The sequence below is a fragment of the Heptranchias perlo genome, chromosome 21, assembly GCF_035084215.1.
Source record: "Heptranchias perlo isolate sHepPer1 chromosome 21, sHepPer1.hap1, whole genome shotgun sequence".
Lineage (NCBI taxonomy): Eukaryota > Metazoa > Chordata > Chondrichthyes > Hexanchiformes > Hexanchidae > Heptranchias > Heptranchias perlo.
The window spans coordinates 24,412,338-24,691,913 of NC_090345.1; the positions used below are offsets into that span (position 1 = coordinate 24,412,338).

The window sequence follows — 279,576 nt, forward strand, 5'->3', positions numbered from 1 at the left end:
TTCAATGAATTATTACAAAATCTTTTTGAAAAATGTATCATTTTTTATGTTGGTTAAAAATATTGTGGCTGGTTATCTATAACACGTTGAACTAAAAGATTATGACTGTCATTTTATATAGCCCAACCATTAATTTTCATTAGGTTTCACAAGGAAGCAACTCATTTCATACCCATTATTATCAAGATTCAAGTGTGTGGACAATCTGTCTGTCAACCCTCTGTGTATTTCATTTCATAAGTTCTCAATCAGAATATCAAATACCCACAGGTAGCTTGAGACAGTACTCTTCCAGAGAGCATCACAGATTTAGGGGGTTAAATTGGTTAACCCTCGAAAACGGGCGCTGTGATCAGTGTCCGCGATTAACCTGCGCCCGTTGGTTGAGATGCAGGCAGCGCGTAACATTCGTGCTGCCTGATGATTTGAATGATTGCTGCGTGCAGCCAGCGCTACCTGCGCTGTTGATTGGCTGCATGCACCAGCAGGGGGCCCCGATATCGGGAGTGGCTAGCACCATTTAAAGGCAGCATGCACCTCTTAAAGGGGAGGTGCACTGTGGCTGCAGGAAGTTGTGGAAGTGCTTTGTGAAGTGGATCTGTGGTGGAATAAACTGAAGAATAGCTGCACTGGCGAGAGAGCGTGCACCATGTTTCTTGGACGGTGCACTAGAGGCCTTGGTGGAACAGGTGGACAGAGGGCAGGAAGCCCTCCAGACATATGCTGAAGAGGCAGTGGGAGGCTGTGGCACACGAGGTCAATGCCAGGAGCGTCGCACCACAAATTTGGATGCAGTGCAGGAAGAAGTTCAATGATTTGACACGAGTGGTCAAGGTGAGCGAGTTCAAGTTTCAAGTGGCATATCCTACCAACTGCATCACTAGCCTCATCCAGTGCTCCACACACGACACCCCCCATCACCCACCTAACAAGAAACTCTTTTGATCAGTCGCAACCTTTCAAATCACATGCTGCATCTCACCCTCACACATTACCACTCTGGCAAGCCATGCACCCACAACTCACAGGTCTCACACACGAGTGGCTATTCAACCATGACAGCCACATCACCCAAACATCTTGCAGGACACTCACTGACAGAATTACCACTTTCTTGTTGGAGAAGGTGGCGCACAACAACAGGCAGCTGGAAGGAATGGACGGGGGACAGGCACGCCTACATGTCTTCACCCCCACAGAGGAGACAGCGCTGTCCATAATTGGACGGGCCATGGCTGAGGCTGTGACCACTGACAGTGCTGGAGGGATCAATGATGAGGGCCTCTGCATACCTAATCCTCCTTCTCACTTCCCGCATCTCCCTCATCCCACAATCTTTTCTGACTCACGTGCTGCAGATGGTGTCAGCACACACGTCTTACTTTCTCCTCTCCCCTCACCACAACTCTTTTGATCAGTCATGACATGTCCCTTTGTCATTTCAGACACCCAAGAACTGGAATCTGCACAGTCAGAGGAGGCAGAGACGGACGACAGTGATGATGAAGACACACTGTCACTCGATCTTACACTCGCAGCCACCAGCTCAAATACTGACACTGTGCGTAGTTTAGAGGCTAGGATAGAGGAGGGATCTGCATGTGTTGAGATACTGGGCACAAGTGCACAGGAGCCGGGGAGGGGGGAATGGATCCACAGGTGCCAGCTCTCCGGAGGCGACGTCACACACTAGTTCTGCTGCAGAAGAGTCAAGTGATGACTTCGATGGGCCAGGCCACAGTAGAAGGCTGATGGGCGTAATCAACCAAATGATTGGTGCACTGGAAAGCCTGCCAGAAAACCTGCGCACAATGTCAAGGGGCATGGAGGAGTCCAGCTCCAACTTGGCACAGGGCTTTGCGCAGAGCTTGGAGCCCATCCTTTCCCACATGGAACGGGTGGTCACCTCCATCAGCACACCTGTGGAACCCACCAGGATACAACGTCTGATGACCGATGTCACAGCTTCCATTGCAGTACAAACAGCTGCCATCCAAGGTCTGACCGCTGCTTTGAAGCTCAGACTGCTGCTTTCCTGACTCTGGGTACCACTGTGCAATGGGATTTTCAGGGCATCACAGCGCTCCAGCAATCTGTTCTCCAGCAGATCACCAGGATTGCTGAGGTGCCGCCCCGGGAGAGTGGCACTGGCGCCATGGAACACGGACCTGCTGTCCTCTCTCAGGATGATAACACTCCTGCTCACCCCTTCCACTCCACCAGTGCCCTTGCTGTTACCTGTCAGCCAGCCAGGCCAGACTGCTGCAGCCCAGGCCGAGATGGTGCAGTCTGAAGCTGGGACCTTCCGGCCCAGAGCTGCTCAACGTCGTCCTCCTCAATTGAAGGTCAGCATCCTTCCACCACCCATGCTCCAGCCATTGGGGATGCACCTTGTAGGACCACTAGGAAAGGTAAAAGCACACGAACAACAGGCACTAAGTGAATGCACAAGGGTGAATAGTCTCATTTTGTTTGAACCATTTGATGTGTAAATCTATAAATGTGGTTATGAATTTGTATTTAGTGTTGGTTTTCATTTCTGAGCTGAGGGAGGAAGCAATGTGTAATCATAAGGAGGACGATTTGATGGTCATGTGGGAGAGGAAAGGTAATGAGTGTGGGACTGTTGGTGAATGGAGAGGTGTCGTTGAGATTACTGGTATCGCTCATTAATCAGCTGATCACGCAGAGCCCTGGCAGACAGGGCCTGTCTACATTATTACCTCCCTGCCTCTTCCTCCACTTCCTCTTCCTCCTCCTCAACTTCCTCCTCTGTCTCTTCCTCCTCCTCCCTCTTCCGGCAGCTTGTCCTGCTCTGCGCGGCCTCTCTGCATGCTCCCAGTCATCTTCAATTCCAAGAGGAAGCTTTAGCAGGCCACCCATGTCTGAAAACAACTTTGGTCAACACACTATTTTAAATGCCACTAACAATACTGCAACACCACCCAGACCACTCTCTACAATATTGCAATTTTCTCCAAGTATAGGAAACTTCCACAAAGACCCACAATTATACCAGCAGCCAGAATAATTAATCCAGCAACTAACCTGTAACTCCTGCATGTTTCCTTTAAATAGCGTTAGTGGAAGATCCTAGAACATAAGAAATAGGAGCAGGAGTAGGCCATATGGCCCCTCGAGCCTGCTCCGCTATTTAATAAAATCATGGCTGATCTTTAACCTCAACTCCACTATCCCACGCAATCCCCATAGCCCTTGATTCCCTTAAAGTCCAAAAATCTATCGATCTCAGTCTTGACTATATTCATTGACTGAGCATCCACAGCCCTCTTGGGTAGAGAATTCCAAAGATTCACAACCCTCTGAGTGAAGTAATTTTTCCTCATCTCAGTCCTAAATGGCCGATCCCTTATCCTGAGACTATGCCCCCTAGTTCTAGACTCTCCAGCCAGGGGAAACAGCCTCTCAGCATCTACCCTGTTAAGCTCTCTCAGAATTTTATATGTTTCAATGATATTACCTCTCATTCTTCTAAACTCCAGGGAGTTTAGGCCCATTCTACTCAATCTCTCCTCATAGAACAACCCTCATCACAGGAATCAATCTAATGAACCTTCGTTGCACCGCCTCTAAGGCAAGTGTATCCTTCCTTAGGTAAGGAGACCAAAACTGTACACAATACTCCAAGTGTGGTCTCACCAAAGCCCTGTACAATTGCATCAAGATTTCCTTACTCTTGTACTCCAATCCTCTTGCAATAAAGGCCAACATACCATTTGCCTTCCTAATTCCTTGCTGTACCTGCATGTTAACTTTCTCTACTTCGTGTACAAGGACACCCAAATCTCTCTGAACACCAACATTTAATAGTTTCTCACCATTTAAAAAATATTCTATTTTTCTATTCTTCCTACCAAAGTGAATAACCTCACATTTCCCCACATTTTAATCCATCTGCCACCTTCTTGCCCACTCACTTAACCTGTCTATATCCCTTTGCAGACTCTTTGTGTCCTCCTCACAGCTTACTTTCCCATCTAGCTTTGTATCGTCAGCACTTTTGGATACATTAGACTCGGTCCCTTCATCTAAGTCATTAATATCAATTGTAAATAGCTGAGGCCCAAGCACTGATCCTTGCGGCACTCCACTAGTTACATCCTGCCAACCTGAAAATGACCCATTTATTCCTACTCTCTGTTTTCTGCCCATTAAGCAATCCTCTATCCATGCTAATATATTATCCCAACCCCATGAGCCCTTATCTTGTGTAACAACCTTTTGTGTGGCACCTTATCGAATGCTTTTTGAAAATCCAAATATATTATATCCACTGGTTAGCCTTTATCTACTCTGCTAGTTACATCCTTAAAAAACTCTAATAGATATGTCAAGCACGATTTCCCTTTCATAAAACCATGTTGACTCTGCTTAATCATATTATGATTTTCTAAGTGCCCCATTACTAAGTCCTTAATAATCGATTCCAGCTTTTTCCCTACTACTGATGTCAGGCTAACTGGCCTATAGTTTCCTGTTTTCTCTCTCCCTCCCTTCTTGAATAGCAGTGTTACATTTGCTACCTTCCAACCCACTGGGACCCATTTTCTAGATTCTAGGGAATTTTGGAAGATCACAACCAAAGCATCCACTATCTTTGCAACCACCTCTTTTAGAACCCTGGGATGTGGGCCACCAAGTCCAGGGAATTGGGCCACCAAGTCCAGGGAATTTATTGGTTTTTAGTCCTATTAATTTCTCCAGTACTTTCTCTGCATTAGGGTTAGGGTTAAGGTTAGGGTTATTAATTACTTGAAGTTCCTCACTCTTGTTAGCCCCTTGATTCCCCACTATTTCTGGCATTTTTTTGTGCCCTCCACTGTGAAGAAAGATACAAAATATTTGTTTAACATCTCTGCCACTTCCTTATTCCCCATTATAATTTCTCCTGTCTCAGCCTCTAGGGGACTCATGTTTACTTTTGCTACTCTCTTCCTTTTGACAAACTTATAAAAGCTCTTACAATCTGTTTTTATATTTCTTGCTAGTTTATTCTCATTCTATTCTCTCCCTCTTTTTCAATTTTTGGTCATCCTTTGCAGGTTTCTAAAACTTTCCCAATCCTTAGGTTTATTATTCTACTTGGCAACATTATAAGCCTCTTCTTTTAATCTAATACTATCCTTAACTTCTTTAGTTAGCCATGGATAGATCACTTTTCCCATGGAGCTTTTATTCCTCAATGGAATGTATATTCGTTGAGAATTATGAAATATTTCATTAAATGTTCGCCATTGCTTATCTACCATCATATCTTTTAATCTAATTTCCCAATCAACCTTAGCCAACTCGTCTCTCATATCTATGTAATTGGCTTTGTTTTAGTTTAAGACTCTAGTTTCGGACATAAGTATGTCACTCTCAAACTCAATGTGAAATTCTATCATATTATGATCACTCTTCCCCAGAGGATCGCTTACCATGAGATTACTAATTAACCCTGTCGCATTACACAGGACAAGATCTAAAATAGTCTGTTCCCTGCTTGGTTTCATGACGCATTGTTCTAGGAAACTGTCTCGAATGCATTCTATGAACTCATCCTCCAAACTACTTTTGCCAATTTGATTTGTCCAGTCTACATGAAGATTAAAGTCCCCCACGATTATTGAATTACCTTTGTTACAAGCTTCCATTATTTCTTGGTTAATACTCTGTCCAACAGTATAACTACTGTTAGTGGGCCTATAAACTATTCCCACTAATGTTTTCTGCCCCTTGTTGTTTCTTATCTCCACCCATATTGATTCTACATCCTGATCTCCCAAGCCAAGATCCTTTCTCACTACTGTCTTTATGTCATCCTTTATTATCAAGGCTATCACCCCTCCCTCCTTTTCCATTCTATCTGTCTTTTCGAAAAGTCAAGCACCCTGGAATATTTAGTTCCCAACCTTGGTCACCTTGAAACCATGTCTCAGTAATGGCTACTAGATCAAACCCATTTATCTCTATTTGTGCCATTAATTCGTCTATTTTTTTCTGAATGCTTTGTGCATTCAGATAAAGTGCCTTTAATTTTAACTACTTACTATTTTTTCCTGATTTGACCTTGTTCACTGATGCACTTTTACCGTTGAACTCTCTGTCCCTTCCTCACATACTGTGTTTATCTTTACCCAAATCACTACACTGCTCTATGGCCTTGACTTTTCTCTTTAGATTTATAAACTTACCCTCACCTGAACCCTCACCTTTTTAGTTTAAAGCCCTAGCTACAGCCCTAGTTATTCAATTCACCAGGACACTGGTCCCAGCCCGGTTTAAGTGGAGCCCGTCCCAATGGAACAGCTCCCTCTTTCCCCCGTACTGGTGCCAGTACCCCATGAATCGAAACCCCTGTCTCCCACACCACTCTTTGAGCCACGCATTTAACTCTCTGATCTGTTTGTCCCTATGCCAGTTTGCGTGTGGCTCAGGTAGTAATCCAGAGATTATTACCTTTGAGGTTCTTTTTATTAATTTAGATCTCAAACTCCCTCAGCAGAATCTCATTCCTAGTTCTACCTATCTCGTTGGTTCCTACGTGGACCATGACAACTGGATCCTCCCCCTCATGCTCCAAGTTCTTCTCCAGCTCCGAGGAGATATCTTTAACCCTGGCACAGGCAGGCAACAAGCCTTCGGGACTCCCGGTCACAACTGCAGAGAACAGTATCTGTCCCCCTGACTATACTATCCCCTTCCACTACCACATTCCTTTTTACTCCCCCCACTTGAATGGCCTCCTGAACCACAGTCCCATGGTCAAATTGCTCATCCTCCCTGCAGTTTTTGTTCTCATCCACACAGGTAGCAAGTACCTCGTACCTATTGGACAAGGTCAAAGGCTGAGGCTCCTCCATCACTGCATCCTGGGACCCCATACCTGCCTGACTCGCAGTCACATCCTGCTGTCACTGACCACTGACCAAATCTAAATTATTACTTAACCTAAGGGGTGTGACTGCCTCCTGGATCAAAGTGTCCATATAACTATAATACCATAGAGCATAAGAGACAGGAGCAGGAGTAGGCCATTTGGCCCTTCGAGCCTGCACCGCCATTTAACGAGGTCATGGCTGATCTGATTTTTACCTCAACTCCACTTTCCTGCCTTTTCCCCATAACCTTTGACTCCCTCGCTGATCAAAAATTTGTCTAACTCAGCCTTGAATGTATTCAATGACTCAGTCTCCACAGCTTTTTGGGGTAAAGAATTCCAAAGATTCACGACCCTCTGGGAGAAGAAATTCCTCCTCATTTCCATCTTAAATGGGTGATCCCTTATTCTGAGACTATGCCCCCTAGTTTTAGATTCCCCCATGAGGGGTAACAGCCTCTCAGCATCTACCCTATCGAGTCCCCTCAGAATCTTGTATGTTTCAATAAGATCTCCTCTCATTCTTCTAAACCCCAATGAGTATAGACTCCCTATCCTGATGCATTGCAATGTCTGCAGCTTGGACTCCAGCTCAACAACTCTGAGCTGAAGCTCCTCGAGGTGCTGACGCTTACTGCGGATGTGATTGCTCGGGATCTCACTGGTCTCCACCAACTCCCACATGCTGCAGTTATGACACACCACCTGCCCTGCATCCCTGTCTAACCTCTATATATTTAATTAATCAAAGTTTTTATGTAATTAATTGACTTGGTTTATTTTTAGTTTTCTTTTAAAACTAATTATTTTATCTAAACTAGTTTCCTGCTCTTTTTAACTGTTTAGTTTTAAGGCCTTTAACTAACACCAACAGACTAACCACTTAAAACACTAACCACCACTAAAGACATTAACCACTAAAGACAATAATCACTCAAAACACTTACCAATAAATTAAATCCTTACACTGACTTACCCTCGGCGCTCCTCTGTGACGTCACTTTTTGTCTTTTTCTTGATTTTTTTGATTCACCCCTCAGGTCCACTCTCCCCACTCCTTTCATTCACCCCTCAGGTCCACTCTCCCCACTCCTTTCATTCACCCCTCAGGTCCACTCTCCCCACTCCTTTCATTCACCCCTCAGGTCCACTCTCCCCACTCCTTTCATTCACCCCTCAGGTCCACTCTCCCCACTCCTTTCATTCACCCCTCAGGTCCACTCTCCCCACTCCTTTCATTCACCCCTCAGGTCCTCTCTCCCCACTCCTTTTATTCACCCCTCAGGTCCACTCTCCCCACTCCTTTCATTCACCCCTCAGGTCCACTCTCCCCACTCCTTTTATTCACCCCTCAGGTCCACTCTCCCCACTCCTTTTATTCACCCCTCAGGTCCACTCTCCCCACTCCTTTCATTCACCCCTCAGGTCCACTCTCCCCACTCCTTTCATTCACCCCTCAGGTCCACTCTCCCCACTCCTTTTATTCACCCCTCAGGTCCACTCTCCCCACTCCTTTTATTCACCCCTCAGGCCCACTCTCCCCACTCCTTTCATTCACCCCTCAGGTCCACTCTCCCCACTCCTTTCATTCACCCCTCAGGTCCACTCTCCCCACTCCTTTCATTCACCCCTCAGGCCCACTCTCCCCACTCCTTTCATTCACCCCTCAGGTCCACTCTCCCCACTCCTTTCATTCACCCCTCAGGCCCACTCTCCCCACTCCTTTCATTCACCCCTCAGGTCCACTCTCCCCACTCCTTTTATTCACCGCTCAGGCCCACTCTCCCCACTCCTTTTATTCACCGCTCAGGCCCACTCTCCCCACTCCTTTCATTCACTGCTCAGGCCCACTCTCCCCACTCCTTTCATTCACCCCTCAGGTCCACTCTCCCCACTCCTTTCATTCACCCCTCAGGTCCACTCTCCCCACTCCTTTTATTCACCCCTCAGGTCCACTCTCCCCACTCCTTTCATTCACCGCTCAGGTCCACTCTCCCCACTCCTTTTATTCACCCCTCAGGTCCACTCTCCCCACTCCTTTGATTCACCCCTCAGGCCCACTCTCCCCACTCCTTTCATTCACCCCTCAGGCCCACTCTCCCCACTCCTTTTATTCACCCCTCAGGTCCACTCTCCCCACTCCTTTCATTCACCCCTCAGGTCCACTCTCCCCACTCCTTTCATTCACCCCTCAGGTCCACTCTCCCCACTCCTTTCATTCACCGCTCAGGTCCACTCTCCCCACTCCTTTTATTCACCCCTCAGGTCCACTCTCCCCACTCCTTTTATTCACCGCTCAGGTCCACTCTCCCCACTCCTTTTATTCACCGCTCAGGTCCACTCTCCCCACTCCTTTCATTCACTGCTCAGGTCCACTCTCCCCACTCCTTTTATTCACCCCTCAGGTCCACTCTCCCCACTCCTTTTATTCACCCCTCAGGTCCACTCTCCCCACTCCTTTCATTCACCCCTCAGGTCCACTCTCCCCACTCCTTTTATTCACCCCTCAGGTCCACTCTCCCCACTCCTTTTATTCACCCCTCAGGTCCACTCTCCCCACTCCTTTTATTCACCCCTCAGGCCCACTCTCCCCACTCCTTTTATTCACCCCTCAGGTCCACTCTCCCCACTCCTTTCATTCACCCCTCAGGTCCACTCTCCCCACTCCTTTCATTCACCCCTCAGGTCCACTCTCCCCACTCCTTTTATTCACCCCTCAGGTCCACTCTCCCCACTCCTTTTATTCACCCCTCAGGTCCACTCTCCCCACTCCTTTTATTCACCCCTCAGGTCCACTCTCCCCACTCCTTTTATTCACCCCTCAGGTCCACTCTCCCCACTCCTTTTATTCACCCCTCAGGTCCACTCTCCCCACTCCTTTTATTCACCCCTCAGGTCCACTCTCCCCACTCCTTTCATTCACCCCTCAGGTCCACTCTCCCCACTCCTTTTATTCACCCCACAGGTCCACTCTCCCCACTCCTTTCATTCACTGCTCAGGTCCACTCTCCCCACTCCTTTCATTCACCCCTCAGGCCCACTCTCCTCACTCCTTTCATTCACTGCTCAGGCCCACTCTCCCCACTCCTTTCATTCACCCCTCAGGTCCACTCTCCGCACTCCTTTCATTCACCCCTCAGGTCCACTCTCCCCACTCCTTTTATTCACCCCTCAGGCCCACTCTCCCCACTCCTTTCATTCACCCCTCAGGTCCACTCTCCCCACTCCTTTGATTCACCCCTCAGGTCCACTCTCCCCACTCCTTTTATTCACCCCTCAGGTCCACTCTCCCCACTCCTTTTATTCACCCCTCAGGTCCACTCTCCCCACTCCTTTCATTCACCCCTCAGGTCCACTCTCCCCACTCCTTTGATTCACCCCTCAGGTCCACTCTCCCCACTCCTTTTATTCACCCCTCAGGTCCACTCTCCCCACTCCTTTTATTCACCCCTCAGGCCCACTCTCCCCACTCCTTTCATTCACCCCTCAGGTCCACTCTCCCCACTCCTTTCATTCACCCCTCAGGCCCACTCTCCCCACTCCTTTCATTCACCCCTCAGGTCCACTCTCCCCACTCCTTTCATTCACCCCTCAGGCCCACTCTCCCCACTCCTTTCATTCACCCCTCAGGTCCACTCTCCCCACTCCTTTCATTCACCCCTCAGGTCCACTCTCCCCACTCCTTTTATTCACCCCTCAGGTCCACTCTCCCCACTCCTTTTATTCACCGCTCAGGTCCACTCTCCCCACTCCTTTTATTCACCGCTCAGGTCCACTCTCCCCACTCCTTTTATTCACCCCTCAGGCCCACTCTCCCCACTCCTTTCATTCACCCCTCAGGTCCACTCTCCCCACTCCTTTCATTCACCCCTCAGGCCCACTCTCCCCACTCCTTTCATTCACCCCTCAGGTCCACTCTCCCCACTTCTTTTATTCACCCCTCAGGTCCACTCTCCCCACTCCTTTCATTCACCCCTCAGGTCCACTCTCCCCACTCCTTTCATTCACCCCTCAGGTCCACTCTCCCCACTCCTTTTATTCACCCCTCAGGTCCACTCTCCCCACTCCTTTCATTCACCCCTCAGGTCCACTCTCCCCACTCCTTTTATTCACCCCTCAGGTCCACTCTCCCCACTCCTTTTATTCACCCCTCAGGTCCACTCTCCCCACTCCTTTCATTCACCCCTCAGGTCCACTCTCCCCACTCCTTTTATTCACCCCTCAGGTCCACTCTCCCCACTCCTTTTATTCACCCCTCAGGTCCACTCTCCCCACTCCTTTTATTCACCCCTCAGGTCCACTCTCCCCACTCCTTTGATTCACCCCTCAGGCCCACTCTCCCCACTCCTTTTATTCACCCCTCAGGTCCACTCTCCCCACTCCTTTCATTCACCCCTCAGGCCCACTCTCCCCACTCCTTTCATTCACCCCTCAGGTCCACTCTCCCCACTCCTTTCATTCACCCCTCAGGTCCACTCTCCCCACTCCTTTTATTCACCCCTCAGGTCCACTCTCCCCACTCCTTTTATTCACCGCTCAGGTCCACTCTCCCCACTCCTTTCAGTCACCCCTCAGGCCCACTCTCCCCACTCCTTTCATTCACCCCTCAGGTCCACTCTCCCCACTCCTTTCATTCACCCCTCAGATCCACTCTCCCCACTCCTTTTATTCACCCCTCAGGTCCACTCTCCCCACTCCTTTTATTCACCCCTCAGGTCCACTCTCCCCACTCCTTTTATTCACCCCTCAGGTCCACTCTCCCCACTCCTTTCATTCACCCCTCAGGCCCACTCTCCCCACTCCTTTCATTCACCCCTCAGGTCCACTCTCCCCACTCCTTTCATTCACCCCTCAGGTCCACTCTCCCCACTCCTTTTATTCACCCCTCAGGCCCACTCTCCCCACTCCTTTCATTCACCCCTCAGGTCCACTCTCCCCACTCCTTTTATTCACCCCTCAGGTCCACTCTCCCCACTCCTTTCATTCACCCCTCAGGCCCACTCTCCCCACTCCTTTCATTCACCCCTCAGGTCCACTCTCCCCACTCCTTTGATTCACCCCTCAGGCCCACTCTCCCCACTCCTTTCATTCACCCCTCAGGCCCACTCTCCCCACTCCTTTCATTCACCCCTCAGGTCCACTCTCCCCACTCCTTTCATTCACCCCTCAGGTCCACTCTCCCCACTCCTTTCATTCACCCCTCAGGTCCACTCTCCCCACTCCTTTCATTCACCCCTCAGGTCCACTCTCCCCACTCCTTTTATTCACCCCTCAGGTCCACTCTCCCCACTCCTTTTATTCACCCCTCAGGTCCACTCTCCCCACTCCTTTTATTCACCCCTCAGGTCCACTCTCCCCACTCCTTTCATTCACCCCTCAGGTCCACTCTCCCCACTCCTTTTATTCACCGCTCAGGTCCACTCTCCCCACTCCTTTCATTCACCCCTCAGGCCCACTCTCCCCACTCCTTTCATTCACCCCTCAGGTCCACTCTCCCCACTCCTTTTATTCACCGCTCAGGTCCACTCTCCCCACTCCTTTCATTCACCCCTCAGGCCCACTCTCCCCACTCCTTTTATTCACCCCTCAGGTCCACTCTCCCCACTCCTTTTATTCACCCCTCAGGTCCACTCTCCCCACTCCTTTTATTCACCCCTCAGGTCCACTCTCCCCACTCCTTTCATTCACCCCTCAGGTCCACTCTCCCCACTCCTTTTATTCACCCCTCAGGCCCACTCTCCCCACTCCTTTTATTCACCCCTCAGGTCCACTCTCCCCACTCCTTTTATTCACCCCTCAGGTCCACTCTCCCCACTCCTTTCATTCACCCCTCAGGTCCACTCTCCCCACTCCTTTTATTCACCGCTCAGGTCCACTCTCCCCACTCCTTTCATTCACCCCTCAGGTCCACTCTCCCCACTCCTTTTATTCACCCCTCAGGCCCACTCTCCCCACTCCTTTTATTCACCCCTCAGGTCCACTCTCCCCACTCCTTTCATTCACCCCTCAGGTCCACTCTCCCCACTCCTTTTATTCACCGCTCAGGTCCACTCTCCCCACTCCTTTCATTCACCCCTCAGGTCCACTCTCCCCACTCCTTTCATTCACCCCTCAGGCCCACTCTCCCCACTCCTTTCATTCACCCCTCAGGCCCACTCTCCCCACTCCTTTCATTCACCCCTCAGGTCCACTCTCCCCACTCCTTTCATTCACCCCTCAGGCCCACTCTCCCCACTCCTTTCATTCACCGCTCAGGTCCACTCTCCCCACTCCTTTCATTCACCGCTCAGGTCCACTCTCCCCACTCCTTTCATTCACTCCTCAGGTCCACTCTCCCCACTCCTTTTATTCACCCCTCAGGCCCACTCTCCCCACTCCTTTCATTCACCCCTCAGGTCCACTCTCCCCACTCCTTTCATTCACCCCTCAGGTCCACTCTCCCCACTCCTTTTATTCACCCCTCAGGCCCACTCTCCCCACTCCTTTCATTCACCCCTCAGGTCCACTCTCCCCACTCCTTTTATTCACCCCTCAGGTCCACTCTCCCCACTCCATTCATTCACCCCTCAGGCCCACTCTCCCCACTCCTTTCATTCACCCCTCAGGTCCACTCTCCCCACTCCTTTGATTCACCCCTCAGGCCCACTCTCCCCACTCCTTTCATTCACCCCTCAGGCCCACTCTCCCCACTCCTTTCATTCACCCCTCAGGTCCACTCTCCCCACTCCTTTCATTCACCCCTCAGGTCCACTCTCCCCACTCCTTTCATTCACCCCTCAGGTCCACTCTCCCCACTCCTTTCATTCACCCCTCAGGCCCACTCTCCCCACTCCTTTCATTCACCCCTCAGGTCCACTCTCCCCACTCCTTTCATTCACCCCTCAGGTCCACTCTCCCCACTCCTTTTATTCACCGCTCAGGTCCACTCTCCCCACTCCTTTCATTCACCCCTCAGGTCCACTCTCCCCACTCCTTTCATTCACCCCTCAGGTCCACTCTCCCCACTCCTTTCATTCACCCCTCAGGCCCACTCTCCCCACTCCTTTCATTCACCCCTCAGGTCCACTCTCCCCACTCCTTTTATTCACCGCTCAGGTCCACTCTCCCCACTCCTTTCATTCACCCCTCAGGCCCACTCTCCCCACTCCTTTCATTCACCCCTCAGGTCCACTCTCCCCACTCCTTTTATTCACCCCTCAGGCCCACTCTCCCCACTCCTTTTATTCACCCCTCAGGTCCACTCTCCCCACTCCTTTTATTCACCCCTCAGGCCCACTCTCCCCACTCCTTTTATTCACCCCTCAGGTCCACTCTCCCCACTCCTTTTATTCACCGCTCAGGTCCACTCTCCCCACTCCTTTCATTCACCCCTCAGGCCCACTCTCCCCACTCCTTTTATTCACCCCTCAGGTCCACTCTCCCCACTCCTTTTATTCACCCCTCAGGTCCACTCTCCCCACTCCTTTTATTCACCCCTCAGGTCCACTCTCCCCACTCCTTTCATTCACCCCTCAGGTCCACTCTCCCCACTCCTTTTATTCACCCCTCAGGTCCACTCTCCCCACTCCTTTTATTCACCCCTCAGGTCCACTCTCCCCACTCCTTTTATTCACCCCTCAGGTCCACTCTCCCCACTCCTTTGATTCACCCCTCAGGCCCACTCTCCCCACTCCTTTCATTCACCCCTCAGGTCCACTCTCCCCACTCCTTTTATTCACCGCTCAGGTCCACTCTCCCCACTCCTTTCATTCACCCCTCAGGTCCACTCTCCCCACTCCTTTTATTCACCCCTCAGGCCCACTCTCCCCACTCCTTTTATTCACCCCTCAGGTCCACTCTCCCCACTCCTTTTATTCACCGCTCAGGTCCACTCTCCCCACTCCTTTCATTCACCCCTCAGGTCCACTCTCCCCACTCCTTTTATTCACCCCTCAGGTCCACTCTCCCCACTCCTTTTATTCACCCCTCAGGTCCACTCTCCCCACTCCTTTTATTCACCCCTCAGGCCCACTCTCCCCACTCCTTTCATTCACCCCTCAGGTCCACTCTCCCCACTCCTTTTATTCACCCCTCAGGCCCACTCTCCCCACTCCTTTCATTCACCCCTCAGGTCCACTCTCCCCACTCCTTTTATTCACCCCTCAGGTCCACTCTCCCCACTCCTTTTATTCACCCCTCAGGCCCACTCTCCCCACTCCTTTTATTCACCGCTCAGGTCCACTCTCCCCACTCCTTTTATTCACCCCTCAGGCCCACTCTCCCCACTCCTTTCATTCACCCCTCAGGTCCACTCTCCCCACTCCTTTTATTCACCCCTCAGGTCCACTCTCCCCACTCCTTTCATTCACCCCTCAGGTCCACTCTCCCCACTCCTTTCATTCACCCCTCAGGCCCACTCTCCCCACTCCTTTCATTCACCCCTCAGGTCCACTCTCCCCACTCCTTTTATTCACCGCTCAGGTCCACTCTCCCCACTCCTTTTATTCACCCCTCAGGTCCACTCTCCCCACTCCTTTTATTCACCCCTCAGGTCCACTCTCCCCACTCCTTTTATTCACCCCTCAGGTCCACTCTCCCCACTCCTTTCATTCACCCCTCAGGTCCACTCTCCCCACTCCTTTTATTCACCCCTCAGGTCCACTCTCCCCACTCCTTTTATTCACCCCTCAGGTCCACTCTCCCCACTCCTTTCATTCACCCCTCAGGTCCACTCTCCCCACTCCTTTCATTCACCCCTCAGGCCCACTCTCCCCACTCCTTTCATTCACCCCTCAGGTCCACTCTCCCCACTCCTTTCATTCACCCCTCAGGTCCACTCTCCCCACTCCTTTCATTCACCCCTCAGGTCCACTCTCCCCACTCCTTTCATTCACCCCTCAGGTCCACTCTCCCCACTCCTTTCATTCACCCCTCAGGTCCCGTCTCCTCACTCCTTTTATTCACCGCTCAGGTCCACTCTCCCCACTCCTTTCATTCACCCCTCAGGTCCACTCTCCCCACTCCTTTTATTCACCGCTCAGGTCCACTCTCCCCACTCCTTTCATTCACCCCTCAGGCCCACTCTCCCCACTCCTTTCATTCACCCCTCAGGTCCACTCTCCCCACTCCTTTTATTCACCCCTCAGGTCCACTCTCCCCACTCCTTTCATTCACCCCTCAGGTCCACTCTCCCCACTCCTTTTATTCACCGCTCAGGTCCACTCTCCCCACTCCTTTCATTCACCCCTCAGGCCCACTCTCCCCACTCCTTTTATTCACCCCTCAGGTCCACTCTCCCCACTCCTTTTATTCACCGCTCAGGTCCACTCTCCCCACTCCTTTTATTCACCCCTCAGGCCCACTCTCCCCACTCCTTTCATTCACCCCTCAGGTCCACTCTCCCCACTCCTTTCATTCACCCCTCAGGCCCACTCTCCCCACTCCTTTTATTCACCCCTCAGGTCCACTCTCCCCACTCCTTTCATTCACCGCTCAGGTCCACTCTCCCCACTCCTTTCATTCACCCCTCAGGCCCACTCTCCCCACTCCTTTCATTCACCCCTCAGGCCCACTCTCCCCACTCCTTTCATTCACCGCTCAGGTCCACTCTCCCCACTCCTTTCATTCACCCCTCAGGCCCACTCTCCCCACTCCTTTCATTCACCCCTCAGGTCCACTCTCCCCACTCCTTTTATTCACCGCTCAGGCCCACTCTCCCCATTCCTTTCATTCACCCCTCAGGTCCACTCTCCCCACTCCTTTCATTCACCGCTCAGGTCCACTCTCCCCACTCCTTTTATTCACCCCTCAGGTCCACTCTCCCCACTCCTTTTATTCACCGCTCAGGTCCACTCTCCCCACTCCTTTCATTCACCCCTCAGGCCCACTCTACCCACTCCTTTCATTCACCCCTCAGGTCCACTCTCCCCACTCCTTTCATTCACCCCTCAGGTCCACTCTCCCCACTCCTTTCATTCACTGCTCAGGCCCACTCTCCCCACTCCTTTCATTCACCCCTCAGGTCCACTCTCCCCACTCCTTTCATTCACCCCTCAGGCCCACTCTCCCCACTCCTTTCATTCACCCCTCAGGTCCACTCTCCCCACTCCTTTCATTCACTGCTCAGGTCCACTCTCTCCACTCCTTTTATTCATCCTTCATGCCCTTTAACTCCTGTTCAGCTATGCGAGGTTAAGACAATGCATTGGCTGGAACAGGGAGTTCGAAAATGTCGCCGGCTGCTTGAAATCAGCGTTGCACACTGATTTAGGTCATAATCTCCCTACTTTACATGTTGCCGGCATTCGTTAGGTGTGCATGCGCAACCACCTTTACCAATATGGTGTCCTGCGTACGCCATCTTTGAGGCTTAGGTGCCCGCATAATGCCTATACGACGGGTGCTATACGGCCCAATTTAGCCCCCATAATCTTTGATAATGTTAGGAGAGTTTTAGGGGGCTGTCCTGCAAAATAACTTTACAAGCTAAAAATTCTGTGAGTACAAATTAGGGATCCAACATGCCAGTAGTCACGGATTTGAGTATAACTTTGCAATAATAGTTAAGAATAGTTTCAAAGATACAAATATTATCCATGAGATTTTAAAATATTTACTACGAGGATTATAATAAATTCCATGGTTACCTTCATGCTTGATCCCCTCCCTTCCCCACAAGTAGACTCACAGAGATCCTGTTTTGTAAGATTATTTCACAAAAAAATGTATGGAATTTTATGGCTTTGTACCACGTCAAGACTTTAGAGAAATATGTTTATATACATACCTCTACTTCCCCACCATTAGCTCCTGATCCTGGGCCAATCTGATGATATCTGGCCCATTTCCAAGAGATACAGTGAAGAACACAATGTAGCAAATAACCTGACTTAGACCAGCCCTAATTAACATATTTCTGACTCATAATTGCCAGAAATACTTATTTTACACTTCTAACAATCTGCTTTCCTAATTGATTCAAATGGTAGGATGTTAAGAGTGAGATGCAGAAAAAGAGAACAGGAAGAGCACTTCTGGCGAAATAACAGTGGAAATAAAGCATCAATTTCACAATGACAAAGTAACTTAACAAGATAATTTCAAATGATTTCCTCGTGTCAAAAAACTACAGAACCTATCACTAACATTTTTTTTCTCAAATGTCATAAATAGGAAGTGTCCTGGACCAGCTGTGCAGTAACTCATTGCTTGGCAAACCATACTTTAGAGATATTTAGCATATTGTACTGCTTGCTACATCATATCCTCTATATATAAAAAGGATTTCATGACAAAATATCAAGCACAATCTCAACATCAAGTATCTATTGGATCAATACCAGTTTTGGAGACTTGTCAGTTCACAAGCATATGTATTAATATCTCCTCTATCTCACACAAGCTGGTCCATGGAGAGTAGGATTGCATAAATGTTTACAGATTGCAGATTGCTTTTCTGTGTGGGTTGGAAATCATATGTCAATCAGGCAGTTTATTGGCCAGCACAGGGAACCAAGGAAAACTTAGCATTTATTTCCTTCTACATCTATTATGCTAGAAAGCTCAAAATCAAATTAGGGATTAATGGTACATTCACACTATATGGTTAGTGTCAGGTTGAAGCCAAAACCAGTTTGCACAGATGCTGAAGTTATAGTGTAAACGCACCCTAAAGTGGAAAAGAAGATAGAAAGACGCCAGAGTCAGAGGAACGGAGAGAATGGGGCATTTGTAAGACGGTGGAGAGAGGAAGGAATTTAAACACAAACTCATTGCTGGAGATGCTCTGGTTACGATCGAATAGGTAAGAGCGGAAACATGCAAGGGCAGTCCCACAGAGCAGGACAATGGAGGAGAGGCATTGGAGGAGGATGGTGTGGTCGACCGTGTCAAATTTAACCAGCGTTCCACAAATTTCAATATTCTATTTTAATTCCTCTGCAAAAGGAATTTTTAAAAGCAATTGGTTGCAATCATGCCTTTCATTTTATTACTGTCTCACATGGTACATTCTAGAAATTGTGAAAATTATTAAAATGCCCATAGACAGAACAGTGAATCTGGATTTCCAGCTTCCTGAATTCAGGGTGGAGTTTTGTAAGTTACTCATGCTGTGGGAAAAAAAGTCAACACTATGTACAAGCCACATGTAAGGAATCTTACAACACCAGGTTATAGTCCAACTGTTCACCTGACGAAGGAGAAAGCCTCCGAAAGCTTGTGATTTTCAAATAAAACAGTTGGACTATAACCTGGTGTTGTAAGATTCCTTACATGTGTCAACCCCAGTCCATCACCGGCATCTCCACATCACAAGCCACATATTAGAGCTTCACTGCACGATCTGTATTCAATAGATTTTACTTAGTTCAATAAAAACTGATGCACTGAACAGAAAACCGGGCACCCCAATGCAGGCATCAAAACAAAAGCGGGTTGTAATCAGCGCATAAATTGTGCGCTAGGCTCATTAAACCCTCAGTTTACACTTAAAAAAGGAGCTGCCCCATAATGTCAAGGAGCACTAGAGCAGTGCTTCAGCCACACAGTATCTATTTGGAATGGCTGCTGAAGCAGAGACCATCATGAAAGTTTTTTGAAACAAATCTGTACTCCCCTGCTCTCCACAGCAACCCGGCCCTTGGCACCAATTCTCCACTTGCCCAGTACCCCACATGCCCACCTGTGCTCCTCTGACCTTTATTCCCTCACTCAGTGTCTGGTGCCCTCTCTCACACCGGGAAAGCACCTGACACCCAGTGGGCAACCAGCAGCCCTTCACTGACTACCGGCACACCCGGTGAATAATAAGCGATGCTTTCAAAGTGCCATTAAATTATGCAAATAGACTGATCTCACAAGGTCAGCCCAATTGTGCACGGGTGCGCATAGTGTTACTACCAGTGGCATAGAGCTTGGACTGCATTATCTGCCTCATTGACACAACTGTTGGAGCCATTAGAGTGCATCATCTCTGCAATAAGTCTTTAAAAGTATCTCAATTCACCTTTTCTCTTTTTTTTGCAGTCTCACCTTATCTTTTCAGCTTCCTAGCAATTATTTTCCCATTTACAGACATCATTTTACTCTCACAAAGACAGCAAATGAACAAACCTGAACAGTGCTGACATCTATTGTGTTTTATTCACTCTCGGCAAGTCCGGCATTTATTGTTCATCCCTGGTTGCCCTAAGAAGGTGGTGGTGGGCCGCTGTAGTGATTTGATACAATTCAGCAGCTTGCTAGGCCACTTCAGAGGGCAGTTAAGAGTCAACCATGTTGGTGTGGGACAGGAGTCACATGTAGGCCAGAACATTAGTGAACCAGTTGGGATTTTATGCCCATTCAATAGCTTCATGGTCACTTTTTTTTAGTGATACGAGCTTTTTTAAATTACCAGATTTAAAAAAAAATTAATTCAGATTCCCAAACTGCCATGGTGGGATTTGAACCAACTAATCCAGGACTCTGGATTACTAGTCCAGTAACATAACCATAACACTACCGTACCATAATTCACAGAAGAATACTTATTTTGAAAATATCATAGGGATTGGATAATTTTTTTAAAAGTAGTTTGAACATAGTTGCATAAAAAGTGAGTTGGTCAGGATGTGTACTTCATAAATAAAAAGTCCCATTTTAGGGCACTTCAGCTTTAAACAGTTCAGTTATCAGAATGATCTTGTAACAACTGAATTGCATATTAATGTTTCCACATGGTTAGAAATTTCTGGTTGTGGAACTATTACAGAAAATAGAAATGACACCAGAGCCCCTGTTACATTTGAAATGCATTCCTCCCAATCGATCTGTAACCACCACACAGATTATGTGGAATTTAAAGGCTCCCAGTGGAAACAACGCATGGAGCTCCATTGTCTGATGAAAGGCCAGGCTGCTGTGCTCTACACAGCAGCCCTTTTAACAAGGATTACTCTTTAAATGTAAGATTGGGTTTGAAAAACATCTATGGAACATACAAAGAGTTATATATATAACCTTAAAAGTGCCCTCCGCTGAGTTTTCTTTTTGAATTGGCCAGGTAACAATGGTCAGCTATAGGAGAATAGAAGAAAATGGGGCCAAGACTGGCATACATCAGCTCATTATCGATATTACTGAATCAATGCAGCAACAAGTGGCAAACTGATATGTTATAATGCTTTATTAAAGTGCAAGAACACTTAGAATTCAGATGACTGCAAGTTAACAAATTAGCACAAAGTCACAAATTAACACAGAATGAACAAGTTACAGTCATTCTGGCAGGTTAGGTATAAAATAGTTATGGATATTCAGCTTACAATTTCCACCAGAAATCCGAGTGTACACCAAACATATAAAAATATTATATAATTATGCAGGAATAAGAAAGGTACTATTTTCCAAGGCCATATTTAGAACCTCAGCCATGACTGTATAGACGTTTAAATTACACTTTGATTATTTGCCACACGGGAATTTAACATTGGTTGTAAACAATACTTAAAACATTCAAAGTGATGTGTCAAAACATTGGTAATTTTTCTTTTCGCACACAAAACTCAATATTGTCTTTTCAGCTTTAAATTGACCCTCCCACCAAACATTTCATTACAGTTGTGACAATGCCATAAATTGAATTGATTTTGAAATGGCACCTCACTGAAGAGAAATTAGACCATTTTGGGTTTAAAACGAGCATGAAAACACAGTTACATTTAGCTGATCCCAGTTTCCATCAAATGTCCACATTTTTATTTGTGAAACATAAATATAAAATCTGTGATGCTTTGAAAATTTGAACTTTTAAAATCAAGTTACTAACAAGATAATTAGTATTACTCAAATTTTAATCCATTGAACATTTATTTTACATATCTTTATAATAAAATTTTTTGTACCTGTATTAACCTCATTGGTTAAATCTCTATATTTTTCTCCTTTCTAATTAGTTATCTTGGTTATTTTCTACTTTCGCTAATCACCAAACATACTGTGCAAAAGCTTGCTCCCAAATTTGAATTTTTGCCCGAAACACATTCTACCCTATCACATTCCACCAAAAAAAATCTTTCAGATGCTGATACTATTGCAGTTCCTCACATCCCACCATAAAAAAATGCAAGGCTGTGGTTCCAACTTGTGCACAAAGGAAAGTTCTTTCTTCATAAAACCAATGATATGCACCTACAGGAGTCCTGGCTTTATTTATTTATTTTAGTATGCTATGACCCAGGGAGTAGGAAGAAAATAGACAGAAAGACAGAGAGAGGGGCTGGTGGGGAAGAGAATAGGCTGACAGATGTTGCTATGGAAAAGGGAGTGAGAGAGAAAAAGATCCTCTTGGTAACTGATAGTGGAGGGCAAAGAGCAAGAGATAATGAGAGAGAGATACTGTTTTGGGGTAACGGCATTGTTAAGTGCAAGCCTAAAAAAGAGAGGGAGAGATATACTGTCATGGGTGCAGAATAATAACTTGTTGAAGAAGGAACACCCAGTTGAAAGGGGGGAGGGGGTGGGGGAATGAAGGTCCTGTTGGGAGGAAAAGAGAGAGAGAGAAATGCAGCTTTAGGGACATCTAAGCTTCTACTGGAAGTGGGAGAGGCTGTTGCTGTCAGAACTTAGTGGGCCCACATTTTAAAACAGCCAATCCTCTAACACAGGATAAAAGATCCACCAGCCTATAAAATGTTCTTAATGTTTCATTTAACAGATAGGGGGCGATCTTCAACTGCCGCCTGAAACAGGCGCTAAATTGGTGGAGTAACTGCACTGCCCACCCAAAGTCAGCGTCGGGCGCCCAAATCATTTTTGGTTTGGACTTGCCGGATTATCGTAAAAACCCAACTGGTTCACTAATGTCCTTCAGGGAGGGGAACTACCACCCCTACCCAGTCTTTCTTGGCCTACACTTGACTCCTGTCCCACTCTACACAGTTGACTCCTAGCGTCCTCAGGGCAACTAGGGATGGGTAATAAATGCAGCATTGCTAGCATTGCCCATATCCCGAGAACAAATAAAACACCCTGCTGCGGCTTGCCGATTGTGGGAGGGTGGGAAATCAGCTGGTACCACACTGAGCCGACAGCAGGTTGGGCCTGAGGGAAGGGGGAGGCGATCCCGGGGGAGGCCTTGCATAGACTGACATCGGGCTGGAGTTGTTTCTTTGTGTGGGGCCAGGAGGAACATTTCTTGCTCCTTTTGGGCCCCAAAAAATAAAAATATCTTTGGCCGTTTCTGAGCGGCCTTCAGTGACCCTTTTAAGGACCAGTGGCTAGGCCGCTCAGTGCCTGGATGGAGCCCATTTTGTACTTCAAAATTGTAACTGGAATCCTACAATGGTGCAGGACCACTATTTCCAAATGTAAGCAGCTCGCCCATTTACAGACCCGTCTGAAAACTGTATCAGCTGAGTCTTAGCGTCAATAGGGAAGTTGAACTGCCCGCCCCTCCCTCCCCGATTTTCAATTGCCAGCCACCTGTTTTTCGGGCAGTTGAAAAGGACCCTAATAGACTCCAATCCATAGAAATATGTTGAAGTTGGCCATCTTTTTTTCCTTCTCACTTTATGGGTTAACTTCATAGCTCTAGATTGAACTAAATAACAAAATAAATGTGTAGCAAGCAATGTTCAATGGAGGTCATTTTTAGTTTGGGGGCAGGCAGGTGTGTAACTGGCAGCCAATCCACTACTGACAGTTTGCCACTTGCACCAAAACTGAAAATCACCCCTATTTTCTGTCACCATTTCATGCTATCTTTTTATCATTTAAACCGTACAAAATTTATTGAAACATTAATTTATTTATTGGTGACAGCCCCACTTTTGAAATCAAGAGATTACTTGTTTTGAATGAATCTGATTAGAACCTAGAATTTGGTATTTGGACGCAACCACTGAAAACAAAGTCTGGGCAGTTACAGAGATAAAAAACTTGCAATTGTTTAGCAGATTAAAACTGAATAACACATACCCATAAGAAATAAAAAAATATTGTGAGTCCGTGTAAGTTGATATGCATTCTTTGCTTTCAGTAAACCACAAAGTGTTTAGAACATTCCCTTGTTGGCTCTTTACATTTTACCACAGTTCAAATCAATTTTGTATTAGAATGACTGAAACAACATTTGAGCTGAAATTCAGGTGTAACTCTTTGGAGCAATGGTACCTCAGCTGTTCAAATTGTTCAATAAGATTTTGAAGTTTCATTTTAAATGTAAACCAATGCTTCCTTTATTTTTTTTCAATATAGGGATTTGGCATAGTTCTCTATAGCCTTTCAAGCAGTAGCATAAGAATGATAGATCAAAACATATTTCTAATCTCCTTGCCTATATTATAACAGTTATTGTGAAGAATGTCTAACAAAGGCCAGGAATTGCCTTGGGAAAAGGGGTTTCTGCTGCACATCCAGTGAACTTACGGCAGTGGAGCGGGACCAGATCTGAGGAAATTCCCAGCCAAAAACTAAAGCTATCTCACTTTTTCAATATGTTTACCAGAAACATGATTATTTTTATATTATTACTAAAATATTCATCTAGATGCCCCATGGGGAATAGTAACTCTAATACAATACCCCCTATTAAGTTGCAGCTCATTAAGGGTGCAAAGCAATTTCAGCTTCGGACTGATTCTAAATGGGCAATGTAAATCCAGAGTCAGGCCGCAACCTGACTCCAGAGCGAAGCAGTGTGAAACTTCCTGAAGTAGTCTCATACTGCATGGAGTGTAAATCTGTTGGACTCCCATACACTTTGTAAACTCACCTAATCTCAATTTAAATGTTTAGAGTGTAGGGATTCTCCTCTCCTTGCTCAAATGCTTAAATTTTTTAACTATTGAGAGCTTTGCCCACATTTGTCCTGCACAGAACTGTCTTTTGGACAAGACTGGCAGCAGTGAGACAATGTAAATGTAGTTCTGCCTGATTAGGACACATAATGCAGCTACTGGTCTCAGACTGATAGCTGCAGTGTAAACCCTAAGTTATTGCTCCAGATAACATAGGTTGGGTTCCTATCTGAGCACATTGCTGTAGAATTATTTACTTATGATATAACATTATAAGTCATGTGAAATGTAAGAAAAGGCCAGGACAGTAAGTGTGTATACACAGGGAACCTGTGCAGACTGGTTACTGGGAGAATACACAGGCCAGAGAGAAAGGCAGAAACTGTAAAAGAAGCAACTGTGAATATAGTATTGTTGGTAGTATTGTGTGTCTGAGTCTATTCTAATAGAACCCTAATGCCAACAATCACTCATTCCTAAATCAGAATCAGCTGTCATGCTGCCCATATGCCTGTGGGGCACTTTGCTGCTATGCATCCTTTAGTCACTATGAACAAGTAAACTGCTGCTCTAACAGATCGGGCACTTGGTAGATACAGGCCGCATTTTGCTGGTGCAACGTTTTCTTATAGATTCTCATTGACCATCCCTGTGCGAATGGGGAAGAAAGCATCTCTCAGGCTGTCCTCCCGTGTAACTTGTGATTATTTAGTAAAGTTGTAAGACTTAACTTTGAACACATCATCTGCAAGTTAATAGGGAGGTACTGTACTAGCCTCAAATAGATTTAAAAACATAACAGACCCATTCCATTTATTACGGTACAAAACTGCAGTAAACTAAACACTCCCAACAGTTAGAGAACATTTGAAGGTACAACCTTTCAAGATACTAAATAATATCAATTGTAAACAATTTTACAACACCAAGTTATAGTCCAACAATTTTATTTGAAATTCACAAGCTTTCGGAGGCTTCCTCCTTCCTCAGGTGAATGTGGAAATTTCATTTCCACACCGTTCACCTGAGGAAGGAGGAAGCCTCCGAAAGCTTGTGAATTTCAAATAAAATTGTTGGACTATAACTTGGTGTTGTAAAATTGTTTACAATTGTCAACCCCAGTCCATCACCGGCACCTCCACATCCTAAATAATATCAATGCAGTGTCTGTTAGTAGTGGCCAGTGTTTCCAAAAATAGTACTCTTAAAATGTTATCTTTGTATGTATGCAGCAGTGTGGCAAATTTTCTAACTACCTCATGCAGAAAAGTGCTGAATAGTGTAAAAGGTACATATGTTGTATTAAAATAATGAACTGAATGTTGTGCTCACAAGTAATATAACACAGATTGCATCTTGTTGCTTTAAATGTATTTTGAAAGTATGTCGTTACTTTATATAAAATATCTTGAAATGTGATCACTTAGAAAGGTCTTTTTTTGGGGGGATGGGGTAAATGTTTCTGCAAGGAACTCTTATGACTGGCGACGTCTGTGTCGAACCCGCCTGAACCGTTTACGTGGCAGATTGATTGGCTGCTTCCCAAACTTCTCCATTATCTCTTTAATTCTTGCCAGATTCGTTCTGGCCAAAATAAAATGACAGTGCGTTGCTCCCATGTCGTATCCCACCTCACAGTTCCGGGTTGCGCTCGAGTAACCTTCAGCCTTCGCAGTGACTTTGTACTCGCCAGGATTCAAGAGACGCCAGTAGTCTCCATCAGCCGCTGCAACAAAAGATGCACCCACAGGATTACAAGACAGTGCTCATTTGGCAGCTTTAACTGTCACACTACACTCCATTTTGTGATTCGACTTCAATTGGAAGACAGCTGCCACTTGATTAACAACCCAACATTTTTTTTGATTGCTCTCCAAAATCTGCTCAGTACTAAAAGTTTTCATTTCTTTTTATGTTGTATATTTTTTTAATGGTTGAAGTGGCTTTCAGTATACATCTCATTTTTTTCAGTTTACCCAGTCTGTTACTCTTATATTGGTCAATGCCGGTTAAAACATCTTTCTTTTTAAAATCATTATGATTTGCTAGTGACTATATTTAGCTTTTATTAGAAGTACTCCCCCCTTGTTAACCCACCATTTTTTGGCTTTTTTATCTTTAGGGCTTTCCAATATATAGTGTACCCAGTCAATTTTCTAGAAATTCTTCAGTTTGTTCTTAACGTAAAATAATGCATATTAATTAACTAGATTTCAAATATATATATATGAATATTTTAATTTATATCGCCATTATCACCTTGGGAGATTTTACTTTTAATTTTTTCTGATTTTCTCCATTTTCCTTTGTTTTACTTTACATTTCAGATCTACATGAATAAGAAATGGATTCAGGTTTTGCCTTTATTTCCCTAGACGCCTTGTCTATTTATATTCTCAGGATGCTTTAATTTCCTGAGATCATTTCAGTTTCCTCCAATTGTCAAATCAGTCTGCGTTCACCCCAAGAAAGTCGATGTTATTGAAAAAAACGTGTGGGGAATTTGAATTCTGCCCTGCTTGGAGGGAACGGTGCCGGGCCGCAGCTAAAATGCTGCGGCTCCATTTCCCGTTCCGTTCCTGGCGATTCCCCATTTTAACACTGCTGGCGGTGGATGAGGCGCCTGCCAGACTCAGGTGGGAATCTCACGCATAAATGCTAATCAGGGGTCTTATGACGTCAATAGGTTCCCAATGGCGTTTTAACTGGGGCTTGAGCAGGAAAGTTGCTGTGGCTTCCCTGCCAGGCTAAAGCAGGTCAGCAGCTGGTTGGAAGGGTGAGGAGACCCTCCAGATAAGCAGATTAATTTCCTTTGTGGAATCCGGAGGAGCACTTCATCCACAAGGAAAGTCATGGCCTCCCATGCCCCGGATTCCCCCCCTTCCCTCCCAAAACGCCCTCCCCAACACTTACCTGCAAGCCAGTGGGCGACCATGGGCCACATGATCTTTGCCTGCCGGCAGGCGGTCTATAGACCCACCCCAACCGTTCTAGGCAAGAAGTGGACTGGCATCATTTAATTGAAGCCTGGGAGTTAAAATACCCCAGGCTTGAACTTAGGCCAGTGATTGTGTTTCACACTCATCCCGTCTCCACCTGCCTTAAACTCGCTCCGAGTTAAATTCGAGTCCCTTGTCTCAGCTTTCCCTAAATGTCTCAGTGGGCAAGTCTGTGGAATTGTGTGCCCTTCCTCTAAATTGATCAGAAAGATAACTCCTTCCATCCCTGCGTCAACAAAGGAAACTAAATTTATGTATTTGGTTCAATGATTGTCTTCGATTTTTCATTTTTTCTTGACGAGACTTGTTTCCAGAATGACTCCCTTGATTAGTTCTGTGCCTCTTAATTTCCCAGGAGACTTTTCTTTTTTAGTGCAATATTTGTGGTTCCAGGCTTGTACCAAGCACCAGCTCGGATACAAACACCTCATGAAACCCTCAGCCCATTTAAAGAGTAGATGAGCCTCTTAAAGCGAGGTGTAATCAAACTCAGTGTAATTCAGTGCTGCCGCTGGGAGGATTCTGCGCATCAACATGTCTCAAGCAATAGCACTTCACTTCTCTGATACAGCAGTGGTGGTAGTGGTAGAGCAGGTGAGGGCACACAGGTAGGTGGATTCAGTGCTGGACGTGGGTTCAGTATCAGAAGTACTTCAATAACCTGACCTGGACAGCAAGGGTGAGCATGAAATCTTCCTATTTCTATTTCTCTGCACTACACCTTGTCACAGCACATCCCCCCTGCCCTCCTCAGAACCGTAAACTTTTCTCTCCCCTGTACTACATGCTTCTCCAGCAAACACAAGGGGACACTGTACCAACTCTCCTCATTCCTCAACACTGCTGCCCTCACAACAGGTACTAACAGCATTCTGCTTTTACCTGGTAAAAACTGCAAAGCATTTCACTCCTCTGCTGAATGCTTCCTCATTTCACGCTGGAGCCACTTTCTTGCATATGTCCACCTCCCCATTCTGCTCATAACTTGCTGCTTCTCCTTCTCAGCGTGCACTGATTCACACATCTGCACAAATCTTTTCAACAGCCACTCTCCAACTCTCTCTCTGTAGGAGAAGTTGGCTCACAACAACTGGTAGAGGACCAGAACCGGGGAAGGGCCAGCACCCATCCAGGCCCTCACTCAGGTGGAGGAGGAAGGTATAGACATTATCGGGATAGGCAGAGCAAGGAGCATTGCCGATGGTGAGACTGGAGGCCATGCTCAACAGGGTATCTACCTATTAATTATACCCTTCCTCTTTCAAGCAATCACACACTCAAGCCGTATGGCAACCTGGTGTTGCATAATGTTGCCAAACATCTGCTGTTGCCTAGTCTTTCTGTCCCATGCTGACCCTTGTCCCTCTCCCCTTTTAAATAGTCCATCTGAAGACCTGGATCCTTGGAAGAGGTCAATCCTCCTGAAGAAGCACCAACGATCCATCTCTCCAAAGCACCAGCACAGAAATTGTGAAGCGTTTGGCAGTCAACTGCTGATGAATAACTCTGGCTGCAGGCTGGTGCTATCGCGCTCCCACTTCTGCTCCGTTCTTAATCGTCGGGGTCTTCAACATCAGATTGGGGAAGGTCTTCTTGCTGTGCTGGCTCCGTGTGCCTGGTGCACAGCAAAGTTGTGGAGAATGCAGCAGACAGCCACAATGTGGAAGACTCTCTGTGGGCAGTACTGCAGTAAGCCCTCAGACCTGGCCCCAGTTGTCTGAGCAGACCCAAGGTGTGCTTTATGATGGCTCCAGTGGGCCCAAGCCTTTGGTTATCTTTCTGCTGTGCAGGTGAGCATGGAATATGTACAGGTGTATTAACCCATGTGTACGGAGGGAAGCCCTTAGCTCCTAGCAGCCAGCCTCTGATGTGCTGAGCCGGGTCAAAAAAGTGTTGGGGGAGAGAGCTGGTAGACTGGTGCTGTATGTACGCTTTGTGACAGCTTCCAGGAAACCATCCACAGACCTGCATGATTCAATGGTGGCGCTCACTCACCAGCTGAACATTGATGGAGTGGTAGCCTTTCCTATTCATGAAGGTTGTTGGCTGATTGGGAGGTGCCCTCATAGCTCCATGCGTCCAGTCAATGACAGCTTGCACTTATGGGAAGCCGGCTATTGCAGCAAAGCCCACAGCCCTTTCCTGCTAACTGCCATGTGCAAAGAGGCGAAGAGGGCAGCAATGATCTGCTTGGTGCAGGCACGTCGTGCTTGGCGCTATAAGTCAGAGAGCTGAGATGGTCTTCAAGAATTCTTTGCTGACTTTCCCTGATCTAACTGTTGGCTTCATTCTTCTGCTATATCTGTGCCAATGAATAACTCATGTTATACCAGCTGGCATGGAAGGTTTAATAACTCACTCTTCCCCTTTGGTCAGATGCATTACTACAATTATGCCTGTTATTTGGTTGTATCATAAAAATTCTGTTCAACACACTTGGCTTTTCCTCTACTATTCCACCTGAGAACCAGAGGTGTTATTGGGACTTGGGAGTGAGGATCCAACAAAACAGGACAGGGACAATATTGGGTGGTGAGGCATACACCACCTCACCCCCTCAACCTGAATTATGCTCTCTCCCCACCCCCGCTGGGACCACTGCTGGACGCTCCTTCCCACCCACACTTGGAAATGGTGCTGGGGGCCTGAACCTGGGTTCCCAGCCCATTTCCCTCTCATCTGCCTCTGTTCCCACTGCTCCATGGGACTGTCAGGTGAAGTCTGACAGTAGTCCCAGGGGTAGCAGCAGGAAGGCCCCCTGTAGTGGCCTCCCCATACTCTATTTTGCCCCCCAGTACTTACCCACCGAGTCCGTCAGTGGGAGATTTATGTTAATCTTCAAGGCTCTTCAGTCCTTTTAATGCGGCTCCCGTCACTTGAGGTGCTGCAGTGACAGTCCTGCTGCAGCACCAGCTCGATTTCACTGAGGATTACTGGTGGGCACTCAATAATATTTCTGGTTTGAACAGCATACTTCACAGTATCCTGTAGATGTTTGCCTCTCAATTTACTCTCCTTAATCTACCTCTTTAACTTCACATTTAGTATTCTTCTTCCCTTAGTTTACTTTGCCCTTCTCTTATTCGTAATGCATTTCCAGTCGTTTTTAATTTTATGGAAACTGCCATTAACTCAAGTTCCCCATCACCTTGAAAGTTATGGCCTAATCCATTATTGTCAGTATGGTTTATAGCCACTGGTGACCTTGTTGCCTATGTCATATACCTCAGGAGTTTTGCTCTCGAACACTTTGGTGAATTTGGACATCTCCAAGCCTTTTGACAGGATTAGGCACTTTGCACTTCTAAACAAGTTGCCTTCACATGGCCTCACACCAAAGCCACATTAACAGCTATCAAGTTCCTTCGCAAATTGTTTATTTCTGTACTGTGGCTCAATCACTAACTGTTCTTTGATTAACTCAGGGGTTCCCCACTTTTTCCTTCTTCATTTCAGTGACTTAATTCATCATTCAACCGTATTCAGTCTTTTTGCTGATGATTCCACTCTGTATCAATTAACATTCTTCATATTTAATACCCACAATGCTTACAGCCTTCAATCTTCTTGAATCACTACAGCCCTAAAGTTTCCACTGGTCTCCCGTCATAACTCCAGTGGGAGACCGGCAGAACTCCCAGAAAAACAGCAGAAACGCAGTTGCACTGGGTCTCCACAGTTTCGGAGAGTCTCCTGGCTGTCTTGAAGGGGCAGAACCTTTGTCCACCTCTTACAAGGCAAATAATGACGTGGGCTGGGGATTCTCTAAGTCCGGAGCTCCTGCTCCTCCGCCTCAGACAATACCTAATGTGTACCAAGTGAGTATGAGTGTACCTGCCTCCACTGGTTGGGTCCAGAACAGGTATGTAGCCTGGAACCCTGAAAACCTGGCACTTTGTAAACAGCTCAGCCCCACTGCCCCCCTCCCCTCCTTAAAAGGGACAAGGAGACATATTAGCATGGTCTCAAGACTCTGTATAGGGATTGCCAAATGCATTGTGCTTTGGCCTACCCACCTGATTCTGCGCTTCTCTCCTGCTGTGCGCATGGGGCTGGTCTCCAAGGTGAAGTGACCCTGATAAGTTCAAGTTTCAGATTGATTCGTACACTTCCCAGCGAATTCCACAACCCTGCACTGCTAGTGGGGAGCTGCGCTCGGAGGGAGTGCGGGTCAGAGGTTTTATAGCCTTCATTTTCTGACACGCACTCCCTGCGAGGAAAGATCCCCCGTGGGAGTGCAGGATTGTAAAATTATTCTTCTCATCTGATTTTGATACACTGTACTTTTTGCAAATGAGAACCCAAGTTTTAAAGCTAGACAGCCTGGATACATTGCAGGCATTCTGGGAAATTACGACCACAGACAAGAGGATTCACACATGCTGGTATAGTAGGTGTTTGCAATTAAAACTCGGATGCCACCCATGAAGGCAACCTGGCAAAGAAGCAGACCAAAAGACTGATTAAAAAGCTCGAGTAGATGACCTAACTAGCCCCTGGAGAGCTCTGTTATCAGGAAAGGTGTCTCCTAGCTCATAATTTAAATGTAACTATCCAAAAAGGATGGGAGTACCTAATGGAAAGTCTGTTCTTTGTCAAATTAATTGAAATCGAGCAATTAAACTTTCTGACTTGTGTCTGGCCATTTGAATGACACATTGGAAAAGGATCCATCTGATTGAGGTGATCATCTTTATTGACAACTAATAGTCATATCCCACAAGAAGAGATTTACCAGAATGGTACCAGGCATGAGGGACTTCAGTTATGTGGAGAGACTGGAGAAGCTGGGGTTGTTCTCCATATAGCAGTGAAGTTAAGAGGAGATTTGATAGAGGTATTCAAAATCATGAAGGGTATTGATAGAGTAAATAATGAGAAACTGTTTCCTGTAGAAGGGTCGGTAACCAGAGAACACAGATTTAAGTTGATAGGCAAAAGAACTGGAGGTGACATGAGGAAACATTTTTTTATGCAGCGAGTTGTAATGATCTGCCTGAAAGGGTGGTGGAAGCAGATTCAATAGTAACTTTCAAAAGGGAATTGGATAAATACTTGAAGGGAAAAAAATTACATGGCTATGGGGAAAGAGCAGGGGAATGGGACTAATTGGATAGCTCTACCAAAGAGCTGGCACAGGCAGGGCGGGCCGAATGGCCTCCTTCTGTGCTGTATCATACTATAATACTAAGTAAGTTTCCTTCGTGATACCGAAGTATCTGTCTCTACCCCACCACAAAGAAGAATCCAGCCCAATATTTCTTGCATATTGCATGGGATTATGTGTTCATCTACACTACAATTCGTACATTTCAGTCTAATTTTGTTGAGCGAAAAATGATCTTTTCCTACCTGTTGTAACATCATGATTTATGCCTTCAACAGATATAACAGCATTTGGAATTCCTCTTCCTTGTTTATCTTGCACTATACCTTTGATACCCCTATGGACCTGATCAGGAAAAAAAAATTGAGACTGAAATACACAAATATAAAAAGGTAAGTCTTTTGTATTTGTAAATCTTGTTACTGTATTATGTTACTGAGTGCCAAAAGGTTAATTCTCCCTGTAGCAGATCTCCCTGAATTCTTCAAACGTATTTTGTGTTGTGACAGAAGTTTCAGCACTTTGCAATGGGGGCCAATGTATCTTAATCACACAGTTAACTGCACTTGGATCAAGTCGCTGTGATGCCAGCAGCAACGCAGTCAAACAGTGCATGTAGACATGAAAAGATATGAGGGTGGATTGTCCAATATGGGTGCAGTTTACTACCAAATGGTTAGAAATGGAGTTAAGCCCACGCAAAGTAAAGTGTGCTTTTTGCAACGTAATTAATTCACTGTCAGCTTATTGTCATAATTATGGATAGATTGAGGCACAGATTTGGACATGGGTAGAGAGCACCCTGGTTGTAGGAGCAGAAATTGTGTGTAAGTGAAATTCAAAGGGATGCAGACAATTGCAGGGAAATGTAAGACTGGGGGGACACAAATCCTTGCAGACTTAGGAATGGCGAATAAAATGCACTTCCACTTATTGGTAGCCTTTTCCAAGACTAATGGGGGAGAAGGCTAAGAAGTGACAAGCAAAAATGATGTGAAAGGAAACCCAGTTGTCAAGCAAATGATGGAGCAACTCTCACCCGACCTCCTGTTCGATGGCTACTGAAGCAGAGGAGGTGTTGCATGTAGGACCTTGACAGCCAACAAAAGAGATAAGCACTTCGAATTTCTATGGGGCTTTTTTTTTTTTATTCGTTCACGGGATGTGGGCGTCGCTGGCAAGGCCGGCATTTATTGCCCATCCCTAATTGCCCTCGAGAAGGTGGTGGTGAGCCGCCTTCTTGAACCGCTGCAGTCCGTGTGGTGACGGTTCTCCCACAGTGCTGTTAGGAAGGGAGTTCCAGGATTTTGACCCAGCGACAATGAAGGAACGGCAATATATTTCCAAGTCGGGATGGTGTGTGACTTGGAGGAGAACGTGCAGGTGGTGTTGTTCCCATGCGCCTGCTGCCCTTGTCCTTCTAGGTGGTAGAGGTCGCGGGTTTGGGAGGTGCTGTCGAAGAAGCCTTGGCGAGTTGCTGCAGTGCATCTTGTGGATGGTACACACTGCAGCCACAGTGCGCCGGTGGTGAAGGGAGTGAATGTTTAGGGTGGTGGATGGGGTGCCGATCAAGCTGGCTGCTTTATCTTGGATGGTGTCGAGCTTCTTGAGTGTTGTTGGAGCTGCACTCATCCAGGCAAGTGGAGAGTATTCCATCACACTCCTGACTTGTGCCTTGTAGATGGTGGAAAGGCTTTGGGGAGTCAGGAGGTGAGTCACTCGCCGCAGAATACCCAGCCTCTGACCTGCTCTCGTAGCCACGGTATTTATATGGCTGGTCCAGTTAAGTTTCTGGACAATGGTGACCCCCAGGATGTTGATGGTGGGGGATTCGGCGATGGTAATGCCATTGAATGTCAAGGGGAGGTGGTTAGACTCTCTCTTGTTGGAGATGGTCATTGCCTGGCACTTATCTGGCGCGAATGTTACTTGCCACTTATCAGCCCAAGCCTGGATGTTGTCCAGGTCTTGCTGCATGCAGGCTCGGACTGCTTCATTATCTGAGGGGTTGCGAATGGAACTGAACACTGTGCAGTCATCAGCGAACATCCCCATTTCTGACCTTATGATGGAGGGAAGGTCATTGATGAAGCAGCTGAAGATGGTTGGGCCTAGGACACTGCCCTGAGGAACTCCTGCAGCAATGCCCTGGGGCTGAGATGATTGGCCTCCAACAACCACTACCATCTTCCTTTGTGCTAGGTATGACTCCAGCCACTGGAGAGTTTTCCCCCTGATTCCCATTGACTTCAATTTTACTAGGGCTCCTTGGTGCCACACTCGGTCAAATGCTGCCTTGATGTCAAGGGCAGTCACTCTCACCTCACCTCTGGAATTCAGCTCTTTTGTCCATGTTTGGACCAAGGCTGTAATGAGGTCTGGAGCCGAGTGGTCCTGGCGGAACCCAAACTGAGCATCGGTGAGCAGGTTATTGGTGAGTAAATGCCGCTTGATAGCACTGTCGACGACACCTTCCATCACTTTGCTGATGATTGAGAGTAGACTGATGGGGCGGTAATTGGCCGGATTGGATTTGTCCTGCTTTTTGTGGACAGGACATACCTGGGCAATTTTCCACATTGTCGGGTGGATGCCAGTGTTGTAGCTGTACTGGAACAGCTTGGCTGGAGGCGCAGCTAGTTCTGGAGCACAAGTCTTCAGCACTACAGCTGGGATGTTGTCGGGGCCCATAGCCTTTGCTGTATCCAGTGCACTCAGCCGTTTCTTGATATCACGTGGAGTGAATCGAATTGGCCGAAGACTGGCTTCCGTGATGGTGGGGATATCGGGAGGAGGCTGAGATGGATTATCCACTCGGCACTTCTGGCTGGAGATGGTTGCAAACGCTTCAGCCTTGTCTTTTGCACTCACGTGCTGGACTCCGCCATCATTGAGAATGGGGATGTTTGCAGAGCCTCCTCCTCCCGTTAGTTGTTTAATTGTCCACCACCATTCACGACTGGATGTGGCAGGACTGCAGAGCTTTGATCTGATCCGTTGGTTGTGGAATCGCTTAGCTCTGTCTATAGCATGTTGCTTCCGCTGTTTAGCATGCATGTAGTCCTGAGTTGTAGCTTCACCAGGTTGGCACCTCATTTTTTTTAGGTACGCCTGGTGCTGCTCCTGGCATGCTCTTCTACACTCCTCATTGAACCAGGGTTGATCCCCTGGCTTGTTGGTAATGGTAGAGTGAGGAATATGCCGGGCCATGAGGCTACAGATTGTGCTGGAATACAATTCTGCTGCTGCTGATGGCCCACAGCGCCTCATGGATGCCCAGTTTTGAGCTGCTAGATCTGTTCTGAATCTATCCCATTTAGCACGGTGGTAGTGCCACACAACACGTTGGATGGTGTCCTCAGTGCGAAGACGGGACTATCATCGCCACGAGGAATGCGCGGTGGTCACTCCTACCAATACTGTCATGGACAGATGCATTTGCGACAGGTAGATTGGTGAGGACGAGGTCAAGTAAGTTTTTCCCTCGTGTTGGTTCGCTCACCACCTGCCGCAGGCCCAGTCTAGCAGCTATGGTCCTTCAGGACTCGGCCAGCTTGGTCAGTAGTGGTGCTGCCGAGCCACTCTTGGTGATGGACATTGAAGTCCCCCACCCAGAGTACATTTTGTGCCCTTGCTACCCTCGGTGCTTCCTCCAAGTGGTGTTCAACATGGAGGAGGACTGATTCATCAGCTGAGGGAGGACGGTAGGTGGTAATCAGCAGGAGGTTTCCTTGCCCATGTTTGACCTGATGCCATGAGATTTCATGGGGTCCAGAGTCAATGTTGAGGACTCCCAGGGCTACTCCCTCCTGACTGTATATCACTGTACCGCCACCTCTGGTGGGTCTGTCCTGCCGGTGGGACAGGACAGACCCAGGGATGGTGATGGAAGAGTCTGGGACGTTGGCTGAAAGATATGATTCTGTGAGTATGGCTATGTCAGGCTGTTGCTTGACTAGTCTGTGGGACAGCTCTCCCAATTTTGGCACAAGTCCCCAGATGTTAGTAAGGAGGACCTTGCAGGGTCGACTGGGCTTGGTGTTTTGCCGTTGTCGTGTCCGGTGCCTAGTGGTCCGATGCCGGGTGGTCCGTCCGGTTTTATTCTTATGACTTTTTTTAAGCGAGATTTTACAACTGAGTGGCTTGCTAGGCCATTTCAGAGGGCAATTAAGAATCAACCACATTGCTGTGGGTCTGGAGTCACATATAGGCCAGACCGGGTAAGGGCGGCAGGCTTCTTTCCCTGAAGGACATTCGTGAACCAGATGGGTTTTTACGACAATCCGGTAGTTTCATGGCCATTATTACTGATACTAGTATTTTAATTCCAGATTTTTTTATTTAATTAATTGAATTTAAATTCGCCAGCTGCCATGGCGGGATTTGAACTCATGACTCTGGATTTTAGTCCAGGCCTCTGGATTACTAGCCCAGTAACATAACCACTATGCTACCGTACCCGGTAGTGCTTCCCCCGATCTCCCACATTAAAGTCATGGGAGAGCAGCAGAAACCCTGGAGAAGCGATGTCAGTGGCCATTTCTGCAAGGGTTCTGCTGAATTTCGGCTGAAGTTAAGGTTGGAGATCAGGAAAACTCTGTGGAAATTCTACACCAAGATTTTCATCCTAGATTGAGCTTAGATCAGATGTCCAAAGTTCAAGCCTCCAAAAGAAAAGTTACTCATCCTAATTTTGCACAGCAAATATAACACCCTTCTAGACACAAAAAAATCTTACAGGGAAAAGTCAGCACTCGTGTCTACCTAAGGTTCTACCACAGTAATATAATGTTGTGAGAAATAGGTCAGCACCTCCACTGCATATAAACGCACTGATTTATATGCAGGGCAGCAGTATAGAAGATAAAGTAACAGCTATAATTTTACCATGATGAAAGATTGTCCTTAAGGTATTGTAAGGGATTACTCATCATTGTAATCTTGGTTTCTTGAACAGTGCAGGCATCTTGTCCACATAAATAGGGGAAATGTCTTGTGTTATTTTATGCTCATTCCCTTTGTTTATGCCATTATCACAAATCCACTTTCCTTTGAGAATTACTGTTGGATTGTTTTGCACCACATCAAAATGAAAAATACATAAAGACTTCATATTTTCCCATTTATTCATGAGAATACTGAAAATGGAGCAATGCTTTGTGGCAGATATATTTCTCTAATATAAAGCATTAGAAATGTGCAATTTTTTATGTTAAGTCATTGAAACTGTGTGTATTTTGAAAGGAATTTTCATTACCTAAAGAGTTAAGCAGATTCAAATGCCAGAATGAATGCCAGAGAAACATATTTTATTCACATGTAGGTTGTACATTTTTTAACCTATCATTTGTATTTTTTATTTTTATTTATAAAGGGTGATAAATATACAGACAGTAAGATGAAATGTAGAAAGCAGTTTTTAGAAATCTGATACCAAAACTACTGATGCAAAATGCCCTGTAGCTTAATCTTGTAAATAAATGTAAGCTGATTAACAGAAATTATTTTTCACAAACTGCATTTAATCATAAAATTCAGTAAAACCACATTTAAAATTACATCTCCCAATACAAATGTCTTTTATTCTTGCTTCATTACCTCTAAAAGTGCCTTGATTTTTAAAAAATGTTTTAGCATGGAATAATTTGAAAACAATGATTCCAGTGGCCTAGAAATTGGATCGTGCCTGCAAATGGGCGAAGCAGGAGTCGGGGCGCGCACTGCTCGTGCCTATTGACATAGTCCCAGGCCGTATGTTATATTCGCACTGGGACCTCATTAAAATGAGTCAGGTGTGCAGCCAGCACTACCCGCACTATTCATTGGCTGCACGCCTGTTTGGGGGAGCCAGAAATCGCGCGTCTCAGATGCCATTTAACGGCAGCCAGCTCCTCTTAAAGGCGAGGTGCACTCTGGCTGTAGAAGGAAGGAAACACTTCTGAACAGAGATATTGGCTGCTAGACCTGCAGATGGTGCCCCCTGGTTTTCAGATGCTGCTTTGGAAGGTGTACAGGGGGAGGGAGATCCATATCTCCTCAGGATGCAGAAGGCCTTCCAGGCAACAACTCTGCTGCCAGAAAGAAAGTATCACAGAGAGGACAAGAGCTTAGCTCCCAGTACATCATCACAGAGAAGACAATAAGAACATAAAAACATAAGAAATAGGAGCAGGAGTAGGCCATACGGCCCCACGAGCCTGCTCCACCATTCAATCAGATCATGGGTGATCTTCAACCTCAACTCCACTTTTCTGCCTGATCCCCATATCCCTTGATTCCCTTAGAGTCCAAAAATCTAGCGATCTCAGCCTTGAATATACTCAATGACTCAGCATCCACAGCCCTCTGGGGTACAGAATTTTAAAGATTCACAACCCTCTGAGTGAAGAAATTCCTCCTCATCTCAGCCTTAAATGGCCGACCCCTTATCCTGCGACTATGCCCCCTAGTACTACACTCTCCAGCCAGGGGAAACGGCCTCTCAGCATCTCCCCTGTCAAGCCCGCGATCCCAGCGCCCGTTTACGGGGGTTAACCAATTTAACCCACAGTGTCTTTGAATTCTGCTACTATCTGAGCAGTGGGTATTCAGAAATCAGTAGGAATAAGAATATAAGAAATAGGAGCAGGAGTAGGCCACACAGCCCCTCGAGCCTGCTCTGCCATTCAATAAGATGATGGCTGATCTTTGACCTCAACTCCACTTTCCTGCTGTCCCCAGCTTTATTGACTGCCTAGGTTCTATTCCAAGGTTTTATATTTTGTTGGAGACAAGTAACAACCTGAAAGCTTGTATTGATCTGGCTTATTCATAGCGTCCCTGTAACCGCAGCAACAAATCATGCATTTTCTTGCTGGGCACAAAAAAATTTGATACAGAATCCTTCGGTTGTATTCTAATTTTGACAGAATATTGTTTCACGTGTAGATTTTTTTGATTAAGGAAAGCTTCTAAAAGATGAATACTAATGTGAACACTGATGGTTTTTAAAGATATTATTTTCAAATGCCATACTCCATAATTGTTTGACGTATGTTAAAAGTTATGATTTTTTGTGTCTAAAATTAAGAAAGTTGTCACCAATTCAAGTTGTACAGGACACTAAAGTCCAGTGTTTTATAATAGGCCTAAATGTTGGGAATCTGATAGTGGCGAATTTTATGCATCATGTGGAAACCTGTCTGATGAATTTCTGTCCGAAACACAATGGGGTGGGTTTTAACCCAGGACATATTTTGGGTGGTGGGAGATGGGGCAAGTGCGAAATGAACCCGCTGGAATAAATTTCAGACCTGGGGCATTTCATCTCCCAGGTTCAACTACATGCCCGCCTGAAACAAACTGAAAGCAGCAGCTGGCTGGTGAATGGGAGAGGATGTTCAGGGGGCCCAGAGACTGCCTGCCAGCATTATAGTAAGGCTCACCGTCACGCAGATAAGTCACAGGGGATGGGGGTGTTCGGCAGGGGCTCACAGATGGGGAGGGTAGTCCAGGGCAGCAGAGGCCCTGCCTTTCCCACGTGGGGCCCAGTGCAGCACTGCCTTCAGACCAGGTGCCACTGAGCGGAGCAATTGCAGTGGGTACCCTACTCAGGACGGGATTAAAATATCATTGGAGTCCCATTGATGTCATGGGACCTCAATTAGCATTTATGCATGAGGCTCCCACTTGGAGCAGGCACCTCATCAGCCACTAAAACCCATGGCGTTGAAATCGGAAAATGACGGGAACGGAGCGGGAAATGGAGCTGCTCCATTCTAACTGCTCGCCCACTCTGTTTCCGCCCAGCGGGGAGAGTTCAAGATCCCCCCCTGTGGTTTAACAACCTACTATAACCTCAAACAGTTCTCCAAGCATTTTAATTAGAATGACATGTATTGCCGGGAATTTCCTCGGGGATTCTCTCGGTCAGCCGCCATAACAGATATTCCACTTACACCACGTAAACTAGGTTACTGCCAATCTTCCGCTTAAATTATAGTAGTCAATTGGGAGAACACCTGAGGAAATTCCTGGTGTTAGAATACACTGGTCCCATCGTTATTTTTATTACTTATAATCTTGAGAGTTTTGGGAGGAGTTTTGTCTGTGCACCTGGATGACTTTGAAGGATATAATGACTGACTGAACAATTGCGATTAGGAAGATAAAAGATTTAAAAATAAAAAAACTCTCGCCACAAAAAGGAAGATTGTGGGCCTGAAATTCTGACCAGGCGCCAGGGTGGAGAATGGGCAAATCGCCCGGTGGAGGTTGGAATTTGCGGAGAAACCTGGGTGTGGGCTGCTCCAATTTCCACCGGCACATTGGAGTGGGCTACCTGCCCTTACCATTTAAAAGGCCCTGGTTTTTGGGATGTATCCATCGTTACTGACACATTTAAGTCCTGATCTGCTGCACTAATGGCAGTAAAGTGGTGACATTGTAATTGGGACTATGGGTGTTGTATGGGTTGAATGTGAGAGATGATGGTTTAGAGTACCTGTTTTTAAGAGCAGAAGACATTTTTTTTTACATTTTGCTCTTAGGATGTGTCACTCATGAAGTAACTCTCACAGATTCTATACCCCTGACCTTTTGGTGCTGTATACAAGCGTACTGTCATTTTTAAAAGAAAATGACAACCTGGACCCAAAAATACTATTAGTCGGGCAAAAGTCAGTTCTTTGATAATTGGGGCACAGAACAGAAGAAGGACGAGAAAGTTAATTAGTCACAGAGAGGGTACTAAGCTTATCATAAATGGGAGAAGTGTCAGAGGCTATGTCAAGTGCAGCAGATGAGGGTGGTGACTCATTTCAAAATTGAAGCAGTAATAGCTCTGACTATATTGCCTCACAGTCATTGTGTGCAATAGTCTTCTTCCATCCAGGGAATACAATTATAGCCACCACTGTCGTCAAACCCATAAGCAGCAGCTATCATTTGCTTGTTGTGTCCTCAACAGGAGCAGGTATAACATATCTTACACATGAATAAATCTTAGCAAATTGATGGACTAAAATACATGAAAACTTGGCTTCAAATTTTAGAGAAATCTCATTTTGAAATATTCCAAATGCTGCTTTAACCTGCTCATCTTTTATTTACATAGATATTTTGCTGATGCACTCAAGTCTGCAAAACCTTTATGAATTCAAAGTGACGGGGATGCTTTGTCGCGCCAGAGGTTAACGGGGCATTAAGGGCCTCAAAGTGGGGTCGTTAGCCTTACCTCCCCATTAACCCCTACCATGCAGCCGCTGCCATTTTAAAAGGGGCCTACCACTGGGTCCCCAAAGCACCTGCCTGTTTCAGGTCTCTTTTAAAATGCAAATTGGGATCTGGATTGCCATTTTAGGTTGGAATTAGTCGGAGCACGCACAGTGCACACTCTGATCAGTTTTCCCGATGATAGAGCCAAATAGGCCCAGCAAAGGCAAGTTTAAAATTATGTTTATGGGGTCCGGAGGAACCGGAGTGGGCTTCTCTCACCCCTCTGTGATCGCCATCCCCCACTCCCACTCTTACCTTGCTGATAGGCGAAGCAACCTCACATTGGCCAGGCTTACTCCAACGAGCTGCGTTAGGAGACACGTTTGGCACCTCGCAGCATGATGTAAATGAGAACGGGGCCTCAAAGGGTTTTTTCTTTGGCACCGGTCAGTTGCTCAAAAAGTGAAAATCGACCTCACATTTGTTGCCCACTGTGTTATCACCTACACTCTAGTCCAGTTTTTCTTGCACTCGCTCTACACTTGCTCCAGAACTAGCCGCGCCTCTAACCAAGCTGTTCTAGTACAGCTACAACACTGGCATCTACCCGACAACGTGGAAAATTGCCCAGGTATGTCCTGTCCATAAAAAGCAGGACAAATCTAATCCGGCCAATTACCGACCCATCAGTCTACTTTCAATCATCAGCAAAGTGATGGACGGTGTCGTCAAGCGGTACTTACTCACTAATAACCTGCTCACCGATGCTCAGTTTGGGTTCTGTCAGGACCACTCGGCTCCAGACCTCATTACAGCCTTGGTCCAAACATGGACAAAAGAGCTGAATTCCAGAGGTGAGGTGAGAGTGACTGCCCTTGACATCAAGGCAGAATTTGACTGAGTGTGGCACCAAGGAGCCCTAGTAAAATTGAAGTCAATGGGAATCAGGGGGAAAACTCTCAGTCATACCAAGCACAAAGGAAGATGGTAGTTGTTGTTGGAGGCCAATCAGCTCAGCCCCAGGACATTGCTGCAGGAGTTCCTCAGGGCAGTGTCCTAGGCCCAACCATCTTCAGCTGCTTCATCAATGACCTTCCCTCCATCATAAGGTCAGAAATGGGGATGTTTGCTGATGATTGCACACTGTTCAGTTCCATTCGCAACCCCTCAGATAATGTGCCTGCATGCAGCAAGACCTGGACAACATCCAGGCTTGGGCTGATAAGTGGCAAGTAACATTTGCACCAGACAAGTGCCAGGCAATGACCATCTCCAACAAGAGAGAATCCAACCACCTCACCTTGACATTCAACAGCATTACCATCGCCAAATCCCCCACTATCAACATCCTGGGGGTCACCATTGACCAGAAACTTAAATGGACCAGCCACATTAATACTGTGGCTACAAGAGCAGGTCAGAGGCTGGGTATCTGCGACGAGTGACTCACCTCCTGACTCCCCAAAGCCTTTCCACCCTCTACAGGGTACAAGTCAGGAGTGTGATGGAATACTCTCCACTTGCCTGGATGAGTGCAGCTCCAACAACACTCAAGAAGCTCGACACCATCCAGGACAAAGCAGCCCGCTTGATTGGCTCCCCATCCACTACCCTAAACATTCACTCCCTTCACCACCGGCGCACAGTGGCTGCAGTGTGTACCATCCACAGGATGCACTGCAGCAACTCACCACGGCTTCTTTGACAGCACTTTCCAAACCCGCAACCTCTACCATCTAGAAGGACAAGGGCAGCAGGCACATGGGAACAACACCACCTGCACGTTCCCCTCCAAGTCACACACCATCCCGACTTGGAAATATATCGGCGTGCCTTCATTGTCGCTGGGTCAAAATCCTGGAACTCCCTACCTAACAGCACTGTGGGAGAACCTTCACCACACGGACTGCAGCGGTTCAAGAAGGCGGCTCACCACCACCTTCTCAAGGGCAATTAGGGATGGACAATAAATGCTGGCCTCGCCAGCGACGCCCACATCCCATGAACGAATAAAAAAAAACTAGAAAGGCTTATATCTTCTACCAAGAAATAGTCGGTCCCTTACAGGTGTTAATTTTAGAGGAGGACAGTTTAGAGAATGAATCTTCTTCTATAATGTACCTGTTCCATGAAGACAAGGAGGGATTCTCGGTTGTTTTCCCACTCCTCTGGTAGTTCACTCTCATGAGGGAATTTGTCACACCCCACGTACACTGATATTTCAAAGCAGTTTGTGTGCAGATAACTGAAGTCATTCATACCTTTTAAAAAAACATGAATTTTATTTTAGAACACAGTTGTCTGATAATTATCCGGCCAATTATCATAACAGTCTTCAACAAATTAAAGTTCCATGGTTTGCTAACATTTATTCTTCATCACTTACTTCAATTTCCAACTTATTTAAATATATTTTACTATGATCTCACTGTTACAGGATATTAACATTTACAAAGTGTTAAAGATAAAGTAAATAAAGAAAAACTGTTCCCGTTAGCGGGAGGGTTGAGAACCAGAGGACACAGATTTAAGGTGACTGGCAAAAGAATCAAAGGCGACATGAGGAAAAACTTTTTTATGCAGCAAGTAGTTATGATTTGGAATGCGCTGCCTGAAAGGTTGGTGGAAGCGGATTCAATCGTGGCTTTCAAAAAGGAATTGGATAAATACTTGAAGGGGAAAAGAGTGGGGGAATGGGACTAACTGATTTGCTCTCACAAAGAGCCGGCATGGGCTCGATGGGCCGAATGGCCTCCCTCTGTGCTGTAACCATTCTGAAAAATGGATCGGGGAAAAAGAACTGTTGTGGTTGCTGTTTGCCATCACATTTTGAGTTCATTCAAAAAGAAAATGTTTGTGCTTTCACTGCACAGGATCATGAACGCAATTGCCGCCCCGAGGTTAGCTAAAGATTTTGGGGTATTTCTTGATGATTAAATCTAGAATTAATTTTAGTAATCAAACTTTCATATCTAGCAGATGATACATTAAGGGGTATGGTAGAGTCAACAACAACTTGCATTTATATACCGCCTTTAACGTAGTAAAATGTCCCAAGGTACTTCACAGGAATGTAATACAGACAAAGAATCAAAAAAGGAGACATTAGGACAGGTGACCAAACGCTTGGTCTAGGACGTACATTTTAAGCAGTGTCGCAAAGGAGGAGAGGCGAAGAGGTTTGGGGAGGGAAATCCAGAGCTTAGGACCTAGATGGCTAAAGGCACGGCCACCAATGATGGGTCAAAGGAAGTGGAGGCTGCACAAGAGGCCAGAGTTGGAGGAACACAGAAATTTTGATGGGTTGTGGGGCTGGAGGAGATTACAGAGATAGGGAGGGGTGAGGACTGCGAGACAATGTAGGTCGGTGAGCATAAGGGTGATGGGTGACCAGGACTTGATGCAAGTTAGGATACGGGCAGCAGAGTTTTGAATGAGCTCAAATTTATAGAGGCTGGAAGATGCAAGGCCAGCCAAGAGAGCATTGGAATAGTCGAGTCTGGAGGTAACAAAAGCATGGATGAGGGTTTCAGCAGCACATGGGCTGAGTCATGGCTATGGTGCCATACTAGTAAATCTGGAAGTGAGCAGTTCAAATCTGATCATGGCTAGCTGTGAAATTGAATTCAATAAATCTGGTAATTTGTGAGCTACCACCATAAAAATGATTATAAATGTTGCTGGATTGTTTTAAATACTCAGCTGGTTCACTAATCTTCAGGGAAGGGAACCTTCCACCTCTACCTGGTCTGGCCTATATGTGACTCTAGTTCACACTGTATGGTTGATTCTTCTACCCTCTAAAGTGGCCTATCCAATGGTTCAGTTATATGATCACTACTCAAGAAGAAGATTCAGCACTACTTTTTCAGGGCAACTAAGGATGGGCAATAAATTTGGCCTTGCCAGTGTCACTCACAAACCAAGAACAAATTTTAAAAAATATTGCAGTGTATTTAACTAGTATTTTTTACCATCTTTACATGCTATCACTATCAGAATGCATAGCATTGTCATTATTTGGTTCTACTCAAATCCATAAAATACAGGACAGTTTCATGATCACTCGTTTAAGTTCCATGTATAACTAACTCTACATAAATCCACACCTGGTACAAGCATAATTCAGAACAAAGCTCAGAATTCTAATGTATCACACTTCTTCCAAGTTGTTCCTGCTATATAAAATTCCAATGATGACAAACTACTTATATATATCTTAAATACCAAATCCTGACCTAACTGTAAAAGTGCAAACACCGATGGCCATCTGTGAAGACACCTTGAAGCAGAGAATGATGGCACATGTGCAGAGACCTGAAATTCATGCATGTGTGGAGAAAGTAGGGGACTGAGTATGTGGAGCGCAGAAAAATAATGGGCCCTGATGAGCAATCTAAGCTATAGGAATGGAAGAGAAGACAATTCTGAGGTGGGAGATGGGCCCAGAATCATTTAGGCGGCTGGGGTGTGGAAGGTCAGGAAGCACTTTGGGGAAACTGGGGCTTGGGAATACTCAATGGAGAAAGAGTCTGAAAGCCATGGTGATGATATTTTGGGAGTGGTCAGGGAGCCAGGGTACAGAGAATGGCTGCTGTGGCTAGAAGCAGAGACCATGATCTCCGTAAAAAATAGATTATAAACCTTATTTTGGACATTAGAAATTTCAGATAATGAGAAAAAAAATGATGCCCTAATTTTTTTCAAGAAGTGTTTTGAGTGGTTTGATTGGTTCACCTTCTCCTTTCTTTTATTGGTAGATTCTCCTGACTGGTCATTCAGGAATGGCTATTTTCATAAGTCCTTCGTAATTCTCATTGGTAGTTTTTAAAATCAGTTTCCTAACTCTTGATTCATATGTTTACTACCTCTTCAGTTCTGCTGCTGTTTTACTTTGAGCCAATCGACAAGATGTGATGGCAAAATTGTGATGTTATAGGAAGTGCTCTCAGACTTAAGACCTTTAATATATACTAGTCAATCTCTCTTGGTGTTGCACATGGGGAGTTAAGAGCAAATCTTGTCTTCAACTGAAGTGGGGTTAGAGGGCAGAGGATAATTGGACAACAGCATGCAGATGTAATTCTGTCCCCGTTTTAAAGGCATGCATTCTGTCCTTATTTTAACAAAATACTTGGATTTTGTATTATTATGATAGTTAAGTAGCAAAACTGACAAGCAACGTAGGAAACAGAGAAGTAGAGCTGGTTGGACCATAGGAGTTTCTCTGCAGTACAGACAGGAGTTGGGAGATGTAAAACTGAAGTACAACAATGGCATCACTGGCACAAGGTTATAACTACAGTGCAACAAGTTTACACAGGCAGTTTCCACTACAAACATGAGCATAGGAATTTATAATGGGAAAAGATGACAATAAAGAGCAACACAAATGTGTAAACAGGAAGTGCGATTTTGTAGGCAGGAAGTGCATGCGGGCACAAGATTTTTAATATATTATAGATAGACTAACATTTTTCAAAAGAGTGAAAATAGTGAAATTTTGTTACATTGTAGCTTTTGATTAGTTAGATTGTTAATGACAAAAGACATTTGAGCTAATCAGTATGCTCTGTGCTGCACATTTTCACATGCCAGATGCAAGACTTTTAATTATACAATTGCGTCAAATTTCTATTAAAAGCTCAAATAAACATTTGATCAGAGCCGTCAGTGACACTGACTTAATGGTGTTCTTTTATGAGTCAATTGTGGCAGCTTTAATGTAATTGGAAGCATGTCTTGAAGTCACTGTCATTGGTAAAGACGTTAGCCTGGAATTTCCTTGTTTTTTTTCGCCAAATATTTGGTGTACGACCACGTTCGCTTTTAGTGAGGAAACTTGCCCTGTTCCATCCAATGTCAAAGCTGACACAAGTTTCCTGCTTTAATGCCACCAATGCAATGCCCCCATCACCTGATTTCAATGTAGATAAGCAGTTTGAGCACTGGAGCCCCCAAACCTTTTTCTTGGATTTCTGCAGCCTGCTTGTGAATTTCCTAGCGATTATTTTGACTTTTTCTCAGTGAGACCTACACTATAGATTACTACTCTGTAACAAAAGGCATTTTTACGTGGACAAGACTTTAAACTGACTCACAACAACACTCCCAGGAGTACCATCTTTCAACCTGTCTGACTTGGGTGACCCTACCAGGAGTTATATTCCCATCAGCAGAGCTCTCAGGGTCATATGAACACACAGGCCTTCCCATTACTTCATGGTGCAGTCCCTAGAGAAAGCAATGTACAAAGCAGCCTTCATAAATAATTCACTCTACTGTTTCCTAATACTGTGTGAGCCCCTGGTACCTAGATGTGCCTTTCTATCACCTATTCTAATGCTGCATCTAACAGCACTGATATCTGGCTCCTGGCATAGAGTTGTTGCTGGCTGCATCTTTGGAGGGAGCTCCTGGGTAGCATGGTCTTGCCTGCTAGATTCCACTGGTATGGTGCTCTAAGGGGTAAGGCCGGAGTCCTGGCATGTTCTGCTGTCCTGAGAGACAGCATCATCAGGCACTTGGAATGGCAGTGCCACCCTTCCACTTGGCCCTGGATCTGTGACCCCAGTTATCAGCTGGATGGCTGGTATGATGGCAGCCACCAAATCCTGGAAGCCTTGACTCACTGAATTTGCCAAGGAATGGAAGGCACGATTAAAGGTGTCCTCCAATATGTTCCCTAATGCCACCACAGCTTCAGTCGTACTGACATGAAGATGAAGACCTCAAATGGTCCCTGGCTGCCTCTTACCTGGGGATCAATTGCAGATCTGAATCCAGCTGCCATTTGCTGTATCAGTTCCTGCAGACCAGACAACACCTCCAAAATGTTCCCGCAAATCAGAGCTGTAGACTCTGCAACCACATCAATGAGATGCCACAAATCATGGGACATCTTCCTCAGCACTCATGTGCCTCTCATGGTGCTGGTCTTTTGAGTCAAGAACCCTTGAAGTCTGGGTCCCAAAACTCTTAAGTCCTTGGCGGCCTGCTACTCAGACTCTATGGAGAAGTGGCCACAATCTTCCCCATTCCCCCATGGGCCCCCCATGCTTTGTGAGTCACCCAGTGAGCTTTCCTGACTTCATTTAACTAGTGCCCCCTCCCCCGGTACCAATCTCTGCACTGGTGCCTGGAACAGGTCAGTCAAACGACATAGGTGTTAAGTCGGAGAGGCTTGTGGTTCTCGAGAATGCCATGCTCTCAGTGGAGGACAGAGGTCTTCTGCTTCTTCCTGATCATCCTCTTCACCTGACCCTTCCGAAAGATGGCCCTCTTCCTCCTCGAGGTGCACCCCTTCCTCTCCTCCTCCTCCTCAATTGCTTTCTGCTGCTGTACTGGATTTGCAAGAAAGAAAGGCATATAGTCAGAATGGTTGAGCATGCCCCTCTCGGGATACAGCACATATTGAACGGGGGTGGAAGGGTGGGTATGTGTAATGGTGCAGAGAGCTACCATGGAGAGATAATAGGGACTTAGGAATTTACCTGGCAGCGGCATCCCGCCACCTACCTTGGCATGTGCTGTGATGTCATGGTCCAGGAGTTGGATGGCCTTGTCTTCGAAGGGGGTCAAGGTTTTCAGACAGGGTATCTGCCTCCGGTGGTCTGTCTCTGGCAGGCATTGTGTACCAACTTGTCCTGTAAAGAAACTAGAGAATGTATGTGAGGCTTGCAGTTGATCACTGTGCGTGTCAAGTGTCGTTTCAGAAGTGGTGCGCGAGAGGTGCAGATTTGAGTGTGCCAACTTGGTAGAGCATGTTTGAGGATTGTGCTAGTCAGTTGCAGTGTTTAGGGAGCTGTGCAGTTATGTACACTGCAGAATAGCAGGACAGAAGTGCCCTTAAGCGGAGCGCAGTGCGAAGTGTCAGTTGTGAGAGTGCTGCTTTATGAGATTGGAGTGTGGAGGTGCCCGGGGTGGGCAAAGAAGAAAGAGAGAGTGAGTGTCTTACCTTTCCAGCTCTGATCAAGTATATGAACTTCTTGCACTGGTCTACGGTCCTGGGAGTGAGAGTGTTGGCACTCAGTGCCAGAGTCACCATTCTACTTGTGTCATGACCCATGATCCTGGCCGGCTTGGCTGTCCTGCTGTTCAGAAATTGGTCTCTCCTCATTTCAATCTCCTCCAGGAGGGCTTGCAGGTCTTCATCAAAGAAGTTGCAGGTCTTCCTACTGGCTTCTTTGATTTTCTGCCCAGTGGGCATAGATGCCACTGGGGTGGTCATCTCTCTGGGCTCGTTTACAGGCAATGCACGCCCCAACCAGGAGACCCAAAGCCGGCCAGAAATTGATCCTTGAGCCTCATTACCGTATTATGAATGAGCTGCTGGCATCTGTCGATACTCCAGCAGCCTGAAGGTAAGTCCCGGGAGGGTGATTGGAGTGGGGGAGAGGGCTGGTGGGGTGATTGCAATGACTGTGGAATCAGGGAAACATGTCTGCTGCTCCTGGCTCCATAGGAGGGTTTTTTAAAAAAGAAAAGTTCTCAAAACTTTACCTTTAATTGATTGCCGCTTAAGAATCTTGAGCTGTGCAGGCCCAACAACTGCCCTGCTCGTCGCAATTGAATTACTGTGAGGGGTCCTAAAGCAGGCATTACACCCCTCATTTACACATTTAGGGGACCCAATGTCTGTTTTATGCAGCCGCCAAGGGCACCTGGAAAATGGCCCGACTCAATTTTGTCTCGAACATTTTTCAGGTATCCACGGAGCACAGGACGTTGGTCACCGAAATTGGGCCTTGAGGCGCCTGTTTTACACCCGCAAACGGGCGTAATGAGGTCCACTTTATACCCAACTGGAGTATGGAGTTTTTTTTTTAAAAAGGATAGAGAGAAGCAGGATCTGACACTTGCCTCCTCCTTCAAAGCGTGCTGCAGAAGAATGGTATATGTACAGCGTTTTATATTGTGGAACCCCTGCTGGTCACATTGAAGTTCCACGCTGGTATTTACATTCCAGCATAAGCAAATGAGCTCTGTAGGAAACTGGCGTGTAACTTCCCATCGGAGCAATCGCCGTACGCAACTGTGTAAATAAGGGTGTAATTATGGCATAAATTAGATCGAGGAAATTCCAGGCTATTCTATATACCAGAAGTCGTAGACTATAATCATTGACAGTGATCCATAAATTTATTCTAGAATGCTGAACCAACCAACTAATGATTCACATTCATGTATTATCATTTCATTATACTTCATGTATATTGCTATCCTGTACTAAAAAAAATTCATGTAAGCTGGCATTCAAAACTTAATGTAATGTGGTATTGTCAACATCAGTCTTCTATTGTATCACATCTCTGGCATAACACAATTCACAGAAGTCTCCATTTCTGTACGGTTAACATACGTTATGCCGCTACAGCTATTTTTCACAAACCATGTGAAGCAAAAATATTTTCTGTATATAATGCAAAATGACAGGGTAATGGTATAAATTACACAAATGGGAATCTTCATTATTCTTGGTCTGTGTAACCAAATTGGAACCACTTATATTTCTGTAAATCATCTCCATCTATTCATTGCACTACTTTTTTTTTGTCACTGCTGTTGAATTATTATTGCACTGAACAGTGAAATTATTATCCATTTCTGAAGTATATAATCATATGGAACAATAAAATGCCTATCTCCCCCCAAATGTCTCCTTTTTTCTCCCCTCTGACTCGTGCTGGCGTATAGTACCATGGGTGATGACAGCCATCTGGGACCTTGCCCAAGTGGTTATTATTCATGTGTGAGTTTAGTGAGCAGTGAGTGCTGGCAGGTTATTCAACTGTGGATGACATTATCCTCACCTGATGTCCACACAAAAGTGCTTTCCAGCAGAGGTCACTGGATAGTAATCAGAAGCAGAAACGCTGGTAGATTTTCTAGACAAGGGGTGCCAAGCCATTTTATTTTCAGAACTGCTATCAGACCAAGGACCAAATTTAGGAGCTTCCTGGAGCGTATTGCTGAGTGTGGTACTATATGGTGCATTTAATCATTGAACTATAGGGAAGCTTGCAATTTATATCAACTGATTACACTTCAAGAAAGGTCATCCATTGGAGGTAAAAGCATTTTGGGATGTCCTGAGGATGTGAAAGGTGCTATATAAATGCAAGTTCTTTCTTTCTTAACCAACTTATTATTTTCTTAAGGTATATTTCTATAATTCATTATTATATTGTTATCCATCAGTCACATAGTGTCCCTCCTTCAAGGAATAAAGCAGATATCCCCCTATTTCCACTATATATTCTCTGCTCTTTCTCTGAAAATGATCTATATAACAGATGTTAAGGATGTAGAGGATACATTATGAAAACCCATGAGACATTTATCATCAACAAGTGGACTAGCCTGATAAATCACGAGCAATGAAGTCACAACTGATTTATATCATATCCCATAGGCTTTCATAACCTATTCTGTTTATAGCATATGTTAAAGATTAATTATGTAAAGAATGAGAAAAAGTTGATCCTGTAAAGAGGTTAAAAGCAGATATATTTAACAGTGCATGCAATTCCTTATTCCGCACTTCCAGTGCATCTGCGGCAATCTGAGTGCTGATTACCCAGTTGTTGTGTGACGTGGATTTAGAATGTTTATAGTTTGAACTTTCTCTTCAAATAAATATTGGAATGAAAACTAATTCTAGCAATTAGATTGTGATGTAATCCCACCTCCATAAAATATGAAAAATATTTACCAGAAATATAACAAGTGTGGTGGAAAAGTTTAAAAAGCTAACAGTGGTAAAATGCAACATATGGCCATGTGTAATGGTTCCAACTACTGCTGCATTGTTACTGCAAAAATACTTCAGTAAGTAGTTCTGCAATTCTAGTCGTATCTCCTGATGTAGTTTAAATAATGACAACTTCTTGCATTTGTGTAGAGCCTTTAACAAACTGGAAGATCCCAAGATACTTCACAGAGACAAAAATGGACAGCGGTAGAAGAGGTTGGGAAGTGACTGATGACACAATTAAAGTAGCTGGTTTTGAAGAGAGTCTTGAAGAAGGGAAGACATGTAGTAAGGCAAAGGGCTTTAGGGAGAACATTTCAGACCATGGGGCCAAAGTGGCTAAATGATCTTTCACCAAAGGTGGAACGGAGGGAGGGAAGGATGCAAAAGTGGTCAGAGTCAGAAGACTATGAGATGTATGCTGACATATAGGGCTAGAGGACGTTTCAGAGATGTGGAAAGGTGATGCTCTGGAGAAATTTGCAACCGAAGACAAGAATTTTGAAATCATTGTATTGGGAGAACTATATTATGGGAGAGCAGGATTTAGTGTGGAATAGATGTAGACATCAGAATTTTCAAATTTGTGTAAGATGGAACTTAGGAGGCTGGTAAGAAGAGTGTTGGAAAAGTCAAGCCTGGAGGTGGCAAATGTGTGGTTGGCAAACTGCCATAGTAAGGAGGAAAGGCTGGAGGCAGGTGATGTGCAGAGATGAATAGGAGGGCCAGCACAGGGTCAAAAAAGGCACTGAGGTTGCACATCAACAGAGGAAGGAATTAGGGGCTTGAGTGCAGAAATTTGGGAGGGAGCCAGACAAGATGGCTTCAGTCTTGCTGATGTTAAGTAAGGGAAAGTTCTTGCTCATCCATGACTTAATGTAGTTCAAGCAGTCAAATAGCAAAGGATGGACCTAAGTGTGTCCACCACATAGGTGGAATGTGATCGATGCCTGTGGGAGATGTTAACAAGGGACAGCATGCAGATGAAAAAAAGGAGAATGCTAAGAATGGACTCTTAAGGATGGGAGGAAAAGCCATTGCAGAAAATGTTCTGGCTGTTTTGGGACAGGTAGGAGCAGAACCAAGTGAGAGCAGTGTGATGGAAGGGAATCAGAGCGGGGGACAGTGAAGGAGTTCGCGTGGTCAACCACAGAGAGGTTAAGGGGGACAAGGTGGGATTTAGAGTCACGGTCACAGTCATAAATTACGTTGTTGTTGAATTTGACCAAGAAGGTGTCTGTACTGTGGACAAGACAGAAACCAAGCTGAAAGGATTCAGATAGGAAGCGATGGGAGAGATAGGCATGGAGCTAGGTGATGATGATGACACGCAGAGGAGAAAAGGAGGTTGGAGATAGGATGGCATGAGAAGAGAATAGGGAAGGGGGGGGTCAAAAGTGGACTTTTTGAGAAAGGGTAATGATGGCAACTTTGCAGGGTGTATGAACAGAGCCTCAGGAAAGGGAGCTATTGATGATGTACTGTGCTTTGGACTCTACGTAGTTCTGTGGTAAAGAGTTGGATGGGAAAGGGTCAAGAGCCAAGGGCTGGCACGAGTCCCGTTGAGGCCTGAAAAAAGGCTCCAGGCCTTTGCTAGGAAAGGTAATTACTCCCAGAGGCTCACTTGTTCCATTAGCAGCAGAAGAAACGAAGAGGACACATTTCTTTAGGGTCTTGCCAGGTCTCCTTTCCACCGTCGGAGAGTCATGGCATCGCTCCAGCATTCCACTGGAAGTTTGGGGAAGGCAACACTAATGCATCTATGCAGATGCGGGCAACTTACCTCAGCCATACCCGATACCTCAGTCCCCAGGATTTGGGTTTGGGTTTCCAGTGTGGGGTTAGGGCGGGTGAGGTTCCACTTCACCATACTTGTACCAGCGGAGTAGACCTCCAGGAATTTTGGCCCAGTGTTTGTATTTTAATAGTGAGGATGCAGGGAGGAGGAACAAAATGTAGTATATTTTCAGCTTAGGAAGAGCAAGAGAACAAAGAATATTGACCATAGTAACACCAATAAAATAGAGACAAGAAAAATTGCGACACTGAGAGTGGATGGAGATTAGACTTGGAAAAGGATCACCAATCAGATCACACCCTTTCTCTTGTAATCTACCCATTAATGAAGGAGAGTTGTTAGAAGAACTTTACCCGATGTTCAAGTCTTGGGGAGAGTTAAGAACTGAGGGGAGGAAATGTTTGGTATGGAAGGTGCAGCCAAGCAATTTTAGGAGTGGCGGAGAAGCCCATACATCATGGGGGTGAAATTGATCTTGGGCGATAGTGAGAAATGGGAGAGAGCAAAGTCAATGGGAAAGAAAATCGGGCAGGGTGTAAAACGGGCAGGGTGTAAAACGGGCAGGGTGTAAAACGGGCAGGGTGTAAAACGGGCAGGGTGTAAAACGGGCAGCTGATTCACTACCATCCTTTTTGCCTTACTGCCCAAGACCAATTTTCCCCCTCCCCCAACCTCCATGTTTGAAATGTTTTTAATGATATCTTGATGTTGGGAAATGTTTTGTAATGTAACGGCCAGAATGTAAATGAGCCTTTTATTTCAAAATTAATCGCTAGATGTCACTTATTATAACAACTCAAATTAATTTGTGTTTATTCCTAAAAACTGTTGCGAGGCCTCAGCTGTACAATGAGTATGTGTAATGGTTGGATTTATTGCTAGCATAACTTATTGTAAATCAATAATGTCAGACTCAACAATACAAATTTGATAGCATCTGCCATATCAGTTTCTTGCAAATAATTAAAATTCCCACTAGATTGGATAGCAGCTAGCTTTGAGAATGATTTTCTAAACTCCACATACACAATGCAGATGAACTGTTGTTATTCTTACTGTGACATCTCCATCTTTCACAAACCCCTGTAGTTACACTTTTCCAGAAGCCCCACTATATGATTCTACTGCAATAAAGCAATAGGAGGAGTCACTGCAAAATATTCAATTAAATATCTATAAGGCAACCTGGCTAGATGCAGCACACCCTAGAGTCCTCAAAGAAATGAGACAGGGAATAGGTAAGGCTCGAGAAAATCCATAAGTAAGAGAATGGAAAAGAGCAAACCTAATCCAAATACTCAAAAAGGAGAGAGACATGAACCTGGAAATTATAGAACACTCAGCATGATGTCCATTGTGTGGAAAATACTCAACAGCATTATAGGGGATATTATCAATGTTTATTTGAAGAACACAAAGGCCATAGGATGTAGCCAGCGTGTAGAAGCAATAAACCATGTCTCAGAAAATCTACTGAACTTATTGAGAAGGCAACTAAGGTAGTAGGTGAACACTATCCAGTGTGTGTAATTTACATCAAATTTTAAAAGGCATTTGTTTATGTTCCAAATGTGAAGGCTTATGGAATTAATGAGAAATTATAGATGGATTGAAGACTAGCTTGGTAATAGAAAGCAGAAGGTGATGATAAATCGAAAAAAGCTCTGTCTGCAGGGCAGTAACTAAAGGGGTTCTATAGGGTTTGTATACATGATTCATTGGTGATTTGGAGGAGAGTATTCCTTGTAGTATTATAATGTTTTCCGATAATTTTATGAGTCTAAATGATGAGTTTAAGAGAAATTGATAGCTTTAAAAGGTATGTGACTCAATTAAGCACATAGGCTAAGGAATGGCAAGTGAATTTTAATGTGGATATATATCAGGTAGTGCATTTTGGAACAGCAAACAGGAATTGTGTGCACCTGATGGAGGGGTGTCCATTGGCAAAGATGAAGGACAAGGGTATGATTACTAACTATTCATTGAAGGTCACCCACCACTCAATGTGAATTTGTTATCAACAAGACTAATCAAGCATTAGGATGTATCTCAAGGTTATCTCATTACAAACACAGTGTCAGACATGTAAACAATCTAAACAACCTATACACCAACCTGGGTGTCAGTAAGTAACAATGCTTCGTGTAGCTGGGCTGTTTTAGAAGGATTTAAGGCGTTATGGCTTTGGAAGATGTAACTGAGGCAAGGAGACTGGGTTGTTATATGATGTCATTAAATCATTCTCGTCTCATTTAAATACACCTGCCCATTGTCGGGTGGGCATTTCCACTGTCTGTCAGAATCGATGAGGTAGGTTCAAAAGTGGGTGGGAATGAAGTGTCGTGGATTCCACCTCCGCCTGCCTGAGTACAACCGATAAATACAGCAATATGATACGGGAATTCCAGCTGTTTTTAAAATAAATATTTATACAATATTTAAATAATATTTTTTAATAACCACATTTCATCAAAATGGAGGTATTTGAAAGGAACAATATTACAGGTATTTTGTTCTAAGGTTTGTTTGCTATAAAATTCTGTTGACATTTCCACTTCTGTGCTGTACATTTAAACTTTCTATAATGTTTTGATTAACAATTTTACATTTGTGGGAAGTGATTCATTCTGCATCAGTTATGGTAACAGATTGTTTTGTCATCTGCAGCATATTGATTAAGGTCACTACCAGAAAGCTTACTATCAGTTGTATTTAGAAAATGTAATTATCATAGGTTTCTATGTTAATTATTTTTGTCTGGTGAGTTGGCCTCATATGTTTATTTATTATTTATATTTCTTTGTACTGAACGAAGCACCAATGTGATTTTTTTTTTGCATCAGCTACAATAAATAACGTTACCTTTAGGTTTAGTTTGATTTAGGCCCTTCTTGGTTTGCTGGAATGTCCCTATACATTATAGCCCACAAGATGTGTGCGGACACAAACAGCTTAGCACTGAGGGAGGATTAATGAATTCTTTTAGCTCTGACAAGTACTGGCATTACAGGAGCTGATAATTAATTATAGCAACAGATCGGTCAAAAAGAGGTCAATATGAGGGCAATCAATTCTGGGTCTGGTCTCAAGTGGTATTACTATAATACTCAACACCCATTTACGCGGGTCTAATAAAAGGGGTATTGTCTGTGTACAACAACGCCTTTTACATAATGCTCTTCATATAAAGGAAAATGTCAGAGGGTTTTAAGGAGGAAGAGGTAGATGAAGGAAGGAAAGATTTTTTGAAGGGAGAACAGAATGATTGGAGGGTTAGGTAGGTTTCTATGAAGTCCTTGAAGGCAAGGAGAAAGAAAGAAAGGCAAAGAGGTTCAGGAAGAGAATTTCAGAAGGCAGGGGCAAAATGGATGGGTACCACACGTAGAATGTCCAACAATCACTTTAACCTTTCTTGATTATTTGCAAACATGTAGACACAATGGGCATGATTTTGACTCCGAGCCTGGAAGGGGGCAGGCGGGTCAAATTGCAGATGGGAAACCTGGAAGTACGGGTTTCCCAGACATCCTTACGATTTTTGTTGGTTTGCCGTCCGACTGACCTGCCTGATTGACAGGCTGGTCTCAGTCGGACGGGAGACCTGCCAGGGAGAGGACATGTTCAGGTAAGTCTTAAGGTAAGTCTTTGTTTGTTTGGATGGGGCGGGGGGGGGGGCATTGGGGGCACGGGTGGTCATGGATGAGCACAGGGGCCATGGGTGTGCATGGGTTGGCAAGGGGTCACGAGGGCATGGGTTGGCATGGGGTATGGGTTGGCACTGGGCACGGGGGAGTCAGTCATGGGGGGAGGGATTGGGGGTCAGTCATGGGGTGTTGTCGAAATTGGGGGTTATCGCGGGGGTCCGCGGTCGTTGGGGTGAGGGAATCAGGGATCAGGGTCGGGGGTCTGCGATCGTTTGGGGGGTGGGTGGAGATCGCGGGTCTGCGATTGTTGGGGGGTTGCTGCAGGTGGGCTTGCTGGGCCTGGGGGAAGCACTCCTTCTCCTCTGGGCCCACTAGCTGTGCCAGAAAGGCACCTACCTGTTAGTCTCGGGCCTTCTCGCCTCCTTTCACGTAGCGTGAAATAGAAGGCCCGGGAACTACGGCCCCCAGGGGTTAAAATCGGAAACTGTAGGAAAAGAGAGGCCCGAAGCCTCCTTCAAAGGTTTTATGGCCCGACCTGCCTCTTGGGAGTGGTTTGGTCGCCCGCCCCTCGTCCCGCCCCGGTGAAAACCGGAAATGGGCGGGTTGGAGGCGGGTCTGAAATGGTTGCAATTTTGAATGCCCTCCCGCCCCCAACCCACCCATTTTTCACTTTTAAAATCGTGCCTAATGATACAGTTTAAATTAAAATATGTTATTATGCCAACCCACAGGATGTTATTGTGACAAAAATGACATGGCTGTGTCTCTTTAAATATAACTGTAGAAATCACTGTCGCTGATGTTATCATCCAAGTTCTTAATGTACTCAGACCAAGTTCCTCTCTCTGTTATTTTAATAGTAAACAATTTTACAACAGCAAGTTATAGTCCAGCAATTTTATTTTAAATTCACAAGCTTTCGGAGGCTACCTCCTTCCTCAGGTGAACGATGTGGAAAATCGTTGAATTGTGAAAATCGTTGAATTTCCACATCGTTCACCTGAGGAAGGAGGTAGCCTCCGAAAGCTTGTGAATTTAAAATAAAATTGCTGGACTATAACTTGGTGTTGTAAAATTGTTTACAATTGTCAACCCCAGTCCATCACCGGCATCTCCACATCATTATTTTAATGGAGCCAATAACCCATTTAAGATATGATGATTAACCCTTCTGTTAAAATAGCAGAGACAATAATTTGGTATGGGTTAAACATTTACACAATAACATCAATAGTAATCTGTTCCCTACAATGCTCCCATAAATTGAGGAAAAGTTGTACACAAGACAAGATATGTCTGAATTAGAAAAGCAAGTACCTGTGGGTCAATTGTTGATTATTATTTCTTTGCTCATTACATTCATGCATTCATTTCACACTTACTTCCAGCTACTGTGTGCCATGATGCCCCATTTATAGTTCCATCTTCCTTAGCAAAATCATCTGTGTGACACACTCTTCTATTTGCATCTGTCATTAGACGGTGAGTGGAAGCATAAGAGAATGCCAACCACCGGAAGACATGGTCATCTGGCGTGGCAGTGTACTCATGGAGCTTTGTGCTGGACCGTGTCATGTCGAATGGATATGTCACAACCAATTCTCCTCCTTGCACATTTGCACCCAATGCAAATGGAAACTTTTCCATCCAAGCAATTACTGCTCGTGTCTCAACAGCTACCTGTAAAATGAATTATTTTCAATAAGAATTACATTCACTATTTGGTGCAACATAGGAAAAGGATGTGCAGCTGTCATTGACTCCAGTTATCAGAAAGATCTATTTTCACCAGTACTGGATACATACTCCAAGGACTTGGGTAATTTAAGGAGTCATTAGCCCTCCCACCCCCTGCCGCTCCCGAGAGGTAGGAATCTATCTATTTATTAAATAATATTTTAAAGAGTAATTTTGCTAATGTATTAGTAGGTCTGTCTAACTTCAATCTTCATTGATACCCTGTGAATGTAAAACAAGATAAAATACCAGCTCAGTTTGATAAAGACTAACAACATGTATTCAATAGACTTTGTCCAATTCTAATACAAGCACAATTCAACCGAAACTTTATAGCAGGCAATAGTTGAAGCCAAGACAAAAGCTCTTCACTGAGTGCAATAGGCAGATTAAGGGGTTTAATATTTTCTGTGCCACTGACTCAAATTTCCAGTTTTATTTGTAATAGTTTTGGTATGGTTAAAACTAAAATTGTTTAAAATGTAAATTCGCTCAATATAGCATAGGTTTTCAAATTAGTGACCATAGATCCTAGGGGGTCTGCAAGGGAATCCAACAGGTCTTTGAGGTCCTCAGATTTTTTTTTGTCTGTCATCCTATTTCTGCAGTTTTGTGTACTTTATGACTTACTGGGATGCCATTTCTGTTGATGTATACTAATAAAAATTGTCTTCTTTCAGAAGTTAGGAAAGGAGGTTCTCTTGGATGTGTCAGTATTTGCAGGGGTCCCTTCATACAGAAATTTTTGAAAATCACTACTTTGAACACCAATTCTACTGCCAAGGTCAGCTGAATCTACTACCCATTGACAAATTATAAGTTCTTCTAAATACTTAATTGAAACATTAACGTTAATTACTAGTATGAAGTAAAATATTGGCAAAAAGCAATATAACTACTAAACAAATGTAAAAGAAACAATAGGCCTAGACATAACTACTTGTGGTATTTGTGGACAAATGCTCAATATTCTGTTGAAGTAGCAGAGAGGACAATGTCACATGAATTAATTAATTATATGTATGCTAATATCACAGTCATTTCTAGATGCTGTTTACTTATCGAGAAGCATTGCAAATCTCAGTGATGCTAAGTACAGTCATAATTGGTGTAAGCTTTGTTAAACTTCAACCCCTAAAATCCACGTTGCGGTTTGCAGTCCCGTTATAACCAACAAGGTGGTACTTGCACCCACCAGTGAGCTGGCCGCTGACCCTACTGGAACTGGGGCGGGGGGGGGGGGGGGGGGGGACGGTGAGGAGTGCGGTTTGGCTTGCTTTGATATTCAGTGGTGGGTCAGGAGTGAAACTCCTGTGCAACATGAGAATAAGTTATTGTGGTGGGGGAGGGGGAGAGGAAACCTGTTGCTGCAGGCTGTAAAAGCCTTCAACAACGTAAGTTAGCATCAAATTCCTGGAGGCAAGTGGTATGTGTGGTCTCCTTCAGCTTTTGTCAGAATGTTCAACTCCAGTGGTCTATAATCAAAAGATTCCTTGTGCTTCTTCAAGATGGTATCATGTCCTCTATTTCACACTCTGGTACCTTACAAGGAAGGCCTCAGGTAAGTGGCAGCAGAAGGAGGTGAGGCACAAATCTTGCAGATGCTGATCTACACGTCCTTCTTGACAAGATCCACCAGCGGAGAGGTCCCCTGCTGGGCTCAGAGGAAAGGAGGCCACCAAAACCATGTGGGAGGAGAGGACAGTGGCACTGAGTACCACCTCCCTCATCCCAGCATAGCCCACAGCGGGTCCTTCTCAGGACTTTGCTGTCATTAGGCAATGGCCACCTCAGTTCCAAAAGCCTCTTGAACCACAGCAGCTGCTAACTACCTCTCATGACACTGGCCTCTCAGTGACACTTAGACACAGCCTGAGGATAGATATTAGAAAAGCACACCCAGGCACCCAGTGGAAATGCAGTAAAAAGAAGCAAATTGGAACATTTATTGTAAAATAAAAGTTGTGTCATTTTCAGTTATGCTTGTTGCTCGATCAAATAATTAGGTCGCAAGGGCTCTGGTAGATGTGACATGCCGTTTTTGTTAATAGGGTCCAGAAGAACAGATATTTATGTGTGGAATGGTTGGAATTGGCAGGAACACTGGGGGGATGTTGTGGTGGAATGTAGTTAAGGGTACCACTTTAATCTAAGGAGGATGTATTATTAATGACCTCCATATGAATGTCCCTGGCAGCTGACACCGAAAAGTCCTCCAAGTACTGATCCTTCTGATGCTCAGGTCTAGGTTCCTCAATATCAGGCCCACTCCTCCTAGGAATGCATGTCCAAGTCTTTCTGAATTGTGAAGTTATGAAGGGCACAGCAACCAAACATGATACCATAGACCTGCTTGGGAGCATACTGCAAAGCCTTTCCAGATCTATCAACGCAGCAAAACCTTACCTCCAGAACTCCTATAGCCTTCTCACTTTGGTGGATGCATGGGCCTTACTGTAGCAATGTTCTACTGGTGAATTTGGCAGTTAACGGCTTTCAGAATGTTTGTCTCCTTATTGTGACACTCCCTTTTAATTGTTCCCATCCATTTGATTTATGCAGCGATTTCCTCTGCTACTACATCTGCACTTTAGATCCATCTAAATCGCTCCTGATATTATATTAATGAACTGACCTAGAAAATATTTCCATTTGAGTCTGTCTAAAACCCATTAATTGCCATTCTGGCGGTAATAACACCAAAGAGAAACATCTAGGCTTAAGAGTCCATAAAGGTAGCTGGCATGGAAAATGGAAAATTACACACTGCTGCAATAGAGGAATTCTTCTGAGGTTTGGTTAAGCACAACATAAAAAAATGACAAAAGCAATGATGCTGGCATAGTAAAGTTACATTAAATGGATTATTTTCTTGTGTGGATAGAGAAATGGCTGACTGAACAGTGAATGGCACTTCCCAGTCAACATTTGATTTATTCTGGGATTTCTTGCCATGTTAGTATTTAGTTCTTATGATATAATGATGAATGACTGTTGGATTAAATCTTTGCACTTTCCAAAACATAGTACGCCTAGGTCAAATTGTATGATGCCTCGCTTGGCAATAAAAGAGAAAAGTGAGGAATATGGAAAGCGAATTGGACTTTATAAAAACAATTTCATTGCTGACGTTGGCAGGTGTACTTATGTGGATTTGCGCTGCTAACCCATCTGTTTTACATTTAACCGATAGCTCAAACCTTAGCTTGCTGACAATCTGCAGTTGGACCTTGACAAGGCTACTCAGATTACTTTACTTATACTCATTAGACTGATGAACAATCTGCAGGTCAACCTGATGAATGTGTTTTGAATCTGAAAGAAAATTGATGAATTATAACTCAAAATCTTATAGGAGGAATGCCCCAAGAATTGCCTTAAATGTGTCCTCAAAATAGAGCCAGTAGTCAGACTGAGTGCTAGGAAAGGAAAGGGCTTTTGCCAATTAAACCGTGAAGGCTTATGCAAACAAAAGAGGAATAGAAGGCAAGGCATCAAGATCACAGGCCCACAGATGGCTATTAAGGGGAGCATGAAATGTCCTACCTTATCTATTGTGCACCCCTTTTGCTAGCAAAGACTTGAGAAGCTAGGAAGTGAATGGGCGCACTGACATGTCTACCAGTACTTTATTGATTTGGCGGTCATCAGGGGTACCACCAGAAGGGTTGAACTCTTCTAACACATCTGTCACTCAAATTGGTCAATAGACTAGAGGTTTCTTTGGAAATTAAGGATATACAAGTGTTTTTGACACTGATGTTCAGTCTTCCATTCTCAGTCTTAGTCCTTGGTTCTTACTTTAATTCTAGTTCTTTTAGTAGTCTTTGTGGTAGTAATTGTAGGAGCTGTTTATGTAGAATATGTAGAAGGCTGTCTGTGCAAAATTGGAAAGGGCATCTCTGACAGAGATAGATTAAGATCACAAAAGTTAAAATAGTACAGCCATACCAGCCAAATGCAGCCAGATATAAGTGTATCACTTAGATGTACACGTTTCCCTGAGATCAAGGGAGGTGAGATTTAAGCCAGCTAGTCCAGAATCAGGCGGCAGCGTGGAAAGTGAATTTACCCGGGAGCACAGGATCCAAGAGGAACAGATAGCGCCTCTACAGTCAGAGGTGCATCACTCTGATGTCCCAGAAGGCTAATACCATCCTTCCAGAGGAAGGCGCGGTAACCAGTTCATGCTCGCCAGCTCATAATGATGAGGTTGTATAATTTCTGGAAACATTGCTAACTACAAGTATATAGACTTTAATCTATTCAATAGACTGGCTATCTAACTTGTCAGCTATTGAAGGAGTTTAATTCTAAATTAATCTCACCAATTTATATCAATCTCAGACACTGACCTCAACTGTAAATTTATAATCATCAAGCAGTTAATGCTGAATTACTGTGACATAACTAAACTACATTTGTAATCTCTATTTTGTAAATTACCCCTACTAATTATTTGCATACTCAGTGTTTATGTGCTGATAACTACGATGCTAAGGTTAATAAATAATTGTTAGTTCATGACTTCTTGTCTGATAATTGGCAAGAAAGGATTAATTGATTCACACAGTAGCTTGTGTGGATCCTGATGGGAGGTTGGTGATGGAAATGCTAATATAATCCAAACTGGTTGATGTAAGACAGTTCAATGTGCCAAATTTGAACATCATTAACTCCCAGGCAGAGACTGGGTGGTAAACCTCAGACAGTTTCTTGATGAGGAGTTAAGGTGAAGGAGTTAAGTATTTGTCTGGTACCATTGAGAATATTCTTGTCGGAGTATCGATCCCAGTGTTCTTATAATCTCCAATTAGGTAAATGAAAAGGTCTCCTTCCATGAGGCCGCTGTGATAATAATTGTGTTTAGAGGTGGCAGCAACCTTGCTTTAATTAGTTGCTTTCTTCAGTTTGATATCAAATCTCAAATTGCTCATTTTATCCTGCTCCTCTTTCGTTATAATTTCTAGGGGCAGATACCTCTAAGGAGCTATTGGAGTGACCTGTTTCTAAACTCCATTTTTGTATATGGACTTTTCAGGAGAGGAATATCAATCATTTCGAGCTTCTGACTGTCAACAAGACTCTCTTGTATTCTCCACCCTTCGAAGCTCCAGATCTTGTCAGACAAACATGATTGGCTTATCTCAATAGGAAAGGGGGTTAACTTGACCCACTTTGCTTGATTTTTTAGGATGAAGCCATACAATCTATTTCCAATCTGCCTACATTCTACATTATCTCCCTCCCACTCCCAGCTGTTTCACATTTTGAAGTTCCTGTAACAGATTGTGGCATGGACTTATTTGGATTCTCTGTCAATATTAAGACTTTCAGGTTTGTGATTCACTATCTCTATCCTTGTGTTTGTCACTTCTTATCAAGATGTATTTATTAACCCTAAGGATCCCTACTTGTTTCCATCTTTCCAAATCAATCAATTCTTTATAATCAAGTTCCTCAGCATTGCCACTAACAAAGGTTTTCTGACTGCCTTTCCAGATTTCAGAACCTCTCTTTCTGCTCACATACCCGACAGATTGGATCTAGTCAAGGAAATCGCCTTTCCTGCAATCCTCACAGCTTCATAGTCATCTATGGCCAACTTGGATCACTGGTTCTATCTCAGGGGATTCTGCTATTAATCAGGAAATTGTTAATTTTACTTTTGCAGCAAAGAAACATTTCACTACACTGTGCTATAATATAATCTTTAGGGAGTTGATTGACTTGGCAGATCTCCAATTTCTAGACAGATTCTAACCATTTTCTTCATCATTCTCAAGTTCCTTGTAAGTATCCTATTTGTCTTCAGTCAACTCTCAAGTCACATTCTTCTACATTTAATTCAGTATTCCCTGCAATCATGCCCACCATCTGATCCTTATGGATTACTCCTTGGCATACTCAATATATCTTGGCATACCTTATATGGGATAGGACTATCCCTTCAATCCTATGCCCTAATTTGACAACTACTCCTACTCACTTAGAAATTTGTTTGCTATTTAGTTTCTCTGATAATACTAAGCTGGGCTCAAAAGTTGGCATCTTCACTTTCTGAAGATATTTGAACTTTGGTTTTATCTGGTCTCTTTTGGCTATAAGATTCGCTTAACTGGGAGGTGAAACAAGTTGTTTTTGACGCCTCTTATTTTCTGTTTTGGGAAGTATCTTTCAGAACCATATTTTCTTTTGTTTGGGACATATTTGCATTGTTCTACTCAAGTTCAAGGGTGTCAGGATCAATTGTCTGTCTGTTCTCCTGGTCCTAATAGATAGCCAGACTCAAGACTATTAAATGTTGGATTAAGTCAATGCTTTCTGGTGCCATTTCCAAATTCAGTTACCACGACCCCAGGGTGCCTTTGTCCCCTGAACTGGCAAAGTGGGAAGCAGTCTTTGGCCATCTTGATATCTGTCAGCTGGAAAAGTTCCCAAGCCTCTCACAATTTCTCCTGGCTGTCAGCCATCCAAAAGAATTTTATTTTTCTGAAGGAGTTATAATTTTTGTAAATCAGTGGTGAGTAGCCATTCCTACTTGCTCCTAAAGTGCCATGGACAGGACATTGTTTTGTTATTGTCTTAATAAACTATTCTTTTGGCTTACATCAAAAAAATAGTCAACTTGGAGCTGCCTTCCAACTCTAATGCTAAATAAGTATATGCACTGCCATCTAGTGAGAGCTACTGCTGAGGAAAAGCTTAGGGGTAGATTTTCACTTTGGCTGTTTATCAGTTGGGCATTGGATGGACTGCCCAATATCATCAACGAGAGGCCCAAACCATTTTGAAAGTTGGGCCTCACTTAAATTTCATTGGCAGGCTGCCCATGCGTTTCCAACGGTAACGGGCAGCCCGCCCAATTCGAGGGCAGGTTTTCCAGCAAACCCGGTGCCCAGTTAAAGAGCGAATGCATCTCCTAAAGCAAGGTGTCCTCTGGGAATTTTTGCTGCAGCAATCTCAGGCAAGAGCGTTTAGATTTAGTGACTCATAACAACATAAGAAATAGGAGCAGGAGTAGGCCATCCGAGCCCACGAGCCTGCTCCGCCATTCAACAAGGTCATGGCTGATCTTCTACCGCAATGCCATTTTCCTGCACCATCCCCACATCCCTTGATGCCTTTAATATCTAGAAATCTATCGATCTCTGTTTTGAATGACTGAGCTTCCACGGCCTTCTGGGGTAGAGAATTCCAAAGATTCACCACCCTCTGAGTGAAGAAATTTCTCCTCATCTCAGTCCTAAATGCCCTACCCCTTATTCTGAGACTGTGACCCCTGGTTCTAGACTCCCCAGCCAGGGGAAACATACACCTTGAATCTACCCTGTCGAGTCCTGTAAGTGGTGGTCCTTGTTGAGCAGGTTAAGGCACGCAGGCAGGTCCTCTTCCCCTTGGAAGACAGGAGGGTGATGAGACAGAACTCTGCAGCAGACCTGAAGAGAGGTGGCTGAAATCATCAGCACCCAGACAATCACCCCCCAGGTCATGGGTTCAGTGTCACAAGCACTTCAACAATTTCATTCGGAGAGCGTGGGTGAGAATTATGTCTTGCTATCTCTAATTCTCTGCACTGGACAAGGCTACAGCACTTTCACCCATCCCCCCAACACTCCAAACACTTCCGATGGGGATCAGCCAGGAAAGTGGAGTTGAGGTTGAAGATCAGCCATGATCTTAATGAATGGCAGAGCAGGCTCATGGGGCCGTATGGCCTAGTCCTGCTCCTATTTCTTAAGTTCTTATGTTCCCGAGCCTGCTCCATATGTTTCTCTTCCAATCACAAAGGGACACTTCACCATCTCTCCTCTCATTCCAATCACATACTCACCTGTTGCTGCTGCCCTCATGACAGGTACTAAAACATTCTGCTTTTACCTGGTGGCAACTGGAAAGCATTTCCCCCTTCTACAGACTGCTTTCACATTTTACAGTGGAGTTATTTTCTTGCACATGAACACCTTCCCATCCTACTCGCAACTTGCTGCTTTTCCCTCTCCCCATGCACACTATATGAAGCTGCTTCACGCACAACAACCATTTACACCCACTAACTCACTCAAACTCTTTTGCAGTACAAGCAGGCTCACAACAACTGGGAGAGGACCAGAAGCGGGGGAAGGCCAGCCTCCATGCACGCCCTCACGGAGGTGGAGGAGGATAATTGGAGCAGGCAGCTCGAAGAGCAATATTGACGGCAAGGCTGGAGGCCACACTCGGCAGGGCGTCTGCCTATTACTCTTAACTTTTCTCTTTCCTCAAGCAATCACACATACAAGCAGCAAGGCAACTTTGGTGCTGCACAGCACTGCCAATCATCTGCGACTGTCTAACCTTTCCAATTTGCACACAGGTCAGGTTGGGATGGAATGTCCATCCCCCATACAGGCATGCTCAGTGGCAAATGTGGAGTCCATCTGGGGATCCAAACTCAGTTCTGTCTTATAGTGGGAGTGTGACACTAGGCCCATGGATTTTTGGGGCCAGTATCCAACAGAGTAATGACTACCCAATGATAATTATCATCAGAGGTTGATATGGCCAAGTTTGTCTGATTCATTGTATGAAATTGGGTCTGTCTACCAGCAGGGAGTGCACATTATATGTAATACTTTTAATAATTTATAGATAGCACCATTGATTCTGACAAGCATCACTGTACCTGAACGAATACCTAAGGCAAAACCCAAACTTATAATAGATACATTGTGAAGATAAGAAGCACATTGGCGATTAGGAGAAATACCAGTGTTGTTCGATAATCATCCTTTGTTTACATTCTTTAAAATATATTATCAGGTTAAAACGGCATTTCTTAGCACTGCCATCATTCCACAGTCTCCGTGAGCTGGTAAATTAAACGTCCTAAATTAAATAGGTTGTAATTAGATTAGTCCATTTGTCATGTATTGTTTCTGGCTTTAAACAACCTTGGATGACTGCACATACACACTCTGTGCTTTCCAGAGCTGCTCTATATCTAGCCAGATAAAGCCAACGATGAAGCAAAATAATTGTTTAACCAAGCTTACTGATCACAGATGCAGAAAGTCATGTCTTAATCTGCTCACAAAACACATGAATATATCATTGACCACATCTTCACTGTTCAGATTGTGTACCATGTTGACAAAATCATATCTTTGAAAATGTATCTCATGTTATTTAACGCCATCTGTATATAAAAGAACAGCTTAAGCAGAAACAGTCTCATGTGCTTGTGCTGTGGAATCATCCTTTTTACCACAGGGCAGATTACTCAGCACCAGTGATAACATAAAAACAACTGTACATGCACAGGTTTGCACACAAGCAGTTGTTTAAAAGTTCCAATGGTGATTTTCATCTCTGGCTTCTCAGCCTCTGCTGATGTATGTGGAAAGTCCATTCAGACAAGCTATGTGACAACCACTGACCTGTATGCACGGGCATAGTGTTCAGTCAGTCCCGACCGGAACACATAGTGGCATGTGCCTGCAGCAACAGCCATTGACCTTTGCCCCTTGGCAACCCTGCTGCCTCCAGAGCAGCAGCAAAGCATCACCTCTTCAGGTGGTTCTCCACTCGCCATTTACAATACAGCACTGCCACTGAAGTTAGGCTGCTGCTGTCAGTAGTAGTGCTGTAAAATAAAAGGAATATTTAACCACTATCTTTTTAGGATGAGGTATCTGAAATGTAAACTTTATGACAGTTGGCAGGATTAATATGAAGTATCTTATTTCAAAAATCTAATTTCAACTTAGTAGAAATGTTATTTTTACTCCTTCTAGCTGCTGTTCTGTTGGTATGAAGTAATGAAATAATCTTCAATTATTTACCTTACAATTTATTATTGTAAACAATATATTCAAATCATTATTTTATATATGTTGTGTGCACATAGACAACTCACAGTGGCGTTTTCAGATAAGAACCACTCCGGGATGGGTAGGTGATGATTATTCACTTTCTTATACCCCCTTCTGCGCTCCTCTCCCTCCCAAAGAATAGAATTGAGATCAGGAAAATTATGAATGATATCGATGCCATCATGAGTCCAACGTCCCAAAGACCAGCCTGCTAATTCTGAACCCTAAAATACAACACAAGAAAGTGATCACATTCAAACACATACTATTATATGATGGAAAAAATGGGATTGAGCTGTATTAGTAAAGTTCAGTTAATGCAAATGCCTGGAGAGAGCAACAACTGCTGGAGGTTTAATGAAAAATTACCACTTCGAAAGACTTTTCATATCCATCAGGATTAACAGAAGGTAACAAATGGATCCTAGTCTCCTCCACAAGGTGCTTGATTCGTGGATTTCCTGCCAAGTACTCCTGGCACATGAACTGCATCAGTAAAAGGAGCAGCTCACGTCCAAGCACTTCATTGCCATGAGCTCCCGAAGAGTAATGGAACTCAGGCTCACCTAGTTCAGACAAACACAGTCAAAAATTAATTCATACAGAGCTAAAAGTAAATGACATTACTTACCACATATCATTTCAATCTATTTTCTTTAATGCCATAACCAATGGGTTACCACATCCAGTAGCCATTTAAGCTAGATAACTCAAAAGGTACACAACTGTGTTCCCTAAATAAAACAAACCTTAATGGTTTGTGTTCATAAAGGATAAAGTGGTGACTTTTGTGACATCATTTAGGTCACCATTAATCTCTGGCCTTACTGATCGATTTATTGGTTCCTGAAGAGGACTAATACACAAGGTCAGGTCACACAAGGTTTGGTCAGTTTGGCTTAGTTTTCTGGAAAATATTTTAGATGATGGGAACTGACTGTAATAGGGAGCAAAGTGCACTAAATTTGCGATTTCTAGGACATGGTTGACATTCTGAATGAAAATGTCACTATTTCACGAAAACAAGCAACTTGAGGCAATCAGAATATTATAATAGAAGATTCACCATTATGTACTTTTAGCAGCGAGCTTCTATTAAGTTGTCAATAACACTCACTATACCCACAAGTCATTTTAAACTATTAATGAATTAGAGCACAAGATCAATTTGGATTATGAGGGCCCTTCAACCCATTTGTTCTCATCTTTCCAAAATACCACTCTACCACCTTCCTATTGCAACATTCAGTGAATTGAATACATTTTCTATTCAATTTCAAACTAACTAAAAGCAAAGCTGAGTAATTTAATTCCAAATCATGGAAGCCAACCTCATTTTATTGATGGAAAAGTCAAATCATTGACAGTCATTGACTATCCTAAACTAGAGCTGTGCAAATATTCTAGAGTTTACTTTGGACAGACTTTTCAAAGTTTAAAAGAACTTGGACCCTGAGTAATGAATGTGTTGCCATCTCCAGTGGACATGTGCACACGCCCAACACACATTCAAGTAGTTTTATACCATCTTTGAATAATGTCTGTTTTTTTCTTCCACTATGTCTATTGCCACTTGACTAGATTGTGCCAGTCCAAACGTTCAGTCCAGATATATATAATGGCAATAATTCAGCCAAACTAATATTTGGTTACATGTGGCAAACTTACATGGGTTGATACTTCCCTCGTCAATAAAGAGTTCAAGAGACCATTGTTAATATCAGTATGATTAGAACAGACATTTCACACACTTCTCAAACAGCCTCACCATTAAGTGCCTGCTCTAAAAATTGTGCCATGTCTCACTTTAAAACTTATTGGGGTCGATTTTTACTCCCGGGAAATGAGGCCTAGCAAGCTGCTGACCCTTTCAGGAGATGTCACTGGGCAGCTTAACCAATTCTAACAGCCAGCCCGCATTACCATGCCACTTGCCGACTTCCTGACCAAAACTGCATGGAAGTTGGCGGGAAGCAGCTGCCCAACAGTTAAAATCAGGTGGCTCGGAGGCTACCACCTGGGGACCGGGGGATCGGTCTCCAGCACACGATGAGTGCATCAGAAGGCTCGAGGAGGGGAATCATGGTCGGGGTGGGGGGGGGGGCGGGGCGGGGGTTGAAGTCTGGGGCAGGGTAGGGGCACTCATGCTCCTCCTGGCCCACAAGGAAACCTGTAAAAATGTAAGCTTTTATACCTGATCTCTTCTGGCCCTGGATCTTGATCTCAACAGCTTTGGACTGGTGGGGAAGCCACCACTGCCCCCGCACTCAGGCCTCAGGTAAATATAGCAGTCAGGCCCCGATGACATCATCAGAGACTTATCTGCATATTTAAAGGACACCGCCGGCTTTGGGTAGTTTAAAATTGCAGTCGGCCAGATTGGGAATAGAGTGGCTAAATCCCCGTTCCATTGTAACTGCTGCTCCTTCCGGTTTCTACCAGACGGATTGAGTTAAATCGACCCTATTTTTTAAAATTTATTCATTCATGGGATGTGGGCGTCACTGGCGAGGCCGGCATTTATTGCCCATCCCTAATTACCCTTGAGAAGGTGGTGGTGAGCCGCCTTCTTGAACCGCTGCAGTCCGTGTGGTGAAGGTTCTCCCACAGTGCTGTTAGGAAGGGAGTTCCAGGATTTTGACCCAGCGACGATGAAGGAACGGCGATATATTTCCAAGTATATTTCCCATTATATGTAATTTAAGATTTTTGTTAAGAGCTAGTAGATCCTCCATGGTGTTGCTCACAGTAAGTTGGATGCAATCTATTTTTTAATGACAGGAGTGTTTGAAATGTACAATGTATTTTTCTTCTGCTGAAGTGAAACTGTGACCCCTTAAGGTCATAAAGTCTAATTTTTGTTAAGTAACTTTTTGTTTTGTTAAGAGCTTCAGATCAATCAGAGTTGGGTTGTTTGTCGAGAAACTGTTCAGAGTGAAGCCAACTAGTGTTTAATTGCAGTTCAGTTTACTGGACTAATTTTCCTGACTCTTGTTCCTGGGAAATTCCCATTTTTCCTGGTGCAAAGATCAGGAGAAAGGGTTGGACACCTGTTTCTCTGGGTGTTTGCCCGTTTTATGATGCCAGGGTTTCCACAGCTTCCCTGGAAAGACAGAGCTGGGCTTGCACCTGAAATTGGTATGAGCTAGACAATCACATGTAAATAAGACAGAAGGGGACATTCCCATGCCTCTCATTTTATTCTTACAATACTGGCTGCCTGACCTAGTGCAAGGGCGCCCAGTGAAACAAGGTATTACAGCTTGCTCTAGGACACCCGCTGTTATTCTGGGTCTTCAGTAGCCTAACCGGTGATCCTTAAAGGAGGTCACTCCAAAAAGGTAAGGAAAATATTTAGTAGTTTAATTTCAGTGAAGCCAGGAGGTGCAGGAGTGCCTTTTGCCTTCTGCCCCGTTACCAGGACCCACCTGCAAGTCAGCTTGGCATCAGAATTAGTCAAGTCCCAAACAGCGATCTACATCGGGATGCATCCACAGCTTCATGCAAATGAAGCCAATTTAGTTCGGGTGTTGGGATCGCGCCGTCCATTTTGGGCTGGTTTCCGGCGCGAGTTGAATATCTCCCCCTTAGTGTCTTTTCACTTAGTCTCGGTGTCAAAAAACTGTTGCCATAGCTGTGGGGTGTAAAGTCTAGACTGGCTGCTAGTTACCGAGGTCTGGGGTGATTGGTGGGAACTGTTGCCAGGTAGTGTCTGGAATGGTGGCCTGTTTGACTGTCAGGATATGAGACCTGGTGTGCTTACTGAGGGGAGAAAAATCCTATTTCAGTGCCTAAGTTTAGAAATGTGGTAAAAAATGATTGTCCAAATCAGAAGGCCAGCCATTACATGAGTGTTCAAATATTTTTTTAAAGTTCGTTCTAGGTACATATTTTTCAGATGATCACTCCAGGTTTTATCCTGGAGTTTTTCTTTAGCAGACTATTGGTCCACGCACAGATGAATGTCATTCGTTGTAAAGAAAACATTTATCTTAGAAAATGAACGAAATTCTTACAGAGCAAACAGAGGCGTGAAGCATAATCTGCAGTCTTTAGGATATAAATCTTACCAATTTCATGCTCTCCTGGATTATCAGAGATCTCGATGGCATACAGTTTCAGTCCCTGATAGCTTTTGCCAATGTTGTAAATTCTAGTGATGTTTGGACACTGTTCATTTACTATCTTCATCAACTGTTCAACAAAATGTACAATTCAGTGAGAATTCAGGGGTCGGGCTGAAAGCATCACAATGAGTTAGTAGCTCCCTTGAGTGACATTTGAGCATCATTCTTTTAGACTTTCTCATATAGCTCATTTAAATTATGTGCACTCTGAAACTACTTCGACACATCAAACAACTAGTATTGTATTAAAACATTCAGAAGTTTACACTAGTGAGTACTGAGCAATAATTAGCCATTAATATATCATCAGTTACCTAGGGCTGCACTAAACACAGACTTTCACACTTAATTAACTGAATAAATTGTTTTGTCCCTTATTGCTGATTTTTTTGTTTCTGCATCATCTGCATCAGGTCACCATTTTCGAAGTTAATGATATACATGTGTGTCACATGCTGAGCTGCAATCTCCTGAAAGAAGCTCTGTAATCTAATGATATAAATTCTAATTTATTGACAGATATGGAAACCATAATGTTGTGAAAATGTTAACCCTGGTACAAGTACACAAATATTTGGAATGATTAAAACTGGTTTGAAGCTTTTCACTTGAAAAAATTGCTTTTATTTCTGTTACTCCAATTGGAGCTATATTCCTGATGAACCATAATGAACCATGACAATAATTTTCAATGTGCACATGCAATATATGCACACTCTCAGACAAAATTTAAGGATAGAACTCATTGTTGCTGATGCTATAGTATGAACACTTAGCATGCTCATACCAAATTACTCTCTTCGCTTTTCGTACAGAGGTGTTAACCAGTCCTTGTTGTCATAATCTTAGTTACATAACTCGGGGGCACACTGTTGTGACCAGACATTGACAAAATTAATAAGTGTGATTTAAAATGTGTTCCTAATGAAGATAATTCATCAGTTAGTTTTATCAGCTCCATCAACACTGTCATTTTAAAGGTAGGCACATTAAGATCAGCTATCGCAGCAACAGAGAATGTTTCAAAATTGTCTTTTTTCTGTATTTGCATTTTGGAGAAATCACTGAGTAAAACTTGCTTGTTTAAAGAAAATTGTTCTTAAGTTATTGCACATTTATAAAATTATATTTTGCACTGATGAGAAATAAATTATATTTGTCAGGCATAATTTAATTGTATCCAATTTGAAAATCATTCAAATACTCCCTACCCTTGTGAACACTTTCCCAGAAACCATGTGTGCTCAGAAGATTTTAATTCCACTTCACATTGCTAATCTGCCAGAATCCATTTCGCTGAACAATTTCTCTTCAAACTTAACAGACAAATACTAAGAACAGATGAATAGATCAAATTTTATTTTGATGATTTGTGTTGACTGGGTCTCAAACACCTTCAGATGTCATAGTTTATTATTACCCAAGGCAAGATTTCAGCCATAGATTTCTTTTCCACACTTGCAATGTTTAAATGTATGAGAATTGATATTGGCCCTGGAACTGGGACCGAGATGAGGAAAAGTTTCTTCACTCAGAGGGCTGTGAATCTTTGGAATTCACTACCCCAGAGGGCTATGGATGCTCAGTGGTTGAGTATATTCAAGACTGAGATCGATGGATATTTGGACACTAGGGGAATCAAGGGATATGGGGATAGGACAGGAAAGTGGAGTTGAGGTAGAACATCAGCCATGATCTTATTGAATGGCGGAGCAGGCTCGAGGGGCCGAATGGCCTACTCCTGCTCCTATTTCTTATGTTCTTATACTGTGGGGCACTGCTATTGCATTCATTATTAGTATCTCAGAGCTATTGCTTTTAATTTCTTCAGGAAGCGCCATCTGTCTGCTTTCATAATGTACTTGAATGCATCAGCTACAAGTCTAGAATTTGCTGTTCGTACATTATTTAGGGATTAACTGAGTTTCTAACATTTTGAGGTGTGTAACAATTTTGCTGTTTGTAACCAATAAACTAAAATGTGGGGTATATCTCCCACACCGTGGGCCAGTCAATGAAAAGGAAAAGGCATTCATCCTTTTAATCAGTTGCAAACTGTAATTAGGAGGAAGATGTAGAACAACCAGAATTTCAGCAGCCTGTCACTGAATTCCTCAGCCAGATAGCATGCTTACTCCTTCTACAAGGGAATCACTTTGAAGGAATGGTGGGTTAGATGTGACACGTGTAAAATGAAACACAAGCACCAAAGGATTGGGCCGTTATTCACATGCTACATAATAGAGGAAATATATGTCATGCACTTGACTTAAACATAGTACTGAGTGTGTATTTGTCATTGGTAACAATATAGTAGGACCACTGCAAAACGTGATATTTTAAATAACTGTACATGAAACTGCAGGACAAGGTGGTTTCGGCATGTTTTTTTGGCAGGTGTGGCCTACCAGTTTAAGAAGTGGTGCATTCGTAGCATTCCTTGGAAGGTATTTGGTATTAGTGCTTGGCACGCCTGTCTTGCTTTGCTAGTTCAGCTGATAATTTTTCACTTTTACTCTGCCATGCTTTGCTTTTCTAGTCATTGACCTGTGTAACAAGGCCTCTTTTCAGGATGAAGTTATGGAATATGCAATAGACAAGGATTATTCTTGAGTCTACTCAAGTGACAGAAGTAACAGGGGAACCTAATCCACTAGCAGCATTTACCAGAATTTTGGCCGTGCACTTCCCATGATTGTTTGATCATTAAAATTAATCTTTGAAAAGTGCAGACTTAGAATCCCAATATGTATTGCCAGTAGACAAGGCTCTCTGCAGGCAGCATGGACTTGTAAAATCGCCCATAATGAGGAGTGATCAATAGGCTATCAAATTTGTCTGTCTATGGTCTTTGCAATTGTCCCACCAGGGGATTGTGCAAGCAAGGCTCTCACAATTTAACCATGTTCTAACAGGGTGTTGATTGCTTGGCTGGTATCTGAAAGGCAGCCTTTGTGCCTTTGAAATCTTCTTGTGATGGACAATTTTATTAAATTATGAAGTAAAACTTTTTGATCTTCCTTTGTTTCAGTGTGTACTTTAACGCAAAGAGTAAGGTATAGCTACAATTGGAGCAATGATTCTTTAGTACATTTCTATTTTACCAGGTGGACAATGAGCTGGAGTTAACAGAACATGACCTGAGCATCCAGTCTCACATAAAACTTCTCAATCATGGATCCAGGGTCCAGACCAAGAGTATTACTTCCAAGGTCAAAGAGAGCGTTGAAGCATCAATTATTTTGAAACAATAACTACAAATTAAACATTGTAATTTGGTGAAATGTGCTGTGTTTGCTCTTGCTTCTGTTTAGTTTTACTCCATAATAAACTTGATTTGTAGTTGTAGCTTGAGATATAACGTCTATCAGAATGTTATTTCAACATCAGCCAGGGTGACCAAAAGCATACAGTGTTAGTAAGAGTCTTATGAGATGTTTGGAGATTGTGGCTGTGCTGATGGAATAGCTAAAAGTCTGTGTGTGAGATATGAGTTGTGATTAAGTGAGAGTTGTAATAGCGATGAGTGTGTGAACATGAGGAGAAAGGTTTAGTGAAGTTTGCTACAGTTATTATAGGAGAGTTAAGGGTAGTGAGGAGGGAAGTCTTGTGAGTAATGTCAGTGTTGTAATTAATGAGGCTGTAAGTGGTGCAGCCGTGATCAGAAAGTATGAGAGCAGTCTTCTTACGTTAACAACTTAAGTTAGATCAGTGAAATTTTTTTGGCATTGCAGCCACATTCTTGGTGCAATGCTCCTGGCATTGACATATTCGGCGATTTCTTCCCACTGTCTATGAAGAAATTGCCTGGAGAGCTTCCCTCCGCACCCCCCCCCCCACCCCAGGGGGATAGAAAGAGGATATGTCTCCTTCTCTCCACTGCCTGCACCAAGGCCTCCAGTGCAGCATTGGAGAACCTTGGTACCTGCTCTCTCCATCCTTCAGCCATTTGTTCAGCAAGTAACTCCTGGGTCTCTGCAGCCAAAATGCACCTCCCCTTTAACAAATGCTGACTGCCTTTAAGTAGCATTATGGATACCCGATATCGCCCCCTTCCTCTCCCCCCCCCTCCACCCCAATATGATAGGCATGCAACTAATGAATAGCTCAGGTAACGCTGGCAGTACACCTGGATAGAATCATAGAAAGGTTACAGCATGGAAGGAGGCCATTCGGCCCATCAAGTCCGCGCCGGCTCTATGCAAGAGCAATCCAGCTAGTTCCACTCCCTCGCTCTACCCCCATAACCCTGCATAATTTTTTCCTTTCAAGTACTTATCCAGTTCCCTTTTGAAGGCCACGATTGAATCTGCCTCCACCACCTCCTTGGGCAGTGCATTCCAGATCCTAACCACTCGCTGTGTAAAAAAGTTTTTCCTCATGTCACCTTTGGTTCTTTTGCCAATCACCTTAAATCTATGTCCTCTGGTTCTGGACCCTTCCACCAATGTGAACAGTTTCTCTCTCTCTACTCTGTCTAGACCCTTCATGATTTTGAATACCTCTATCAAATCTCCTTGCACCGTCTCTGTTCCAAGGAGAACAACCCTAGCTTCTCCAGTCTATCCACATAACTAAAGTCCCTCATCCCTGGAATCATTCTAGTAAATCTCTTCTGCACCCTAAGGCCTTCATATTTTTCCTAAAGTGCGGTGCCCAGAACTGGACACAATACTCCAGTTGAGGCCGAACCTGTGTTTTATAAAGGTTTATCATGACTTCCATACTTTTGTACTCTATGCCTCTATTCATAAAGCCCAGGATCCCTTATGCTTTTTTAACTGCTTTCTCAACCTGCCCTGCCACCATCAATGATTTGTGCTCATGGACCCCCAGATCTCTCTGTTCCTGTACCCCTTTTAGAGTTGTGCCCTGTAGTTTATATTGCCTCTCCTCGTTCTTCCTATCACTTCGCATTTTTCTGTATTAAATTTCATCTGCCACGTGTCCGCCCATGCCACCAGCCTGTCTACATCCTCTTGAAGTCTATCACTATCCTCCTCACTGTTCACTACACTTTCAAGTTTTGTGTCATCTGGAAATTTTGAAATTGTGCCCTGTACACTTAAATTAATATATATCAAGAAAAGCAGTGGTCCCAGCACAGACCCCTGGGGAACACCACTGTACACCTCCCTCCAGTCCGAAAAACAACCGTTCACCACTACTCTCTGTTTCCTGTCACTTAGCTAATTCTGTATCCATGCTGCTACTGCCCCCTTTATTCCATGGGCCGCAATCTTGATGATAAGCCTACCATGCGGCACTTTATCAACGCTTTTTGAAAGTCCATAGACACCATATCAACTGCATTGCCCTCATCTACCCTCTCTGTTACCTCATCAAAAAACTCTATCAAGTTAGTTAAACACAATTTGCCTTTAACAAATCCATGCTGCCTTTCCCTAATCAATCCACCCTCGTCCAAGTGACTGTTAATTCTGTCCCAGATTATCGTTTCTAAACGTTTCCCCACCACTGAGGTTAAATTGACTGGCCTATAGTTGCTGGGTTTATCCTTACCCCTTTTTTTGAACAAGGGTGTGACATTTGCAATTCTCCAGACCTCTGGCACCACCCCCATATCTATGGATGTTTGGAAGATTATGGCCAGTACTTCCCTAAGCAACCTAGGATATATCCCATCCGGACCGCGTGACTTATCTACTTTAAGTACAGCTAGCCTTTCAAGTACCTCTTCTTTATCAATTTTTAGCCTATCCAGTACATCAACTATATCTTCCTTTACTGAGACTCAGGCAACATCTTCTTCCTTGGTAAAGACAGATGCAAAGTACTCATTTAGTACCTCGGCCATCCCCTCTGCCTCCATGAGTAGATCTCCTTTATGGTCCCTAATCGCCCCCCACCCCCCACCCTTACTACCCGTTTACTGCTTACATGCCTGTGGAAGACTTTTGGATTTCCTTTTATGTCGGCCGCCAGTCTATTCACATACTCTCCCTTTGTCTCTCTTATTTCCTTTTTCACTTCCCCTCTGAACTTTCTATTTTCTGCCTGGTTCTCACTTGTGTTATCAACCTGACATCTTTCATACGCCCCTTTTTTTCCATTTCATCTTACTCTCTATCTCTTTTGTAATTCAGGGAGCTGTGTCTTTAGTTGCCCTACCTTTCTCCCTCGTGGGAATGTGCCTAGACTGTACCTGAACCATCTCCTCTTTAAAGGCCGCCCACTGTTCAATTACAGTTGGTTAAAATTAGCAGGCAGTACGAATATTGCATGCTGCCTCCATTGACCTTAACTGGCGTGGGCAGAGTGCACCCTGCCCCTGCATGCCCATTTCTGGGCATGATCCGATTACTAGGCCATTAACTTTAGATGAGGAAAAGTATGAAAAATAGACTTCGTATTTGCCTATAGTCACTGGTTTAACATGAGCCAAAAATTTTCAATTTCAGCTGTCTTATTTACCTAATAAGTTATGTAAGATGACAAGTTAAACACTGCTTTGGTTGCCTGCTTCAGACACTGGTCTGCACTTAAAAAAACAATGCATCGCTTTGATTAACTCAGGGATCTTTTCAACTGGGGTTTAATTATCTGTGCTGCATTGAATTGCACTGGGAATTTACTCACTGACTAGTTCAAAGTTCATGATACACTGACATTAATTGGATGTAATGTTAATCTGTTGGAAAGGTTATGGCAAAACAAGAAGCTTGAACCAAAATGTTTAGATCAAACAATAGTCAATCACTGGTAAGTGCAGAAATGGTCCAAGATACAGTTGAGCCAAAGAAGCAAGCTAATTAAATAGAATGTGGAATTGATATTATGGTAAATTAATAATGTGTACTTTAATTACCGTTCACCATTAGTTGAAACAGCAGGCAATGGCATGTAATAATCTGTAGGAGATAATAGAAACTGCTAGGAATGCAGTGGCATGTCGTAAGTTGTTTGCAAACTTTGATGAATTGATTGTTTATTAATATACAGCACATGGAATAATGAATTGATTCACATATTAATGTACAGTATTAAAAGTAAATGATTGTGGATGATTGTATCTTAATACACAGTATTATAAAGATACAGAACATTATTTTTAGCATTATTCCCCCATCTTTATTACTAATTTTGAAAGAAGTTATAGCTTTTTTAAAATACAGATGTTCTTGTATCATTTGTGTATTCATAGTGTTTGCATCCATGTACAAGTAATAAAGTAGCCTAGCGGGTTCAGAATTAAACATTGCCCCATAAGTGGTCATCAGTTCCACAATTAGTAATATTCTCAAACTGTTTTCATTATCCCATGACTTTGAACTATTATGTAATTTTAATACATAAGCAAAACTATTTTTCCTTTTACCTTTCATTAGGGAATAATAAACTTTCATTCGAACAAGTAAAAGTTACAAATGGTAAACTTTATGTGAATATATAGTAAAACTCCAGTGGATGGTAATTATGTTTTATAGACCAGGCAAGTTTAGAATAGCTAGACTATTAGATCATGGTTAATGTCTATGGAATTTACTCAAGTCAAACACAGCTTATCTATATTTGTCTTGCTGTGGTTTATATAGTGCGTAATGTAATTTATACATGGCAAGTTAACAGAAATTTTTCTGTATTATTGAATTTTCATTTCTTATCTAACCCATTAAGCTACACAGAAAAACATAGAATAGCAAAACTATTAACAAGACAGCAGCCAATGATTCAGTATGTTGATGTAACAATGCAGCATGCCATGGGGAGTAAAGGTACTTCACGTTATAAAACTGCAGCTGATGGCGAATGCACAGTTGTCTCTGTCTACTGCATATAGAAATATCAACTGTCTGACTTTATTTCAGTGCCAATGGAGACCTTCCTTTTTGTGGGTATTGTGAACTGCTGCCAGATCTGCCTACTCTGCTTCTGAAAGGCATCTGATGTAGAACGACATCAGGTAGAAATGTAAACAGGGCGTGAATGGTGAAAGGAAGGTGGTTTAATGCTGCGCTCCCAAAACCCGCACAGCTTCGATTCAGAGTCGCTAGTTACAATTTCCCGTTCTGCTTTTATCCATTGTCAGGTCATTAGTACCATGAGAAGGCTAGGCTAGAGGTTAGAAGAAATATTTTCCCACAGACTAGTAGATATGTGGTTCAGAGTTTTAACAAATACAGTTAAGACTGAACGATTAACTCCTTCAAAAAGGAGCTTGACAAATACGCGGTTGTGAACAGAATTGAAAGTTATAGGGACAAATATTGATTTAGATGAGCAAATATCCTATTGTGCACAACAGTTTCCAAACTGCTGGGAGCTGGCTGGATTGGGGGAGAGGAGCGGGGAGCTGAAGAAGTATTGTCTGTGGAGAGCAGTAGACCATGGTTGAAAGGTTGAGTTATCAGTTGACTGTCCTTGGGCCTTGCTAGATAACCTTTGGAAATCATGGAGCATTTATTCAAGATTTTCTGTTAGGAGATTAGGAAGCTTGGAGATTGGGGTGGGGGGTGGTGGTTGGCCTGGAGATCCCGGTGGGGGAGAGGTCATGGGGGTAGGAGAGATTACTGCAGTGAGGTGGGGGGGGGGAAGAGGGGCAGGGGCCGGATCATCAAATCGCGGAGTTGTGGGGGGGGTGAGGCCGATCGCAGCAGGTTAGCTTGAGGGGCCGGGGGGAAGCAATCCTGCTCCTCCAGGCCCACAAGCAGTGCTATAAAAGGCACTTACCTGTTGGATCTGGCCGTTATCACCTCCCTTCAGCTGCTGGGTTTCCCGAGCCCTGGGAAACCCGGCCGACAGTTAAATCTAAAGGGCTGCTAAAATCTTAGGCACACAGCCTCATTGACATATTTAAATTACTGACCCGCCTCTCGAGAGCAGGTTACTCACCCACCCCCGGATACCGGAAGTAAGTGTTTTCGCGGCAGGCTGTGGTCGGGTTTCAGAATTTTAAGAATTTAATCCCCACCCCACCCCGTCCCTCTCCCACCTGTCCTGGGGGGTTAAAATTCACCTAGAGTCTGGACTATCCCTCCATGAAAAGAACAGTATGGATAGGAGAAAAAAAATGAGAAAATTCAGAAAATAATTGCGAGAAGGATTGACACACCATTAATAGTGGTCTTTTGACATCAACATCTAGGTACTGTTCACTCCCATTATTTGCCCAGAAGTAACTTTCTGACTTCACGCAGCCAGCGATGAGCCTTGCCTGCTGGTACTGCATTTCAGAAACTTGGACACGTTCTCGGTATGATTTTCCAACCAAGATGATTTACAAAATCGTGCGCAGCGCACCTGAATTACTGGTAAGTGCTGCCGATGGGTGAGGCTCCCTGCCAGAAGCATGAAGTCGGAAAATTAGCCCTATAGATGTACAGCAGTTAACTTTGGTTAAAGTTTACAATTCATCACAAAACATGTGCATCACACAAAATTTGAAAAGATTGTAGTTTGGCAAATATCGAGCCAGTATATTATATTAAGAACATTTGAGTTGTACATAATATAATTACTTTACTAGCTTCTTTGATGAATATTGAAAACTCAAAAGTGACTGTAGCATATGGTGTATTTCAAAATCATGACAAAAAAAAGCCATAAAAGTACATATAGGATACAAATAATCTTATTTGTTAGGATACCAGGTACAAACACTGACTGGATAAATGCTTTCAAGATCAGATAAAAACACTTTACATACTATTTTTATTCATTTCACATCCTCAATCAATAAGCAGAGTCTGAAAAATATCAAAAACCTTTCACCCAGTTAAACTGAAGTTGAGAAACACAGATTTTTTTTTTGCTGTTTTTGTGAGTCTATTAGGGTCATGCTCTTACCTGCCTCATTTCCTTGTAACTGTGGTGCTTGAAATCAAGGTCGTCTGTTGTGGTGACTTCATTTCGCCTGTGGTAGTAATTGTTAGGATCTGAAAGTAAATGAAAAACAGAATTTTGCTCTAATTAGTGTTAAGCTCGCAAATATTCTTAATAAGAATAATGGGACTTACAGGCGTAAAATGGGCAGAACAAAGCCCAGTTTCGGAGAATTGGGTTGGGCCATTTTTCAAGCTTCCTTGGCAGCCGCCTAAAACATGCGTTAGGTCTCTTATATATGTAAATGATGGGCCTAATGCCTGTTTTAGGTCCCCTCACAGAAATGTGGCCACAATGAGCAAGGCAAGGCGTTGGGCCTTCCCTGCTAAGGATTCTGCAGCAGCTGCCAACTAAAGGTAAGCTTTTTCAACATTTTACTTTTACAAGAACCTCCTTGTGGAGCCAGAAGGAGCAGGAATGCTCCCCACAACTCCACAGTCCTCATGAACCCCCCCCTCAACGTTGCCAAATCCAAACCACCACTCCCAGGTCTTACTTTCAGGCCATTGCCAGCAAGACGCAGGACCCAATATTCTTCTAAGTAAGATGCGTGAGCTACCTGTGGAGGCACAACAAGCACTGGCAGCTTGTCCAAAAAATGTTACTGCGGCCCAATTCCAGGCCAGCCTTAAGCCTAACGGTTGGGGCCTGTGCTGCCTGTGGGCCCAAATACAAGCTCATATGAATTTCTACCCCAAAAAGTCATTACAAGGTTGGAAAAATTGAGAAAAGGGGAGGAGAGGGAGAGAGAATTAACAAATATACTAATCACAGTATGTTAAATGACCTCAAAACTGCTAAATAGAAAACAGGAAAAATAAAGTATTATCAGTGAGATAATGTAGATTTTTAGAAAGGTCAAAAGAATGTGTAAATAGTCGAGGAGAAGACAACAAGAGCAGTGTGCAACAAAAACATGAGAAGTAAAGGAACAATAAAGAAAGAGAGAAAAATTGAATAAACTCCAATCTATCCCTCTCTGAACCTGCTGCTCTTTGTTCTCTCAGCTCCAACCCTGACATTCATCAGTAAACATGCCTACAAAGGAAGTATTGTTGTTGTATGCCATAAGGACTTCTATCCAGCTGAGGCTGAATGCTAACTCTCTGATCACTCCTCCTATCTCCCTCTGGACCATAACCCCACTATTGAACACCACGGCATAATTTCCCAGACTGTACTGATCTCTTCCACAAGATACATATGATGTGGAGATGCCGGTGATGGACTGGGGTTGACAATTGTAAACAATTTTACAACACCAAGTTATAGTCCAGCAATTTTATTTTAAATTCACAAGCTTTCGGAGACTTCCTCCTTCCTCAGGTAAATGTTTGCCTGAGGAAGGAGGAAGTCTCTGAAAGCTTGTGAATTTAAAATAAAATTGCTGGACTATAACTTGGTGTTGTAAAATTGTTTACAAGATACATAAACAGAGCTGTCCCAGCAAACCAATTATTTTGGCTTGTTCCTGACCCACAGAACTAATTTCTGTTGGTTCTTTCTCCCTTCCCTCCCCCACATATTCTCTCTACTTTCCTAACCTTATTAAATGTCTGTTTATCTCTTAGTCTTCAGTTAGATGAAGGATATACACCTGAAATATTACAACATGTCTTTTGTTTTTACAGATGCTGAGTAACCTGTTCTGTACTTCCAGTATTTTCTGTTTTTATTTTAGTTTGTCAGTATTTGCAGCTCTTCCTTTTTATTTTATCCAACATTTACAACATTGTCTTCCTTGAATTCAGAAATGGTTTTATGCTGCTTACGCTCCCAAATCCTGACCATCTTTTCAACAATGCCCAGTTTGAATCTCTTCAATTAGGTTTCCGTCCCTGTCACAACACTGAAATGGCCTTAATCAAAGTCATAAGTAGCATCCTCTGTGACTGTGAATGTGGTGCGTTATATCTCCTCATCCTCCTCAATTTCTCTGCAGCCTCCGAAACGGTCAACCACACCATTCTTCTCCAACGCCTCTCCTCCACTGTCCAGTTCAATGGGATTGCTCTTGCTTGGTTCCACTCTTACTCATCTGATCGCAGTCGGACATCTCCTGCAATGGCTTTTCTACCCACCCCCAAACTGATACCTCCAGAGACCCCCTGTTCTTGTCCCCTCCTCTTTCTCATCTACATGCTGACCTTTGGTGACATCATCCACAGATATGGGATCAGCTTCCATACGTACACTGTATCCTTGGTACTGATTCCATCCCCCTCCCTGGCTAGGGGTGATGAAAAGCTTAATCAAGAAGGCAGGTTTTAAGGAGCGTCTTAAAGTAGGAGAGGTGGAGAGGTACAGAGTTTAGGGAGGGAATTCCAAAGCTTAGGGCCTAAATGGCTGAAGGCACGGCTGCCAATGGTTGGGTAAAGGGAGTGGGGGATGTGTAAGAGGCCAGAGTTGGAGGAACACAGAATTCTCAGAGGGTGCAGAGATGGGGAGGGGTGAGGCCATGAAGGTATCTGAACATGAGGATGAGAATTTTAAAATGGATGCATTGGTCAACCATGAGCCAGTGGGTTAGGATATAGGCAGCAGAATTTTGGAGGAGCTCAAGTTCATGCAGGGTGGAGGACGGGAGGCCGGCCAGGAGAGCATTGAAATAGTCGAGTCTGAAGGTGAAAAAAGCACGGATGAGAGTTTTAGCAGTGGAATGGCTGAGACAGAGGTAGAGATGGGCGATGTCATGGTGATTCAACTTGACATAGTGGGCGGAGGGGTGGGGAGTGGAATTGATGGCGAGGGAACGGTGTTTGTGGTGGGGACCAAAGACAATGGCTTCAGTCTTCCCAGTGTTTAAGTGGAGAAAGAAAACAAAGGAAAGCAACAGGCCCCTTTAATAATAATTTATCAGGGTACTGGGAAACCTGGTATTTTCAATTTTCTACTTCATTATTAGAAGATAAATATCTAATCTTTAAGTAGCATAACTTTACTGCTATTTTAGTTTTTATGTGAAGTGCTTTGAAGTGGGCAGACAATATAATGTTTTCTTCAGCATTGCCAGTCATTAGCTCTATCGAGAGAGATGAACTGTGATGTTGCACACCCACCACTGCTCTGTAGGAGTTGTAAAATAATTTTAGTTACAATCATTCAATTTGTGGCAATACACTGACCTGTGCAGGGCTAAATAAGTGCTGGAAAAGTTAGTAGAGAGTGGGAATCCTCAAGAAAGCTCAGCTCTACTCATTGATGTCAGAAATGCAGACTGCAGAGTAACTTAAAAGAGTGGCACTGCTGTGTCAGAAGTACAACATGTACATTTCCCGGGAAGACCCTTCTCTTGCACAGTACTCCGTACAGTCTAAAGCTACTTTTATACTGTCACTTGTTTGGGTTGGATTCTGGGAGAATGGAATCTGTGAGCTCACTCCTGGCATTAAGATGACTAAATCTGACTCTCTTATTCCAGTGGCAGAAGCCTGGAACCATGGGAAACTGGGTCTATAATTCCGCCACGGACAAGAAACCTTTTCTAGCATTTTCCCCACAGCCAGCCTTTGCAAATCCAGCAAGTTTGCTCTGAGATTGTCAATGATTCTGTGAGACCTATGCATTGGTAGTCTGTGTCCCTAGCACCACATTATAAGCCTCTTATATCAGATCAAAAAGATACAACTCAGCATTCGGAAAAAATCTGAAAAGTCTGCACAGACTGCCAGCAGCAAAGCTTCACACATTGCTTTGGGACTCCCAGGTAGTCTCTTCACATGAAATTCTGTCTCTGATACCCAGTAACTTAAATGCAGAGATAATCAGTGTCTACTGGATCATACTTGCTGCCTGTATGTGATATATATATATATGTCACATAGAGACAGCAAGTATGAGATATATATATATATATATATATATTTATGTATATGTACACACATGCACACTCAGAAAATAATCAATAAGGCTAATGGAATGCTGGCCTTTATATCTAGAGGACTGGAGTACAAGGGGGCAGAAATTATGCTGCAGCTATACAAAACCCTGGTTAGACCGCACCTGGAGTACTGTGAGCAGTTCTGGGCACCGCACCTTCGGAAGGACATATTGGCCTTGGAGGGAGTGCAGCGTAGGTTTACTAGAATGATACCCGGACTTCAAGGGTTAAGTTACGAGGAGAGATTACACAAATTGGGGTTGTATTCTCCAGAGTTTAGAAGGTTAAGGGGTGATCTGATCTAAGTTTATAAGATATTAAGGAGAACAGATAGGGTGGATAGAGAGAAACTATTTCCGCTGGTTGGGGATTCTAGGAGTAGGGGGCACAGTCTAAAAATTGGAGCCAGACCTTTCAGGAGTGAGATTAGAAAACATTTCTACACACAAAGGGTGGTAGAAGTTTGGAACTCTCTTCCGCAAACGGCAATTGATACTAGCTCTATTGCTAAATTTAAAAGTGAGATAGATAGCTTTTTGGCAACCAAAGGTATTAAGGGATATGGGCCAAAGGCAGGTATATGGAGCTAGATCACAGATCAGCCATGATCTTATCAAATGGCGGAGCAGGCACGAGGGGCTGAATGGCCTACTCCTGTTCCTATGTTCCATACATCTAGTGGAAAGACTAGAGAAGCTGGGATTGTCCTCCTTAGAGCAGAGAAGGTTAAGGGGAGGTTTAATAGAGGTGTTCAAAATGATGAAGGGTTTTGATAGAGCAAATAAAGAGAAACTGTTTCCAGTGGCAGGAGGGTTGGTAGCCAGAGGACACCGATATAAGATAATTGGTAAAAGAACCAGAGGAGAATGAGGAGACATTTTTTTTTAATGTAGCGAGTTGATATGATCTGGAATGCACTGCTTGAAAGGATGGTGGAAGCACATTCAATACTAACTTTCAAAAGGGTTGGATAAAAGGAAAAAATTGCAGGGCTCTGGGGAAAGAGCAGGGGAGTGGGACTAATTGGATAGCTCTTTCAAAGAGCTGGCACAGGCATGATGGGCCGAATGGTCTCCTTCTATTCTGTATGATTCTATGATTCGATATAAATATATGCCCGCAACAGTATAATAAATTAACAAAATTACTTATGGAATAGCTCTGACGTTAAAACATTGCTCAAAATCAGTAACCATGATCCATCTCGGCCTCCTCCCAAGATCCCCACCATCACAGAAGCCAGTTTTCGGCCAATTCGATTCACTCCACGTGATATCAAGAAATGGCTAAATGCACTGGATACAGCAAAGGCTATGGGCCACGACGACATTCCGGCTGTAGTACTGAAGACTTGAGCTCCAGAACTAGCTGCGCCTCTAGCCAAGCTGTTCAAGCTACAACATTGGTATCTACCCGACAATGTGAAAAATTGCCCAGGTATGTCCTGTCCACAAAAAGCAGGACAAATCCAATCTGGTCAATTACCGCCCCCTCAGTCTAATCTCAATCAGCAAAGTGATGGAAGGTGTCGTCGTCAGTGCTATCAAGCGACACTTACTCACCAATAACCTGCTCACCAATGCTCAGTTTGGGTTCCGCCAGGACCACTTGGCTCCAGACCTCATTACAGCCTTGGTCCAAACATGGACAAAAGAGCTGAATTTCAGAGGTGAAGTAAGAGCGACTGCCCTCGACATCAAGGCAGCATTTGACCGAGTATGGCACCAGGGAGTCCTAGTAAAATTAAAGTCAATGGGAATCAGGGGGAAAACTCTCCAGTGGCCGGAGTCATATCTAGCACAAAGGAAGATGATAGTGGTTATTGGAGGCCAATCATCTCAGCCCCAGGACATTGCTGCAGGAGTTCCTCAGGGCAGTGTCTTAGGCCCAACCATCTTCAGCTGCTTCATCAATGACCTTCCCTCCATCTTAAGCTCAGAATTGAGGATGTTCGCTGATGATTGCAGTGTTCAGTTCCATTCGCAACTCCTCAGGTAATGAAGCAGCCTGTGCCCGCATGCAGCAAGACCTGGACAACATCTAAGCTTGGGCTGAAAGGTGGCAAGTAACATTCACGCCACACAAGTGCCAGGCAATGACCATCTCTAACAAGAGAGAATCTAACCACCTCCTCTTGACACTCAATGGTATTACCATCACCGAATCCCCTACTATCAACATCCTGGGGGTCACCATTGACCAGAAACTTAAATGGACCAGCCACATAAATATTGTGGCTACAAGGGCAGGTCAGAGACTGGCAACTCTGTGGTGAGTGACTCACCTCCTGACTCCCCAAAGCCTTTCCACCATCTACAAGGCACAAGTCAGGAGTGTGATAAATTATTCTCCACTTGCCTGGATGAGTGCAGCTCCAACAACACTCAAGAAGCTTGACACCATCCAGGACAAAGCAGCCTGCCTGATTGGCACCCCATCCACCACTTAAACATTCACTCCCTCCACCACCGGCACACTGTGGCTGTATGGTGTACCATCTACAAGATGCACTACAGCAACTCACCAAGGCTTCTTCGACAGCACCTCCCAAACCCTTGACCTCTATCACCTAGAAGGACAAGAGCAGCAGGCACATGGGAACACCACCACCTGCACATTCCCCTCCAAGTCATACACCATCCTGACTTGGAAATATATCGCCGTTCCTTCATCGTCGCTGGGTCAAAATCCTGGAACTCCCTTCCTAACAGCACTGTGGGAGAACCTTCACTATACGGACTGCAGCGGTTCAAGAAGGCGGCTCACCACCACCTTCTCAAGGGCAATTAGGGATAGGCAATAAATGCTGGCCTTGCCAGCGACGCCCACACCCCATGAATGAATAATAAAAAAAAATTGACAGTTTATACTCTGATTTTATTACTTTTACTTTAAAGTTCATAGCTTGTGAAAGAAAATCCTCTGCCAAGTATTCAGACCAAAGGCTGCCATGCTGTGAAGAATAACTCAGCGAGGTTTGATTAAAGCTACCAATACTTTTCACACCAACAGCTTTAACTAAAACTTCAAAGGAGCACTACTGCACAAGTGTGGAATTTTCCATTTCCAACATCAGCATCTGAGCCTGCCAATTTAACGCTGCACTGGAGACTGGGTTCAGGTTAACAAGCATATTTGGCTAGAAACCATCAAAGATAGAAAATTTTAGGGCATGTTTCTTGTTCCCAGTCCTGAGTTGGCAAGATGCTTTGAGCTTTGTGCTCACGCAAATCGCAAATGCTCCCACTGATGGATCTTCTGAAGTCAACTTCCCAGCCTGAATTGAATCTACAGCCAGGCTCTCATAGATTTATAGTGTGGGGGGAGGGGGAGACAGGGAAGTGCTATACAGCTAAGAAGGAGGCAAAGATAATGCTATTTGTTGAAAAATGATTATATGCGTGTTGCAAACAGTTTCCTCTCAATCTCTTAACCTTGACTGAGGCCACATGCAAAGCACTCAGATAACCTTACAGCAATTTCCCAGCTTCACGTGCATACCCAGACTGCAGGAGGACAAGCTTTCAAACTGCAACTTAAAACTGGAACTATTGTCACATTAGCATCAGGAAAGATGAACTCATAGAGCAAGCTTCCAACAAAACCTAACCTCATGATTCACGCTTAATTAGTCACACACACTGGAATGAAGGATGAGGACTTCAGTGTCACTTCCAGCATTTCAACACCACTCCTCTACTTGCGGAAAAAGGCAGTGCAGCACAGGAGGGAATAAACCACACCACATGACTTTAAGCTCTTGGGTTCCTTTGCAGATTGTGAACCAGAGGTCTCCCTTAAAGAAAGGGCTAGTACCTTTTGCTGTTATTCTTTCTCCACTCACACCAAACGCAGCGTACAACAAAAAAAGAATTTGAATTTATACAACGTCGTTAACATAGAAAACACCTCAATATATTTCACAAAGGGTGGGGAAAAAAACAGATGCCGAGGCACTTTGCAAGAGTTAGGAGGTGACTGAAAGCTCGGTCAAACAGATGGGTTATAAAGCTGGAGAGATGAGGAAGGGTCCAAGGAAGTAATTCTAGAGAGTAGGGCTAAGGCAGCTCAAGGATTTGGTACCACTGATAAGACAAATGGTGTGCAGTTGAAGCAATGAAGGGTGCACGAGGCGATGTAAGGTTGGAAGAGGTTACAAAGACAAGGTGGGGGCTAAGGCCATGAAGAGATTTAAAGACAAGGATGAGGATTTTTAATTCAATGCATTGGGGTACAGGGAGCCAGTGTAGGTCAGCAAAGACATGATTTATGGGCAAGTGGGAGAACAGGATAGGATACGGGCAGCTGAGCTTTGAACAAGTTGGTATTATGGTGGAGGATAGGAGGCAGGCAAGGGGAACGAACATTGGTGAAATTGACACTACATGACTAGTCATGTAAGCTCAGTTTGCACAGGGATCTTACAGCCAGCATTCCAGTATATATTCCTTGTCTGTTTTTATAGGCCACCATTAAGAACCAACCCAACCTGCCATGCAAATGGAATAAGCTAGCACATTGTCACACCTGCTCCACTCACGGCAAGCACCAGCACTGAGTGATACACAGGGCACAAGTGAGTAGAAGCATGGTGGAGGAGAAAAAAACCTGCTGCCTGGAGGATCAGCTCACTTCCTTCCTTAGCTGCTGAGCTCTGGTATTGGGACCTCATGGATCTTGCATTTTATGCAGTTATCTGAAAGTGAAAACAACTGGAATGTGTATTGGTGAAGGAGTTAACTATCCTCATCTGTGCAGCTGTGCATGACTGCTTGATTTAACAATAGTCCATTATGGAGTGTGTAGCATGTATGGGAATTTTTTAAACATCATTTCCAATGTTTTTACTACTAGCATTAAAGTTTAAATGGTAGTCAAGTGCTGGTTGGTGAAGCTCTATGCATTTGTTCAAGAACTGTTTTCCCTAATCAGAGAGTGACACGAGAACTGGCAGTAGAACATACGAATTAAGAGCAGGAGTAGGCCATTCAGCCCATCGAGCCTGCTCTGCCATTTGATAAGATCATGGCTGATCTGATTGCGACCTCAACCCTACTTTCCCGTCTACCTACTATAACCTTTGACTCCCTTGTTAATCAGGAATCCATCTAACTCAGCCTTAAAAATATTCAATGACCCTGCTTCCACCGCTCTCTGGGGAAGGGAATTCCACAGTCTCACGACTCTCAGAGAAAAAATTTCTCCTCATCTCCATCTTAAATGGGAGACCCCTTATTTTTAAACTGTGGCCCCTAGTTCTAGTCTCTCCCACAAGGAGAAACATTCTCCCAGCAACTACCCCTTCTAGTCCCCTCAGGATCTTATATGTTTCAATAAGATCACCTCTCATTCTTCTAAACTCCAGTGTATACAGGCCCAACGTGTCCAACCTTTCCTCATAAGATAACCCCCTCATCCCAGGAATCAGTCAAGTGAACCTTCTCTGAACCGCCTCCAAAGCAATTATGTCCTTTCTTAAATAAGGAGACCAAGACTGCACACAGTATTCTAGATGTGGCCTCACCAATGCCCTGTACAACCGTAGCAAAACATCTCTACTTTAATATTCCATTCCCCTTGCAATAAATGACATTCTATTTGCCTTCCTAATCACTTGCTGTACGTGCATACTAACATTTTTTTGGGTCTTGGGTCTGCTGACCACACAACACTCTGTACAAGAACTGCTGCAAGACCAGTAGTTAATATTCCCTACAGTTTCAATAAACAACCATAGTATGCAGTCCATTAGTTTGCCAAGCATTGCACTTGACTAGGTTTCATGATGTAATGCATTTTTTTTTACTCTTTATCAAAATATTAGCTGAATTATCAATTGAAAGCAAGAATATTTGTAAGGATACATGATTCAGCAATCATACTGTAGAATGTTATGACAAAATTTTACCTGGCATGGGGCAGCCCAAAATCTCCACTCTCATACAAATGTTACCATCCAGATACCAGCTCCGAGGGTTTATTCTTATGTAGCGAGCAACCACTGGAGTGGGGAACTCATTGAGCACAGGAATCTCTTTCTCTTGGTTCCCTTCAAATATCTGAAAAATAAAGATCCAATGAATAACTATATATACAGTACAATGAAACAAGTTTTAATATTTTCAAAGTCTATAATAGACTTGTGTTTCAAACCACAAGATAAATGCAGATGAGGGGAGGTCATTCCCTCCATGTAATGGTCTTTTTTTTAATACTAAAACAGTATGCAGCCAAAAGCAATTGTAAAGAGGACTTACGTTTCATGAATTTGATCCAGGTGGCTGAGTGCTGATGGGCTAGTCAAAGCTTTCTCACAGTCCTAAGCATTCTCCAACATCCCAGGCTCAGCAAATGATGGACAGTTTTGTATTTCTTCACCAGATGCTTAATGGTAAACTGTTGCTAAAAAGATCTTCCTTTCTTAGAGCAGCATTTTTGTCCAAAGCACTTCAAAAGTGCTTGATTCCAGATAGTGACTATATGAAGTCACCAGTAACCATAACCATTGGTGGCTTGATCCCACAGAAAGAGATAATAACTATGGATAGATACACCCGTGTTATTGTCTCCTCCATTAAGAAAGGCTTACAAGTGTTGAGACCTGTGGTTCAAATTTTTAGTTAAAATCTATGTTGACACTAGACTGCGCAATTAATGTCTGTGATGATAATTGTTCAATAAGGATGTTCAAAATGGTATGCCTCAGACCAAGCTGACCAGTTTGGTTCTAGCAGTTAGTTTGAACTAACGGACATTTGGTACAAATGTTCAGTTTGACCTTTTTCTTCTGGAGTGGAGAAGAGGGGAAAAATCAGACACAGACCTCTTTTTTTATAAAGTATTTATAGGACTGATAGTACCAAAATAATTAAAGCTATTACAGTTACGTAAGGTGCTTTTATATTACAGCAGTGCAGCCAATGATAGATACACAGTTTCTCCCTGCATCACCTGCACATTATCTATATTTTCTAACAGAACTCCTGCACATTAAGGGCCAAGAATTGAACATATTGGGCTCGATTTTAAAAGGGCAGCGGGATGGCAGCGCGGGCATGGGCGCGCGGCAAACCCGAATAATAAAAACTTACCGTTCCCCACGCGATCGCGACTTAATTGGTGGCCATTAATCTTGTTTCCGGGTTTGCCGTCCGAAAGCTGCGCAGTGGGCGGACTGGGCACCCGAATGACAGGCTGTCAACTGGAGCATCTAGATTTAAAGGACCATTGCTCTAATGGCTGGAGCAAAGAGCAAGAAGACCCAATGGAGCAGCACAGGGGCAAGGCTGCTCTAAAATTCAGTGATGCTGGCCGAGGTGAGGAGGAGGAGGGAACTGTTTTACCCAGCCAACAGGAAGAAGTGCCCTGCCTCTGCCACCAAGAAGGCCTGGCTCGAGGTGGCAGAGGAGGTCACCAGCAGGAGCAACATATCCCGCACTTGGGTCCAGTGCAGGAAGTGTTTCAATGACCTAACTAGGTCAGCAAAAGTGAGTACACTTACTGATTCTCCTGCATTCCATGATGCACATCAACCCCCCACCCCCACCACCAAACTTATTCTGCACTGCCAAGACAACTCCATCACATCACTCCTCACACCCACTTAAGGATCATCCTCAACTTACCTTCACTTCCTGAACACTCCCCATTTGTGACCCCACCACTACCACTCACCCCAATCCTGATCCAATGTGATGTCTCTGTCTGATACTCACCCTCTGATGCACCTCTTTCACAGTCAACCTCACCCAAAGCAAGGCATTCATCAGCTGACCACATCACCATCACTCACTCACGCGTCTGTACTTTCTCCACTTCTAGGAGGAGAGAGCGCAAAATGCACGCGAGAGGGCGAGGACTGGAGGGGGCCACAACAAATAGTGGTCCTCACAGAGGCGGAGGAGGCGGCCCTGGAGATCAGCTGCACCCTCGAGTGCCTGTCCCTTAGGGATGGTGAGACTGGCACCCCACAAAGGTCTGGTGACACAACTTTAACATTCATCACACACATGAATTGATGTTAACAATGATTGGCATGTTGAACACTCATCGCAACATGACACATCTGTGATGATGCTTAATATTGCTTTCTGTTCTCTTCCGGATCCTTCAACAACCACAGTGACAGGAGAAGGCGATTCCTCAGAGCAGCTCCCGGCCTTTGAGGGCACACCGTCACATCTCAGTGAGCCATCCACCAGCGCAGATACTCACACCTCGGTGGGTCCTAGTAGTCAGTTAATTGGGTTGGCACCTGGTGAGTCACCACACACAAGTAATCACAAGCAGACACTAATGGCAGGGGCAGCTGTGGAGAGTCCGCATTCGTGGGCGCACTCCTCTCCAGGCTCTGCTCAGCTGGATGCAGATGTTGAACTCCGGGGGCCATCCTTTAAAAGGAGAACGATCGAAGGACAGCAGCACATTTGCGAAGTACAGGAACAGGTGCCATGCACACTCTCCACAATAGCGCAGAGGAAGAATCCAATTCCTGCATTAGTGGAATGGTGGCACAGGTACGAGTGGGAATCTCCACGATAGTGTCGCAGGAACATGAGGAACTGTCTGAAATAGTGTCGCAGGTAACTGCTGAAATGTCAGATAGTATCGCAGGTAAGTGCAGGAATGTCTGAGATGGAGAGAATGGCAGCCTCCATTGAGCTTCAAGCATAGCTCACAAATGAGTCCATTCAGGCCCTGACAACGGCCGTTTGGAGTCAGGGTGAACAACATTCTGCTGCCTTATCAGGCAGACAGAAACTTTACAACTGGGCTTCCAAGGCATCATACATGTCCTCCAAACTGTTCTCCAGCAGAATGGTAGGAATGATGTGGGCCTGGTCCAGGAGAGGGATGATGGTGAAAGGGGACACCACTCAAAGCATTCTTATGTCTCACTCATTGCCCCCCTCTCAATCAGTACCCGCAATACTGCCTCCTCTCCAGGTGGCCGAGTCTGCCCCTCGGAGGGGCCCTCACGGGCTCCAAAACCCAGAGGGCGTAGACCGAAAACATCTAAGCAGTCCAGCCAAGGACGTGAGCAACCTGCCACTACCTCTGCTGCAGCCAGACGGGATGCACCACGTAGAAGTAGTAGGAAGAGAAAGCCTAGGGATTTGTGATCAGGAAGGGTATGCACAAGGGTGTCTGACAGACTGTCATGTTTTTCATTTATATTTGGTTTTTGTTAGTCACATTAAATGTTATCATTCTCACCACTACTGCCATGTCTTGCCCATTCTTGATCGCCTTTTGTGATAGCGCCCTTTCATGTGCTTCATCATAAACGGCGACACTTGATGCCACCTAGTGGGTGACTTTACAGTGGGTGTATGTGTAGTTGCAGGACTGTTTTGTGCAGTGAGTTGGGGGGGGTGGGGGTTGTGGGGCACCGTGTTGGCGCTGCTCTTTCCAGGTGGTCTAAGGACTGGACTCTTCTCACTTTCAGATCTTATGAGAACCGTTCACATATGAGTGACTCCCTGGTCTCACGAGCAGCTAGGTGAGCTGCTGCTCTGCCCATGGGTTCATCCTCCTCCTCCTCAATGTGGATGGCAAATGTGGATGGTGGATGAGGCCTCATCAATCGGTACCCCTCTTTGTTGCACCATGTTGTGCAGGACACAACACACTAATATAATGCGACCCACTCTCGCTGGTGTGTATTGAAGCGCTCCCCTGGAACGATCGAGGCACCGAAATTGCATCTTGAGCAGCCCTATCGCAAGTTCAATTACAGACCCGGTGGCGATGTAGTTGTCCTATCAACGCTGCTGCTCACTGATGGGGTTCCTCAGAAGTGTCATCAGCCATGTGTGCAGGGTTATCCCTTGTCCCCGAGGAGCCAGCCCGTAAGGGTGCATGGAAGAGGCCCGGGATGTTGGATTTCCTCAGAATGAACGAATCATGGCAGCTGCCAGGAAATCTGGCGCACACGTGAAGAAATCGTTTGCGATGGTCACAAACGAGCTGAATGTTGATGGAGTGATACCCCTTTCTGTTGATGATCAGTCCTGGCTCGTGTGGAGGTGCTCCGATTGCTACATGCGTGCAATCGATTGCACCCTGTACACGTGGGAAGCCAGCCAAAGAGTGGAATCCCACTGCCCGCTCCGTCTGGCTGAGGTTGTCCATGGGGAAGTTGACTCATTGCGAGGCCCTGCGAAACAAACAGTCAGTGAACTGCCTAATGCACTTGTGTGCAGATGACTGAGAGACCCCGGCAATGTAACCGGTGGTACCCTGGAATGATCCGGAGATGAAGAAGTTGAGGGCAGTGGTCACTTTAACAGCGACGGGTAATGAGATGCCGCCAGGCCCAGCTGGGAGCAGCTCGGCGTGAAGGAGGCTGTAGATGTCTGCGACCACCTGGCGATTCACTCTCAGCCTCCGTATGCGCTGCTCCTCAGAGAGGTCCAGGAAGCTGAGCCTCAGTCTGCAGACCCTCTAAAGAGGATAGTGCCTCCTGTGACGTTGCTCCCTCTGTTGTTCCCCTCTGTGCTCTTAGTGCTGTGCCAGAGGCACTTGTTGTGGAGCTCCAAGTGGCAGAAGTACACGTCGTGCCTGGCGAGGATGGTGATGTTCCTCGTCCTCAGATGTACTGGTGAATGCAGCCATTGGACCCCCCCATCCTGATGGTGTCAGTTTGAGGAGGTCTGAAAAGTTGGACAATTCTGAGTGGAAACCAAGAATTTTCAGTCTAAACACAAAGATCTCCCAGCCAAAAGTTTGTCTGAGAGAACTGAGTGCCCTGCTGCAATAACTCACCTTTTATCCCCATCTGTCAACCAGGCATTTAAATAACCAAATGGCTGCCGGCTGAAACCAGACGACTTCCCAATGACATGTTTCACACAGCACGGAAAACACATTGAGGCAGTGTTGAAGTCGCTTGCCTTCATTGTAAATTACATTTATTCATTTTTAAACTACTTCAACTAGGCGACTTAGTGCTTTAAATATCATCCCGCCGGCTTTAATTGCCAGTGGGACTTCTGGGTTTGGGAACGGCGCGCGCACCCAGATGGCTCTGGGTCGTGCGCATTCTTTGGCGTCTTGGAGCTGGGATTTCTGCCAGCTCCTCAAAAAGCCGATTTTCATTGCCCCCTCGCCCCCAATACACCCGGACTTTTCTTTTAAAATTGAGCCCATAGTATTGCTAAAAAGATTTTTTTTTAAATAATAAGGCACTGTATCCAGTGGGAATGCACTTTATCTAACAGTGGTAGTTGTAACTATTCTTGCCAGCTCTCTTCCCAAGATGAAAAGTGAAGTAATACCAAGTGAGGGAAGCCACATCAGCATGTAATTTACTCACAGATTTTATTTTTACCACTCTGAAGAAAGTAAGAAGAGGGCATCAGTGGTTTTTGTGTTATGCACCTGACAAGTACACCTTTTTTTAATAAAATAAAATGTCACAGAAGGAAACGCCACTTCACTTTCTACAAAATCCGAAAGCGACTATTGAAGAATGCTGGCAAAATCCTGAGCGGAGAAATTCGATGAGCAAAATGGGCACCTAAGCATCCATTATGGTGGCAGGGCCGCACGCTCAGCATGCGTGGAAGTGCGCCACCATATTGGTAAAGGCAGAAAAAGAGGCCCCGACCTGAAACAGGTATTTGCATATGCAAATGGGGGAGGGGGGGCGTAACGCCTGTTTGATGCTCAATGCAAAATTGGGCTCTACAGAACCCAGCCGGCACCAGGCCTGAATGTGCATGAGTGCTCCTCTCAGCTCCACCGCAGTGCTGAAGACCATTCCAGTATTGGTTCGGCCCCCTCCCAAGTGAAAAGTGGCTCTGAATGCAAACTGGCCCAAATTCAGTTCCTTGTTTCACACTTATGCTTTGAATGTGTTAACCATCTCTGCCATCCATTATTTTAGTTAGGGACCATATAAAATCATTACAAATATCAAGGAGCTCACCATATCATCTGATCCATTTTTGACAGTGACCCAGCTGTGGCTGTCATTGCTCAACAGAACGCAGTACGACGTCACCCAGTCACTCCTACAATAAGAAAAGACCTGGTGAATATGATTTTGTCTCAGGCTTCCCGATATTTCCACTTTTGTCTTTCTTTCCTTGAAAAATAATTCATTTAATTTAGAGGGAAAATGGCTTTTCATAAGTATATCTGAGGCAACAATGTCCCAACAAAAATGAAGATATTCAGACTATGTTAACCTGCAGCACTGGGTTAAACGTGTTATATAAATGCAAGTAGTTGTTGTGTGCAGAGTTGGGGAAATGCCTGTGCTTCCAGAATAAACACTGCATTAAAAGACACACTTGCTGCATTTGAAAAATTATTTTGCTAAAAAGTTGCACAGAAATTGTGCACATTTAACACATTTGTATGAAATCCGTTTTTATTTTATCAGGGGTATTATTTAATCATTAACTGTTAAACGTTGATACACTGCTATGGCACAGTATGATTTCAAGACCATGATGAGCAGGCGTTGCTGACAGTGGTATTATACAACACAAGCAAACGTACTTTGAATATAATTCAAATGCATTTTGCTAGATATGTCAGAACTCCTAATATACCATTATAATTAATTATGATTTAAGCCTCCAGCTTCCTGACACAGCACTGTTATCTTCTTAAAGGAATAGTTAAGAATGGAGGTTGAAACAGGATCCACTTGTAATGTTACTGAGTTTGGTAAGTCTTCTATATCTCTAATTTCCACTGTGGTGCTACAAAAGACTATCCAATATACACTACAAATTGCAACTATAATGGATATTGTCATTAAACCCACTTTAACTGAAATATATCCCACTCAAAGTAGATGTTCAGTCATGTTCTTTGCAAAAACATCTGATACCACTTCTTGGTGGAGATGCAATTGCAAAGAAATCATCACATCATCCAAGAATTATTTTGAGCCCATTATTTCAAGTAAGGCTGAGTTAAAGGTGGTGCCTATCGCAGTCAAGATCGGCATGCAGCACACCTGGGAGTGATTTTTAGCAGCAAAGAGAGAGCTGTACGCAGACAGATCAGTAATACGAGTGCTACATCCCTGCAAGCTCTCAAGACTTTCCAAAAATGCCATTAATGAGACAACAACTTTAAAGTTTAATCATGGGGATGTAAGGATATACATTATTAAAGGAATAAAGAAACTAAACCAGAAAACGTTTGTGCTTATGATTTAATCTGCACACAACTAATGTGTTTGTGGTTCCAACAGCTCCAATCATGGCCATATCTCTGACTAAGGATCACTGTCAGCTTGTAAATTGATAACACGGAGGTTCAATCAGTTGCTGTACTTTTCATTTAGTGGTATCCTTGTACTGTCAACTGCCTTTAAAATATGGACCATAATCTTCTGGTAGAATTAATGTTTGTCATTTCCTGTGAAATAAGACATTACCTTAAGAGCTGCAATGAAACATGTCCACTGTTAGCGATGAGAGGCCACAGCCATTACTATTTTCAAATCATGACTCAAATCATATTTATCTTAACACCTTACACATAACCCAACCCCCCCATTACACATTTATCTGTCAGTACCCCTCTGATGTTTTGCCTGCACCAGCAGCTTGCCCCAATTATTCAGATGAGGCGCAAGGACCAATTTCTAGCGATCTTTAGGTCCCTTGGATCGAAAGTGGGCCCAGACTAATTTCTACCACTATGTGTCGGGGATTAAAGGGGAAGAATGCCTCTGTGGATTGCTGAGGAGATGAAGAGTGCTCTGTGAACAGGGAGGTTTTGATGGAAATAGTGCCTCTGCGGAATGTAGGAGGTGGTTGGAGGGGACTAGTATCTCTTTTAGACAGGGAGGAGAAGGGAAGGATTCCTAAGTAGGGGGAAGAGTGAATCAAGAGAAGGGATGGTCTGGTTAAATGTAGATAAACACAAATGTCATTTATTTTTCCTTTGGCAATAAATGGACTCGCCGGATTGAGGACTCCCAATATCGAGCCACCCCAGCCAGCAGAAAGGTAAGTGTGGGGTGGGGGGATCCCAATCGCAGAGGGAGAGGGGTTTCCCACAGTGGCTCAGATTATTTTTGTGGGGCCCTCCTGCTCCTCGTAGCCCCATGAAAATAATATCAAATGTACTTGGGCTGGGCGTCTTCTCCTCGATCACCCGTGGAACTGATCGAAGTGTGCTTGGTGCAAGCTCCGACCATTTCCAAAATGCCAATCAAATTCCTAGGACCCAAATTTGCGTCCTACTGCCCGGAATAGGCAGGCGCTTTGGGCACCCAGAGAGAGGCTCCTTTCAAAATAGCAGCGGGAGTATCGCAGGGTTTAACGGGGTGGTAAGGCTAACAACCCTATTTTGAGGCCAGTCACCGTCCTGTTAACGCCAGGCAGTACAAGTTAAAATCAACCCCCATGATTGGTATGTAGCCTTTATTCATCAAAGCAAGGCTGCCTTATTTAAGTAAGCACATAAGGAAATCATTCTGTGGTTGTGCTCCAATATATTTAAAATAAAAACACCAGGAATATTGGGGGCAAATGCCAGGAAATGTATTAAGCAGGAGAAACTTCTCAGGACCCGAGGGCTCAAGCAGCCATCTTGCTTGAGTATACGATGTAAACCCTCCAATGCAAATTACTTTCTAATTGAAGTTAATGAGTAATGAATTGCAATGCTAAGGAGACTGTTACACTTCTGTAACCCCTATAGGGAATTTTTAGAATTGAAATGTTGTTGGCTCTCAGTTAAATGCTGAACCGTGCACAATCCCCTCAGGAACAATATTCTACCAATAGATGTAAAGGTCTACTGCAGACCTGTGAAGTCAGACAGAGAGGCTGTGTAAACTATCCACTTTTCCTAGGACTTTAAACTAAGATATAAAGCATAGGAACATAGGAACAGGAGTACGCCATTCAGCCCCTCGAGGCTGCTCCACCATTTGATAAGATCATGGCTGATCTGTGATCCAATGCCATATAACAGATTTGGCCCATATCCCTTAATACCTTTGGTTGCCAAAAAGCTATCTATCTCAGATTTAAATTTAGCAATTGAGCTAGTATCAATTGCCGTGTGCAGAAGAGAGTTCCAAACTTCTACCACCCTTTGTGTGCAGAAATGTTTTCTAATCTCACTCCTGAAAGGTCTGGCTCTAATTTTTAGACTGTGCCCCCTACTCCTAGAATCCCCAACCAACAGGAATAGTTTCTCTCTATCCACCCTATCTGTTCCCCTTAATATCTTATAAACTTCGATCAGATCACCCCTTAACCTGCGAAACTCCAGAGAATACAACCCCAATTTGTGTAATCTCTCCTCGTAACTTAACCCTTGAAGTCCGGGTATCATTCTAGTAAACCTACGCTGCACTCCCTCCAAGGCCAATATGTCCTTCTGAAGGTGCAGTGCCCAGAACTGCTCACAGTACTCCAGGTGCAGTCTAACCAGGGTTTTGTATAGCTGCAGCATAACTTCTGCCCCCTTCTACTCTAGTCCTCGAGATATAAAGGCCAGCATTCCATTTGCCTTATTGATTATTTTTTGCACCTGTTCATGACACTTCAATGATCTATGTACCTGAACCCCTAAGTCCCTTTGGACATCCACTGTTTTTAACATTTTACCATTTAGAAAGTACCCTGTTCTATCCTTTTTTGATCCAAAGTGGATGACCTCACATTTGTCTACATTGAATTCCATTTGCCACAGTTTTGCCCATTCACCTAATCTATCAATATCCCTTTGTAATTTTATGTTTTCATCTACACCGCTTACAATGCCACCAATCTTTGTGTCATCGGCAAACTTAGATATGAGACTTTCTATGCCTTCATCTAAGTCGTTAATAAATATTGGGAATAATTGAGGCCCCAAGACAGATCCCTGTGGGACACCACTAGTCACATCCTGCCAATGTGAGTACCTTCCCATTATCCCTACTCTCTGTCGCCTTTCGCTCAGCCAACTTCCTAACCAAGTCCGTACTTTTCCCTCGATTCCATGGGCTTCTATCTTAGCTAACAGTCTCTTATGTGGGACTTTATCAAATGCCTTCTGGAAGTCCATATAAATAACATCCATTGACATTCTCCTGTCCACTACTTTAGTCACCTCTTCAAAAAATTCAATCAGGTTTGTCAGGCACGACCTACCTTTCATAAATCCATGCTGGCTCTCTCTGATTAACTGAAAATTCTCAAAGTGTTCAGTCACCCTATCCTTAATTATAGACTCCAGCATTTTCCCCACAACAGATGTTAGGCTAACTGTTCTATAATTTCCTGGTTTCCCTCTCTCTGCTTTCTTAAAAAGCAGAGTGACATGTGCAATTTTCCAATCTAGAGGGACAGTTCCTGAATCTAGAGAACTTTGAAAGATTATAGTTAGGGCATCTACAATGTGCTCACCTACTTCCTTTAAAACCCTGGGATGGAAACCATCTGGTCCTGGGAATTTGTCACTCTTTAGTACTATTATTTTCTTCATTACTGTTGTTTTACTTATGTTAATTTTATTGAGTCCCTGTCCCGATTCAATATTAGTTTTCATGGGATTTCCGTTTTTAAGGGGCCAACACTGCTCCTGACCACCCTCTTTTTCCTAATATAACTATAAAAGTTCTTCGTATTGGTTTTGATATCCCTTGCGAGTTTCTTTTCATACTCTCTTTTCGTAGCTCTTACTATCCGTTTTATGACCCTTTGTTGATCTTTGTATCTTTCCCATTCGCCAGGATCTGTGCCATTTTTTGCCTTTTTGTATGCCCTTTCCTTATGTCTTATACTGACCCTTACCTCTTTAGTTGTCCATGGCTTTTTTTTTTGGCAAGTAGAGTTCTTGCCCCTCAGGGGTATAAACCGATTCTGTATCACGTTAAATGTGTCTTTAAACATTTCCCACTGATCATCAGTCGTTTTACCCATTAACAGATTTGCCCAGTTTACTGTGAACAGTCTCTGTCTCATCCCATTGAAGTCGGCCTTACCCAAGTCTAGAATCTCAGCAGCTGATTCACTTTTTTCCCTTTCAAACATTACATTGAACTTGATCATGTTATGATCGTTACTGGATAGATGTTCACGCACAGTTAAGCCGTTAACTAAATCTAGTATGGCTTGCCCCCTTGTTGCCTCTAGGACATACTGCTGTAGAAAACTATCCCGGACACGCTCAAGAAATTCACTACCTTTCTGACAGTTGCTAGTCTGCTTTTCCCAATCTATGTGGAGGTTAAAATCCCCCATTAAGACCATTATGCCTTTGTTACACGCTTGTCTAATCTCTGCATTTATACAATCTAGCTCTTATACAATCTAGCACTTCAGAGCTGCTGCCAGGGGTCCTGTACACAACTCCCACTATAGTCTTATCCTTTCCTATTTCTCAATTCAACCCATAAGGTCTCTGTTGGCTGCTTACCCCACGTTATATCCTCCTTTATCATTGAAGTGATTTCATCTCTAATCACTAAGGCTACTCCTCCCCCTCTTCAATTTTCCCTATCTCTCCTGTAGACCTTATAACCAGATATATTTAGTTCCCAATCCTGACCATCCTGCAGCCATGTCTCAGTAATAGTTATCATGTCATACCCTCCAATTTGAATTTGAACCTGTAGTTCATTTAATTTATTCTTTATACTCCGTGCATTTGTATAGAACTCTTAGTTGGGCCACACACTCTAGCCTGACCTTCAGCTTTGATGCTGGGTTAATCACTTTACGCCTTCTAGTTTTCACTTTATCTGTCGTGCCTAAAGTACACTTTCTTTCCGCTGCTCTACGCTTTTCCCTTTCACTTGTTCTTGAACAACTGTTTGTACTATTTGTATTGTAAATTTCCCCTGGGTCTTCCCCTCTCTTGCTGCTCTCAACTTTACTCCCTTCTGACTCCCCGCTCAGGTTCCCATCCCCCTACCACTAGTTTAAACCTTCCCCATCAACACTAGCAAACACCCCCGCAAGGACATTGGTCCCGGTCCTGCTCGGGTGTAACCTGTCACGCTTGTACAGGTCCCACCTTCCCCAGAACCAGTCCCAATGTCCCAGGAATCTAAATCCCTCCATTGTCCACCATCCCTGCAGCCACGCATTCATCCGGTCTATTCTCCTGTTCCTATACTCACTAGCACGTGGCACTGGTAGTAATCCTGAGATCTCTACCTTTGAGGTCCTGCTTTTTAATTTATCTCCTTACTCCTTAAATTCACCTTGCAGGACCTCGTCCCTTTTTTTTAAACCTACGTCGTTGGTACCGATATGGACCACGACTACTGGCTGTTCACCCCCCCTCCAGAATGCCCTGCAGCCGCTCCATGACACCCTAGCTCCAGGGAGGCAACATACCATCCTGGAGTCACGTTTGCGGCTGCAGAAACGCCTATCTGTTCCCCTTACAATTGAATCCCCTATCACAATAGCCCTTCCACTCTTCTTCCTCCCCTCCTGTGCAGCAGAGCCACCCGTAGGGTCACGAACATGGCTCTTGCTGCTTTCCCCTGATAAGCCATCTCCCCCAACAGTATCCAAAGCGGTATATCTGTTTGAGAGTGAGCTGGCCCCAGGGGACTCCTGCTCTACCTGCCTCGTCCTTTTACTCTGCCTAGCGGTCACCCATTTCCTTTCTGCCTGCGTAATCTTTACCTGCGGTGTGACCACCTCACTGAACGTGCTATCCACGATAGTCTCAGCATCACGGATGCTCCACAGCGAATCCACCCGCAGCTCCAGCTCCGAAATGCAGTTAGCCAGTCAGTAGCTGCAGCTGGACACACTTCCTGCACACATGGTCGCCAGGGACACTGGTAGTGTCCATGACTTCCCACATAGTGCAGGAGGAGCATATCACGGGTGCGAGCTCTGCTGCCATGACTTGCCTTAGGTTTACACTGCGTTCACCTCTCAGACTCTCCTCCCGCTCTCGGTCTCTCCTTTTATACTGTGCTCACCTCTCAAGCTAAAGGACACTGTATTGAAATAAGCAACATGAGAAAAAATTTAAATTAAATAAAATAATAAAACAAGAAATTTTATTTTACACCTCCTGCAGTGCGCCATAAACAGCTCCTGGACTCACGGGCCCTCTACAACTGTTTCTGAACCTACACATTAGTTTGCCAAAGCTCCAAACTGACTCCACCCTGTCTATAAATCAACTTAATCCCATCACAGGACCTCTGACTTTAACTCTGGACTCTCTCATATTGTCTCCTCTGTTTTAAACCAGGGCATAGCTATCCTAATCTTTGCCATGTCTATGCAACCTGAATTCCCACTGTGTCCATCCGTGTGCGCATTTTGGCTTCCGCTCCGGACCTGAGCCCATTATTTCTATCTTTTTTGCTCTTCTCTTGACCCCGCTTGGGGCCTTCTCTCCTGTCTCCTCCCTTTCCTATCACCCAATAAGCCTATACTTTCCACCACCTGCCCCGCCCAAACCACCATGGTGGTGGCATGGCCCTTATCACCAAATCACACTTTGGTCTCTACCCCTACTTCTCTGGCACTTTCTCTTCCTTTGAGCACCTAATTTGTTCCACCCCTCTCACCTCTCCTTTAAATTCTTCGTTCTCAACCTCCTCCCAAAGTCCCACCCCAAGCTTCTCACCAAGATATCCTTATTCCTTTCCTCTCAGCATCCGCACTGACAGATTCCCCCATCCTTGGTGATTTCAATCTCCATCACAACTCACCTTGCCCACTCTCTTTTGATTTCATTGCCTTCCCTTAACCTCTCCCTCCATATAAACTCTTCTACTTCTATTCATGGCCACACCAGCAACCTTGCCATCTTCCGTGGCCTCTCTACGCCCATCGTCTTGATCACAGACAAGGCTCTCTCTGATCACTTCCTTGTATCCTTCACCATTCATATCCCCCCACCCCTTCCAATACCACATCCTTCTACACCATTCCTGGAAAAAACTCCCCCACAAGCCACTTACAACTACACTTTCAATCTTTCATCTGTCTAGCCTTTGGCCTTCCATTCATCACAATACATCTGCAGCTGTCGATCGGCTCAATCACTCCCTCACCTCTGCATTTAAAGGCCTTGTTCCCAGTAAAATCCTGGTCATTCTTCCTGGTACAGCCTCATTATTTGCTCCCTCAAGTCCAAGGGGCGCAGACTTGAACGTATATGATGTACAACTGGTTGAGCCATCCATCAACAGATCTGACTGGACCACATCAAGCACTATCGGGCCTTGCTCTCCTCTGCCAAAACCGTTAATTACTGCAGAATCATCTTCGAATGCAAAGATAACCCTGGCTTCTCTTTGCCACTACAAACTGTCTCCTTAACCCTGTTCCTCACCCACTCCGCCCTCACCTCTAAAAAGTGTGAGCAGCTTATGGACTTCTTTGTCACTAAGATTGAGACCATCCAATGGAAAGGGAAATGGGGAAGAGATGTTTAACGGGTGGCCGAGCTGATAAGATGCGATTTACACTAAAGTCAAATTGTCCATGAGACCCACCTCCCACTCTTTCAACCCCATTCCTAAATAAACTACTAATCACCCAACTTCCCTTCCTGGCCTCCATGCTTGCTGACATTGTAAATGGTTCCCTCTCCTCAGGAACTGTCCTTTTCCCTTCAAAACTGTCATCATCACCCCCTCCTCAAAATCCCAACCTTTGTCCTTGCATACTACCACCCCATCTCCAACCTCCCTTTCATCTCCAAAGTCCTTGAACATGTTGTTGCCTCCCAAGTCTGTGCTTATCTTTCCTATAACTCCATTTTTTAACTTCTCCAATCAGATTTCTTACACTGCCAAAGCACTGAAACGGTCCTAATCAAACTCACAAATGACATCTTCTGTGACTGTGACCATGGGACCCTATCCCACCCCTTCGTTCTTTACCTCTGTGCAGCCTTTGGCATATTTGGCCACACCATCCTCCTCCAACATCTCTCCTCCGTTGTTCAACTGAGTGGGACTGCCATTGCTTGGTTTGACGCTTACCTATCCAATCATAGCCAAAATATTTCCAGCAATGGCTTCTCATCCTCCCCCTGTACCATTACCTCTGGAGTCCCTCAAGGATTTATCCTTGGCCCCCTCTATTCCTTATCTACAGTCTGCCCCTCAGTGACATTATCCGAAGGCATGGCATCAGGTTTCACATGTACACTGACATAATCCAGCTCTACCTCACCACCACCTCTCTTGACCGCTCCACTGCCTCTGTGTTGTCAGACCACTTGTCCGACATGAGCTCCAGTTAAACAATAGGAAGGCCATTGTCTTCAGCCCCCGTCCCACAAAGGTCAGCCACAGAAGCCGACTGTTCGCAACCTCGACATCCTAGTTGACCCCGAGTGGAGCTTCCGACCCCAAATCTTCTTCATCACAAAGACTACCTACTTTCACCTCCATAGCTTCGCCCATTTCCACCCATGCCTTAGCTCACCTACTGCAGAAAACCCTCATCCATGCCTTTATGAGCTTGACTACTCCAAAGCTCTCCTGGCCAGCCTCCCACCTCCACCTTCCATAAATCTCTGCTCATCCAAAACTCAGTTGTCCGTATCCTAGCCCGCACCAAATCCCATTCACCTATCACCCCTTTGCTTGCTGACCCACATTAACACCCATTCACCCAATGCCTCAAATTTAAAATTCTCATCCTCATGTTCAAATCTCTTCATGGCTTCACCCCTCCTTATCTCTGTAACTTCCTCCAGCTCTACAACTGAGAACTCTACGTTTGTGCAACTCTGGTCTATTGTGCATCTTCCACTCTCTTCGCCCCACCATTGGCGACAGTGTCTTCAGCCATCCCGACCCTAAGCTCTGGAATTCCCTCCCTAAACCTCTCTGCCTTTCCACCTCTCTCTCCTCCTTTAAGATCCTCCTTAAAACTATTGCTTTTAGTCCCCCTTTTTAATATCTCTTTTGGCTCAGTATCAATTATGTCTGGTTACGCTTCTATGAAGTGCCGTGGGATGTTTTTCAACATTAAAGGCGCTATATAAATGCAATACAATGTTGTTGTTGTATTATAACAGCATCTACCAAAGTGCTCTTAGAAACTACAAGAAACCTTTAGACATTGATAGAATGGTGTTTTTAAACCAACATAAAATGTGATTTAAATAATCGTATTTGACCTGAAATAGTACCTATTACTAATAATGCAGGTAAAGTGCATCTCTGATGGAGCAAAAAAGTGTTTTAGGAATAATCTGAATAATACAGATAGAGACAGTGTGCTACAGTCTGACAATATCTGAAGTGACTGCAGGGCAGACAGCATCTAGAATTTTTTTTTCTTAGCATTCTCAAGCCAGCCTCCACCAAGTAAGGCTGTTCTTTTAATGCTTTTTGAAATATTGAAGGGGCAATTGTCTTCACTGTAATCACTGTAGTTAAACTTTTTAAAGACATTTGGAGTACTACTGATGAGATTCTTCAGAGAATAAGGTTAAGAAGCAGGCCTCCATTGCAACACCTGAAAAACAACAAGTTTACTCGTACCTTCCGACACAGTCTGCATTATTTAGCCTCTGAGATTACACTAACCATAGGGGTTTTACACAATTATTTTAATTTCTTACATGACCTTCTGTGAATGCACTATTTAATGAACTGTTTTTCCTTCATCCACCCACTGCAGAAAGTTACATGCTAAACAATTAGTATTCCCTTCACTGACAGTATCAGTAGAGACTGAGGGATGGGTTTTTATCCTGAGCGGGTTTCACATGGCCTGCTGTCAGAAATTTCTGTCTCGGGTTATCCTAACTCCCAGGTCTCATCGACATGCCACCAGTCAGCTGCCTGCCCAAAAGGGGTGGAAAACGGCAGCTGGCCAGCTGGCGGGACAGGGAGTTTGGACGGTCCAGAGGCTGCTTGCTAGCACTAAGAGAAGGCTTATCACTCCTGCTCCTCCTGGCGCCATAACGGAAAGTTTTACACATTCCTTGCACGGCCCTCTTCTGTCACCAAGTGCAGACCACCTTCAGCCAACTTCCCTGCTTAGGCCCCGGTTAAATTACCATTGGGGTCCTATTGACGTCATTGACCCCGATTAACGTTATTGCATGAGGCTCTTGCCTGATTTTTACTTGAAAGGCAAAATTACTGTGGAGTAAATTTCTGTCTTCACCGCCTGGGTGGTAATCAGGGGGGCAGATCGCCCGCCCTTGATAGAACCATTGAAATGAATGGAATGAAGATCAGGCAGGTTCTCTAAAAGGTGTGCAATCATTCCCCAGATTAATGTCCAGGCAGTGAAGACAAAAATCTACCCCTGCCTTTCTAAAATGCTGAAAAATGAATCAGAAAGTGGAAAAAGAAATCTAAATTGAGTAGGGGGGGGAAGTAATACCTCCAGATCCCACCCCCCCCCCCACTCCCACCCTGCCCCTAGGAAATAAATCAGTGCTCGCAACTCCGCTAAGAAATGTCTAATTCTGGAATTTCAAAAATGCACCTTTGTGTGCGTTCGTTTTTCACTGTAATACAAATGATGGAATATTGTATATGTCTGCAGTTTATGTTATGACAAGCCTCATCCCACTGCACTGCATATGTTTTCACAAGTCATGGGCAAGGTCTTTGAGTTTCAGCTTTCACAAAAAAGTGGCACATTGCGAAGAGATGACCGAAACACTGGCAAAGATCCCGGAATCCCAAGTAATTAAAATAGAAGTTAACTTATTCAGTCATTATAAAGCTGTGTTGCTGATCATGGGACTATATGCAGGGCATTTTTTGAGGTGCTGGTTGTTTGAGTTGCCAGTTTTGTTTTTGATACCTTTCAAAGTTTTGCTAGTTTTCTAGGATGGCATGTGTATTATTAGCAAATATACAAAATGTACAATTTTTTAAAAAAGATAAATGAAGGAAGAACTGATCATGTAACACCAAGCTTGGGTTCTAAAAGCCTGAATATATTTGATGGTAGGAAAGACTGAAGGATGTAAGGAGTTCCACAGTTCAAAGGAAGGAGAAGAATTAGTTGAAAGTAAGAAACTGTGAGATGAGTTCTGCTTTCAAATAGGTGCAGACATAAGGCAGGAAGAATGTGTGGGATTGTGTATTTGGAAGGTTGAAATGGAGAGTGAGAGGTTAGAGGTGAGACGTGAGACAAGCCTTTTCTCGTATCCTGTCCAAAGACCCGCGAGAGGTCTAGAAAAGCTACCCCAGATATTGAGCAATGTACTGAGGGTGGAAACCCCTTAAAACAGACTCTGCTGAGTATTTTAAATAATACAGGTTTTGCCAGGCCGTTGCTGGGGAAACCCTTTATAGAAATTCTCCTGACCCTCCCCTTTACGAACCAACTCTGAGCCCTGATCTGACCCAACACTGAGTTCTGAAGACTCCACAGCATCGCAAAAGCTGCAATCCAACCTAACGTTAAGTCCCAAGAATCTTGTTACAGTCACATTCCCGGCTTTTGCCAGGAACCCGCTTAAGTTTGTCAGTGCTTTTAAAATCAATTATTTTCAAAAATAATGAGATTTATTATCTAGGATCCAGTGCAAGTGTGGTGCCTCAGTGGGTAAGGTCAACAATGTACCACATGACACACTTTGAATGACCAATCTTAGTCATGTTACCAACCATAGGCCAAAGGGTTCCTAATACACAGGAAGAAAAAGAAAAAAGTAATGCCACCTAAAGCTCCTTACTTCCTAGCTGCCAGTTTGAGAACAGTTTGAAGACTGGGCACAGGTCTCCCATCTACCCTCCCAGCAATGGATGGTGAAAAAAACATTTCAAGATTCTTACTTTTAAATTAAAAAAGGGTCATTTTGGTTGGTATTAGCCAGGGAAGTACCATGAGAGCTAAAGGGAAATTTAGAATTCTCATCCTTGTTTTCAAATCCCTCCCTATCTCTGTAACCTCCTCCAGCCCTACAACCCTCCAAATCTCTATGCTCCTCCAATTCTGGCCTCTTGCAATCCCCAATTTGCTTCGCCCCACCATTGGTGGCCGTGCCTTCAGCTGCCTAGGCCCTAGGCTCTGGAATTCCTTCCCTAAACTTCTCTACCTCTCTCTCCTCCTTTAAGACGCCACTTAAAACCTACCTCTTTGCCCAAGCTTTTGGTCACTTGTCCTAATATCTCCTAATGTGGCTCAGTGTCAAATTTTGTTTGATAAGGCTCTGGTGAAGCGCCTTGGGGCGATTTACTAAGTTAAAGCCGCTATATAAATGCAAGTTGTTGTTGCTATTGTTGAATGTATCATTTTAGCTATAAATTGTCGCAGTATTCTTCTGTTAAAAAAGTTCCAACAGTTGGACTAGGTCAGTGGATTATTCATTGCACTGAAAGACATGAAAATAAAGCATTCTGACATGGGAAAGTGCCACACAGATCACTCCAAATCTCCTTTCTATGATAGCAGGCGAGAATGTGATGCAAGACAACTAAATGCCCAGAGCTGACAGGCAGTTATGAGCAACCAAAATGCCAGTGATATTATCAATCGTTTTCACTGCAACACCTCCTAACCTTAAGGGTGCACAATCCTTCACCCATTCTGTCAAGATCAACCAACTAATTAATAAGGCTAAGAAGCACCATCTAGAATTTATTGGTGTCACTGAGGTGAGACCAATAGGCCAGGAACATGTTATTGACTGTGGTTAGAAATTCATCTCTTGTGGAATGATGGATCTCTCACAACAGGAATCAATCTACTACTGAGTAAGTTGCTTAGAAGCCGCAGCTCTTATTAAAGTACATAGGTGGCCAGGCTAACTCAACCTCTTTTTAGAAGAATCATGCCAACCTCTCAAAATTAGCAGTTTACGGCAGTGACTTTCAATTTCAATGAACGAACTTTCATGGATAGTGAGCCCGTGATCTTCTGATTCGCTCTGCGAGATTCCCACAGCCAGCTCATATTCCTAACATTACTCACCGGGTGTCCACTGGTAACGTGGCGGGGGTGATATTCAAGTAGAGCCCAAAACAGGCAAGAAGTTGGCGGAGGAGCTGCTCTGCCTGCCCATTCTCTTTAATGACCTCTGGTTAGGCCGCTCAACGTCTGGTACAAATCAGAACGCTCTGCACTTGTGTACCTGAAAATTGTAATTGGGGCCCTTCAACCAACCTAGGTTGTACATACTTAAACATCCTCCCGCCTGTTTCAGGCAGGTAAGCTGCTCGCCCATTTACAGGCCCATCTAAAAATTGCAGCAGGTGAGCCTGGGTCATCATTGGGACGGCCGAGGTGTCCCACCCCAATTTTCAATTGCTTGCCACCCATTTTTCAGGTGAGAAACGGGTAACCAGCAGTTAGAAATTGCCCCCCCAGTCAGTCTTGCTTTAGTACAATATGACATTAGAAATCATGATGTGTAAGACTGATAACAATTTAGAGAAAATCAAGCAGACTTCCAATCAACAAATAAGACGGCTGGGAAATTAGGCACCGATCGATTTTGTCAGATCCCTGCTGGATTTATTCAATGTTGGAATACCCAGGCAGCTCTTTTAGTAAAGTGCTCTCTCACAGAAGGTACAAAAGCTTCAACTTATCCAAATTAGAATTAAAGCACAAATTCCCATTGTTTCTGCTGGAACGCACAATGCACATGCCCCGTCAGTATATAATGTTTGTGAAAAGTTCTGGCCTTTCAGGAAATAGCTTCTTAAAAGGGGACTAAAGTATTTTTGGTTGCTGCAACAAAAATTGGTAAAATGATTATTGCATTTAGTGATCCTGTCACAGGGGGCAAATGGTACTTACGCTTTCCCCTACTGAATGGATACTCTGTGTGTGTTTCTGCAATAGTTACTTCCCTTCCAATACATTCTCTATCTCTACCTCAATGTCCACAGTAGTTAGTCGGATGTATTCAAAACAATGGAGTAGAATTTACACTGGGGTTCTCTCGATCACCTGCCATAACTTTGGTGGAAACCCCCAGCAAATGGCCTAAATGGTTGTTTATGCAATTTCTGATGATCTCCTGCTGAAGTTACAGTTGGATATCAGGAGAATAAAGTGGAAATTCTACCCAAATAGTTTTTATGTAATACCAAATTGATTTAATTGAGTTGGCCATACTTCAATTATCAAATAAACACTGTTAGAAAATAGGCATTTTCTCAAAAAAACCCAAGGTCCTGATATTCCACGGGGATTTTCCCAGTCTCCGAGATCAGCAAAACCCCTAGAGAAATGACCGAATGGCCCTGCCGGATATCAGGGCCCAAATGTCACACAATCACTTTGGAGGTCACTTTCGGAGGTTTTGCTACTGGCAGGGTGCCTCAACAGATATGAATGCAGGTCAGAGACGGGGCTATAACAATATAGCTCCAATTCCCTGATCATGCTCACTGCTACCGAGGCTCACAAAATTATCCCTTTTCCCCAACTATAAACATTGTGCCCTAAATTTACATTCTCCGTGTAAAGAAATTCCTCATAAATTCTTTTTTTGTTCTGTTTGCGGCTATCCTATACTTATGTCCCCTTGTTCTGGAAAAGGAGGGAGTGAAGGATAGATCCTTAGGTTCCTTGGCAGACTCCAAAGGTGACAATGTGGGTGTGGGAATAGAAGGTATTGCTGGAGATGTCCTGGCTGCGCTCAGGCAGATAGGAGTTGAACCAGAAGGAAAGTTCAATGAAGCTGGACAGTGGACACCACCAGCAGGTCACATGTAGTATGACCACTAACACAGCAGAATATATCCCATATAAAAAAAAACTGCAAAATGCAGGAAATTTGAAATAAAAACTGAAAATGTTGGAAATATAATAGGAAGTCTGTCAGCACCCAAAGCAAGAAACAGACCAATACCAAACTACAGACTATCCCACCAGAACCGTGTTCTGACAAAGGGTATATGGCTACAACCATCAACCTGACTCCCCTCCAGTCAGATGTCAAGGGAAGAAATGTGCATCCCAGCACACTTTGCTTCAATAATCCAGGTACTTAGGTAAGTGTACGGGCTTGTGATACATGTCCCTGGAAAGCCCATTTCCAGAGAGAGAGAGAAATCCAGGAAGGGAAGTGAAGATCTAGACTTGGGTCATGTAAACGTGAGGACTGCGTGGAAATTAGAAGCATAGTCAATGAGCAAGAGTGACAGCAGGACGCAACACCAACACAGCTACTCTTAGGGGCATCAGAAGCAGGATGACATTGGTCGGGCAGACTTTCCTCATTTTAGGCTCATTTATTTTCATGCTGCTATTGCCTAGCAAGTTCCTGGAGTGTAGCATGTGTGCCATTGTTAGCAGGAAAAATACCCTGCCCTACCACTTGTGACACTGGTTCTGTCATTAGATCGGACCAGCATACCGTTTTCGTTTCAGAGGGGAGAGCGCAAAACCAATCCTGCTCCAAAAAGTATGCCACTATCACTTCATATGAGACAGTGCTGAGGTTGCTGAAGGTTGCTATCCCTTTCTGCTAGCTGAATGAGGCCTGGAAGAAAGCCAGAACTTCAGAAAGGCAGAGAGTTAGAAAATGATAGAAAGTGTTACAGACACCCATACAGATGGAGTAACTACCCTGGGACACCTGCTGCCCAAATTCTTGTGGTTAACAGGCTAGAACTCCTTTCACCTTGCATTTTTTCCATAAGTTGCTTCCAATTCTTTTCCAACCCCAGTTACAATGGCAACATGCCTGTGTCATTGTTGTACAATTACTTTTATGTCTGTAAATAGATTTTAATAATATTTTCTAATCCAACATTCAGTAAAATATAGAGTAGCTAATTGGAACCAAGGCTGTTCCTCTAAAAGCAAATTTCAGAACTTACGTGTCAAATAATGATTTCACCAGATCCGAGTACAGCCCTGTTATTTTAGATGGAGTATTGTTAACTTTCTGAACGAGCACAGCGGGTATGATTTTTACCTGAAGCCAGGGCAGGGGGGGGGGCTGGATTTTCGGCCTCGAAACCCGGAAGTAAAGTTGGCGGGTCGGAACGTGCGATCACAACCTAATTGAATGGTTACAATTTTACTTCCGAGTTTCCAGCCAATTATGCCCTGGTAACATTCTCATCCTTACTTTACACCTGTATGGATGGATAAGAAAAAAGGATAGCTTGTTGAAGCTGGCTGTGGAAAAATAACTACTTGAAAAATGCATTAGCAATTCAATGAATTAATTATTCCCTAAGAAGAGCCACCCGTATTGAATAAGCTGCAAAGAACATAATGATCCCAGAGATATCCAGCAAATTGATTGCCTTTTTAAAACGCATTCAGTGCGCATAAATCATTGCCATTTCCCATCATTGAGTTTTATTTTTAATTAGCACCTACACTGCTAGTTGTTTAGCTCGGAAAGATTAAATGAAACAGGGCACATCTCCACCCACGCATCCGATTTACGTTCTGAGGATTTTCTTTACAACGCAGCAGAGAAAAAGTGAAAGGCTTCACATTTCAAAGGGGAAAAAAAGGGCACCCAATTCAGTCGCATGGTCTTCTGATTTTAATCAGTGCTTTTAGTTACAGCCACCCCCTGTAGCTAACTTCAGTTGTATGTTGATCAATTCCCTCCATTTAAGGTAGTAATTAGGGTGAATGTGACTGGTCATTTACTAGCACATCGTACATCATGCATTTAAGGGGAAGCTAGATAAACACATGAGGGAGAAAGGAATAGAAGGATATGTTGATAGGGTTAAATGAGTTAGGGAGGGAGGTGGCTCGTATAGAGCATAAATACTGGCCCGACCTGTTGGGCCAAATGGCCTGTTTCTCTGCTGTACATTCTATGTAATTCTATAAACTCCTTTAAACGGTTATTGCTAAATGTGCAAAACTAGGAACGCTTTCCTGTCTAACTCCTGCTTACTTCACGCTGGCAGCAATCCACAGCAGAACACAAACAGAATCTGACAATCATGGGAACTGGACTTGTAGCTCAGCTGTGATTTTAATGAGGGCTGACTGATCCTTTAATGGTCCCAGTGGCTTGCTTACAGTTTCCACTTCTCTGGAGGCTGCTAGGTATAAACAAGCTGAACGTACTGTCGACTGGTGATCAGGCACCATGGAAGTAACAGGTCCTGCAATTTTAATTGGTGCGCATGCAGAGATCTGTGTACGTATCAGGCTCCAGTGGATGTTTTAATCCAAATGTTGTTTAAATGTAATTAAAATAAGTAGAATTCACACAAGGTGATGTGCTATCTTTAGCGCAAGCAGCAGAGTGGAACTCACACTTTCTCAGAGATAGGATGATCTCAAACTGGATTTAATCTTAAAAGATCTTAGAATCATAAAATAGTTACAGCACAGAAGGAGGCCATTCAGCCCATCGAGCCCATGCCAGCTCTTTGTAAGAGCAATCCAGTTCGTCCCATTCACAAGCTCATTCCTCGTAGCCCTGCAAATTTTTTCCCTTCAAGTATTTATCCAATTCCTTTTTGAAAGCCACGATTGAATCTGCTTCCACCACTCTTTCAGGCAGCGCATTCCAGATCATAACTACTCGCAGCATAAACAAGTTTTTCTTCATGTCCCCTTTGGATTTTTTGCCAATCATCTTAAATCTGTGTCCTCTGGTTCTCAAACCTTCTGCCAATGGGAACAATTTCTATATATTTACTTTATCTAAACCCTTCATGATTTTGAACACTCCTCTTAAACTTCTCTGCTCTAAGGAGAACAACCCCAGCTTCTCCAGTTTATCCATGTAACTGAAGTCCCTCATTCCTGGAACCATTCTAGTAAATCTTTTCTGCACCCTCTCTAAGGCCTTCACATCGTTCCTAAAGTATAGTGCCCAGAATTGAACACAATGCTCCAGTTGTGGCCGAACCAGTGTTTTATAAAGGTTCAACGTAACTTCCTTGCTTTTGTACTCCATGCCTCTATTTATAAAGCCCAGGATCCCGTATGCTTTTTTAACTCTTTCTCAACCTGTCCTGCTACCTTCAAAGATTTGTACACATATACCCCCAGGTCTCTCTGTTCCTGCACCCCCTTTAAAGTTGTACTTTTTAGTTTATATTGCCTCTCCTCATTCTTCCTGCCAAAATGTATCACTTCACACTTCTCTGCATTAAATTTCATCTGCCATGCATCCACCCATTCCACCAGCCTGTCTATGTTCTCTTTAAGTCTATTACTATCCTCCTCACTGTTTACTACACTTCCAAGTTTTGTGTCATCTGCAAATTTTGAAATTGTGCCTTGTACACCCAAGCCCAAGTCATTAATATATATTTAAAAAAGCAGTGGTCCTTGTACTGACCCCGGGGGAACACCACTGTACACCTCCCTCCAATCTGAAAAACAACCGTTCACCACTACCCTCTGTTTCCTGTCACTAAGCCAATTTCGTATCCATGCTGCCACTGCCCCTTTTATTCCATGGGCTTCAATTCTGCTGACAAGTCTATTATGTGGCACTTTATCAAACGACTTTTGAAAGTTCATATACACAACATTAACTGCATTGCCCTGATCAACCCTCTTTGTTACCTCATCAAGAAACTCAATCAAGTTAGTTAAACATGATTTGCCTTTAACAAATCCTTGCTGGCTTTCCATTATTAATCCACACTTATCCAAAGGACTATTAATTTGGTCCCGGCTTATCGTTTCTAAAATCTTCCACACCACCAAGGTTAAAATCACTGGCCTGTAGATTCTGGGTTTATCCTTACACCCTTTTTTGAACAAGGGTGTAACATTTGCAATTCTCCAGTCCTCTGGCACCACCCCCATATCTAAGGAGGATTGGAAGATTATGGTCAGTACCTCTGCAATTTCCACCTTTACTTCCCTCAGTAATCTAGGATGCATCCCATCCGGACTAGGTGACTTATCTACTTTAAGTAGAGGCAGCCTTTCTAGTGCCTCCTCTTTCTCAAACTTTAGCCCATCCAGTACCTCAACTGCCTCCTCTTTTACTGTGACTTTGGCAGCATCTTCTTCCTTGGTAAAGACTGACGCAAAGTATTCATTTAGTACCTCAGCCATGCCCTTTGCCTCCATGTGTAGATCTCCTTTTTGGTCCCTAATCAGCCCCACCCCTCCACTTACTACCCGTTTACTATTTATATGCCTATAGAAGACTTATGGATTCCCTTTTATATTAGCCGCCAGTCTATTCTCATAAGCAAAATACTGCGGATGCTGGAAATCTGAAATAAAAACAGAAAATGCTGGAGAAGCTCATCAAGTCAGGCAGCATCTGTGGAGAATGAAACAGAGTTAACGTTTCAGGTTGAAGACCTTTCGTCAGAACTGGAAGACATTCTTCTTCTTCTTGAGCATTTTCTGTTTTTATATAAGTCTATTCTCATACTCCCTCTTTGCTCCTCTTATTTCCCTTTTCACTTCTCCTCTGTACTTTCTATATTAAGCCTGGTTCTCACTTGTATTATCAACCTGACATCTGTCATATGCCCCCTTTTTCTGCTTCATCTTAGTCTCTATCTCTTTCTTCATCCAGGGAGCTTTGGTTTTGGTTGGCCTAACTTTCCCCCTCATGGGAATGTACATAGACTGTACCCAAATCATCTCTTCTTTAAAGGCAGCCCATTGTTCGATTACAGTTTTGCCTGGCATTCTTTGATTCCAATTTACCCGGGCCAGATCTGTTCTCAACCCACTGAAATTGGCCCTCCTCCAATTAAGTATTTTTACTCTAGATTGCTCCTTGTCCTTTTCCATAATTAATCTAAACCTTATGATACTATGATTACTGTTCCCTAAATGTTCCCTCACTGATTCTTGCTCCATTTGGCCCACTTCACTCCCCAGAACTAGATCCAACAATGCCTCTTTCCTCGTTGGGCCGGAAACATACTGATGAACAAAGTTCTCCTGAACACACTTCAGAAATTCCTCCCCCTCTTTGCCATTTACACTATTACTATCCCAGTCTATATTAGGATCGCTGAAGTCCCCCATTATCACTACTGTATAGTTCTTGCACCTCTCTGAAATTTCCCTGCAAATTTGCTCCTATATATCCTTCCCACTAGTTGGTGGCCTATAGAATACACCCAGTAGTGTAATGGCGTCTTTATTGTTTGTTAACTCTAACTAAATAGATTCTGTCCTTGAACCCTGAAGGACAACCTCTCTCTCCAGCACCTCAATATTCTCCTCAATCAATATTGCCACCACTCCCCCTCCTTTTTTTCCTTCCCTATCCTTCCTGAACGCCTTATATCCAGGATTATCTAGTACCCAATCCTGCCCTTTTTTGAGCCAGGTCTCCTTAATCACCATTACATCATATTCCCATGTGGCTATTTGCACCTGCAGCTCACCAACTTTTTTTGTTATTCATTCCTGGGATGTAATAGCAAGGCCAGTATTTATTGCCCATCCCTAGTTGCCCTTGAGAAGGTGGTGGAGAGCCACCTTCTTGAACCACTGCAGTCCGTGTGGTGAAGGTTCTCCCATAGTGTTGTTAGGTAGGGAATTCCAGGATTTTGACCCAGCGATGATGAAGGAACAGTGATATATTTCCAAGTCAGGATGGTGTGTGACTTGGATGGGAACGTGCAGGTGGTGGTGTTCCCATGTGCCTGCTGCCCTTGTCCTTCTAGGCGGGAGAGGTCACAGGTTTGGGACGTGCTGTCAAAGAAGCCAAGGCAAGTTGCTACAGTGCATCTTGTAGATGGTACACACAGCAGCCACGGTGCGCTGGTGGTGGAGGAAGTGAATTTTTAAGGTGGTGGATTTGGTGCCAATCAAGGGGACTACTTTGTCCTGGATGGTGTCAAGCTTCTTGAGTGTTGTTGGAGCTGCACCCATCCAGGCAAGTGGAGAGTATTCCATCACACTCCTGACTTGTGCCTTGTAGATAGTGGAAAGGCTTTGGGGAGTCAGGAGGTGAGTCACTTGCTGCAGAATTCCCAGTCTCTGACCTGTTCTTGTAGTCACAGTATTTATGTAGCTGGTCCAGTTAAGTTTCTGGTCAATGGTAACCCCCAGGATGTTGATTGTGGGGGATTCGGTGATGGTAATGCCATTGAATGTCAAGGGGAGATGGTTGGATTCTCTCTTGTTGGAGATGGTCATTGCCTGGCACTTGTGTGGCACAAATATTACTTGCCACTTATCAGCCCAAGCCTGGATGTTGTCCAGGTCTTGCTACAAGCAGGCATGGACTGCTTCATTATCTGAGGGGTTGCGAATGGAACTGAACACTGTGCAGTCATCAACAAACGTCCCTATTTCTGACCTTATGATGGAGGGAAGGCCATTGATGAAGCAGCTGAAGATGGTTGGGCCTAGGACACTGCCCTGAGGAACTCCTGCTGTGATGTCCTGGGGCTGAGATGATTGGCCTCCAACAACCACTACCATCTTCCTTTGTGCTAGGTATGACTCCAGTCACTGGAGAGTTTTCTCCCTGATTCCCATTGACTTCAATTTTAATAAGGCTCCTTGGTGCCAAACTTGGTCAAATGCTGCCTTGATGTCAAGGGCAGTCACTCTCACTTCACCTCTGAAATTCAGCTCTTTTGTCCTTATTCGGACCAAGGCTGTAATGAGGTCTGGAGCCGAGTGGTCCTGACGGAACCCAAACTGAGCATCGGTGAGCAGGTTAGTGGTGAGTAAGTGCTGCTTGATAGCACTGTCGACGACACCTTCCATCACTTTGCTGATGACTGAGAGTAGACTGATTTACCACCCTTTGTGCGTTTACACACATGCACTCTATCTTAGACCTTCTTGTATTTTCTCCCAGTCTGATCCCACCTAATACTGTACTATTTCTTACTCTAATGCTATCTGTCTCTCCCAATCCTTTCTGCACCTTGTTTCTCCTTTCTAATGCGACATCTTGGTGCCCAACCCCTGCCAAATTAGTTTTAACCCTCCCTCACAGCACTAGTGAATCTCCCCGTGAGGACATTGGTCCCAGCTCTGTTGAGGTGCAACCTGTCCGTCTTGAACAGGTCTCTCTTGCCCCAGAACTGGTCCCGATGCCCCAAGAATCCGAAGCCCTCCCTCTTGAACCATGTCTCTAGTCACACATTAACTTGCCTTATCTTCCTATTTCTGTACTCACTAGCACGTGGCACTGGGAGTTTTCCAGAGATTACTGCCTTTGAGGTCCTGCTTTTTAGCTTGCTCCCTAGCTCCTGAAACTCTGACTGCAGGACCTCATCCTTTTTCTTTCCTATGTTATCAGTACCCACATGGACCATGACTTCTGGCTGTTCTCCTTCCCCCGCAGAATGCTCTGCACGCTCTCCGTGATGATGTCTACCCTGGCACCAGGGAGGCAACACACCACGCGGGACTCACGTCAACGGTCACAGAAATGCCTATCTATCCCTCTGGCTATCGAATCCCGTATGACTACTGCATTTCTACACCTCACTGTATAATCCGTTGCCCCATGGTATCATGCTCAGGACTGGACTCCTTCGCGGTGTTGTCACCCTCACTGGTATCTTGTTGAAAATATTTTACTATAATACTGTAAAAGCATTGGCGTCGTCACCTTTCTTCCATTAATGAATGCACTTGTCCTGTTTCAGGAGAGTGCCCTCTGTGGGCCATGCTCCTCTGCTTTTAAGCTGTTGTGAGCTGGTCTCTTTAATGCTGCTGCCGAGCTCCGCTGTGTAGTGTGGTCACCTGGAGTGCCGACACAGGAACCAACTGTCCTGCTTTATTTCACAGAAATTCAGTCCCTAATCTGGTAGAATATTTGTACACCTGTATTTTTCGCACCCAGAAGTTCCTCTCTTTACACTAAGGGGTGCAGCTGATGAATGGAGATCTGGGTATCTGCCTCTTGGCACACACCTATATTATAAAAACACCTTTAGGGAGTGAATAACCTGAGCAATAAAAAAGTCAAATGAGCCCAAAACATGATTTCCCATTTTGTGCTCACATCAGCTTTTTGCAAAAATTATCAATGAGGAATTACACCTTAGTTAGTATTATGGAGCACTCATATGTACGCTAAAGAAGTCTAGTGATAGTTAATGGCTATTACATTAATTTAAAAGAAACCAAAATGTATCACATTGTGAATCAAACATTGATGGGTGCATTATACAACTCTTATGTCAATTAAAGGTACTTATATTTGTTTTGTGACTCTTTCTCAAGACTGCAGCCCATGCATTGCTGCAGCAGCTGAGTCATTCTAGAAATTGAGTGAAAATGGTTTCAAAAGGGAAATACCTTTGAAAAATACTAAAACATGTCTGTGAAAATATTTTTTTTAATTTAAGAAAGGCTCTGGAGACAAAACAAATTACATAGCAAAATCATAGGGGATAGCACCAATCTTCAAATAACATTAATCAAACTGTATAAAGCAATGAAAAGTAGTAAACAGATGCACAATAGTGTTGAGGAATAGAAATTATTCTCTGGGGGAGAACATTTATGGGAGAGTTGCTCAGTAAACAGGCTTTAATAATGAGGAAAATAAAAATAAAATTATAGGGGCATATATTAAAATAATAGTTTTAGGAGATTCTACAACTGCCTAATTGTAAAAAAGTAAATAAAAATGAACAATTCCACAATATAGGTGCTTCAAGCAGAAGATCTCATCACAGATTCTCTTCAATTCTAAAAATGAGATTCCATTACTTCTGTTAAACAGTACGATTCCAAAATACTTAATTAATCTAATAGCAATGTTGGATTTGTGTTAAAAGATTAAATATTCCTATATGCATTTTCATGGTTACGTATTACTAAACATTCCACTTCTCCGGCAGTTCCCTGGCCAGTGACATAATTACTGAGAGCAATGGTAAATAAGCTAGAAAATAACTAGAGATCCTGCAGCAAGACCTGCCTGAAATGTCCCCTAACATCAGGGCTTCCAGCTCCTGATTGATCTTTTGGCAAGATGTTCCTGTGCAGCTTTGAACAGTTTCTTTTGCTGTCAAAAGCTAAAGTCAGTCAAAAAAAAAGTATGTGAAACCCTTGTAATCATGGTACTCTTTTGTAACTAATAATTCACTGCCTCTTAAGTGTTCCATCGTATGTACTTATTATTCAGCCAATTTACATTTCAAAATACCTCGTTAAAACAATCAGTCAAGTACTAAAGATCTGCTAAAAGAGTAAAAATGCAAAATCTTAATAGTTCCCAGGCTGCCTCCATTTCTGAGACTCAAGCCCAGATTATGTGAGGCCCCATACAGCCAGCAGGACCTCGCAGGCAGCTGCCGTGGGCCTGATTTTGCAACCCATGATTTGGGGGTGAAAAGTGAGGTCGTGCTACTGGCATCTGCGCCTTCATTAAAATATGCAAATCCTGTTTTAACATTTTAGTGCCCGGATTTTACAACTTTGGGTAATGGCCTGCCCACAGCACTAGCATGGCCCATAAAAATTGGGCACACTGGAAAGTTTGGGAGTTCACCCGCACAAGCAGGTCTCTCAAAAGAAGATAAAAACATTTGTTTTTTTTATGTTTCACGTACCTTAGGCTGTACTTTAGTTCATGCAGTCATTGGATTTGTTCTAAAGACCTCTATTTTTGCAACTTTGTTTTTTCCCCTCTCTATTACTTTTCTTCATTATCCTTTGGGATTCTGAACATGCTGCATGACTTAAACGAGGGAGAGAATTACTGAGAAGCCAAAAAGTGCAACAACCTGAGGCATTCTGCCACACCCATCACTACCCTGAGAACTGCACCTGGCCATGTCAGAGGAGACCTGTCTTCACCACCTCCACTTCAAATGGCAGGCTACCACAGAGTTGTCCCATCTGCTGTGCAACAACCTGTAAACAACATTTGGAACAAGGCTCTTCCCGCAGATGTGGAGGTTACCATCCATCGCATTCTTCTTAGCCAGCCAGGAGACAACTACGATATGAAACAGTCGCAGTGCACATATGTGTGAAAAAGCCAGTACAGCTACAACACTGGCATCTACCCGACAATGCGGAAAATTGCCCAGGTATGTCCTGTCTACAAAAAGCAGGAAAATTCCAATCCGGCCAAATACCGCCCCATCAGCCTACTCTCAATCATCAGCAAAGTGATAGAAGGTGTCGTCGACAGTGCTATCAAGCAGCACTTACTCACCAATAACCTGCTCACCGATGCTCAGTTTGGGTTCCGCCAGGACCACTCGGCTCCAGACCTCATTGCAGCCTTGGTCCAAACATGGACTAAAGTGCTGAATTCCAGAGGTGAGGAGAGAGTGACTGCCCTTGACATCAAGGCAGATTTTGACCGAGTGTGGCACCAAGGAGTCCGAGTAAAATTGAAGTCAATGGGGATCAGGGGGGAAACTCTCCTGTGGCTGGAGTCATACCTAGCACAAAGGAAAATGGTAGTGGTTGTTGGAGGCTAATCATCTCAGCCCAAGACATTGCTGCAGGAGTTCCTCAGGGCAGTGTCCTAGGCCCAACCATCTTCAGCTGCTTCCTCAATGACCTTCCCTCCATCATAAGATCAGAAATGGGGATGTTCGCTGATGATTGCACAGTGTTCAGTTGCATTTGCCCTCAGATAATGAAGCAGTCCATGCCCGCATGCAGCAAGACTTGGACAACATCCAGGCTTGGGCTGATAAGTGGCAAGTAACATTCATGCCAGACAAGTGCCAGGCAATGACCATCTCCAACAAGAGAGAGTCTAACCACCTCCCCTTGACATTCAACGGCATTACCATCACTGAATCCCCCACCATCAACATCCTGGGGGTCACCATTGACCAGAAACTTAACTGGACCAGCCACATAAATACTGAGGCTATAAGAGCAGGTCAGAGGCTAGGTATTCTGCGGCAAGTGACACGCCTGGATGAGTGCAGCTCCAACAACACTCAAGAAGCTCGACACCATCCAGGACAAAGCAGCCCGCTTGATTGGCACCCCATCCACCACCCTAAACATTCACTCCCTTCACCACCGGCGCACTGTGGCTGCAGTGTGTATCATCCACAGGATGCACTGCAGCAACTCGCCACACCACCTCCCAAACCCACGTCTTCTACCACCTAGAAGGACAAGGGCAGCAGGTACATGGGAACAACACCACCTGCACGTTCCCCTCCAAGTCACACACCATCCCGACTTGGAAATATATCGCCGTTCCTTCATCGTCGCTGGGTCAAAATCCTGGAACTCCCTTCCTAACAACACTGTGGGAGAACCTTCACCACACGGAATGCAGTGGTTCAAGAAGGCGGCTCACCACCACCTTCTCAAGGGCAATTAGGGATGGGCAATAAATGCTGGCCTTGCCAGCGACGCCCACATCCCATGAACGATTAAAAAAAATGATAACCACTAAGTTTGCAAGATAACAACACTTTTATCATTTTTCCTTTGGCAAAAAGACTTTGATCTGGAAAGGCGTACGGGTTTCAGTGGATCGCAGTTTCCTCTTTCGTGCAAAGAGTCACACATGGTGCCCATATGGGCATCAGCATACACGCCAACCATCAGAGTTTCAAGCCAACAGTAAGTGTTTGCAGCCTTGTTTCTAGTGTTACCCTGTCTGTCCTTTGAGTCATCCCAAAATGCCTTGAAATTTTGTACTGTGCATCCACAGCAATGTATGTTCCTTGCTGCCTGCTTTCTCTTCTAATATCACCAAAGAATACCTCATAATTCTCGCTTGGATTCAAGCTTGATGAAGTGGGGCCTGCGCTGTGCGACTCCACTTCCAATATCACCCAGAGAGCCCCAAACTGTTTTGTGCGCAAGCACAGGACCTTCAAGTATGAGTGCGATGGGTTTTGAGCACTGTGCACATACGCAAAGGTCCTGTGCTGGCTCAGCATTTGGAGCAGTGAAACTCTTCTGTTTTTGCAAATGAAGTACAGTCTATTACTAAACTACACTAAGGACTTTACAAACTACTGTTGAACAGGTAGGTAAGTGGCAGGATATTTTAGGTCTCTACAGCAACATCTTGTATTTATATAGTGTCTTTAACAGTGTAAAACATCCCAAGGAGCTTCACAGGAGTTTAATCAGACAAAATTTGACACCGAGAAAAAGGAGATATTAGGACAGGTGACAGCTTGGTCAAAGAGGTAGGTTTTAAGGAACGTCAAAGGAGGAGAGAGAGGTGGAGAAGCAGAGAAGTTGAAGAAGGGAATTCCAGAGCTTAAGGCCTAGGCGGCTGAAGGCATGGCCGGCAATGGTGGGGCGAAGGAAGTGGGGGTTGCACAAGAGGCCAGAGTTGGAGGCACACAGAGATCTTGGAGGGTTGTAGGGCTGAAGGACATTACAGAGATAAGGAGGGGCGAGGCCATGGAGAGATCTGACCTTGCGGATGAGGATTTTAAAATCAAGGCATTGGTGGACCAGGATCCAATTTAGGTCATTGAGCACAGGGGTGATGAGTGAACGGGACTTGGTGCGAGTTAGGATACGAGCTACAGAGTTTTGGATGAGCTTAAGTTTATGGGGGGGTGGAAGATGGGAGGCCGGCCAAGAGAGCATTGGAATAGTAGAGTTTGGAGATATGATTAAGGGTTTCAGCAACGGATAGGCTGAAGCAGGGACGGAGATGGTCGTTATTATGGAGGTGGAAATTTGTGATGGAGAGGATATGGTGTCGAAAGCTCAGCTAAGGGTCAAATCGGACACAGAGGTTGTAAACAGTCCAGTTCATGCTGCGACAATGGCCAGGGAGGGGATGGTATCAGTGGCTAGGGAACGGAGTTTGTAGTGGGGGCCGAAGACAATGGCTTCGGTCTTCCCAATCTTTAAGTGGAGGAAATTTCAGCCAATTAGTATTAGGTGCTGTATATATTAGGATGCAGGGTATTATAGACAATTGGAAAGTCAGAAGTACACTTATTTCCCTATTCAAGCCTGATCACAAGTTCTGCATCCAAGAAGAAAATACTTACTTTGACTGCAGTTAGCCATCTCCTCAGCTTAGCAACTTTACCAGCAAGTCTACTATCAGAACAAATGACCTCATTAATGAATAGTTTACAGCCCTTACAGTCCAGAAACGTCTTCGACCTGAAACGTTAACTCTGTTTCTTTCTCCACAGATGCTGCCTCACTCGCTGAGCTTTTCCAGCATTTTCTGTTTTTATTTCAGATTTCCAGCATTCGCAGTATTTTGCTTTTGAGTTTACAGCCCTTTTAGGAATTCATTAGTATTTGAATAAAATGAAATGTAATTAGGCTGAAAGAAAACCCGCCACCAAAGAAAGGTAGCTTCATAAAAGATTTCAGGGTAAGGATTTATAATGGAGTTATCTTTGATAATCTGCATAGAAAATACACCCTTGAATCCAGTATTTTAAAAGAAAATTCTCATTAAATTCTTTTACAACAAGCTTACTGTGTTGTGACCACTATTTTCTTTAAGCTGGGGCATTGGACCATGACATTTCTTCCCTTGGCCTGATTTCCTTCACGTACCCGTGCTATTGAAAGCAAAGAGTGGGAGAGGGAGATGCTGGGAGCCAAGGCCAAGTAACAAAACATTGCAGTTCAGTACCCAGCTGCAGAAATAACATAAAAATAGCAACCTTAATCAGGAAAGCAAGCATGACATAGCAAGGGATTTTAATTCTGAATTTTCATTTTAACTTAGATGGGGGTAGGGATGTTTCTCACTCAAATATTCAAGAATAAGACCATTGTTGGATGCTTTCCTGAAACATTCCTTTGAAGCTTGAAAACTGGATGGCCAGAAGCATACATAACAACCATCCGTAGTCAGCTCCTGGATCTGCACTGTCCATGCTTGAAATCAGCAGGATTATTCCCACATCAATCCAAGTTGACCTTCGAGTCACCACTGTTCAGTTCTTCAGTACATGTTCAGTGTGTTTCCCCAAATCAGCTACCCTCTGCACCTATGGCTGCTGATCCCACTGAAAAAGCCGTGCCGCAGTGGTAGCACTCTCACCTCAGAGGGTTGTGGGTCTAAGTCTCACTCCAGGGACCTGAGCACATAATCTAGGCTGGCACTCCAGTGCAGTACTGGGGGAGGGCTACACTGTCGGAAGTGCCGTCTTTCGGATGAGATGGTAAACCGAGGCCCCGTCCGCCCTCTCAGGAGGATGGAAAAAATCCCATGGCACTATTCGAAGAAGAGCAAAGGAGTTCTCTGCAGTGCCCTGGCTAATATTTATCCCTCAACCAACATCACTAAAACAGATTATCTGGTCATTATCACATTGTTGTTTGTGGGACCTTGCTGTCAACAAATTGGTTGCCGCATACCCAACATTACAATAGTGACTACACTTCAAAAGTACTAAATTGGCTGTAAAGCACTTTGGGGCACCCTGAGGTCATGAAAGGTGCTATATAAATGCAAGTCTTTCTTTTCTTTCCTTCTCTGACAGCCTGGATACTTCAGCATCTGTTTTCTGATCCTCAGCTGCCACCTCCACCTTAAAGAGAAGTGTGCTTTGCAGTTTAGGTGCAATGGAAGAGTGGGGGTAATTTTCAACTTCATCGCATGGGTAGTAGAAACGGGCACGCAGTGGGCACTCCACATGCTGGCACTCTAGTGCAGTACTGGGGGAGTGCTACACTGTCAGAGGCAGCACTTATCCCAGGCAGCACGCAATATTCATGTTGTTTCCTCATTATCATGAGTCAGACATGCAACCATCACTACCCTGGCTGTTTATTGGCTGTATGCCTGTTATGGGGGGGGCATCTCTGATGCCACTCAAAGGCAGCCAGCACTTCTCAAAGCGGAGGTGCACTTTAGCTGCAGATAACAGGGAAAGCTTGTAAGCAGAGAAACGGCTGCAAGACCTGCAGATCGGGCCCCCAGGTTCTCGGAGGCTCCCTTGGAGACCCTGGTACGAGCAATGGACAAGAGGAGGAAGATCCTCTTTCCCCCCCATCCCCCGCTCCAATCCAGGGGACAGAAAGCTTCCAGCAACAACTCTACCGCCAGTGGGAAAAGGACACTAAGGAGGTCAATGCCAGCAGCTTAGCTCCAAGGACATGGCTGCAATGTCGCAAAAAGTTCAATGACCTCACCAGAGTTGACAAGATAAGATTACTGCTCTCTTACTCTCTGTTCATACCTCCACCACCTCCAGCGTGCGCTCTGGAGAAGCCTGATCCAATATGGTGAACGAGGCACTTCGGTTTGAAATGAGTGAGTGCTTCTTGCCCGCCATATCGGTGGCTTACGCGACCATTTAGCACATGACGCAATCAAATTTCTAGGCCGCAATCTCTATAAATCAGCAATAAGTGCAAGTCTGCAAGTCACTTTATAATTCTATTCCGAGGAGAGCCCAAGGCTGCGTGGGTTTGATTCCCTCATCTGACAATTAGGGGATTTTTTTTATTTGAAATAACTATTTGTTAAAGGAGACCAAATTAATCTAAAACATTATTTATAATGTTTTACAACTTATTGAACTTTTTCTGGTTTCATTAAAAATTGGATAAAAAATTAAAAAGATGTATAAAATAAATTTAAATTTTCATTTTCTTATTTTTCCTATCTTTTCCTAAAAATGCTAAAAAGGACAGAGGAATTTTAGTTGTTCACTCCCATTTCCTCAAATACCACAAAAGCCCAGGGCATTCATTCACAGCTTTTTGATAATCTTGTGGGGAAACAGTTATATTTTTCTCAAAACAGCGCACTGTTACTTGACTCATTGTTTCAACCCATTCATCCCATCAGTTGTGTGCTGAGCACTCATGACATTCACGTTTTAAACCCTGCTTCAGGGTAGAAGGAACTTCAGCGCCTAAAAACGGAACAGTCTGAACGGCTTGTGCACAAGCTGAGATTTGCCTGGGAAATGGAATATGTTCCACTTGAGAATACACAACCCAGGCAACTTGAGAATCCACAAACAAATTTTTTTTGATAATTTCTCCTGTGAAGCGACTTAGGACGTTTTACTACATTAAAGGCGCTATATAAATACATAGAAACATAGAAAATAGGAGCAAGAGAAGGCCATTCGGCCATTCAGGCCTGCTCCGCCATTCAAAATGATCATGGCTGATCGTCTAACTCAGTACCCAGTTCCCGCTTTTTCCCCATATCCCTTGATCCCTTTAGCATTAAGAAATATATCTATCTCCTTCTTGAATTCATCTAATGACTTGGCCTCCACTGCCTTCTGTGATAGAGAATTCCACAAGTTCACCACCTTCTGAGTGAAGAAATTTCTCCTCGTCTCGGTTCTAAATGGCATACCCCGTATCCTGAGACTGTGACCCCTGGTTCTGGACTCCCCAACCATCAGGAACATCCTCCCTGCATCTAGTCTGTTCGGTCCTGTTAGAATTTTATATGTTTCGATGAGATCGCCTCTCATTCTTCTAAACTCTAGTGAATATATTGTAAACAATTTTACAACACCAAGTTATAGTCCAACAATTTTTATTTGAAATCTACAAGCTTTCGGAGGCCTAGTGAATATAGGCCTAGTCGACCCAATCTCTGCTCATACTTCAGTCCTGCCATCCCAAGAATCAGTCTGGTAAACCTTCGTTGCACTCCCTCCATGGCAAGGACATCCTTCCTCAGATAAGGAGACCAAACTGCACACAATACTCCAGATGTGGTCTCACCAAGGCCCTGTATAATTGCAGTAAGACATCCCTGCTCCTGTACTCAAATCCTCTTGCAATGAAGGCCAACATACCATTCGCAAGTACAAGTACAAGTTGTAGTTGTTGTTGGAAGGTATCCATAGAGATTGCTCCTGTTTTTTCAAAGAGCATTATAACGATTTAATACTTCCATTAACTTTAGCAAAGCAGTCATTTTTATGTTTTTGTTGTTGCTAACATTAACTAATTAAAACATTGAAGACTTAATTAGCAGATTCTAGTGAACTGATTAACAAATTAAATATACAATGAATGGCATTAAATTCGCACAGGGAGAGTTATAAAGGGACCTAAAAAGGAAGACGTTTCATTTATATAGCACCTTATCACATCCTACAAAACACTACAAATGTCTGGGAGCCAATTTATTACTTTTGAAAACGCAGTCACTGTTATGTAGGCAAATGCAGCAACCAATATATGTGCACAGCAAGATCCCACAAATTGTAAATTAATGAATGAACAGTTAATCTGTTACTGGGCTAGTAATCCAGAGGCCTGGACTAAAATCCAGAGTCATGAGTTCAAATCCCACCACGGCAGCTGGCGAATTTAAATTCAATTAATTAATTAAATTCAATTAATTAAATAAAAATCTGGAATTAAAATACTAGTATCAGTAATGATGGCCATGAAACTACCGGATTGTCGTAAAAACCCATCTGGTTCACTAATGTCCTTTAGGGAAGGAAGCCTGCCGCCCTTACCCGGTCTGGCCCATATGTGACTCCAGACCCACAGCAATGTGGTTGATTCTTAATTGCCCTCTGAAATGGCCTAGCAAGCCACTCAGTTGTAAAATCTCGCTACGAAAAGTCAGAAAAAGAATAAAACCGGACGGACCACCCGGCATCGGACCACTAGGCACCGGACACGACAACGGCAAAACACCAAGCCCAGTCGACCCTGCAAGGTCCTCCTTACTAACATCTGGGGACTTGTGCCAAAATTGGGAGAGCTGTCCCACAGACTAGTCAAGCAACAGCCTGACATAGCCATACTCACAGAATCATATCTTTCAGCCAACGTCCCAGAATCTTCCATCACCATCCCTGGGTCTGTCCTGTCCCACCAGCAGGACAGACCCACCAGAGGTGGCGGTACAGTGGTATACAGTCAGGAGGGAGTGGCCCTGGGAGTCCTCAACATTGACTCTGGACCCCATGAAATCTCATGGCATCAGGTCAAACATGGGCAAGGAAACCTCCTGCTGATTACTACCTACCGTCCTCCCTCAGCTGATGAATCAGTCCTCCTCCATGTTGAACACCACTTGGAGGAAGCACTGAGGGTAGCAAGGGCACAAAATGTACTCTGGGTGGGGGACTTCAATGTCCATCACCAAGAGTGGCTCGGTAGCACCACTACTGACCGAGCTGGCCGAGTCCTGAAGGACATAGCTGCGAGACTGGGCCTGCGGCAGGTGGTGAGCGAACCAACACGAGGGAAAAACTTACTTGACCTCGTCCTCACCAATCTACCTGTCGCAAATGCACCTGTCCATGACAGTATTGGTAGGAGTGACCACCGCACAGTCCTCGTGGAGATGAAATCCCGTCTTCGCACTGAGGACACCATCCAACGTGTTGTGTGGCACTACCACCGTGCGAAATGGGATAGATTCAGAACAGATCTAGCAGCTCAAAACTGGGCATCCATGAGGCGCTGTGGGCCATCAGCAGCAGCAGAATTGTATTCCAGCACAATCTGTAACCTCATGGCCCGGCATATTCCTCACTCTACCATTACCAACAAGCCAGGGGATCAACCCTGGTTCAATGAGGAGTGTAGAAGAGCATGCCAGGAGCAGCACCAGGCGTACCTAAAAATGAGGTGCCAACCTGGTGAAGCTACAACTCAGGACTACACGCATGCTAAACAGCGGAAGCAACATGCTATAGACAGAGCTAAGCGATTCCACAACCAACGGATCAGATCAAAGCTCTGCAGTCCTGCCACATCCAGTCGTGAATGGTGGTGGACAATTAAACAACTAACGGGAGGAGGAGGCTCTGCAAACATCCCCATTCTCAATGATGGCGGAGTCCAGCACGTGAGTGCAAAAGACAAGGCTGAAGCGTTTGCAACCATCTTCAGCCAGAAGTGCCGAGTGGATAATCCATCTCAGCCTCCTCCCGATATCCCCACCATCACGGAAGCCAGTCTTCGGCCAATTCGATTCACTCCACGTGATATCAAGAAACGGCTGAGTGCACTGGATACAGCAAAGGCTATGGGCCCTGACAACATCCCAGCTGTAGTGCTGAAGACTTGTGCTCCAGAACTAGCTGTGCCTCTAGTCAAGCTGTTCCAGTACAGCTACAACACTGGCATCCACCCGACAATGTGGAAAATTGCCCAGGTATGTCCTGTCCACAAAAAGCAGGACAAATCCAATCCAGCCAATTACCGCCCCATCAGTCTACTCTCAATCATCAGCAAAGTGATGGAAGGTGTCGTCGACAGTGCTATCAAGCGGCACTTACTCACCAATAACCTGCTCACCGATGCTCAGTTTGGGTTCCGCCAGGACCACTCGGCTCCAGACCTCATTACAGCCTTGGTCCAAACATGGACAAAAGAGCTGAATTCCAGAGGTGAGGTGAGAGTGACTGCCCTTGACATCAAGGCAGCATTTGACCGAGTGTGGCACCAAGGAGCCCTAGTAAAATTGAAGTCAATGGGAATCAGGGGGAAAACTCTCCAGTGGCTGGAGTCATACCTAGCACAAAGGAAGATGGTAGTGGTTGTTGGAGGCTAATCATCTCAGCCCCAGGGCATTGCTGCAGGAGTTCCTCAGGGCAGTGTCCTAGGCCCAACCATCTTCAGCTGCTTCCTCAATGACCTTCCCTCCATCATAAGGTCAGAAATGGGGATGTTCGCTGATGACTGCACAGTGTTCAGTTCCATTCGCAACCCCTCAGATAATGAAGCAGTCCGAGCCTACATGCAGCAAGACCTGGACAACATCCAGGCTTGGGCTGATAAGTGGCAAGTAACATTCGCGCCAGATAAGTGCCAGGCAATGACCATCTCCAACAAGACAGAATCTAACCACCTCCCCTTGACATTCAACGGCATTACCATCGCCGAATCCCCCACCATCAACATCCTGGGGGTCACCATTGACCAGAAACTTAACTGGACCAGCCATATAAATACTGTGGCTACGAGAGCAGGTCAGAGGCTGGGTATTCTGCAGCGAGTGACTCACCTCCTGACTCCCCAAAGCCTTTCCACCATCTACAAGGCACAAGTCAGGAGTGTGATGGAACACTCTCCACTTGCCTGGATGAGTGCAGCTCCAACAACACTCAAGAAGCTCGACACCATCCAAGATAAAGCAGCCCGCTTGATTGGCACCCCATCCACCACCCTAAACATTCACTCCCTTCACCATCGGCGCACTGTGGCTGCAGTGTGCACCATCCACAGGATGCACTGCAGCAACTCGCCAAGGCTTCTTCGACAGCACCTCCCAAACCCGCGACCTCTACCACCTAGAAGGACAAGGGCAGCAGGCGCATGGGAACAACACCACCTGCACGTTCCCCTCCAAGTCACACACCATCCCGACTTGGAAATATATCGCCGTTCCTTCATTGTCGCTGGGTCAAAATCCTGGAACTCCCTTCCTAACAACACTGTGGGAGAACCGTCACCACACGGACTGCAGCGGTTCAAGAAGGCGGCTCACCACCACCTTCTCGAGGGCAATTAGGGATGGGCAATAAATGCCGGCCTTGCCAGCGACGCCCACATCCCGTGAACGAATAAAAAAAAAAAAAATGTTGGTCATGGCACCAGGAAAACTTCCTGCCCTTTTTCAAATAGTGCCATGAGATCTCATTTATCTACTGGAGCAGGCAGACAGACCCTTGGTTCAGTAACTCATTCAAAAGATTGCACCTCCTGCAATGTAGCACTCCCTCAATACTGTACTGAAGCGCCAGCCTTAATAGAGCTCAAATCTGTAATGGGGCCGGAGCCCACAATCTCTGACTCGTATCAAGAATGTTACCAATTGAACCAAGCTGACACTAGTAGGCAGATTACTATCAATGTCCAGAGAAAGTGTCAAAATACTTCTTTAAAATAGAATGCTAGAATACATAACAGTAGTATAAGTCTACAGAATCTCGACAGTTCAGTTTAGTCATCATGCCACAGAAAATATGAGATTACTGTTGGCGATATTAGCGAAGGCTTATCACGTTTGTATGACGTTGCTCTGTCCACTATTTTACCAGAATTGTTAGCTTATTTAAATAAACAGGCTAATGCCTGCATTAAATAGTGGACAATGAGATGCCATATTAGCACATAGGGTTACTTTTAACTTTCAGCAACAGTGTAAAACAGGCAGTATTGGATTGGCTGCTCATTATACACCTTGACTTCAATGGAAAGGAAGATCGAACTGGGTGTATAACGGGTGATCGATCCGATATATAGTCCATCATCACAAGAAGATAAAACTACCCCCGTGAGTGTTGGTCTGTTAATATGGCCAGCAGTCATTTCTAGGCTACAATTCAATTCGAAAAGGTACAGAATATTGTAAAAAGATTGATCTCTAGTGTAAAGGGAATTGCTTTGAGGAAAGATTTTTAAAAGTTTAAGCTTTACAATATTGAAAGAAGGCAGTTAACGAAGAACAAGATTGAAAAATAGAAAAGACGACGATAGAGAAAAAGACAAACTAAGAAGTGGGAAATAGATGACAAAGGTTTTTAAATTCTGAAGATGGCACGAAGTCCAGGGAGGATGAAGATGTTCCAGTGCTAAGTATTTCCATCTTAAGAGGAAAAAGAGAGGAAAGTTCATAACTGCACTTACTGCTAAGTTGTGTTGGAGAGAAAGGAGTTGGAGGCTGGAGGTGAGAGAGGGTTTGCCTCTCAGGCAACAAACTTTTTTCTTGAATGCTGTCCAAGAGGATGAGAGAAGTGTTAAAAGAACACCTCAGACTTGAGAGCAGTATTCAAATCTTAGGTGGATTTAGGCTTCTAAAAATTAGTGAGAAAAAATGTGTTTGGTACAAAAGAAGAAACCAAGCTTGTTGAAGGCAGCTTTAGTCATGGATGAGATGTGAGAGTTCTGCTTGAGATCAGAGCAGATAATGAGACCAAGAATGTGAACAGATGAAGAAGGACTAAGTGTGAAGCTATTGAAGTAAAAAGTTGGGAGCTATTGGTTAGACTTGCAAGTGATGTGAAGAAAATGTGTTTTTGAAAAATTGAAAAAACACAATTTTTTTTAATTACCTTGAACTGCAATGAAATATAGAACATTTTTTTAACCTTAAGTGAGACACAATTATAATCCTAATACTGAAATGCTATACTTGCCTCTTACCTTTCAAGAATTCTTCATATTTAAATACTTTAACAAGACTTCTTATTTACAAGTCTAGATGTGATAACAAAAAGAATGTTTATTACACATCTCAGTTTAGGCCCCCAAAAACCTTGGCTTCAATCTCGTTGTTTGCACATATTCTGCTAAAGAAAATGGTGTTTTGTTTTGAAACATGTTTTGTACCAAGTTTGATAGTAGTACTTACGACCAAAGTGAGTTTCTCCCTTGTGTTATAACTCCAGTGAATTTAGTTAGTCTTCTAGCGTCCAATTCAAACCACTGTGAATGATCGTTCCTGCCAGCACACCAACCTCCATCATAGAAGTCATCTTCAAAGATGCCAGCCTGTGGGTATGATAAGGTACAGTCTAAGTGCTTATACTGCTGATTTGCTTAAACCCTCTTCAGTTTCAAACAGACTGTAAATAATAATGACAGACAAATAACTTAAATGACATCTCACCACTTAACTTCTACACATACAAAAATCAAGAAACTCTAACCAACAACAATTGATATAATACAGCTATGAGATCATTAACTGGACTTAATTACTCTCCAATCATTAAATCAGATTCAGTTACAAGAAAATTAATTACTGATCCTTTTGAACAATTTTCCCTCAAGTAAAATTCTAATCCAGAACTTTAAAGATATAAGAACTATAAACCAACGATGGCATAACTTAATGGAGAGAAATTAGGCAGTGCCAGCCTAGGTCACGAGGAGCACTCCTGCTCCTCCTGGCTCCACATTCAGGTAAGTTTTTTTTTTACAGAAGCTGGTTTCCATTATTGTCACCAAATGGCCTCCCAAGACCTGAAGGCCAAAGGTCAAAGCATCCACGCTGGATGCACTAACTAGTCAGGGGGATGGCTGCAGATGTTCATGGTTCCACCACCAGCTTATCTTATATTGGCACTGAGGATTATAAAGAATTACAAAGAATGTACAGGATAGAAACAGGCCATTCAGCCCAAAAGGTCCATGCCGGTGTTTATGCTCCACATGAGCCGCCTCCCACCCTTCTTCATCTAATCCTATCAACATATTCTTCCATTGCCTTCTCCCTCCTGTGTTTATTTAGCTTCCCCTTAAATGCATCTATGTTAGTCGCCTCAACTACTCCTTGTGGTAGTGAGTTCCACATTCTAACCACTCTCTGGGTGAACAAGTTTCTCCTGAATTCCCTATTGGATTTGTTAGTAACTATCTTATATTTATGGTCCCTAGTTCTGGTCTCCCCTACAAGTGGAAACATCTTCTCTACCTCTACCCTATCAAACCCTTTCATAATCTAAAGGCTTCTATGAGGTAATCCCTCAGTCTTCTCTTTTTTTGAAAAAAGAGCTCCAGCCTATTCAATCTTTCCTGATAGGTATAACCTCTCAGTTCTGGTATCATCCTAGTAAATCTTTTTAGCACTTTCTCCAGTGCTTTTATATTCTTTTTAGTGTAGAAACCAGAACTGTTCACAGTACTTCTAAGTATGGTCTAAGCAAGGTTCTGTACACATAACTTCTCTGCTTTTTAGAAATGAATCCCAGTGCTTGGTTTGCTTTTTTTAATGGTCTTATTAACCAGCATCGCTATGTTTGGTGATTTGTGCATCTGTACCCCTAAATCCCTCTGCTCCTCTACCCCGTTTGGACTCTTATTTTCCAAGGAGTATGTGGCTTTTTTATTATTCCTACCAAAATGTACCACCTTGCACTTATCTATAATGAAATTCATTTGCCAATTACACACCCATTCTGCAAGTTTATTAATGTCTTCCTTTTGTCGCAGTCCTTCTCAGTATTAACCATACCCCCCAATTTGGTGTTGTCTGCAAATTTTGAAACTGTAATTCAGATTCTCGAGTCCAGATCGTTCATGGTGAACAACAGTGGTCCCAGCACCGATCCTTGTGGAACACCACTACCACCTTTTGCCAGTCTGAGTAGCTACCTTTAACCCCTACTCTCTGATTTCTGTTTTGTAGCCAGCTTGCTATCCATTCTGCTACTTGTCCCCTGACTCCACATGCTCTGACCTTAGTCATGAGTCTACTATGCGGTACCTTATCAAAGGCCTTTTGAAATATATTACATCTACTATATTGCCCTTGTCTACACTTTCTGGCCCCTGTCATCTATCTCAGGTCCTCTGAAATGCTCCAACATCCTTGTTTTAAGAGCAAGACCCACAGATCTGAGCCCATAGGGTCTAGAGCCTGGGGGCTGACTGTGGAGCCTCCACTCCCCACTGTCAAATCCCACTTTCACCTCTAACATGTCTGGAAGTGCGAGGGTAATGAATGAAGGAGTGGCACATAGATAAAGAGACTTCAAGGAACGTGCATAGTTTTCAAGTTGCAATGTAAGCCTGATGTATGTGGCGTTCATTACAGTGCTCTGCTCCAGCACAGTTTTATCCTACAATTAACATCTCTGCTTATTCGGTGAGATTATAGAGCTCTTCTGCATCAATGCACAATATTTTCAACAGACAAAATTCTCAAATAAGTGTGAAATTAATGTTTGCGTATTAGTTCTGTACATCTACTTGACAGAGCAAAAATTGGTAGCTGTTGTGTAAGAAACCAAATGTTATTGTGTATATTAATATAATTGTACATGGACATATGTGCAAATGTATAGAGAATTAGTACATATTTAACCAAGAATGTTTCTGTATCCGTAGTCTGTATTGTTTGATATAGGGCTCAATTATCAGGTATAAGAAGTAGAGTACTGAATTGTGTTTATTTTATTTAAATTATAATTTTAAAAAATCAGACTGTTGGTGGATGCAGAATAATGGTGATGTAAAACAACATTATTGCATATATATGTATAAAATATAAGAGGAGTATTGATAGGGTTCCCCAATGGCTCAACTGGTCAAGGCACTGAGTAGCTGAACCATACCTGGTCAGTCGGGGCAGCTACATTTAGTCTCCATAGTCCAGTAATAGGGAGTGGAAAATCAGCAAAGGATATTGCTCCTCATCACCATATAGGGTGGGCAGAGGACAGGCTGAGAAGCAGCTGTGATGCCATTGTGATCAAACAGCCTACCAAAACTCACTGTCTAGGCTGATACATGAAGAATGGCCACTTGAGCAAGGCGCCAGAGGGCTACTGGCAAACACGAAACCCTATCCCAACAATTCAAGTGTGGCGATTTTCAACTGCTAGCCATTTGTTTCCAGCCTGAAAAGGGAGGGGGCAGCAACTGAAAATTGGGGGGTGGGAATGGCACCTCGCCATCATATTTACGCCCAAGGCCCAGTTTTCAGGTGGGCCTGTAAGTGGGCAAACAATCTGCTCACCTGAAATAGGCATGAAGCTACTTAAATACGCACATCGGGGTCCTACTTAATAATTCAAATTGGGGTCCTACGCCAGTTCTAGGACCCCGATTGCAATTTGTGGCTTGCACATTTCATCCAGCTGTAGCAGGCTGTGAGCTGCCTAACCAGTGGTCCTTAAAGCTAGAGGCTGCTCAAAAAACGGCCCAGGAATCTTGCAAATTTTTATTTGGTGGGTCCAGGAGTGGCCTTTTTGGGCCCCCAAAACTACTCCGACCTGCTACTGTCCCATTCATGGCCCCGTCCCCCCAGGATCACATCCTCCTTCTTAGGTCTGACCTACCGATCGGTCAGCATGGGAGTGGGCCGATTTTCCACTCTACCAGAACTGGTGAGCTGCAGTGGGGCGCCTGCTTGACACTCAGAGCTGGCCGGCAGCATGCTATGAAGGCCCGGGCCTCAAAACGGTCCAGGACTCATGCCGGCACAAATGGGCAGGCGGAGTGGCTGTACCGTTGACTTCGTCCTTGTTTTGGGCGCTATATGAAAATAGTGGAGAGGAAAAGAAGAGAACCAAGGCGAATGAGATTTCCAGAAGCCCAATTGTTGTATTATATATTAACAATGATGGTTCATTCCACGGACACATACAGCAGTTGAGTTGGTCACATCTCCTTCAACATCTGGGTATGAGATAGAAGAAGGAACATTCTTATGGTTTTCTAATGGTACTGAGGAGATTTTCTACTTCAGCAAACCTGGTGCAGACCTACACATATTCATAAACTGTGCAACCCCCACCTAAGATTATCCAACCATTTAGTTTAATGTGAGAAAATCAGGAGCTGTCGATGCACAATTTCCTGATATTTGTTTCCCGTGGGCACAAGTCTGTGCCAGGGGCATAGGGAAAAATCCCCTCCCCAAATCGTTCTTCCTGCTTAAACAGGGGCTGCTCATTGCCGTTAAGTACAGCAAAAAGTGAATTTGTTAGTGCAGATTCAAATCACTGCTACAGTGCTTTATTAGCATTTAATATGCCAGGAATTGCCTGCAGTCTCCCAGGAACAAACAGAAACTCCATTTTTTTTGTTTCCTTGCTTTATTGACAATTTTAAGATGAACTCAAAGGAAAGATCTCCTTGGATATGTAGAGGGTGAAATTATGTGGAGCCAATGGATGGAAAAATTGAACTGGGCGTATAATGGGCGGTGAATCCGATATCACCTGTATTAAAATGAGCAGTTGCGAATTGACTGCATGTTATGCACCCCGTTTGATTTTGGAAAATTGGGCGGGGTGTATAATGGGTGACAGATTTACCACCGTCCGTTCTGCACACCTGCCTAAGTTGAATTTCACCACCTTATAACAAATGCTGCTGTGGCTGTTCTTACTGTTACTTTAACACTAAGTTAAAACAAAAAGCAGTTTAAAATTTATGAAACAAAGTGAGAAAGGCTGAGAGCTGCCAAGGTCAATACGTAAATCATAGTTCACGTTAATACCAGTGTAAGGATTCTAGCCAATTCTTTACTTTACACATATATTATTTGAAACTAAAACAGAGACTTATCAACAGAAGCTTTTATCGTCTTACCAGTGATTGAAAAGTGACTTTTAAAAGGACACACTGCACCGAGGGCCAAAGGAGCAAGCAATTAATGGCATCAACTTCAGATGGACATTTTTTTGCTTAACATAGAAGGTAAGATATCCAGTATCATTTTCCAGAAAAATTGGCAGGTATATGTGAAGAGTGAAGCCATCTTGATTGCAATGACTGGTATGCAAAAGAGTACAAGAAAAAAAAACTTCTGTTTCCATTTCCCCGATAAAACAATTTTTTTGACGTAGACCAACCATTTCTCGCCCATTTTTTTAAGCTGGTGAGATAGTTGCATTTAGAGAGTAACTTAAGAAATCCCTTCTCAACCAGAACTGATGAGCCTTGAAATTACCAACACTGAACACGTTCAACTGAATTTAGCAATGATCTTATAGAATCATAGAAATAACAGCATCGGAGGAGCCATTTGACCCATCGTGCCAGTTAGCTCAACAACAACAACTTGCATTTATATAGCGCCTTTAACATAGTAAAATGTCCCAAGGCGCTTCACAGGAGCGTTATCAAACTGAGCCACATAAGTAGATACTAGGAATGGTGAAACAGGAAGGTTTTAAAGAGCATCCTAAAGGAGGAAAGGTAGAGAGGCGGAGGGGTTTAGGGAAGGAATTCCAGAGCTTAGGGCCTAGGCAGCTGAAGGCACGGCCGCCAATGGTGGAGCGATTAAAAACCGGGGATGCGCATGAGGCCAGAATTAGAGGAGCGCAGACATCTCGGAGGGTTGTAGGGCTGGAGGAGGTTACAGAGATAGGGAGGGGTGAGGCCATGGAGGGATTTGAAAACAAGGATGAGAATTTTAAAATCGAGGCGATGCCGGACCAGGAGCTTTGGGGCATTGGGACCAGTTCTGGGGCAGGAAAGGACGAGTTGCACCTTAACAGAGCTGGGATCAATGTCCTCACGGGGAGGTTCACTAGTGCTGTGGTGGAGACTTTAAATTAATTTGGCAGGGGAATGGGCACCAAAATGTAGCAATAGAAAGGGGAAACAAAATGCACAAAGGATTGGGAGAGACAGATAGCACTAGAGTAAGAAATAGTACAGTATTAGGTGGGATCAGACTGAGAGAGAATACGAGAAGTTCTAAAATAGGTTTAAAATGCACGTGTGTAAACAAACTAAGTGTGGTAAATAAGGTTGGTGAGCTGCAGGCACAAATAGCCACATGGAGATTGATGTAGTGGCGAAAACGGAGACCTGGCTCAAAAAAGGGCAGGATTGGGTATTAAATATTCCTGGATACAATGGTTCGAGTACAGACTAGGTACATTCCCAAGAGGGGGAAAGGCAGGGCAACCAAAGTCAGAGCTCCCTGGATGACAAAAGAGGTAGAGAGTAAGATGAAGCAGAAAAAGAGGGGCGCATGACAGATGTCAGGTTGATAATACAAGTGAGAACCAGGCTAAATATAGAAAGTACAGAGGAGAAGTGAAAAGGGAAATAAGAGGGGCAAAGAGAGAGTATGAGAATAGACTGACGGCTAACATAAAAGGGAATCCAAAAGTCTTCTAAGGCATATAAATAATTAACTGGTAGTCAGAGGAGTGGTGGGGCCGATTAGGGACAAAAAGGAGAGCTACGCATGGAGTTAGAGGGCATGGCTGAGGCACTAAATGGGTACTTTGCATCTGTCTTTACCAAGGAAGAAGATGCTGCCAAAGTCACAGTAAAAGAGCAAATAGTTGAGATACTGGATGGGCTAAAAATTGATAAAGAGCAGGTACTAGAAAGATTGGCTGTATTTAAAGTAGATAAGTCACTCGGTCCGGATGGGATGCATCCTAGGTTGCTGAGGGAAGAAAGGATGGAAATTGTAGAGGTGCTGGCCATATTCCTCCAATCCTCCTTAGATACGAGGGTGGTGCCAGAGGACTGGAGAATTGCAAATGTTACAACCTTATTCAAAAAAGGGTGTAAGGATAAACTCAGCAACTACAGACCAGTCAGTTTAACCTTGGCGGCGGGGAAGCTTTTAGAAATGATAATCCGGGACAAAATTAATAGTCATTTGGACAAGTGTGGATTAATAAAGGAAAGCTAGCACGGATCTGTTAAGGGCAAATCGTGTCTAACCAGCTTGATTGAGTTTTTTGATGAGGTAACTGAGATGGTTGATGAGGGCAATGTGGATGATGTGTATGTGGACTCTCAAAAGTTGTTTGATAAAGTGTTGCATAATAGGCTTGACAGCAAAATTGAAGCCCATGGAATAAAAGGGGCAGTGGCAGCATGGATACAAAATTGGCTAAGTGACAGGAAACAGAGAGTAGTGGTGAACGGTTGTTTTTCGGACTGGAGGAAGGTAAACAGTGGTGTTCCCCAGGGGTTGGTACTAGGACCACTGCTTTTTTCAATCTATATTCATGACTTGGATTTGAGCGCACAGGACACAATTTCAAAATTTGCAGATGACACAAAACTTGGAAGTGTAGTAAACAGTGAGGGGGATAGTAATAGACTTCAAGAGGACATAGACAGGCTGGTGGAATGGGTGGACACATGGCAGATGAAATTTAACACAAAGAAGTGTGAAGTGATACATTTTGGCAGGAAGAGCAAGGAGAGGCAATATAAAGTAAACGGTACAATTCTAAAGGGGGTGCAGGATCAGAGGGACCTGGGGGTATGTGTGCACAAATCTTTGAAGGTGGCAGGACAGATTGAGAAAGCAGTTAAAAAAGCATACAGGATCCTGGGCTTTATAAATAGAGGCATAGAGTACAAAAGCAAGGAAGTTATGTCGAACCTTTATAAAACACTGGTTTGGCCCCAGCTGGAGTATTGTGTCCAGTTCTGGGCACCGCACTTTAGGAAAGGTGTGAAGACCTTAGAGAAGTGCAGAAAAGATTTACTAGAATGGTTCCAGGAATGAGGGACTTCATTTACATGGATAGACTGGAGAAGCTGGAGTTGTTCTCCTTAGAGCAGAGAAGGTTAAGAGGAGATTTGATAGAAGTGTTCAAAATCATGAAGGGTGCAGATAAAGAGAAACTGTTCCCATTGGCGGAAGGGTCTAGAACCAGAGAACACAGATTTAAGGTGACTGGGAAAAGAACCAAACATGAGGAAAACCTTTTTTTAATGCAGCGAGTAATTATGATCTGGAATGGGCTGCCTGAAAGGGTGGTGGAAGTGGTTTTCAAATAGGAATTGGATAAATCAGATCAGCCATGATCTTATTGAATGGCGGAGCAGGCTCGAGGGGCCGAATGGCCTACTCCTGCTCCTATTTCTTATGTTCTTATGTTCTTAAATACTTGAAGGGAAAAATTTGCAGGGCTACGAGGAAAGAGCTTGGGAATGGGGCTAACTGGATTGCTCTTATAAAGAGCCGGCATGAGCTCGATGGGCCAAATGGCTGCCTTCTTTGCTGTAACCATTCTGTGATTCTGTGATTCTAGGAGCCAATGTAGGTCAGCAGGTACAGAGGTGATGGGCGAATAGGACTTGATGCGAGTTAGGATATGGGCAGCAGAGTTTTGGATGAGCTCAAGTTTATGGAGGGTGCAAGATGGGAGGCCCGCCTGAAGAGTGGAACTATCTACTCTAATTCCATTTTCCTATCCTTTCCGCACGTCCTTTTATATTCTTCCTTTTCAAATATTTATTCGATTTCCTTAAAGGATGTTCTAACTTCTGCCTCAATATCCACTTATTGTAGAGCATTCCATGTTCTACTAACCCTGTGTAATGCTTCTAATTTCACTGTTCTGGTGAAAATCCTGAGACTATGCCCTTTGTTACTGATTCGCCAATCAGGGAAACAGTCTTTCATTATTTATCCTCTCCAAACCTTTTGATAAAACCATTACTAGATTTCCCTTTTACAGTGAAAGAGCCCCAATTTTTAAAATCTTTTTTTGTGGTTATAACCTCTCTTTCCTGTTGTTAATTTAGTGAATCTTCACTGTACCCTTTCAATGGCTCTAATATCCTTTCTATAATCGAGGTTTTTTTTATTCGTTCATGGGATGTGGGCGTCGCTGGCAAGGCCAGCATTTATTGCCCATCCCTAAGTGTCCAGAACTGCATGTAATACTCCAGCTGTGGCTTCACAAGTGTCTTCTGCAGATTCAACATCATTTCCTTGCGTTTATATTCAATGCTGCTGTATGTAAAACCCAGAATCCTATTTGCCCTTTTTTTTGGTTTAATAAGTTAATGCCTCTGCTAAAACAGTGCTGAGAAATTCCAGATGGATGCATTGGTTCTCAAGTGTTCCACAGTATAATTTGAAGGCCATGATGTAGACCACACACTCAAAGAGCACTTCTCAGGGATCATTTTCTGACTTTGAGATGCCAGTGGCAAACCTCACCCACCAGGGGGGCGTTTTGGAAATGCGGGTGCATGATAGCATTACTTTCTGACCGGTTAAATTAATGCTCGGAAAATCGCGCGCAGCACGTGCTTAAATTTCCAATGTCGCTGCTGATGGGCACAGTTACCCGCTGGCAACATTACGTTAGAAGAATTACTTGCACTGGTTTTCTTTCTGGATTATTTAAAAATAATAGTAATTTCAGTGCTCCACAGGGACCCTGTATCCATCCATTTTAACAGAGTGGATGTGTTAGGATCTGCAATATCTGCTTCACAGAATCAAAAAAAGTCGAGTTAGAATGCTCCCGGGTTGTTAACAGGCCATTCTCCGCATGTTTATTATCCCCTGTTGCTGCTGAGTATTTGTTGTGTGTTTTCTAACACAACAACCTAAGGATGGTCCGTAAACAGCTAATTAACATTACATTCCCACTGTTCTCACTTCTTTAATGCGCATCCATTGTAAGAGAGTCCCTCTTCCCTACAGCATCCTAATGTGTTTGCCCCATTAAAATGAATAGATTAAAGAACTGCCCATACAGTCCATTAAATACAATTATTTTGAACTCAATTTAGAAGATAAAATGATAGAGCAATGACTTTGTTTTAAATCCTTCCACTTACTCCTGCACTAAGGTTCCCTTTGATGTTGCATCTTTGATTTATTACTTAATTGGCATTGAAAAGGCTGAAGAATTCCACCCATACAAAAGTTAAATGTTCTTTTTTTAAATACATACCTGGATATTCAGTCTGCCTCTGTGAGCCCCCAAACCATAACGCTGGACAGTAGATGCATGGAGCTGAAAATCATCAATTCGCAATGTCTCCAAGCCCAGAGGTGGGCATTCTGTTAAAGAATGGAAGGAAATCATTCAAACCTGTAATATATCAATATTAAGCATTTTAACATAGCCTCTCCCTGCCATTTATTGTTTCTGCCTATTAGAAATATTTTTCAGTTATTAATGTGACAACATTTTGGAAAGATAAAAAAGATGCAGCAAACTTTCTTTTGCCCTAATCTCTCTCTAAATTAAAAAGTTAGCCAAAAATAGCTTATTCTGTTTTATCTTTTTTTCCAGCTTGGCTCAATGGAGGCACTTTCAACTCTGAGTTAGAAGGTCATGGGTACAAGCTCCACTCCAGGACTTGAGCGCTATAACCTAAGCTGGTACTTCAGTGCAGTACTGAGGGAGTGCTGCATTGTCAGAGGTGTTGTCTTTTGGATTAAATGAAGACTTCATCTGCCTGATCATGTGGACATAAGAGATCCCTTGGCAGGATTTAAAGAGCAAGGAGTTCTCCCAATGTCCCAGCTAATAGTTTTCCCTCAACCATCACCACCCAACAGAAGGGATTAGCTGATCATTCATTCAATTGCTGCTGACGGGACCTTGTTATGCACAAAAGTTGGCTTCCATAATAACAGTCAACACACTTCAAAAGGCTTCTTCCACAGTGCCCTGGGATTAAACTTCAGCCTGCTATGACTCCGCCGCTGAAATTTCCTTCCTCCACCTCCTTGCACAATTGTGGTGGGCTTCCACACCCATTTGTACCCTCTATTGGGAACCCATTTCTGGGGGAAGGGAGACCCAGTGCAGCTGCAGCATTTAAGTGGCTGCAGAAGCTGCAAGGGCCAGGGCAGCCATCTTGGAAACTGAAAGTCTGGTTTTCACACTGGAGAGCTCCTAAATTCAGTGACTCACAGCGGAGGTTCTCTTGACAAAAATTAAGCATCTTTGGTACCAAGGGAATGAAGCCCATGAAGAAAATGATCCAGATCCAGTGAAAAGAGATGGCAATGGCACTCAATGCCACTTCAAATAACCCTTGGATGGCTAATTAATACTGAAAGAAGATTAATGATCTCATCTGGTCAACCAAGGTTAGAGGACATAGTGCCAGATGCATCTAATACTAAATTAAAAGTGTGTTTACCATTGCTACTCACCTTACCATTCCTGTGTTTCACATCATGTACCACTTCGTACCTGATATGAAACTACTGAAATGAGAAAATACATGTACTACTGAAATGTCCACAAAGAAGCATTTGACCTTTCACACCCTCGTCCTTACCTTGCAACTAGTCTCACAGCCTAACACATAGGGAAGATGTGAAAGAGGCATAAAGAGGCACTCTGCGATTCTGGATTGTTGTAACAAAGAAATCGTGACAGCTACCTGAACTGCATGTTTTGATATACATAATGAAGTGCTCAGCATCGCACACTAGCTGCAAATTAAGGGAATGAAACTCTTTCCTGTTGACATAGTTAACTGCATTCGGGAACAGGGTATGAATGCCAACATGTGCCCCATCGATGGCTCTTTGGACCTGTGGAAATCCTGCCAGTCTGTAAAATTGTATTACCGTTTCATCAGAAAAGAGATAAACTATGCAGATCACCCATATGAGGCATCCAACAACAACAACTACTTGCATTTATATAGCATCTTTAATGTAGTAAAACATCCCAAGGCACTTTACAGGAGCATAATCAGGGAAAAACTGACAACGAGTCAAAGAAGGAGATATTAGGACAGGTGACCAAAACCTTGATCAATGAGGTTGGTTTTAAGGAGCGCCTTAAAGGAGGAGAGACAGAGGGAGGGAATTCCAGAACCTAGGGCCCAGGCGGCTGAAGGCACGGCCGCCAATAGTGGAAGTGGGGGATGCACAAGAGAGCAGAGTTGGAGGAACACAGAGTTTTCGGAGGGACATAGGGCTGGAGCAGGTTATAGAGATAGAAAGGAGGGTGGCCTTCATCCATAACCAATTCAGGCAGCAGAGGGTAGCCAATTAGCTAATGTGATACACAAGACCCCGATGCTGGACGAAAGGGACCTATGGAGCAGAAGTTGAGTGCCACTGTCATTTTCACTGCCACTGGCAGTGCGGTGACTTTGATAGATGTGAACTCCAGGTCTGGAGCAAGCAGCTGGCACAACATTGTTATAGACTCAAACGTCATAGAGAATTCAACACTATTAAAACGGTCGCCTTCAGTAATTTAAGTTGCCTACCATCAACTAGCAACCTGCAACACCTCTTTTGTACACAGTGGGATACTGATATCAGGGGTGGAGGTTAGTACAGACATGCTTCAGGTCTGACAGAGGATCTCCATAATGCCTCTCTGCCTCATTTTCCTCCATAGGCTGCTCAAGGACCACCAAACATCAGACAGAAAATCAGAAGAAAATCTAGCCCTTGAATTCTCTGGTATATAATTTCTGATTTTTTGGGGGGCTATATCCAGGACATATTGTCACTATCAGCTTTCACATTGGTAGTTTCCATAACCAGATTATATCAGCCAATTGGATGGTTAGCCCTATGCAGCAGATGGGTTTTAGGGATCCTATAAACCATCGATGAGGGGGGCACCCTCACCCACCGGGCATAAGAACCCCACTAGATGTCAACCCATTTAGGGCCAGAGCTCCAGTTTCCACTCGATGGGACTGTCTGGAGCAGGGCTTGTACCCTACACCTACTGACTCAGAGGCGGGAATGCTAACCACTAAACCAAAAGCTCGCCCCTATGCTTTCTGAAAGACACTTTTGAAATAAATAACACCTGCATTAAAAAGGTGCATGAAGGGAGTTAGTACAACCATGTTATGCATGTGCCAAGGAACTGCGCTGATCAGAAAATATACCCCAATAGGAATTCCTCTCTATATTTCATATAAAGTTTTTTCTAAAATAGCTACGGTTCAAAATGGAGGTTGCTGCCTTTTCACATCGTTTGAAAATGGAAGTCAGGAGATGGTCAGTCTACTAGTAAGAAATCAGTGAAGATAAAGTTCCTTTGATGGTTGAGGCAGCATGTTTAAAAATGTTAATTGCCTGGAAATTGCTCATGAAATAACGGCAAGGCTAACAGGGCGCACCGTTATTTCAGGGCAAATGGAAGAGCAAATTCTGGAGAGCGCACATTCGCAGTCAAACGCGGAAATCCAGAAATTGCTTTACCATTTGCCCTGCTCGTTTGAAAGCTTCGCGTTAAAGAGATCTCGCCAGTTAAATGAGTGGCCCAGTACAAACTTGCAGCATTGCTGGAAATGAACTAATCTCTCCATAAAAAAGGTACTCTGGGTTTTTTTTTAGGTCTAAACTAACTTTTAACGGTGTTTAAAGTATTAATGATTGCCAAACAGCCTCTCTGGCAGTGAAAATTAACTTTTAAAAATGTGGAATCTCATTCCTCTCAATATTAATTGTTGCTGGGGACATTCAAAAAGCAAAGTTCTAATTGTTTTTTTTTACTTATTCTTTCTGTCTCTTTTACCTCTATCTTTTAATTTTTTCCACTCTTTATTTTGCTTTCTCTAACTAATTTTATAGAGAACTTACTAATCTACCTGACACTTCCGGGTTCTTAATCTGCGTGGCTCGTGAAGGAGGCTTTCACTTCCTGGTTCTGACTGCGCAGCTTGTCAATTATGCTTCCAGCTGATGGGAGAGAGAGATTTCCCACTCAACCAATCTCCCACTTGAGAGAGAAGCTCAGGATAGATCACTGAACTTCTTGCAGGTCTCCATTGAAGCAAGTTGGCGCCCAGAAGCACACGAAGAGTTTGTGAGTGAGTTAATTACTTACGAGTGGCAGGTGACGTTCGTTCGCCACTCAGCGCAATTTCAGGTCAATGTCTGCAGTTTGACCGATGAAATTGTAATTTCTCGCCATGATTAGGTGTTGGCAAAAATATGCCGTAAAACAGCAGTTACAAGCCTTTACCACTTTATTTGCTAAGGTGTACATTATGGCTGCTAGTTTCATTATTGTGAACATTATGGCTGCTAGTCTACTTCAAAAGAAATGGCTTTATATGAAAGCAATTCTGGCTACTATTTTTTAATCCTGGCAAAGACATCCATGCTCTGCGAACGTGTGACTCATGTGCAATATGTGAAAAAATTCATACTGATAAACCATTGACAAGGAAAGAGAAACCCGATTGTTTTATCCAAAGGATCTGTGGTTTGCAAAGAGACTATATAAATCAGCTTTCAGAAAAAGCCTAGATTAACTCCTTGTAGACTGGTTCTAATTCTCTCATTAAGTATTGAGCCAGAATTTCCTGTCAAAAAGAACGGTGTGACTAATGGTGCTCACCATTACTTGTGCGGAAATAGTACAGCAACTTCAGGCGAGGAGAAGATGCGCGGTTAAATGCAAATATCTAAAAGTTGCTGTCTGAATTGCGCCGCTCACCGTTAGCTTCACGAAAACGGCATTTCGTTGTCTGCCTCATTATTGACAGACGTTGAATGTCATGACGTTGCTATATTTGCACAGTAGATACGAACTAAACCTGCTGCAGATATTTAGGGCTCGTAATTAGTAGCGAGAGGAACCTTTTAACAATGTGATAATTGTTAATTGCTACCAATCAACCTCTCTGGCACCGAAAATTAACTATTACAAATGTGGAGTTTCATTCCTTCAGGTTTTGAATTTTTTTCTCAGTCCTTCTGTTGTTTATTTCCCAATCCTTAAATCTCATTGGTTAAGGAGATACCCTGTTGGTTGCCCTGTTTCATTCACTGTGTCGCTATCAGCTCGCACATTTAGCAACTTTGTGGGCAAAAACTTTTTGAGCTGAAGGATGCAGAGGCAAGACTAATTACCGTTAGATGCCCTGCTACAGCAAAATCTGGCCCAATCTGTTGTACTGTATCTCATCTACCTTTCTTCTATAAATTAACATATCTGTAAATAAATCCGGACAAGCAATTTTAGCCTGTACAGTGATATAGTGGTGTGTTATTTTTCTGTCTTCTGAGATGAGAGGAGAACATGTTGAGCATACCATGGATTCTCAAATAAGTGATTTACTGCTGCATGGGGTTTATTGTTAAATTGGACTACACTAACCCATGTACATACAAGGCAGAGAATAAACGTGCAGGTTTCAGTTCACATGAGACTCGGGCTGCTTACTGAAACTATACTTTATGTATTGGAAAAAGTCCAAACTATAACTTCTTACCATTCTCAGTCTTTCCTTCCTTTTATAATCATCAGGTTTTTAAAACTGTCACTTGGCATAAACCTACTCATAACTTCTTGATTTATCTCAACTTCTCTTTTCCTCTTTTCAATCTCGTTGTTGTCATCCATTATAAGCCTTGGCCCTTCACCTTTGTTTCTCAATTGAAAAAAGACTCTCTGATGGTCTAGTGGTGGATATAGGCCAGGCTCTCTGGTGTAGTGGTAGATATAGGTTAGACTCTCTGGTGTAGTGGTGGATATAAGTTAGACTCTCTGATGGTCTAGTGGTGGATATAGGTTAGACTCTCTGATGGTCTAGTGGTGGATATAGGACAGACTCTCTGATGGTCTAGTGGTGGATATAGGACAGACTCTCTGATGGTCTAGTGGTGGATATAGGACAGACTCTCTGATGGTGTAGTGGTGGATATAAGTTAGACTTTCTGATGGTGTAGTGGTGGATATAGGTTAGACTCTCTGGTGTAGTGGTAGATATAGATTAAACTCTCTGATGGTCTAGTGGTGGATATAGGTTCGACTCTCTGGTGGTGTAGTGATGGATATAGGTCAGAGTCCCTGGTGGTCTAATGGTTGTCACGGATCAGACTCTCTGACACTTTGGCGGTGGTCTTGAGTCAGACTATGATAGTCTAGTGATGGATATTCATCTGTTTGCTCTTCCAGTCGAGCAACAACTATAAGTCTGGCTCCCGGCAGCTCACCAACACATTTCCTCCGGATAGAGGTATGTTTGCTGCAGGAGGAGAAGAGCAAAATGTTAATTGCTGCCCTGAGGAATGAAGCTATGAATCTAGAATCTGTTGCAGCTTTGTGTCTACCTGCTAAATTGGTATTCCTTGCATCCATTTCACATCTGAAAAAGCAGGCGCAGTGCATAAAAATTTTGACCCCAACCATGTTGGTGTGGGACTGGAGTCACATGTAGGCCAGACCAAGTAAGAATCTCCACCTGGCATTGTTGCCCACATTGTCCCAAAAGGTTCTGTGCTTGGGCCACGACGATATTTACTAATAACTTAGATAACACAACAGAGAGCCATATATAGAAGACACAAAGATTAGTGGCATAGTAAGTAATGTAGATGGGAGCATAAAATTACAAAAAGACATTGATAGATTAAGTGAGTGGGCAAAACTGTGGCAGATGGATTTCAACACAGTTAAGTGTGAGGGCATTTATTTTGGACCAAAAAAGGATAGATCCGAGTATTTTTTAAACGGTGAGAAGCTAGGAACAGTGGAGGTCAAAAGAGATTATGGGGCCCATGTACACAGATCACTAAAATGTAGTAGTCAGGTACAAAAAATAATCAAAGAGGCTAATGGAAAGTTAGCCTTAATAACTAGAGGGCTAGAATATAAAAGGAAAGGAAGTTTTGCTACAGCTACACAAAGCTCTGGTTAGACCACATCTGGAGTACTGTGTACAATTCTGGACTGCACCTTAGAAAGGATATATTAGCCTTGGAAGGAGTGCAGTACAAATTCACCATAATGTTACCAGGATTCCAAGGGTTAGATTATGAGGGGAGATTATATAAACTAGGCTTGTGTTCCCTGGAATATAAAAGGGTAAGGGGTGACCTGATTGAGGTTTTTAGGATTTTGAAAGGAATTGATAGGGTAGAGAGAACTTTTTCCACTGGTGGGGGAGTCTAGGACAAGAGGACATAAGCTTAAAATCAGAGCCAGGCCATTCAGGAAAGAAATTAGGAAACACTTCTTCATGCAAAGGGTGGTAGAAGTTTGGAACTCTCTCCCACAAAAAGCAGTAGATGCTAGCTCAATTAATAATTTTGAATCTGAGATCGATAGATTTTTGCTAGCCATGGGTATTAAGGGATATGGAGCCAAGGCAGGTGGATGGAGTTAGGATACAGATCAGCCATGATCTCATTGAATGGCAGAACAGGTTCGAGAAGCTGAATGGCCTACTCCTGTTCCTATGTTCCTATGCTCCTCAACACAGGCGAAACAGCTCTGTAAGTTTTATAGATGGACTTCAGCTAGGCTAACAGCTATTACTCTGATTTGTGCATCAGGGTTGCCAACAGCTAATGCAGAATATTATTGGAGGAAACCCGAAGATCAATATCAAAATCATCAGCTAGTCCAATGCAAGATCTTAATCAACATGTCAGCACTTAAACTTCTGACATGAATATTTCAGTTTCCCATCTGAATTCTATTCTTCCTTGACACACTTACATAAATGTTTGAAGATAACATTCACAGGAAAATAAAAGAGTTGAACCCCTCTCCGATTTCTCCTATACAATGCTATTAGTTGCTGGTCTTCCGAAAAGTTTAATATGACTCCGGCTGGTTGCAGTCATCCCAAACCACAAATCATAATTTCAACTGAAATTTGTAAAAAAATAAATAAATGCAGCTGGGATATAACATATTCTGTTACAGTATAATGTTATTTAACAACTGTATTTAATTTAAGTCACATAAATCTGAGCTAAGGTATATCTATTTCAGCATTTTAAACACAGCGTTAATAGGTTTGCTGCTATCCCAGACAAATCTCATGGTTTCTAATAAACGTCTATAAGAATTGCATCTGAAACACAATATATTCTGTCATTATAATGTAATGTACTATCTGGCAGGCATACAAAGGCAGGAAGAGGTCAAGCCAAATGATGAATATGACTGGATTATTACTGTCTTCTATCAAGTAGATAAGATTTAATCATACCATACTACGGAAGACAGTAACATTGAACAAAAGGATTTATAGTCACTCAGAAATTGTTATAGCTTCCAATGCTGCCACTGAAAATCAGTTCTACAGAGAAATAAATTATACAAAATAGGTGTCGAAGAAAAGGAGTAAGGCTTGTAATGCTTCCATGTGAAATTGAGATATGACATTTTCAATAAAAAGTCAAATATGCAGCATATTAATCTTTAATAGAGATAAAAGGTCTGACACAAAATATGGCCCCAGTTATCTTAGTAATAGCAATATGTGGATCTATGTGAAAACTTTCTCTTTCATCGCTTGATAGATCAGATTTGTTGTTGAATGCACTAATATCACATGATGGACTGCTAGTAATCAGGGGAAACAATGGGAAGTGCATTAGCCAAAATATGTTATCAGAATTTTTAATTGTTAAGCATGGGGGAAAATTATTAATTTTTACATTAATCAAAATTATAATTGTTTAACATATAAATCATTCTTATATTTAAGCTCAGTTTTGTATCCTTCGGAACAAAAAGAATGTACAGGAGCAGGAACTCTGGGTGGGGACTTCAATGTCCATCACCAAGAGTGGCTCGGTAGCACCACTACTGACCGAGCTGGCCGAGTCCTGAAGGACATAGCTGCCAGACTGGGCCTGCGGCAGGTGGTGAGCGAACCAATACGAGGGAAAAACTTACTTGACTTCGTCCTCACCAATCTACCTGTCGCAAATGCATCTATCCATGACAGTATTGGTAGGAGTGACCACCGCACAGACCTCGTGGAGACAAAGTCCCGTCTTCGCACTGAGGATACCATCCAACGTGTTGTGTGGCACTACCACCGTGCTAAATGGGATAGATTCAGAACAGATCTAGCAGCTCAAATCTGGGCATCCATGAGGCGCTGTGGGCCATCAGCAGCTGCAGAATTGTATTCCAGCACAATCTGTAACCTCATGGCCCGGCATATTCCTCACTCTACCATTACCAACAAGCCAGGGGATCAACCCTGGTTCAATGAGGAGTGTAGAAGAGCATGCCAGGAGCAGCATCAGGTGTCTCTAAAAATGAGGCGCCATCGTGGTGAAGCTACAACTCAGGACTACATGCATGCTAAACAGCGGAAGCAACATGCTATAGACAGAGTTAAGCGATCCCACAACCAACGGATCAGATCAAAGCTCTGCAGTCCTGCCACATCCAGTCGTGAATGGTGGTGGACAATTAAACAACTAACGGGAGGAGGAACCTTTGTAAACATTCCCATCCTCAATGATGGCAGAGTCCAGCACGTGAGTGCAAAAGACAAGGCTGAAGCATTTGTAACCATCTTCAGCCAGAAGTGCCGAGTGGATGATCCATCTCGGCCTCCTCCTGATATCCCCACCATCACAGAAGCCAGTCTTCAGCCAATTCAATTCACTCCAAGTGATATCAAGAAACGGCTGAGTGCACTGGATACAGCAATGGCTATGGGCCCCAACAACATCCCGGCTGTAGTGCTGAAGACTTGTGCTCCAGAACTAGCCTGCGCCTCTAGCCAAGCTGTTCCAGTACAGCTACAACACTGGCATCTACCCGACAATTTAGCGGTTCAAGAAGGCGGCTCACCACCACCTTCTCAAGGGCAATTAGGGATGGGCAATAAATGCCGGCCTCGCCAGTGACGCCCACATCCCATGAACGAATAAAAAATAAATAAATGTGGAAAACTGCCCAGGTATGTCCTGTCCACAAAAAGCAGGACAAATCCAATCCGGCCAATTACCACCCCATCAGTCTACCCTCAATCATCAGCAAAGTGATGGAAGGTGTCGTTGACAGTGCTATCAATCGGCACTTACTCACGAATAGCCTGCTCACTGATACTCAGTTTGGGTTCCGCCAGGACCACTCGGCTCCAGACCTCATTACGGCCTTGGTCCAAACATGGACAAAAGAGCTGAATTCCAGAGGTGAGGTGAGAGTGACTGCCCTTGACATCAAGGCAGCATTTGACCGAGTGTGGCACCAAGGAGCCCTAGTAAAATTGAAGTCAATGGGAATCAGAGGGAAAACTCTCCAGTGGCTGAAGTCATACCAAGCACAAAGGAAGATGGTAGTGGTTGTTGGAGGCTAATCAGCTCAGCCCCAGGACATTGCTGCAGGAGTTCCTCAGGGTAGTGTCCTAGGCCCAACTATCCTCAGCTGCTTCATCAATGACCTTCCCTCCATCATAAGGTCAGAAATGGGGATGTTCGCTGATGATTGCACAGTGTTCAGTTCCATTCACAACCCCTCAGATAATGAAGCAGTCTGAGCCGGCATGCAGCAAGACCTGGACAACATCCAGGCTTGGGCTCATAAGTGGCAAGTAACATTCGCACCAGACAAGTGCCAGGCAATGACCATCTCCAACAAGAGAGTCTAATCACCTCCCCTTGATATTCAACGGCATTACCATCGCCGAATCCCCCACCATCAACATCCTGGGGGTCACCATTGACCAGAAACTTAACTGGACCCGCCATATAGATACTGTGGCTACAAGAACAGGTCAGAGGCTAGGTATTCTGCGGCGAGTGACTCACCTCCTGACTCCCCAAAGCCTTTCCACCATCTACAAGGCACAAGTCAGGAGTGTGATGGAATACTCTCCACTTACCTGGATGAGTGCAGCTCCAACAACACTCAAAAATTCAACACCATCCAGGACAAAGCAGCCAGCTTGATTGGCACCCAATTCACCACCCTAAACATTCACTCCCTTCACCACCAGCGCACTGTGGCTACAGTGTGTCCCATCCACAGGATGCACTGCAGCAACTTGCCAAGGCTTCTTCGACAGCACCTCCCAAACCCGCGACCTCTACCACCTAGAAGGACAAGAGCAGCAGGTACATGGGAACAAAACCACCTGCACGTTCCCCTCCAAGTCACACACCATCCCGACTTGGAAATATATCACCGTTCCTTCATCGTCGCTGGGTCAAAATCCTGGAACTCCCTTCCTAACAGCACTGTGAGAGAACCTTGACCACACGGACTGCAGCGGTTCAAGAAGGCGGCTCACTCCACCTTCTCAAGGGCAATTAGGGATGGGCAATAAATGCTGGCCTCGCCAGCGACACCCACATCCCATGAACGAATAAAAAAAAATTGTGGTCCATCTAGTCAGTCCCAGTATTCAAATAATATCGTGCCATATATTTTTTATATCCCACAATTGTTCTTTTTGCCAAAAAACCATCCAATCCCCTCTTGAATTTGCTGATGCCTCCCTGTTTCCATGAATAATCTGCCCCACATGATCACCACCTTCTCACCACATTAAAACTGTCTTTTCACCTTTCCTCTTCTGAGCTTTGGTCAGTGCCTCTGCCCCAGTTACAGAGCTTGAGAGTTTTTTTCATATATTTATGATAGATGTGGAAATACTATTGGCTATTAAGAATTTCAGTACCACAATATTGTCAAGAATCTGGCTCTCTTAGGAGCCAGGAGTCTGGAGAGGCTGAATTGGTCTTTGGCGGTAGTGCAAAACAGGCAAGAGTGAATTGGAAGTCAATTGAAATAAAATCAGGCGGGGTGTAAAGCAGGCTGCCGATTCGCTATCGCCCATTTTACGATACTGCCAAAAACCATTCACACTCACTGAGTCTCAAAAGTGAAACCACAATTTCTTCATCATGTTATATACGTAAGCCACTTAGTTGATGACGCGATGTGGTCTAATGCCATACAGTTAAAATCTCCCGGGCCTCATGCAGCGGAGAGCCGGCGGGCTTATCGCTCACCCCACCCCCGCATGCACCGATCCCACCGAGTTAAAATCGAGTGTCTGAAATGAAAAGTGTCTATTCCCCAGAACTAACATCCCTCACCCTGATGAGCACGTGGAAATAAATTACAGAAGACCTTCCAAAACATTTTAACAAAAAGAAAAATAAGTGTAACCCTACAAGCCATGTGTACGATTGTTGTCGAGGGAAAAAATGAGCTGTTTTCATTAATGAGAAGGTAGGGAGGCAAATAGAACAAATCTTTTTTTCTGACTGATGGTGATGCCATGCTATAATCAGACATTTTCTATATGCCAGATTGTTTTCCTTGTATTCCCTTCTTTCCCTTCCCCTATTTTCCTATATGCATACTCACAAGTGTGTTCGTACTATAAAATTACCTTTTCTTGGTGCTTTGTCTCTCATGTAATTACAGGAAATATATCGATCCGAGACTATGATATAGTTACACAACTTATAATGTGTCATTTTTAACTTTGACGGGGCATAAAGCGAGCAGTAGTGGATTGGCCACTCATTATACACCCAGTCCAATTCTCCTTTCCATTGAAGCCAAAGGAAAATCGGTCGGATATTTAACAGGCGACCAATTCGCTACAGCCCATGTTATGCCGAAGTTGAAAGTTCTGCCTATGGTTTTTAATTCTTTTGTTTTTCTTAATCTCATTCACTCTCTCCTTTGCTTCTTATCATTGGTTTCCATTCTCCAGTTTCTCTTCTCTCTTTTTCACTTTGCCTGTCATTCCGCTCTCCCACCCTCATTTGTTTCTCCCTCTTCCTCTCTCTCTTATTTCCCTTTGTTCTTTGTAAGTGTCTACGGCTGGGTCAGATCAGACTTCCAGCTGCAGTAGGAGTTAAAGGACAGGCACAAGATGTCTTTTCAAACCATATGGAACAAAAACACACCCAATGAGAAAAGTTACACAGAAATGATGTGCAATCAACCTCAGTTGAGATTATTATATTTTTACACAACACTAACTACAGAGAGTGCAAACAGCAATATGACTTTCGTATCAAGTTGCAGTTTGTAGGCTGTTTCTACTTCACTTATTATATCATTGGCTGTGAATGTGGTGGACAATCTGAAAAGTCAGTGGGATTGATTTTGAGTTTTGGGTGGCCGACTGGCAGAGAACACTGGTTGGGGGTAGGGGTGGGGCTGTGATCATCGAGGGGTTCTCCCGGTGCAGTAGCAGCCCAGATTATTTTTGTGGGACTCTCCTGCTCCTCCTTTCAAACTTATCTTTGCTGGGCCTTTTCTCTTCTATCACCCATGAAGCTGGTCGGAGAGTGCACGATGCAAGCTCCTATCAGTTTTCTCCTAAAATGGCAATTGGGATCCTATGTATGTGATAGGACCCCGATTTGCATATTAAAAGGGGCCTACCACCTGAAACAGGCAGGGTCTACAGCCACCTAGCAGCAGGCCCCTTTCAAAATGGCGGTGAGCCAACCGTTGGGGTTGATGGGCAAGGTAAGACTACTGTCTCCATATTTAGGCCCTTACACCCTGTTAATGCCAATTTTCCCAAGTGAAAATTGGCCCCAGTGTTTGTGAATAGTGCAAAGAGTCTCCAAATGGAAAAAAATAGATCATTTTCTAACTGCGCTTAACTTGTTTTATTTTGATTAGTAGAAGCAAACAGGTAACTGCCATAAATTGTGCAGCAGTTCACTTACAAACAGTTGTGTAAAATTACTCTCTTTGTCGTCAAGTGCAACTCAATACAGCTCCAATTACTATTCTAAATGGTAGAATAAACTATTACACTACTCTGAGCTCTCCCTCTTCTAATTGATGTACCATTTAGAATAATAGATATTTGAAATGTCCATCTTGAGATAATAAGATGGTGTGTGATCTGACAGGTAATATTGGAGCAGAATTCAACAATATGACTCACAACAAGACCTACATATGTACACCTCACAAGATGAGGCGTGTAGGAAGGAGTTGCCAAACTTTCCTCTGGTTACAAGTGAGTGAAAAAGTTTGTGTGAGTGTAAAACAGGGAAATCTATTTTATACTCACTGACTTTTTTGCTCATATTAGTGTCAAGAGGAAAATAAAGCCAAAAGTACCTACCTCCTGTAATCTCAGAGCAGACAACTCTGAGCCCATTAGAGAAGAAATGGAAATTATTTGGCAAAACTACAATAATGGAGAAAAATTACTAATGGAAAGGTAAAAAAATTAATACATGAAACGACTTACTCTAGAACGTTTCAAGATGTGACTGGTTGCTTACCTGAAATATGGGATTTCAACTGTTTACGCCTCACTGAAGTTGAAAGATGTCAAGAAGTGGCAGATTAATTTTGCAGGATGTTTCTAAGCAGCAATACAGAGCTTTGGACAGCACAATTGTGGTTTGAGGCAAGCACCATCTCTCCTGGAAAATAGAAGTATGCTAAAATACTTCTCTATGATTTATGTCTGCAGGGTCAAAAATATGCAGCCATATGTTTAACTAGTTTAACCATTGTTTTCTTTATTATTAGCCAGGTCGTCAGAGGACGACATCAAGCTGATGTCAAATGCTTCTCCAAGGGAAGGAGGGAAAATTGTCTCGGCAGCTCTCTCACACAACTCCTAGATGCTGATTGCAGTGCTATATTAGTAAAGACCTTGGAGCAGGTCAACTGACCAATCTCTTAGCTGGGGAATGGTTTAAGCTGTATGGAAGTCAAAAATGGGAAAGGAAGTAAAATTTGGAAATCAATGTAAATTTGAGCAAAATAGGGATGATTATAAATCGTAATTTTTCTTGCAAAGGAGAGTAGAACACTCCAACAAAGAGTTACAGTTAATCAAAAGAGCTATCCTAACTTTTCACCTTCTGACTATTGTTATTTGAACCAATAAATTAGTAACATAGAGTGATTTTTTTTTCTAAAGAGGACAATGGATATATTTTCCTCTGGGAACAAAGTATAACAAAAATGTAGATGTTAGTAAAACAGTGAGGGTTGTTACCTTTATTGTATACCGACTCCAAAATCTGTTACTAGAGCTACTATATGAATTCCACTGCAGGTAAAATGTCAAAAGACAAATATCAAGATAAAAGTGCCAAAAAATAGCTTCTAAGGACTTAAGTGCTTATTGCATTGAAATAGAAACATTATTACATTGAAATGGCAACATGTGCAGTTTCAGAGTGAAAAATATAAACAAATAGAAGGTTAGTAACTTCTACTTGGACTAAGCTTATTTTTAAAACAGGAGTTTGGCTGGGCCCTTGTGGTCAAATCCAACCTGGACCAACACAATTTGACGGGAATCTGAAGTACATGAAATGGTATGGAATTTTGCTTTCTACCCAAATATCCACTCACAGCACAGGAGAGCATATAATTGACAACTTACTATAGGAAGTGCACTCATTGAAGACACCCAAATAGGTAAATATAAAGATTCATGCATTTGAGAATATGATTACTTTATTCACTATGCCAACAAATTGGAATTATGAGCTGTGATTTTGCGAGACTGCCGTTCTTGCTTAAATTTTTTGCTGACTAAAGAAATGGATGCAAGAAGAAATGTGGGCAAAGCCCATTGACGGATACCTTGGAGGTCCTGCTGCAAAAAAAGGGTGGCTCCAAGTGGGACAGAAGACCACCCTCCTGCGAAGGAAAGAGATGCAAGCATCATGGAGGGAGGTAGCCATGAGTTCATGCATTCTTGCAGGTCTGTTTCAACCAAAGTCACAAAATTGTGTGGGAGCTGATTTAAGTAAATATCCATTTAAAGGTGACTTCAGGCAGAGCAAGAATTTATACAGTGAAGAAGTATTTTCTGTGCAAGAGGAGTTCTGACTGAAGGACAGGAAAGTTAGCACACCTTATTTGTTAATCTTTCTTGGGAGGTTTTCCTTGTTTCTTCCACCCCTTTGAACAGGACTGAAGAATAGACTTAGGGCCATTCGGAATGCTTCAGGTGAGGGAGGGTGACTGCAGTGCAAAGATTGTGGTAAGTATACTTCTAAAGTTTAGAATGGGAGGGGTTGAAAAGAAGCATCCAGATCTCCTAACATGTCTGAAATGTGTAAATGTTGCTTCTCTGAGCTTTTTTCAGTTATGCTAGAAGTCAGAAAATGACAAGATTTCAATGATTCTTTCAGGGATTTAACATGGCAGGTTAGCTACGAGGGTAGAGATATGGCTAATGAGCAAAATGTACTTTGCATTGGTTTTCACTTTTGAAGATAATGCTACAATCTTAATAGTACTGGATTGCTGTGCTGCTAAAATTGTTTCAATGCAGAAGTGGTTTAGAATTAAGGCATTTAAAGTAGATCATGCTGACAGACCTAATTCCATTTATCCACATTGCTTCAGGAAATGGGAGTATCTTATAAGTGAGCCACTGACTCAGACATTCAATGGCTTTGAGATTTGCACTGGTTTCAATCGATTCATGGGTGACTCGTATGGTCCCACTGTTTAAGAAAGGGGGAGGGGGGAGAGAAATCCAACCCTGGGAACTGCAGCCTATATGTTTGATGTCAGTTTTAGAAAAGTTGCAAGAAGGCATTACATGGGATATGATTTATGATCACTTAGAGAGTTCAGCAGTTACTAACGTGGCTTCACAAAATGGAAGTCTTGACTCACTAATCTGATTGAAATCTTTGAGGAAGTGAACAGAATATTGGATGATAGCAGTCCTGTTAACATTACAAACCATGATTTCCAAAATGCCATTGATAAAGTGCTGCATAAAAGGCTATTTGAAAAGATTAGATCATATGGGATTATAGGGCAAATATTTGCTAGATAGGTCATTATAATTCCCACGGGCAAAGGATTGTCATTAATGTGAGCAGCTTTGAATAAGGCCTGGTCACGTGTTGGGTTTTAGAATGCTCCATGTTGAGATTGTTGCTTTTCATTATTTTCAATAATGATTTGGATTCAATATGTATCCATAGAACTGTTCATAAATCGGTAATGACATGAAGATGCCCACAGGTGTTAGTAATTTAGACCAAATCAATAGGGCTGATTTAGATAAGGGAATAGGTCCATGTGTCGAGTCCTACACTTGGGATTGGGAAGCTCCAGCCATATTTATGCCATGCAAGCGTATCTATTAAAGATTACAAGTTAAGAGAAAGAGCTGGGGGAAATACTTGACTAATCATTAAAAGTTCACAATCAGTGTGAGATAGCTATATGTTGGCCTGGAAGTTCCACCGGATTAAATGTGCTCTCCCGCTCACCCTCCCCAACCCAAGTCTCCATTCCAAATTCCAGAGATGGGGTCATTTGGCTCTACAGGCAGCTCGCCTGAGCGAAGACAACAATGTCGGGCTGCCTGCCTTGCTGGCAGCGGCCCTCAGGTAAGTCCCGGAAGGGGGGTTTGGAGCAGGCTAAGAGAGAGGGATGGCAATCGCGACTCCTACAGAGTTGGAGAAGTACTCCTGCTCTTCCTGGCTCCACAGGATGGGTACTTTAACAAAAAAAAATGTTAGCTCACCTTTCATTGGTGGCCACGGGAGCCGCTGAAGAATCCTAGGCAAGGCAGACCCGACACTTGCCCGGTTCATCGGCAACACATTTCTCAAAGGGGTCCTTCAAAAGGCCTTAATTTAAAGGCCTTACATATTTAAGGGGCCTAACATCTGTTTGAGGTGTCCAACCGGGGCTCCAAAAAAAGGGCCCCACGAATTTAGCTTTCGCAGATCGGGCGCAGGCAGATCTACTGCTAAATTGGTATGCTTTGTGCTTGGTTTTATTCCCAAAAACGGACCAATGCATACCAATTTCTACCCCAATGACTCTAGAAAATGTGTAAAGGGATGTGACCAGAATGATACCTATCCTTAAGGCTCTTAGTTATCAGAACAGTTTCCAAGAGTAAGGACTATTTACTTTAAAGAAATACAGCTTTAGAGGGGAAGCAATTGAGATTTTTAAAATGAAAAGATTGGATAGGTTATTTGAGATGGATTGGGATGGTATGACTAGAAGGTATGTGTATAAAATCTTTAGGCAAAGTGTTAGTTTAGAATTCCAGAAAGTATTTATCCTCACCCTCTGGAATAGAGTACCTGAACATTTGGTTAGTATTGACTAATCACAATCCTTTGAAAGGAAACTTTACAAGTTTCTGGCTGAAGAAGAGGACATTTCCAAATATATAAAATAAGTTGCTAGTTAGTTGCAATTATAAGTCATGGGCTATCTTAGTCTCCTGGATCTTTGTTTGATTGCCATGGTCAGTCAGAGGGGAATTTCCCAGAGATTTTCCTGAATTGGCCATAGGTTTTTGTTTTCCTTTTTTTGGCTCTCCCAGGAGATTAGATGGCTAGCGAGCGGGTTGACAGAGCATGCGTTTGCAGGTTCTAGATGCAGAAGGCTTGATTAGCCTGATGATCTTTTCCCATCCTTCTTTTTGCATGTTCATACGCCTGCAACTTCTCCCCCCACTATCACACATCACAAAATGCAGCACATAGTGATTCATGCCTGCAAAGGCTGGAGCCCAATTTTCTGACCTGCGCACACCACCAGCAAGGTTCCACATTGCTAACAGAACATTAAAAAACTCACCCATAAATTCAAATCAGACAACATTTGAAAAGCATAGACATATTTGTGAAATTAATCTGAATGAAATGAAAGGAAGAGCTCACACAAAATGAATAAAAGGTGAGCCCACAGCTCAGATACATTACAGGAGATTTATTATTGCAGTGTCTGACTTGGTCTATTAATGCCTTTTTTTAGTACGTTGCACAAGAAGATAATGGCAATACTTGCCTAACCAGTTAACTTTCAATGTGTTCTTTCCCTGCAGTAAGTCATCAGTGTTATGCTTTTCTATCTTGAGGGTGAACTGGAAGGATAATTTCATACAGTATCTCATGTACTTCAGTCTCAGCAGAAGTAGGATCAGGCCAGATATGGGTTCTGACTGCAGGGATAGACAGGGCAACAATGACAGCAAAGGCCAGGTCAATGACAGCAACTTAGGCTCGCTAATATTTTAGCCAACCATTTAGCAAACCATTAATTTTCTACTCAAGCAGCTGCAATTACTACCTTGTTGTCTTTTTAACTAGTTAAACCACTCATTATTTGATTTCACAGAAGGACCTGTACAATTGTTCTCAGAGTGTGCCGCGTGCAGGCCCCAGAAGCAGCAATAGTTTTTTTTAATGTCCAATTTTTCAGGCAACTCAGATAGCTTTCAGGAGGCCTTCCACAGCAAACTCCTGCTCCCAGTTCAGCATGGTTTCCCAGAGGGGGTCAGGGAGCCCAGCTCTAGCAGTCAGCTGGGATCAGTGGAGCACCTCAGTGCTAGGTAGATGTCCTGCCCTACTGGTGATGCGACCCAATCAGGAAAACTTAGGTCATTGACTTTCTTCAGTGGAGGTAGAAGAAGCAGCTTTGTGTTCCTGAAGTGGAGAACCAACAGGTGGTGATAGAAAGAGGAGAGTTCATGATAGAGTCATCATACATGGACCCATGAAGTGGGCTTTATGGGCCAAATGGCCTTTTGTCACTCCAGACTTTCTTATGTTCTTAAGACACGAACGCATTTGACTCTGATGAACATGACTTAACTAAATGGCATTCATGTACAAGTACGTCTCATGAGTTCTTCATGGAAGCTAGACACTGACAGTAGATGTCACAGGCAGCAGCAATAAATGGTACTGGAATATGGATATTTCTGGAGTCTTAGACATATTTTTAACCAGAATGTGCTTAAGAATGTAAAAAATCTTTTTGCTCTCATTTGTAGGTTATACTCATGCAATCGGCATTGTCCATACCATCTCTCTTAACCCACTTTGTCATCATTATCTGCAGCCTAGATTAAACAAGCCTTTAAAATGAGACCCATTTTTCTAACTCAGAGCAAACGCAAATCATAACAAATCTGTGAATCTGTCAAGTAAATGATCTGTTTTTTCTAATCAAATATTTTTCTTCTTCTGAACTCATGTGCTATCAAAATGACTATTCACTAGAGCAGGAGATAGTTGTTCTACTTGACAGGCAAGTCTTATGGTCAAGTACATGGAGCAAATTATTTTAACCCTTTTCCACTCAAATTAACCAGATAAAGTCATAATCCCAATTTTCCCCCATTACTCCTGAAGTCAGTGACTCATGCTTGGTGTTGGCAAGCCTCTAATATCTTATCCAAGTGGCCCTTCTTCATGTGTGAACCTAGATATTTTCTACTTATGTGCTCTTGGCATGGGGCCTGACTGCCAGGAGTACGTTATTGGGAAATCTCAAGTACTAACCCCATGATTATTTGTGGGCTGCATGTACACGATTCTAAATATGTACTCCCAACATGTGAGGCTCCTGCAAGGAGTGCACAAACAGAAAATTTACCCTCAAGTGTTAGCAACCTGTTCAACAATGGGAGTGAAGCACAACGAACCTGCCCACAGGTGACACCTATACAAGCACATGCTTGCCAGCAGAGGGCCCTGGAGTGGGAACCTTAGTTGATTGTTCTCTTCCAGCTCCAGGAACAAGAATGCTAACTGTGGTACCCTATTGCTATAAAGGCTACCACGACTAAAATTAGCTATCTCAGCACAGACCAGGGTTTGAAGCTAAGTTACCATCCTGATCTCTCAGGTTCGGTACAACTCCAGGCTGTGCACTCATCCACTGAGCCAGCAGAGTAGCTGGCTATGGTTTACTATTGAAAATCATAAAGGTTTCTGAAATTTCTGATTATTAAAGAGCGAAGATTATACTTCAGTGTTTTGTGCATCAAATCTCTATCCTGTTAAGATGCCATTAGCACCATTTGAGCTATAGGGACAAACACTAGGAGTGAGGGCCAATCAAACTTGTTACTTGAGAGTATCAGACTGGACCATTTGAATTTTCTTTGTGAGGACCTGAGTTTATCCAATTTAGTGGCTTTGATTAGAGGCATGGTTCTGTCCTTTTCAAAATGACACTAAGGAATAGATTATAACTATCAGACGGCTGCCCGCCAGGTAAAACTGGGCGGAGTTGAAACGTTAACACTGTTTCTTTCTCCATAGATGCTGCCTGACCTGCTGAGTGTTTCCAGCATTTTCTGTTTTTATTTCTGAGAGATGAACTATCTGTATGAGTCAAAGAGCCATTGTAATGTTTTAACAGAAACTTTGTTTATCTGCTTGCTGTGTTTGGTGGAGGATGTATGGAGTCCAAAGGAGTTTAGCAACTTAGCTACAAATGCATTTGTACCTAGCAGCTATTAACAGCAACCCATTTTGAATTTTTTTGAAGAGGTATTTATGGGAATATTTCCTCTTAGCTGCATACATAATTATTAGTCCATCAAATTGGTCAGATCACCTTTGGTTTTCCTGTATCTCAATTTTAAACTTCATAGGGCACAAGAGATAAACCCCACTTGTGTTTTACAACCTGTGGATGTTTGATGCAAATGTGAGAGATACATGTTTGATTCCCTTTGCTGCTGGTTGAACTTAAAGCATGGAAAATATACCTCGGACAAACTTTCTTCAGTTGTTCTGAGGCTATCATGAGAAAGACAGGAGAATCCGTGGGGCAACAGGGAAAGAAGCTCATGTAAAATTATTGTTAGGAGTCGTTATCTCAGGTCCAATATTACTAAGAAAATTAGTGAAGGATGCCATATTTTATAATAAAAGGAAAACATATGTTATGAAAACTGCTGTAATGTTTATTGCTACTGTTTATTTGTTATTTTCTAATATACCTGTTCCACATTTCACAGCCTAAATAAAAAGTGTTTATTACTTTCTAAAGTCTAAGAGATCATGAGAGGACTTCGTAGTATCATATGACAGCTTAGGAGGAGGTCATTGGGCCCATCATACCTGTGCCAGCTCTTTGAAAGAGCTATCCAATTAGTCCCACTCCCCTGCTCTTTCCCCTTAGCCCTGTAATTTTTTTCCCTTCATTTATTTATCCAATTCCCTTTTGAAAGTTACTATTGAATCTGCTTCCACCCCTTTCAGACAGTGCATTCCAGATCATTACAACTTGCTGCGTAAAAAAAAATGTTTCCTCATGTTGCCTCTGGCTCTTTTGATGATCATCTTAAATCTGTATCCTCTGGTTACCGACCCTTCTACCACTGGAAACAGTTTCTCTTTATTTACTCTATCAAAACCATTCATGATTTTGAGACCTCTGTCAAATCTCCCCTTAACCTTCTCTGCTCTAAGGAGAACAACCCCAGCTTCTCCAGTCTCCCCACATAACTGAAGTCCCTCATCCTTGGCACTATCCTAGTAAATCTCTTCTGCACCCTCTCTAAGGCCTTGACATCCTTCCTAAACTGTGGTGCCCAGAATTGAACACAATAGTCCACCTGAATTACACTGTGTCTATCCCAACCCAAACTCCCCCTCGATTTTGTTGGTTTGACATACCCCCAATGCAGGTTGGCCCCATGGCAGGGGCCTGTACCCAGAATCAGGAAAAGAAAGAGACCTGTAACAGCAGGATGGTCACTGGCTGTGGGGCCTCCTGATTGTAAAGGGCAACAACAGCTTCTTCGGGTCCCCTCTGTCTCAGTGCACCTGGCTAAGCAAGAGGAAAATGAGGCAAGAAGGTCGGGAATGCCCTCTCCTGCCCCATTTATACTTCTGCCTATTATAGGCACAGGCACTCCATTCCCCAGTCCCACCAACCCAACGCTGAGAAGCCCCAGAAATCTGGGGAAACATAAAGGGAGCAGACAGCCAGCGTCTGTCCCCCCCCCCCCCGTAATTCCCATGCCTGCGCGTGGTGAAAAATAATTCCCCAGGTGCAAGGCACAGGAAAATCACCCCATTTATTTTACATCAAAGCATCAAACTGAACTTTTTCCAATCTACACATGTCTTTTATCCAAATACTAAAAGCCTTTCTTTGAGCTGCATTTAATATTATTTCAAAAAACCCTCCTGTCCTCACTAGCTTTAGTTATCTTTGCTATTATGTAATTTTGAGCTTTTTAACCTTAATATGCATATGTCTTTACTTGCACTAATGCAGTGCCATTTGGGAGATACAACTGTAAATCTCTCAAATTTTAATATTAAGCAAAGTTAATATAAAATATCTGGAAATACTCTAGAAATTTCAATCTGGCGATATTTGTGCTATGAGGTCTTTTTACATGAAGTGTGCTGAAAGAAAAAATAGGAATAACATCAAATCATGTGGTTCTGTATCTTAATTGGAGAAGTCTAACAATTCAAATTAAACTGTGCCACCATAGATTAGAGGACCGTGAATTGCAATCCAGAGGACCGTGAATTGCAATCCAGAGGACCGTGAATTGCAATCCAGAGGACCGTGAATTGCAATCCAGAGGACAACTAATTACAATCCATGTAATTCATCTTGCAATTTTGAGAGTCAAAACAGTGCCAGTTTCAAGCATTATTCACTGCAAATAAACCTACAATATTCTGTTCACGAGTGGTATAAATAAGTTTTTACCAGGTGATTTACAAGATTTTTGCTAGTAGTCAATGCAAAAATTGATGTACTTAATAATTCATCATTTCAGGATTATTCTTGTGATTACATTAGTCAATTTTTAGTGAAACATGAAGATTGTCTCAGGTTCTTCGCAAACTTTCAAGCAAAATGAATGGCAAAAAAAACTTTACACTGAAGCTGAAGAAATCTGTCAAAGCGTGCAGAAAATTTATGGCAGTATGTTCCACCCATCCTCTCCAACAAGGCTTTGACAGTCATTGACATTGTGGAAATCCACTTCTATCCTTGTACAAAGTTATATGATGCTGTTATACTTAATATAGTAGCCTGAGGCCAGTACCTGCTTACAGCAATGTGGAGACGATCAACCAGGTTACATTGCTGGCACCGCTCTGCTCTCTGGACAAGCAAGCACACAAGTGCTGAGTTCTGCACATTGGCATCCAAATGTAAGCAAAATTCAGAGAATGGCTCATGGAACAATCAGTTATTTTTCAACATTAAACAGCGTAAGAAATTCCCCGAAGGTGCAATATCTGCTTGAGGAATTTGTAAAGTTTGCTCACAGAGTTTAATTATACCTCAGCCAGCGCAAAGCTGAAGTGGTGTGAGCTGCTTCTCTGAGATGTCCTAACAAGGTTAGAATTCCTTCTGGTAAATTTCACTTTTGCATTCACTACACAGTTTTCAGTCACAAAGCCAACCCTGCTTTCCACTGATGCAAACTGTGTTGTATAACTGACCAGTGTTAATTGAGCATGACAAAATGTTTGAGAAACTGTCCAGCCTTCAAATTATTCTATCGCTATATTTTGACCTATGTTATTAATTCCATGACATACACTTTGACGCATTATTAATCCATATGATCTTGGGCCACATCAACGATGGCAAAAGATTTGGAATCCGAAACACTTAGTAATCCAATGGAAGAAAGTTGGAACATTGTTATCTTTCAATGGATAGTAGCATTCAGTGTCACACATGTGGATGATGTCACTGAATGGAGTTCACAGAGAATGTATATAGAGAAGGTTCAAGATACGTGCAATCCACCAGATACGAGCAGCCAATAACTGGCTTGCACATGTAATACTTACACTGGTACTGATCCAGTATTTACTAATTGTAAACCTTTTCTCAATGTCGTAGTATAGTTTGCAGCAAAGGTTCAATTGTAGTGAGATTGCATACTCAAATGATTATTCAAAGTGTTGTTTCTGGGTACTAATAAGAATTAACTGTCTGTGAAGTTGGCTGGACTAAGACAGGATAATATTAAAGATTGCATTACTTACTCTCAACCTTTTCTTCAGTCACTTTATAATTTTCTTGACTGCTATTCGGTGTTTTTCCATTGGACTTTTTCTCTTTCTCTGCTTTTTTATTTCCATTTTTGACTGGAAAATGGAGACAGTGCATGAACAATCTTATGTGATAAAATATTGAACAGCTAGTTTCAAAGTTATTATAGTACCAACTTTCATGGCAAGTTTAACAGTACAGTATAAACATCCTGTAGTAAAATTGAGTCCACATTTGTATAAGTAAAGCAGACTCTCACACGGTCTGTACTTTCTATCTTATTTCCCAAGTGACCAACCTGGATAATTCATATGTAAACCGCAGTCCCACCGTTCTTTCATTCTGTCTAAACTAATTCGCTGAAACACCTACAATGCATGAATTTTTCATGCTCCTTACAACTATTTGCTTATTTTGAGCGCAATACTAATGAAACTTGTCTTTAACCTTGAATTATTTTTAATAAATGTTGTAGCGCATACAAAATGTGTTCGTCCCTGCAAGGAAACTCTTGGAAAGTTTAATATTAATAAACTATCTGCCGTCAGTGTTGCCTGATATTGTTTACAAATCTTGTTCACACTTGTAACTGTTCTCTAGAATGCAATATTATTCTAGTTAAAACGTTGTTACATTAAACCCCAATCGCCTCTTCTGTATGCATTTTTAAAACACAACTAAATTAAAATATCTTACTGTTTTAAGTTTCATAAGGAGACTGCCTTAAGTACACCGTTGAAACTTTGAAATGTGAATATGCCTGTAGAATACATATTACACTAATCCAGACATGTGCAGAAATATCTCGGCAATAATCTGAAACTGTTTTGTTTTAATAACAGTCAATGTTTACCTGGCGTTCTCACTGGTTTCTCTTTTTCCTTCTTTACTTTCCCCTTGGTCTCCCTTTCTACGGGAACCTCCGAATTCCTTCCACGCTCCTCGGGGTAGTAGTAACGTTCTCTGGAAATGATCTCTTGCAGGTAGTAATCGTTGTCCTCTGCAGGGTTCCCACAGGCAACATCGGAGAAGATCACTAACCCCCATAAGCAAAGACCCAAACCTGCAACGCAATAGCCACGGGTCAGATGAAACATTGTAGTAACTGCAGCTCGACTCACCACTGACTCCACCAAAACAAATGTGGCCAAACAACAATGATAAACTGATACTGCACCGCTATCGATTCCTTCGCGGATGGACAGCGTTTCTTAAAAAAAATCACAAACTTTCCATGTCCAAAACACCTGATGAGCCTGGACTCAGGAGGTCCATGTGATTGTAAGTGAGTCAGAAAGAGAGAGGAGAGACTTCAGCCTGGTTATTGGCAGGTGACTTCGGCACTAGGATCTCAGTGCTTGCTGGAACTTTCGGTCAAATCCAGAGGCATTGCACAATTTCCATGAACACAAAGTAATCAAAACCATATCTCCTTTCAAAGCACCAGGACTCGTGTTGCTTTAGAAGAGGTTTGGCAGCAGGCACCTCCTCCTAATCTTCTCAAACCTCTAATAAAACACTGTCAATAAATGTTTCTTTTTGTTTGTGTGTGTGTGTGTGTGTTTCATAATGCTGATGCCTGTAGGTTAAGCACCATATTTTTTTTTACTGGGTTTAGTGAGATTCTTGCCAGCGTGGCTTCCGAAACGGATCAAACCAGAAACCAGAGGAAAAAAAATACTTCTTTATTTGATTTCTCGCTTTCAGCGTTCACGTTTGCGCCGAGTCTTCCGAACGAGTAGCAGTCTCCAGCTGTCGGTTCTTCCAGCAGCCGCCCTTTGGGCGTTTACTAAAGGATGGCCAGGAAAAAAAAGGGTGAATTGTTCAATTGGTAGACTTTGCATGAGTGCAGAGACAAGTTAGCGAAAGTGCTGAGTGCCCACTGGTGAGAGGTATTGTAATGACGTGAAACTCTTACAGACAAGTTTCAGATGTGAGGCAGGTTTGAACAGAACCAGTGCGGTAGCACTATTAATCTTTCACACTGTCACAAAGAATCATTTCATAGGGTGAAGAGTGTTCTCAGCAACAGAAGACATCGCTTTATATTTGATCTGTCGCTTTAGTTGAAAAACTATCCCTAAGTCGTGCTATTTTTAAAATCTTTAAGCATCACTGAGTGCCAAGAAATCGAAAGTTTACAAAAGCAATTTTATTTTAAACTTATTAAAGCGAGCAGTATTTCTAAGCGTGTTTTTTAACCTACCACACTGCTCCAATTCGAATCGAAGGGCAATGGGTTGAAGGAAATGGACCTTTTTCCTTAACAGTTTTAGGGATTTAAATAGGCCCTGCTGTAAATATCGCCTTCATATCCGGACATAGGGACAATTTCTATCCTTTTATGGGAGGTCTTTATTAGGCAGCACAATAAAGTTATATCTGGCAGTGGTCAAAACTGAGTGCACAGGAAGATCATCTTCGAACAACGAAATGGAAACAGCGAGGGATCAGAAGATAGAGAGCAAATGTATTTTTTTTCTATTCCATACTCGCTACTGAAAGGTAAACACCAGTACACTGTTCAGTAGAATTATCCACATTTCATGGAAATTCATCATTTTACATTCAAAACAGCTACAACTTGAACACCTCGTTGGTGGGAGGACTGGGACTGAGGCTGGTTTAAAACTGACTGCACAGGTGACTGAGAGTTTGCTTAATAGTGGGGTTTCCTCCTGAATCAGAATGAGATGGTGATATGTTTTTATAATTTAGAATTGACCGAGAGCGGGTATTATTGGAGTTCTACCCTTTTTTAAAACCCCAGCTAGCCTATTTATCACATGCCGCAGTTCCACCACGAAACTGGGACGATGACTGCTTCTGTGTTCATATAAATGTTCATCATTTCTGGACGTGTCTCTTTTAGAGAGTGTTATGTTATTTTCTGTCTAACCTGAATCGTGCTGATGTGTGCAATGTGCGAACAACACTCTGGATTCCATTTGGACTGCTCCCATAGTGTTGAGTCACTTGGTGAACCGCTCACTGAATAGTGTTGGGAAAAGGGAAGCTTTATTCCAGCTGTTTTTCTGAAGTGACTGGAACGGGTAGAAATGAATATTAGTTTAGGATAGAAAATAACCCCATCCTAAATTTACCACGTCAGTGTCTGCTACCGGAGAATGTTTCCCCATAATATTGTTTGGTCATTTCTTTTAAACTTTATCTGCTTAACTTAAGTAAGATATGTCTGGGAAACGAATATCTTCCCCTCTTTGCAATTTTATGGACAAGATTTAGTCTGGTATTATGTAGCTGCTCCAGCTGGCTACTGATCTGGCTGAGAACAGACCAGTGTATTCGGGTTCTTGACGTGATACCGACCGTTTTAGCCCTGACGCCCCAAACTGCAGTTTGGTGTTTGTCAGCTGTTCCAGTTAAGTATCAATCTGGCCAAGTTCAGTTACTTCATGGAGTGGATACAGAGCTACGGAAGGGAGGGGGAAAGATTTTCGTCTGTCTACTTTTGACAGGCTGATCCAACTTTCACAAAATAAAACTATTTACCCTGAGGGAGGGAGGGAGGGAGGTAGGGAGGTATCGGCGCAAAGAAGCCCTGTTATGATTCCAATTTCTCCAGATACTTTTTCTCGCACCCAACAAAAGGTCGGTTTCCATTGGCAAGCCTGCACTTGCTGTGAACTGGAGCAAAACTTTGTGCGGGAAATAATCAGGGATACTGTCCCTCCATAAACAATAGACCTCTGTATTGTCCCTGGATTACATGCTGGACTTCCAGTACATGCCCTTATCACTTCAGATAGTATAGTGCTTCTCATCACCTTAGGCCTTCCCAAAGTGCTTTATAGCCACAGTTGTAATGTAGGGAAACACAGCAGCCAAATTGTGCACAGCAAGGTCCCACAAACAGCAATAGCCCCAATTTTAAGAAAAGAACTTGCATTTATATACCATCTTTCATGACCTCAGGACGTTCCATGAAGTTTTAACACATGGTGGCAGTCGTTCGGGTGGGGGCCAAGATGGTTGACAAACTGTCCCGACCTCGGCAGCATGAAGCCCGGGGGATTTTAACTCCCAAAACTGGCAGGAAGCAAAGCTGGCTGATGGGTGGGAACGGAATGTGAGGCAACAACAGGCCACTGCCAGAGACCAAAGGAACAGTTCCTGCCACTCAGGTAAGAGGCTGGGGGTCAAGAGGGCCTTGTGGTTCAGGGGAGGGGGTGCCCAGGACAGGGGAGGCCTAAACTTTCCTTCTGGGGTCTGGAGGAGCACTCTTGGTCCCATAAGGAAAATTTTAAAAAAGGAAAAGCAGTTACATTTCTAGGCCTTTTCTGATCCCGACTGCTCTTCCCTACAACGGCTTTATTGCGCAAGTCTGGTTAAAATAGCAGTCGGGCCCCGATAACGGCATCAGCACCCAATCTGCATATTTAACGAGGGACCTCGCCAGCTTCCGGCGGGTGCCCCTTCCGCCTGCCCAAAAGAGGTTAAAACTAGAACCCGCGAGAAGACAGCAGGACCTTGGCAGGTAAGTCTCATGGGAGATTCTAACTCAGCACCCACTCAATTTCTAAAGGCCTAAAATCACCCCTAATGAGATAAATGACCAGATAATCTGTTTTAGTGATGTTGGTTGAGAGATAAATGTTGACCAGTAGAACTCCCCTGTTCTTCAAATAGCGCTATGGCATCTTTTATATCAATCTGAGAGGGTAGACAGGCCCTCGGTTTAACATCTCATCCAATAGACAATTAATATCAGCCATACCAGATACTTTTGTGGCACATAAAACTATCATACAGGTTTCTTCACAGATGGAGTCATATACAGCAGCACACAGTAATGGCAAAAGCACAACTGTATTTCAAAGATTTTACCGTAATAGTAAAAGATTGCTTAGGAGGAAGTTAGATCTTCATAAATACAGGCGGTGGAATAATTAAAAATTAGAAATCTTTCTTAATTAAAAATTGTTAAAATAGTTCAATTACTTGATAGTTATTTTCCAGAAGTGTTCTCTAGTGTTAAAAATATTGGTTCGCTATCCAAATATTGTGGTACAATAAATAACAGAATATTTTGAAATCAGTATGGAGGCACCTGATAAGCTAAAAGGACTGAAGAGTGACAAATTCCATGGCCCAGATAGCACTTATTCTAGAGTGCTGAAGGAAACCAGAGAGGGAACTTTCAGGCTGCAGTAATGATAGATTTAAAGGGCATTGGCAGTTCTGCATAATTGGGAGCAAATAAACATAGCGCCAATATTTACTAAAGGGGACAAATCGGATTTGGGTAACTACAGGCCCATTAGCCTTATATCAATACCAAGTAAAATAATGGAAACTATACTAAGGAGCAGATTGGAGGGGCACGTGTATAATAATAGTTTGATAAGTCACAGTCAGCATGGAATTATAATGGCCCATTATCCCACCTATTATAATGGTTATAATAGAGCTATTTCTTGCTTCTCAAATGTTTGTGTTCCTTAGGCTATATCAGGAAAATCACAAACCTTTTTACATTTTAAATATTCTTCTGTGCATCTGTGTCAATGCGCTAAGTATAGAAATAAATAAACTGGTACCATACATTTCTTTGCCTATTCACCTTCTGGTACAGGAACTTATATTAACGTATGCTTTATAACTTACTGTTTACTGTTAGATTGTTTCTTACTCCTCAGTTTTGTTTCTTCCCTTGCTGTTTCTTTTCTCCCTTTCTCTTCTTGTGGTTTTTTTTTCTATCTATTGGTTCTTTAGCTCATTTCCTTCTCTTCTATTATTTATTTTGCATTCATTACAATTTCATTTTTTGCTGTTTCTCTAATTTTGCTTCTTTCCCTCCTCCCTGCTAGTCCTTGCTGTTTTATTTTCTTTCTTGCCGTGCTCCTGGTATCCAACACCTGTGATTAGTATACACACAAAATGGCTGCCTTTGAGAATCTTTCTGGCTATGTTATTGTTTCCACAGATCCTCAGAATTCCTTATTCCACATTCCCATTCGGAATAACCTGGAATATGGGACTTCCGATAAGATGTGATACATTGCATAACTAACAATGAAAGCACTTGAGATCCTTTATGGCAAGTATTAGCAGGGAGGATCTGATCATACAGGTTGCAAATCATTGGATGAGGAAGGTGGGTGGAAGTTGTATTATGGACACCATTTGGGATCATTAATTGAATGTCATGAAGCGCACAAGAAACGAATTAAGAGATGCACTGACGATTAGGTAATTATTGTCGGAGAAATGGATGATATTGGAAATAGACACCATCTCAGATGTATTTTTATGCCTATACTTTTCTTCATGAGACGAGGAAAAGAATGAATATGTAGAAATTTTAAGACATTCTGTAAACCATGCGTTAATGTAGATTTTGTATATTTTGTAATTTATATTTGGAAAAGTACAATGAAACTTTAACCTATAGTTGTCCTGATGGCACAGTGAGCTTATCCAGTAGACAGATGAGCCATACGGACAAGAAGGAGGTAATTTTAATCCCCAAGAACGGTTGGGCTGGGGGAGGGTGGGTAGTAAAAATAGCTGAATTCTTCAGCAGGACCGCATCCCAGCTCCAATGTGCCTACGGAAGTCTCGTCCCCACTTACAGCCGGCGGGCTGTAAAAGGGAAATGTACCTCATTGCGATAGTTGAGTCACTTAATTTTTTGCGTATAAGAAACGTCAAACGAATTTAACCTTACCTGTTTGGGTTTCCCATCGCTTCTGATTCACGTCAGGTGAAAGCAGACAAGTAGGGCTGGATCCATGAGGTGAGTGCCTTTATTGCACTGCTTGTGGGTCTGGATGAGCAGGAGACCAACAAGCTCACCTAGCACAATCGGACCCCCACGATCGGCTGATCCCGCACCTCATGGTGAATCCCCCCCCACAATGGCAGAGCCCCCCCTCCATGGCCAAGCCCCCCCTCCATGGCCAAGCCCCCCCTCCATGGCCAAGCCCCCACCCGATGGCGGACATGCCTCCCCCCACCCCCGATGTCCAGGGAAGGGGAGACCACGAATGTCCTTGTGGGGCCGGGAGGATCCACATCCCGACAGCTTTGGCCTGGCAGGAGAGCCACCACTACTCCCCCAACTTAGGCCTCAGACCTCCCACAAAAGAAAGTTTTTCACTTACTTTGGTGGGGGGGGGGGGGGGGGGGGCTGCCACTTCAACCTTCCCGACAGCTGCAAACTGGCAGGAAAGCCTTGGCAGCTTAAAATGTAGTCCCATTGATGTAGTAAGACCTCCATTTGCATAATTTATGAGGTTACCGCCTCAGCCACCTAACTGCAGTGAGCAGTTAAAATGGTGGCCAGTGGGATTCCAGCAGGAACAGGCCAGTAAGTCTCAACGCTCCATTTTGGAAGGCCTTCCTGCTAGGTGGGGTGGTTTAAAATTGACCCTTTTTGTATCCTTACCAATTGTCAACTAATTGCCTGTCTGTGAGTAGTACACAACAGAAAACAGCAATTGTTAATAAATGTCACACTTGTCTAAAACAAAGCTTTGAGATTTCAATCCCTGGCTTTTTCCAAGTCTTTTGGAAAAAGCAAAGCAACTCTGAAATCTTCACAGCAGGAGGGAGGACATACATCATTCTGCATGAACTCCCGTTGAGGCACAGATTGCATTCTAGGAAATTCTGCAAGCTGCACATGTTCAGAGCACACAGATGTGGTTGGAAACTGTCTCCAACTATTGCGAGGTAAAAATATCCAGTCAATTCCAGGTTTTTGGAACAGCTGAGTGGTTCAAGTAAAAACTCTAATCAAGGTATTAAAAAGCACTAAAGAAAATGTAATCATATTACTGTGAAACATGTAATTTTTTTTAACATTTTAAAATCTTTTTTCCACCCACCATTTGTTATTTATAAACTTTGTGGTTTGGTTAAAGTACACTTGAGGTATTGTATTTCCACAGCAGCAGGCTAAAAACTGCAAGTCCCACCGGGGATCTCTCCCTCTGTCACACTCAGGCTTTCTCCATTAGAATTCCAGTGATTGCTATCTAGTTGCCAGGTGATGTGGTATACTCAATCTTTCAAGCATTTCTAATACTAGTTAACCAAATTTATGGTTGAGTTTATTCATTTTTTCAGAATTGTGTTATTTCTACTGAATACATTTACCTCAAACACCTGTTCTTTAATTATGAATACACCCTCTCTAAAAAGTTACCTCAAAAAAAATTCCAAACTTCATTCTTTGGATTGTTTTGCAGTCAAGTCAAAAGACAAAGTCAGCTTACTGTTTTCTGTCTCAGATGTTGTAGAGATTCTCCTCAGACTAATACCAGTGCATTCTGGATTTTTTTCCCCCCATAGTACACATGCTTAGACTGCTAGTGATAGTTAATAGGATTGTCAACTTAAGTCATAGGCTTTCTAGAGAGGCAGAGGACTCCAAACAAAAACTTAATGGAGAGATTCAAAACACAAAATAAAAGCAATAAATCATCTTAAGTATGTTATTGTGCAACGTGTAATTTTTATGTTTAATTATGTACCCTTATTTGGAGCCTGAAAATTTGAATTCGTGAGAAAGAAAAATGGCAAGGTTTATGAAAAACTATTTTGACCAATTTGATTGTTACAGTTTATTTTTTTTAAATTGGTGGATTTTTGACATTTCTTGTGGTTATGAAGTTCTAATTTGTTTCAGTTTCGGGAATTGAAATTTGAGCCAGCCAACAAAGTGTGGCATGTGACAGTTAAGTGTACATAAGGTACCATTTTTAATATACTACCAATAAATGATCCTCAGTGATGTTGCTCATGGTGGTCTGAAAATATGCTGTTTTATAAAAATGGGCATTTTAAGCCCTGCAACATACAATGTATTATCAGAGATACTGATTTACAGCGACTGAATAAGTAAAACTTCATTTTTATTGCATGGTATTTACTGAGTGTTTTGGGGATTCAATTCTGCACTTTTATCCATTTCGCACAGAATACACTTAAATACTTAGGGTTGCCAACACTGGTTGGACATATTCCTGGAGGTTTTATCACACGACCTCCCACCTCTAGCTGCCCTGCCCAGCCAAACAACTTTTTGCCCATCTCCAATATTATTACAACTAATAGATGAAAGTGTTCAAAGAAAATGAAAAACACACACAATTTTTTTGATGCCCTTATAATTTTTCTCCTGGTTTGCTCACAGCATTGTTCACAATATTAATCTTTCACTCCTGGAGACTCTAGGACAATTATGGAGAGTTGGCAATCCTACTAATACTGTATTTGCCAACTTTATGTAAGTGCAGTTGGCAAATTCAGCATTAAAATGCATTTCACACAAAAACCAGGAGTCCAAATGTTAAGGAACTGGGAGGAGGATACCTGCTCTTTCCAGCTCCATATTAAGGTAAGTATTATTAAAAACTTACTTATTTGTTGGTGTCCTCTAGGGTTCTGTGTAAGGACCACATGTAGACCAGGTAATCCTGAGCACAGCAGGCCCAATACCTGCTCTGCTCAGAGCGAACAAATTATCGGGATGGGTCCTAAAACAGGTGTTAGACCCCTTATTAGCATTTTTAGGGGGCCTAATGCCTGTTTTAGGTGGCTGCCAGGGTCATCTCTATAGCGGCCGAACCAATATGACATCAGACGCGATTTGATGATGCTCGGGTGCGGGAGGTTGGCCCCCTGAATTGGACCTTTGTGCCCCCGTTTTGCACCTGGAATACAGGGGCAATAAGGTCCAATTTCACCCCTAAAATGTTCAAAAGGTATCTTAGAAATTTAAAGTTTTTACAAGGATTTAATAATCCTTCTTCCCTCTCATATGCACAATTCTGTAATTGGCAGGAACTCATTGTAGAGAATAGAGGTGAGGACCCTTGTATAAATCATTATAATGCCCAACACTTATTCAGTCATTAGGGGAGATCCCTAATGAGCAGAGACATAGCTGGAATATGCACTGCCACCAGGGAGTGTTCCAATTCCACAGCAAACATCTTACATAATGGACTGAATTATTTTTAAAAATTATAATTGCATTAGTTGGCTGATCACTTGCAATTCCACAATGTAAGAATGAATCTCAAAAAGGCACTTCCAATGCGGAGGTACTACATGAAAATGTCACCGTGAATTAAAGCAGAGTCTGAGCTCTTGAACTTAGATGCAAAAATGTAAAATGTAAAACTAAATCATCATAATGGATTGGGTTGAAACGCATTATTTTGATCACTGATATGGTTTATTGATAATCTCTATAAATTCCTTTGTGGGACATTGGAGTTTTGTTATTTGTAATATTTCAAAATAAACGTCAATGAGTGTTTTTTCCTTTCACTCAATCATCACTATTTTCAATCTTGTTATGATCTGGAATGCACTACCTGAAAGGTTAGTGGAAGCAGATTCAATAGTAACTTTTATAAGGGAATTGGATATATACAAGAAAAGGAAAAATTTGCAGGTCTATGGGGAAAGAGTAGGGGAGTGGGACTAAGTGGACAGCTCTTTCAACGAGCCGGCACAGGCACAATGGGCTGAATAGCCTCCTGTGCTGTATGATTCTATGATTATTCTAACTAGCATTAAAAGTGCACAATATTTAATCTCATTACAAATTCTGAAATTAATATGTTGTCTGGCAATGTCTAAGAGGGGAATATTCAAAAGATCATAAGGTAAATAAAAGATCCCAATTTAATTGGCTCACCTTAATTCATCCATACAGAAAATAGTTATATCCCTCACTTCTCATCAGGTTACTGAATCATGAATGTATCTAAGATTTTTGCCTCCTCTACCCTACCTGAAAGACTATTGATCTAATAATTAATCACTCTGTGTGAAGCTCTTCTTGATATTTCCTTTACATTGGACCTTGAAGCTATTTAAACAGCCTACCAGGTCCACTCTACTCAGTAAAACCTGGCGAGCAAGAAGCAGAGGCCTGCATAGGTAAGCGTAAAAGTTATTTTTGTGAGGCCTGGAGGTGCAGGGGTGCTCCTCCGGGCTCCACAAAGAAAGTTTGGACTACTGCCACCTTGGGCTCTCCTTCCTTCCACGTTTGCAAAACCCTTCTGAACCTCCCGATGACTTATCTGATTGCTTACAGGGCACCTCCAGCTGCCCGATATTCACTGTCCAGAACCCAGCGAGCTACCTCTGGACATCCATTTTGGGCAGGCAGCTCAATACATCTATGTTAATAAGGCTTGGGTGCTAAAATAATAGGGGCCTCTCACAGCACCTCCCAGGAGGCCAACCAATTGGGAATTAAAACTCCCCCTTCAGACTTGAGTATTTCTTTTGTGTCTTGATGGCCAAAATGAAACACAAGATTGAAGGTATGATCTGAACAGAACATTCCAACTATTTAGCATGTACTCTGCTGATCTAGCAATATATTTCAGCATTCAATTCACTTTGCTTATTGCTGCTGGACAGTGATTTGATAAGTTAGGTATTAAATCTACTTTAACTCCTGGGCCTTTCACTTTTAGCCATTTTCACTATCCATTGTATAGGTGCGGCAGCCATTTTCAGTCAGAATAAAAACATGGAAAATAAATTGATCATTTTTAATGTTTGTGCAGTTTTAGTTTGTCCTTATTGCTACTTGTCTATTACAGTACTCTTATTTGCAATCATCAAATTTCCTTCTGGAATCCCACCAGATTATGTCATTGATATTGCTGCTTTATAGAATCATATTGTAATCTGATTTCCAGAAATCAGCATTTGGAAACACAGTTCCCAAACACCTCTACTACACCAGCTGCGAGTAATCAGCAGTGAACCATTAGGAAGATTTGGCTGTTTAGATTTGCAGATGGTACTCTGTGTTTCAGTTTGAAAATCTGCACTCTGTTTCAATTCTGCACGTTGACTGCTGGAACAAAAAAAATGACAAACCCATTAATAGTGGATCTTCAAGGTTGTATCCAGTCCCCTCAGAATGGAAGATCTGAGAAGTGGCCACTACTAACCTTTTCCAACCTCCAAGCCAGACTGATCAGCAAGGAGGATCATCAGAGATTGCTGTCTTCCAGCAATTGTGTTTGCACAGCAGCCAGAAGGCCCCAAGGCCAGCGGCCATTATCACTGCTGCAGGCCTCTCAGGTCTGCAGGACCAGCACATTTTTCCCCCTGCTTTTGGGCGCAGTTCCCTTCTAAGTGGCATTCCTTGCTGGGGAACATCAAAGCCCACAGTAATGACCTGGACCCGCAAATAGAAGTGGATTCAGGTCCCTTCAGGCAGTGTGCTTTAGGAATGATTAAAGAATCCATTTTATGTTAAAGACTTCATTTTGTAACAAACAGATAGCTAGTCCAGAATCTGCTGGCAACAGCATTTTGGATCATGTTCAAAACCAGCCTAGTCACTCAAAGCCCTCTCTGGCTGGTGCAGCTGGAGTTGCAAGGATAGTTGGCTGCTCTTTGTATACCTTCAACATCCTTATAGATAAGCTTCTCTGCCTTTATGGCCACCATAAGCATAGATAAGTAAGGCCATGAAACTTTTACCCACTGATACCCTAGAAGTCAACATGTCTTTGAAATGCTGAGTTGATGTAAGTTAGTGTAAAACAAGAGTAAGGTCATGGAAGAGGTAATGACTTTCACCTGTGGGTAGAATTGTGAGACCATTGTAATGCAAGTTAGGAAGACCCAGAGGTTGATCATCTGGCAACTGAGCTTAGCAAACATAACATGAGGTCTCCCAAAGCCTTTGCATCATGGTGTGTGTTGTCTGTCAGTATAATTTCCGATAATAAATCCACAAGTGAAAGAATCTGCATCTGGACCTCTCATTCCTGGCACAAAGACAGCAGCTCTAAGCTTGTCTCTCTAGTATTGATCAACAAGTGCACTGTGGATATACTCTTTTCAACTTGTACTCAGGCAGAGACGAAGGAGAAAATTCGCCCCATGTGTGTGGATTATTCACTATGGACTTCCCCTGCCCCACCACTAACATCTGTTGATTTCATGCTGTAAGTGTTTCTTCATAGTCCCTTAAGGCCTGAAATCATATTTATCATTATTCTCTAAATCCTTTCCAATGAATTTATATCATGAGAAGGTAAATGGTCTCATGGAGCCATTGAAATAAAGTCAAATGTTTACAGCACTAACCAGCATTATAAAATCCAATCTATCTGCATATTCAGAATAAATGATGATGGCCTGAATCAGATACATTGGTCTAGGTTAATGTTGATGATGACACATTAAAATAAATGGGCTAGTGTTGGTGTTACAATTAGTAAACCTAAACCAGTGTGTATACTGTCAGACTGAATATGACTGCCCCACCTATTGTGTAGTACAGTTCTCACCGCTTAAAACAGGTGAGTTCATACGAATGCGATTTGCCCACTATACGCGATGGCTTTTTTTTTATTCGTTCATGGGATGTGGGCATCGCTGGCGAGGCCGGCATTTATTGCCCATCCCTAATTGCCCTTGAGAAGGTGGTGGTGAGCCGCCTTCTTGAACCGCTGCAGTTCTGGTGAAGGTTCTCCCACAGAGCTGTTAGGAAGGGAGTTCCAGGATTTCGACCCAGCGACGATGAAGGAACGGAGATATATTTCCAAGTCGGGATGGTGTGTGACTTGGAGGGGAACGTGCAGGTGGTGTTGTTCCCATGTACCTGCTGCTCTTGTCCTTTAGGTGGTAGAGGTCGCGGGTTTGGGAGGTGCTGTCGAAGAAGCCTTGGCGAGTTGCTGCAGTGCATCCTGTGGATGGTACACACTGCAGCCACTGTGCACCGGTGGTGAAGGGAGTGAATGTTTAGGGTGCTGGATGGGATGTTAATCAAGCGGGCTGCTTTGTCCTGGGTGGTGTCGAGCTTCTTGAGTGTTGTTGGAGCTGCACTCATCCAGGCAAGTGGAGAGTATTCCATCACACTCCTGACTTGTGCCTTGTAGATGGTGGAAAGGCTTTGGGGAGTCAGGAGGTGAGTCACTCGCTGCAGAATACCCAGCCTCTGACCTGCTGATAGCGTGGTAGCGCTATTATAGTACTCTACTATATAACAAGAATGTTGTAGATCAAGACTGCATACAATGCAATTACCTAAGTTAAACTGCAGTTACTGCTTAGTACAAACAGTAACGCTACACCACTTAGCGAGATAAAAACAGAAAATGCTGGAGAAGCTCAGCAAGTCAGGCAGCATCTGTGGAGAAAGAAACAGTTAACGTTTCAGGTTGAAGACCTTTCGTCAGAACAGAGCTCTTGCTGAGCTTCTGCAGCATTTTCTGTTTTTATTTCAGATTTCCAGCATCTGCAGTATTTTGCTTTTGATTTACCACTTAGAGAGGATTAGACCGGTTTAAGTACACAAAAGGTAATTGAACATTAACATGGCGCTACCTACTTATGTTTGGTCTTGCATTCAGTGCACCTTAACAATGTGCAAACTAAGGAGTAAACACAGCTGTTTCTGCCCGAAATAAACAGAGCACTTAAGACGCTATGACCAGCAACTTTGAAATTAATGTTACTGTAAATGGATAATGGTTATACTTAGCTGATATAAGCGACTGCCCATTTTAAATGTGGACGTTTTAAGTGGTGGGGCTGTAAATAGAAACTGCCAAGAGTTGCTCAGAGCAGACATTGAACTTCAAGTGAACGTTTAGATTTTTAAATACTTATTAATCTAACTGGCCCTCTGGCTCATTACCAGGACTATATCTCCAATTAATTGTGCAGGCTGAAATTTTGTTTTGGTTATTTGTACTTTATTCATTGATAAAATGCATCTCAGCCAGTTAAAGTAGCTACTGGCTGTAGATAAGTACCCTGAAGTGTAGAAGTCTAGACTTGAACCTAGAGTATATTTGCTGACAGATTTCGTCTGGACGGAACAACAGTCAGCTGCAGTAAAACGCTGGAAGGTTTTTTCCTAAATATTTCCTGAGGGCAATGACTTCAAACAGTTATCCCCATATTAGATCAGTGTCGGGGCATTTGGAATTGAGCAAGAACATCTGATAAGCACTGTACGTTCAAGAAGTATTAAAGTGGCTTGGGAAAATAGGCTACAGTTACTAATCATTAAAATGTAATGAAATAGTGTGTGGAGGAGATGCCTCCAGTCTATGTTAAGTGCAGCTGTTATTGTGTTTTCACTGTCAATTATACCATGATAGAAGTAGAATGGGTGACTGCCAAATTGCTGATAAAGTACAGCAGAGTTAATCTATAAACATCTGGCATTGCTGTGCAGGTAAAATTATGACAGAAATTGTGTTTAAGAAATTGTCACAGGGAATACAGGCTATCTCTGGCACTTTTCATTTACAGGTTGAAAGCTGCTGATTTTCAAAGTCATAGGCCGAGTAATTCAATAGTGCGGGAAAATGTGCGTTGTGGGGGCACTGTGCTATTAACCCGCGCTAGTTGTTAGAAGTGCAGGCAGCATGTGAAATCTGTGCTACCTGCTCATTTTAATGGTCTGTGTGTGCAGCTAGTGCTACTCGCGCTGTTTATTGGCTGCACGCCTCCCATTGGGGTTGCGGGGTGGGGGCCTGATATCAAGGGGGACCCACTCTACTTAAAGGGGAGGTGGATTGTGGCTGCAACAAGTGCTGTGAAGAACTGCTGAGTGTAACACTGAAATGGCTGAAGCTGGGAGAGAGCAGGCTCCAAGATTCTCTGATGCTGCATTGGAGACCTTGGTGCAGGAAGTAGAGAGGAGGAAGGGCATCCTTTATCCCACAGGGGGCAGGAAGCTCTCCAAACTGACGACGAGGAAGCAGTGGGAGGAAATCACCTTTGAGGTCAGTGCCAGGAATGCTGCTCCCAGGTGGTGGATGCAATACCGGAAAAAATTTAATGATGTAACTAGAGTTGTTAAGGTAAGAAACAATGGTAAGAGCCCGCCTGCATACCTTCTCTCTCTCCCTTCAAAGAAAGCATGCTGGTCATCATGGGCAGGGAAGGGGCAGAGTTCCCCAGCTTTTCTTCAGATAGTGCCATGGGATCTTTATGTCCACCTGAGAGGGGAGACAGGGCCTCTGTTTAACATCTCATCTGAAAGACAGCACCTCTGACAGTGTAGCACTGCCTCGTTGCTGCACTGAAAAAAGTAAATGTCTTCAAAACATCTACAATTATACTGATTTCTTTTTCTCAATATATATCATTCCTGAACTTAGTAATGTGCGCTGCACTTAACAGCATGAAAGAAAATAATTACTCAAAGCGCTTCACAATTTTTATTCCTGTGGTGACATTTCTATGCTAAAGTCAAAAGTTATACAAGAATAGAGCTTTCCATTATCCACAGGCTGTTCAGTACAAATGCTATCGGACTTTGCTTTCTTTATATCCTGTGGTGTTCAGTAAGTTTTTTCCAAATAGCATTTTAGAAAGAAAAACAAATATTTCTCTGGCCATTTTTCCAATGGAGAAAAGGAAGGAAGAAAGGGAGAGAGAAAAAAGGGAAAGAAAGAACATCTATTTCTGTGGCACCACTCATGCACTCAGGACATCGCACAGCATGTCACAACCAATGAATTATTTTTGAAGTGTAGTCACTATTAGGGAGGCAAACACTACTGACGGCTTCTACCCAAAACATCACCATATCTTTTCTGTTTACAGATGTTGACTGATTCTCTCTGACATTTTCTGCTTCTGGTTCAGATTTCTAGCATTTGCAGCTTTTTCTTTTTATTTGTGAGGGGTCAATATATGTCTTGAATTGTTACTCTGGAGAGGGTTTTGCTGTTTGAAAGTAAGATCTGTGTACAATGGACCTCAAAATTATTTTGTTGAAAAATTGGAAGACCCAGTGAAATTTTCCTTTGTAGAAATTTTTTTCCACTATTTTCCAAATTAAGGGGACGATTTTAACTTGTTGCACCAGGCATTAAGGGGGCGGATTTGGTCTCAAAATGGGGTTGGTAACCTTACTGCACCATTAACTCCGATAATACAGACGGCGCCATTTTGAAAGGAGCCTACCATTGAGTGCCCAAAGTGTCTGCTTGTTTCAGGACAAGGACAATGGCAACAGGCACATGGGGAACACCACCACCTGCACATTTCCCTCCAAGTTACACACCATCCTGACTTGGAAATATATCACCGTTCCTTCATCATCGTTGGGTCAAAATCCTGGAACTCCCTACCTAACAGCACTGTGGGAGAACCTTCACCACACGGACTGCAGCGGTTCAAGAAGGCGGCTCACCACCACCTTCTCAAGGGCAATTAGGGATGCGCAATAAATGCTGGCCTTGCCAGCGACGCCCACATCCCATGAATGAATAAAAAAAAGATGCTAGGCCCATTTTAATATGCAAGTTGGGGTCCTAGGACCTTGATTGCCATTTTAGGTTGGAACAGGTTGGAGTATTCACTCTGCATGGACAATGGGGCCAAAGAGCCCAGCAAAGGTAAGTTTGAAATTATTTTTGTGGGGCCCGGAGAAAAAGTACTGCTGGGGGCCCCACAAAATAATCTGGGCTGCTGTCGCCCCAGTACACCTCTCCGCGATCGCTCCCCCCGCCTCGCACTCACATTGCTGCCAGCCAGAGGGGCTAATATCGGCCAGCTTTAATCTGGCAAGCTAGATCAGGAAGTCCATTTGGCAGCCCGCAGCTCGCCGGCTCAATGTAAATGAGGGCCAGGCCAGGGCCTGTAAATAGCGGCCGCCTCTTTGCCGCGGGTAAGGGCGACCAGTCAGCGCGCTCCGCCAGACGGGCACCCAAAAGTCAAAATCGACCCCCTTCATTGAAGGATTTCTGGAAGCATGTTGCTTTTTAACTTAAATATGTTTGCTATTATTTGTGGAATCCACAGTGATTTATAGAAAAGCACGTGCCTTTTCTTACCGTCTTCTCACTTAATATTTCACCTTGTTAGACAATGGAGGCAATTTTCAACTGCAGGCTGCCCATTTCTGGCCTGAAAAATGGCGGTCAGGGGGAGGGTGGCACCTCAAATGCCCCACTGATGCAATTTCCAGGCAGGCCTGTTAGAGGGCAAGCAGCCCACCCACCTGTTTCAGGCAGGAAGCTGCTTAACCACATAAATCAGGGTCCGATTCAGAAACAAATGGAAGGAGCGCCCACCACACATGCTCTGCTCATTTGAACCAGGGGTTGAGCGGCCTAGCCAGCGATCCTTAAAGGAACTGCTCAAACCAAAAATGGCTGAGGAAATTTTTAATATCTTTATGGGGCCAGTAGGAGCAGGAGTGGGAGACCACCCACCCCCACTCCCCCGGGATAGCCTTCATCCCAGGCCTGACCCGCCAGCCGGCTCAGCATGGGAGCTAGACAATTTACCGGCCTCCCACAACCAGCAAGTTTGGCGCCCACAGATTGCTAGTGGCACTTAAATTATGTTCATTCTGGCCTCCCAATGGCGGCTTTGGATGGGTGGTGTGGCCATTCCTCCACCTTTGCACCCGTTTTGGACAGAAGATGAGGAACGGCCCCCAGTGGGTCATGTATTAAGATTTAACTCAATGCTGCTAAGTATATGCAACATTTTGTTCTTTGTTGGTTGCTGATCAGCTTTTGTGTTTTATGAGCCCAAAGTGGACCATTTTCACAGTCGTGGGTCGAAAGACAGGGTGGTACATCTGCCTACCATTTTGCCAGACCAGTGACCCGATCACAAATCCTGGGCAGGTGTTCTGTGTCTTCAACAGACAGGCGATCCCCACAGTGCCAGCAAAATCTCAGAGCAACACCCCAGCGCTTTGCAGGCAGGAGCCAGACGCCTTTATCGAGCCAAAGGTAAGGCACTAAAATAATGTTAAAGCCTCCAATCACGAGGCAAAGGGACAACTCAGAAATGGCAGTCAATCCTACTGGCATATGCTTTCTTCACAGTAAGCACCACAATGCAACCTATACCTGTTCTCAGCAGGCATGGAATCCAGTAGGGGGAATTATAACCCCCTCCCCACAGCAGTTGGGAGAGGGTCAGGGGGTCGGGGGGGATTAAATTGTTAAAAATGTGAAACCCAACCCCAACTCGCCGCGAGCGCATCTACTTCTGGTTTAACCGTGGCAGATTGGGGGTGTCGGAGGAACCCATCCTGAAGAGACGGGTCAGCGATTTTAATATTTAAATCAGGCTGCGTTCCTCAGATGTTGGAAGCCGGGACTCGGGAAACCCAGTAGCTGAAGGGAGGCGGGAGCAGCCAGATCCAACAGTTAAGTGTTTTTCCAGCACTGCTTGTGGGCCAGGAGGAACAGGAGTGCTTCCCCCAGCCCCTCAAGCACATACTTTGCTACGATTTCTCCACCCCCCCCCCCCGCCCTGTGATTTCTCCCTCCCTGCGATCTCTCCTTCCCTCCTCGCTGCTGGGCTCCAAGCCCTCCTCTCACCAACCCCAATCTTCTCGATTGCCAGGTCCCTAGATGCTGCCTTCTATGGCTGGCTTTCCTGCTCGGCAGCCAGGCAACCTCTCAATCTGGCCGGCTGCCCGGTGGGAAACAGATTTTAAAAAATTCCAATGAGGACCTCCGCCTTCCCGGTTTTTCCGGATTTCCCACCCACTGGCTCACACCCCCACCTCCTCATACATATTGGGGCCAGAATGTCTAGCAGGAGTGGGCTAAGAGGAATTCCTGAAGTAGTCTGGGCACTATCCCAGACATACCCCCCCAAACTGCTGCCAGGACATAGGCACCTGTCCCTTCTTCCATCCCTCACCGGATTGGAATTTCTCAACATGGTGCAAATGATGCAGAATTCCAGTCGACCCAGGTACATAGGCAACAAAGGAGAGGATGACAAAAGGGAATACGAAAAGGTTAAGAAAGAAGTTAAAAAAAATAATTAGGAAAGCAAAGAGAAACTACGAAATGAAATTATCAAAGAATATAAAAAGAAATAGTAAAGTATTCTACAGACGCATAAATAACAAAGGAAAAATCAGGATAGGGATAGGGCCACTAAGGGATACGCATGATAAACTCACAGGTAATGACAGCGAAATGGCAGAAATATTAAATAATTTCTTTGCCTCAATATTTACCAGGGAGACTAACAAAATGGACATGACATTAGAAGAAGAGATCAAAAAAGATATAAAGACATTTAAGATAGAAAGGGGAGAAATAATTGATAAACTAATTAAACTTAGAGAGGGTAAAACCCCTGGTCCGGATGGATTACATCTGCGCATATTAAAAGAAGTTAGGGAAGAGATTGCAGAGGCACTATTACATATATGTAAAAATCCATTAAAAAGGGAATAGTACCAGAGGACTGGCAGACAGCTAATGTGATTCCTTTATTTAAAAAGGGAGATAGAACAAGTTCACGGAACTATAGACTAATTAGCTTAGCATCGGTGTGGGAAAGATAATGGAATCCTTACTCAAAGATGTAATAGAAAAACATCTAGAAATCAAAAATATAATAAAGAATAGTCAGCATGGATTTCAAAAGGGAAGGTCATGCATGACCAGCCTTATTGAATTTTTTGAAGAAGTAACAGAAAGGGTAGACAAGAGTAATGCAGTAGATGTAATATATTTCGATTTTGAAAAGGCCTTCGATAAGGTATTGCATTGTAGACTCATGACTAAGGTCAGAGCATGTGGAGTCAGGGGACAAGTAGCAGAATGGATAGCAAGCTGGCTACAAAACAGAAAACAGAGAGTAGGGGTTAAAGATAGTTACTCAGACTGGCAAAAGGTGAGAAGTGGTGTTCCACAAGGATCGGTGCTGGGACCACTGTTGTTCACCATTTACATAAACGATTTGGACTCAGGAATCGGAAGTACAATTTCAAAATTTGCAGACGACACCAAATTGGGGGTATAGTTAATACCAAGGAGGACTGCGACAAAATACAGGAAGACATTAATAAACTTGGAGAATGGGCGTGTAATTGGCAAATGAATTTCAATATAGATAAGTGTGAGGTATTACATTTTAGTAGGAAGAATAAGGGGGGGGGCACATTCTGCTTGGATAATAAGAGTCTCAATGGGGTAGAGAAGCAGAGGGATCTGGGGGTACAGATACACAAATCACTAAAAGTAGCGATGCAGATTAATAAGGCCATAAGAAAAGCAAACCAAGCACTGGGATTGATTTCTAGAGGGATAGAATTGAAAAGCAGAGAAATTATGTTAAACTTATATAGAACCTTGGTTAGGCCACACTTGGAGTATTGTGAACAGTTCTGGTCTCCATATTATAAAAAGGGTATAGAGGCACTGGAGAAGGTGCAAAACAGATTTACTAGGATGATACCAGAACCGAGAAGTTATACCCATCAGGAAAGATTGAGCAGGCTGGGGCTCTTTTCTCTAGGAAAGGGAAGAATGAAGAATGACCTGATTGAGGTCTTTAAGATTATGAAAGGGTTTGATAGGGTAGATGTAGAGATGATGTTTCCACTTACGGGGCAGACCAGAACCACGCACCATAAATATAAGATAGTCACTAATAAATCCAATAGGGTATTTAGGAGAAACTTCTTTACCTAGAGAATGGTTAGAATGTGGAACTCACTAGCATAAGGAGTAGTTGAGGCGACTAGCATAGATGTATTTAAGGGGAAACTAGATAAACACATGAGGGTGAAAGGAATAGAAGGATATGCTGATATGATTGGTTGAAGTCGGGAAGGAGGAGGCTCGTGTGGAGCATAAACACTGGTATGGACCTATTGGGCCAAATGGCCTGTTTCTGTGTTGTACATTGTATGTAATTCTATGTAAAGGACTGCCCCAAATGGTAACCCCTCCCCTAGCCAGGATTGCACTGTATTTTTGCCTTTCCCAGCCCCATGAATTTTGGGCACCATGCCTTTAAATTTGTCACAATTGGTCTGATTGTACGTTAAGGGCTGTCAAGGTTGGTGAAATGCGTTTGTAACACATTCAAACATGATGCAGAAAATCAAATAAACTGCTACATGTAATGAAATACCCGCTGGTCTGGCCTCCATTTTCACTTTTTATGGTGTGGGCTCACATTTCATTATTTAGCCAAAGTTTCTCATGTAAGACTCTTGGCAGCAACATTCCATTCACAAGAGGGTCCTGTCTGGTGATGATGGATTTGCGTACAGTCTATAAAGAAGATGATTTATGTGTGCAAACAGGTTGGTGAATTTTTCTCTGCACTGGATACAAACTGCTGCTCCTGTAACCACACGTCCGTAATAAAAATGTGCAACAGCTGTAGACATTTGTGTGAATAGGAAGATCATCATTCCTCCTTCCATTTGACAGGTTAATTGATATATGATGTTTTTGACAGGACATAGAAATGCAAGATATTTAAAACCATTCACCAATTATTAATGTGTAATTATATGAAGAGCATGATGCAAAGAGAGAGCGACAATAAGATATGAGTCTATCTTTGCCTACAACACACCTGTTAATCGGAAACTGCAAAAACCCAAAAGTATTTGAAGGATATAATTCTGTACTGTCAAATAGATTTGGTGAACTGCTTGGATTGAACAAGTGGCTTTCAATCTTTAACAAGTATTTATTTTGTCAGAATGGAACTAATGTGTGAATTACTATATGCCCCGCTGTGCAAAATTACATCACTGACTTGCAAAAGCAGCCATATCCATGGGCAGCCTGAAGGTTACTCATACAATTGAAAGGGCCCCGATCCAAGATAAACCAAATTAATTCCAAGACATTTCTTAAAACTGCAGTATTAATTTTTTCTGTGACATTTATGAACATATTTGAAAATCTATGGTGATATAAAAACAAATTCCACCCACTCCAGTTTCTGCAAATATTACATCATTAGTCTTCATTCTACTAATGATTTGAATTTAATTGTAGTAATCTATTTAGAATCAGGAGCACTCTTGGATATATGCACATAAATCATTGTTTGATGAGTTTTAAAATAGTAAACCTGATCATTGAAAAGGGAAATTTTGTATTGCCTAATGTTTTCAGATGCATAGAGGGGCAGCGATCTTGGAAGGAGAAGGGGACCATGTTCTGATGATGAAGCTGCAGAGATTTTGCTGCATCAACTACAGCTCAGGAGGAACCTGCTGTTTCCTGGAGATGACCATCAGGTAAGCAAAAGAGTAGGGCACAGAACTTGGCAGGAGTTAGGAGGAGCTGCACTGTTCCAAAGATGTAGGTCCAATGTTGTCAAAATTAAATTACCTCACCAGGAGTGGCAAGCTCCATAATGTCATCTCATATTAGTGCAATGCAACACGTTATGGCCATGAACTCCTCCCTCCTACCTGTGCATCCTGTACTATGTCTCCAGTTTTCTATGGTTGCCTATTATGTTGCACTATTAACTTCCTAGTTCCTTCCTTGCCCACCATTACCTCCTTCAGCCTGCACAAGACAAGCCCCTGCAAACATTTTCTATGTAAGCACCTGCATATTGCATGTTAGTGTTTACCTTTTGATAGCACCCTGACACATGGGTTTCGAGATATGACATGCATCAATATCAACTACTCAGCGCATGCCTCTGCTTTTGTAGGAAGATGTGGAGATTCCGGTGATGGACTGGGGTTGACAATTGTAAACAATTTTACAACACCAAGTTATAGTCCAACAAATTTATTTTAAATTCCACACCGTTCACCTGAGGAGGGAGGAAGCCTCCGAAAGCTTGTGGAATTTAAAATAAATTTGTTGGACTATAACTTGGTGTTGTAAAATTGTTTACAATTTGTAGGAAGAGACAGCATATAACAAGAGGGAGCTGATGAGTATGGGGAAGGCCCAGCCGAGCTGCATCCTCTCCCCCATTTTGAGGATCAGCCCAACATTTTGGTGAAAGCTGCTTGGGAACAAGTTAAAATGAGGCTGTGTTGGTAACATTTATTTTCTTTTACCTTCAGGTGTGGTAGAAATGCTAAATTAGGCTTCTCTCAACAGGAATCAGCATGCACCTTCCATGGAACCCCATCACTCAGTCTCACTCTGGCAAGTAACAGTACAGGTCTGTCCACCTTGAGGTATTTGGCCAGATAGTTTGAAGGAAGCACAGTGGGGGAAACACAAATCACAATTGAGCAGGAGCAGAGTGGAGGTGGAGATGGCACTGGAGGAGCAGAAAGCAGCTGGCCAGATAGTCATCTCACATCCATCTACAGATGATGAGGGCAGGAATTCTGATATCAGGATCAAGAACTTTGAAAATCAGGATACTTTGGGAGCAGTCCAGATTGTTGGAGCCACCTCCCACCAATGACTTCACTTGTGCCACAAAGCAAGGCTACTCCAGCAACTGCAGAAGCTGGAGAACATGCAACAGGGACATCTCATGGCCATATGCACAGAGGTCGAGAACCACGTCAATCCCAGGAACCTCTCATAAGTACCCAGCTGCCAGCCACCTCAGAGGCTCCAGCCATGTGAGTTGCACTGAGAAGAAACACTCAGATTGGGTAGTGCAGCGCACATGCACAAACTGTTAGGAAGGGGAACGACTACGATAGTAGACACTGGATTCATCGCAGTGGAATAAAATATGTTGGCACTGCAGCGAGTGTAGATGCTTTTGTTTGTTTGGCTATGGAAAGACATGCAGTGAAAACAAGCAAATGGATGATAGATAAATAGGATGGTAATGCAAAAGTTGATGATGGTGCTTTATTACAAGGCTTGGAGAAGATGTAGGGATTACTGCTAATTAAAGGGTATGTGAGTCTTTAGTAGGGTGTAAAGAAAGGTTCTTACAGCTTCCAAAGGTGTTTGTGCTGCTGTCTTCTCTGGTCCCTCAGGCTCCTCAGCGACATAGAATCATAGGATGGTTACAGCACAGAAGGAGGCCATTCAGCCCATTGAGCCTGTGCCGGCTCTTTGTAAGTGCAATCCAGTTAGTCCCATTCCCCCGCTCTATCCCTGTAGCCCTGCAAATTTTTTCCTTTCAAGTATTTATCCAATTCCTTTTTGAAAGCCACGATTGAATCTGCTTCCACCAACCTTTCAGGCAGCACATTCCAGATCATAACTACTCGCTGTGTAAAAAAGATTTTCCTCATGTTGCCTTTGGTTCTTTTGCCAATCACCTTAAATCTGTGTCCTCTGGTTTTCGACCCTTCCACCAATAGGAACAGTTTCTCTTTATTTATTTTATTTAAACCATTCATGATTTTGAACACTTCTATCAAATCTCCTCTTAACCTTCTCTGCTCTAAGGAAAACAACCCCAGCTTCTCCAGTCTATCCACATAACTGAAGTCCCTCATCCCTGGAACCATTCTAGTAAATCTTTTCTGCACCTTCTCTAAAGTGCGGTGCCCAGAATTGGACACAATACTCCAGTTGCAGCCGAACCAGTGTTTTATAAAGGTTCAACATAACTTCCTTGCTTTTGTACTCTATGGGCTCTATTTTAGCACCCGCTATCGGGTGCATTCCTGGCGGGGGGGGCTCCGAAAATCGGGGAATCCCGGAGCGGGTCGGGAGACCGGCTCCAACCCGCCCATTTCCGGGTTCCCCACAGACGCACCGACGTGCGCGCGCAGCCCCCGCATGTGGGAATCCCGCAGGCAATTAAAGCCGGCGGGGTGCCACTTAACAGTATTTACTTAGATATTTCAGGTTGTTAACAGACCTGATTAAGGGACTATTTCAGGAGGGGTGGGATTTTAGAAACAACTGGGACTGTTTCCCATACTGGGGGAAACACTCCCAGTTGAAATGGACGTGTTGCAGCTATCAGCCTGTGGCAGCTGCAAAGGTCCATTTGACAGGTGGGGGGGGGGTGGGGACACCCTCACTCATTGCAGGAGGCCACCCTGTCACTTTGGACAAAGTTTGGCCTCCACCACCCTCCTCCTAACAATCAAATTCACAAACTTGCACACTTACCCCGGGGTCCAGACACATTTACCTACCTTGCGGACCCCCTCAGATGTTCATCTTCCGGATGGGGGCCGCCGTAGCTGCAGTCATGACCTCCTCGGAGGACGAACAGCATCACCAGCCTCGCCGGCCACACCGTCTACCTCTGACACGTGGAGCTCCACAACACAGTGCTGTGACACATCCACCTGCACAGCAGGAGGGAGGGCAATGGCAGAGAGAGATGCATCGCAGAGGGCACTACCCTCACCACAGGGTCCACAGACCGAGGCTCAGCTTCCTGGACCTCTCTGAGCAGCAGTGCACACGGAGGCTCAGAGTCATTCGACATGTAGTCGCGGACATCTGCAGCCTCCTTCATGCCGAGCTGCTCCCGGCTGGCCCGAGCACCATCTTCTTACCTGTCGCTGTCAAAGTCACCACTGCCCTCAACAACTTCTCCTCCGCATCCTTCCAGGGTGCCACCTGGGACATCGCCGACGTCTCTCAGTCATCTGCACAAAAGAGCCCTGCAAATACACCTACACCCACCCTGCAGTGACACAATGGGTGGCATCAGGTGTGGGTCTTCATTGTAATCCTCAGGATAGGGCATTATTGCACAAACCAGACAAGAGTCGCAAAGACGTGGCAGTAGTGGTGCCAATATAATATGTGATGTGAGTTGGTCAGAAATCAAATATAAGTAAAAACCATGATAAACCCTCAAACACCCTTGTGCATCCCCTTCATGCTCACGACACATTTGCCTTACGCTTCCTATTGCACATATGTGATGCATGCCCTGTGGCTGCAGCACAGGTAGTGGCAGGTTGAGTGCGCCTGACCGTGAAAGAGATGCACGAGAGGGTGAGTATGAGATAGAGCCATGAGATTGTATGAGGATTGGGTTGAGTGGTAGTGGCGGGATGAGTACTGGCGAGGTGAGTAAGTGCAGGTAAGATGAGGATGAGGTTTGAGTGGGTGTGAGGGATGATGTGACAGAGTAGTGTTGGCAGTGCAGAAGGAGATGTGGGGTGGGGGCGGTGATGTGGCAGACGGAGTGTCGGGGAATGAATAAGTGTACTCACTTTGGCTGACCTACTTATGTCATTGCAGCACCTCCTGCACTGTATGCAGGTGCGTGATATGTTGGTGGTGCAGGTGACCTCCTCTGCCACCTTGAGCCAGACCTTCTTGGTGGCAGAGGCAGGCCGCTTCCTCCCGCCCACCGGGGGGAAGATCTCTGTCCTCCCCCTCCTCCTCCTCACCCCATCCAATGATACCTGGAGTGAGGCATCATTAACCTGGAAGCAGCCTTCCCCCTGGGCTGCTCCATGCTGTAATTTTTCCTATTTGTTGCAGCATCAGTCAGTGGAGGACTGCCCCTTTAAATAGAGCTCCTCCAGCTGACAGACCTTACTGTGCATGTGCAGTCCGCCCGCCGCGCAGCTCAGCAGTGGGGAACCCGGAAGACCAGGTAAGTGGATCCAATTAGGCTATGATCGCGCGCGGGGCAGACTGATTTCACCGGGCACGTTACCTACGCGCCCAATAGCCCCCCCGCCGCAAACCCGCAGCCCTGGTAATATCGAGCCCTATGCCTCTATTTATAAAGCCCAGGATCCTGTATGCTTTTTTAACTTTTTCTCAACCTGTCCTGCCACCTTAAAAGATTTGTGCACATAAGCCCCCAGGTCTCTCTGTTCCTGCACTCTCTTTAGAATTGTACCCTCTAGTTTAGATGGCCTCTCCTTGTTCTTCCTGCCAAAATGTATCACTTCGCACTTTTCTGCATTAAATTTCATTTGCCGTGTTCGCCCATTCTACCAGCCTGTCTATGTCCTCTTGAAGTCTATTACTATCGTCCTCACTGTTTACTACACATCCAAGTTTTGTGTCACCTGCAAATTTTGAAATTGTGCCCTGTACACCCAAGTCCAAGTCATTAATATATATCAAAAAATGCAGTGATCCTAGTACTGACTCCAGGGAACACCACTGTATACCTTCCTCCAGTCCAAAAAACAACCATTCACCACTACTCTCTGTTTTCTGTCACTTGGCCAATTTCATTTCCTTGCTGCCACTGCCCGTTTTATTCTATTGGCTTCAATTTTGCTGACAAGCCTATTACACGACACTTTATCAAAAGCCTTTTGAAAGTCCATATCTCAACATCAACCGCATTGCCCTCATCGACCCTTTCTGTTACCTCATCGAAAAACTCAATCAAGTTAGTTATACACGATTTGTCTTTAACAAATCTGTGCTGGCTTTCCTTTATTAATCCATACTTGTCCAAGTGACTATTAATTTTGTCCCAGATTATCATTTCTAAAATCTTCCCCACCACCGAGGTTAAACTGTTTGGCCTGTAGTTACTGGGTTTATCCTTACACTCTTTTTTTGAACAAGGATGTAACATTTGCAATTCTCGTGTTCTCTGGCACCACCCTGTATCTAAGGAGGATTGGAAGATTATGGCCAGCACCTCTGCAATTTCCACCCTTAGTTCCCTCAGCAACATAGGATACAACCCATCCAGACCGGGTGATTTATCTACTTTAAGTACAGCCAGCCTTTCTAGTACTTCCTCTTTCTCAATTATTAGCCCATCCAGTATCTCAACCGCCTCCTTTTTTACTGTGACTTTGGCAGCATCTTCTTCCTTGGTAAAGGCAGATGCAAAGTACTCAATTAGTGCCTCAGCTATGCCCTCTGCCTCCATGTGCAGATCTCCTTTTTGGTCCCTAACCGGTCCCACCCCTCCTTTTACTACCCGTTTACTATTTATATGCCTATAGAAGACTTCCAGTTGCTCAGCAGAGTATTATTGCTTTACCAGCTCCAATTCGATGCCCCTTTGAATGGCAAGGTTGTGGAGAATGCGGCTGACCATGATGATGCTGGAAACTTTCACTGGGAAGATTGCCCTGAGTTGTCAATGCATCAGAATAGCATGAATTTGGATAGCCCAATGATGGACCAGATGGAGAATTGCACCTCATTATATCAATGCTTGACTGATATCTGTGGATGCTGAAAAGAGGTTATGAGCCAAGGCTGCAGTAGGTATCCCTCATGTCCCAGGATCCAATTCTTGGGTATCAGCAAATAATGGGGTCAGGGTCAAATGAATGCGTCATGATTTCTGCTGGTGAAGTGGCCATTCACTTGCATTATCCTCTGCTGTAAGTCACACACAAGCTGTGTGTAATTGCATAGAATGGCTTGTGGTTCATGTACGGGCACTCTGAGGTGTAGGACCATCACTGACACCCTGAACTTTAGGAAATTCTGCCATTTGAAAAACTTCTAGGCTCTCTCCGCTTCATCTTTCTTGGCCAGGGAAAATTATGCAATTGCTTGTTCTTGCAAACAATTACACAGGAACATAGGAACATAGGAAAAGGAATAGGCTATTCAGCCCCTCGTGCCTGCTCCACCATTTGATAAGATCATGGCTGATCTGTGATCTAACTCCATATACCTGCCTTTGACCCATATCCCTTAATACCTTTGGTTGCCAAAAAGCTATCTATCTCAGATTTAAATTTAGCAATTGAGCTAGTATCAATTGCCGTTTGCGGAAAAGAGTTCCAAACTTCTACCACCCTTTGTGTGTAGAAATGTTTTCTAATCTCGCTCCTGAAACGTCTGGCTCTAATTTTTAGACTGTGCCCCCTACTCCTAAAATCCCCAACCAGCGGAAATAGTTTCTCTCTATCCACCCTATCTGTTCCCCTTAATATCTTATAAACTTCGATCAGATCACCCCTTAACCTTCGAAACTCTAGAGAATACAACCACAATTTGTGTAATCTCTCCTCGTAACTTAACCCTTGAAGTCCGGGTATCATTCTAGTAAACCTACGCTGCACTCCCTCCAAGGCCAATATGTCCTTCCGAAGGTGCGGTGCCCAGATCTGCTCACAGTACTCCAGGTGTGGTCTAACCAGGGTTTTGTATAGCTGCAGCATAACTTCTGCCCCCTTGTACTCCAGTCCTCTAGATATAAAGGCCAACATTCCATTTGCCTTCTTGATTATTTTCTGCACCTGTTCATGACACTTCAATGATCTATGTACCTGAACCCCTAAGTCCCTTTGGACATCCACTGTTGTTAACTTTTTACCATTTAGAAAGCACCCTGTTCTATCCTTTTTTGATCCAAAGTGGATGACCTCACATTTGTCTACATTGAATTCCATTTGCCACAGTTTTGCCCATTCACTTAATCTATCAATATCGCTTTGTAATTTTATGTTTTCATCTGCACTGCTTACAATGCCACCAATCTTTGTGTCATCGGCAAACTTAGATATGAGACTTTCTATGCCTTCATCTAAGTCGTTAATAAATATTGTGAATAATTGAGGCCCCAAGACAGATCCCTGCGGGACTCCACTCGTCACATCCTGCCAATGTGAGTACCTACCCATTATCCCTACTCTCTGTCGCCTTTCGCTCAGCCAACTTCCTAACCAAGTCTGTACTTTTCCCTCTATTCCATCTTAGCTAACAGTCTCTTATGCGGGACCTTATCAAACGCCTTCTGGAAGTCCATATAAATAACATCCATTGACATTCCCCTGTCCATTACTTTAGTCACCTCTTCAAAAAATTCAATCAGGTTTGTCAGGCACGACCTACCTTTCACAAATCCATGCTGGCTCTCTCTCTGATTAACTGAAAATTCTCGAGGTGTTCAGTCACCCTATCCTTAATTATAGACGCCAGCATTTTCCCCACAACAGATGTTAGGCTAACTGGTCGATAATTCCCCGGTTTCCCTCTCTCTCCTTTCTTAAAAAGCGGAGTGACATGTGCAATTTTTCAATCTAGAGGGACAGTTCCTGAATCTAGAGAACTTTGAAAGATTATAGTTGCCTACTTTAAGTAGCAATGCACCACTGACTAAATGTCCCCACTGGCAAGAACACGAGGCAAGAAAGATCAAGCAGCTGTCACCTTCTCTGCCAGTAGCAGCACCATACCTACTCTGGAGTTCAGTCAGAGCTTCTCCCGGAAAATGTTGAAAAACTTTGTTACTACCTCCCTGGTGAATCAATGCCTCCAAAGACATTGGGGCAGAAGTTGAACCTAATTGTGCCCATTTTGTGGGCGAGAAACAAGGCAAAAAGGTCCAATTTCATGGTGTCCTGCGCCCAAAATATGTCCAACCCAATATTGGGTTGGGTGAAATTCAGGTGTCCATGGCAGCTGCCTAAAAGAGGCATTAGGCTCATTGAATAAGCTTAGTTTTTTGGGTCCTAACGCAGCCTAACCAGCAGTTCTTAAAGGGATCACTAGAGGCTACCATTAAAAAGGTAAATGTATTTTTTAAACTTACCTGTATGTGGAGAAGGGATCCACAGCACTACTAGGGGCGCTGTTGATCCACACTTACCCCCTCTCCCGTTCCCCTCCCTCCTCTCCCAGGACCTACTGAGGGTTGCTACCAGTGAGGCAGCTGACCCAAATTGGTCCTCATTAAATCAACGAGCTACTTCTGGATGCCCGATTGGTGTCCGCAGCTCGCCAGAAATATGTTGATGAGGCCCGAGGCCCAATTTGGGGTGAGTCTCAGGCCTTCGGTTTCTGGCAGCTCTTGGAGAGCACCACCTACTTCAGGCCCAAAAACAGGCGTAAACTAATTTCTAGCTCATTGATCCTCTATCAGGTCCAGATAAATCCTTTATGGCCGATTTATTCAGTTGGCAGTGTAACAGTGTATAGAAACCCTCCTCCTGCGATGGTGCTCTTTTCGCTTGCATTTCAATGTTCTTCCTTGTCCTCTCCTCTTCTTCCAATTAGCACATGTAGAATAGGATTTCATATGGGATACCTACTGTGCTAAGGGATATGGTGGGAGCAGAAAACTAACTCCCATGCTGACCATAGAACCCCTTTGAATACAGTTCAGCACAACTGCACCAACCAATAATGTTAAATTCTTTCTGCAAACTGACTAAAAATTGATTTTGCATCAAAATCCAAGGGGGTAATTTTAAACCCAAGGACAGGTGGGTTGGGGGCGGGTGGGATGGTAAAAATTGCAAAAATATAAAACCCGCCTCCAATCCGCCCACTTCCGGTTTTAAAGGAGGCGGGTCAGGGAATGTGCGACCAACCCATTCTTAGGAGGCAGGTCGGTCGGTAAAATCTTTTAAGGAGGCTGCATGCCTCCTTTTTAATTGTCTTTTTATTTTTAATTCCTGCGGGCTGGGATTCCCGGGCCTTCTGATTCATGCTGTAAGAGCAGGCGAGAAGGCCCAGATCAACAGGTAAGTGACTTTATTGCACTGCTTGTGGGCCAGGAGGAGCAGGAGTGTTTCCTCCAGGCCTAACAAGCTTACCTGCCGCGATCTGACACATGGGGTGGGCCGACGCCCCCCCCACCCCATGTCCGACCCCCCCGATCTATCCACGTCCCCCCCCACTGATGTCTTTGACACCCCCACGATGTCCGACCCCCTCCCACAATGTCCGCCTCCCCCAACACAATGTCACCGACTCCCCTCCCCGATGTCCGGCCCCAAGTCCCTCGATGTCAGACTTACCTGGCATCGCTCCCGGCTGCTTTCCTGTCCGACGGGCAGCCAGCTTGTCAATCTGGCTGGCTGTCGGGCGGGAAACCTGCTGAAAACATGTAAAAGACATGAGTTTCCCGACATCAAAATCGTCAGGACGTCCGGGAAACTCATACTTCCGAGTTTCCCGTCCAGAAATGCTCCCCCACCCCTCATCTGCTCTCCATGGCTCAAAATAAAAATCCAGGCCCAAATTGCTGACTGTCCCTTTAAAGATTTTTGGATCTACGGTGCCACCCACAACTCAGAATGCCAAGTTTCTATGGGAGTTCTCATCACCTGACTCATGACCATTGTTTAAGGGGGAGGAAATGGCGCGGAAGGTATTGTGATGCCTCTTCAGTGCTTTTTTCACGTGATTTGAATCTGTCTGCTTGGCTCGGAAGCAATCCTCTTATGACTGCTTGGTTTGCCCCTAGAAATATGGATCATGTGTAAATGTGATGGAGACCCAGCGTTCTGAATCTCTGCCCCTTTTTCTTCTCACTACCACCCCAAGAATTGGCACACATGAGGTGTCAGGTAGAGGAAAATTGGCCCATATTGTTTGCTACTTTCATTTTTTTTTTGAAAACCCAATGCCATTTACCCAACAAACTGGAAATTATTACTGGATTACTTTTGGTTTGTTCCAGAGATAGGGAACCGAGGTATGTTCCATAATTTATAGTTTTCTCCACTAATGCTTTGTAAAATCTACCATCAATACCTGCAGAAAATTAGTTTGAAAATGATATAGGAAAACATGATGGCTATTTGAGAGATCTATCAGTCCTCAAAGGGTGAAACAAATATTTAATGTCAAATTATTTCTGATACTTAAAATCAAAATGATTAATCAGTTTTAAATTTTCTCAGTATAAAGTTAAAGAAAGTTCTTATATTAAACCGGAATTAGTTTGATGGCAGTTTAGTAGAAGAATTTTTCTTTATCTTTACACACAGAGAAAAGTATGCATGAAGAAAATGCAGGATAAATTATGTTCATATGTAGAGTATGGCTAAAAGTACAGATAAAATCCTTAGTGCCTAGTACGCTAATAGTTACAGACATGTCAAAGTTACTTGCAAATTGCTTATGTCCTGCAAGTCCTAAGTATAAAACCTTAAGTATAACTCGTACAACTACATTGCTGCTCTGTTCATGTTTAACACTTGTTTCTCGGGGACTTCAATCATTTCCCAGTTGCAGTATTGATCTAAAAGTGCACTTATAGAAGTCCAAAAGTGGAGATCAAATAGGGAGACTCAAGAGAGCAGGAATTAAGCCCTGAAAGATATTGATACCAGTAATGACTTGATCATGTTTAGCACTACAACACAATAAAAGGCAGGCTCTAGGAACACCCAAAACATGTTCTGAAAAGTTGCCTTCTTGCTGTATCCTCTGCCACGTTCCTACAAATGTCAACATGACAATTTTATTTAAGATACATATCAGGTGCACAGTAGAATTTAGAATTTTTGCATGAATTTCCTTCAGCTTTTGCAGTTTGAGATTGCTGAGGACAGTTCCCAGTAACAGAATCATGGAATCATATGTCACAGAAAAAGGCCATTTGGCCATTCGTGCCTGTACTGGCTCTCTGAAAGAGCGATCCAATTAGTCCCACAAACCCTGCTCTTTCCCCATAGCCCTACAAATTTTTCATTTTCAAGTATTTATCCAATTCCCTTTTGAAAGTTACTATTGAATCTGCTTCAACCACCCTTTCAGGCAGTGCATTCCAGATCATAACAACTCGTTGCATAAAAAAAATTCTCCTTATCTCTCCCCTAGTTCTTTTGCCAATTATCTTAAATCCGTGTCCTCTGGTTACCAACCCTCCTGCCAGTGAAACAGTTTCTCCTTATTTATTCTATCAAAAGCCTTCATAATTTTGAACATCCCAATAAACCTCCCCTTAACCTTCTCTGCTCTAAGGAGAAGAAACCCAGCTTCTCTAGTCTCTCCGCATAACTGAAGTCTTTCATCCCTGGTATCATTCTGGTAAATCTCCTCTGCACCCTCTCCAAGGCCTTGACATCCTTCCTAAAGTGTGGTGCCTAGAATTCGATACAATACTCCAGCTGAGGCCTTACCAGTGATTTATGTAAGTTTAACATGTGGTCATTGTTCAGGATGTAAACCTTTGTTACCTAATCTTTATTTACAGAAATTTACTATGTTACTATCCATAAAACAACTGTGTTTTGGAGATGGAGCAGAACATACAAAAAAATCCATTGCTATCGTTCAACGAATCAGTATCATTTAAGAATCTCTCTGTGTTCCTAAAATTATTCAAATGCTGCAGCATTCAATTTCAAAGCTGAGCAAAATTGATTATAGTCATTTGCATACTTAATATTATACACAAAATAGCCATTATATTCAGCTTTTCTGAGGGTGGATCCTACCTTATAGAGTCTTTCCTTTAATTTGCATTCCTGTGAAATTAACTTGAATTTCCAGGATTAATCGTGATGTTATCCTTCAATTAGCAAATTCTCCTTTAAACAAAATTGTCTCCCTTGAAATGAAATGAAGCAGCAATTTGTCAAAATGTTTCTAGCTCAACAGGCATCAGTTTTAGTTACATTTGATGCTGTTTGGAAAACAGCTCTTGTCCACTGTGCAAATACAGAAAAATAACGATTGTCCATTTGTTCCATTAATAATGAACCTTCATAGGCCACTTTATCTTTTCAACACATTTGAGTTGTGTAAGAAAAGCATTATACAATTTTTCTATATAATATTGTTAACCTTGTAAGGGAAAAGCATTATGTTAGTTTTCGATTCTGAATAAAGGCTTTCTGTCTATCCAAAACAAACTTTTTATGACTTTGTGCAGAGAGGGCTTCTTTGAGTAATAAGCATCTGGTGTCAGTCTCATCTCCTGTTTATAAGATCAGAAAGGGGAGTTGTCTCTAACTTTATTATGCTTTGGGTAAAGATAAGAGTTCTTGATAACTCAGAGGCAACTAATCATGAGGGAGGTGGTAAAGTCAGATGTTGTGGGTGTAAGGGAGTAGGACTGATGGCAGCCCTATGAAACAGAGATGATTGATGGGAGTCCCATATAAAGCTAATGGGGTAAATTTTAACATACCAGCGGATTCTCAGCAGAGGGGAGGGTTAATAGATGGGTGGGAAACTGGGAAAAAAATTTCATGCGTTTTCTCGAGCGATCACGACTCAATTGAAGGTCCTTAATATGACTTCCGGGTTTTGCGTCTCCAAGCTGCGCAGTGGGCACACTGCACACTCGAATGACGTGCTGGGATCTGGATTACTTGAAAGCACTTAAAGCCGATGGGACTTCCGGGTATCAGGAGTGCGCGCGCACCCAGATGCGTTTGGGACAAACCCGGAAGTCGGCGGGTTGGAGCCGGGATGCGTTCGCGCTCCATAAATTACAATTTTCACTGCCCATCCGCCCCCCAACCCACCCGTTCTTCGGGGTTAAAATTTACACCAATGTTTCTAAAAACGTATACAAGGTTAGAACGTTCTCGGAGTGAGGCTGGACTGCTCAACTAATCAAGACCTTCGAAAGTGCTCTTCGAGGCCTTGTACAGTGATAAACTTTGTCCAGTTGTATTCATCTTACTAGTATGCTTAATTGTACTCTTGTATTTTAACATCTTTGTTACTTATTATAACTTCTTAATAAAGCTATTGTACTTTGGAACAAAATACTTTGCAGCCTTTTTGATTAAAGACTAGACCTGTAAAATAGACAACTCACAAGTTGTGGCCTCACATTGGCCGCCATTCAATTAAAATAGTCTAGAAGTATCAGTTGTAATATATTGGGCTAGAAATTCAGCAGTGTAGTGCCCGTTCTATAGGTGCGACGCGGCCTCCTGAAGTTCCAAAATGGCGTCCGGAATGTGCACGCACGCTTCTAGCATGACATGCGCCAGACGCCATCTTGTTAAAGGGGTTTGCACAGGCGCAAATAACGAACACCGGCTGCATGTAAAGTAAGGAGAATATGCGTTCGATCAGTGTGCAATGCTGATTTAAAGGGATAGAAACCATTTTGGCATTTAACGCTGCAGCCAACACACTGTCTTAACCACGACCACCTGAACATGTCTTAGTCATAAGGAGGAACCCCACCAGCGCTATTTAAAGGGATCATGCGGGATTTACAGGTTAGTTACTGGAATATTACTTCTGGCTGCTGATGTATTTGTAACTGTTTTTGGAGCTCTCCTGTACTTGATTGCTAGGACGCGGGGACATAGCCTAACATTTAGAGCCAGGACGTGCGGGAGTGAAGTTAGGAAACGCTTCTACACGCAAAGGGTGAGAAAAGTTTAGAGCGCTCTTCCGCAAACGGTAGTTGGTGCTGAGCTCAATTGTTAATTTTAAGTCTGAGATTGATAGATTTTTGTTAACCAAGGGTATTAAAAGATATGGGGCTAAGACGGGTATATGGAGTTAGGTCACAGATCAACCATGATCTCATTGAATGGCGGAACAGGCTCGAGGGGCTAAATGCCACTGTCACTCCTGTTATGCGCCACCTTCTCCTGCGAGAAAGCGGGACATGACTGCAGAGTTAAATGCCAAAATGGTTTCTATCCCTTTAAATCTGCATTGCATATTAATCTAATGTGTTGATGAGTGTCCTGCAGGATTGTTTGACTGATGTATCTGTCATGGTTGAATAACTGCCAATGTGTGTGACTTGTAACGGTGGTAATGTGTGAGGGTGAGAGGATGCATCTGATTGGAAGAGTTGAGTACTGATTGAAAGTATTTGTTGGTAGGTGATGGGGGTGTAGTGTGTGGAACAGTGGATGCGGTTAGTGGTGCAGTTGGTAGGAGATACCACTTGACAGTTGACCTCACTCACCTTGACCACTCGTGTCAAAGCATTGAACTTCTTCCTGCACTGCATCCATATTCATGGTGCTATGCGCCTGGCATTGATTTCATTCCTACTGCCTCCCACTGCCTGTTGAGCATAGGTGTGGAGGGCCTCTTGCCCCCCCTGCGGATATAGGATGTCCCTCCTTCTGTCCACCTCTTGCACCAAGGTCTCCGGTGCATCAGTAGAGAACCTTGCTGCATGGTCTCGCGCAGGCCTGGTACAAACTCAGATCGGCAGATTGGTGAGGTCTGGCGTGCAGATTGGAGGATGTGGAATTTAGTAGTGCGCAACCTTTATTCAATGTTATAACATAACCCTTCAGTTTGTAAACATAGGGATAGGACCAGCATCTGTGTTTTACATGTGCAATATCTGATCTCCGTTCAGAATCCATGCAGATCCATATCTTATGTTTTGCACTTATATATATGGTAAAGGCTGCCTTTAAGAGGCATAGGCTGCCTTTAAGAGGTGCGAGCAACTCACGTGAGATTTGGGCCCCACTGCTGGTGAGAAGTGCCGAAGCTGGAGAGAACGTCACAGCTAGGCCTCGATGCTGCACTATTATCAGGTAAAGGTGGAGGCAGCACGATTCACCAGGCGTGGGCTAATCGTGCACCGCGATGCCCGCGCCCGGATTTGGGCCTTATCCAAATTCACCCCTATTAAAACCATGTATATGGGCCACTGAAACTGTTATTTTGAAGTGCATAAAATTTATTTATGCTACCAACAGTCATACCCTTGAGTATTTTAACATTTTAAGTTGCATATGGTTTGTTGATGAAAGAGCACTGAGCATAAACCCTTGGATAAGATGAGTAAAGGAGAATGTGGTTTGGAGCTTTCTTTTGGGCACATTTCAAAAATAGCTTAACAAGGAAATCTAGCTGACTTCATAGATGTTCTACTATCTTTGAGGGTTTGCCATCAATCATGTGTACAGACGAGGCAGTAATAAAACGCATTCGGAATCATATGGTTTATTTTCTTATGTGACCAGAATCCCTTAATATTATTTTTAAAAATAACTTGACAACTGTATGCAATTTAGCCAACTCAAGAACTCAGGAGAGTGTGACCAAAGACTGTCCATAGCTAATGTGCTGTAACTGTTAGAGCTGCTAGTGTGTGACAGTCTCAGAAAAGTCATTGACCACATGTCACTCAAACTATGTCAGGTATGTGTTCTGTTTGTGAATCACACTGATCCTAAATCTGAATGTATGGACCCAAACTGAAAAATACAGTAGCAGTTTAATTATTACATTTCTTTATCATTACCTATCCCCTCACTACATTAAACATTATACTTATTTGTATTTGTGTTTGTCGAAAAGTACATCATAATGGCCAATTTTTGATTTAAAAATGGTCTATTAAATTCTTGTGCCTAATGTATACTTTTTATCCCTTTTTTATGGTAAAGAATGGATGGCAATCCTGAATAATGGAACATTTTCCTCTTTGAGCTCAGAGTTGGCTTCAAACATTCCCAGTTCTGGCAAAATACAGGTTAGATGCAATTTAGAACGCCCTAAATAACATCTCAACACTCTCAATTCTACTAAAACATGGTCTGGATGACAGATAGAATTCCCTCCAGACAAAATACATCAATCCCCAACTTCTTAAGACCATTTCCAATAAAACTGGTCATACTTTTTTCAGTTACTGAGTTAGCTAAAGTAAATTGCACACAGTTGTCAGCTTGACTCAGTTGGTAGCTTGTTTTTAAGTCAAAAGATTGTGGGTGCAACGTTCTAGGACTTGAACACATATCCTAGGCTGATACTTGCGAGCAGTATTGCATTAATCGGAGGTGCCATCTTTCAGATAAGATATTGGCAGAGACTTTCAACTGCTGGCTGCCCGTTTCTCAACTTTAAAATGGGTAACAAGGTGAAAATCTGGTGGGGACCTCGTTCATGCACTTGCCCTTCAGAAATCAACTTTCAGGCAGGCTTTAAATGGGCAAAACAGGCATGAGACCATTTAGATTTGCAAATCGGAGCCCTACGCCTATGGTAGGACCCCAATTGCAAGTTTCAAGGAGAAATGGGCGGAGTATGCACGGTGCATGTCACTCCCTTTTCTCCAGGTGGCTCACCACCACCTTCTCAAGGGCAATTAGGGATGGGCAATAAGTGCTGGCCTTGCCAGCGATGCCCACATCCCATGAACGAATATAAAAAAAATGCTTAACCAACAGCCCTTAAAGGGACCACTGGAGACTTCTCCCAAAAGGTAATTTTTTTTTGGTTTTTTGTGTGGCCAGGAGGAGCAGGAGAACACCTCCCATCCCACAAAAATCTTTTGACCCATTGCAGACCCAAACTTACCGCCCCTCTGGCATCCGCTCCCCCACAACAGGCCTTACCAACTGTCCAACTGCATGCAGTAGCCAGCCAATTCTCACCCCAAGGAAAGTGGCGAGCTGGAGTGGGGCGGCCGTTTGATGCCTGCAGCTCACTGAGAAAATATTAATGAGGCCTGAACCTGAAAGTGGCCCAGGATTCCCGACTGCCATGTTGGGCGGGCACCGCAGGCGAATGGCCCGTATTGTGCCCATTCAGCACCCAACTCAAAAGTCTCCATTAGGGGAGATTTTTCTAGGTCTGCACCCAGGCAAACTGGATCGTCTGCTCACAGCAAATATCGAAAATGGAAGGAAAATTAAGTGAGTTCCTTTACTAGCTTGTGCCATCCAACTTCCTGATATTGGCTGCGCCCAGGCGAACCATTGTGCATAGAGGAAAATCTCCCCTATTACATAAGAACATAAGAACATAAGAAATAGGAGCAGGAGTAGGCCAATCGGCCCCTGCAGCCTGCTCCGCCATTCAATAAGATCATGGCTGATCTGATCCTAACCTCAAATCTAAATTCATGTCCAATTTCCTGCCCGCTCCCCGTAACCCCTAATTCCCTTTACTTCTAGGAAACTGTCTATTTCTGTTTTAAATTTATTTAATGATGTAGCTTCCACAGCTTCCTGGGGCAGCAAATTCCACAGACCTACCACCCTCTGAGTGAAGAAGTTTCTCCTCATCTCAGTTTTGAAAGAGCAGCCCCTTATTCTAAGATTATGCCCCCTGGTTCTAGTTTCACCCATCCTTGGGAACATCCTTACCACATCCACCCGATCAAGCCCCTTCACAATCTTATATGTTTCAATAAGATCGCCTCTCATTCTTCTGAACTCCAATGAGTAGAGTCCCAATCTACTCAACCTCTCCTCATACGTCCGCCCCCTCATCCCCGAGATTAACCGAGTGAACCTTCTTTGTACTGCCTCGAGAGCAAGTATGTCTTTTCTTAAGTATGGAGACCAAAACTGTATGCAGTATTCCAGGTGTGGTCTCACCAATACCTTATATAACTGCTGTAAACAATTTTACAACACCAAGTTATAGTCCAGCAATTTTATTTTAAATTCACAAGCTTTCGGAGGCTTCCCCCTTCCTCAGGTGAACGATGTGAATTGTTCACCTGAGGAAGGGGGAAGCCTCCGAAAGCTTGTGAATTTAAAATAAAATTGCTGGACTATAACTTGGTGTTGTAAAATTGTTTACAATTGTCAACCCCAGTCCATCACCGGCATCTCCACATCATTATATAACTGCAGCAATACCTCCCTGTTTATATTAGATCTGCCTCTTTCAATGGTTCAGGCAGACTTTTCATAGGAGAGCTGGGGATTTTCCCTGGGTCTCTCAACCACCACCACTTCTTAAACAGATTATCGAATTTTTCATCTCACCACTGTTTGTCGGATTTTGCTGTATACAAAATAGAATATAATAGCTGCTGCGTTTCCTGTTTAACAAGCCACTGCATTTCACAATAATTCATTGTATATGAAGCAGTTGGGATGTTTGAGAGGTATTAGAAGACACTATATAAATGCAAGAAGGAGAATCTCCTTGAGGTTTTCACAATCTCCCGCTGGAACTTCAGAACTCCTGGAGAAACGATGGCGACAGCTCGGGGTTCTGCCAATCTTCCAGTGCAAATCTCTTTTTCTCTTACGTAGCCTTCAATTTTCAGAGCTTAACTTTGGCCGTTTTTGTAACTTGTTGCAATGTAATAGGCATTCCTTTAACCTTGATTGCATTCATTGGTTATTGGTTTAAGAACCACTCAAACTCATTGAGTTTAGGATTTTAAAGCCCAAGTAGAGAATGAGTGGCAGGCTTAACATGAAGGGACAAACAGTTCCTCTTCTGAAGAATGAGTCAGTCGTGACAGAATAATGACCTGCCTTTCAGTACCTCTACTCTCCCAGACCAATTCTACTGATTCACAACATCATACAGTCACAGTAGCTGTCCTGAGGGTGGTCTGTATTTCATATCACCGCTGATGTGTGCAATATTGAGCGAACATATTAAAATTTGGAAGCAATCACCCTAGCTGGAGATTGTCGAACAATATGATTACGGGAGGACAGCAATGATCACATAATACCTTCAGACATACTGTTGAATTCTAAATTTTTAATTTGCTTAATTCAAAATGCATTTTTGAGCAATTCCATATGCTTCATTATTATGATGCTAAAAAAAATTGTGATCATTTAAAAAATATATATGTTAAGCAAACTATGATCTACAATCAAGGAATAGACTAAACTGTAAATTAAGTCACCAGTGCAAACTTAAAATATCACAGAGTATATAAAGACTCCTAAAATTTTGGAAGATATATGGTTAACATCTGAAGACTGTCCTAATTCATTTGCCTTTTATCACATCTTATAACACACATACCTGCTGCTTTATTATTGCTATGTGATTTCTTTCAAACATTCCACGACACAACAGCTTATGAACATTAATAACTGCAGTATTATAAAGCAGAAAGGTCAAAGATAATTTGAAAATACAACGAAAAATATCATTTTTGAGTTATGAATTTGTAATCAAACATCACCAATTCCCCCAGTGTCACTGGAGGTACATCACTTCGTGCAGTCTCATAATGAGAGTGCGTGGGAAGATAACTTACAAACCTGAGAAAATTACTGTATGCCACCAAATCAATTTTTCTGGTTGCTGTACTTTTCTGGACCACAAGAATGCATATGCAATGAAAAGTCTTAAAGGAGCAGTCCATCACTTTTAAACATTCCAAACATATTGGGGGTGATTTCCATATGCAGTGCACACCAGGCAGACGGTAACCTGAGGGATCACACCGCCCACCTGATAACACTAACGAGAGGCCCAAACCATCTTCATGGCCTGGCCTCATTTGAATTTGATTGGTGAATCGCCAGTGCCCAATGAGCAGACAGGAGCTCCCCGATCGGGGATGGACGGGAAATCCAGTGGCTCCTCCGTGGAAGTCAAACCTTAAAGGGGGCGAGGCAATCTGGTGAGGGAGCCACTGAGTGACCAGAAGCTGGTGGGAAGATTTTGTGGGCCAAAGGACGCCTAAAAGACCCAATAGTTGGTCGGGCCATTTTCCAGGTGTCCCTGGCAGCCGCGTAAAACAGGCATTAGGCCCCTTACATATGTAAATGCTTAATGCCTGTTTTAAGCGCCCTCTGGGAAATTGGACATTGCAGAGCAGAAACAGGGTCTTCTCCAGTCCGGATTCTTCAGCGGCTGCTGCCAACAAAAGGTGAGTTTTAAAGAATAATTTTCTTTTTAAATGTTCCTATGGAGCAACCCCCCCACCCCGGTTGGTGAAGCAAGCGGCCTGAAATTCACCTTTATAAAATGGGCGAGCTGCCTGTGGAGTTGCCAAAGGCACGAGCAAATAATGCGAATGAGGCCCGAGGCCCAATTTTGGGCTGGCCTCAGGCCTCCTGGTTGGGGCACTCGCTAGTTATCTGAGAGTCAAAGCGAGTGAGCCCAGCACTGCTCCTTCCTTCCCAGTTGTCCCCCAGTCTTCTATTGAAGTGTGTAAGCTGAACTATATTTTTAAGGGCTGCGCTCCGATGTCCATTCACTCCAGCAGCTTACACCCATTTTACATGGCATTTACTCCAATGATTACTCCAATTGGTATTGCAACTGAGTTGACCCAGGAAACTCTTGTGCAAATAATTCTCCTAACCTGCGAGTGCAGATCATTTTTTAATGGTATAACAGCAGTACAAATCACTGTGTGGAAATTCACCTCAATGGAATTTTAAAAGACATTTGTTAAGGTGCTTCATAGGAGGATTGATGATAATGGTAAGGCTCATGGGGGTAGAAATTGGTAAGCACTGTGGCCCTTTTTTTTGGGTGTAAAACGGGTGCAAAGTGTACCAATTTATCAGTGGGACAGCCGGAGCACAATCTGCGCAAGTATTGGTCCCACTGCCAAATGGTGGGCCATTTTTTTTAGTTTGAAGCTTTGGAGAAGACTTGAAGAGGAGAATCAGGATCAGAGGAGGAAACACTGTCACGGGTCAGTCATGAAACTGAACCCTGACCCTGCTGTTACAGCCTCTTTAAATTATGAGTTTATTATTGTTCTTTCGTTGTAACTTGCAACCATTTAATCACTTGGTATATTGTGGCTCTTTTCAGACCTCAGATGTTAATAATCTACTACTTGCCATCCTCTGATTTGCAAGATTCATGACGCCTGCTCCAATGTATGAACCCAAGTGCGCCCTGCCCTGTCATGTGCTCATTTACCACAAGATTGAAGATAGCCTGATCCTACATAGCATTGCGTGACATTAACTGTGCTTTTACTATTTAAATGTCAGACATTTCAACATCTTCTGAGCTCTGACTTTTTCCTACTCTGCACTTCCACTGTTTCTTGGACAGAATGTCAAAATATAATGAATTTAAAGTAGTGCTTTATAAATCTCTTGATGAAAACAACATGGAAGGAACTTTCATTGGGACAGTAATAAAGCAGTATTTATAAGTACTGTATTCTGTTCAAGATGATGTACCACACAGGAAATTTGTTGTTATTGAACATAGAAGAATTGTGGAATTGGACTAAAAACAAATAACCCTATTCATTACTAATCTCTATTCTCTCCATATGCTCAGATGTATCTCTTAACCATTTAGCTGTCAGAAATGGAAAACTATTGTTTCCTATTATGAAAATTATTGTTCAAAAGCCACTTAAAATTACAACCATGGGGGTAAATTTAACCCCCAAGAACAGGTAGGTTGGGGGTGGGTGGGAGGTTAAAATAATAACTTTTTGGAGTGGGACCGCATCCCGGCTCCAACACGCCCACTTCTGATTTAACCCAGGCAGGTTTGTCTGCGTGTGCACAACAGACACCAAGAAATCCCACCCCCACTTAAAGCCAGCGGACTGATATTTAAAGGGGCAATGTGCCTCATTGAAATACTTGAGGTACTTAATATTTTGTGTATTACAAAAGTAAAATGAATCTAACTTAACCTGTTTGGGTTTCCCATCGCTTCCGATTCAGATCAGGTGAAAGCAGGCGAGAAGGGCTGGATTCCATGAGGTGAGGGCCTTTACTGCACTGCTTCTGCGCCCGGAGAAGCAGGAGTGCTTCATCCAGGCCCAACAAGCTCACCTGGCCAACAGGACCACCGTGATCAGCTGACCCCACCCACCCCCCGATGGTGAACCCCCCCCTCCGATGCCAGACCCCCCACCCCCCAATGCTGGAACCCCCCACCGATCTCTGTTGCTGACTGACTTTCCCGATCTCCGATGCTGACTGACCCCACACCCCTCCCGCTATCTCCGATTGTTTCCCTCTATCTCACTTCTCTGACTTTTAAGGAGTCCACTTGTTGTCTTTCACTTTTAATTCTTTATCCAATATGTACGTTTCATTTATTTTTACAACTTTCCTTTTTCATTTCATAGTAGGTACAGCACAAGAGGCCATTTGGCCCAGCATACCTGTGCCGACTCTTTGAAAGAGCTATCCATTTAGTCCCACTCCCCTGCTCTTTCCCCATAGCCCTGTAAATTTTTCCCTTCAAGTATTTATCCAATTCCCTTTTGAAAGTTGCTATTGAATCAGCTTCCACCACCCTTTCAGGCAGTGCATTCCAGATCATTACAACTCGCTGAGTAAAAAAAATGTTTCCTCATGTAGTCTCTGGCTCTTTTACCGATCACCTTAAATCTGTGTCCTCCGGTTACCGGCCCTTCTGCCACTGGAAACAGTTTCTCCTTATGATTTTGAACACTTCTATCAAATCTCCTCTTAACCTTCTCTGCTCTAAAGGAGAACAACCCCAGTTTCTCCAGTCTCTCCACATCACTGAAGTCTCTCATCCCTGGCACCATTCTTGTAAATCTCTTCTGCATCCTTTCTAAGGCCTTGACATCCTTCCTAAAGTGTGGTGCCCAGAATTGAACACAATACTCTAGCTGAGGCCTAACCAGTGTTTTATAAAGGTTTAGCACAACTTCCTTGCTTTTGTACTCTATGCCTCTATTAATAAAGCCTGGGATCGCATCTGTTTTTTAACAGCCTTCTCAACTTGTCCTGCCACCATCAAAGATTTGTGCACGTGCACCCCCAGGTCTCTCTGTTCCCGCACTCCCTTTCAAATTGTACCATTTAGTTTATATTGCCTCTCCTCATTCTTCCTACCAAAATGCATCCTTCACACTTCTCTGCGTTAAATTTCATCTGCCATGTGTCTGCCCATTTCACCAGTCTGTCTATGTCCTCCTGAAGGCTGTTACTATCCTCCACATTGTTTACTACATTTCAGAGTTTCATGTCATCTGCAAACTTTGAAATTATACCCTCCATCCCCATGTCCATGTCATTGATATATATCAAAAAGTGCAATGGTCCTAATACTGACCCCTGGGGTAATAGTTTTAGTTTAATGTATTTTTTCAATATTCTTCCTACCCTGTCTCCTTACTTCAACAGATATATATCAAAATCTTACATCTAGAGTGTGGATCCACTTTGTCATGCGTACTTGCTGTGTCACCATTTTCTCATGTCTCGGTGTCACACATGGGTGTAACATCTAAGTATTATTTTTAATTGTAGAGTAACTTTAATTATATACTTATCATCAGAATAAATGTTGGCCAGGACACCGGGAGAACTCCACTGATCTTCTTTGAATATTTTATGCCCATCTGAACAGGTATGCAGGCCCTTGGTTTAACATGTCATCCAAAGGACGATATCTCCAACAGTACAGCACTCCCTCAGTACTGCACTAAAATGTCAGCCTTGATTATGTGCTCAAGTTTCTAGAGTAGGACTTGAAGCCATGACCTTTTCTTTATTCATTCATGGGATGTGGGCATCCCTGGCGAGGCCGGCATTTATTGCCCATCCCTAATTGCCCTTGAGAAGGTGGTGGTGAGCCGCCTTCTTGAACCGCTACAGTCCGTGAGGTGAAGGTTCTCCCACAGAGCTGTCAGGAAAGGAGTACCAGGATTTTGACCCAGCGACGATGAAGGAATGGCAATATATTTCCAAGTCGGGATGGTGTGTGACTTGGAGGGGAACATGCAGGTGGTGTTGTTCCCATGTGCCTGCTGCCCTTGTCCTTCTAGGTGGCAGAGGTCGCGGGTTTGCGAGGTGCTATCGAAGAAGCCTTGGCGAGTTACTGCAGTGCATCCTGTGGATGGTACACACTGCAGCCACTGTGTGCCGGTGGTGAAGGGAGTGAATGTTTAGGGTGGTGGATGGGGTGCCAATCAAGCGGGTTGCTTTGTCCTGGATGGTGTTGAGCTTCTTGAGTGTGTTGGAGCTGCACTCATCCAGGCAAGTGGAGAGTATTCCATCACACTCCTGACTTGTGCCTTGTAGATGGTGGAAAGGCTTTGGGGAGCCAGGAGGTGAGTCACTCGCCGCAGAATACCTAGCCTCTGACCTGTTCTTGTAGCCACAGTATCTATATGGCTGGTCCAGTTAAGGTTCTGGTCAATGGTGACCCCCAGGATGTTGATGGTGGGGGATTCAGTGATGGTAATGCCGTTGAATATCAAGGGGAGGTGATTAGACTCTCTCTTGTTGGAGATGGTCATTGCCTGGCACTTGTCTGGCGCGAATGTTACTTGCCACTTATCAGCCCAAGCCTGGATGTTGTCCAGGTCTTGCTGCATACGGGCTCAGACTGCTTCATTATCTGAGGGGTTGCGAATGGAATTGAGCACTGTGCAATCATCAGCGAACATCCCCATTTCTGACCTTATGATGGAGGGAAGGTCATTGATGAAGCAGCTGAAGATTTTGGGCCTACGACACTGCCCTGAGGAACTCCTGCAGCAATGTCCTGGGGCTGAGATGATTGGCCTCCAACAACCACTACCATCTTCCTTTGTGCTAAGTATGACTCCAGCCACTGGAGAGTTTTCCCCCTGATTCCCATTAATTTCAATTTTTCTGGGGCTCCTTGGTGCCACACTCGATCAAATGCTGCCTTGATGTCAAGGGCAGTCACTCTCACCTCACCTCTGGAATTCAGATCTTTTGTTCATGATTGGACCAAGGCTGTAATGAGGTCTGGAGCCGAGTGGTCCTGGCGGAACCCAAACTGAGCATCGGTGAGCAGGTTATTGGTGAGTAAGTGCCGCTTGATAGCACTTTCGACGACACCTTCCATCGCTTTGCTGATGATTGAGAATAGACTGATGGGGCAGTAATTGGCTGGACTGGATTTGTCCTGCTTTTTGTGGACAGGACATACCTGGGCAATTTTCCACATTGTCGGGTAGATTCCAGTGTTGTAGCTGTACTGGAACAGCTTGGCTAGAGGCATGGCTCGTTATGGAGCACAAGTCTTCAGCACTCCAGCCAGGATGTTTTCGGGACCCATAGGCTTTGCTGTATCCAGTGCACTCAGCTGTTTCTTGATATCACGTGGAGTGAATCGAATTGGCTGAAGACTGGCTTCTGTGATGTTGGGGATATCGGGAGGAGGCCGAGATGGATCATCCACTCGGCACTTCTGGCTGAAGATGGTTGCAAACGCTTCAGCCTTGTCTTTTGCACTTACTTGCTGCACTCCGCCATCATTGAGGATGGGGATGTTTGCAGAGCCTCCTCCTTCCGTTAGTTGTTTAATTGTCCACCACCATTCACGACTGGATGTGGCAGGGCTGCAGAGCTTTGATCTGATCCGTTGGTTGTGGAATTGCTTAGCTCGGTCTATAACATGTTGCTTCCACTGTTTAGCATGCATGTAGTCCTGAGTTGTAGCTTCACCAGGATGGCACCTCATTTTTAGGTATGCCTGATGCTGCTCCTGACGCAGGCAATAGGTGTTACCACTGAGCCAAGGCTGACAAAAATCTTAAAATGTCGTACGTTTTGAGCTAGGAATTGACAAGTACGTTCCAATTTGCACAGTTCCTTGACCACCAACAATTCAACTCTGAACGACCTCAGAATCTCTATACTGAACAATTAGATATTGTTACCTAAAAGCGACACAGCTCCATCTTATTGGCAGAATAATACATTGTGCATTACACAATATAACACATGTGGCTTCTAACTGACCAAAGGATCTGCTGGAGCAATTAACCACCACGTAACCTGAGGAAGGCACAGCAATTACACCTTGTGGCCTTTAAGGGATACAATAGGTTATAGAGAAAGACTTTTGCAGCAGAATAATAGCTTGTGCTGAACATGGTAGAACTCTCCTGCCCTTATAAAACAAACCATGAGCAGCAAAGGACTGTAGGGATGTACGAGGTTAGAAAAGACCAGGTCCTGAAAATCTGCAGGACTTTCTAGCGCACTCCTTGCATATGTCCTGAGAGGCCTGATTGGGGTGGTACCCCCAAAGAGGTATGGCTCGAGGTAGGGAACTCCCCAGCCAAGAGTTGCCTCAGCCTGGGAGTTCCTCCCAGTGGCCTGTGCACTAGAAAAATAAGGTATACCTGCCTGACTTGTGGCAGTTGTGGGGTACCAGGCCTGGGTCCTGGTGTGAGCCTCTGATGACGATCTTCCATATGTGTTGGTGAATCGGCCCCCTTGCACAGGGGGTTGATGTGCCCAATAAAATGTTCTTTGTGCGAATAATGCCGGCATGTAAATAACTGTCTCACCAATGCCACATTCAGTGCCCCACCCCCACTCTAGCGAGATGCCCTTCTGGTGGTGCAGACAACCACCATTTTCATACTAATTAGGGAACTTCCCATGACCCCAGTGTTTCTGGCAGTATCAGTTACTGCAAGTCCCACCAGGCCAATCGTGATACTTAAGCAAGGATGAAAGGCCCACTGATCTCTGGGACTATTACAGCCCATTGAGGCAGTCCCAGTGGTCCATTTGGCTAGTATCAGGGCAATGCCCTGGGAGATACCAGGACCAATGTCACATGAGGCCTACTAATGTTTTCAAATATTGGAGTTTCCTCTTCTTCCATTTTTAACTTCCCTACTTAGCCATTAAGGTCCAGTCTTCGATAATAATCTTCTTCTATATTGTATACATTTAATTTGCACCCACTTCAATATACCTTTAAATCATTTCATTTTTGTTTGATGTGTTTCTTCCCCTATTTTGTTTCCCAATTTATCCTCTCAACTTTGGATCTCAACGCCTGTAAAATCAGTTTCCTTGAAGTCCGATGTATTATCTCTTCTACCTGCTTCACTATATCAGATCTAATGAAACTGTGATTGATTTTGTTGAAGTGCTCTTTACTTTTGCATTTCTGGCCATCTCAAACTCACTGCTGGATATTAGATCAAGTAAGCTGTCTTTCCCGATCCCCACTTTAACACTTTGAATCCGACATTAGCTCCATGAACTTATCTCTGCCTTATCGAAAATCCTTTTCCACATATTTTAATCTAGGATAATTAACCCCTTTTCCCCTCCCTCTCCCTTCAAATTTCTATCTAAACCTATTAAGATGCAAACACAAAATGCTCAAAACACCAATCAGGTTCACACAGTATAACCGCAGCCTGTGCAAAGCAAAGTTTGGAAAGTTCACCGGGAGCCCCTGGGAACTTTTAAAGCCTTGTGTTTAATCTTCTTTCATGTTAGCAGAAAGCTGTGGGAACAGCTGCCTCTTTGTAAGCATTAAAATGTAACCAGTATTCAAATGCCGCTGAGTAGAGCTTTTTATTCGGGTGCTTACATGTATGCACCGAGCAGGAAACAGAGCCAGCAGTATAACTTAGATCAACTACCCCTATGTCATTCTAATTAGGTACCAGGCTCAAATAAATTCTTGTCTTCTCTTCAACATAGGAACAGGAATATGCCATTCAGCCCCTCAAGCCTGTTCCACCATTCAGTGAGATCACAACTGATCTGTATCCTAACTCCATTCGCCCGCCTTGGCTCCATATCCCTTGGCTAGCAAAAATCTATCGAACTCAGATTTAAAATTATTAATTGAGCTAGCATCTACTGCTTTTTGTGGGAGAGAGTTCCACACTTCTATCACCCTTTGTGTGAAGAAGTGTTTCCTAACTTCTCTCCTGAACGGCCTGACTCTGATTGTAAGGTTATGTCCCCTTGTCCTAGACTCACCCACCAGCGGAAAAAGTTTCTCTCTATCTACCCTATCAATTCTTTTCAAAATCCTAAAAATCTCAATCAAATCACCCCTTAATCTTTTATATTCCAGGAATACAAGCCCTGGAATATGTAATCTCACCTCATAATTTAACCCTTAGAGCCCTGGTAACATTATGGTGAATCTGCACTGCATTCCTTCCAATGCCAATATACCCTTTCTAAGGTGCGGTATCCAGAACTGTACACAGTACTCCAGATGCGGTCTAACCATGGCTTTGTATTAGTGTAGCAAAATTTCCTCTCCTTTATAGTCTAGCTTTCTAGATATAAAGGCTAACATTCAATTAGCCTTTTTGATTTTTTTTTGTACCTGATGACGATATTTTAGTGATCTGTGTACGTGGACCCGTAAATCTTTTTGGACCTTCACTGTTCCTAGCTTTTCACCATTTAAAAAATACTCGGATCTATCCTTTATTGGTCCAAAATGGATGACCTCACATTTACCTGCGTTGAAATCCGTCTATCACAGTTTTGCCCACTCACTTAACCTATCAATGTCTCTTAGTAATTAATGTGGATGGGAGCATAAAATTACAATGACACCAATCTTTGTGTCGTTGGCAAACTTGGATATATGGCTCTCTTGGACTCGTGCCCTAAGTTTAACCTTACTCGCCTAGCAGGAACCAGGCTGTTCGGGTCGCATGCCCATTTTACACCCCACACGATTTTACACTCCATTGACCTCTGGGCAGGTAAGGTTAAAATCGGGGCTGAAATTCTTATCGTGTGGCCTTGGTCTTTGATGTGGGTTTTAACATTTCCATTGTATGTTTTTCTTAGCGTGTTGAACTTTCAAACCACCAGAGTTGGTCAAAACAATTTAATATATTTTATTTTTAAACTAGTAAGTAATTTTAAACATTAAAGTATAAACAGCCTTTATATCTGCATTGTTTGTACCGGCTATTGCTAACAGATGCTCTGATTTGTAATCACATTACTAAATACTGTAGAATGGAACTGATTTACTTCAAACAGCGCTTTGTTTTACAGTGAGAAATTATGTATTAAAAAATGCTAAGATACAGTTAAAAAGCTCCCTTGTGCTTCTTTCATCCATTTCAGAACTGATTTTTTTGTAATAAAATGACTTTAAAGTGCACTTGCACTGGCAAGCCATGGGCACCTGCTAATAATTTTGTTTTTCAGTGATTTGAAAATATCACAGTTCACAACTGCCAAGATTAAAGCTTCAATAAAATTAACAGCTCTTTATTTTTAAGTGCTGTTTAAAATCTTGGCATTTATTGCTGTTACGAACACAACGCCATTTAGAACTTTCAGGTTAATTGAGGATTTAGGATTACTGAGGGGGACAGTGATTATTCAAAGAGTCACAAATCAGCTAAAATTACTGTGGTAAAATTCAGAAAATTGAAAGTTTATTGCTTCTTGGTTTTCTTCATTTGTTGAAACAACAAATAAATAATCTCCTATTAAGCTACGTAGTCAAGATATTTGCTTTGTTTATTGCTGCTTCTTAATGCTTAGACATGGTGGGGTTGATTTTAACTCACTCCGCCTGGCGGAAACCAGGCGGGGAGGCAGTTAAAATGAAGCAAAGACTTACCCACCCCTTTCCCACCTCGAACTGGCCAACTGCAATTTTAAAGTACAGATGGCAAGGACACCTGCCCCAAGTGAGCGGGGTCCTCATTAAATATGCACATCGGGCTCCCATGGCGTCATTGGGGGCCCAATCTGCTATTTTAACCCGAGGCCTGAGCAGTGATGGCTTCCATGCCGAGCATGCCGGATGGAACGCAAGCCAGCGCTGGGCCTGCTGAGTTCAAGATAAATAAGTCTACATGTGACCAAACCAGCAGTCCTTTAAAGGGGCCTCTGGATGTTGCCACCTAAATAGTAAGTTGTTGAAAAAATTCCTACCTGAATGTGGAGCCAGGAGGAGCAGAAGTGCCCCTTAAGACTGTTGCTAGGCCCTTTCTCTAGTCACTTCCCCTACAGATCACTTCTGCCCTTCCCGCCCACTCCACCTGCACCCCCTCCCCCCCACCCCGAACCTACTTGACGGCCGCTGCAAGCCCGAAATTGATGTCATGTTCACCGATGAGCTGCCTGGGGACGCACAGCAGGAGTCCACAGCTGATCTAATTTAAATGAAGCCTGAGGCCCAATTTCGATTGGGCCTACTTATTATACAATTTCTACCCCATTGTCTCACATATGCAAACACATTTTCTAGCAGGGATCACGGATAGCAATCAGGAATGGGAACTCCAGCTACATTTTCTCCCCCTAACCAGATAGGTAGATTTAATTTATCCTAAATTAATTAATTCAGCACCTACTTACAACTAAAGACATGGTAAGAATTCGTAGATTATTCACTTTGTCCTCACTTTTTCATTAATGTACTTAATTTCATGCTGCTAGAATCATAAGCCCTTTTCTAATAGTTTCCTAACTTCATTATTACTTTTGATAACACTCTAGTCCACACAATTTAGTCTGTCAAGTAGCTTGAAGAAAGCCCTAGATCATTCTTACCACTTAATGGACATAGCATCAAACTTCAAGGTAACATCTCATTTCAACAAATCAATTTAAATGTAGAAGCACTTCTTAAATAATAGTACTGCTATTTAAATATTTAATTAATTTTGCTTTATCTACACTGTATAAAGATATGTTATATCTCTGCTGTATAATGGCATTATCTGTCGTTGTGGTAACAAAAGCAATATTAACAAATTGCGCATTTTTATGGTATCAGGGAGACACAGTCATTCTGAACCAAAATCATTGCATCTGTCTTCAATTAATGTTGACCAATCTTTACTGGACTAGTGACATCAAATCCATTGGAGTACCTTTTCGTTTAGAAATGGCCCATATGTACTTTATGCCTTCATAAAATAACAGATTCAACTGTCAGAAATTTCCACAAAGTTCTCCCGATCGGCCGCTGTAACTTTGACAAAAAGTGGGTGGAAACCTCGGGCGAAACGATGCAAAAGGCCGTTGAGACTATTCCTCTGGGGTTTTTGCTGATCTTCCTGCGGACATTACAGTGAGAGATTGGGGAACCCCCACAGAAAATCTACCTCAATGTTTCTAAAGCCCAATCTCATAAAACAAGATCAGTAATAATTCGGGAAATCATTCCCTATTTTACACGGTGCCAGCCTACGGAACTTGTCAAGCCATTTCCTAGACTAATGAACAAATTCAACATGAAGAAGAAACAGGGAGACAAAAGGAAGGGAAAAGGGGAATAATAAAAAATAAATTACAAGCAAAAGATACACTATTTTACTCAGCTGGGTCGGTTGGTTGCTGAGCTGTTGGACTCTGGGATTTGATGGTAACAAATGTAAAGTGATAGCCTTGGATAATAAATCACTGCAGCACGTTGAGATTCTATGGAGATTGAAATGCCTATGTTATAGATTTCTAAAACACCGTTGTAAGGTCTCCAGAAGAGGACTCTACAAATTCTGAAACAATTTATTATTTGGCCTTAAAACACAGTTTGAGGTATTGGCAGGAGTTACATATTGCTATTTTTACCTGCTGATGTATTTCTACATCTGTAAAAATCTATGCCTTATAATTAATTTGAATTTGTAGTATTAGCCTGAGTTATATGGTCTGTCAGTATGATGGTTTTTCGTCAGAAAGTAGTGAGTGATGGGCATCCCATACAATTTCCAGTAAAGGTAAATTCTCAGTCTCAAGGCATGCTACATCCCATTCACTACATAGATAAGGTTAAGTTTCAGTTCACAGGAGCTGCAGGCCTGCTTATGAAAGCTACTTTTTGCAACAAACATGAATAAAGAAGGAGGCTCAAATCATAATAAGACTGGGAATTATTTTAATAACTGAGAGGTAGCCACCAGATATGTAAATAGTCAATGTGCATGATTTGTATTTTTAACATTGGGATTAATTTTAACCTAATCTATTGGCAGGAAACTGACAGGATCAGATCAGCCATCTGTTTTACATCCGTCTGATATCAATGAAAAGTAAAATCAGATGGGGTTTAGAATGGGAAGCCGATCTGATCCTGTCAGTTTCCAGCTGGGTGGGTTAGGTTAAAATGACCCTTTGGGCTCGATATTAGGACGGAGGCGGGTTGGCAGCAGGGGGTCGACTGGGCGCGTGGGTAATTCGTCCAGTGAATTCGGGGTGCTCCGCACACGATCGCAGCCTAATTGAAGGCACTTAACTTGGCTTCTGGGTTTTGCACTGGAAAGCTGCGCAGCGGGCGGACTGCGCACCCGCATCATAGGCTGTCAGCTGGAGGAGCCCTATTTAAAGGGGCAGTCCTCCACTGACTGATGCTGCAGAAAGGAGCCAAAATTACAACATGGAGCAGCCCAGGGGAAAGGCTGCTCCCAGGTTTAATGATGCCTCATTCCAGGTCCTACTGGATGGGGTGAGGAGGAGGGGGAGGACAGAGATCTTCTCCCTGGCGGACGGGAGGAAGTGGGCCTGCCTCTGCCACCATGAAGGCCTGGCTCGAGGTGGCAGAGGAGGTCACCAGCACCACCAACATATCACGCACCTGCATATAGTGCAGGAGGCGCTTCAATGACCTAACTATTTCAGCCGAAGTGAGTACACTTACTCATTCCCCTACACTCCGTCTTCCACATCACCGCCCCCACCCCACATCTCCTTCTGCACTGCCAACACTACTCTATCAAATCACTCCTCACACCCGCTCAAAGCTCATCCTCATCTTACCTGCACTTACTCACCTCGCCAGTACTCATCCCGCCACTACCACTCAACCCAATTGTCATACAATCTCATGGCTCTGTCTCGTACTCACCCTCTCATGCATCTCTTTCACAGTCAGCCTCACCCAACCTGCCACTACCTGTGCTGCAGCCACAGGGCATGCATCACATATGTGTAGTAGGAAGCATAAGGCAAACGTGTCGTGAGCATGAAGGGGATGCACAAGGGTGTTTGAGGGCTTGTCATGGTTTTTACTTATATTTGATTTCTGATCGTATTATATTGTCACCACTACTGCCACGTCTTTGCAAATCTTGTCTGGTTTGTGCAATAATGCCCTTTCCTGAGGATCACCATGAAGACCCACAACTGATGCCACCCATTGTGTCACTGCAGAGTGGGTGAAGGTGTATTTGCAGGGCTCTTTTGTGCAGACGACTAAGAGACGCCGGCGATGTCCCCGGTGGCACACTGGAAGGATGCGGAGGAGAAGTTGTTGAGGGCAGTGGTGACTTTGACAGCGACAGGTAAGAAGATGGTGCTCGGGCCAGCCGGGAGCAGCTCGGCATGAAGGAGGCTGCAGATGTCCACGACAACATGTCGAGTAACTCTGAGCCTCTGTGTGCACTGCTGCTCAGAGAGGCCCAGGAAGCTGAGCCTCGGTCTGTAGACCCTGTGATGAGGGTAGTGTAGACCCTGTGACTAATATGGGAAACACTCTCAGTTTAGATGAAAATCCCACCCCTCCTAAAATATTCTACAAATCAGGTCTGCTAACGATCTGAAGTATCCAATTAATTGATTTAAGTGGGACCCCGCCGGTGGGAGTCCCGCATGCGGGGGCTGCACGTGCATCTAAGCGTGTCACTGGGGAACCCAGAAGTGGGCGGGTGGAGCCGGGCTCTGGACCGGCCCCGGGAGTCCCCAATTTTCGGAGCCCCCCCGCCACAAACGCACCCACTCGGCCGTCCGAAAATTGAGCCCCTTATGTCTCAGATTTTGTTTTGTAAATTAGTTTGTATTTTCTCCCCCTTCTTTTTTAGGTCTCCCTGCACCATGCAAACGACTGACAAAAAGATACAGCGACCAAGTGTAGGAGCCAAGAGAAACACATAATACACTTAAGTGTGAAGAGAATATATTGGGGCTGATAATGTGATGTAAATTATCTGAGTTGCTCAGTCCTGTACTATTGGGCTCGGAGGCTGGAGCTCAACGTCACACTAAATGCACATTACACATGTCTATATGAGGGCAGCATCCTAGGATCCTGATCACAGATTGTACGCAAGACTCATTAAGTTTATGTAGATTAGGGGTGGTCGTATAATGTGGATGGAGCGCCTGGGCAGTGCTCCAGATGCTCAATGCAAATTTGTAATTATGCATCGGGGGGGCAGCAGTAAAATGTATATCTACATTGCGTAAAGGCACCCTACATGGCAGTAAATTGTTCATTATCACCTCCAATACCTATGTTGCAAATTGGAGTGACTTTCTCCAGCAAAAATGTTTCCAAAAGAAATCAGGCAACTCTATAAGGGTGTCCAGTCGGTCTTTCACAGTCACTGGTGCCCATAACCTTCTCACATGATGCTAGTGCTCTACCAGTGCATCATGTGCTACGTGCTGGGATTGTTAATACATTATGTTAATAAACTGACTTCCGATTGTGATCATCCATGTGAAGCACAGCTGCATGTAGTGCCTGAGGAGCAACAGGACCGGATTATTGGCCTCATTATGTGAGTATCCAGGTCCTAGATTACTTTATGCCCCTTCAAGTGAATTCTCCTTGAATTTATGGTAGGAATATACTGAAAGGTCATTGATTTTCAATTCTCCTATTTTTAACCCAGAATACTTCAGTTACTGATAAAGATGGTGGGCAGAAGGATTTCAAAAATATTATGAGTGTTTTGATTGTTTCATCTTCTTCTTTGCTATTAGTACATTTTCTTCACTACTCATTCCTGATTTGTTGCTTTCATATGTACTTGATATTTTGGCATTGGTGGATTTCTATCACTTGCTTTTGATTCACTTTTGACTCACCTACGATGTTCTGATTTATTGGTGTTGAAATTTGAGCCAATGAAAAAGTGTCATCATAGTGTGATGCCCGAACTGTGACACAGGAAATGGTGATGTGATGGCCATGAAATGCTTTTAACTGTAACTTTAGCAATGGTGTAGTGTGCACTAACCACTTTAGACCAATGCTACAGCAGTGTAAATGCAGCTAATGGCTTTAGGGAAAAATGACTATTCATAACACATACCTGCAACTGAGAGACCTGAACACCGCACAAATTCAGTCTCCGACCCTTTTTCATGGTTCACTGTGAAAGAAATGCTCTATATAAACAGAAGGGTGACATAAGGTATCATTTGCATCATGGCCAATGTGTTTGCATTGGTAAATGCTTAATTAAATATCTGCTGTTTTTATTAATAAAGATCATGACGAATAGTGAGTTCTATAACGAATTAGTTAAAAAAACAGGTTAATGGCCAGTGATGTTTTTCCATGCGGACAGAAGCTTAAGGAGTAGTCAAAATATGACTTATCAAAACATTACCTGTCACTGTAATATCAATTTATCTTCTCCATACAGCAGCATTTATTAAATTGCATAAACAAACAAAAAACCCCAGGCATAGTTGCTATGACAACCCATTGAATGTTACCATGGATTAATTCTTCACAGTTTGGCCACTTTACAAGACACTTTCTTCCTTGCCAACACAGATTGGCAAAACTGAACATCAGGAAAGTAGTGTATTAAAGCAATGAAATTGGTGTCAGAGAGCACAAAACAGCACAATCCTTGTAATCCTGCACTGAATTGCTATTTTTTTTGGGAGTAGACAGGAGGCATTATCAGAATAATCATCTATAGGGAAGCAACAGTATGACAATCTCCCTTCATTGTGGTTACTTTTATTCAGTTGTTACATTTACCCACAACTAAAATGGAAGATAAGTGAAATGTTCAGATCTATCAGCTTTGGGGTCATTTTAACCTAACCCACCCGGGGGGAAGCCGATGGGATCAGGTCAGCTGCATGTTTTACACCTCACCGAACTGAAGTCAATGGAGAGTAAAATCGTGCAGAGTGTAAAACAGGCAGCCAACCCAATCCTGTCAGCTTCCCAACAGGTGGGGTTAGGTTAAAAATGCCTGCCTTATATATTTTTTCTTAAAAAAATTAGTTTCTCTCTAATTTCCCCTCCCTCCACTCTTTTTAGGCAGGGTTCCTTGATTGATGTGTGATTCGACAGGTGCCAAGTGCCTTCTGTTGCCTTGCCCACATGACCATTATTCATGTGTGAGGCTTGACAGTGAGCTCAGCAGCTATCTGAATGCAGGAGTCATCACAGTTGAGTCCAATTCTATCCTCACCTGATGTTTACATATGCACAATTTCAGCAGGGGCCACTGAAAGTAATCAGGTTTAGGAATCTTGATGATTTACCCCTTCCTAATCAGGTCCACTGAGAGCAGTTATGCCTTCCCTACCACCTACCACTTATGTTTGTATCTTTAATAGGGGGATACTCACTTTGTTTGACACAGTGGGACTGATGCAATACTTCATTCGTGTGTGTAATGTGGGTCCAATGCTATTTATTGTTTTTTAGTGTTGAGTCTGCCTGAGTTAAAAAGTTAATTTAACATTGGTTTGTGCAGGTGTTTTCATTCCCCCAAATTACAGTGATAGTCTGCTTCAATCCACAAACGTTTATAAAAATGGTTGAGATGCAAGTAGATAAGGGTCAAATAGAAGAATTCAGACAAGTTGGACTGGAGCAACCATTACTGAAATACAAGGAAACACAAAACACAAGGGGACATAACCCTTCCCAACTTGCATGGTAGAATGGATGGGAAGAGGTCTTTCAAAGTATTAACATATTTCCAGCACGTATCATATGGGAAAAATGTCCAAAATACTTTCTCAAAAATAAGAGAGATAATGATAACATCTGTATTAAATTGTACAAGAGCCAGGAGAGAAGAACCATCTAAAGTTTCATCAGCAATAAAGAAATGGTATCTCCTTTCTACCCACAGAGATGATCTCACATTTTGAGGAAGTGGATACAGCGGTCATCCCTATGGGACTAAATCGGATAGCTATTTCAAAGAGCTGGCTCAGGCATGATGGGCCGAATGGCCTCCTTCTGTGCTGTAAGATTCTATGATTCTATCTCCATGGTAATTAGACTGTACATGTCATCACATAAAAAACCCACATATAATATAACTAATGAATAGAGCACACTAAAAATAAAAAACACCCCGGTTAACTTGTATTATGAATCACTGGTAACATATTTAGTTTTCATTAGGGTTTAACCATCTAAATTGATGGCATTCACAAGATACACATATCTAAAAATGAAAAATTCTCTTGTGGGGCCATGAGGAGCAGAAGTGCTCTTCCGAGCTCACAAGAAAAGTCGCAGTCTCCACTGCCGCAGACTCCCCCACTCCCCCACTTCCCCCCTCCATGAGAACCCTCCCAAAACCACTCCTCACCCTTACCTGCAACCAGTAAGCCAGCAGATAGCCAAAGGTCACCCAATCTTCCCCTACCAGCCGCTCTCTGCACCCAATTCACCCCTGTTCCAGGTGGGAAGTGGACTGGTGGCATTTAAATGAGGCCCGGGAGTTAAAATACCTCAGGCCTGAAACCTAGGCCAGAGAGTGTATTTTGCATTTGCTCTGTGTTAGGCCCCTTATTTGCATATTCAAAGGGGCTAACGCCCATTTCAAGCCCAAGCTCAGGGCTCCTATTTATTTGCCTATACCAATATGGCAGTCACCACACTTCCAGCTGGTAATGAGCGTGCGCTTCCTGTCCGCCATACTGGAAGCTTAAGCGTCCACTTAGCACCTGACACCATCGAATTTTAGGTCAGTATCCATTATCTTCTAATATCTTTGAAATAGACAGAGGCTGATGAAGAAAAAGGGGAAAAAAAAGTCATAACTAAGATGAAAGCTTGTTTTGCACACCATGGTATTCCAAATGAGGTTATATCAGACGGTGAACCACTCAGGGGAATTCCAACAGTTTATGCAACAATATGAATTTAGTCATGTTACCAGCTTGCCAAGATATCCATAATCATTTGGCAAGGCAGAGAATGCTGTTCAAATTACAAAGGCACTTCTAGAAACGCACGAATCTGGCACAGACCTGTACCTCGTTCTTCTCAACAGGCACGATGCAACTAATGAAATACTGCACAGTTCACCAGCCCACTGACTATTTGGCAGACAAACAAAGATAGTGCTCCCTGCAGCAAGCTGACTTCTGAAGCCGGGGCTAATAAATGTAAAAGAGAAGCAATACTGTAGGAAAGCCAAACAGGCTCAGTTCTACAATAAAGGTACCAAAGAGGCTTAGGGAAAGAGAATTTGTCAGAATTCAGCCCACAGGAAAAGGGAAAATAGAAGTTTCTAACAGAAGTGCAACAGGAAGTGGATATAAAATCCTATAATGTGAGAACTGAAAATGGATGGATCTTCAGGAAAACTGGACACACTTACAGAAAACAGAACCATCGTTTGTGGAGAGACCTGAGAGTTCAGTTACATACTCCGTAACTCAAGTAGAACTACCTAGACAGAAAACAATCCATAGCCACAACAACACAGCACAAAAGAAGAAAAGACCATGGCTGATAATTAACTACAAATCGAGCCAGCAGAGCAACTGGAGACTGATGGAAAAGACTCCAATCAACACAATGGATAACACGCCTGCTATTTAACAACAAGGAGAGGTAGAATTGTGTGAAAGCTACATAACAGCAATTTTATTTATTAATAACTTTGTATAAACTGTTAATACTGGAATTGTTGGACTTTGTAATTGATATAGATTTTATAGTTGTTGATGAACTATTCTTATTTAAGAGTTTATTTTTCTTTTTGAAGTGGATGTTTCATACTGTTGTAACTTTGCATGTGTAGTTAAGTACAGGACTAACTGTACCTGACCGTTTCCTCCAACCTGGACGTGTTTGTATGATTGACAGTTGCATAAAGTAAGTTAAGATGGCTGAACAACGGAAAGCAGATGTTACGAGCCTCGACCCCTTTTCTAATTTGTTACCGACTGTACTTAATGACAAATGCTATGTGCAAAGCAGGCTGATATCCTGCCTAAAAACTTAGGGACGGGGTTTTATACCTTTCTGCCTCACCTTTGCCAAGGGTCTCTCCAAATGCAAGAGAGAGATCAGCATATCTAAACATCGCTGACAGATCCAATGAAACAACTCTATGGCCCTGGACTCAGGTCCCTTTGTCTGGGGCTTGTTCCACTTGCAAAGGGATATCGACAGGTTAAGTGAGTGGGCAAGAAAGTGGCAGACGGAGTATAATTTGGGGAAATGTGAGGTTATTCACTTTGGTAGGAAAAATAGAAAAACAGAGTATTTTGTAAATGGTGAGAAACTATTAAATGTTGGTGTTCAGAGGGATTTAGGTGTCCTTATACACGAAACACAGAAGGTTAACATGCAGGTACAGCAAGCAACTAGGAAGGCAAATGACATGTTGGCCTTTTTTGCAAGTGGGTTGGAATTCAAGAGTAAGGAAGTCTTGCTGCAATTGTACAGGGCTTTGGTAAGACCATTCCTGGAGTACTGCATACAGTTTTGGCCTCCTTGCCTAAGAAAGGATATACTTACCTAAGAGGCGGCGCCATGAAGGTTCACTAGATTGATTCCTGGGATGAGAGGGTTGTCCTATGAGGAAAAACTGAGTAGATTGGGCCTATACTCTCTGGAGTTTAGAAAAATGAGAGGTGACCTCATTGAAACATATAAGATTCGAAGAGGGCTTGACAGGGTGGATGCTGAGAGGATGTTTCCCCTGGCTGGAGAGTGTAGAACTCGAGGGCATTGTCTCAGGATCAGGGGTCGGCCATTTGGATCTGAGATAAAAAGAAATTTCTTCGCTCAGAGGGTCGTGAATATTTGGAATTCTCTACCCCAGAGGGCTGTGGAACTTGAGTCGTTGAGTATATTCAAGACAGATCAATAGATTTTTGGACTCTAAGGGAATCAAGGGATATGGGGATCGGGCGGGAAAGTAGAGTTGAGGTCGAAGATGAGCCATGATCTTATTGAATGGCGGAGCAGTCTCAAGGGGCCGTATGGCCTACTCCGGCTCCTATTTCTTATGTTCTTATGTTCTTATGCCAACTGTTTAAGCAGCAGCTCCCATTGTGCAGGAGGGGAAGGGAGAGGGACCACGCTCGTGGTGCACATCCAGCTCTGCATTGCAGACAATGTTGTTTCAAAGCAAATTAACAGGAATGCATCGTTAGCAGTCCTATTACTGTAACATTAATATAATATACTGCTAAAAGTTTTAAACAAAAAACATTCTAATTAATGGGAGATGAATTAAAAGGGGTGATCTCCTCCCCTTGCTCGATGACTTTGGTGGGAAGCCCAAACCATTTTTATGGTTGGGCATCGTTCTAACATGCATGGTGAGCTGCCAGCACTCAACAAGTGCTAACAGGCAGCTTGCTAATCAGGGGAGAGGGGCAGGAAATCTGGTGGTTCCTCCATAGAACCGGACTGGAAGTTGTCATTAAAGGGAGAGTCAATCCCGGTGGTTGGGGGGGGGGGCCACAGATGGACTGCCAGCAAGTAGGAAGATTTTTGTGAGGCCATGAGTAGCATTCATGCTCCTCCTGGCCCTACAAAAGCCACTGAAAAAGCTGTTATTTCCATCCTTTGGAAGATCAGTGTTGAATCAAGGTGCTAACCGCATCTTTGGACACTAATTTCAATGTTTTAAAGAGGCTCGCATCTGTTTCAGGCAGGAGCACTGGCTACATAAATCGTGGCCCACTCTAAAATCAAATCAGGCGGGTCTCAGGCAGCTAGTGAGCGGTAGGTTTTTAAAAAATATTTTCGGCTCACTACTGCCCTGTCCATGCCGAAAACCGGGCAGGTGGTAAGATGAAAATTGCTCCCCAAAAGACATAACACACGAGGCACTTACCCAGCCTTAGAAGGTGATAGGAGCAATGCTTAAAACATGTTATTATCCTTCTACTTAGGTATGTGCCCCTGCAATAGTTGCACTCTCTGCTGCTGCTTTTCATTTTTTTCCCTAATGAATCCAGCAGATTTCATTTTCAGTCTGCTGTATAGTTTGATCAAGTACTTAGCTTGCATCTTCCACACCGTGACCATCCTGGCCTTGTGTTCAGCCAGATTCCACTCACAGGAGAGTCTTAAATTGGACAGCAATTGATCAGGAGATGTACTTTTCACTGCCAGATAAATAGTTGTGAGCCTGACAATTTTCTGTCTTCCTCAATGCTTTTAATATGATCCAGATAAATTTTGTTTGATTCACTAAAGTTCAAAAATATGACATAATCATTTTGCTAATGTGTTCAAAACTATTGTGACAAGTAGGGCTTTAAGCCAATTGGAAACCACTTTTTATATGTGAATTATATCTCTTAAATGAAAAAATAAATACAGCATTTAACAGTTTTTATGAAAAAATGTATAGAAACATTAGATTAGGTTTGGCTGGTTAAAAATAAAGTTATAATACTATAAACTAGTTGATTTTTTAATAAAAGAGTTAATCCATTCAGCTCACACAGAATGATATCTCTGCAAAAAACACAAATGAATGTCACTGAATATGTTCCCTAATATCACCAACAGTTATTTCTGGTTCCATATCTTCCAAGTTTGATGAAAATAGAATTCAAATATTTTAGTTATTAATTAAATGTTGAACAGTGTATTCCATGTTTTCTACGTGCACACTTTGTCCTTCTTACAAAGGTAATTTTACTTGATGATTCCTCAATATCAGATGTTCACACCTCAGAACACTGGAGGACTGGGTGTGTGAGTAAATTACTGAAATACATTGGTTTTGAAATTGGATCAAGTTCCCCTTTAAGTAGGAAATCAAACCTTTGCAAACAGCAGAACCAGCAGTGTTCTATATTCCAGGCAGAAATGACCCCTTGAGGAATTTATGTCTCATCAAAGAAACATCTGGTCAGCTGAACTTGTCCCATGTGAGATAACAGACTCTGAACAGGTTCCCAGCAAGTTTTATTGTTTCATGCTTCAACATCTGGCTTTGTCTGCTTTTATAACCATTTTGCTGTCTTTCTTTAGCTGTCCTGATCCTTGAATATATCTAAAACTTTACAATATTTTGCCAGGAATTCACATTATGATAAAGAGAAAGAGTAAAATAAACTCAGCTTTTGCAGTAAATGAACAATAAAGTGAGACATAACTCCACTCTGATACACCACTCTCATAACATTAGTTCTCCAATTGCAGATGCTGCAATTTATGAGCCATTACATCTTTACCAGAAACAGTTGATTAAAACTTGTAATCTGTATCAAACATACTTTGGTCGCTTTGTAATTTAAAATGTTGTGATGTGTTTTACTTTACGTTCATGGGCCAACCTAGCTTGAAGCAAATAAATTGAATTGACAATAAGTAAATTGTTTGCAGTGGTGGTGTAAGCTTACTCTAGATTTTATTAGCTTTTTTATGCAACACAGAAATACGAATAATAATGTTTGCTACCGATTTCTAAAATCAACTTTGTAAGTATGTAGTCCCTGACTTATTCACAAAAATTAATATTTATAAGTGTCGACTAGCTTCTACGTCTTCTAAGGATTAATTACAAATTGCGCAGAAACTGTCCTCATTTAATCATTCAGCGTGTTGCTTCCAGAACAATACCTATTACTAATAATAAAAACAGAAAATGCTGGAGAAGCTCAGCAAGTCAGGCAGCATCTGTGGAGAAAGAAACAGAGTTAATGTTTCAGGTCGAAGACCTCTCGTCAGAACTGAATACCTTTTATTTCTTGTGCCATTGCAGTTTTGGTGTACTCTGCATCAAAATGATGTCAATGCCATCCTTTTAGTAATATTTTTAAATGCAACCATGACACACAGCTGTACAATCAGCCATGGCTCAGTGGTATCAATCTCGCCTCCAAGTCAGAAGGTTGTGGGTTCAAGTCTAACTCTAGAAACTTGAGCACAAAATCTAGGCTGACACTCCAGTGCAGCACTGAAAAAGTGCTACACTGCCAGAAGTGCTGTCTTTCGAATGAGACATTAAACCGAGGCCCCATCTGCCTTCTCAGGTGAACATGATGATTGCACAGTGTTCAGTTCCATTCACAACCCCTCAGATAATTAAGCAGTCCGAGCCGACATGCAGCAAGACCTGGACAACATCCAGGCTTGGGCTCATAAGTGGCAAGTAACACTCGTGCCAGACAAGTGCCAGGCAATGACCATCTCCAACAAGAGAGAGTCTAACCACCTCCTCTTGACATTCAACGACATTACCATCGCCGAATCCCCCACCATCAACATCCTGGAGGTCACCATTGACCAGAAACTTAACTGGACCAGCTATATAAATACTGTGGCTGCAAGAGCAGGTCAGAGGCTGGGTATTCTGCGGCGAGTGACTCACATCCTGACTCCCCAAAGCCTTTCCACCATCTACAAGGCACAAGTCAGGAGTGTGATGGAATACTCTCCACTTGCCTGGATGAGTGCAGCTCCAACAACACTCAAGAAGCTCAACACCATCCAAGACAAAGCAGCCCGCTTGATTGGCACCCCATCCACCACCCTAAACATTCACTCCCTTCACCACCGGCGCAACGTGGCTGCAATGTGTACCATCCACAGGATGCACTGCAGCAACTCGCCAAGGCTTCTTCGACGGCACCTCCCAAACCCACGACCTCTACCACTAGAAGGACAAGGGCAGCAGGCACATGGAAACAACACCCACCTGCACGTTCCCCTCCAAGTCACACACCATCACAACTTGGAAATATATTGCCGTTCCTTCATCGTCGCTGGGTCAAAATCCTGGAACTCCCCTCCTAACAGCTCTGTGGGAGAACCTTCACCACACGGACTGCAGTGGATCAAGAAGGTGGCTCACCATCACCTTCTCGAGGGCAATTAGGGATGGGCAATAAATGCTGGCCTCGCCAGCGACGCCCACATCCCATGAACGAATAAAAGAAAATATAGGAACTTAGAACGTAAAAGATCTCATGGCACTATTTCAAAGAAGAGTTCTCCCTGGTGTCCTGGTCAATATTTATCCCTGAACCAACATCACTAAAACAGATTACCTGGTCATTATCACATTGCTGTTTGTGGGACACTGCTGTGTGCAAATTAGCTGCCGCGTTTCCTACATTACAACAGTGACTACACTTAAAAAGTACTTAATTGGCTGTAAAGCACTTTGGGACATCTTGAGGTGGTGAAAAGCACTATATAAATGCAAGTCTTTCTTTATTGCATTAGATATAAGCCCCGAATTTAACTCAGGCGGAAATCGGGCAGGCAGGGGAAGGGGCTGGCTGCAAGGCCCCATGATATTTGCTAAGCCCTCAATAAATTAAATTAAGGCACATGGTAAAGGAAATATAGCTGCATGGATTAAGAGATGGCAAGTGGGGAGAGAGCAAAGCATAGATGAACAGTTGTTTTTCGGACTGGTAGGATGTGGGTAGGGGTATGTCCCAGGGATTATAGCAAACAAACACACACTAGAAGCTAAACTTTATTTAAAATGTTCTCAATTAAGCTGCAGTACCACAGTTTTTTTTAATTAGCACCCACTAGGGCTGTGGTGTATATATTTAGGTGACACAATAACAGGACTCAGCATTTGGACCATGGAATTTAAATAATTACAAACAATGATAGGCTGTAGAAAGTCCTATTACTTGGTATGCCGAGACTTTCAAAAAGCCTTTGGTAAAGTTCTGTATAAGAGTCTGCTAATTAGGCTTAAAATTGTGGGGAGTCAAGGTAAAACCCAGGGATGGCTAAGAAATTGACTGAAGGGTACAAATCGGCAGGTGCTTGCTAGAGGAATGATGTTAGGGTGTGAGGAAGTGTTGAGCAGGGTGGTATAGGGATTGGTGTTGTTACCTCTATTATGCCAGCTTGGTTCAGTTGATAGCACTCTTGCCTTTGAGTCAGGAGTTTCTGGTTTCAAGCTGGATTCCAGGACTTGAGCACATAACTGAGGCTGACAGTTCAGTGCAATACTCAGGGAATGCTGCATTTCAGGGGATGCTGACTTTCGTATGAGATGCTAAACTGATGCTCTGCCCCTAAAAGACCTCACACACTGTTCGAGCAATAGTAAGGACTTTATCCAATGTTAACCAGTTTAATTAGGTTTAATAGGTTAAAGCCTCCATTAAAATAACAGCGAGAAGAATTTGTTATGAGTGCATTAAGCATTCAATCAATAATATTGCTCATAGTCATATTGGCCATGTTAGACAGACAGTTGTGTTGTTACCTGGTGATTCAACACTCACAAGTGAGCATGAGCAGACACTGGTGGCAGGGCCAGCTGTGGAGAGTCCGCATTGGTGGGCGCACTCCTCTTCAAGCTAAGTTCAGCTGGACCTAAATGATGAACCCGGGGGACATCGTTGAGAGTGAGAATGATTGAGGTACACCTCCACCTTTGCGAGGTACTAGAAAAGGCGTCACACACACTCTCCTCAACAGCGGATAGGATGGAGGAGTCCAACTCCATCGCTAGTGGATTGGTGGCACAGGTAAGTGCAGGAATGTCTTCGGTGGAGAGAGTGGCAGCCTGCATTGAGTTTCTCTAATGAGTCCATGCAGGTCATGACAACGGTCGTGTGGACTCTGGATGCCAACATGTCTTCTGCCTTAAACAGACAGACAAAAACTTAATCCGTGGCCTTAGAAAGTGCCACATTACCTCACCAGCCTGCTGTCCAGCAGAGTGGTGGGAGTGACGTTGCATCGGCCCGGGAGAGGGATGATGGCGAAAGGGGACATGGAAGTGGGGATTCCACTCAAAGCGCTCCCACATCTCACCCATTGTCCTCCCCCCCCCAACCAGTACCCGCAATGCTGCCTCCTCTCCCGATGGCCGAGTCTGCCCCTCCACAGGTGCAGGTGGAGCAGTCTTTGTCGGGGCCCTCACGAGCTCCAAAACCCAGAGATCGTAGGCCGAAAGCATCTCAGCAGCCAGCGCATGAATCTGAGCAACCTGCCACTACCTCTGCTGAGGCCACAGGGGATGCACCACGTAGAAGCGCTAGGAAAAGAAAGGCAAAGGTATTGTAATCTTCAAGGATTTGCACAAAGGTGTCTGATGGACTGTCATGTTTTTCATTTATATTTGTTTTTTGTTAATTGCACATTAAATGTTATAATTGTCACCATCATTGCCATGTCTTGCCTATTCTTGAGTCCCTTTTGTGAAATCGCCCTTTCATGTGCTTCATCCTAAACGCTAAGACATGATGCCACCCATTGGACTCATGTACAATGGATGTATGCATGGTTTAAGGACTGTTTTGTGCAAAGGGAGCTCGAGGTTGATGTTGGTGGTGGTTGTTCGAGGCGGTCTGAGTAGTTCACTATCTTCAGTTTACAGATCTCATTATGAGAACCTGTTAGATATGAGTGAATCCCTGGCATCATGAGCAGACATGTGTGCCGCTGCCCTGTCGATGGTTTCCCCATTTTCGTCCTCGTCCTCCTCCTCCTTCTCATCATCCACATCCTCATCGTCTTCTTCAATGCTGCAGGCAGATGAGGATGCTTCATGTAAGCATTAGAGCTGCTCCATCTGTAACTCTCTCTGCTGAGCGATGTAGTGCCGGACGCAACACACGACTATTATTCTGCACACGTTCACTGGTGAGTACTGAAGGGATCCCCCAGATCGATCCAGGCACCTGAAGCGCATCTTCAGCATTCCTACGGCTTGTTCAATGACAGACCTGGTGGTGATGTGACTGTTGTTGTACCGCTGCTATGCCTCATTGGTGGGGTTTCTCACAGATGTCATGAGCTACGTCTGCAGGGGGTATCCCTTGTCTCCAAGGAGCCAGCCCTTAAGTCTGTCTTGTGCGTGGAAGAGGGCCGGGATGTTGGACTCTCGCAAAATGAAGGAATCATGGCAGCTGCCAGGGAATCTGGAACACACCTGCAGAAACCTCCTCCGGTGGTTGCAAACTAGCTGCGCATTGATAGAGTGATATCCCTTTCGGTTGATGAACAGTCCTGGCTCATGTGCAGGTCCTCGGATTGCTATGTGTATGCAATCAATTGCGCCCTGCACCCTTGGAAAGCCAGCACCTGCAACTCCCAGAACTGCTCGCCGTGCCTGCCGCGGATGGTGATGTGCCTCCTCCTCAGACATGCTGTGGAATAAATCCATTGCACCTCCGATCCTGATATTGTCAGTTTGAGGGGGTCCAATATGTAGGTAAATTTATCTGAACACAAGAACTCTCAGGGTGAACAAAGAACTCCCAGCCAAAGGTTTGTCTGAGAGAACTGATTGCCCTGCTGTTTTCAGAGGCCACGGGAGACACGTTCAGGGAAAATTAAAATGGTTTGTGTGGCTCAATACACAAACATTTCACTGCCTTAAGTGGTTTAAGTACGTTAATTGACCCTTTAAACATCGACCCACCGGCTTTAAGTGCCGCAGGACTTTTGGTGTCAGCAGCGCGCACATCCAAACACACCTGGGTCAAACCCAGAAATGGGTGCTTTGGAGCCAGGATGCGGTCCCCCTCTGATTCCTTGTTATTTTCACTACCCACCCACCCCCAACACATGCATTTTTAGGGGTTAAAATTACCATCATTGGAGTAAATTTTAATCCCAAGAACAGGTGGAATGGGGGCAGGTGGGAAGGTAAAAATTGAAAAAATGTAAAACCCACTTCCAACCCCCCCCACTTCCAGTTTTAACAGAGGCGGGTTGAGGGGCAGGCGACCAAAATGTTCTCTGGAGGCGGGTCGGTCAGTAAAATCTTTTAAGGAGGCTGCAGGCCACTATTTTAACGGCATTTTTATTTTTAACTCCTGGGGGCCGGGATTCCTGGTCCTTCTGATTCACGCCCCATAAGAAGAAGCAAGATGGCCCAGATCAACAGGTAAGTATTTTTATTGCACTGCTTGCGGGCCAGGACGAGCGGGAGTGTTTCCCCCGGGCCCATCAAGCTTACCTGTTGCGATCCCACACACGCGATCAGCCGACCCCCTTCCCATGTCCGACCACCCCCCGGAAGACTGACCTCCCCCCCGATGACCGACACTGCCCCACAGATGACCGATTCCACCATGAATGAACCCCCCAATGACTGACCCCCCCCCCCGATGACCGACACCCCCCCGATGACCGACACCCCCCCGATGACCGACCCCCCCCGATGATCGACACCCCCCCAATGACCGCCCCCCCCCCCCCGATGACCGACACCCCCCCAATGACCGACCCCCCCCCCGATGATCGACATCCCCCCATGACTGACCCCTCCCGATAACCGACCCCCCCTGTTGATCAACACCTCCCATGACCGACACCCCCCCCCCCCCGATGACCGACACCACCCTGATGGCCGATCCCTCCCCACCGATGACCGACTTCACCCCGTTGACCAACCCCCAACCACCCCCAATGACCGACCCTCCACCCCGCCCTGGCCGATGACCGGCCCCAAGCCTCCGATGTCAGACTTACCTGCTGGCATCCACTCCATGGCTGGTCTCCCGTCCGACTGACAGCCAGCCTGGAGTGGATGCCTGTGGCTGGCTGTGACGTGGGAAACCTACAGAAAGAATTTGAAAGACGTCCTTACGTCAAAATTGTAAGGATGTCCGGGAAACTCAGACTTCTGGGTTTCCCATCCGGAAATTACCACCCCCCCCCACTCCCGATCTCTTCACAGCCCCGAGTAAATATCAGGGCCACTGTGTCAAATAATTCGTAAGATGTTTATACTTTCTGACCCTAATTTCTAAATGGTTTATAGAATAGACAAGTTACTAGAAAGCTCACATATCCTGGATTGGGACTTTTCTCCAAAAATCTGATAAAGCAATTTTTGCCAAGGAACTGTGATGGATCGATTGCTGTTTATAATTATCCGAACAGCTGGTTAAAATCCCCATCTGCGTGATTAGTATTAGCAAGATGACAAATATGTTTCATGTTTTGTTCTCAGTTACTGCAATCATTTATAAAGGTTAACAGACTGAAAGCAGATGGCTGGCCCGAATCTCTTCAATAAATGTGTATCTTTCCTTCTGGAATCAGTTGTAGCTACATTAATCCTTGCTGCCATTCTGCAGTCCCAATTGCATCTCCACCAATTCCTTTCCTCTTTATGATTTTCTGGCTTATACTGTGGTACCTTTTGATCCTCATTAAATCATAAACATTTACTCATTTTCATTGTCTTAGACGCTTCTCATTACCTTTGTACAAAGCGGCCTACCTGAAGGCTGCACTAATAAATCACATGGTTTATGTAGTAATTTAGCCCCATCATCCTCAGTCATGATTTGCAGTTTTATTACAATTAATATTTTCTAGTAGTAATACATACCAATTTTCTTATTTAACTGTTTTTATTTTCAATTATCGCCAGGAAATTCTTTGGGTGGTCTCCTGATCAGCCCCTGTAACTTCAATGGAAGATTGGTGGAAACCCCGTTTATGCTATGTGACATCGGCTGTTTGAGAGAATCCCTGAGGAAATTCCCAGCATATATGTATCTCCAAAAGTGCCGTGTATTTATACAGCTCTATCTATCTTGAGTGCGAACAATAAATGCAATTAAAGCACATCTTTTCAATGAGTGATAAAGGTAACAAGAGTTACTGGAATATATTAGCCGGTTTATGTGCTGGTGATTTACTGCCCCTTGAAAAATACAACTAGCATGTATATAGGACTTCTCATATAAAAGAACATCTCAGAGCACTTTACAAGGCAGAGAGGTTGAACACCAAGTGGAAAAAGGAGGATTTTGGGCAGGTTGGCCAAAGATGTCGTTGAAAAGATGAGTTTTTAAGAAACTTTTGAAGACAAAGATGGAGGTAGAAAGGCAAAGGTATTTTGGGGGAGAATTCAGGAGAACAAAGGACTGGGGGCTCGGCAGATTACGGGGCAGAAATGGGGGGTCGGCAAATTTAAATCAGGTTCCCAATTGTACTGTGGGAGAGCGGGACACAGACACAGCACGCAACCTGCCACTGTAAAAATGGCAACGGGTGCGTGCACGGTGGGTTGGGGCGCTTTTCGCGATGTTAAATTTTTAACCCCTACCCGACCCTCTCCCGCCCATTGTTGGGAGGTTAATATCGACCCCAATGTGTCAGAAATGGAAAAAATGTGGTCATGGTGTAGGTGCAGATATGGAGTAAAAATTTCAGCTCAGTTCATGGTTCAGCATCACTAGAGCAATTTGCGGCTTCAGGCATGTAAGTACTGTCAGGTGTTGAAAGGAATGCCTTAGTTTTGTTGATCCTGGCTCAAAGTAAATTTCAGTTCACCAAATTTGATGTCACCTACACAGTCAGAAAATATAGTAGAAAGTTTGACTTTGATGTCAAGAGAGCAATACTGAAGAGATGGACTTTGAAAGAGATGCGGTGGAAGAAGAACCAAAGAACTTGCATTTGCATAGCATCTTTCACGATCTCAGGATGTCCCAAAGCACTTTCAAGCCAATTAAGTACCGTTGAAGTGTAGTCACTGTTGTAATGTAAGAAACATGGCAGCCAATTTGCACACAGCAAAGTCCCACAAGTACCAATTAAATAAATGACCATATAATCTATTTTTAAGTGTTGGTTGAGAGATAAATGTTGGCCAGGACACCTCTCCAGCTCTTTGAATAGTGCCAGGGGATCTTTTAGGTTCATCTGAGAGCGCAGGCAGGGCCTCAATTTAACATCTCACTCAAAAGACTACACCTTCAACAGTACAACACTCCCTCAGTAGTGCACTGAAGTGCCAGCCTAGATTATGTGCTCAAATCTCTGGAGTAAGGTTTGAACCCATGACCTTCTGACTTAGAGGCAAGCATGCTACTTGAGCCTAGGCTGACCTCTGGAGGAGAATAGAATGGTCAACAGTGTCAAAGACGGTAGAGAGGGAGAGAAAACTCTGGTACAGTGCACAACATGTTGTTTGGGACTTTGACAAAGATGGCCTTGGTGATGTGGGTGGCATGGAAACTGATTTAGAGGGACTGGTACAAGGAGTAGTCGGAATGGATGGCAACAACATTTTTGAGGGCCTTGGAAAGAAAGGCTAGGTTAGAAGTGGTAGTTTGAGAAAATAAAGACAACAGTTTTGAAAGGAGTTGGGATAGAGTCGGAGGACAATGAAAGTTTGACAATGTCAGCAAACATGAGTTCAAGAACAGAAAGTTGAAAAGTCAGAAGCTGCTTGCTAAATCAAGGTATTGTTTTTTTTTCTGTTTTGTTCCTGACCCAAGCTGACTTTGATGGACTTTGATGGACCAAGTTCCACAGAGAACCAAAATACTTTGACTGCACAGTTGGATAAAACATTTAGTGAAAAAACCGTGAAAAAGCAATGGCTCAAGGCAGTGCAGGAAAATCATAATAAAGATAAAGCTGAGGAGATCAAGATAGACATGCACTTCAACAAATAAATAAGAAACATTTACTGGAATAGACTCAAAGGAGATTGGCAGCAGATCGACTCATTACAAGAAGCTGAGAGGCCAAAATATTAGGCTCAGGAGAGATCACATAAAGCTGAGAACGTGAAACAGGACGCCAAATAAAAATAACACGGGAGAAGTGAAAATAAACTAAAAGCAGCTGCAGGAGTGAACAGAAAAGGGAGTAACACAATTACCACCTACCCCTCTGTCTTTGTAATTGTAATGAGAGTGGGGGAGGTGATGACTATTGTCAACACCAAGGAGTCTCAGATCAGTTATAACGTGATCTGTGCACAGAATAAAGCTCCATCTATACTATCTCAACAATTTACTTTAAGCTCAACTTCAGAAGAGCGCCTCTTAGTGAACCAGTTTGGCATTTTCATTTCCCACACCAGTTATCCTTATATACATTCTAAATAAGGATGTCAATTTAATGTCCTGGTTTGTGTCAACGATCTAGCAATTTATTCTCTAATAACTGGAAATGTCCTCCTCACTCAAGAACCTGTCAAGCTCCTTTTTAAAGCATTGCGGTGAATCCATATTCTCCACATGTTCAGGGAGTCTGTTCCAGAGGCCAATGGCTCCCTGCCAAAAGAAAATATTTCCTGCATCTAACCTAATTTCATGCTTGTGGGGTAAATTTACATCTTCACCACCTGAGCGAATATCTGGTAAAGCAGTCTGCCCGCCCATTATAGAACCTGCCCGATTTGCGTTCCATCTTCACTAGACAGTAAAGATGAAAATTTACCCCTATGTTTTATGTACACACCCTCTAGTCTTACATCCCTAACTATCTCAAATGACATATCCAACCCAAGTGAGTCCAATCCCTTCCTGATTTAAAAAATCTCTATTACGTCCTCTCTAAGTCTTTGGCCCAAACTTCTACATGGCCAATTTGTGCCGGATGTGCGGCACTGAGCCAGGACTTGCATGTGGGGTCAGCTGATTTAAATATCCATTGGCACTTCTGTAGCAAAAACCCCACTGAAATCAGAAGTAATGGGCTGGGGGATACTTGGAAGTTAGAATGGAGCCTTTCATAAGCCACGACTGGGGGAACAGCTGTTAAGTAGGAAAGTGCTTGACTCACTGAGTTGACTGAAGTGGATGGCTCCTTGATTTTGTGCTACTTTTAAAGAATGTCTTCCACTGAAACATCCGACACAGAACAGACAAGGGCATTCCGAAGAGGAACAAAAGAAGAGTGTACAATTTTAATGAGATCAATCTCTAAACCCTTCTTAAAGAGGTTCAGCAAAGAAGGAGAGGGAGAGACACTGATAGATCTCCATGGGCGGAAACTGCAAAAAAGTCTCATGCTTTGTGCAGGGAGGTGACGCCGGTACTGAGAAACAACTCTCTCACCCCTAGAACTGCAAATCCTTGCAATAAAATGTTCAATGACCTGACAAAGGCAGGCAAGGTAAAACTCCAGCTATTTTCCCTTTTCTTCCTTGGGCACCAACAGGTTGTTCACCCTCTGAAGTTAAAAGCTCCATAGCTAACCCTTCACATAGCACTCTGGTTAAGGGAGGCTTTAAAAGTATATGTTGCCATCTCCCCTAACTGCAGTTACTTGCATGCAGAGCCTTAAAACTCCTTCCTACACCATCAAAGGTGATACCACCAAATCACTTACATCAGCTGTCTGATACCACCTGGAAGACTCTCCTCAGTTGTTAGCCTTTCCCTTATTCATTTAATCTTGTTGCAGGACAAACTGTCACACAATGTGCGCGAGAGGGAAAGCACCAGAGGGGGTATCCCCCAACATTAAAGGAGCAGATAGTGGAGCTGCTGGGGAGGCACTCTGTTTTAGCCTTGGGAGATGACAAGGTTGGGGGCACAGTGCAGGCGCCAGATTAGTGGGCGTACACTGTAGCATTCCTGTGAAGCAGTATGCAGTCACAGGCTTCCACATACGTCTCAGTCTCCAAAACCAATCTCATGTAGGATTCTTACAGCCGGCAAGAAAGAGAAATATTGTTCATTCAACCAGTGTGCTGTGGGTTCATACTCGGATCCCAAGATAAAAGGCCAGAGTTCTAAGTCAGTCTGCCACCCAGATTGTCACCCTCACCATAATTTTCCTATACTGGTCCTCAAAATAAGTTTGATGATCAGCTATAGATGCAGGCTGGAAGAAACCTACTCTGTTTCCTGAATACAAAACATACAAAAATCAGAAGTAAAAGCCGACAACCAATTTAGGAAAAACTCAGAGAAATTGTTTTCTAACTCCCTACGGTAATCACACAAATGTCAAAAAAGATCTCAGTATAGTCTGAGAGTAAAACTTTCAACAAGGAAGACAGATTGAAGATTACCTCACTCATCTTTCACCTACAATAAAATGAAGGCAGAGCAATTAGAAATTGTATACTGAATAGATCATGCAGCTTTAAATTACACCTATATTTAACCCATCCCTTCCACATCTAGATTGAAGCAGATGTAACCATAATGTTGCCATTTTTTACATATCCTGGTATTAGACCCCAACCTCTTTGGCCCACACACAGGGTTTGACGAGCTTTACATTACTGACAGATCTAGCAGTTTTTTTTGCTGGGACTTTTTAAATCGCTATGACATTGGTGCCACTTTAATTGCTTGCAGATGTGTAATGTCCATGTACTTTCATCAGCACTCATCCCATGAATGTTTCATTTTTGAGGAGACATTTAAAATGTTGTGATTGTCTCCCACACAACATATGTCTGTTTGGCTTGTGTTTGTGGGTGTTTGTTCCAAAGATTCACCTACGACGCTTCACAATTTCTCACAACCAGCAATTCAACCTCCTTTTCAAAGAACCACACTTTCATTAACCTCTCCTTGTTTTTCCACTGCTAATCATCGTTTTATAATTTCTGCCCTGGACAGAGAGTCATGTGTATTTATATGGCATGCACCTATTCATTGCTTTCATTAATATCATTGGGCCAAATTTCTATGATGCTGCATTCCTCACTCAATGGGACAACAGATCATAGATAGGGCTGTTAAAGTCACAGGTTATATTAAATATCCCCCGAAACCAGGCGTGAGGGTCGTGGTGCGGGATTAACCCGAGATGCAGGCAGCACATAACATTCGTGCTGTCTGGTGATTTACCTGATTGCTGCGTGCAGCCCGCACTATCTGAGCTATTGAGTGGCTGCTCACCAGCAGGAGGCCCCAATGTCATGAGTGGCTAGCTACACTTGAAGGGAGCCTACACCTCTTAAAGGGGAGGTGCAATGTGGCTGCAGAAAATGGTGGAAGTCAATTGGAAAGTGAATCTGTGCTGCAATATAGTGCAGCGTGGTGATAATGGGACCTCTGGAATTTTTAATGAGCAACAACTGGGCTGCTCAACGATTGCGGGACATTTGCAAAATATAAGATACGAGTCCGTAAGGAGTCTGAACGGAGATCAGACATTGCACACGTAAAACACAGAAGCAGGTCCCATCCCTATGTTTACAAACTGTTGAATTATTTAAAACATTGAATAAAGGTTGCACACTACTAAATCCCGCATCCTCCAATCTGCATACCACACCCCGCCAATCTGCCAATCTGAGTTTGTACCAGGCCTGCGAGAGACCGTGCACCAAGGTTCTCTGATGATGCACTAGAGGCCTTGGTGCAAGAGGTGGACAGAAGGAGGGACATTCTATATCCGCAGGTGGGGGAGGGAGGGCAAGAGGCCCTTAGAAAATGCTCCCGAGGCAGTGGGAGGCAGGAGGGGATGAAGCCAATGCCAGGCACATAGCATCATGAACATGGATACAGTGCAAGAAGAAGTTCATGCTTTGACATGAGTGGTCAAGGTGAGTGAGGTCAACTGTCAAGTGGCGTCTCCTACCAACTGCACCACCAGCCGCATCCACTGCTCCACACACTACACCCCCTTCACCCACCTACCAACAAACTCTTTCAATCAGATGCTTCCTCTCAGCCTCACACATTACCACTGGCTGTTGCAAGCCGCACACCCACAACTCACAGGTCACACACACTGGCAGCTATTCAACCATGACAGCCATATCAACCAAACATCTTGCAGGACACTCACTGACACACATCTCGCTCTCTTGCAGGAGAAGGTGGTGCATAACAGGAGGCAGCAAGTGGCAGTGGCTCCATGGAATATGAACCTGCTGTCCTCTCTCAGGATAGCAGCATTCCTGTCCTACCCCTGCCAATTCACTCCGCCGGTGCCCTTGCTTTTGCCTGTCAGCTAGCCAACCCACTACCCGTCGAGTATTGAAACTTTATTGTAGGAACACAGCAACGGGAGTTGGCTATTTAGCCCCTCGCGCCTGTTCCACCATTCAATGAGATCATGGCTGATCTGTGACCTAACTCCATATACCCGCCTTAGCCCCATATCCCTTAATACCTTCGGTTAACAAAAATCTATCAATCTCAGATTTAAAATTAACAATTGAGCTAGCATCAACTGCCGTTCGTGGAAGAGCGTTCCGAAATTCTACCACCCTTTGCGTGTAGAAGCATTTCCTATCTTCGCTCCAGCAAGTCCTGGCTCTAATTTTTAGGCTATGTCCCCTAGTCCTAGTATTCAAGTATAGGAGACCTATACAAATGCTTCAACAGCCAGAAGCAATAATCCAGCAACTAACCTGTAACTCCTGCATGGTCCCTTTAAATAGCGCTGGTGGGGGTGTCCTTCATGCCATTTAAGTCCTCTTCAGTTGTGCGAGGTTAAGACAGTGCGTGGGCTGGAGCGTTGTGTTCCAAAATTGCATCTGTCGCTTTAAATCAGCTTTGCACACTGATCTACTGCACATTCTCCCTACTTTACACAGTGCCGACGTTTGTTACATGTGCGTGCGTGCACACCTTTACCAAGTTGGCGTCCGACGCACATCACACTAGTAGTGTGGGCGCACATTCCGGATCCCATTTTGGGTCCTACACGACGGGTGCTACATGGCCCAATTTAGACCCAACAGTGTCAGTTCTGTGATCCACGTTCCCGTCGAGCAAGATGCCGTGGCCAGTGAAGGTTTTGGGCTTTTAGAAGGCCTTAAAAGGACTCACGGCAGCACTCAACTAGCGTGAGTTTCGCTGAGGGCTTTCAAGGGTGTAAAGAGCTGAATTTTCTGGGAAGCCTAAGAACTCCTCCCAACATGTCTCGTTTATGCAGCTGGCACGGGCAGAGAGATCATATTCTGTTCCTTCCCTCCGGGCATCAATGTAACTTACACCATCTCCAGCTCCAGGAATTTTGGGGCCTGTATTTCTATCAGAAATTGATTTTGTTTCTTTGCACCACATCTGTTTGCCATCATTCTAAGTACGGCCATGGTTAGGAAAACAATATATCTTCTAATGTTTGCCACATGTGCATGGTGTTTGGCAGGTTGGTTCTGTTTCATTCTGTATACATTTTATTTTTAGCATCTGCTCCTATGTTAGTCTCATTTTATAAAAAGACAATCAAAATTTGCCAGTTTCCTTATTGTACTGAGTCCCGCCCCCTTGCAGCTTAAAATGCCGTTGGGGTCTGAATGACATCATCAGACCCAAACTTTTGAATCTCAGTGAGGCCTGCACCTGCCTGGGTCAAGGGCCTCAGACCCTGCCCAAAATGTGCCTGTTAAAAGGGCACTGGACACGTGTGCAGTGTGGATCGAGTGAGGGCATGGGAACTGGGGGTTAAAATCAGAGCTTTGGTTTCATTTTAAATGGCCCATATTCTCTCCTCAGGAAGGATATATTGATCTTGGAGGGGGGGGGGGGTGCAGCACTAATTGATACTGGGGCTAAAAGGGTTAAATTATGAGGACAGGTTGCATAGTATTGCTTGTATTGACTTGAGTATAGATGATTAAGGGGTGATCTTATTGAGGTGTTTAAGATGATTAAAGGAATTGAAAGGATAGATAGAGAGAAACTATTTCCTCTGGTGGGAAGTCGAGAACAAGGGGGAATAACCTTAAAATTAGAGCTAGGCTGATCAGGGTTTTTTTTTATTCGTTCATGGGATGTGGGCATCGCTGGTGAGGCCGGCATTTATTGCTCATCCCTAATTACCCTTGAGAAGGTGGTGGTGAGCCTCCTTCTTGAACTGCTGCAGTCCGTGTGGTGAAGGTTCTCCCACAGTGCTGTTAGGAAGGGAATTCCAGGATTTTGACCCAGCGACGATGAAGGAACGGTGATATATTTCCAAGTCGGGATGGTGTGTGACTTGGAGGGGAACGTGCAGGTGGTGTTGTTCCCATGTACCTGCTGCTCTTGTCCTTCTAGGTGGTAGAGGTTTGGGAGGTGCTGTCAAAAAAGCCTTGGCGAGTTGCTGCAGTGCATCCTGTGGATGGTACACGTTGCAGCCACAGTGTGCCGGTGGTGAAGGGAGTGAATGTTTAGGGTGGTGGATGGGGTGCCAATCAAGCGGGCTGCTTTGTCCTGGATGGTGTTGAGTTTCTTGAGTGTTGTTGGAGCTGCACTCATCCAGGCAAGTGGAGAATATTCCATCACACTCCTGACTTGTGCCTTGTAGATGGTGGAAGGGCTTTGGGGAGTCAGGAGGTGAGTCACTCACCGCACAATAACCAGCCTCTGACCTGCTCTTGTAGCCACAGTATTTATGTGGCTGGTCCAGTTAAGTTTCTGGTCAATGGTAACCCCCAGGATGTTGATGGGGGATTCAGCGATGGTAATGCCGTTGAATGTCAAGGGGAGGTGGTTAGACTCTCTCTTGTTGGAGATGGTTCATTGCCTGGCACTTGTCTGGCGCGAATGTTACTTGCCACTTATGTGCCCAAGCCTGGATGTTGTCCAGGTCTTGCTGCATGCGGGCTCGGACTGCTTCATTATTTGAGGGGTTGCGAATGGAACTGAACAGTGTGCAATCATCAGCGAACATCCCCATTTCTGACCTTATGATGGAGGGAAGGTCATTGATGAAGCAGCTGAAGATGGTTGGGTCCAGGACACTGCCCTGAGGAACTCCTGCAGCAATGCCCTGGGGCTGAGATGATTGGCCTCCAACAACCACTACCATCTTCCTTTGTGCTAGGTATGACTCCAGCCACTGGAGAGTTTTCCCCCTGATTCCCATTGACTTCAATTTTACTAGGGCTCCTTGGTGCCACACTTGGTCAAATGCTGCCTTGATGTCAAGGGCAGTCACTCTCACCTCACCTCTGGAATTCAGCTCTTTTGTCCATGTTTGGACCAAGGCTGTATTGAGGTCTGGAGCCGAGTGGTCCTGGCGGAACCCAAACTGAGCATCGATGAGCAGGTTATTGGTGAGTAAGTGCCGCTTGATAGCACTGTCGACGACACCTTCCATCACTTTGCTGATGATTGAGAGTAGACTGATGGGGCGGTAATTGGCCGGATTGGATTTGTCCTGCTTTTTGTGGACAGGACATACCTAGGCAATTTTCCACATTGTCGGGTAGATGCCAGTGTTGTAGTTGTACTGGAACAGCTTGATGATGTTAGGAAGTACTTCTTCATGCAGAGGGTGGTGAAAATTTGAAACTCTCTCTCCCAAAAAGCTGTTGAGGCTGGGTCAATTTAAAATTTAAAAAGTGAGATTGATAAATTTTTGTTAGGCAAGGGGAATGGCAGAACTGACTCGAGGGACTGAATGGCCTACTTCTTTTCTATGTTCTGTTACTTCCATTAATCAACATGGAACTTTTTGAATACCACTCTTTCAAAGAAAAATGACCCTGGACTATTCAAATGTAATTTTGCTTTACAGCATTTGACTCTGGCTGTTACAATTTTCTTCAGGGTCACTAAAAGCACATGTATATGCTGATGATGTCCACTTGGAAAATCCATAATATTTCAATTCAAATTAGTTTTATAAAGATACTTTTCTTCACTTCCACAACACCCACGGGAAAGTCAGTGCCCGGTTTATGCAAATGAGGATGATTCATAGGGCAGGTGTTCAACAGAGCATCTCTGCTCATCAAAAAGGATTGTAAGAACTTACTGCAGCAGATTCATTGGAATCGGCAAGCAGGCTCATTTGATTCAAACAGAAACTCAGCAAAGCAGAATACATCCCAATTAATGTCATCTTAATCCACCATTCTTAATGTTACCTCAGATTGTAAAGTATTTCTTATAAAAGATTAGTGCATCATGCAGTATATTGACACTGAATGATTTATCTAAGGTTCCAAAACACTGCACAGTACATAACATTTTTATAACAAGTTGTGTTTTGACATAAGTGACAGACCTTTCTATACAAAACTAGCATATTCCTGCTACGACGGTATTGGACTATCAATTTTCTGTCAAACCAGTGGTGAAGAAAGTTGAGACAAAGGGAGGTGAACTGCACATGTGAAATTCATCCTGCCTGAGGTAAGATGTCATTCACTGCCCTCTCGTGATCCTATTATTTATCAATGTGAACATGTGAACGGATGCGTAATAATCATAAACTATTCATCTTTGCATGATGTGGCTTACAGACCTGCAGGATTCAATTTTCTAACTTATTATTATGTATGTTGCAAACTCCAGGGCCACTTTTCCATTACCCTTTATGTCAAAACACACCTAAACCCGCCCGTATTCCTGAGTTCAAGTGATTTACCTGGAATGAACTTGCATCAACTTAAAGACACAGTGGGGGCGAAATTGGGCCATTTAGCGTCGGTTTTATAGGCGCTACGCAGACTCCTAAGCCCCAAAAATGGCGTCCGAGATGGACGTGCCCACTTCCGACATGAATTGCGCAGGACGCCATCTTGGTAAAGTTGCGCACCTAACGAACGCCGGCAGCATGTAGAGTAGGGAGATTACGATGCGAATCAGTGTGCAACTCTGATTTGAAGCAGCCGATGGCATTTTGGAACTCCACGCTCCAGCCAATGCACTGTCTTAACCTCGCACAGCTGAACAGGATTTAAAGGGCATGAAGGACCAGTGCTATTTAAAGGGATCATGCAGGAGTTACAAGTTAGTTGCTGGATTAGTTATTCTGGCTGCTGGTACAATTGTAGGTGTTTTGTGGAAGATTCCTATACTTGGAGAAAGTTGCAACATTGTAGAGAGTGGTCTGGGTGGCCGTAGCACTGTTAGTGGCATTTAAAATAGTGTGCTGACCAAAGTTGCTTCCAGACATGGGTGGCCTGCTAAAACTTCCTCTAGGAATTGAAAATGACTGGGAGCATGCAGAGAGACATCGCAGAGCACGACAAGCTGCTAGACGAGGGGTGGGGGGGCAGGAGGAGGAGGAGGAGGAGGAGGCGCAGGGCACTCAGCAGGAGGCCATATCCAAAGAGGGTCTTCAGGGACCAATTCTCTTACCTCAACTTCAGTGACGACCGGTGCATCAGACGGCTGCGGTTCACTAAAGAGGTTGTGACTGAAATTTGTCAACTGCTGCAGCCACAAGTGCAGCCTCAGAACAGGGCAAGGGCAGCATTGCCTGTCAAGGTAAACGTGGCGCTTAATTTTTACGGCTCTAGCTCCTGTCAGGCTGCTGCTGGAGATATAAGCAACATCTCGCAGTTTGCAGTGCACTGCTGTATAAGGGAAGTCACTGAGGCTCTGTACACACTCAGATACAGATTCATCACGTTCCCTCTTGTCAGAGACAAGCAGCATGAGTGAGCATGAGGGTTTGCTCACATTGCAGGCTTCCCCATGGTGCAGGGTGCCATTGACTGCACGCATATTACCATGCGTGCTCCACATCAGAACTTGGCCATATTCATGAAGAGAAAGAGATTCCACTCCCTCAATGTGCAGCTGGTTTGCGATCACATGCAGGTCAATGCCTGGCAGCAGTCATGATTCCTTCATGCTGCAGCAGTTCAACATGCCAACTATATTTCAACCAGCATGGCAAGTCAAAGGCTGGCTACTGGGCGAAAAGGGTTATCCCCTCATGAAGTAGATCATGACTCTGGTCCAGAACGTACGCAGACATGCACAGCAGGTGTACGATGAGAGCCATGCTGCCACACGGAACATCATCAAACACACCATAGGCATCCTCAAGCAACACTTCCACTGCCTGGACTGCTCTGGAGGAGCCCTGTAGTATTCAGCTGAGCAGGTATCAAGATTTGTCGTTGTATGCTGCATGCTGCACAACCTTGCCATTATGAGGGAACAGCCCTTACCACCGCCTATCAGGCGAGAACCTGAGCCAGAGGCAGAGGAAAAGGAGGAAGAGGCGGAGGAGGAGGAGGAGGAGACAGAGGAAGAAATGGAGAAAGTGGAGGAAGAGGCAAGGAGGCAACAAGGTAGACAGGCTCTGTCTGCCAGGGCTCTGCGTGATCAGATGATTAATGACCGATACCAGTAACCTCAACGACACCTCCCCATTCACCAACAGTCCCACACTCCTTACCTTTCCTCTCCCATATGACCATCAAATCGTCCTCATTATGATTACCCATTGCTTCCTCCCTCAGCTCATCGCAGAAATGAAAACCAACACCAAATACAAATGCATAACCACATTTATAGATTTACACATGAAATGATTCAGACAAACTGAGACCATTCACCCTTGTGCATTCCCTCAGTGTCTGTCATTTGTGTGCCTTTACCCTTCGTAGTGCTCCTATGGGGCGCATCCTCAGTGGCTGGAGCACAGGAGGTGGAAGGCTGCTGACCTTCAATTGAGAAGGCCTTGGAGGACAGCCTCAAGCAGCTGAGGGCCGGGAGGACCGAGCTGCAGACTGCACCATCTCGGCCTGGGTGGCAGCAGTGTGGCCTGGCTGGCTGACAGGCAAGATAAGGGCACTGGTGGAGTGTCAGGGCTGGGAGCAGGAATGTTGTCATCCTGAGAGAGGACAACAGGTTCCTCTTCCATGGCATCAGTGCCACTCTCCCGGGCGGCGCCTCAGCAATCCTGGTGATCTGCTGGAGAACAGATTGCTGGAATGCTGTGATGCCCTGGAAGCCCCATTCCACAGTGATACCCAGAGCCATGATAGCAGCAATCTGAGCTTGGATGGCAGATGTTTGTGCTGCAATGGAAGCTGTGACATCGGTCATTAGACTCTGCATCACAGGTGTGCTGATGGAAGTGACTCCCCCGTTCCATGTGGGAAAGGATGGGCTCCAAGCTCTGCGCAAAGCCCTGTGCCAAGTTGGAGCTGGACTCCTCCATGCCCCTTGACATTGTGCACAGGCTTTCTGGCAGGCTTTCCAGTGCCCCAAGCATTTGTTGGTGTACACCCATCAGCCGTCTTCTGTAGCCTGGCCCATCGAAGTCATCATCTGACTCCTCTGTAGCAGAACTAATGTGTGACCTCATCCTCCGGCGAGCTGGCACCTGCGGTATCCTTTCCCCCCACTCCTGTGCACTTGTGCCTGGTGTCTCACCATGTGCAGATCCCTCCTCTATCCTAGCCTTTAAAGTACATGCAGTGTCAGTCTCTGAGCTGGTGGCTGCAAGTGTAAGATCGAGTGACAGTGTGTCTGCATCATCACTCTCATCTTCCTCTGCCTCCTCTGACTGGGCCAGTTCCAGTTCTTGGGTATCTGAAATGACAAAGGGAGACGGGTTGAGTTGTGGTGAGGGGAGAGGAGAAAGTAAGATGTGCGTGCTCACACCATCTGCAACATGTGAGTCAGAAAAGATTGTGGGATGAGGGAGACGTGGGAAGCGAGAAGGAGGATCAGGTATGCAGAGGCCCTCATCATCGATACCTCCAGCATCGCCAGTGGCCATGGTCACAGCGATGGCCCGCCCAACGATGGACAGTGCTGATTCCTCCATGGGGGTGAGGACGTGTAGGCACGTCTGTCCTCCCCCAGTTCTTTCCTGCTGCCTACTGTTGTGCGCCACCTTCTCCTGCATGAAAGTGGAAAGTGTGTCAGTGAGTGTCCTGCAAGATGTTTGGATGATGTGGTTGAATAGCTGCCAGTATGTGTGACCTGTGAGTTGTGGGAGTGCGGCTTGCAAGGGTGGTAATGTGTGAGGGTGAGATGCAGCATGTGATTCGAAGGGTTGTGTACTGATTGAAAGGGTTTGTTGGTCGGGGGGTGTAGTGTGTGGAGCAGTGGGTGAGGCTATTGGTGTAATTGGTAAGTTATGCTACTTGACAGTTGAACTCACTCATCTTGACCACTTGTGTCAAATCACTGAACTTCTTCCTACACTTCATCCACGTTCGTGATGCTCTGCTCCTGGCATTTACCTCCTCCGCGACTTCCTCCCACTACCTCGTGAGCATATGTCTGGAGGGCCTCTTGGTCCCCTGTGGATATAGAATGTTCCTCCGTCTGTCCATCTCTTTCACCAAGGCCTCTAGTGCACCGTCTGAGAACCTTGGTGTAAGCTCACTCGCAGGCGCAGCCATTATTCACTATCTTCCAGCACAGAATTACTTCCCATAGGACTTCCTGCTAGCCACCCCCGATATCAGGGCCCCCTACTGGTGCATGCAGCCAATCAACAGCGCAGGTAGCGCTGGCTGCATGCAGCAATCATTTAAATCATCAGGCAGCACCAATGTTACGTGCTGCCTGCATCGCTACGACTAGGCGCAGGTTAATTGCGCACCGCGATCCCAGTGCCCATTTTCGGGGGTTATCCAATATAACCCCCAATGACTTTGGAAACATTGTATACAGGCTGCATTTGGAAGCTCTTGTCTCTATTGCAGCAGGCTGTGTTTCAAAGTCTTTTTTTTTGGCCGTCTGTACTTGATGGACATTTATTCCTGGGGAAATTCTGTGTCATATCTGGCAGCATTGCTAGAAGAAGCAGTGCCTCCTGCTTTAATGGTGACAGCATAAAGATCTTGTGCAGGAATTGGAGCACAGGAAGAATGTGCTATTTCCTTCCTTGTGCATAAAGTTTCCAGGATTGTGGGCAGAGAAGCACAGCAGGAGGTAGCCGACAGGATCTACGTCAGCAACAGTGTCCAGAGGATATGGCTGCTGTGCAGAAAAACAGACAGGCCTGAAAATTCCTGGGGCCCCGCTCCACTCCGCCAATGTAAGTGTGGCTGAGCGGAACCTCTGCCCGCCCTCGCCCAAAGCCGGAGACGCTGTCCCAAGTCTTGAGGGCAATGTCATTAGCATAGCCAGGCCAGGGAGCCAGTGTCTGCGGGGGCCTATCTATAGTGGACAACCCAGCCCAAGCCAATTCACCCTTCTAAGGCAGAGCGGAGTCCTCACTGAAGCTACTCTGACTAGAGAAGATAATTGATCCCCTTCAGTTTGGAGCCTTCAGATGCCCTCAAACGGACTGGCACCAGGCCTCAACCCACAGGAGTTCTGCTGTGGCCTTTCAGGGGCATAAAGAGAGGAATTTCCTGGGGAACTCCGCACAACATGTCCCCTTGACATGGAGGGGCGGGCAGGAGATCTGCCCATGGTTTCCCCGAATGGAATTTAAACATCTGGTCTAAATGATGCAGAATCTTGGTGAAGCAGAATTCCAGTCCATATTCCACCTCTAGCCCCGAGCAGAATTGGAAATTATGTCCTCACCAGCACTAGAAATTTTGGGGTTTTAGTGACCTGATCAGGAGCATAAGGTAGTGAGGCCACTGTCACATCTTATTTATGCTCTGAACCAACCAGTACTAGTGTGACCTCTTAAATTCAACCAATGCACTACTACACTTTCTTGCCCCCTTCCTGTAGGTGACCATAATGCCCTAATGTGCACTTTCCCTCAGCTCTCTTGCCCAGCCCCTGCCTTCTTCAGCACAAGTACAACGTGAATCTTAGCCTAAAAGGCATTGTTCCTCAATGATGTCAGATATTTTTACTTCAGTTCTGATAGATTTGAGTGATGAGGTAATGGCCAGTAGGTGCAATCCTCCTTTAATGATGCCCCATTTTCTTGGCATCCAAGAGTACTTCTTGCTCCTCTTCCTCTAAGTTGCACATGTCTATAACGAGGGGGCATAGATTTAAGGTGAGAGGGGAGAGATACAAAAGGGTCCAGAGGGGCAATTTTTTCACTCAAAGGGTGGTGAGTGTCTGGAACGAGCTGCCAGAGGCAGTAGTAGAGGCGGGTACAATTTTGTCTTTTAAAAAGCATTTGGACAGTTACCCATGGGTAAGATGGGTATGGAGGGATATGGGCCAAGTGCAGGCAATTGGGACTAGCTTAGTGGTATAAACTGGGCGACATGGACATGTTGGGCCGAAGGGCCTGTTTCCATGTTGTAAACTTCTATGATTCTATTCTATTCTATGTGTAACGGTATATCAAATGGCAACCTCATTCTGCTAAGAGGGATAGTGGAATCCAAGAACTTCCAGCTATCCTTAACCCACAGTGCACCCCTACTGTAACACAGAAATTTACAATTGTTAACAGCACAGTGACCAATAAATTAATTAATGAACATCTTTCTAATTTACTGCTTGTCTCTTTAAACTTGTCAGCATTTGGAACACAATGTGATGACACTGAATGCTTAATTTATATGGATGATGTGGAGATGCCGGTGATGGACTGGGGTTGACAATTGTAAACAATTTTACAACACCAAGTTATAGTCCAGCAATTTTATTTTAAATTCACAAGCTTTCGGAGGCTTCCTCCTTCGTCAGGTAAATGTTCAGGAGCTCCTTGAAGCCTCCTTGAAGCTCCTTAAATGCGTAGGCTTCAAGGAGCTCCTGAACATTTACCTGACGAAGGAGGAAGCCTCCGAAAGCTTGTGAATTTAAAATAAAATTGCTGGACTATAACTTGGTGTTGTAAAATTGTTTATAATTTATATGGAGGCAGCCTGCACATGAACTGTGACCAGTGGAAAAGTAGGGAAGCTGATTAGTAGGGAGGCCACTTACAACATTACATAGGAACAGAAGTAGGCCATTCAACTCTTCGAGCCTGTTCTGGATTACTTGATCTCACTTTAAATAAAATGTAGATAGTAACGTCTCATTGAGGCACAATGTAACAGCTTGCACCCAGCCTGGAGTGTATGTGAAGGGCAAATAGGGCAGACACTCTGATAACCAATCTCCACCCATAAAGTTTACACAATACAAAGGACAGCATCCGCACTGGCTGAACATTAAAGAGCCCAGGAGATTCCATCTTACACCTGGTTTGACATTCCATGCAGTGTCGAATGGAAGCAGTGTGAGACTTCGTGCTTATCGTCATATGAAGAGGAAACTGCTTTGTGGCAACATTAAAGCTGTAGTGTAATTGCGCCAATAGAAGAGAAAAATGAGCACAGGACATACCAGAGTAAATGTTCAGTCTGTGTGCTCCTGGCGTGCAGTCTCACCTGCTGTGAGCGTATATCAGCAAATTACATGATTTTTTTTTGTCTGGGGCAGGAAATGATCAGCTGCACTCGCATAATTTCTAGGTATGCACTCCTGGAAGATGAGCCTCCACACTGGAAGTCACAAGCACAATATTTTCCCTACTGTTTAAGAATTTCACCCATTCACGTCACATCAGTATTGAAGTGTTGCATTATAGGCAGCATTGTAAATAGGAGTAAAATCAGTTGGCAGCTGAATCTTATTTTTATTTTTACAAAAGAAATTAATCAGTGAAACATTACGCTTCACTGAATATCTGTTGCCAAGATCTACAAAATTCTAAGCTACACATCCTACTTAATTATGCCAAGTATCAGTCTATTGTAGCATCAGTTTAAACCTGCCAATTTGCTGTCATAGTACATGATTGATGCAAAAAAAAAGGTTCAGTTGAATATCACCTATAATTATTGATTTAACATTTTGGTTGTAACTTATATTTATACGAGGATCTTAACTCATCATCCTCCCTCATGTCATGATCAGCAGAGCATATAGTATATGATCAGTTTGATACCCTGCGCTGATATGAACCAGAGATTTAAAATGAAACAAAACGGTCCTGAGATTTGTGGGAATCTTCAAATATTTCATGGGACTAGAATTGTTCCATCTAACACAGAAAGCCTCTGTGCCTGGATGTTCCACACACACAAGGCATGAGGCAAGCTGACAGTATTCAGGGGAAAAAAAGGAAAAGGTGGATTTTAATTAAAGGAATGAGGAATATGGTGCCCCCTCCCTAAAAGGGAAAAGTGCATTGCATTGACGAGAAAAAAAGAATTTGCTAAGTTTCATGTAACGTTTTCTTTTTCTGTACTGCAGCTGTTCATGTTCCATGTAGAACCTGGCACACTTGATGTAGTTGTTAACAAATATTAATAGTGATGGTTAGTTCCATCAAGTTCAGCATTAACCAGGGCAGGAAATGATCCTCTGTGTAAAAATATGTTGGCTCTACATGATGAAAAATGCACCAGTGACATCAGGACAAGTTTAAAGCTGTAAGGGAAAATTTTTGGTCTTTTGGTAGTTTTACCACCACTTACCACTGATTGGAAAATAGCACCTCAGAGAGTCAGGAATCAGTGGTATTATTGCTACTCTGCACTTTCTGATGTGGGTTTAATACAATAGCAAGAATTTCCTGCGTGGGAATAAGAAAAAGACTAGTTCTGTCAATTATTGGGAGCAGATCACATTAACATTAACTAATCTGTAATTTTCCAATACCTTAAAACCTTTGCATCACCGGTACTATAAATTACAATCCAAGCAGGTTTAATACTGCACAGTCTTATGCCAGAGCTGTACATTGATTACTTTTAAAATCATGACAAAATTTTCAATATGAAATTACTTTTTAAATCTTAGTAATGCATTACGTTTCATCATGAGGCAATACAAATGATGTTTCCTGACATTTTTTTGTTATTCAATATGTGTAATGTTAGCAGAACTGCATTGTTTGTAATTTGCAAGATTTCTGTGAGCTAAATCATTTATATGGCCCTGAAATTCTGTGAGGGTTCTCCCAGTTTCCCATTGTAACTTCAGTGGGAGAGTCCTCTCAGGGCCTATGTTTCAACCAGCACAAGCATGAAACCTTGGTCAAGCATTTTACAAAACAGAGCGGTATCTTGTTCTATTGGTCATTCTTCAAGCGTAATCTTAGGCAGTGAGCATTTGTAGGCTGTTCAAAAGTGAGAGGCATCACAGCTGACGGTGTCAGCCATGGTTCAGTTAGTAGCACTCTTGCTTCTATGCCAGAAGGTTGTGGATTCAAGACCCACTCCAGATACTTGAGCACAAAATCCAGGCTGACACTCCAGTGAAGGAGTGCTGCACTGTCAGAGGTGCTGTCTTTCAGATGAGATGTTAAACTGAAGCCCTGTCTACCCCCTCAGATGGAGGTAAAAGATCCCACGGCACTATTTTGAAGAAGAGCAGGGGAGTTCTCCCCGCTTTCCTGGGCAATATTTATCCCTCAACCAACATCACTTAAACAGATTACCTGGTCATTATCACATTGCTGTTTGTCGGACCTCGCTGTGTACAAATTGACTGCCGCATTTCCTACACAACAACAGTGGCTACACTTCAAAAGTACTTCAGTGGACGTCCTGAGGTAGTGAAAGGCGCTATATAAATGCAAATCTTTCTTTCTTTATGTAAACCTATTCTTATTTGACTTTCTATTTGAGCAATAGATAACAACAAAAACAACACACGTATATAATGGATAGTTTCTGAAAGAGGTTAACAGATAGGAATCAAAAACGGGAAATTTGGTTGGTTTTCCACCTGCTTTGCACAGGGCTGCTGAGGTTAGCTCCATGCCCCTACTGCTGAACTGGCTGAGATTAGCTAAGTCAGCACAGAGCAGGGTTCAAAGCAGGGATCTCTCTGGCCTGTATGGTTCTGTACTACATTATAGTGTGCATTTGTCCAATATGCCACTAAGAGATTTTCCCAGGATTTCCAATTATTAAGGTATTTTTCCCTCTTTCTGGTTCTGCCCAAGCCTTGCACTAACCCCAGCATTGAGGGCAGAGGGTTAACCTGCTTCCAAGCTCCACCAGTGCTGCCCTAAAACTATTTGCTGGGACATGTGAGAACATCAAATCAGCATTTAGTTGCATTCTTCTACCAATTTATTTCCTACCTCGTTGTGTGGAAGTGCCTGGCATTTGCTTTGTGCCTCTCCAAAACTGAAGTCAGGAAGCCGAAATTTGGATTATCATGGTCCTGAATTTATGTTTGACTTCTACGAGAGTCAGGCATTCTCTTGACTTTGTATCTGACCAAAAGACTACAACAAAAATAACGACACACTTATATAATTCCTTAACGACATATGACACTTTATCATGGGGGAATTCAGGCGTCGAACATAAATTGGGAAATGAATTCGAGAAGATGACTGAAGGCAAGGTCAAAGAGATAGGTTTGAGGAAGCTTTTGAAGCAAGGGAGTAATCAAACAAGATGTAAGGGTTTTGAGAGAAAATTCCAGACAGAAGAGTTATAATGGCTGAAGCCTCGGCTGCTGATGGTAGAGCAGAGAGAGAGGGAGGCACACAGTACACTAGACTTATAAGAGCAAAAGGTGAGAATTGAGATGTAGGGTTGGAGGAAAGTGCAGAGATAGGGTGAAGCATGGCCATGGAGCAATTTGTAAGACAAAGATTTTGAAATCATTAGTCTGAGAGACAGGGCACTAATGGAGGCTGTTGAGTTCAGGGGCAATATATGATAGAATGGGGTGATGGAGTTCTGGATGATTTAGAATTTGTGAAGGGAGGAACTTCAGAACCTGGCATTAAAAACACATCTGCACTCTGTAACTCAACATGTTTTTGCTTTGGGATGAGAAGACCCAGTTAACTGAAGGGGTGGACAGCAAATCATAGGATGAAAGCCTTCAATTTCATGAGATGTGCTACCTGTAAGAGCTGTTCTCTGCTCAATGTGCCAGAATGTGGAATCACCCCTTAAATTCTTCTTCCCCACGTAGGGAATTCTCAAAAGGATGACAAAAGCTGCTGTGGTGGAGAGGGGGGAGATTATCATCAGGAAGCATCGTGTTGTTTTCAGGCAGAGTTCTGGTTTTTATTCTTGTTTGTTCTTTTGCTAAACTGTCCTGTCAACTTCTTGATAAATATAATGATCACAAAATCCATTACCACAAAAAAAGTTATCAAGGGACGAAAAAAATTATTTGAATTCCAAACTGTGGTTATTTCTGTAATCCAAATTCAGTTTAGCGCTATGCAAATGCCTATATAAAAGGATTTATAGTCAGCATCATAACTAAGTTGCCAAAAATGTTAAACAATGTCATCTGTGAAAAACATGTAGACCATTAGGGAATGTTTTTGTACTGAGCCTAGGTAGTAGCAACTAATGCTTAAGGGAGGTCTACACAGCACGAACCCATAGTTCACTCTAAATGCAGTAAACTGTTTATCCTGTAGTAGTCTGGTTTGTACATTTTCCCATTGACCTTCCTATTTATCTAACATTGCAGGGAAATTGCAGCGAGCACTTAAAGAAATAGGATTGCAATTTCCTTCCATTTAGCACCCATTTTGCGGCAGATTCAGGTGGAAGATGGAGGAAAATGGGATGGGGAGGCCTAGCACCGAACTCCTGCCAGTAAGAAAAAATCCCATTCTGCTTTTCCGCTGCCAGGTTGTGGGTGCCACAACACTTGCTGCATCCCACCCTCTGTATGAAAATCACAATTAAATAATGTACTATGTCCAACGTTAGATTTCCCTCTCCTATCATCTGTGGCCTACTTCAAAAAATCAATGCCAGTATAAGCGGCATTTCTGGTTGTTAGGTAACATTAAACAGGCTGAAGTACCATTAAAGACCATCTTATTAGTATAGTGTACTTGCTCAAACATTGCTGCTAAAGAATTGCTTTTTGTTGCTATTTTGGGGATTTTTCTATCTCCAGTTTGTTAATAGCTTCAACTGGTGCTGTGGAGATTATTTCAGCCATAAAACAAAGGACACAATGGTATTTCAATTCGGGACTTCTCTTTACCTATGCTTTGAAGAGAATATGGAGGAGCAACTCAGGGGGGACTGGATCTTCAGGCACCATTATAGATTTCTCGCACCCACTCACAGGTACCCAAGATGTTATATTTACAGACCCAGATAGTCATATCTCAACATCTTCAATAGACAAAGCATCAGAAGGCTGTGTTTCTCTCATGAGGTGATAGAGGATTTGTGCCACCTGCTTGCCTAGACCTGGAGCCTATCTCCACCAGTAGGTCTGCATTGCCAGAAGTAGTAAATGTTATTGTGGCACTCCCAACTTCTATGCCACAGGTTCTTTTCAAGTGGCATCAAGGTACATTTGCATCAGCAGTCAATCAGATGTGAGCATCCCAGTTCATTTCCTTTCCTATGAATCTTTTGCATCAACATGAGAGGGTTGTCCATTTTTACAGTTTCTTCAGGTGCAAAGTTCCAATGATTGAACCTACATTACCATACATGCCCTTTTTGAGAATATTATCAACTTTCTCCATAAAAAAGCAGATATGAAATGTGAAGCACTTCATTACTTCATTATGCATGTGAATGATGCTATCCAAGGAGGCACCATGATTCCTTTGGCTTAAGACAGCCCACATTCCCAGCGTTGTTCACTGGTTAAAGCAGGTGTCTGGATGGCTGATTAATGACCAAGGCTACCCTCTGCATCAGTGCCTGATGACACCAGATACTGTGCTGGAACAGCATGGGAAACTGTTTTGTGCAAGGAAAGTCAGGTGATAGCCATTTCCACCCGACTTCCACCGTTAAACAGCTATCCCAAATTTCCTCACACTGCTGTAGCTTGCCCACAGCCTGCCCTTGTCTCATATCAACTTGCTCCTTGGTCTCTCCTTCCATGTTCTACTGGTGTAGTGCTATTAAGGGGATGGCTGGAGGCCTGGAATGTGCTGCTATCCTAAGAGCCATTAGTACCATGCAGCTGAAACTCACAAGTGGCTTGGTCTTCATTATCCTTTTCAGCACCATCATCATCTCCCTCCTTCTATGTCGGCCGTTGCTATGATGGATCTGCCAGAAAGGAGGGTAGAAGCTAAGAATGGGTGAGCATCATCCCCTTGGCATTAAGGAGATCGAGAATGAGATAAAAGGTTGTGTCTGTGTGGTGCTTCTCAGGGATGCCAGGGTGACAGAGTAACCTGGGATGAGGGGTTTAAAGGTGGGGATGCCCTTCTGGTGGCCTGTCTTTGGTGGGCATTCTGTGCCAATTTGTCCTGCAAGAAGATAGGGTAAGGCTAGCACTTGAGTGTATATCAAGTGGCGTGGGAGCGGTGAAGTAAGAGTTTGAGGATTTGAGACTGTTAAGGTGGAGGAAGGAGTTTGAAAGTTGTGCATGTAAGTAATTGCTGTGAGGGAAGTCGTAGTGCAAGGTGCTAAGTTGGATCCCCCCCATAGCCAGTGAGCACGGTGAATGGTTAGCTGTGCAAGTGTTGCTTTTAAGAGGGTAGAGTGAGCTGGTGTCCAGGATGGGCAAGGAAAAAATGAGGGAGGTGTGTGGATTGTTTACTTGCCTGCCCTGTTAAGGATGTATCAGGCACTGTTCTGCAGTACTGGGGGAAAGGCACAAGTGATCATTCTGGGTGACTTGGTGGCATCCATACCCAGGACTCTGTTCGTCCTGCTCTTAATGCCCTGCAAGATGTTTGGGAGATCTGAACGAGTGAAGTTGTGTGTTCTTCTTCTCTAGCTTGGTGCTGTGCCCTGATGCCCTCTGGTGGTCATAATCCTGTACAACTATAATAGCACTATTGCTAAGGAATTCAATTATGTTATTAGAGAGTGAAGTGAAAGAACCAAGCACTGTTCCTCTCATGCCTGTTTGTTCCCAAGTCTGCTGCTAAAGAGTAAAGGCCGCACGGAAGTTTCCAGGCAGTTCAGCTGCTTACATTAGTTTTACACCAATGCCTGCACCAATAGCAATGGAAATAAGCAGATTCAGGCAGCTTGTGTGTATCTCCCTCTAGAGGCCACCACCAACAGATACTGTCTCAGAGTTCTGTTACCTCCTGCAATAAAACCTGCAATCAACTTCGAGAGGTAGCACAGCATCGCCTGTTGCAGTCAAGGTCACAGCAGCCTTCAACTTCTTTACCTTTGGCTCCTTCCAGCCTGCCGCAGGTATATCAGTAACATCAACCAGTCTGCAGTTCATGCTTGCATAAACTGCCTGTTGGTGCTAGCATGGGGACCGAGTCGTTTTGAGGCTCGGGCCTCATTAACATGTCACCAGCGAGCTGCGGGCACCAAACGGGCACCTCACTGCAGCTCACCGGTTCTGGAAGGGTGGGAAATTGTCCTATTCTCATGCTGAGCCAGCCAGGTTGTTGGGGGGGGGGGGGGGGAGGGGGAGGGGATTTCGAGGAGAGCCTCGAATGGGCTGGCAGCAGGCCAGAGCCTTTTTGTGGGCCCAGGCCGAACACTCCTGATCCTCCAAGCCCACCAAAAGAAATCTACAAGCTTCCTGAGCCATTTTTGAGGCACATCTCGCAGTCCCTCTAAAAATCACTAGTTTGGCCGCTCAATGCCTGGTACAAATGGGCAGAGCATGCACAGCGAATGCTACACTCATTTGGACCTGAAAATTGCAATCGGGGTCCTCCGACAGCACAGGACCCCGATTTGCATGTTTAAGCAGCCTCCCATCTGTTTCAGGCAGGTGGACTACTCGACTATTTATAGGCCAGCCTGAAAATTGCATCAGGCCAGCCTTGGGCATTAATGGGCTGGCTGAGGCGCCCCTCCCTCCTCACCGATTTTCAGTTGCTGGCCGCCCATTTTTCAAGTGAGAAACAGGGGGCTGGCAGTTGAAAATCGGCCCCTCGTTGTCTCACCACAGCTTTGAGTGAAAAGTAGGTTTCCGCATCCATCTCATTTTAGCGCAATTATTTAAGGCTGTTTAAGGCTTGTGTGAAGAGGGGAAAAATCATTTTCATAATGAACAACCTTAGGGAAGGTAGGAAATTTGAATAAATGCAACTAAATGCTGATTTGATGTTCTAGTTTTCTGCTGATGGAACTATCACTGCTGTTATGCTGAACATCAGGGCAGAAGATGCTGAGTGTCTAAAATTACCCAAAATCTCCTTTTAATTGCCACCTGGAAAATGGCCCACAATATCTTGTAGCAATGAACAAATGATTTAGATTGCTGGTTTGAAAAGTCAGAAACATTTGAAATTTGGGACTGTGTAACTTTCCGGGAATACAAGTTGAAGCATTCACCTTTCTATTGATACACCACTTCTCAGTTTAAAAATATTTGCCCTAAAGGTTTTTAAACTATGAGTATATAATTATCAAAGTGAATGATGACATGTTGGGAACTAAAGACTAACAAGGTAAACCAGGTGGAGCACAGGTTAGAAGCAAAGCTGAGCTTCAGAGGTTTAATGATCTGGAATTTTAATATCAAGCTTTTTGAATATTGAAATTTCTTTCCACTTTGCTCTCTGGCATATTTTCCAACACTTAATATATTACAATAATGAAGCCTAAATATTCCTATTGGCTCTAACATCACTAGCTGATATTTTGAATTATTTTTATGTTGCAGCAACAGCTACCATTAGAAGGATACATTGATGGGGTTAGATGAAGGGTGGGAGCAGGCTCATGTGGAGCATAAACACTGGCATGGATCTGTCGGGCCGAATGGCCTGTTTCTGTGCTGTACATTCTATGTAATTCTATGCAAAATAATTATCCCCTATTGCTTTGGTGCCAGTAGTTACCAACAATTTTTTTCCATCATTAGGACTCATGTATTTCCTCAGCAGGAGAGGATCCAACTAAGGTGCTTCCTTTATTATAACCTGCCTTCAGGTAGCCACACCGCTTTCACTCTATCCTTACTGTAATGATATGTATGAAGTTGAATAGAGCCATCATGTGGCCAGTAATGGGATTGATATAAAAACATGTGCACTGAGAGGAAGCTAATAATTTGGAATAAAAGTAAGCACAAGCTGCAAACAGTGTCTTGAGTGTTGTTGTTAAGCTAGACTACAAATCATTACATGGTGTTGGAATTAGGATGGAAAGGGAAGATTTAAAGCTGCCAGGTCATGTGAGACTAGAACAAAATATGTAAGCATGAAGAAAATGGAAATGCGGCTTTGAACTGTATGCAGAGCAGCAGGCTTAGGAGACAAAGCAAAGTGCAGATCAGTACTTTACTGCATTCAATAGGTGAGGAAGCATTAGAAATGTATGTTTTCATATCCACTGGGGCACGAATCATGTGTAAAATTGGACGAATGTGCCGGGATTCTTGTAAATTAGACTACAGCCTTTAAAAAGCCAATTCTGACTGAAGCAGCTAAGAAGCTGAGTCCTCGTCTCACTGAGTTAATTATCAAGTAGCATGACTGGATGTCTCATGAGTGCTTTTATGTCACTTTTCAAGAATGTCTACCATTGGAACAGCAGGCAGAAGGAGCCAAATAAAGGACAACGGTACGGTACAGAGGCATAAAAGAAGAGTCCACAGTTTCAATGAGTCGAACCTGCAAATAAGACCATAAGAGATAGGAGCAAGAGTAGGCCATTCGGCCCTTTGAGCCTGCTCCGCCATTCAATGAGATCATGGCTGATCTGATTTTTACCTCAACTCCACTCTCCCGCCTTTTCCCCCTATCCTCTTCCATGAACTAGAGCAGAGGAGACAACGCCAGCTGGCTCTCTGTGGGAAGAAGCCTGCCAAAAAGTGTCTCTTGTGCCAGGTGGTGAGTGCTACCACTCGCACTGAGTGCCAACTCTCTCACCCCCGGGACTGCTGACCAGTGCTGCAAAAAATTCAATGACCTGAGCAGGTCAGGCAAGGTAACACACTGGCCATTCTCCCTTTTCTTCCTTGGGACCCCTGGGCACCAGAACAGGCTTCACCCTCCAAAATTAACATAAATAACTACACAAATAATGATTTACACTGCATTAGTTGAGGGGGGCATCAACTCAGGATCTTACAATATGTGTCGCCATCTCCCCTAACAGTAATGCATAAACTTAAAAGCCTTTCTCAACTTTCTCAGGGAGTCACTGTCACATCTCTTACTTTAGCTGTCCAATGCCACTTGGCGGACATTCCTCAATTGCTAGCCTTTGCCTAATTCACTCAATGTCGTTGCAGGACAAACTGGTACACAATGCCCATGAGAGGCAGGATATTAGATTCAACCTAGGCTTTCAAGAGCTCACCCCTTATGAGGAGCAGGCCATTGAGCTGATGGGAAGGCATTCTGCTCTTTCCATAGAAGATGGCAAGTTTGGGGCGAAGTCCCACTGTCAGATTCTAAATACCTACACAGGTGCCCTGAGATCTCCGTGATGCAGTACACAGACACAAGCTTCCACCCCATTCTCGGTCTCCATAATCTGAAGGATGTAATGCTCGCCGACTCATAGCTTCTACGTTCCTTTACTGGAGATCCACCATTACAAAGTGTGGGGGGGGTGCGCAGGAGGAGGATGATGATGGTAATGATTATGAGGAGAAGAAGAAGGCGAATAAATGTAGTCTACATGGATTTTAGCAAGGCTTTTGACAAGGTCCCACATGGCAAATTGGTCAAAAAAGTAAAGGCCCATGGGATCCAAGGGAATGTGGCAAATTGGATCCAAAATTGGCTCAGTGGCAGGAAGCAAAGGGTAATGGTCGAGGGGTGTTTTTGCGACTGGAAGGCTGTTTCCAGTGGGGTGCCACAGGGCTCGGTACTAGGTCCTTTGCTTTTTGTGATAAACATTAACGATTTGGACTTAAATGTAGGGGGCATGTTTAAGAAATTTGTGGATGACACAAAGATAGGCCGCGTGGTTGATAGTGTGGAGGAAAGCTGTAGACTGCAGGAAGGTATCAATGGACTGGACAGATGGACAGAAAAGTGGGAAATGGAGTTCAATCTGGAGAAGTGTGAGGTAATGCATTTGGGGAGGGCAAACAAGGCGAGGGAATGCACAATAAATGGGAGGATACTGAGCGGTATAGAGGAACAAAGGGACCTTGGAGTGCATGTCCACAGATCCCTGAAGGTAACAGGACAGGTAGATAAGGTGGTTAAGAAGGCATATGGAATGCTTTCCTTTATTAGCCGAGGCATAGAATATAAAAGCACGGATGTTATGCTGGAACTGTATAAAACACTAGTTAGGCCACAGCTTGAGTACTGAGCACAGTTCTGGTCACCCCATTACAGGAAGGATGTAATTGCACTAGAGAGGGGACAGAGGAGATTTACGAGGATGTTGCCAGGACTGGAGAATTTTAGCTATGATGACAGATTGGATAGGCTGGGGTTGTTTTCTTTGGAACAGAGGAGGCTGAGGGGTGATTTGATTGAGGTGTACAAAATGATGAGGGGCCTAGATAGAGTGGATAGGAAGGACCTATTTCCCTTAGCGGAGGGGTCAATAGCCAGGGGCATAGATTTAAAGTGATTGGTAGAAGGATTAGAGCGGAAATGAGGTAAGATTTTTTCACCCGAGGGTGGTGGGGGTCTGGAACTCACTGCCTGAGAGGGTGGTAGAGGCAGAAACCTTCAACTCATTCAAAAAATACCTGGATGTGCACCTGAAGAGCCATGACCTGCAGGGCTATGGACCAAATGCGAGAAAGTGGGATTAGGCTGGGTGGCTTGTTTCTCAGCCGGCGTGGACACGATGGGCTGAATGGCCTCCTCCTGTTCTGTAAATTTTCTATGATTTCTATGATTCTATGAGCTGGATCTAGGAGGATGTTGAAGACAAGGAGGTTGATGATGAAGGGAAGGAGGAAACCAAGCTTACTCCCACCCATAAGTCCTTGCACAACATCCAGTCCCATGTTCCTCTGCCACAACCTCCTCAATGTCATCCCCTGCTTTTTCACTCCCACACACTAGCTCAGATATTTTCATCTGAAGGAATTAGGTAGTGTCAGTGAGGATGTGGTGGCCTGTAATTCACAGAGCATTGGGGAGCCAGATGAGTGGAGAGTGGGTGAGGATGCAACAGTGGAGTCCAACCCGGGTACCGATCGCGCCTCCCGGCCCAAGGCCCGAACACTCTTTCTAATTATCCCCAGTGTATTCATAGAATCATAGAAAATTACGACACAGTAGGAAGCCATTCAGCCCATCGTGTCTGTGCCGGCCGAAAAAGAGCTATCCAGCTTAATCCCACTTTCCAGCACTTGGTGCGTAGCCCTGTAGGTTACAGCACTTCAAGTGCAATTCCAAGTACTTTTTAAATGAGTTGAGGGTTTCTGCCTTTACCACCCTTTCAGGCAGTGAGTTCCAGACCCCACCACCCTCTGAGTGAAAAAATTTCTCCTCAGCTCCCCTCTAATCCTTCTACCAATTACTTTAAATCTATGCCCCATGGTCACCAACCCCTCTGCTAAGGGAAATAAGTCCTCCCTATCTACTCTATCTAGTCCCACCATAATTTTATATACCTCAATTAAATCTCCCCTCAGCCTCCTTTGTTCCAAAGAAAACAACCCCAGCCTATCCAATCTTTTCTCATAGCTAAACTTCTCTAACCCTGGCAAAATCCTCATAAATCTCCTCTGTACTTTCTCTAGTGCAATCACATCTTTCCTGTAATGTGGTGACCAGAACTGTACGCAGTACTCAAGCAATGGCCTAACCAATGTTTTATACAGTTCTGGCATTACCTCTCTGCTCTTCTATTCTATGCCATGGCTATTAAAGGAAAGTATCCTGTATGCCTTTTTAACCACCTTATCTACCTGTCCTGCAGGGATCCTTCAGGGATCTGTGGACACGCACTCCAAGGTCCCTTTGTTTCTCTACACCTCTCAGTATCTTCCCATTTATGGGGTATTCCCTTGCCTTGTTTGCCCTTCCCAAATACATTCCCTCACATTTCTCTGGATTGAATTCCATTTGCCACTTTTCTGCCCACCTGACCAGTCCATTGATATCTTCCTGCAGTCTACAGCTTTCCTCCTCACTATCAACCACACGGCCAATTTTTGTATCATCTACAAACTTCTTGATCAAGACCCCCACATTCAAGTCCAAATCCACAAAAAGCAAGGGATCTAGTACTGAGCCTTGCGGAACCCCGTTGGAAACAGCCTTCCAGTTGCAAAAACACCCGTCAACCATTACCCTTTGCTTCCTGCCACTGAGCCAATTTTGGATCCAACCAGCCACTTTCCCTTGGAGCCCACGGGGGTTTTACTTTTTTGACCAGTCTGTCATGTGGGACCTTGTCAAAAGCCTTGCTAAAATCCATGTAGACTACATGAAATGCACTACCCTCATCGACCCTCCTTGTTACCTCCTCAAAAAATTCAATCAAGTTAGTCAGACACGACCTTCCCTTAACAAATCCATGCTGATTGTCCTTGATTAACCCGTGCCTTTCTTAATGACGATTTATGCTGTCCCTCAGAATTGATTCCAATAATTTGCCCACCACGAGGTCAGGCTGACTGGCCTATAATTACTCGGTCTATCTCTTTCTCCCTTTTTAAACAACGTTAGCAGTCCTCCAATCCTCCGGCACCACGCCTGTATCCAGTGAGGATTGGAAAATGATGGTCAGAGCCTTCGCTATTTCCTCCCTTGCTTCCTTTAACAGCCTGGGATACATTTCATCCGGGCATGGCGATTTATCTACTTTCAAAGATGCTAAACCCCTTAATACTTCCTCTCTCACCATGCTTATCCCATCCAATATTTCACACTCCTCCTCCTTAACTACAATCTCTGCATCGTCCCCCTCTTTTGTGAAGACAGACACAAAGTATTCATTAAGAACCATAGCCACATCTTCTGCCTCCACACATAGGTTACCTTTTTGGACTCTAATAAGCCCTACTCTTTCCTTAGTTATCCTCTTGCTCTTTATGTATTTATAAATAAGTTTTAGGTTTTCCTTAATTTTACTTGCAAGTATTTTTTCATGCCCTCTCTTTGCTTTCCTAATTACCTTTTTTTATTTCACCCCTGCACTTTCTTTATTCCCCTAGGCTTTCTGCAGTATTAAGCTTTTGGTGTTTTACATAAGCTTCCCTTTTTTGCCTGATCTTACCCCGTATGCTCCTCGTCATCCAGGGGGCTCTAGGATGGCAGTCCCACCCTTTTTCTTTATGGGAACATGTTTACTCTGAACTCCTTGAATCTCCCCCTTGAATGCCTCCCACTGCTCTGACACTGATTTACCTTCAAGTAGCTGTTTCCAGTCCACTTTTGTTAAATCAATTCTCAGCTTAGTAAAATTGGCCTTTCCCCAATTTAGAACTTTTACTCCTGTTCTATCTCTGTCCTTTTCCTATGCTAAATCTAAATGAATTATGATCACTACCACCAAAATGATCTCCCACTGATACTCCTTTCACCTGCCCAGCTTCATTCCCTAAAACTAAATCCAGAACTGCCTCCCCTCTTGTTGGGCTTGCTGCATATTGGCTAAAAAGTTCTCCTGAATGCAATTTAAGAATTCTGCACCCTCTATACCTTTTACACTGATTGTATCCCAGTTAATATCAGGGTAGTTGAAATCCCCTGCTATTACTGCCCTATTGTTTTTGCACTTCTCAGAAATTTGCCTACATATTTGCTCTTCTATCTCCCTCTGACGGTTTGGGGGTCTATTGTACTCTCCCAGCAGTGTGACTGCCCCTTTTTTTGTTCTTTGTATTGCAAGTGTATAATCAGGAAATGTGGGGCTGCAGCTCCTCTGGCCCTCATTACCAAATATTATAATAAGTTGGTTTGAGACCTGGCAGATAGATCACAAGAAAGGCCAAATTACGTTGGGGAACTCAGGACAAACCAATTTTGAGTGGAAAACCAGCGGAAATGCCTTCGCCCTGTTTTGCTGCCAAAAACAAAAGAATGGAGAAACTTGGTACAATAAAGTCAAAGAACCAAGCCAATGGGCCAATAGAATGATGACAGTTGTCAAGTCGAACAGTGAACAAGTGAGAATATGCCTCGACTGTAAAGATTTAAATAAAGTCATAGAAAAAGAACATTATCCAATGCAGACATTAGAGGAAATAATGTCAGTTATCAAATGGCAAAACCTTCAGCATTCATGATGCAAATTGTAGCTACTGGTAAGTCAATTGACTGAAGACTCATCAAAGTTATGTGCGATTAATACAGCAGGTGGGGGGAATCACTGAGACAGCTCCCCAGTTGTGCTCAGGGGGGAGTGGAGGTTAATGTGTACAGTGAAATACTAAGTAGTGAAATAATTACATTATATTTGAAATTAATATCAGTGTAAATTCATTCACAGTAACATTTATACAGCACTTTCTTTCTTCGCCCCTATCATCCAGTGCATCCAGCACCTACTACACACAACAACTTGCATTTATATGGCGCCTTTAACAAAGTAAAACATCCCAAAAGCGCTTCACAGGAGCGCAATTAGACAAAAGAAATTGACACCGAGCCAAAGAAGGAGACATTAGAACAGATGACCAAAAGCTTGGTCAAAGAGGTAGGTTTTTAAGGAGTATTTTAAAGGAGAAGAGAGAGGTCAAGAGGTTTAGGGAGGGAATTCCAGAGCTTAGGGTGTAGACAGCTGAAGGCACGGCCGCCAATGGCTGGGCAAAGTAAGTTGAGGATACACAAGAGGCCAGAATTGGAGGAATGCAGAGTTCTCAGAGGGTTAAGACCATAAGAGAGAGAGAGATAGGAGCAGGAGTAGGCCATTCGGCCCCTCGGGCCTGCTCCACCATTTAATGAGATCATGGCTAATCTGATTTTTACCTCAACTCCACTTTCCCACCCTTTCCCCATATTCTTTGACTCCCTTCCTGATCAAAAATTTGTCTAACTCAGCCTTGAATGTATTCAATGACTCAGCCTCCACAGCTTTTTGGGGTAAAGAATTCCAAAGATTCACAACCCTCTGGGAGAAGAAATTCCTCCTCATTTCTGTCTTAAACAGGTGACCCCTTATTCTGAGACTATGCCCCCTAGTTTTAGATTCCCCCATGAGGGGTAACATCCTCTCAGCATCTACCCTATCGAGTCCCCTCAGAATCTTGTATGTTTCAATAAGATCCCCTCTCATCCTTCTAAACTCCAATGAGTATAGACCCAACCTGTTCAATCCTTCCTCTTAAGACAACCCTTCCAAACCTGAAATCAACCTAGTGAACCTTCTCTGAACTGCATCCAATGCAAGTATATCCTTCCTTAAATAAGGGCACCAGAACTGTTCGCAGTACTCCATGTGTGGTCTCACCAGCAGCCTGTACAATTGTAGCATGACTTCCTTGCTTTTATACTTCATCCCCCTAGAAATAAAGGCCAATATTCCGTTTGCCTTCCGGATTACCTGCTGCACCTGTATGTTGACTTTTGTGTTTCATGTACGAGGACACCCAAATCCCTCTGTACCGCAGCATTTTGTAGTATTTCTCCATTCAAATAATATTTTGCTTTTTTATTTTTCCCCCCAAAGTGGATGACTTCATATTTTCCCACATTATATTCCATCTGCTAAATTTTTGCCCATTCACTTAACCGGTCAATATCCCTTTGCAGACACTTTGTGTCCTCATCACAACTTGCTTTTCCACCTATCTTTGTATCATCAGCAAATTTGGTCACAAGACACTCTGTTCCTTCATCAAGTCATTGATATATATTGTAAATAGTTGAGGCCCCAGCACTGATCCCTGTGGCACCCCACTAGTTACAGATTGCCATTTTGAAAATGACCCATTTATCCCGACTCTTTGTTTACTGTTAGTTAGCCAATCCTCTATCCATATATATTACCCCCAACACCATGAGCTCTTGTGCAGTAATCTTTTATGTGGCACCTTAACAAATGCTTTTTGGAAATCCAAATATACTGCATCCATTGGTTCCCCTTTATCCACCCTACCCGTTACTTCCTCAGAGAACTCTAATAAATTTGTCAGACATGATTTCCCCTTCATAAAACCATGTTGACTCTCCTTGATTGTATTATGAGTCTCCAAATGTCCTGCTACTATTTCCTTAATAATGGATTCTAGCATTTTCCCAATGACAGATGTTAGGCTAACTGGTCTATAGTTACCTGCTTTCTGTCTCACTCCCTTCTTGAATAGGGGTGTTACGTTTGCGGTTTTCCAATCCGCTGGGACGTTTCCAGAATGTGTAGGACTGGAAGAGGTTACAGAGATTGGGGGCGGGGGGAGGGAAGACCATGTATGCTGAGCTGTGTAGCAGGGCTGTCAATATGGTAGAATTTGAATGAAATTAGTTACACAGCCTGGTTCTAATCAATTTGCTTTACAGAAGACTTAAAACTGGCACCAGGAGGTGGGTGGTTTTACTCTAAAGGGAGATTAAAAGACAAATTTAAACTGTTTAGAAGGCACCTTTTAATTAGAAACAGCTTTGAATTAGGAAGAAATCTGAATGCAACTGTTCAGTAAATAGAGCATTATATTAGTAAAGGAATTTTAGCTAACCAGGTCAGGAAACTCATTCTCTGCCCATTAACAAGGCGACCTCTGTCAAAGGAAATTCTTACATTCAACCATGAACTAGGCTGATCTTTCTACCCACCCCCGACCCTCGCCAAGAGTGATAGATGTTCTAGAAATCATTTCCATTGCAATCTGAAAAAAATTCTGGCTGCTTTTCAATATTTGGAAGTTATTATTTTAGATATAAGCAACCCAGTGAGAACCAATAAATCTGAACCTGAAGGCAAAAAGCAGATGAAGGCTTCTGAAACATATGCTGGACATGGTTTCCATGGTAACTTGAAGTTAATCCACAGTTCTTTCCACTACCTCTTTCCAAAGGGCTTGAACAGAAGCAGGTTTTTAGTGGGTACATTGGAAGATAACATTTACCATTTATCCCATTTAGTAGATGGTGATGCCTCACAAAAGTGAAAACTTTACCCTGGAAACATTGGAAAGGACGACAAGTTAACGAGCATGTGAAAGCAAAAAAAAATCAATAAATGCTGCAGGTAGAAACCTTTAGCAAAACTGGTTACACCGATAACATGAATGGACTATTTTCGTTCTGATGCTGATTAACTTGTTATGTATTTTCAGCACTTTCTCTATTTTATTTTAAATTTCTACCATTCACCACCTATCTTTTCATCTCTGAAAATCTTAACCATTTTATATATTATGACACAGCATAAAACTGCTAAATTCATCGGTAACTTTGAACACTTATTAAACTCGGTTTGTATTTTATAAATATGAGTTGAAACAAACATTTATTGAGGATGTAGATCTAACTTTTAATACTAAAAAATGTTTAATCTATAACTTAACAACATGGGGAAAAATGTGTTGTACAATGCTGCCCCAGTGTGGTACAAAGCAAATATTAAGAAAGCACATCAGGCAAATTCAGTGGCAATTGTGATTTGGCACTGGTTATATTTGCTCATGTTAGTTGGAAATATAAATCACTCGACGGTAACATGGAACCAAAATATATAATTCTGTTAGCAATGCCGATTCAATATAGCTGCTCTAAATATTTACTTTGGATGAGGAAATTTAAACTCATTAGCCCAAAAGTGCTTTTAATGATATTAGGGGCTGAACGCTTTACGGCCGTGAAATTTGACCGCCCAGCGCCCATTTTTCATGCGACAAACGGCCTCCTAAGCATCCAATATGGCGGGCAGGAAGTGCACACTCATTCAGAGCGGGAGGTGCGCCGCCTGCCATATTGGTGTAGGCATAAAAATAGGCATCCAGGATCCCGACCTGAAACAGGCCTTAGACTATTTACATATTCGAATAAGGGGCCTAA

General features: G+C 43.7%; 1 protein-coding gene across 1 annotated transcript; it reads right to left on the reverse strand.

The window, feature by feature from the left end:
• Nucleotides 1–25,763: 25,763 nt before the first annotated feature.
• On the reverse strand, nt 25,764–173,438 carry cpxm2 (carboxypeptidase X (M14 family), member 2). Its single transcript, XM_068002317.1, has 14 exons — nt 172,797–173,438; nt 171,937–172,038; nt 147,398–147,507; nt 137,614–137,753; nt 99,515–99,599; nt 93,491–93,641; nt 83,667–83,755; nt 73,803–73,926; nt 70,102–70,298; nt 69,777–69,956; nt 59,524–59,821; nt 44,065–44,204; nt 32,994–33,093; nt 25,764–26,368 (listed from the first exon to the last, which is right to left on the reverse strand). The coding sequence occupies exons 1-14, from the start codon at nt 173,038–173,040 to the stop codon at nt 26,118–26,120; spliced, it is 2,211 nt and encodes a 736-aa protein (XP_067858418.1). The 5' UTR covers nt 173,041–173,438; the 3' UTR covers nt 25,764–26,117.
• Nucleotides 173,439–279,576: the final 106,138 nt, after the last annotated feature.

Bases quoted from the DNA above. Each gene is read 5' to 3' on its own strand.
- cpxm2 (XM_068002317.1), bottom strand. From the start codon at position 173,040: ATGTTTCATCTGACCCGTGGCTATTGCGTTGCAGGTTTGGGTCTTTGC. The intron at 172,039-172,796 runs GTAAACATTGAC...TCCATTTTCCAG, and splicing joins GAAACCAGTGAGAACGCCAG to TCAAAAATGGAAATAAAAAA. The intron at 99,600-137,613 runs GTAAGTACTACT...TTCTTATTGTAG, and splicing joins GGGAGAAACTCACTTTGGTC to GAGTGACTGGGTGACGTCGT.